The sequence below is a fragment of the Ambystoma mexicanum genome, chromosome 11 (assembly GCF_040938575.1).
Source record: "Ambystoma mexicanum isolate Mex_15411 chromosome 11, UKY_AmexF1_1, whole genome shotgun sequence".
In the NCBI taxonomy this organism is placed as follows: Eukaryota; Metazoa; Chordata; class Amphibia; order Caudata; family Ambystomatidae; genus Ambystoma; species Ambystoma mexicanum.
Genome location: NC_090934.1, coordinates 1,450,942,494 through 1,451,230,851, shown reverse-complemented (window position 1 = coordinate 1,451,230,851; position 288,358 = coordinate 1,450,942,494). Strand labels below are relative to the sequence as shown.

The 288,358-nt window shown below is 47.2% G+C and overlaps 2 protein-coding genes across 2 annotated transcripts; both read left to right on the top strand.

The window, feature by feature from the left end:
• Window positions 1-41,058: 41,058 nt before the first annotated feature.
• On the top strand, window positions 41,059-44,310 carry KBTBD13 (kelch repeat and BTB domain containing 13). Its single transcript, XM_069625091.1, has one exon. The coding sequence runs from the start codon at window positions 41,252-41,254 to the stop codon at window positions 42,731-42,733; it is 1,482 nt and encodes a 493-aa protein (XP_069481192.1). The 5' UTR covers window positions 41,059-41,251; the 3' UTR covers window positions 42,734-44,310.
• Window positions 44,311-137,161: 92,851 nt separating this feature from the next.
• Window positions 137,162-281,983, top strand: RASL12 (RAS like family 12). Its single transcript, XM_069625090.1, has 6 exons — window positions 137,162-138,603; window positions 172,388-172,523; window positions 178,010-178,066; window positions 241,318-241,391; window positions 260,078-260,268; window positions 280,905-281,983. The coding sequence occupies exons 2-6, from the start codon at window positions 172,391-172,393 to the stop codon at window positions 281,281-281,283; spliced, it is 834 nt and encodes a 277-aa protein (XP_069481191.1). The 5' UTR covers window positions 137,162-138,603; window positions 172,388-172,390; the 3' UTR covers window positions 281,284-281,983.
• The last annotated feature ends 6,375 nt before the right edge of the window (window positions 281,984-288,358 follow it).

Sequence of the window (288,358 nt, the reverse complement as noted above, 5' to 3'; positions counted from 1 at the left end):
TGTGCTCTGGTTGGGCGCTCGCCTCTTGGCTGTTTTGACATGGTCTTAGAGATCGTCGGTACTGAGCCCTTTGTGTTCCTTCGGTTTATTACTTTGAATATTCAGGCACCTAGAGTCTTATTCCTGTCAGGCTTTGCCAAACATAGAACCGAGGCAGAGCCTGCATATGGAGAAGTTGGGCTTTGCAACATGTAGAACCGGGACAGAGCCTGCATATGGGGAAGTCGGGCTTTGTCACACGTAGAACCAGGGCAGAGCCTGCATATGGAGATGTCTGGCTTTGCACACGTAGAACTAGGGCAGAGCCTGCACATGGAGAAGTCTGGCTTTGCAACCCCTAGAACCGGAGCAGAGCCTGCATATGGGGAAGTCGAGCTTTGCCACACATAGAACCGGGGCAGAGCCTGCATATGGGGAAGTCGGGCTTTGCCAAACGTCGAACTGGGGCAGAGCCTACATATGGAGAAGTCTGGCTTTGCAACATGTAGAACCGGGGCGGAGCCTGCATATGGAGAAGTCGGGCTTTGCCACACGTAGAACCAGGGCAGAGCCTGCATATGGAGAAGCCAGATTTTGCAACACATAGAACCGGGGCAGAGCCTGCATATGGGGGAGTCTGGCTTTACCACATGTAGAACCGGGGCAGAGCCTGCATATGGAGAAGTCTGGCATTGCAACAGTAGAACCGGAGCAGAGCCTGTATATGGGGAAGACTGGCTTTGCAACACATAGAACCGGGGCAGGGCCTGCATATGGAGAAGTCAGGCTTTGCAACACGTAGAACCGGGGCAGAGCCTGCATATGGAGAAGTCAGGCTTTGCAACATATAGAACCAGGGCATAGCCTGCATATGAACTGTCAGGCTTTGCCACACGTAGAACCGGGGCAGAGCCTGCATATGGAGATGTCTGGCTTTGCAACACGTAGAACCGGGGCAGAGCCTGCATATGGAGAAGTTGGGCTTTGCAACATGTAGAACCGGGGCAGAGCCTGCATATGGGGAAGTCGGGCTTTGCCACGCATAGAACCAGGGCAGAGCCTGCATATGGAGATGTCTGGCTTTGCACACGTAGAACTGGGGCAGAGCCTGCATATGGAGAAGTCTGGCTTTGCAACCCCTAGAACCGGGGCAGAGCCTGCATATGGGGAAGTCGAGCTTTGCCACACATAGAACCGGGGCAGAGCCTGCATATGGGGAAGTCGGGCTTTGCCAAAGGTCGAACTGGGGCAGAGCCTACATATGGAGAAGTCTGGCTTTGCAACACGTAGAACCGGGGCGGAGCCTGCATATGGAGAAGTCGGGCTTTGCCACACGTAGAACCAGGGCAGAGCCTGCATATGGAGAAGCCAGACTTTGCAACACATAGAACCGGAGCAGAGCCTGCATATGGGGGAGTCTGGCTTTACCACACGTAGAACCGGGGCAGAGCCTGCATATTGAGAAGCCTGGCATTGCAACAGTAGAACCGGGCAGAGCCTGTATATGGGGAAGTCTGGCTTTGCAACACGTAGAACCGGGGCAGAGCCTGCACATGGGGAAGTCGGGCTTTGCCAAGCGTAGAACCGGGGCAGAGCCTGCATATGGAGAAGTCTTGCTTTGCAACACGTAGAACCGGGGCAGAGCCTGCATTTGGAGAAGTCTGACTTTGCCACACGTAGAACCGTGGCAGAGCCTGCATATGGGGAAGTCAGGCTTTGCAACACGTAGAACCGGGACAGAGCCTGCATATGGGGAGGTCTGGCTTTGCCACACGTAGAACCAGGGCAGAGCCTGCATATGGAGAAGTCTGGCATTGCAACAGTAGAACCGGGGCAGAGCCTGAATATGGGGAAGTCTGGCTTTGCCACACGTAGAACTGGGGCAGAGCCTTCATATGGAGAAGTCTGGCATTGCAACAGTAGAACCAGGGCAGAGCCTGCATATGGGGAAGTCGGGCTTTGCAACACGTAGAACCAGGGCAGAGCCTGCATATGGAGAGGTCTGGCTTTGCAACCCATAGAACCGGGGCAGAGCCTGCATATGGGGAAGTCGAGCTTTGCCACACGTAGAACAGGGACAGAGCCTGCATATGGGGAAGTCGGGCTTTGCCAAACATAGAACCGGGGCAGAGCCTGCATATGGAGAAGTCAGGCTTTGCAACACGTAGAACTGGGGCAGAGCCTGCATATGGAGAAGTCGGGCTTTGCCACACGTAGAACCGGGGCAGAGCCTGCATATGGACAATTCGGGCTTTGCAACACGTAGAACCAGGACAGAGCCTGCATATGGGGAAGTCTGGCTTTGCCACACATAGAACCGGGGCAGAGCCTGCATATGGAGAAGTCTGGCATTGCAACAGTAGAACCGGGGCAGAGCCTGCATATGGGGAAGTCTGGCTTTGCAACATGTAGAACCGGGGCAGAGCCTGCATATGGAGAAGTCGAGCTTTGCAACACGTAGAACCAGGGCAGAGCCTGCATATGGAGATGTCTGGCTTTGCCACACGTAGAACTGGGGTAGAGCCTGCATATGGGGAAGTCTGGCTTTGCAACATGTAGAACCAGGGCAGAGCCTGCATGTGGAGAAGTCGAGCTTTGCCACACATAGAACTGGGGCAGAGCCTGCATATGGGGAACTTGGGCTTTGCCAAGCGTAGAACCAGGGCAGAGCTTGCATATGGAGAAGTCTGGCTTTGCAACACGTAGAACCGGGGCAGAGCCTGCATACAGAGAAGTTGGGCTTTGCAACATGTAGAACCGGGGCAGAGCCTGCATACGGAGAAGTCGGGCTTTGCAACATGTAGAACCGGGGCAGAGCCTGCATATGGAGATGTCTAGATGTCTGGCTTTGCCACACGTAGAACCGGGGCAGAGTCTGCATATGAAGAAGTCTGGCTTTGCAACACGTAGAACCAGGGCAGAGCCTGCATATGGAGAAGTCAGGCTTTGCAACACGTAGAACCAGGGCAGAGCCTGCATATGGAGAAGTCGGGCTTTGCCACACGTAGAACCGGGGCAGAGCCTGCATATGAAAAGTCAGGCTTTGCAACACATAGAACCAGGGCAGAGCCTGCATATGAAAAGTCGGGCTTTGCCACCCATAGAACCGGGGCAGAGCCTGCATATGGAGAAGTCTGGCTTTGCAACACGTAGAACCGGGGCAGAGCCTGCATATGGGGAAGTCGGGCTTTGCCACACGTAGAACCAGGGCAGAGCCTGCATATGGAGATGTCGGCTTTGCCAAACCTAGAACCGGGACAGGGCCTGCATATGGAGAAGTTTGGCTTTGCCACTCGTAGAACCGGGGCAGAGCCTGCATATGGAGAAGTCAGGCTTTGCAACATGTAGAACCAGGGCAGAGCCTGAATATTGAGAAGTCGGACTTTGCAACACGTAGAACCGGGGCAGAGCCTGCAAATGGGGAAGTATGGCTTTGCCACACGTAGAACCAGGGCAGAGCCTGCATATGGAGAAGTCTGGCATTGCAACAGTAGAACCGGGGCAGAGCCTGCATATGGGGAAGTCGGGCTTTGCAACACGTAGTACCAGGGCAGAGCCTGCATATGGAGAGGTCTGGCTTTGCAACCCATAGAACCGGGGCAGAGCCTGCATATGGGGAAGACAAGCTTTGCCACACGTAGAACCGGGACAGAGCCTGCATATGGGGAAGTCAGGCTTTGCCAAACATAGAACCAGGGCAGAGCCTGCATATGGAGAAGTCAGGCTTTGCAACACGTAGAACTGGGGCAGAGCTTGCATATGGAGAAGTCGGGCTTTGCCACACGTAGAACCGGGGCAGAGCTTGCATATGGAGAAGTCGGGCTTTGCAACACGTAGAACCAGGGCAGAGCCTGCATATGGGGAAGTCTGGCTTTGCCACACATAGAACCGGGGCAGAGCCTGCATATGGAGAAGTCTGGCATTGCAACAGTAGATCCGGGGCAGAGCCTGCATATGGGGAAGTCTGGCTTTGCAACATGTAGAACCGGGGCAGAGCCTGCATATGGAGAAGTCGAGCTTTGCAACACGTAGAACCAGGGCAGAGCCTGCATATGGAGATGTCTGGCTTTGCCACACGTAGAACCGGGGTAGAGCCTGCATATGGGGAAGTCTGGCTTTGCAACATGTAGAACCGGGGCAGAGCCTGCATATGGAGAAGTCGAGCTTTGCCACACATAGAACCGGGGCAGAGCCTGCATATGGGGAACTTGGGCTTTGCCAAGCGTCGAACCAGGGCAGAGCCTGCATATGGAGAAGTCTGGCTTTGCAACACGTAGAACCGGGGCAGAGCCTGCATACGGAGAAGTCGGGCTTTGCAACATGTAGAACCGGGGCAGAGCCTGCATACGGAGAAGTCGGGCTTTGCAACATGTAGAACCGGGGCAGAGCCTGCATATGGAGATGTCTAGATGTCTGGCTTTGCCACACGTAGAACCGGGGCAGAGTCTGCATATGGAGAAGTCTGGCTTTGCAACACGTAGAACCGGGGCAGAGCCTGCATATGGAGAAGTCAGGCTTTGCAACACATAGAACCAGGGCAGAGCCTGCATATGGAGAAGTTGGGCTTTGCCACAGGTAAAACCCGGGCAGAGCCTGCATATGGAGAAGTCAGGCTTTGCAACACGTAGAACCAGGGCAGAGCCTGCATATGAAAAGTCGGGCTTTGCCACCCATAGAACCGGGGCAGAGCCTGCATATGGAGAAGTCTGGCTTTGCAACACGTAGAACCAGGGCAGAGCCTGCATATGGGGAAGTTGGGCTTTGCCACACGTAGAACAAGGGCAGAGCCTGCATATGGAGATGTCCGGCTTTGCCAAACCTAGAACCGGGTCAGGGCCTGCATATGGAGAAGTTTGGCTTTGCCACTCGTAGAACCAGGACAGAGCCTGCATATGGAGAAGTCAGGCTTTGCAACATGTAGAACCGGGGCAGAGCCTGAATATTGAGAAGTCGGGCTTTGCAACACGTAGAACCGGGGCAGAGCCTGCAAATGGGGAAGTATGGCTTTGCCACACGTAGAACCGGGGCAGAGCCTGCATATGGAGAAGTCTGGCATTGCAACAGTAGAACCGGGGCAGAGCCTGCATATGGGGAAGTCTGTCTTTGCCACACGTAGAACCGGGGCAGAGGCTTCGTATGGAGAAGTCTGGCATTGCAACAGTAGAACCGCTGCAGAGCCTGCATATGGGGAAGTCTGGCTTTGCAACACGTAGAACCAGGGCAGAGCCTGCATATGGAGAAGTCTGGCTTTGCCACACGTAGAACCGGGGCAGAGCCTGCATATGGAGAAGTCTGGCTTTGCCACACATAGAACCGAGGCAAAGCCTGCATATGGAGATGTCTGGCTTTGCCACACGTAGAAGTCGGCTTTGCAAATGAATCCGGCACAGAGGCTTTGCTCTGCAACGTTTAGGACTATATGCATGAGATGGCGGACATGAGCCAGTGCGACTTGTCTGTTTTACCTTTTCTGTGGTGGACCGTTCGCCCCTGATTGAGTGCATGTAGGGAGTCGGAGGGGTGTCTCAGGCATAGCCACTAATGGATAGCCTGATTTTCTTTTTTTTTATAAAACAATGAAAGTGGGTAGGTAGGACCTTGTGCACCATCTGAGGGTTCTGCCTGCAGAATGAAGCTCCCTGTGCCTACAGCACACAGGCCTGCAATTGTGGAAGCCACCTGGAGCACTGTGACTGGCTCTCAGAAGGCCATGTGATGAGGTATGTTTAAAATGCACTTTTATGCCACATCCTGCTTTGCCAGAGGACCATATGCACCATCTGAGGGTCCTGCCTAAAAAAAGAAAGTTTCCTTGGCCTACAACACCCAGGACTCTGCCTACGAGTGTGGAAGCCATCTGGAGAACTGTGATTGGCTCCCAGGGGGACATGTGAAGTCTGGAGGTTCGATGTCAATGGCTTTCTTTTGGCCACATCCTGCTTTGCCAGTGGATCCTGTCCGCCATCTGAGGGTTTTACCTGCAAAACAAAGCTTCCTCGACCTACAACACCTAGGACTCTGCCTGCAAGTGTGCAAGCCATCGGGAGCGTTGTGATTGTTTCCCGGTGGGACATGTGGCACACTGCCTCTATATTCGGTTTCCCATGGGCATCCAGCCCGGGTGGGTGTCAAAGGACAAAGGCCAAAAACAGCTAAGGGTATCTCCCTGTTTGGGATGGGATAGGCCACAACCAGAACCCCTTCAAAGCTCAAATTTCACCTGACTTCTGCTTCCATGCATAGGGATCCTTCCAACCATTGACCATCAATTTACTGCAGAGCATCTGTTACCTCCCAGGACCAAAGAGCATTGCTTCTTTGGGCCTGTTAACTGCCTTTTTGATACGGATAGCCCCATTGTGCCCATCTCAGAACTTGCACCTGCTTCCACTCAGAAAATCGTCCACTCCTTCCCTTTCCACATACCAACCTTCTCTCTCTCCAGCTGCACCCTTTCTTCATTGCCCTCAGTTGCCTATTTCTTCTTTTGAATAAAGCTCTATAAAATCCACATTCCGATTACCTTTCACCTTCCATCATGCATCTTGGCTTTGCTCCATTCCTCCTTCTGCTCACTCTTCTGATTTCCTTCTCACATAGCCTTCAGCCTCAACTTGGTGTAACTTCTGCATTATTCTCCAGCTTTCATATCTTCCTCCTTCCCCCCTGCACCCGCACCCCTCAAATAAGACACTCCCGTGCTCCCAGGATCGACAAACCTCAACTATCACCCTCACCTACTGCACAACACCTGCTCCACTCCCCCACCTCCTCTCACGCGTTCACCTGGCCTGTAGAACGCACAATCCCTCTGTAACATGTCTTCCTACATCAATGACCACTTCGACTCTAATCACCCTCAACTTTCACTTTTTGTTATCACAGAAACCTGGATCTCCCTTCCTGACTCTGCTACACTAGCAGCTCTCTATACTCTGCTACCTTCTCCCCCTCTCCACGACCTGTTGGGAAGGATGGCAGTGGGGGCACCTTTTACGTAATACCCTCATCACTGCCCCTCCACCCCGTCTGACATCAACTCTTCCCCTTTTGAATATGCACCTTTTCTACTCCTTTCACTGTTATGGCTCCCTGTCAACCACCCAGTCCTCTCAACTCCTTCTTCCCCAATCTGACCCTTCTTCTTGAGTAACATCCTACCGACACCCCCACTGTAATGCTGGGGGACTTTAACCTCCCCAAGCACTCTGCAGCCACATGCGCTATCCATAACTCCCTCCTATCTGACTGCTCCCTGTATGACCAGCCTACCCACTCTGATGGGAACTCTCTTATCCTTGTCTTTCTCTCTAATTCACTCACCTCCGTTGGCCCCTCTCACTATGATCCCTCCATTATTCACTTTAACATCTTGGTCCCTCCACCATCTACTCCTCATCTCAGCTCTTCGATGAATAAGAGGAAATTCAGGCAGGGCCCTCTTGCCCCATACCGTGATGATGTGAGGACCCCTCTCCTGTCTCTTTCTCCTCTTCATGCCTCTTTCATTGACTGTGCTTTCTATGACTTTCACTTTGCATTAATGACTCCATTTGGCCAACACTATCCTGCTCACACATTCACACCTTCCCGTCCCCTTCCTCAGCCTGGGATCACCCCTGAAATTCAGACCCTCAAAAGAAACATGCGCAGCCATCTGCAACGCTGGCACAGAGCCAGGGACAACTACCCTACTCCTAGCCTATAATAATTCCCCTGCTGCCCTAAACTCTGCATTGGACTCTGCCAAATCATCCTACTCCACAAACCTAATCTCCTCCCTTCACAATCAACCCACAAAATGTCATCTACTCCCTAATATTTTCTCACATCTCCCAAATAAATATCTATCGCCTCCTCCCTTTCTGCAAATAACTTTGCCTCTGCAATTTCTATAATTCGTGACACTCTCACAGCACTCCTCTCTGTCCCTCCGCAACCCTCCTTCTGTCCCCCCCTCATCTTATACTTTTGAATAACAATTCCCTACCTCTCCTATTAAATTAGGACCCATCCTTTGCCATGCCAACCCAGCTTTCAATTCAATCGACCCTTTTGCACCCCCTAAATGGTCAAAGACTTGCTCCCAATGTATTGCCCTTATCTCCCAGAGCTCTTTAAACTCTCTCTCTCCAATGTACTCTTCCCTGCCTTTTTTAAATATGACACTGTCTTGCCCCTATTCAAGAATCCTTCTGCTGACCTCAATGTCCCAGCAAACGATCGTCCTCTCTCCATCCCTATTATTCAAAAGTCCTTGAGCGGGTGGTCTTCGACCAGATCACTAAGTACCTTGAGTATAATGTACTTGGAGATCCACTTCAACCTGGATTCGTAGTAAACACTTTGAGACTGCCCTCATGTATGTCTCCAGCTTTCTCTCTAATGCTCACCACTCCAAACTCTCTTCTATACTCATCCATTTGGACCGTTCTGCTGCTTTTGACACTGTCAACCACTCCTCTCTCCTCCTCACTCTCCAGGACTTTGGGTTTGCAAATCTGCTCTCGCCTGGATCACCACCTACCTGCAAGGTCGATCCTTTAAAATCTCTTAGTCCACGTCCCCCAAGAATCAATCCTCTGACCTCACCCTCTCTATATCCACCCTTGGAAGACTTATCTCATCCTTTGGCTTTTACTCTCACCTTTTTGCTGATGACACTCAAATATTTTTCTCCTCTCCTTCCCACACCCCAGCCATCCTGGAAAGGATTACAAATTGTTTCACTGCAATTTGTCACTGGATGGCTCTCTGCTGCATCATGCTGAACTCTTCAAAAATTGAAGTAATATTTCTCCCGGCTTCCAATGTCATCCTTACCCTCCCTTCTCCTATCTCATTTCCGAGTGAACTTATTGTTCCCTCGCCCAGGGCTTGCAATCTGGGGGTCCTCTTTGATAGCAACCTACGACTGCAAAGTCTCCTCACCACCACTGCTCTGCTTCTTGTATTAACCGCCCTCAACATTTGGAAAATTCATCCTTTTCTAACTACTTTACAAATCTCTAATCTTGTGCTCGGCAAACATGACTACTGCCAAAGCCTACTAGTTGGCCTTCCTCACTACTCCTTCCTCCTTCTAGACAAAGTCCTCCTCTTTGCTACCTGCCCTCTCTACAACCTACCCAGATCCTCCCCCACTTCTACCTACCAAAAACATCCTACATCATCCTGGTTGGATCTCCATGCACACCCGCTCTCTTTTCAAGTACCTTCGCCTAGTCTACAAAGCTATCAACGGTCTTGCTCCTCAATACCTATCTGATTGTATCTCAGTTTACTCCCCATCTTGTTCCCTTCGATGCTCCTCTGCATTTAACCTCACTGTCCCATACCCTCCCTGTGCCTCCTCTTGCTTACACTTTCTCCCTACCCACCCCACTCCACTGAAACCCACCACGCAAAACTATCAAAGCCAGCCCAGCTGTGGACCTCTTCAAATCTCAGCTCAATCTTCCTCTACTTGCTAAAGAAAGAGCCCCCCCCTGCCCTCTCGCTCATTCTCCCTACCTGAGCCCACCACGGACTCCAGTGATGCTTAATAATGTAATTATGTATATTTAAATATGACTCCTCTTTAGTTTGAAGCACATGCCCGCTTGGGTTAATGTTAGTAACTTTGCAAGTCACTGTTTTCTTATATATATATTTTGTTTGTTTTTCTGTCCCTGGTTTATATACCACTTTTTAATACTCTCATAAACTGGCTCACCAGTTGTTCTCATCATTGTGCTCTTGTACAGGCACCCTTCGTGGGAATGACTCCACCATCATTAAATGTGTTATTGTAAGTCCTTTTTGATCTAAATTGACACCCCGGTTCTTCAAATAAATACAAATAAACAAGTTGTTGGAAAATCCACTTATGGCATTAGCCAAAGCTCCCCCTTTCTCCCATATTGTTTTATATTCATATCAGCCTTGCAATAGACTTCATCTAGGCATTTGGACGTATGCGCATTCGTATGTAGAACACACCAATTGTACTTTTTAGTAAATTACATAGCTTCACACACTACAACAGTGTTAAGTAGAAATCCAGAAGTGGATGGACAAGAGCTGGTTACACTGAGGGACACTAAGACGAAGGATATCCTACGGGATCCCAGAATATCACACCTGACTCTGGAACTATATGTATTCAAAAGGAACCAAGTACATCTCCTGTTTCTGTTTGAAGCGCAAACCTATTCATAAATAAATACAAATGCAGATGCAAATTGCTAAGAGATTTCCATCGATGAAGTTCTCGTATCCACTAGAAAGTTACTTTTTGATATTCCCAAATGCATCATTTTAATATGACCCCCCGCACCCCCATTTCTCTCCAAAGGAGAAGAGACAAGCAATGGCTGGGGTCAACATAGACTACAGCAATTCATTGTACGGGGGATTACCCAAAGGATGGCTGGAAACATTGCAAGCTTCTCTAAATAAAGCTTGACGGTTACATCAAGTTTGAAAGCGCATGCTTGGAGTCAGATGCTCGTAAAGACCAGCATCTGACTCGCTAAATAGAGTCATGACAAGATAGGCACCAAGCGGGTACGATCCAGTGTAGAGAAGCACCTCAAGACGTTCCTCTTTGCTTCTGCCTTCTCTCTTCCTCTTCCTCTACCCTGCCGATCTCTGTCTGTGCCCGCATTGGGCACCTGGCTACCCTTTGACTTCGGGCCCAGATCCCTTGCCCACCGTGTGACTTACCCGCACTGCCTCTGGCTATCCTTGCACTTCGGTCTGTATCGGCAACCCTACAGTCCCCTCACCTGCACTTATTTCACACCTGTTGTCTGTGCTTAAGTCATGCACTTGCCACTTGATGGCCGCATCTTTTGTTGTGTCATCCTGTGTTTTGCACTTTCCACTCCTCCCCTGCCCCTCGCACTCTCCCCTCCCTCTCCTCTGCACTTGCAAGTGCTCAATGTCACTGGGCCTAGTAAGATCATTGTTTTTATTCTCTTTTGTACCCCCTCCCTTGCCTCGTCGCGCTCTGAAACACTTGTGTATGGCCGCAATATAAATACAATATCATAATAAGCGGCCAGGTCCTAGAATACAATGCTCTCTGAAAAGCTCAGCTTTGCTTTGCCAGGACTAAACTATGGATTAAACTGCCTCAGAAAACGTCGACTATATTCTTTCTATAAACCCTCAGCCATGCCCTAACACAGGTTTTGTACAACAATGAACTTCCACACCTTGTTTCGCAGCCAGCCACTGTGCCACATAAAAGAGGAAATGAGTCAGCCATGCATTGTGACAATTTCTATTGTGTGGTGCACTGCACAGGCACACAAACTGGCTTTTGAAACTGCACAAGCCTCTTCATATGTGTTGATCTGCAACTCCCATCACCCCTAGCCAGCACAGTCAATGTTGACGGTGCATAGAAGTTTCATTCCAAAACATCTGGAGAGCCACAGGTTGCAGACAATTGATCGAAACTGATGAGCGGAAACGGCATTGCCAGGGGCAAGGACTTTGGTCAGCTAGGCTTAATTGCCTCAATTCACGAGGGTACATCAGGGACGAATCTGCAAAGCTAAGCTAAAACAAGCATTGACAATGCAGGCAGTTTGAGCTTTTGTGTAGGCATGGGAAAGGCATTTGCCAGGCACCGCCGTAGTGGTATTAACTGGCCATCGATGCTAGCAGCTGCAAACTGGTGCGAGTACCTGGACATATAATAGCAGTGTCTGCAAATGCCTAATACTTATACGTAACACAAGCCAAAACTATTATCTTTGCCAAGGCTTGTTTTAACAGGGCATCAGTGAAGGACACGCATAGTGTTTATAAATGAAGTCACTGAAGGCAGACCTGGTTTAGATATTTTTATTATACCAGTACCATGTTTACAACTCTAATTAAGTCATTAAGTAATTTATTAACTCTCAGCAGACTGATTTGAAAAAGAAACCCACTGGCAGGCCCTTTGAGCACAACATGTGATGGTAAAGATTGATCAAGCTAGCTCAAAGATACCCACTAGAATGTGTTTTGGGCAGGGAGGGGCAGGAAGTGGTTTAGAATGGCATTAGGGATTAGCATGGCCATGAGCAGTCAATGGGTGGGTAAATAACCAAACACCTACAAGCTTTGTATCCCTCCTCAATTGCCATTTCCCCCTAGCTGTACCCTAATGTAATAGTTGTGGCTTATTTAACACCACCTAATAGCCAAAACTAAAAAGGCAGTGAACAACACAGAATACAGTACACGTCACTGTCATCAGCATGAATAAAAAAACAATGACAGTTTACTCTTGGATGCCAGTACTACAATAATCAGGTGAAAAGCGATGCAGTCAGTTAAAAGAGCTCTGGGGCATATAATACACATATCAGGTTTCTATAAAGTGTTTCATGTCAGATTTCCCCTTCTTCGAAGCACTATAATAATAGCTGTTGTTACTCAATGTATGTGGGTAAAACTGCACTTAACTAGTGGAATCCATTCACAGAGTATCGGCAGATATACTGCTGAGATCATTATATAGGCAATCGATGATGCCAAAGCATCCCTACTGAAAAATCACTATCCATTCCAAGCATTAAGAAGCAACTGAAAATAGGACGCTGAGCTGGACAACATTAAAACCCAAAGATCCTGATGGCAGCATCTCCTATAGAATAACATTAGGCTTTGATAGACTTCGGTGCATATTGTCCGGGGGGCTGAACTTGGCCCAACCGTAGCCGCCAACGGAGGAACCATGCTAGAAACTAGGTCTGGGCGTGGATGAAGTCTGAGACAAGCTCACCTCAATTTACACCTATCTGCATGTCATATCTCTGCAGATTGATCAAGCCATTTGACCTTTCCGCACGGTTCCGTCAACCTCAGGAACACAAGCCTGGTACACTCCTGAGTGCACAAGTTACTGCTGAGTTTCTGTTTTTACCTGGGTTTTAATATCTGCATGAAACACTAAGTGGCTTCACATAACTACACCTGGCAGCTATGAACTATTGTCATATAACAATTGCACTCCTCAGTGGACTAAGTTAAACAGCCATTGTTCTGGCATGATGGAGATGTACTATTTAAATTGCTTTTTTTAAAATGATTTCAGAATACATATATACTAACAGTTAGCCGATTTCTAACACCCTTATTTTACAATGGGTGGAGCAATGAATGGAGGTGTAGCAAGAGGTTTCATGCCTCCATCTAACACCCCAGCCCATTTTCATGCAGCGACACACAGGCGAGAACTGGCAACATTTGGCCTGGGCACAAGTATCATTTTTGTGTTTCAGTGGCCAAAGCTCACAACGCAACGGCCCACAACTTCCAGAACAAGTAAACTCAATACCAACCTCCCCCATCCTACACATTCTCATTTATGTGTAGCAGACATTATTGGCATCATTTCCCTCTACTGCAAAATATCTTTGTGTACAGTTTATTAGAGACCCGGACCCCAGGAAACTCTACCACATACCAAACATGGCAACATGATTTTTCGCCCCGGATAATATTATAATATAATTGGTGAAATTGGAAATCTGGAATTTGAGCCCAGGTTTCCTCGTGTCACAGTTTGCAATTGGACAGCAGGTTACATCTCCTCATATACCATTGTAAAGGTAAAGTAACCCAAAGTAATACGACAATTAAGGCACATAAGGTAAAAAAAAAGAGTGTACAAATTGCAGGAAAAAACAGCCTTTTATTTACAAATATGGCCAGGAGAGTTAGACAGCTCTGTGGAATTGAACTGAAAAACCATCTCAACTCACCCACACTGGGCCCAATATGTATAGCTAAAAAACATAAAATTAACATGTGCTACAACTGCAACAATAATTTGAATTCTAACATTTCCATTGGCTACTCGTCACCAAGCCCCTAAAGAACACTGTACATTAAGCAACATAATTGGCAGTTTTGCTTCTTGTGACCCTACAAATACCAGCCCTCAAACGTGGACAGCACACAATACATTGTTTCAATTGGTTGGCATCCTTCAAGTTGTAATTGATACCAAAGTTTTATTCCAATTGAACAATGACTTTCCAGGCAGCCTGTAGCATCCTACTTAGACAAACCAATCATGAGCAGGAATCAATGAGATAAAAACGTTGCTACACCACACGGAACACCACAATCTCTTTCCCCAATTAGGCCTTTGGGACATCATCCCTCACACCTGCTCATTCCGTTACTCTCATCTCGATACACGTTGAAACTTCTGGAACACCCACTCCTAGTTATCTACTCAAAATGAATAGCTGCATGAAAAAAACATGACTGAGGCTCTGCTTCTGGGAATTCATTTCTCCTTTTTATTTCTTTTACCAAGGCACTTTAGCACTTGACCAAGTACCTTAACTTGCAGTGAGGGCTCTGTGCTCACATCCTAGTTCTGTGTTTTGGCAATGCTGCTGCCAAGGAGCCTTCTCACATATCTCACTGTGTCCTTCACAAACAGTATGTATTCATGTGTTTATCGTCTGGGAAGGAACCTGCTGTCTCGAGCCTCGTTTAAGGCCCCTGAGAACTACTCTCTCCTCCATGACCTTGGCTACTTGAAGCTTTCTATCCAATAACAAGAGTCAAATCCAGCAACTTAGGCAAAATAGTCATGGATAAAAAATGCAGTCTAGCCCAATAGAATAACAAGATCTCGAACTGCTTGGAAACGCTTTGTTCTAACATGGAGGCCTCTTGCTCATTATGGCCAATAACACCTACAATAATAAAACACAATCGATATAATAGGAATTACTTCCATCAACATATATTTATCTAACCATATAAAGGTGTTAAAAAATAATGTTTTGCTACACATGACTTTACTTTGCAGCAAACAACCTAAAATTCCATATAGTGTGGCAAACCTACTTCTATTCCAAGTGCAATGTCACCTTTCCAAAACCATGTGACAGCCTACGTCAGCACTAGGGCGTAGGACCTTTGCTAAAAGAGTTTTCTCAACTTATATTTCAACACACGTCTGGGATGGTGCACTTGCATCTGTACACTCCCCCTTTGGTTAATTTATTAACCAATAGTTCCTCCTTCTTTATCCTATCCCAATCATCTCTTGGAACCCATGCCTTGCATACCCTACGCAAGCTTCCTCCCCACTCTACATACTCCCCTTGGTATGCATGTCATGAAAGAACTATCGCCGTCTGCCTCATAATCTATCCAGTGTTCAGTATAATTCCCATGTGTACCCATGTGCTGTTGTTGATATGTGTCTCCGACCTCTTGTTCACTGTTACTTATTACATGATTGAATTCATTAACATGTGTATCAACTGTGACTTGACAACGTGAGACTCCTTTGTAATTTCGAATTTGTATTACAATGTTGATAATTTCTGATACAAACCTTGCTAAATTACCAGAAGCCTCTTTTATGCATGGTGCTTGTTTTTTAAGAAAGTGGATTCTCCACTACATTGTTATTCTGCTTGTACAGACCCAGCCCCCTGATCAGTTCCTCACATCAGGCACTCACCAGTTTCATGTACCCAGTTGAGCACCCTCCTTCTGTTCTCGGTGATTCCCGTTGGCCTTATACTGGAGCTACCTTCTGCTCTACTGACCATTTCGTGGCAGCTGTCTTAGTTTCTCTCTCCCCCCCCTCCGCCCCCCCCCCACCCCTCTTCCTTTTCCTTCCTCACTTTATTCCGGGCTTGACTCGTATGCCAGCATGGGCGCTGCCCCTTGGGACGCATGCGCTCGATTAGAACACTATGGCACTGTGCCATGCGCATGCGCCCACTCATCCGATACAGGAGCTCGCCACTGTGCTCATGCCCTCCTAGGATCAGTGGTTCTGTTCCCGCACATGCGCGGTGCCCGCACTTACGGGACCGGTGTCTTTATACCCGCGCATGCGCGCTCTCCCCTTACATTTAAGCGAATCACGCGCGCTTCAGCATTTCTAGCAGTGTTACTCATTGTGCACTGCTCACTTGCGACACGGGATGCGGACCGGCGCGCATCTTCGAGATTTCTTCACAGCGACGGCTTCATTCGACACGCTGCTTGAAGACGGGTAGGCACCTTACCGCTAGGGCTCTAGCATTTTCCTCTTTAATGGGGTCACCCTGCTTTCCCCCTTACTGAGTGAACATGCCCCTTCCCTCTCCTTATCCATCCTAGTCCCTGGGACCACAGACCCCTTCCCCTCCATGGATGTGGTCTATACATCGTTTGAGCCATTACTTGCTCCAATCTGCTTCTTAATTATGTTAGCATTCATTTAGCCATCGTCAGCAGCCTTATATTCACTTCAACATTTTGGTCTGCTCCCGCTGTAGGATCTCCAGCTACACTTTGATTTCTTCTTTGGAACGATCCACTTACCTGCAAGTACAAGGTTTGACTGATTGACGCACACACCGGATCCTGACACAAATTACAACATGTCTGTAGTAAGTGTTGCCTTTTTGCTATTTTTCGGTGCTACACATTATTTGACCTGCACGGATGCAGTTTAAAGATGCTTCCGTTTTTTCTGATCCTTTTTCCTCTGTTTCTTGTATTCCCTTGATAGGCCTCCCAGCTTTGATACATCGGGTCTCTAACTCACCCTCTGCTCGACTGGTTCCGGGACCCCACGGAGGCACCAGTCTTTTGGAACCACGGTTCCATACAGTACCTGTGCTAATTTGGCACGGGCCGTCTCCTTGGTCACCCTGACCATTGGAGCTTTTTTCCACTTTCCCCCTCTTCTCTGTTCAGGTGGGTAATGCCAGCCTACAGGTGCCAAATGTTCTCTCCTTTTGGCAACCTTTTAAAGCTTAATGTCTCCTTCTTTCTCGAACCCTCCCCCTTTTTTAATACTTGTGCTTCACATGCTCTACCATTGTTAGGCATGTATAGATTGATGAGATGCTGGGGGTGATTTGTTCTTACCCACTCTCCCCTTCTGATTTCTTTCCTTTGCTCTGTTTTCCCATGTAGAGCGACATCCGCAGGTCCAGATGAAGGTAGCCTTCACTGCCCGCCGAAACGTCTTATTGGACACGTAATTGCTATACGGCCCATTTTTCAAATCAGCAGGAATATAACCACCGACGTTGACCTAGGATTGGTCTCTTGATATACTCTCACCAGCTGACCCTCCAAGTCATCAGGAGGACCTGACCTCTGGCATTAGTTTGGAACCACACATGCCCTGGGCTCCAAACCCGAGGACTTTACAATCGGTCCTTTGGCCGAGGCCACCAATACATCAGACTCTGGTGGGGGTCGCATTTGGTTGCTTTGCCCTATCACACAAAATCAGGATGTGTTAGGATTTTTCTTTCTGTTGTTTTATTTTCTTCAATTTGTTTTTTCAACTCATCATATAGGCTGTGGATTCAATCACACATTGTGTGGATGGTTTTTTGGTTTGAAAATGTTTATTTCTTGTCAAATACCAGAATGTATGTTCCATATTATTTGATGTAATTCACTGTGCATTTTAATGTTCATGGTTTCGATTTTTGAAAGTACCATTTTTCTGTAAATGCTCCTTTGGGAGATCATGTTTATTTGTTAAACAACAACTGTACAATTAAAAATAGCCACTAAGCTATCACAGCAGTTTTTTCTATATTTTTTCTATATATTTTCTTTTGCTCCAAGGTAGTAACACTCGATGCTCCAGGGTAGCCTGAGATATCAAATTAATTAGATATCCAGAGCAGTTGGGTCCAACATTTATTGTTTTATAGGCGTACTAGTTTTCAGCCTTTGTTCGTAGAGCACCACACGAAAAAACAGTGTGTGTAAAAATAAAAAGAGTAATATTTTTGATGGGATATGGTCAGTTCCTTGTTTGTATAACAGCAGTTTTGATGCCCTTAACCTGACCTTCCCAACACTTAGGGTTTTCCCTCCAGTTTACTTGTTCAAGATACAGTTCTTACTGTTCTAGGGTATGTGTTGTATGTTACAGAATTATTCATTTGTTATTTACATTTGTTCTTTTAGAGGTCAGACAGGGAGACTTCCCTTCTTACGCTCCTGTCGTCCTCACACACATAAAACAGCTGGCATTTACCTATCTTTCTGTCCAGGACTCTTTGTCCTGCTACCACTAATACAAGATGAATCAGACACTCAGCTTCAACGAAGATCAAATAAACGACATTGTGGGGGGACCCACACTGTTCAACATGCAGGGCATGAACCTTAACGCTACAGCAACAGCATCTAGCGATGACTTACTTAAATTAAAGAAAAAATGCTTTCGAACTGAACTGCACGGCCATCTTCTGAGGGAGTACCTTAGGGCTAACATGGTTCCCTTAGGTTTGATCGTGCGGAATGAACCGGCATTATTCCTTGATGATCCCGAATATATGCTCGGGTTCAGCCAGATCGCTACAAAGTGCAGCAGAGACTTGATGGTGTTGACCATCACAGCGGCACAGAGGGTACATTTGAGAATTAAGAGAGACCTAGAGAGGGACGAAGAGAAGTTCTTGAACAATACGGACTTGGACAATGCCAGGGAGAAGCTCAAGGAAATCGATAAAAACATGGACCAATTCATGGCGGATGCTTTAGAGAAGAAGCACAAGAAACTAGCGAAGGACATCAGTAGCTTCAAGATCGAGACAGTCTATCCCTATCTTGCCCCTGAATACAAGGAAAATAAGGAAAAGGAGAGGACACAAAACATTGGCTCTGCCAATAGACGCAAGAAGAGAGGTGTTTCTTTTTCAGACACCTCCAGCTCTGATTCTGATAAAAGCAATCAACCTCCAGCTCATGGTAATTTTCCATATCCTGGACCATACCCGATGCAACTGCCTTTTGTAGGGTATGGGGGCCCCAGAGGCGGACACTGGGGCCCCCCTCCGCCCCCAATGCCCCCCTTTGGGTTCCCCAATTGGAGACAACCGAGGGGGAGGAAGAGATCACAACGGAGGTACTAGAACCTGTTTGCAACACGATCCCTATATTTAACATCTCTGGGGTGAATCTGACAAAGGGAGAAATTGACGTCCTTTCTAAAGGACTCTCTTTTGTCCCTACCAATCCAACGAATTGGTACAACATGGACTGTGAACTAAGACAATTTTTTCGTAAAATTCGCCTCAAATCCTTTTTCCAAGACACAGATGATTCTGAACAAGAATCAGATACCGGTTTCCGTCCAAAATCCACATTTTGTCCTACTGAAGCTGAAGTGGCCCCGGCCATCATCACATTTGAGAAATGTGTGTTACAAGAGGTTCAGAAAATACGAGCCAAGACACCGGCACACCGACATAATTTGTCGAATGAGGAACGACAAGCCCTCAAGAACCTGGCAGCCAACACAGGGATTGTGATAAAATCAGCTGATAAGGGAGGGGGAATTGTGATACAGAGCAAAGACCAATATTTGACCATGGTTAATTCCCTCTTGGACGATGATACAAATTATAGGAAACTCAGGAAAGATCCGACATTGGAAATCAAACATCTGATACAGGGGGCCACTACGTTTGCCCTGGAACATCAATGGATTACCAAAAAGGAAGAAGAATTTTTGAACACCTCAGAAGGACGTATCCCTGCCTTCTACGCTCTACCCAAGATACACAAAGATGCACAGAACCCACCGGGTAGACCGATTGTATCTGGATGCGGCTCGATTCTTGAACCCCTATGCAAATTCATAGATTTTTTCTTGAAACCCCTCAGCCAGAAGACACCTACGTATTTAAGGGACACAATGGCCACCATTGAATGCTTTGAAGGCCAACTACATAATCCAATGATCAGCCGCATCGCTACAATGGACATTACATCGCTATACACGAGCATCCCGCAGACTGAGGCAATTGAATGCATGCGAGCACATCTGACCCACCACATGATACAAAGAAGGGTTCCGACAAATTTCATAATTGAACTTTTGGAATTAGCACTGACCAAGAACTTTTTCTGTTTCAACGAACGCTTCTACTTGCAAATTAGCGGCACGGCCATGGGGGCTGCCTTTGCCCCGAGCCTTGCCATCATTTTTATGGCAGAGTTCGAAAGAAGCTTCATATTGGATACTAAAAACCCATTTCTCAACAACATCAGCCACTGGAAAAGATACATAGACGATATAATTTTCTTGTGGGAAGGCAGCTTGGATTCTCTCCTTAACTTTCAACAGTGGCTCAATTCGTGTCACCCGTCTATATCATTCTCTCTTGAATCTAGTCCATCCAATATCAACTTCTTGGACCTAAAAATCAGCGAGAAGGAAGGTTCGCTGTCTTGTTCATTATACAAGAAACAGACAGATAGAAACACATTATTGCATTATACCAGTTCACACCCACGCAACCTGAGGGACAACTTACCATATGGGCAATTCCTCCGCTTGAGGAGGAATTGCACAGATAAAAACGACTTTCGCCAACATGGATTGGAACTTAAGGGAACGCCTTTTAGACCGAGGGTATCCCAGTAAACTGGTGAAGAACAACTACAAGAGAGCCTTGAATACCCCCCGGGAGGTCCTACTACAACCTAAACCCAGATCAGAAGAGGAGGTTAAAATGACTTGTGTTACCACCTTCTGTCAGGCAACTACACAAATAAAACAGGCCATCAGAAAATTCTGGCCATTAGTCCAATTAAATCTGGAACACGAACCATTCCCCCGAATGGCTTTGAAACGCTCCAAAAATCTCAAAGAACACCTTACTAAGGCCAGATTTACCAGCGCTACCTCACGAAACACACTCTGGAATCTACGGAATCTAACTGGGCACCACCCATGTGGCAACTGCTCCATATGTAGGTTCACCATCAAACTCAAAAGTTTCGCCATCGCAGGGAAACAGTGGGTGTTCCGCCACTTTTCTAACTGCAAAAGCCAGAACGTGATTTACCTTATCGAATGCCCATGTGGACTTAAATATGTGGGCCAGACAAGCCGACCGGTGCACAAAAGAATAGTGGAGCATCGCTCACGGATCAGATGTAAAACTCACACATCCCCATTAGTTGGTCATTATGTGGAATACCAACATAGTCATGATGACATGAAATGGTGGGTGGTGGATATGGTCCAAGGCAACACCAACACTGCTAATACACTGAACCACAAGGAAGCCTGGTGGGTTTTCAAACTCGATACCGTGAAACACGGACTGAATGAGGCCAATGTTGTGGATTATAGACCTTAGTGTTGATATATAATGTTGATCTTGTCCGTTTGGATTCTCTGTGACAAGACATACAGGGTGTGGATGTATGGGGCCAGGGCCTTCAGTGAGGCCACTCCACTACACGCATGACCCACACCACTCCCTTACTCCTCCCCTCCCCTCTTCTTGTTTTGGATTGGTTCCTAATGTACCCATGTGCTGTTGTTGATATGTGTCTCCGACCTCTTGTTCACTGTTACTTATTACATGATTGAATTCATTAACATGTGTATCAACTGTGACTTGACAACGTGAGACTCCTTTGTAATTTCGAATTTGTATTACAATGTTGATCATTTCTGATACAAACCTTGCTAAATTACCAGAAGCCTCTTTTATGCATGGTGCTTGTTTTTTAAGAAAGTGGATTCTCCACTACATTGTTATTCTGCTTGTACAGACCCAGCCCCCTGATCAGTTCCTCACATCAGGCATTCACCAGTTTCATGTACCCAGTTGAGCACCCTCCTTCTGTTCTCGGTGATTCCTGTTGGCCTTATACTGGAGCTACCTTCTGCTCTACTGACCATTTCGTGGCAGCTGTCTTAGTTTCTCTCCCCCCCCCCCCTCTGACCCCCCCCCACCCCTCTTCCTTTTCCTTCCTCACTTTATTCCGGGCTTGACTCGTATGCCAGCATGGGTGCTGCCCCTTGGGACGCATGCGCTCGATTAGAACACTATGGCACTGTGCCATGCGCATGCGCCCACTCATCCGATACAGGAGCTCGCCACTGTGCTCATGCCCTCCTAGGATCAGTGGTTCTGTTCCCGCACATGCGCGGTGCCCGCACTTACGGGACCGGTGTCTTTATACCCGCGCATGCGCGCTCTCCCCTTACATTTAAGCGAATCACGCGCGCTTCAGCATTTCTAGCAGTGTTACTCATTGTGCACTGCTCACTTGCGACACGGGATGCGGACCGGCGCGCATCTTCGAGATTTCTTCACAGCGACGGCTTCATTCGACACGCTGCTTGAAGACGGGTAGGCACCTTACCGCTAGGGCTCTAGCATTTTCCTCTTTAATGGGGTCACCCTGCTTTCCCCCTTACTGAGTGAACATGCCCCTTCCCTCTCCTTATCCATCCTAGTCCCTGGGACCACAGACCCCTTCCCCTCCATGGATGTGGTCTATACATCGTTTGAGCCATTACTTGCTCCAATCTGCTTCTTAATTATGTTAGCATTCATTTAGCCATCGTCAGCAGCCTTATATTCACTTCAACATTTTGGTCTGCTCCCGCTGTAGGATCTCCAGCTACACTTTGATTTCTTCTTTGGAACGATCCACTTACCTGCAAGTACAAGGTTTGACTGATTGACGCACACACCGGATCCTGACACAAATTACAACATGTCTGTAGTAAGTGTTGCCTTTTTGCTATTTTTCGGTGCTACACATTATTTGACCTGCACGGATGCAGTTTAAAGATGCTTCCGTTTTTTCTGATCCTTTTTCCTCTGTTTCTTGTATTCCCTTGATAGGCCTCCCAGCTTTGATACATCGGGTCTCTAACTCACCCTCTGCTCGACTGGTTCCGGGACCCCACGGAGGCACCAGTCTTTTGGAACCACGGTTCCATACAGTACCTGTGCTAATTTGGCACGGGCCGTCTCCTTGGTCACCCTGACCATTGGAGCTTTTTTCCACTTTCCCCCTCTTCTCTGTTCAGGTGGGTAATGCCAGCCTACAGGTGCCAAATGTTCTCTCCTTTTGGCAACCTTTTAAAGCTTAATGTCTCCTTCTTTCTCGAACCCTCCCCTTTTTTAATACTTGTGCTTCACGTGCTCTACCATTGTTAGGCATGTATAGATTGATGAGATGCTGGGGGTGATTTGTTCTTACCCACTCTCCCCTTCTGATTTCTTTCCTTTGCTCTGTTTTCCCATGTAGAGCGACATCCGCAGGTCCAGATGAAGGTAGCCTTCACTGCCCACCGAAACGTCTTATTGGACACGTAATTGCTATACTGCCCATTTTTCAAATCAGCAGGAATATAACCACCGACGTTGACCTAGGATTGGTCTCTTGATATACTCTCACCAGCTGACCCTCCAAGTCATCAGGAGGACCTGACCTCTGGCATTAGTTTGGAACCACACATGCCCTGGGCTCCAAACCCGAGGACTTTACAATCGGTCCTTTGGCCGAGGCCACCAATACATCAGACTCTGGTGGGGGTCGCATTTGGTTGCTTTGCCCTATCACACAAAATCAGGATGTGTTAGGATTTTTCTTTCTATTGTTTTATTTTCTTCAATTTGTTTTTTCAACTCATCATATAGGCTGTGGATTCAATCACACATTGTGTGGATGGTTTTTTGGTTTGAAAATGTTTATTTCTTGTCAAATACCAGAATGTATGTTCCATATTATTTGATGTAATTCACTGTGCATTTTAATGTTCATGGTTTCGATTTTTGAAAGTACCATTTTTCTGTAAATGCTCCTTTGGGAGATCATGTTTATTTGTTAAACAACAACTGTACAATTAAAAATAGCCACTAAGCTATCACAGCAGTTTTTTCTATATTTTTTCTATATATTTTCTTTTGCTCCAAGGTAGTAACACTCGATGCTCCAGGGTAGCCTGAGATATCAAATTAATTAGATATCCAGAGCAGTTGGGTCCAACATTTATTGTTTTATAGGCGTACTAGTTTTCAGCCTTTGTTCGTAGAGCACCACACGAAAAAACAGTGTGTGTAAAAATAAAAAGAGTAATATTTTTGATGGGATATGGTCAGTTCCTTGTTTGTATAACAGCAGTATAATTCTCATGCTCCCTGTGGAAAAGCAAAAAGTGTTCCCAGGGACCAAGTTTTCCCTATTCTAAACATGGGATGCTCAACATCCCCATTAATGTATCTGTCGGTGTACATGCCTCGAGAAAGTAGTGTCGTCATGGGACTTTATCGTCAGTGACATCATGTTTCCTTAGCCCCAAGTCTCCTGCAACAACCCAAAATTAACTGAAGAACACAACGGCCAAAGAGCACCAGCAGCAAGACAGGAGCTATCGCTTTCATAATCTTGCTTAAACAGTTGGGCACCCAAGAAATGTGTAAAGTGCATCAATCCTAGTCAACCACCCTGCCTTCTTTCTCCATCGTAGTGTGCAGTGTGTGCAGCACATTTATAGCTTCAGTCAAACTGCCATTTGCTGAGTCATTTGAGGGCACGTACGTTCAACAGGAACTTCCTATCTTCGCACACACACCATCCTTCCATGGCTGTTAATAAGTCCAGGACATACCTATTGCACAGGTGGTCAACCTAACTGCCCGGAGTTCCTCCCTAAACTCATTGAGACCCTGTCCTGTACCGTTGGCCAGCTGCAACAGCTTCCAGCGCGTCATTTGGGGCCATCTGGCATTTGCAGCTGCTTGTATAACTGTTTCAAGAAACAATGTGAAAAAAGCTGCAGTTTTACTGAAAAGCCCGAATTGCAGAGCTATTTCTGCCAGTCTGACATAGGATTCCTGGGAAAGCAATTGTTACTGTGTCGTGTCCTGCAAATTTAAGGAACGTTTTACCTACATGTGGGGCTTAGCTCAAATAGGAGGATGTGCAGCAAATGACATGAGATCAGAGTTCAGTACAACCAGTGCTGGCGAGTGTAGGGTCACAAGAGAACAAACTCCAGGCCAAAATAACCAGCAAAAATGTGTATGCCAGAGTGCCACACAACCAGTAATGGTCCATCAGTGCTGCTGTTCCGCCTCGTAAGCTTGAGAGCGCAATAGTCTTAGCGCACCTCTCCTTTACTCCCACTTGAATGCTGCCGTTTGATCTAAAACACAGAGAAGATTGTGTAAGTCCCTGTATTTTAACGGGTTGCTTCTTATCATCAATCCAAGTTAATTTCTGCACATTACTCTCCCAGTTGCTGAAACAAATGTTGTTAATACTCATAGCCTCCTCTTCTGCAAACCCCACCAATCCTTCTGAAACACTTGTGTATAGGCATGTTATAAATGCCATATCATATCATATCATTATGCCCTGCATTTTATCAGCCTTTTCACCCATTCATCCATGTAAAAAACAGCTCCTTCTATATTCAATCGTGGTCTTGTCCTACACCATGGTAGCTCATGTCCTGTCTCAATTTTTATAGGAAAGTGTATGTTGTGTCGTAAATGATATCTCCCCTCTCCGGAGTCCCTCTGTTTCATAGTGCAATACATCTTTTGTTACTTCCTTTTCTTCCATCTTCCTAATCTTGATGCAATTATCCTCATAAACAGCAGCCCCCTACTCCTTACTTAGACCCTGTGTCCCTGGAACGAACCACTAACCTTACATAAAGCGAGGTGAGCGAAACATTGTGTTGTCATTGTTGATACGTCCTGTGATTTAAAGAGTTTGGGTGTGCCTGTTGCATGCTGTACCAAGGAACATACAGAACACGTTCCATTTGTTTTCTCCATTCCCACTACTGGCATGTGGTTATACCACATGTTATCCATGTCAGTGTGAGGCTTAACCCCCGGTGCTGTCCAAAAACATTTCCAAATTCAATACATCCCTCTTACTCCTGGTCAGGTACATATTCTGATACATATATATCATTAGCGCTATGTTTTGCAAAAACCCTTGTTTAATTAAAAGAAAAGGAAGAGAGAAAAAAGAAAACAACAATCAAAGATAACATATATTTCATTTCTCCTCCAGTTCTACTCTGCTATGGAGCTAAAGAAAAGGAGGCTGATCGCTCAAAAAGACGAACCGAGGTTAAAATAGTTACAGTTAGCTTTCAGATACCCCCCTTCTTCCTCTCTTCTCCTGAAAGGGGAGTGTTGTCTTTGTCTTTTCGGACATCTGATAAATGAATCCATGCTTTGTAACCCACAACCTTCATATCGGTGGGTGTGGCGTATGTCACTTGAAGTGGTCCAAGAAAAAGAGGTTCACTCCACTTGCGTGTAAAGTTCTTTATGTATATTTTGTCACCAAGGTAAAGTTGTGGCTGGTGTAATAATGATGCTTCTTCTTGTGGTGTTGGTGTCTCTGTTGGTGCAGCTAGCCGACTTTGACAGGGCCTGACCTGTTGGGATGTGAATTTAAGAGAATTGGTAAGGTCCCTAAGATATCCCTGAAACTCATCTCCTAACATTTCTGCTGAGCTGTGGGCATCAGATGCTGTATGGGCAGGTGTAAGTGGAGCATGCAGCCTTCTGCCTGTACCTATTTCATGCAGTGTTAATTGGTGGTCGGAACCAGGCTGGTTCCTCAAAGCAAACAAAGCCAAGGGCAGCCAATGCAGCCAGCTCTTGTGAAGTGGTTTGCACATCTTCACAAGGTGTTCTTTTAGTAAGCTGTTGAGGCACTCCACTACTTGATTGGCCTGGGAGGGGTAAGCTGAACACAATTTGTTTTATGCCCAAAAAGGAAGTTATTTCTTTGAAGAGGTCATTGGAAAAATGCAACCCATTGGCAGACCTCAACACATCACATACCCCCCACCATGGGAATAGCTTGTGAACAAGGACTTAACTGCTGTTTTGGCATTTTGGTGGACACAGGGACCTGCTTCAAGCCAATGGGAGAATGGGCATACTACAACGATCAAATAGCAAAAAGTATTGTATTTATATAGCATATCTACAAAATCTATGTGGAGATGTTGCAAAGGCCCTGAAGAGTGGGGTAATGTCGCCTTTATCATTTTCAATGTGTGCCCAGCAGTATAGCGTTGACATGTTACGCAACTGGTAATAAATTCAGTCACATGCTCTTTCAAATTCAGAACAAACCATTCCTCTTGCAAGTAAGCTGCAATGTACCCTTTAGATGTGTATGCTAGGCAATGTGATTGTTCAAGAGCAATCTTAAAAAACTCATGGGGCATAAAAGGCTTCCCGGAAATGTTTTGTCTCCATATTAAATATATGGGGGATAAAGACCAGCCTCTCTTTGTCCATTATTCCTGTTCTTTCTGAGAGGCACAACTCTCTAACTCTATTATCTGAGCCATGGGCAAGGCATTATAGGGTTCAGTAATTTGTACTTGCTGTCATAGAATGTTTGTAAATGTGGGAACTTTGTCTGTAACATGTGGTAAATATGTTGCCTCTTTTGCTGCTGTGTCTGCTACATCTGTGCCCTGAGATATTAAATTTGTACCTTTGGTATGAGCTGCACACTTCACAACAGCTAATGCAGAAGGAAGGAGCAGTGCTTCTATTAATTCTGAAAGTAAATCTGCATTTTGTACAGGTAGACCAGCTGATTTTTTTATACCCTCTCCTCTTCCATCTGGACAACCCTGAATGCACTGTTGATGGGACATATGCTGGACCTGAATAAATGGTGCCACAACAAACTTTTCACATTTCTATTGTTGTTATTAATGCCACAAACTCTGCTGCTTATGCAGAATAGTGTGGTGGAAGTATAATTGTTGATATGACTTCAAACTCCCTATCCTCAGAGCGTATAACTGCCGGCCCCATGTGTATGTATTCTGTGTTTTGATCAATTGTTGATGACCCATCAACAAAAAGAACCCCCTCTTTTAAGGGGTCTTCCTGAACCTGGGCCTGGTCATCGACTGTCTCCTCATGTGTAGCACAATCGTGTACGTCATCACCTGGCTGCACTGGTTCTATGACAAATGTCGCTGGGTTAACTGCGTGACACCTAACTATGTTGAGTGATTGGAAAATATTACTTCATAGTGCGAAGCCTGTTCGATGGTAAGGGTAGATTTTGATTTTTCCAGGACAGCAAGCACTGTGTGCTCCATGTAAAGTATCACTGGGCAACCCATAGAACTGGTGAACGTCTTCTGTATGGTGAATGCTGCAAGTGCATGCTCACATGGAAAGTGTCCCTGCATGACTAGGTCTGGAAGACCACTGTAGTAAGCCAAAGTTTTGCGTGCCTTTGGAGTCTTCTGGGTGAGGACATCCATCATCATCCGGCCATCAGAAACTATTAGATTATTATAGTCAGGGTTTTCTAACACAAGTGTATTGAGTGCATTTTTTTAATCCTTTGAATGATGCAATCATTTCAGTGGTCCAAATTATGGGGCCCTTCACCTTCTGCACTTGTTTCAACCCCTGTAGGAGGCGCTTGGTGAAAGTAGCATAATCAAAAATAGTTAGTAATTGCACAGGTCTAATTGTACTGTGGCAACTGTTTCACTGTGTTCGGCTGTGGTGTGTTTTGCTGCTGCTGCCCTCAGCGGAAAGCGAGGGCAGCAGCACATACTGCAACCCCCCAACCCTTTTGTAATAGGGGGAACTGCGCTCACCATTCTTGAGGCTGCAAGGTCTTAACCTGCTTCTTACTCTTTACTACCACTAATTGGAATGGGCCGTCTCTGAAGCCGGTCGGACCATGAAACCATGTGCTTTATGTCCTCCATCACCACCCTTCATCGCCATCCTCTGCTTCACCGTCGCTACTTACTGAGTCACTATCTATCAATTCTAGGATGGGAGGTCTTGGTCTTTACCGGGTTTACTACCTATTGTTTACAAAGTCTGTCCCGGCATTCACTGGTCAGTGTGTACCGATGTGCACAGCCCTTCCTCCTTCACCCGTGTTGCCTTTGCTAACAGTGCTTCTGCTTCTTTCAATGCATCTTCTATCTGCCTTTGCACGCTTTTCCCTATTTCTGAAAGTAATGGGCTTGTAACAGTGTCTGTTGGTGTTGCATTCCAAGTAGCATCTGCAGGTTTCTTTGTCAGCTCTTTTTTGTCATGAACGATAGGTACATAACAGGGATTGGCATAGCCTGCAGTGGGCTGTAGAGGGAAGGACCCATTAGGAGGCAGACAGATGCTAGCATAACCTTCCCCATTGTTCTGTCTATGTCATATAGCGGCGGTGTGTTCCTCTTCCTCAAACATTTGTCACAATTCCAATATGCTTTGTCAATTCTTCACCTTTTTTGCTTGGTGTATTGACAGGAAGTGTGTGCACATGTGCGCTAAAACATCTTTTGCATCCGTGCCCTCTGCGGGCCAAGGTATAAACATTCGTTCTGCGGTCCCCTGTATCCAATCTGTGTGGTACTTTAGTATATTATCCCTATACTGCAGAAGTGTTTTGCACATGTTTGCCAACAGAGAATCCATTCTCCTTACTTAATATCCACTGACACTGTTCCAGTAACGGTGTATACTCCCAGACCTCTATATCACTTAAATAAACCAATTTTGAAAAAAAATCTGGTGTTAACCTTTTTGTTCAAAGCAGCCTGCACTCACACATCAACCTCTATTTTTCTTACTCACCCGTCTCATACCAAACAAATCATCCACATCGCAAAGCAAAAACCTCTAAATACACCACTGTAACAAATTCAACCAATAATATTTACAGCAATAACTTTCTCTCGCCCCTCCCACAAGGGGACAGAGGAATTAATTTCTACTTCTACACAGCGCTGTCTTTACCCTTTTAAGAGGAGATCCCACATCAATTCACAGTTATATTCTGCTTATGGCATCATCTTTCCCAACTGGGGGGCTTCATCTCAATAGCTCAATAGAACTGCATGCAAAACTACACAACGTCTCCTTTCCCCAACTTCAGGGAGATCTCCTTCACTTAATCTAACAGTCAATCAAATAAATTAAAACAACAAAACATCCCCAATACTGTGCTTCACTTTATATGTCCTCCGAGCTCTGTCGAGGTTGAGTCTCACCTCTCAACTTCCTGCACCCCCTGGTAACCGTAGCCCGCCCAAGGGATCAGGCAGACCTTCGGGTAACTCTGCATCTGCTCACCTCCTCGGTTTGTGTGCACAATATCTTTTCTCTGCAGGCTGGCGATGCGGCCAGGGCGGGCGGCAGAGTGCACCCCAGATCCTCGGGGCACTGGAGATCTCACTGGAGCCTCCAAATGTAAAGGCAAAGTATGCCAAATTAACCCACAATTAAGTCAAAAATTGAGTGCACAAATTGCAGGAAAAAACTGCTTTTTATTTGCAAATACGGCCGGGAGAGTCAGACAGCTGTATGGAACTGAACTGAAAAATCATCTCAACACGCACACACTGGGTCGCACTATTTGTAGCTGAAAACCACAAAATTAACATGTTCTACAAATGCAACAATAATTCTAACATTTCCATTAGCTACTCATCAATAAGCCCCTAAAGAACACTATACATTAGCTGTTTAATTGGCAGTTTCGTTTATTGTGACCATTAAAACACCACCCCTCAAACATGACATAATTGCATGCACCGCACAAAATACTTCACCTTTGTAAAACTATTTGTTAAGGAACCTGGGATTGGTAACCCTAGGTCTCCTGGGGGCAACCAGACGTGGTCTCCCTCTCACTGTGCTTAGAGAGGCATCAGCTTCACCTCACTGATGATCCCCAACAAGGGTGAAACACGTGTATGGGGTTGCTGGTGGTACTCTCGTTCAGATTGGAATTGCCATTGTATTTCGGTGCTGGACTGCTCCTGGGCAGGACAAAGACTGATATGCAAATGGATATTTCCCATCTGTGAAAGGCACAGTGAGTAAAAGCAGTGGCTGCGAACTCTCAAGTGGTTAATAACCACTGAACAGGTTATCATGTCTGTTCTTGCGAGAGAGGGGCGCCCGCTACCTTTGTAAAACTATTTGTTAAGGAACCTGGGATTGGTAACCCTAGGTCTCCTGGGGGCAACCAGACGTGGTCTCCCTCTCACTGTGCTTAGAGAGGCATCAGCTTCACCTCACTGATGATCCCCAACAAGGGTGAAACACGTGTATGGGGTTGCTGGTGGTACTCTCGTTCAGATTGGAATTGCCATTGTATTTCGGTGCTGGACTGCTCCTGGGCAGGACAAAGACTGATATGCAAATGGATATTTCCCATCTGTGAAAGGCACAGTGAGTAAAAGCAGTGGCTGCGAACTCTCAAGTGGTTAATAACCACTGAACAGGTTATCATGTCTGTTCTTGCGAGAGAGGGGCGCCCGCTACCTTTGTAAAACTATTTGTTAAGGAACCTGGGATTGGTAACCCTAGGTCTCCTGGGGGCAACCAGACGTGGTCTCCCTCTCACTGTGCTTAGAGAGGCATCAGCTTCACCTCACTGATGATCCCCAACAAGGGTGAAACACGTGTATGGGGTTGCTGGTGGTACTCTCGTTCAGATTGGAATTGCCATTGTATTTCGGTGCTGGACTGCTCCTGGGCAGGACAAAGACTGATATGCAAATGGATATTTCCCATCTGTGAAAGGCACAGTGAGTAAAAGCAGTGGCTGCGAACTCTCAAGTGGTTAATAACCACTGAACAGGTTATCATGTCTGTTCTTGCGAGAGAGGGGCGCCCGCTACCTTTGTAAAACTTCATTTTAATTGGTTGGAATCCTTCAAGTTGTAACTGATAAGGAGGTTTTATTCAACTTTTCAATTACTCTCAGCCCAGACAGTTGCATCCCACTGAGAAGAACCAATCATGTAGTGAGTGGAAATCAATTAGGTCACAACTTTGCTACAATCCATGGAACAACACAATCTCTTCCTCCAAGTAGGCCTTTTGGTCCTTGTCCCTCCCACCTGCAACTTCTGGAACGCAACCTCCTAGTTATCTTCTCACAATGAATAGCTGCATGTAAAAAACATGACCGAGTCCCTGCTCTTGGAAATTCAATTCTCCTATTTATTCATGTTACCAAGGCACTTTACCACTGGGCCGAGTAGCCTAAATTTCAGTGGGGGCGCTGTGCACACATCCTAGTTCCTTGCTTTGGCAATGCTGCTGCCTGGGCCTTCTCCCATATCCTATTGTGCCCTTCACAACGATTATGTATTCATTTGTTTATCTTCTGGGAAGGCACCTGCTCTCTCAAGTCTTGTTTAAAGACCCTGAGAACTACTTCCCTTGCAATAATGAACTGGCAACTATTCAGCACCCTCTCCTCCCTGACCTTGACCATTCGAAGCTTTCTGTCCTGTAGCAAGAGTAAAATCCAGCAAATTAAGCAAAATAACCATGGTTCAAAATAACAAAATCTCTTACTGCTTGGAAACGCTTTGTTCTAAAGAGGCCTATTGCTCATTATGGCCAATAACACCTAAACTAATAAAACACAATCTATATAATAGGAATAGCTTCCAACTACATATATTTATCGAACCATATATATGTGTTAAAAAAAGAAAACTACTTTGCAGTGTGTTAAAAAAGAATGTTTTACTACCGATTACTTTACTGTGCCGCAAACAACCTAAAACTCCCTGTAGTGTGGCAAAACTACTTCTATTCCAAATATAACGTCACCCTTCCAAAACCATATGACAGCTTACGTCAGCACTAGGGCCTAACACCTTTGCTAAAAGAGTTTTCTTAACTTATATTTCCGCACACGTTTGGGACCGTACACTTGCATCTTTACACCATACACCATCCAATCCGATCTCTAGTTTTAGACTAATGTAAAGAGGTGGCGAAGCAAGAGAATTCATTTGGAGGGCCAAGCCATTGCTGAACCAGGGGGTCTGGATCACTCTCAGAGCCAAACATGAGCTGGCATGGCAAAAGACCTATACCTGGCTTCCTGCATTCCGAGCCCACAACACAAAACCCATACCTGCGCCCTGTCTGCCCCTTCCCCACAATATAATACCTGTACTTGCAATCCTGCCTCCCCACCAGTGCACCTTATATAAACAGTTAGAATTATACTTATTTATGGAGTAACATTATATATTATAAACCCATATGAGTGAGACTTTCGCTACAGATTGTTATGGAAAATAAGGCACAGTGACGAAAAGTGACTTGCTCGGGATAACATAATGTATGAAGTGTGAAAGGTAGCGATCTGTGCCCTGTCTTCCTGGTTCCATAGTTTCCAATTTAGAGAGCACGGGAGACATCATCATCTCCTTTTCCATCTTCAATATTAGAAACAACAAAACACTTTCTGCAAATCTATTATTCAAGAGATAAACTAGTACACTGTTTAATAAAATCCAGCTTTTAAAGCACCTCTATTTCTACAAGAGGGAAGCCCATTAATTGTCTGTATGCTGAGGCAAATGTATCTGAGGTGCACACAATTGTACAGACTAAGATTATAATTATAATGAAAACTCACTATAATTATAATCTTAGTCTGTACACCTGTGTGTACTTTCACGTCAACAAGTCACATGATAAAGCAACCTGAAAAAAATAGAAGAGAAGTATTCATTGAAACAAATGTTCATAACGCAAGGGGGCCTGACTTCAGGAGAAAAAAGAAAGGGGTTGAGCTACTCCCATAATTGAGTGCAGTGGCATACAGGTTAGGCACTGATCTCAGCAACAGCCAGTTAACCTACTGACCTACATTTCCAGCTGTATAGCTCTGTATAGCTCTGTCTCATTTATCCAATTTTCCTTAACCACCATCCTCCAGTGTCATCCCATTGCATCACATGTTGGATACCCCAATTCCCTAAAATGTACTTTCAGACCTCTGTTCCCCTTTTGCTCGACCCTTTAATCCTTAACTCAATCCCTTTCACTTATCTTGCACGCAATCCCTTCACTTGAACACATTGCTCAAGCACCAATTGCTTGCCACTCACCCCCTTTAATTGCCCATCGCACCAAGCCCATTCCTTGCCCCTCACCACATTCCATGCCCTGGTTCACATGTAGACAGTAGAGCAACTTGATTTGCCAGTCAGTTTCTGCAAGACACAACAAGAAGCGGTGGTCAGGGTCCTGCTGATAATTACGGCTATGGGGTCTGCACTTGGGCAACGCAGAGCGAAAGATACCAAAAGAGCAAGCCGTTGATTGTGCTCCCCAGTTGCACTTACTAGGAAAGTTGGCTGCATATCTGAAATCGGGGAATCAAAGGGAACTTCACAGGTAATCCACCTGGGATCTGGCGATGGAGAGGGAACAAGAGTGCCTTTAAGGAAGGTGTGTGTTTGCCTGTTTGTGTGTGTTCATGTTTTAGTTTCTGTGACTTTGGTGACGTGTTTTTGTGTATTCTTAACAGCGCAAATAATGGGTGGGAAGATGTATCTAGGTGTGTGTGGCTTTGTATTCATATATCTGAATCGGTTGTTGACTTGTATGCATGTCTTTTGTTGGTCACATAGGATAAGAGTTTACTTAACAAGACAATGGGCCGCATTCCGACTTTGGAGGTAACCACGCCGCTATTTGTGGCATGGTTACCTCCAAAATCGTTCCGACTCCGGCCTGGTGAATGGAGTAATTACCGGTCCATTCCGAGGTCAGAGGGACCGGTAATTCCCCATTCAACAGGGCCATTCCCCATTCCCATTTGAGCCCCCATAGGGATCAATGGGAAGGGGGAAGGTGGCAATAACGGTACCGTAAATTACGGTACCGTTATTGACCCCGGTGTCCCTTTGCGGGTCCCGTCCTTAACGCCTGCTAAAAGCAGGCGTTAAAGAAGGACCTGCAAAGGGAACTCGTAGTAGGGCGCAAAGGGATTACCGGCAACAGTGTCATTACCGGTGCCCGGTATCCCTTTGCGCCCTACTTGTAATGAGGCCCATTGAAAAATTATCACAGAGATAGGGGTTCGTTCAGAGTTGGGTAGTAACGGTAAAATCACAAGTATTGGGCAAATGCTGCAGATTTTACCATTCACCCTGTTCAGTTTTTGATCAAATACCATTGGCGGTGTGCCATGGGAATACCAGCAAAGTATTTTAAGTGGACTTTCTGCAGAGAATCCATCTATGTTTACCTCCACCTAAGTGGTTATTGTAAAAAAAAAAAAGCCTCAATTTTTTCAAAAGGTTTTTTTTTACTGTGCAGAAGGAAAACACAGGTGCTTCCCTTCGATAGAGTGAAAAAAGTTTTGCACAGGGCCATTCAAAGGGGGTGAAAAGGTGTGCCTATCTGATTGCCCCCCTCTCAACACTTTACCAATCTAATGCATAAAAGGGTCCGAATTGACCATTGTGTGCATACAAAATATTCAGCAGTGGTATGCACAACTACTGATCAATTTCTACCTTCACGTTGATGGTGAAAATGACTGAAAAAATATTCTTTTAAAACTTTTTACATTACTACAGGCTTAGGTGGTATTTCTGAAATAGCTTTTTTTACTTTACTTTTACTTTATCACATTTGTACTGTGCAGCCATAGACCCGTGGGTGTGAGGGCGCGGACAAAACTGACATAACATAAAACAGAAACCAAGCTGTCCCAAGAAGCTGGAGAGACAGAAAGAGGATGAGAAGCGGGGAGAGGTGATTAGTGAAAGAGGAAGGGTTTGAGCTCTTTTTTAAAAATGCTCAAAAGACGATGAGCTTCTTAGATGAGTTGGCAGAGCATTCCAGAGCATAGGGACCACACAGAAAAAGGCACCCAATTGCACTTTCTTAGATTTAGATCTCTGGAGGTACCACCTTCTAAAAATACCACATCTGATCATGGTAAACTTTGAATTGGGTGGATTTTCAGAAATACCACCAGAGGTGGTAACTTTCTCCAGCAGCCTTTCATGAAAACAATCCACCCAACTCTGAAGGACCCCCTTAGTGCGTAGTCTACTAACAATTAATCCATGAATCGTACTTCTTTCTGTGAGTGTATTTCAGCTGTGCCCAAAAGTGAGTACCACAAACAATCCAACATCCATTTCTATAGCCACCACATGGTAATATACAGGGTGCTATTAAACTCTTTTTGTAATGCTTTCGATTGTAACAGACCAATATGATATGGGGTGCAGTGGTACCAACATCACAATCCACGGTCACAGAACCTGTCATTTAAATGTGTACTTTGCTGCTGGGCGGAATGAGCATGCCTATGCAGCCTAGACTCTTCTCCCTCTCACTCACTCACTCACTCACTCACTGTGGAGGCCCATGTGTGGGGGCTATCCCGGTACATCTACAACATTGCAGAAATCAAGACGAGTGCCTCGTCCCATCTACAGAGAAGCAGAGTAGGCCTTACAGCACTCGGGTCCTTTAAGCCAGGCTGGATTCTGAAGGAGTTTTTCTTTTTTAATTATATGTTTTTACATTTTGCAGCTCTGGCCCAGGAAGCATCAGCCAAGCCAGAGTGGGGGGGCAATTGTCCCCTTCGCCATCCACCCCTGATGACGAGGTGGAGGAGGGGCATAGAGCAGAGTTAGATCTCTGCCATGCGTTCCTCCTCCATCTCGTCAGAGTGCTGCATTATACACTGCAATGAGATTTTCATGCAGGTGTACAAGGAATGGAATCCTCTGGAATGTGCCTTGGTTTTGTCCCTGTCAAGACCAGGCAGATTCCATAGGAATCCATTAGTATATGCGGCCTGCGAAGTTTATCAGGCAGCGTTTACTTTTTTGTGAGACAGAGGAGAAAAATGAAAGAGCAAAAGTGAGTGCCCAGCTTTTACTCTTTCCTTTGCCCCTCTGCCTCGTGGAGGTTTAAAATAGCATGAAGGGAACTGCACGTAAGTGCAGATTTTGGAGGTCCCCTCCATGCAATTAAAGATTTTATAAATATAATTAGGTTGCAACTGCTCCTACCTTTGGAAAATAAGGGAACTTGAGTACAGGCAGATTAATATTAATATAATATAAAAGAGTCTTGCCCAGGGTAGAAAATATGGTCAAGTAGGAAGCCAAGATTTGGAACATAGGCGACTTAAGAAGACCGTCACCGGCTTAGTCACTAGACCACATCTCCTCCCAAATGGAGGCATGCTGGCCTATAAAGAAAAATTGAAATTTTCTAACGAGGTGGTACGTCTGTGGAAACTGCTAGGGCTGGAGTAGAGCTTGTGACGTGTTTGTCCCAAGGTGGTGAAATATAGAAAAGGAGTAGTATGGCACCAATGTTAGCCGTGTTCCCAGCCCAGGTCTCCTTCTTTACTGCCTTTGTAAGTGAGCAGGCAGTGGAGAGTAGGGGCGCTGTGCTCCTCTCCCACTTCTCTATGCCCTCAGACATGAGAGGGGAACACCACAGGCTGCCCGCTCTTCCCCAGCAATCAATCCAGGACAATGGTGTCAGGGCAAGGGCAAATGATGGCATTACCTGGTAAACAGTGTAAGTACACGGGCACATGATAGCAATTGCTGGCAAAATGTGTATAGGGGTATGATGGTAATTGCTAGCAACGGTGTGAGCAACAGGGCAAATGCTACCAATACATTTTGGATAAGGCCAGCACCTGGTCATATAATGTCAATATCTTCCAAATGTTAACTGTACCAGACGTATGATGTGAACAGCTCAGTAAATTATAGTATTGTTTGGTAAATGGTGTACATAGCTGAGTGTTTGATGGCCAAATCTGGCAAAACCCAGCCATAAGTCACTTTCCTCCAATACAAGCAATTTGGAGAAAAAACACATCTATTCCAGGGGCAAAATCCCCCTCTAAAAAAGTCTCAAGCGTTGGACAGTATTCTGGTGCATATAACCTTGAAAATGACAATAGCTGACCTGTGATGTAATTACCTGATAAAGGCATGGCAAGTGGTTCAGTAGCTGAGCAGATGATGGCAAAGCCTTGCAATTGGTGAAGGTGCCTGGCTCAATCTGATGGCAATATCCTGAAATGATGCGAACACCTTCACATAATGGTTACAATCCCACCCTCAGTTAACTGTGCCCATATTGTCTTCCAGCTTTCCGCATCTATAGGACCTGGCTATTCGGGGATCAGTGGAGTGAATACAGGGGCTTTGCAAGCTGTGTTTTCTTGGGCATGGTTTCTATGTGCCTTGGCTCCGCATGACACTGTGGAAGGTTCGGAAATCTGACCATGGCTACGCCATAAACAGAATTACTGTTCTTAAGCACTTTGCGCATAAAACCGTGACATAAAAAAATAAGGAAACCAAAAAATGACAGGTTTTGTTACAACCCTTGCCAAATGTTGTTGCCGACCTAGGGTAGTAAGTGGGAGGGGTTTGCCGCAGGTGTTTTCTTGGGTATGACTCCAACATGCCCCCGCTCACCATGCAGGGAGTAAATTCCAGACATAGCCCCTGGCGTAGCGAACACCTACTCTGCAGTTGTCTTTCCTTTCAATGCTGAGCCCCATAGAATACAGTTGGGTCCCACGATAAATTCAGTCCAATTGTACACAAAGCTCTTCCACCTTTTCCTTATCCTGCCTTCCTGGGCACCTTATCCATCCCTCACCTTCATCGCAACTAGCTAACCGACTTTGCTCCTCCCTATGTTCTATCCTACTCCTCGTTAACTCTCTCAAAAGAAAAAGCAGTTAGGTGCCATGAACTATGGCAGCAATATCTGTCACTATGATGTGAGTGATTGAGCATACCTGGCCGATACCTAGAAAAAGGTGATAGTGCCAGGGCATGTAATTGGTACACCTGATAACAAATTTGCTTAGAGCAAAAACAATCTGAGGCACCACTGGGGTGCATACATTACAATTGCGACAAAGATAAGGTTAACAGTGACTGATTATCACGAGAAGGCCATCCAGCAAGGAGCTTAAACACTAAAAGCCCACTGAAGAGCTGTAAACCCTTATTTGCCAGCAAGTGGCTGATGTGTAGTATCCAGTGTTAGGAGCCAATGAGGTGATAACACTTCTGTAAATTGCATAGGACTTGACAGCTGAAAGAGCTACAGGAAATGCAGCACATTATAAGCCCCAGAACAAAAACATAAAAAGGAATATATTGCTGTGTTACAAAGACTACTGACCTGCAATATGGGGTAGTTGCTGGGACCCCTATGAGGCCCCTTTCCTTTGAAATGATTGAAAGGCCCTGCTGCCATCCCTGATTGGGAGGGTGTAGGGCAGGTATTTTTAGTCACCCCCATAAACATTTGCCGTTTAGCCACTCATCATATTTATCATGAACACCTGGAAAATAGCCTCACGTCTTATAATGTTGTCAGCAAAGTACGAAATCTGCACCCCTTAAAATGCACATCAGTATTTCCAGTACAGCGCAACACTGACAAGGGATTTCACAGGGATCCTGCTCAGACTTTCAAGTGGTCTTGTGGCACAATGTCTCACTTCTGACCCTAGAGACCACGGTTCATATCCCTGCCTGACATAGTTTAAAATATGAATGCACGACAGCATTCTAGTGCACAGAGATTAACCAGGATTGTAGAGCCAGCAAGCTCATAGATCTGAGGAGAAATGTTCTGCCAGATCCTAGATTCGGGAAGATCACGCCCAATGACAGCATCAGAAACAGATAGGGAGAAAATACATATGAGGCAGGACACAAACCTTGTAGGTGTGATTTGGTTGTTTGCCCAATCATTGACTGCCCATGGCCATGCATATCCCTATGGAAATTCCAACCCAGTTCCTGACCCCCCTCCCAAAATACCTCCTCATGGGAACTCTTGGAACTAGCTTTAATCAAGCCTTACCATCAAACTTTGCACTCCAATTGCCTGCAAGTTTTTTCTCAAAGGAAGCATCTGAGAGGTAATGACTTATTTGGAGTTGTAAATACGACACTGGTGTAATAGAAATGTGTTCACCAGGTCTGCCTCAGCCACTCAATTCAAAAGCACTATGTGTGTCCTTCACTGAAGACCTGTTAAAAACATGCATTGGCAAAGCCAGCAGTTTTGGCTTGTGCATATGGATTTGGCATTTGCCAGGCACTATTAGAGGCACAATACCCAAACCATTTTGCACTTGCTACCATCAACAGCTAGTTAATATCAATACAGCAGTGCCTTGCCCATGCCTACACGAAAGCACATACTGTAAGCGTTACAAATGCTTGTTTTGCTTTATCCTTGATGCACAGGACTATGCATCAAGGGTAAAGCAAACATAAATGTTAGTAAGTGGCTAAACTGGACCACATTGAATGTAGAGCAGTGTAGCCAGTAACAACACTCATGGTGCACTGCCAGTCTGGGTATACTTTCTGTGGCATGGCATTTTTACTGTCTGGGTGTCCTTATATGGAAATAATGGCATATGTTTGCAGCATGCATGGACATACATGGAAACAGTCAGCATGAATATATTTGTATACTGGCATATGAAATGCATTGGAAATGCTCCCGGGCACAGTTGGTGACTTGCAACTATTGGGTTTTTCCATGTGCTACCATACAAAACCAATTGCAAACGGTGTGGCTGTCTACCCAATTTTTCAAAGAAAGTACTGTAAAATGCACCATTTTAAACCAATGTTTCAAAACTTTTCTTGGGAGTGAGAAACCCTCTCAAGCACTGTCGAACCTGCATAATTCATACATGCCAACCCTCCCGATTTAGATGGGACAATCCCGACTTTTCGTGAAAAAATATTGCTATTTTTCACGTTCTCCCGTCTAAAATAATTCTAGTCCCAATGCATCCCTATGGGAAAATGTGCCACTCCCAATTCGATACAATACAAAAGTTGCTCTGGCATAAACCTTTCATCAGTAGAGAAATCTGTAGTTGATTTGCAGTTGTAGCAATAAACCATCTTTGGGTTCCTTCGCACGTAAACTCAAGGTGAAATTTCTCCCGCCTCCTGTTTGCAGCAGTGCCGCCGCTGGCCCAGTGCAACACAGCATAAGAGGGCCTCACCAAATGTTTTGCCCCGGGGGCCCCACCACACCTTGCGACAGCCCTGAACTCAAAATATCTGGTTAAAATTCCAGTTGAGTAACCTGGCATTGGTTCTGTGCTGTATTTGAGGCTTCTTTGAAATTCAACTCAATGTGGGGGTTTTGGTTTGTAATTTTGCTTTAAAAGATGTTGAAATGACCTTGTAAAGTCCTATGTTATGCCACGCGCACGTGCGTGGATCATGGCATGCCTTTCTCCATCCAGTGTGCGCCGGCAGCGGGACTCGAACTCGGGTCCCTTTTCAGCTCGAGGCCCTCGCGGCTACCGTGCGAGCGAGCGCGCGCGCCCATGACGTCACACCCCGCCTCACCTGCCGTCCTCTTCAAGCGTGTCCCCCTCCGTCTACGCAGCAGTTTTTAGTCACGCGCCGTGAGCAGAAGGCCGCGCGCTGCTCGCGCTGCCAACGGCTGCCGTCACGTGACCTGCTATCTTTAGCCCGCGCTATTTTTATCACCGGTACCGTTCTTTTCAAGTTGATCTTTTCGGTTCGAGGCAGAGAATAGCGGGACGACAAAATAATACCCACACGACGTGGCGGGGAAGCGAAGAGACGAGTTTATGAGGCAGAGGATGTATGCTAGAAAACCTTGGAGAACTCGACCAACATTTTTTGAAAGTGAACTGCAGGCCTGCCACTGGAAACGGGCTCCCAGCACTGCACAGTGCCTCGGAGATGGGCGAGCTGCAGATCCAGGTCGAAGGGAAGCTGTTCACGGTTGACAAATCGCTGTTGGTGCGGAGCAGCGAGTATTTCAGGGCCCTCTTTGAATCGGGCATGCGGGAGAGCACCCAAGAGGAGATTCAGCTGCATGGGTTTAGCTCTCTGGGGTTCCTCATCCTTATTCGTGTCTTGAGCGGTGAGAGGCCCATCCTGGACGCTGATGAAATCCTCTGCGCCATTGAATGTGCAGCTTTTTTGCAGGCCGAGGCTCTAGTCCGGCATTTAAAGAACCTGCTCAATTCGGACAACTGTCTGTTGATGTACCATGCTGCTGCAACCTTCGGCCTCCTAGACCTTGCTCATGGAGCCGCCTTATATATCCGGGACGTGCGCCATGAACTGCCGGGATACCCGGAGAGCCTCCCAACTGACCTGCTGGATTATGTGGAGAAACTCCCGCCAAGTACATTTGTGGCCGTGGGGGCCCACACCCCAACCTTCGAGTTCCTGGAGGACGTTTCCAGAGCCATCTGCTACCTGGACGAAGACGAAAACCGCTGGTTGACCCTCGGCTGCCTTCCAGACAATGCGAGCACCTTTCTTGCTGGCATCACCTCATTGGATAACAAGATCTACATTGTGGGTGGAGTGCATGGGGCCAACAAGCTGATTGTGGATCTGAGTTTCTGCTACGATGTGGAAGGGGATAGCTGGAGCCAGTTCCCTAGCCCCCAGCAGCTACGGTATGATGTTGCCCTAGTAGGGCACGAGGGCCACCTCTATGCCATTGGGGGAGAACTCAACAGGGTCTCATTGAAGTCAGTGGAGAAATACAAAGTGTCTTCAAAAACTTGGGACTTTGTCTCAGACTTACCGCAGCCTGCTGCAGGGGTGCCATGCGCCAAAGCCATGGGCCGGATCTTTGTCTGCCTGTGGAAGCCGCTGGACACTACTATCATCTATGAGTACCATCTGGAGGAGGATGCGTGGCTACCTCTGACTTCCATCAAGAGGCAGCAGAGCTATGGCCACTGCATGGTAGCTCACCGTGATAACCTGTACATGATGCGGAATGGGCCATCTGATGATTTCCTACGCTGCATAATCGAGTGCTTCAACATCAGCACGTGTCAGTGGACGTCCCTTTCTGGCCAATTTGTAAACAGCAAGGGGGCCCTCTTCACGGCTGTGGTGAGGGGTGACACAATCTTCACTGTCAATAAGGCACTTACTCTGCTCTATGCCGTTGAGGGCAACATGTGGAAGCCAAAGAAGGAGAAACCTGGCTTCTCCAAAGGAGGATCACTGCACACGTTCCTGCTACGGCTTCCAAAAGGGAGGCAGAAGGCTGCACCGAAGAGTATTGGCGACGTCTTCCCCCTACCTGAAGTCTAGAACGAGAAGACAGAGGGGAGGTGCCAATGTGCCCTCACAAGTGCCATAAGGACTGGGTCCCTACAAGGGCTGTAATTTGTAGCTTGGAAATCTATATAAGACGTTATAAGCCAATTTGCCATGCAAGCCAGAACAGCCTAGCCTGCAAGGAGACATCCTCTAGGAAAAGTGCTACAGAGCACTCCAACCCAAAGTCACCCAGCCCTCGCGTGCACATGAGTATGAATTTCACCATCAGGTGGAAGCAGGAGTAGCCCCCTCTGGCATTTGACCCTTTGCATGAAATGGCAGATGCACTCCATACAAATATTACAGCACACACGAAGATCATCCGTAGCTGGGGGGGGGTCTCTGTGCCCCAGCAACTGTGACCCATGAAAGCAGACGAAAGTTTGGTAAGTGGTAGGTCTCAGCTGAAATATGACCCTGGACTTCATGGTAGATGACGGCTCTTCAGGTCCACCTCCATACTTGGTAATGAGAGTGTGCCTGTACACTACGGTTTCAGGGGAAGTCGGATGATAACTCAAAAGGCCAATAAGTGACCTGCCATCGACTTTATAGAGGCACAAGCGGCTCAGGTAATGCCACTTGTAATATCTAGACTGGTTGTCTGCACTGGGTGCACACTGTGCAGATAATGGAATGTTATTATGCCAACTAGAACCTTATGTGATACTATAAATGCTACACCACTGTTGTTCAAATATAGCACGGATGGCCAGCCTCCCTGAACAGAGTGACTCTATCACGTGACCCCAATCTGTTTTTTCCAATAAATAAAGATTTGCCAGTTACAGCAGTCCTTGTTTTAAACAAATTTTCTGTGGTTAAAATAACAGGCTATGCAGCTCCAGCTGTATTAGTCGTGTCAATGTCCTTACATGCCTGATTGCCTTTGCTCATTTAAGCTCTGCTGTGTTCGTGTGTTTCTAGGAAAGTACCTTTGCACAACACTGAACAGTCTGCAGCAGGCAGGCTGTGGCCCCTGCCAAGGTGGGCAGCAGGGGCAGGTGCCTAGTGCTTAAATGCCAGAGTCCAAATATTTTCTAGCACTCCTGTGACACTGTGGGTGGGCAGCACTGCTTCCACCAGCAATAGCTGCTCCCCACAGTTTCAACACCTGCTCATTGTGGTTGATGGACGCACTATCACTTCTCATAAATAAAGTGAGTCTGAGGCAAGTGCCAGGGCTCAAAAATAAGTGCCAGGGCTGTGCCCTGGCCAACACCCACACAAATTAAGCACTGCAAGTGCCCCATTTACCCCCTATCATGTTGCTTCTGGGGGGCCTGATGTGATCAAGTAAAGGCACGCCTCAACCACCACCTCATTTGACTACAACTCCCTTCATGCTCAAGTAACATTGTGTCAATGGCGAGGGCTCATGGGAGTCATAGTTCAAAACATTTGGAGAGCTGCAGGTTGCAGACACAGCCCTATGTAGACTTGGAACGAGGGTTTGCTGTGTTTGGTCTGTTAAATAATAAGGACTGCTCATGCACTCTGTGTCATGCTGTATGGCACTCTCATATCCAACATATATATATAAATAAACACTATTCGGACACAAACAATGCCCGGGATTTCGTTTTTGCAAATGACTTTCCTAGGAAAAAGCACACATGTCCTTGAAAAAGCTAACATATTTTGCTATGCTGCATGTTTTAAACTGTAAATCGTATAGCATGGGTTTGTAGGGAATGTTGAGTTATTAGCAAAAAACTGTAATGTAGCATAAAAACCTACTGAGTGGACGTCTCCCTCTGCCTGTCCACGAGAACTTGCATAACTCTCAACTCCATACTAAGAACCCATACACACAGAGCAATGGAAGCATCACCCCATAGCTCAATAATGAATTATTCAGATGTCATCTTCACCAGACAAAATACTATAACATCACTGGCCATTAAGCAAAGTGCCCCACCCCAAGTATCAGAGCTGGCATCTCTCCATGCTGGGCCGAAACCAGCCAAAACCACGAGAGCATTAGCACAACACACACCTTTCACCACAAATTACAATTCAAAACTGCTATTAACTTCCCATCCATATCAGCAACAGCGCCTCTTCTCCTGCTCATCAGAGTAGCACCTCCACGCCAATCAACCAACTTCCATACTACAACTTACAACGCTCTCCTGCACCCCTTCCCAGTGATCTGCTAAGAAAACCCCTACCTACGTTGCAGCAACCTGCCCTGTTAAATTCAGTTTGGTGAAAGGTGGCGCTTTTGCCATATAAAACTACCTTGTTGGCATCCCTGCCCTGTTAAGTCCAGTTTGGTGAAAGCTGGTGCTTATGCCATCTAAAACTACTGTGTTGCTGTTTAAAAGTATATTTTTGCTCTGTGAAAGAATGTGTATTCCTTTCTGAAGGTGGCAAACGCCCTCATCACAGAAATACCTTCACAGAAAATGACCAGCCACCTTAACCTTCTACCCTTCCCATGCAGACCAGAACAGTCTCACAACGGTTATCACCAGAGCACCTTCCTCAAACCATCCTACCTCTACAAAATGCAACTAAGCCTTAGTAACCTAGACCAACACACCACCCAACCACATTCTTACTTTAGCAGCGACCTGAAACAAACAGGCACCAAAAAATCCTACTTTGTCCTTCCGCATAAAGTAGAGCCCTACCAGCTACACTGCTCACCAAAGTGGAACTGGCATATCAGCTGGCCTCTACAACTTGCAGCTCCACCCTCCTAAACCAGGCCAACATTCCTGCCAGCAAACTGGTCCTCAGAGCATGACACACACAACACACACACACTAACAAACAGTCACAACAGACTTCAATTGTAGAGTCCTAATTTGCTCCTCTCCTATCTTATTTCAACAGACCTACAAACTACATATTTCTGAAGAGCGATACCACCAACAGTTACCACCCTAACTAACAACCCTAATTCTCTACCCGGGACAAGACACATCTCCCACACCGCTCTTCAACCATTTACCGCCCGGTTTTGTTTTCCTCTTGATCACTACATTGACATTGCTATCAAATTGTAATTTTAGTGAAGGCTAGGATGTTAGTAACTTTATATACATTTGTGTGCATATTGACATTATTTACTATTAACGTTTAATATTTTTAAAACAACATGAAAGTACAGTGTGCAAAGCTCATTTAATACCGAAAGCATACTATTAAACAAGAATGAAATTGCTAAGACATATCCTATAAAAACATGAATGAAATTATTATCACGTATCCAACTCAGCATACAAACCCCCAGACCCTTGAGTTCTTTCCCAACATCCATCAAACACAGTACCAGCAGACACTCTTCAAAATGAAGCTTGACAACAACTGATCTGCAGACCTCCACAATCTCTGCTTATCACACCACTGGTGCACTGAAGTGAAAAAAGCACAGAACCCCATACCCTCCAGAGCGTGCTGCTCTTTGCCTTTTGAACATCATATTAACCCAGAAACCCAAGGTCCTCCACATCCAACATTTTACTAACGCCCCCAGCAGATTCTGTTCGAAGTTCCCACGCTTTAACAACATTGAATGGACGTGTGCTCAATCACAGTAGGCAGGGGGATGGGGAGAGAGTAGGGATCGCGAGCCTAAGATGGACATACTCTGATACAATCAATGTAACATGTGTTACGAAACTCTTTTTCTTCTAGTTGACATTATGTGTACCTTTCATGTCTTGCAACCACATGCTTGCTATGTTGAAACATGTAATATGTATCCCATCTTGTTTGTTCCTTCGTTAAAACCAATAAAATCAAATTTTAAAAAAAAGAACATCATTTTTTAAGAACCTCTCACAGGAGTTCCAAATCCTGGCACAGTCTCTAATTAATACACCTTTGGCAGTTTACCACCGAAACAACTGAGATCACCACATTCCTTAGAACTCCCAACTTTATTATCAACCCACCACAAGTATGCTGCCTGCAGAACAGAACACCAACTAGCTAACCCCGGAACATCCAAACACCCTCTTTATCATGGTAAGTCCACACTACCAGCCTCTTTACGTTTAGAGCCGGATCCTATTAAAAAAATGAACATTAAAATAATAGTTTTTATAAGATCTAACCTTCGGAGCTTCCAAATCTCTCTCCCAATTTTTAACTAATACGCTACTTACAAACTGCCCTATGAACAGGACCTTATAACAACCAACTCCAGAATTTCAAACTCACCCTCTAATTTCTGACAAGCATACACAGACAGCGCCTTCACAATAGCATAACACCCCCTAGTCACAAACCAGAACTTGAACTTTCAAGTCTGTCATTCCTTAGTTCAGTGACAATCACATTTGTGGGACGAGCCTAAAAAATGCTATGGGATTTTTTTTTCTGGACTTTAATACTTGGTATAAACAATTCCAATACAAGCCAGTGAGCATTTAGGATGACTTTAAATGAAAACAGGGGTAACTGAAGGTATTCATGTCGCCTGAGACAATGTGCCTTGTTTCACACGAATCTTCCTTTTAAAGGAGCCAGACTTTAAGGTTTTAGGGTCAGTTTGATGCTGACGAGTGTCCCTGCTGGTGAGACTATAGACATGTCTTTTTTTAGGAATTGCCTTGTGCAAAGGTCGGGTTGTGGGTACCCCAATACTTATTGCCACTGCCTTTGTATTTGTTTTGTATTTTTATTGAATTTTGATAACACTTCACGCCTATGTGCTTTACAAAAGGAACATTATGGTACAATTTCAGTCAAATGATACAAAAACAAAGAGATTGGATTTTAGACGATATTTAAAAAGCAGCAGAGAAGATATAGAACATAGAGGTACAGGCAGAAGATTCCAGTGCTTAGGTGAAAGTAACGAGAATGAGCGAGGAAGCACAGGGAGGACGGGCACTGACAAAAGAAGCAGAGATTGAGAGCGGCGGGCCCCAGGAGAAGAGTGAAATGAGATCAAAGAAGAAAGATAGGACAATGTTACCATGAAGAGATTTGAATACAAGACACAACACATTTAAAAGCAAGCAAGGTTCAAAAGATTGCCAATGTAAGGTATTCAAGGCAGCAAAAATGTCATCACGAGGAGATAGACCACAAAAGACACGAACCGAGGAGCGATAGAGCGCAGAGGACAAGGCAAGAACAATAGACAAGACGAGAACAGTATACCCTGTAGTACGTCCTAAGTGTATCCTTTCATTAGATTTGTATTTTTTTGAGTGCAGTAGTGGAAAACCTGTTACAAGGAGACAATTGTTGAACACAACTCAACAGCGATCAATCAGATCTCTTTCCATGAAACAAAGGAGAGGATTTAGAAATGTCCTATAACCAAAATAAAAGTACCATTTAAAATAAAAACATGAGTGGACAAACAGTTATGACCTCAGGGAGGTGGTAGGGGTGCTGTTGGGGTTAGAGGGTAGTGGCTTGGTTTAATCTTACACGTAATAGGAGTTTCTGGGTGCCAGTTGCAGAAACCGTTGCTAATGCTGTCTATCTGTTTCCCAGTGCTTACTGCATGTTAACACTAAATGAATGTACAATATTTTTGTTGTGGTTACCAATAATCAAATTGTCTTTTGTCTCTTAATTGCTAAGTGTAATATAATGTATATATATTTTTTAAGACACTGTGTATTTATTATATATGGGAACCGGTAATAGCTGTTCAAAAACCAGTATCTATTTTTTTAAATGACCAACTAGTTGTGACATCACTACTCACCTGTAATAGGAAATGTCATTAATATCCAACTGTAATAACTTACTACAGTTAAGTTGTGAACTCAGAATGCCTGCTGCCAGAGACAACACATCGGAGAATTCCAACTAAAACTGAAGTTCTTAATAAAACGTATAACTAGCTTTTCAGATTACTTTCTTGAACCTTGTGATCTGTTGTCGTTTATAGAGGAGAGAATTACTCTATTTGCATTTGTTAATACTCAATTTAAGCCATGAAGTTTGGTCAATATCACGTGTTGTCCGTGCCGTGACCCATTTAAACCTTGGGGCTAAAAGCTGCTGATTGAGTACCAGAAACTTTGGCTATGCCCATAACCAAATATAAATGCAGAAAATTGGGGAGTTGTTTCTGTTAGCCATGCGCTGCTCTTTATATATTAGCAAATCAATAATAACTCAAGAGGTTGATATCTTGATTCATTCTTAATTCCAATATGCCTAACTTTGAAATAGAATAACATTAGTTCATGTTTTGATTTAATGAAAACCTTTTAAAATAGTCCATTTTGGGACTTTCATACTCTGTTTCTGCCAATCCAACACGTGTTTCGACCATCACAGTCTTTTCGATTGAAGTTCAGTATCACGGAAGATAATACAATTCCTTTAACTTGATTTGTCCTTGTCATTTACAGGGGTTCTGGATTCTGTGTTCTAGTCTTGTAGGAATAAATACATATAAATACAAAAATCAAATCAGTAGGTATTATTCTCAGTTAGTACAGTTCTATTTGCATTTCCATTCTTTTACTCTATCATGAATGTAATTTGTGGATTTGGTCCAGTTGTGTAAGAACACGCGAGACGCTGCATGCTGAATGCAGCGGGGATAAATAATTATTCAACTAGACCAAATACAGATATTACATTGTACATTGTTCTATATATTATCTTCTCCTTCAAATCGACCCACTTTATCATCTTTCAAAGAACAAACCATTTTTGGGGGGTCTAGCTGATTCAAACCTGTCACGTAAAATCTGTCACGTGCAACCTACACAACTGTCTTATTCACAGGAAAAGCAGGGCCTAAGAGTGGGAAAATTGCTTCAAATTCTACTGAAGATGGTGAAATTGGTGGGTTACCTGCCATTGGCTTCTGTTCCTTTTTTAATAAAAAAAATGGACAGAATGATGCCTTCAGTGTGAAAATGTCCCCCAGTTCGCACAACAATGTCAGCAATTGAGGTCAGAAAATCACAAGCACCCTAAATGACTGAACTCAAGCCGCTCAGAGCAAGGGGAGGAGGCCGTTAATTTCACACACTCGGGGTACAATTTTTATGCAGCATTCAGATTTTAAATTTGGTATGGCATTTTTCAACATGTCAGCAAGATGGATTTCGACTGCAAGGATTTGAGGTTTATAGAGGGTGGTTTATGCTTTCACCGTGGACATTTTTCCCATCATTAGCAGGGGCAAGACATTGCTAACTAATGCTCCCAAGAGAATACCTTGCAACAACATAACTGGGCTAGACCCTACGAAGTCCGCTTGTGAGGGAAAAGTCATAATTGACACCAAACATGAGTGGAGTAAAATAGGTCACTGCTTATCCTAAGAGTCCGCATACGTAGTTCTGCCTGGTTGCCCATGAACCAGACTCCCAGCCATTACTTATGGGAGTCCCCTTGGCATTCACGGGCATCAACAACCGGGGACATGTATCACTTCAACTCTTCAATATTTATGGAGCATTCGCCTTCCTGGGCAGTTAAATCCAGGTGAGGATTTACCTCACTTCCAGGTAAAGCCCTTCCGGTTTAAAACCTGCCTCGGTAGTCTTTACTAACAGGAACCATCTGTTCACTCCCGGACCCCATTTAGAGTGAAGCCCAGGCCACCCTACAGTTTTTGAGTAGTGCAACTGTCCCTATGGGGGCAAGCACCCATCGCACCACCCCTGACTTCATTACCAGAGGGTAGCCACGGCAGCTACCAGCTGTGACATAATTCCTCCCCAGCTAGGAAGACCCTCTTACTCTGCCGATCGGAAAAACAAAATCAGTCAGTAACATCCAACAACTGCCTATCATAGCCTTGCCTTTTAACCCCTTCTTTCGCTTTGGTTGACACTACCCTGTCTCTTCCTTTGTCCGTTCCAGGAGGAATGGGGCGGGCACAAGGCCAGAGGGGCAGTCCACTATGCAGGCGGCCCCTCTACCGCCCCTACGGAGATAGGTGAATATTCTGAATGCTGCTTCCTAGCATTACCTTAGCAAAGCTGCTTGAAGTCAGCCCGAAGACCGTCGCGACAGCCGGATACTAATGTTTGGAAGTGATTATGAGACTACCGGGGATATTGTAAACCAAACAGCAGGCCAACACCTGCAGACTTAATAGAGAAATTTTACGATGATGGTTGCAGGATACATTTGAAGCTATGTAAACATTTACATATCTCTGTCCCAAGAGGACTTTAGTTTTGCCTTCCACTTTCATTGCAGAAGTCTTTGAGATTGAGGCGAGGATTAGGGTGTCAGAGTCAAAGCCACTGGGACTTTTCCTCATGATTTGTTTTACTCAATTTGGTGGATTAAAGGGCCTCCGTCTACGTGCTGTTCGGAATCTCAGGGTTCATTTTAAGTGGTTGTAGCGGGAAGGCCTTCAGATAATAGTGAGAAAAATGAGTTTGTATTACACAAAATTAGCAGAGTTTACAACTGTGGGACTTTTTCTTAATTCTGAAGTTCTTATCTGGTAAACGTTGGGAAATTGAGACCTGTGTATTAGAGGTTTCAGTGCTCGCTATGTTTTGTCTCGGGAGGATAGCTCAGGGGCAACTTGCTTGCCTTGGAAGCAAAGCGAAATAGTGCAACCTAGGTTCGAGCCCCGGGTCCATGCTTAGAAACTATTATATCATATATGTACCAGTTGCATTCTTAATTACTTTAATGGCTTTGCTTCCTTAAATATTTGGTTTGGTTGGTAGGTCAGGACCCTTGTTAATGTTTCTTCACGGTGTTCAGTTGTACTGTCCACAGTACATATTTAAAAATGTTTGATTCCCCTTTTTTTATGACACACCATTAGACTATGAAAATCATGATCATTTGGCTTGATGCCAGAGCAGCGAACAAGCGTTTTCTCTGCCTCCCAGGTCTCCTGAGACCTGGGCCTGCAGAGCATCTTGGATGCTGAGCAGGAAGGCCAAGTGTTGAACATTGAACTGCCCATGCCGGCCAGGAAGGAGCACCACACTCGGCAAGACGCCTCTCACAGTGACAATAGGGGGGCAGCTGCCCCTGTCCTGACAAGTTTCTGCAAAACACTGAAATGTCCCCGTTTTAAGAAAAGCCTGCTAAGCTATATCCCTATTTAGGAGTTCTCTGATGGATGTTTATACAGGTCATGTTGCAGCTACAGGGAAAGCCTGACAATATATTAGGGAGTACACAAAAAATAAACAAAAATGGCCCAGTAGATGCCAGACACAATATAATAAAAGAGAACACATTGTGAGGATGGGATAGAATGGAAGGACCCTGTGCAGCCGCTTTCACGCTTTACCTCCCCTCTCGAGCTCTTCACTCCTCTAACTCCCTAAGGGTCAGTCGTTTTTCAAAGAAACGAGCTGGGGGTAGATCTCTGTCTTCTGTTGGGGCCGCCTTCTGGAACAGCCTCCCTGCCACTCTAAAACTTGAGGAGAACCATCTCCGGTTCTGGAAGCACCTCACTAAATAACATTTATAGAGTATACATTTGATAGAGAAAGGGTGGAATGGGTGCCCTCTAGCAGAGGAAAACATAGCAGTAATGTCCCCCATCGGAATGTCTCATCGTTAGCACCAGTGCACCCCAGTAATGTGCAGAAAGTAAAAATACTAATGTCGCCAAAAGGGTTCAATGAATCAAAATATTCCTGAACCCTAAAATTATCCCTAAAATAGATTAAACATACCCCCACTCACTATGAAGTAAAAACAGCTCAGATCTGCTCCTGAGTCTCTGGGTTAGGTGTCTGTCATACCTAGTTTAGACGTTATCCCTTGATGTTCTTGCTCTCGGGCTATTGCCCCAACTTTGCAAACTTGCCCCGGTATTTTCTTTGGGAAATCTGGCCACCCTAAGCAGTTGTGACTCTGCTAAAATGATGCTAAATGTACGACAAATCTTGCAAAAATGAATACATCTCTGATCTACTTGGGATTGGTCATTTTGTTCATGACTGACAAAATATGTCCTTTGTCTACGTCTGTTGTAGTGACTTTGCAAAGCTGTACTGATCTTTTGTTTAGAAAATGTGGTCACTCTAGGTGACAGGCCAGCAGTGCCACTGGCAGCATATGACAGGCCTACTACTGACTATAAAGCAGCAGACAAGACCCTATGACAGGCCTACTACTGTGTATGATGCAGTGCCACTGGCAGCAGGCACGACCCGATGACAGGCCTACTACTGAGTATGATGCAGTGCCACTGGTAGCAGACAAGACCCTATGGCAGGCCTACTACTGAGTATGATGCAGTGCCACTGGTAGCAGACAAGACCCTATGGCAGGCCTACTACTGAGTATGATGCAGTGCCACTGGCAGCAGAAAAGACCCAATGACAGGCCTACTACTGAGAATGATGCAGTGCCACTGGCAGCAGACAAGACCTGATGACAGGCCTACTACTGAGTATGATGCAGTGCCACTGGCAGCAGACAAGACCCAATGGCAGGCCTACTACTGAGTATGATGCAGTGCCACTGGCAGCAGACAAGACCTGATGACAGGCCTACTACTGAGTATGATGCAGTGCCATTGGCAGCAGGCACGACCCGATGACAGGCCTACTACTGTGTATGATGCAGTGCCACTGGCAGCAGGCACGACCCGATGACAGGCCTACTACTGAGTATGATGCAGTGCCACTGGCAGCAGACAAGACCCAATGGCAGGCCTACTACTGAGTATGATGCAGTGCCGCTGGCAGCAGACACGACCCTATGACAGGCCTACTAATGAGTATGATGCAGTGCCATTGGCAGCAGAAAAGACCCGATGACAGGCCTACTACTGAGTATGATGCAGTGCCACTGGTAGCAGACAAGACCCTATGGCAGGCCTACTACTGAGTATGATGCAGTGCCACTGGCAGCAGAAAAGACCCAATGACAGGCCTACTACTGAGAATGATGCAGTGCCACTGGCAGCAGACAAGACCTGATGACAGGCCTACTACTGAGTATGATGCAGTGCCACTGGCAGCAGACAAGACCCAATGGCAGGCCTACTACTGAGTATGATGCAGTGCCACTGGCAGCAGACAAGACCTGATGACAGGCCTACTACTGAGTATGATGCAGTGCCATTGGCAGCAGGCACGACCCGATGACAGGCCTACTACTGAGTATGATGCAGTGCCACTGGCAGCAGACAAGACCCTATGGCAGACCTACTGTTGAGTATGATGCAGTGCCACTGGCAGCAGACAAGACCCGATGACAGGCCTACTACTGAGTATGATGCAGTGCCACTGGCAGCAGAAAAGACCCGATGACAGGCCTACTACTGAGTATGATGCAGTGCCACTGGCAGCAGACAAGAGCCTATGGCAGGCCTTCTGTTGAGTATGATGCAGTGCCACTGGCAGCAGACAAGACCCTATTGCAGGCCTACTACTGAGTATGATGCAGTGCCACAGGCACCAGACAAGACCCGATGACAGGCCTACTACTGAGTATGATGCAGTGCCACTGGCAGCAGACAAGACCCTATGGCAGGCCTTCTGTTGAGTATGATGCAGTGCCACTGGCAGCAGACACGACCCTATGACAGGCCTACTACTGTGTATGATGCAGTGCCACTGGCAGCAGACAAGACCCGATGACAGGCCTACTACTGAGTATGATGCAGTGCCACTGGCAGCAGACAAGACCCTATTGCAGGCCTACTACTGAGTATGATGCAGCGCCACTGGCAGCAGACAAGACCCGATGACAGGCCCACTACTGAGTCTGATGCATGGCCACTGGCAGCAGACAAGACCCGATGACAGGCCTACTACTGAGTTTGATGCAGTGCCACCGGCAGCAGACACGACCCGATGACAGGCCTACTATTGAGTTTGATGCAGTGCCACTGGCAGCAGACAAGACCCTATGGCAGGCCTACTACTGTGTATGATGCAGTGCCACTGGCAGCAGACAAGACCCGATGACAGGCCTACTACTGAGTATGATGCAGTGCCACTGGCAGCAGACAAGACCCTATTGCAGGCCTACTACTGAGTATGATGCAGTGCCACTGGCAGCAGACAAGACCCGATGACAGGCCTACTACTGTGTATGATGCAGTGCCACCGGCAGAAGACACGACCCGATGACAGGCCTACTATTGAGTTTGATGCAGTGCCACTGGACAAGACCCGATGGCAGGCCTACTACTGAGTATGATGCAGTGCCACTGGCACCAGACAAGACCCTATGGCGGGCCTACTAGTGAATATGATGCAGTGCCACTGGCAGCAGACAAGACCCGATGACAGGCCTACTACTGAGTATGATGCAGTGCCACTGGCAGCAGACAAGACCCTATGGCAGGCCTACTATTGAGTATGATGCAGTGCCACTGGCAGCAGACAAGACCCGATGACAGGCCTACTACTGAGTATGATGCAGTGCCACTGGCAGCAGACACGACCCTATGACAGGCCTACTACTGTGTATGATGCAGTGCCACTGGCAGCAGACAAGACCCGATGACAGGCCTACTAGTGAGTATGATGCAGTGCCACTGCCAGCATACAAGACCCGATGACAGGCCTACTACTGAGTATGATGCAGTGCCACTGGCAGCAGACAAGACCCGATGACAGGCCTACTACTGAGTATGATGCAGTGCCACTGGCAGCAGACACGACCCTATGACAGGCCTACTACTGTGTATGACGCAGTGCCACTGGCAGCAGACAAGACCCGATGACAGGCCTACTACTGAGTATGATGCAGTGCCACTGGCAGCAGACAAGACCCTATTGCAGGCCTACTACTGAGTATGATGCAGCGCCACTGGCAGCAGACAAGACCCGATGACAGGCCTACTACTGAGTATGATGCAGTGCCACCGGCAGCAGACACGACCCGATGACAGGCCTACTATTGAGTTTGATGCAGTGCCACTGGACAAGACCCGCTGGCAGGCCTACTACTGAGTATGATGCAGTGCCACTGGCAGCAGACAAGACCCTATGGCAGGCCTACTACTGAGTATGATGCAGTGCCACTGGCAGCAGACAAGACCCTATGGCAGGCCTACTACTGAGTATGATGCAGTGCCACTGGCAGCAGACAAGACCCTATGGCAGGCCTACTACTGAGTATGATGCAGTGCCACAGGCACCAGACAAGACCCGATGACAGTCCTACTACTGTGTATGATGCAGTGCCACTGGCAGCAGACAAGACCCTATGGCAGGCCTACTACTGAGTATGATGCAGTGCCACAGGCAGCAGACAAGACCCGATGACAGGCCTACTACTGAGTATGATGCAGTGCCACTGGCAGCAGACACGACCCTATGACAGGCCTACTACTGAGTATGATGCAGTGCCACTGGCAGCAGAAAAGACCCAATGACAGGCCTACTACTGAGTATGATGCAGTGCCACTGGCAGCAGAAAAGACCCTATGACAGGCCTACTGTTGAGTATGATGCAGTGGCACTGGCAGCAGACACGACCTTATGACAGGCCTACTACTGTGTATGATGCAGTGGCACTGGCAGCAGACACGACCCTATGACAGGCCTACTACTGTGTATGATGCAGTGCCACTGGCAGCAGAAAAGACCGAATGACAGGCCTACTACTGAGTATGATGCAGTGCCGCTGGCAGCAGAAAAGACCCAATGACAGGCCTACTACTGAATATGATGCAGTGCCACTGGCAGCAGACAAGACCCTATGGCAGACCTACTGTTGAGTATGATGCAGTGCCACTGGCAGCAGACAAGACCTGATGACAGGCCTACTACTGAGTATGATGCAGTGCCATTGGCAGCAGGCACAACCCGATGGCAGGCCTACTACTGAGTATGATGCAGTGCCACTGGCAGCAGACAAGACCCTATGGCAGGCCTTCTGCTGAGTATGATGCAGTGCCACTGGTAGCAGACAAGACCCTATTGCAGGCCTACTACTGAGTATGATGCAGTGCCACTGGCAGCAGACAAGACCCGATGACAGGCCTTCTGTTGAGTATGATGCAGTTCCACTGGCAGCAGACAAGACCCTATTGCAGGCCTACTACTGAGTATGATGCAGTGCCACTGGCAGCAGACAAGACCCTATGGCAGGCCTACTACTGAGTATGATGCAGTGCCACTGGCAGCAGACAAGACCCTATGGCAGGCCTACTACTGAGTATGATGCAGTGCCACTGGCAGCAGACAAGACCCTATGGCAGGCCTACTACTGAGTATGATGCAGTGCCACAGGCACCAGACAAGACCCGATGACAGGCCTACTACTGTGTATGATGCAGTGCCACTGGCAGCAGACAAGACCCTATGGCAGGCCTACTACTGAGTATGATGCAGTGCCACAGGCAGCAGACAAGACCCGATGACAGGCCTACTACTGAGTATGATGCAGTGCCACTGGCAGCAGACACGACCCTATGACAGGCCTACTACTGAGTATGATGCAGTGCCACTGGCAGCAGAAAAGACCCAATGACAGGCCTACTACTGAGTATGATGCAGTGCCACTGGCAGCAGAAAAGACCCTATGACAGGCCTACTGTTGAGTATGATGCAGTGGCACTGGCAGCAGACACGACCTTATGACAGGCCTACTACTGTGTATGATGCAGTGGCACTGGCAGCAGACACGACCCTATGACAGGCCTACTACTGTGTATGATGCAGTGCCACTGGCAGCAGAAAAGACCCAATGACAGGCCTACTACTGAGTATGATGCAGTGCCGCTGGCAGCAGAAAAGACCCAATGACAGGCCTACTACTGAGTATGATGCAGTGCCACTGGCAGCAGACAAGACCCTATGGCAGACCTACTGTTGAGTATGATGCAGTGGCACTGGCAGCAGACACGACCCTATGACAGGCCTACTACTGTGTATGATGCAGTGCCACTGGCAGCAGAAAAGACCGAATGACAGGCCTACTACTGAGTATGATGCAGTGCCGCTGGCAGCAGAAAAGACCCAATGACAGGCCTACTACTGAATATGATGCAGTGCCACTGGCAGCAGACAAGACCCTATGGCAGACCTACTGTTGAGTATGATGCAGTGCCACTGGCAGCAGACAAGACCTGATGACAGGCCTACTACTGAGTATGATGCAGTGCCATTGGCAGCAGGCACAACCCGATGGCAGGCCTACTACTGAGTATGATGCAGTGCCACTGGCAGCAGACAAGACCCTATGGCAGGCCTTCTGCTGAGTATGATGCAGTGCCACTGGTAGCAGACAAGACCCTATTGCAGGCCTACTACTGAGTATGATGCAGTGCCACTGGCAGCAGACAAGACCCGATGACAGGCCTTCTGTTGAGTATGATGCAGTGCCACTGGCAGCAGACAAGACCCTATTGCAGGCCTACTACTGAGTATGATGCAGTGCCACTGGTAGCAGACAAGACCCTATTGCAGGCCTACTACTGAGTATGATGCAGTGCCACTGGCAGTAGACAAGACCCGATGACAGGCCTTCTGTTGAGTATGATGCAGTGGCACTGGCAGCAGACACGACCCTATGGTCTGCCTACTGTTGAGCAGCCCCGGGGGTCCTGCTCCTTCACCAGCAGGGAGGGGGCACATAAGCAAAGGGAGTCGAGGAGGGAAACATTTGGTGGGAGGAGTAGACACACTGTTGTGGTGAGGGAAGATGGATGAAGGCCAATTGTTATTTTATGTGGGCGTGGGTCGACAGGCGAGGTATTTGCAGGAGAGTGACATGACTTTAGGATTTTACGTTTTTTCCAACACAATTTATTGTTTGTTACTCCAAAACTGCCAACTCACTCCCTGAACTCCAGGTGGAGGGAATGGGATGAACAGGTTCGATACTCATCACACGATTTAAAAGTTGTACAGACTCCTTAAAAAGGGATTAAGATTACTGTTTTCAATATAAAAAAAAGGATTAAGGTGATTGTTTTAATAGAAAATATATAAGCAGTTGAAAATCTGCTTATATTTTAAAGGCCCTGGGCCCCCCCTGGACATCCTAGGGTGGGCCAACCCCTAGGTTGGGGGCCCAGAAACAATATTTTTACTCAATGGGTGAATCGGTAGGAAAGAGTTTGAATAGCACTGTCCTAGTGTAAGATTGTAGGGCAGCCTTTGGCAGGAGAGCTGACCGAGTGCTGGCAGAACTGAGATGAACCCTTTTGCCTCTTGAAAGGGGAAGTTGCGCCTGAAACCGATTTCCAGGTCAGTATCGCCTTGTCAGAAGCTTGCTGGACCCTTTAGGTTTCACGCTGTCCTTTTTTCTAGGCCTCGTTCCAACTTGACCCTCAAACTTTACTTTGCACTTTCTCTTGACTTTGGGAAGTCACGGTTATAGAGCTGCCACACGTGCATTTATTTTAGGATTTAGGTGACCCTGTTTATTCAGTTTAGGTTTATGCTTTTTGTGTAAACATGTATTTTTATTTTTGAATGTCAATGTCTAGAAATAGTTTCCTGTTTCTGTACTGTGTTCCTTATACTATGTATTTAATGGTGTCAATAAGACTGCGGCGTGGATTAAGATGTCAGAGGCCCAGCCACTGGGTCGACCTTTCCGCCTCTTCTCGGGTGAGTAACTTTACACAGTAGTGTGGATTATAAGAGTACAACCCCCCCCCCTCCCCACCATCATCCCTGAATCTCCCAGATGAGGTGCTGTACCCTCAGACTATTACCAAAAAGGCAAGCACTGGGGTCTTTAGAAGCCAAAATGACACATTGTTCTGCTTCTCATCACTTGCACCAAAAAAATATGTGCCCATTGCACAAAGGGCATCAGATGCACACTTTGAGATGCACTTTTCCATTCCCTTTGCACACTTGTGCAAATGAATGGGTCCTTCTCCGCATTTCAATGTGTACCCCGGATTCACACACGGGATGCGCATTGAAATAAGCACTATAGAATCAGTTTCTCCTGCACCTTTTTTTTTAACAGGCGCAAGGCATGACAGAGTTTCTTCCTGGCCCTGCCATGTGACAGCAGTCGTTTGATTCGCTGTTGCCACACTTACATGTCTTACATGTCTATCCGCCAACCAGGGATAGAAATGCTTTACTTTTTTTTTCGCAGCAAGGCATGACAGAGTTTCTTCCTGGCCCTGCCATGTGACAGCAGTCGTTTGATTCGCTGTTGCCACACTTACATATCTATCCCCCAACCAGGGATAGAAATGCTTTACTTTTTTTTCCGCAGCAAGGCATGACAGAGTTCCTTCCTGGCCCTGCCATGTGACAGCAGTCGTTTGATTCGCTGTTGCCACACTTACATATCTATCCCCCAACCAGGGATAGACATGTTTTACTTTTTTTCGCAGCAAGGCATGACGGAGTTCCTTCCTGGCCCTGCCATGTGACAGCAGTCGTTTGATTCGCTGTTGCCACACTTACATGTCTATCCCCCAACCAGGGATAGAAATGCTTTACTTTTTTTTCGCAGCAAGGCATGACCGAGTTTCTTCCTGGCCCTGCCATGTGACAGCAGTCGTTTGATTCGCTGTTGCCACACTTACATGTCTATCCGCCAACCAGGGATAGAAATGCTTTACTTTTTTTTCGCAGCAAGGCATGACAGAGTTCCTTCCTGGCCCTGCCATGTGACAGCAGTCGTTTGATTCGCTGTTGCCACACTTACATGTCTATCCGCCAACCAGGGATAGAAATGCTTTACTTTTTTGTTCGCAGCAAGGCATGACAGAGTTTCTTCCTGGCCCTGCCATGTGACAGCAGTCGTTTGATTCGCTGTTGCCACACTTACATATCTATCCCCCAACCAGGGATAGAAATGCTTTACTTTTTTTTTCCGCAGCAAGGCATGACCGAGTTCCTTCCTGGCCCTGCCATATGACAGCAATCGTTTGATTCGCTGTTGCCACACTTACATATCTATCCCCCAACCAGGGATAGACATGTTTTACTTTTTTTTCGCAGCAAGGCATGACGGAGTTCCTTCCTGGCCCTGCCATGTGACAGCAGTCGTTTGATTCGCTGTTGCCACACTTACATATCTATCCCCCAACCATTGGATAGACATGTTTTACTTTTTTTTCGCAGCAAGGCATGACGGAGTTCCTTCCTGGCCCTGCCATGTGACAGCAGTCGTTTGATTCGCTGTTGCCACACTTACATATCTATCCCCCAACCAGGGATAGAAATGCTTTACTTTTTTTTCACAGCAAGACATGACCGAGTTTCTTCCTGGCCCTGCCATGTGACAGCAGTCGTTTGATTCGCTGTTGCCACACTTACATATCTATCCCCCAACCAGGGATAGAAATGCTTTACTTTTTGTTCGCAGCAAGGCATGACAGAGTTCCTTCCTGACCCTGCCATGTGACAGTAGTCGTTTGATTCGCTGTTGCCACACTTACATATCTATCCCCCAACCAGGGATAGAAATGCTTTACTTTTTTTTTCGCAGCAAGGCATGACAGAGTTTCTTTCTGTTCCTGCCATGTGACAGCAGTCGTTTGATTCACTGTTGCCACACTTACATATTTATCCCCCACCAGGGATAGAAATGCTTTACTTTTTTTTCACAGCAAGGCATGACAGAGTTCCTTCCTGGCCCTGTCATGTGACAGTAGTCGTTTGATTCGCTGTTGCCACACTTACATATCTATCCCCCAACAAGGGATAGAAATGCTTTACTTTTTTTTCGCAGCAAGGCATGACAGAGTTCCTTCCTGACCCTGCCATGGATTTTTTTTAAGTGTGACAGCAGTCGTTTGATTCGCTGTTGCCACATTTACATATCTATCCCCCAATCAGGGATAGAAATGCTTTACTTTTGTTTCGCATTTCACAGCGATAAACCCTTTAATCACTCACTCCTGAAACGCACAGGTCACCTTTGAGGGGAAAACAACTGCGCATTTCAAAAACTACCACACATTTAAAAAGCGCTACCCCTGCACATTTTTTATTTGCAGTATTTTTTTTTTAGCATCAGACCCATTGCCTTCAATAATGTTTGCAAATTACGCTGCCAACATGCTCCGATTACCCACGGATTCCCTCCTCTGTATCTTACATAAAACCAGATAAGACCTCACTTGTGAAGTTAAACCGAAGACCGTATATTCTAGTCTATCACGAGCTGACCTTGGAATTGACATGACATTTTGGATACCTGTCTTTATATCGCGGTAATTTATAATGGATACCAATATATCGAATCTTTTATCTTGAAAACTTTTATAGTGAATGCATGTTCTTTTTTTGTTGGGCGGTCCCCCCAAACACCCTTTTCCAACCCCTAAAAACTCATCCAGCCCGTTTCCCAAAAACATTTAACCCTTTACCCCACCCTAGATACATTCACTATAAAGGTTTTCAAGATAAAATATTCGATATATGGATATGCAATATATAGGATTCGATATAAACACTACATGCCAACATTTTGACATATGAATATGCTATTCTTTAATAAAATGGCAAAATGGCTAGAAAATATACATATAAAGAATGTTCAAGGTTGATTGCACCCCTCTCCCCCTCCCCCCCGCCCATATCACTGCTATTTGGGAGAAGTCAGACTCTTCCCGACTGAAATTCAGGAGCCAAGAGGTGATAGAGAGAGACTGTCTCAAGTAATTTTTCCAACACATAAACAGGGGAAGGTTGCCAATTAGAGCCTATTGTTTTATGTGTAAAATATTTTTATTAGGTGTTTAGCCAAAACTATACAGCATTTAGAGCAGCACTGCCAAGCACAGTTAGCAGACAAAAATAGAAGCCCCAGTGCTCCATCTACCCCAATTTTTTCCCTCTGGTAACAGGAAGCCGAACTCCAGACGTGCACTTGGTGGCATGGATTGGGGTGGAAGAGAGGCCATCATTTCTCCACTGTCAAGCCTCATTATTACCAGACCCCTTCATAGGGGAAGTGAACAGGACGAGCCTAGAGGCCACATATGTGAAATGCTCTGGGCCAAATAAGAACAGCACAGGGGAGATTCAATCCCCATCCAACCAGCATGTGCAAGGGAGAATCCAGTGGAATATAGCACTTCACAACTATAAATCAGACCAGTCTGGTTTGCTAGGATTTTACAATTCTACCAAAGCCTTTAGAATCCTCAGTTTGAGTGATCACGAAGGGTTCGCCCTCCTACGTGCGTGGGACCTGGAATGTGTTCCTTTTCAACATAGTCTCGCGTCTCCAGTCTCTGAACAGCAGGATCCGCCTTCTTTATTCTCTTTGCGTCACAGAGTGGGAGGTGGTCTCCAACCTTTACTGTCTCACCAATCCCATTCTAGCCTCAAACATGGGACATTGCTGCATACCTACTCCAACATCAGAGGAGCCCCATTTTGGGGTTTCAAGAGGGTAGTGACTCAAGAAATCTATATTCGAATGGAGGCGCCCCCCTCAGTGCCTAATAGTGATGGTGTATAGTTGCAGTGCAAGGAAACACTATTTGGTCTCTTTGTTTCTGGTTAGGTAGTTTAGAGGTGAATGTTCTCTGATTAGCTGGAAATGCCAACCAGTTTGATACTATCTGAGGAGTTACACCACCAACCTAATAATATGGCTTTCAGGCCCCGATGGGAGGGCGGGCATAGCCGGTAACAGCCCACCAGTCCAAGCGAAGGCAGGCCCGAGAGAAGCGAAGGCTTTGGCTCAGACTGTGGGCCGTTACCAGCCATGCCCACACTCCCACTGTGGCCTGAAAGCCATTTGCACCCGGAGATGCCCCAGAAAAAGAAAAAAAGAAGCAAAGATGGCCGCCACCATAGAGAAAAGGGACTTAGTCTCTTTTCCATTTCTTTGGCGGCCGGAGTGGGAGGTGCAGCGGACCGGAGCTCAAAGTTCCAATCCTGCAGCTAACTGGGGAGGGAGGGAGTGTGGCAGAGGTTTTGTTTGGTTGGAGGGTATGTGAGTGGAGAGGCAAAGGGGAAAGCACTCTGATGCCTCCCCACATTAAAAAAAAGAAAATGGCGCCACCCCGTGAAGGGCCTTCTGGGGCTGGAACACCGGGCGTAGAATGTATATTCTTGCCCACTGTTCCAGCCACCTGATTGGTCAATGGCTCTTCCCCGAGTGCAAACAGGACATTCCAGCTCGAAGGTTGCACAATGATTTTCCTGAAGAAACAGCTTTCTGCTAATGTGCAACATGGACACTTGCTTCCCCTCATTCTTAAAAGAAGTACAGCCCCTAAAGCCGCCAGAGAAGCTTCTGCTTGTAAAATAAACTGCTGAAAGAAGTGGGGCATATAGAAAATGGTTCAACTCTTCGAAGTCCTGCGGGTTCAGACTGGTCCACCATAGCTGATTCGGCTGTGTGGTTACCTGTAGATCAGTAAGTGGTCACGCAAGAACTGGTGTTAATCTCTAGTAATTCCCCACCTATCTCAGGAAGGCGTGTAGTTGCTCTTTGCACTTCTCAGAGCACTCTTCTGTACTTCCCCCACTCTCCCCTCTTTTGTTTGGACAAGGCCTTTTCCCACATACTTGACAGTGGGCATAATAGGTTATTTATTACGCGCTTAATACCCAGAGGTTTCTAAGCGCGACCCGGGGATCGAACCTGTGTTGCTCCGTGTTGTCTCGCTTCCAAGGCGAGCACGTTGCACCTGAGCTATCCTACCGATAGGATGGCTAGATGACACATTAAAAGATTCACTTTGAGCCTCACCTTTTGCAGTGTTTGGGTTACAAACTTGAGGTGGCCTATTTGCTCACTCCAGGTGTGAATGTCAATTACTAGGTCATTCAGGAAAGCTCCAGTGTAACCCTAATGAGGTCATTAAACTGAACCCATTCATCATTGTAAAGTGGCAGGAGCACCATGGAGTCCAAATGGGGGCACTAATTGCAAGCAACCCTCTGGTGTCAAACGATCGTTTGTTGTTTGAGTTGTGACTAGTGGGATTTTTCAATAGCCCTTTGTTGAGATCCAATGTAGATATAAAGACAGAAATGTCTATTCTCCAAATCATCTCCTCAACACGCGCCGTAAGGTATGTGCCAAAGCATGACATTTCATCCACTTTCCTAAAGTCTATGCAGAAACGCCATCTGGTATTCCCATGGGCACTACGGTCAGGCTGGGTGACTTTGGGACGGCCTGAGAACCTTCAGATCCCTTTAAAACCGCTTGATGTTGGGCCGCCAGAAGGTGATCGGGTTGATTTGAGGTGGACTTCCCTGGTGGAGTCTTTGTATGATGGAAGAAGTCCTTCCCCCTTTCTGGTTTGTCTGAAAATACATCTGAGACGTACTCGAGATATGCCTGAAGGTCTGAAGGTCACAACACTGTTATCTGTTTAGTACCTCTGTTTAATACCTCTGGAACTATTGTCTGGGAGGGGGCACCGAGGAAAACAGCACAATTAGCAGTAGCCACCAGCAGCAGCTGACCATCTGGGTACTTCCAGGCCTTCAACGAGTTTACATGTTAGACTGGTGAGGGTTTCCGGTAATCTGCTTGCTACACCTGGAATCTTAGATCGCTAATGACCTTGGTGACCAGATTGGGTCTATGCCGTTGTGCCAGCAACTTGTTTTTGAACGAAGGAATCAACAGAAGAACCTACCTGCCACCTACCTTGAACCTACAAGCTCAGGCTTGTCGGTCAAACAAGTGCTTCGGACCAGGTGGGCATCATTGCTCACAGGGCTTCTGCTGATCACGTGCATCAGGCAATAAATATTATATTATATTATTGACATTGCTGATGAGCTGGAGGGGGGGGGTAACAACTCTGAAAAGCTTTTGAGAGGGCCGAATGGTCCTTCCTTAATGAATGTTGGCGGTACTTGGCCGTGCAGAAACATTTGTCAACTGGATAAAAACCCTACACACTGCACCGATGGCTATTATTTCAACAGAGCAGGCAACCTGGTTACGCTTGGACCTAAGGTGGGGAACCAGACAAGGATGTTCGCTGGCCCTATTATTTTTGCAGTTACACTGGAGCCCTTTGCATGCAACATAATGGAGGATCTGGAGATCAAGGGGTTTCGATTGGGGCACGCAGCAGAAAACTGATCCTACGTTGACATTCTACTTGCACTGCTTAACTCTAAAACGGTACTCCCGCACATTTTGCAATAACAACTGAATATGGGTTTAGCACCACACACCGTGGGTAATAATAAGCAGCACTCAGATACCTGAGGGTTCGTAGCGCTATATAAGTGCCAAATTATTATTATTATATATTGGAACAAAACTAAGCCTTTGCAACTGAGTTTGCGTAGTAATCAAGCCGGTAAGATAGCTCAGTGGGTTGAGCGCTCGCTGCTGCGATCTGAGCATGATCTGCAGGTCGCAAGGCCAACTCAGCCTTTCATCCTTCCGAGGTCGATAAATGAGTACCAATTTCGATTGGGTGATATTGAATGTAAATATGTGCTCTTTAAAGCGCTTTGGATTAAGGCGCTATATAAATAACACATCATTATCATCATTATCATTAATTGGCTAAATCTACAAGCAATACCACGCGTGCAGATTTCCACAAGCCTCCAATATCTAGGGATTAATCTGCAGAACACACTACACTCCATGATCACGGTCAATTTGGACGAGCTGTGGGATGATATTGAAAGTGACCACGGAATTTGGCAAAGCACCCTCTATCATTGGCAGTCAGGACCTCAAACTTTAAATGGTTTCACTGCCTCTGATGTTGTACTTTTTAATTATTCATCTGATCTCACTTCTGACAAAATATTTTAAAAGAATGGTCAGGCCTCTTAATAATTTCCGGTGGCAGGGAGGCAAGGTCAAAACCAAAATGGACACACTACATAGTGAAAAGAGCAAGGGGATATTCGTTTCCCAAATACTAAAGTGACTGACCAGCCAGAGAAGCAGGAGCAGAAGCAATTCTTAACATCCCCTGCAATACAGAAGCATATCCAGTGCCCCACATTGCCAAGTATTACGGCTACCCCGGACCAGTGTTCATGAAAATAATCCACTCGCCTTGATAAAGACCCACAAGTGGTCGAAACACGTGTCGGCACCTCAGTAAAATTAAAAAACAATGGCACAATGCAAGATAGAAGTTGTCGTGACTTTTTGAAATAGAAACCTGGCAAACGTAACTGAAGTCTTCTGTAATATGTGAATCTTGCCAACTCCGTAAGAATCTCCAACCCCTCGGCTAAAGTGTACTACTGGCCCTTGAAAATGGCACAATTGGCAAGATCGGACATAACTAGCTCTGAGAGGTCCTTGCGGGCTTCATACGAAGACTTCTTATGAAAAGGCGGCAACACTATTGATTTCATACACCAACACCGCAGCTTAGATAGACATAATGCAGTCATGAACCATGTAAAATCAACATGGGCAACCGTACACAATAGGAATAATCCCAAGGTTGGTCTTAGTGTTCTGGAGCCCCATTATGGCACAATGATCATATACTGATAGATGTGAAAAATCCTTTTATTGGCCGAGCTGGGACTAAAGGGGGATTAGATACTCACACCAATGCTTAATAGAAGCGATCTTAGACTCCTTCACAAGCCTATCTAAAGGATTATACTGTCCCGCAAAAGAAGTTAAACGATACCTCCAGCTTCCACACTGCCTCCAGCCACCTCTAAGAGCAGAACTCCTCGAAGGACCAGGAGCATCTCTTTATGCCGACAACCTATTAAAGTTTACCTCAGTCAAAAAGTCCATGTCGATGGCCTACACTGTGCTCCAAAAAAGCACAGCAAATGATGTTGTTTCCCTGAGAAAAAGTATTTGATCAATGTATTACAGATGTTGGTTGGTTAGGGCAGCAGAACAAGGACCCTAGAGTCTGCAACACTCATCTAATTTCGTATGAAATCCTACCCAGGTCATATTGATGCCCAACTGCCCCCCCCAAAGATAAACCAATCACTGTCAGGCTTATTCTGAAGAGGGTATGGGGCAATATGTTCTATAACCCATATGCTGTGGTCATGCCCCAATTTTAAGAACCTCTAGACAATACTCTTTAGTGTCATAGCCATGGTACTAGAAGGCTACATGGATAACTCATCTAACCTAGCCCTGCTGGGTGTCTTCTGCGCTCAGTCCGATTTGACACATCAACAGGAAAAGTGGATGCTCTTGACTGTAGCCAGTGCGGGAGTATAATCTTAAAACATTGCCAGTGTAAGGCAACTAACTTAGTATCAGCGTGTGGTTCTATGTGATATTTCTGCATTTTAACGGCCGAAAACAAAAAAAAGACCAATTAATTATGACATATCGGGGGGAGGGGTTCAGTCCTGCATATGCATGGAGGCTGATCCCTGGCACCCCCCCCCACTCTCTCTCATGTGCTTGTGGGATATTTTAGAGCCCCCAAACACTAATTTCCTTCCCCGCTGCCCCACTTGCCCACCCAAAACACGCCCCACGATCCCCACCACAGACACACAAACAAGCAAACACATACACACACATGTATCCGATCCTCCGCCCCCTCGCTTGCCCACCACCAACATTTCCCCTCCTCCCTCTCACAGACACACAAACATACATACATACAGAAAGACAGACACACACACACCACACGGTACACACCACTTACCTCGGGCACCCGCACCTTCCGTCTTCTGCTGTGCACACTCGTGTGTGGCAGGGGCATGACAGTTTGATTTAGTATGATGGCTAAGAGTGGTGAAGAGGGAAAATGGGACCATCCCTTCCCCCCATCCTCATCCAGACCATGGCCTAGGACGTCACGACCCAAGCACCCCCGCGAGTGGAATTCGTTCCGTTCACTGCCGTACCAGGTGTCAAGATCCACTGTGGCCACGCCCCACACAGCCAGGGACGCTGCCCGTCAATCAAACCACATGCCGGAACCTCAGGTGGAGCTGACAACAACCGTATGGATCAACTTGATTAGACAGCAACCACAAAATACTGCCATCGTTAGAGATTACATGATGACATAGCCAAAGGACAAGAACATACGTGCCACCATGCACATGGATCAGACAGACACTAACCCACACGAAGAACATACTCAGTGCTATGACGCAGAGGACTGCGCACACCCACAGACATGCATAAGTGTTATTTTTCACATAGGCCACCTACAGCACCGTAGAAATGCAAGATGCTAGAAGAGCTCGTGTACATGCTTGCAGACGCTACTAAAACCATGATGACGTAACCCTGTATGTGGACTAATGCATATGAACCTCTGCCGCCCCTCGCGACCCCCATTTTATGGACTATGTACTGCCACCCGTAAACCAGGCCAAGGTAGGCCGCAAAGCCAGGGTCCCCAGGCCAGAGCAGCTCAGGCAAAGCTGCAAGGTTCTGATCATGCAGAACAAGCTCCAACAAGAGCCCGCAGCCAAGGCCGCGATGTTGCAACCTACATGCCACGCTCCCCGAGCCAAGGTTACACCTGCCACTGCTAAACACTCCTCAGAGCCGAAATACAAATCAAATGTTCATAATTCAGCTCCAGCCATGGTCTCACAACACGTGACCAGGCCGACCTGATACGATGCCAAGCCCCATGGGACAGAGAAGCGCTGGAGTCCCATGTTTGGGACCTAGACTACAGCAATGAAGTAACAAATTGGACACCGACAGCGATGGGAAAGACCTGCACACCAGCCAATAGTCAGACCTGTCCATTGTCCGCCACTGACACATAGTCACACTTTGTTGCTAGTTCCAGGTACACCACGAGCTGGGAACAATGATGGTCGCAGGCTTGGGGGCTCGCGGGTGCACCAATCAGAATACGAGGGGCTCGCCACTGACGCCATTATAGTTTAGCCAATCACTAATCGTTCCCTTGTAACAATTCTCTCGTAACAATTATTAGGGATGGCCCAAGCGTACCACCTGACCCTTCCTCAACCACTAACAATCTTTCCTATATGTACCTATAGTGACCTTACCACTCAGGGAGCCAACCCGAGATCGCGTTAGGTTTTAGGGCTAGTTTTCCCAGATGACGCACGTAGTTGCGTCATACAGCTAGAAAAAGGGCCTGCGAGCCCACGATGAGTGAGAGGTCTCTCGGATGCCTACGACCTGTGAGCCTGTCCCTGCTTGTTTTATGCAATAAACAGCAGTAACTCCTTGCTCTTGTGTATGCCTCATACTCCTTTTGGGATGCGGGAGGAGTTGGGGCCTCCCCAACCCCGGAGGTCCGCGGATGGCCCTGCCGACCCCCGGGAAATTACCCCGACAGTGGTCTTTCTAAAAAATAAAAATAAAAATTTCAAGAAAATATTAGTTTTTTACTCCACACCCAGAGTGGCTGAACCTTATATATATTACAGGTGGCAGCTTATGAACATTCTTGCTTAAGAGTTCAACTACAGAAGAAAGGGCAACACAATTATGGAAGAACGTTTGACAATTCTTGTGATGTGTAATTACGTGGGGAAACTGTTACTTTACTTTTCTTTTCTTATTTTACCTTTATTGAAGTATATTGTTGCATTAATTAAAAAACAATAAAAAAATATATTCTCAAAAAGAGTGCTTCTGTTTTTCCTGGGCTGGTGCCGATGTTCATTCACCAAGTTCCATACTGGTGTTATTCTTTCACTGAACGTCTGCATGGGCTTTACCTAGATTATGGCTGTGTCTTCTTGCCCCCACCCCCCGCCCCCGGCTCCCCTTCAGCATACCCATGACATCCTGAGTCTCCCTTCCTTAAACAAGTGCAAAAGGGGAGAATCCAGAAGAGACATGTTGGATCTTCCAGACAGTAAATGGCACTCACTGGATCAGGCCATCCCAGGTTATTCTGTCATCAACCACCAGCTTCCTCGAGAATGTCTTCAAGGTTTGTTTGAAGAGTTCCACCAAACCATCCATTTGGAGCTGGTAAATAGACATGGAAACGGTTGGGTTTCAAAGAGATGCTTGACCTTTACCATAAATTGTGACATAAAGGTACATTCTCTGTTGATTAGGATATCCTCTGAGGAAGGGCATGGCGAGGCGCCGTGGATAATGGCCGCCTAGATCTCTCGCTCTGGCTCACCGTGTAACATGAAAGGCATTTACTCTACATACCTGTGTGCTTTCTTGACGTGTACCAGTCCCCAGGCTGCCGCTGTGCGAGGACGGCTGTGCCTCTAAGTCCCAAATCTCTCCGTTGGTGTTGAGGCTGCTCTCGCCGTTCCACACCTCTCCAGCGCTGGCCGGGTTGCTGTTATTTCTTTTTTTATATAGTTTTAAAGCATGCTGGGCTACAATATAGTGAGGTGCTGTAAGAAATTAGAGGTTGTGTATAAGTAGCAGAGATGGGAAATTATAAAGGAAAAAAAAGGGTAGGAAGATAGAAAGAAGATAACAGGACAAAATAGAAGGTGACGAGTAAAGGACCATAAGAGTAATTATTCCACACGTATTCTAATATTTGGTGGCAAGTGGGAGACACCAATTGAATAAGAGTGAAAAGAGTGGAGGTGAAGCACAACAGCTTAGGAGAAAGACCAAAATTAAATAAAAGGAGAGTTATAAATAAGTAAAAGAAGTACACAATATTGATATCTGATCAATTTAGGACCGTTATTGCGCATATTTGATATATGGTCTGAATCCTTTCTCCTAAGTCCCTCGGCACTTGGATACTCTAAGCCCTCCACTGCTCTTTGCATCCCACTTTTGTTTCTGCAGAATCCTCCATACTGCCTTCTACGTTATTCTGGGCTTTACTTCTCTCTGTGTCAGCTACTGCTACCTTTGGTGTCTCTCATTCGGTGCCTTTTTTAACAATGGCCACCAGCAAAAATAATCAAAAGGCGACATCAAAGATACCAACCTTTCTTTAACCAACTTGAAAAGGCCAAAGAAAAATTCACCACCCCTTCCCAGTTTGGCTGACCCAGCTATTGATACTATTCTACAGGAAATTAGAGCATTAAAACCATTCATTCAGACGACTAACCAAAAACTCCAACAGTTGGATGACACAGATAGAATGGCTTTGAAGATAGAATAGAGAAGGTGAAGAAGAGGGCTGGACTTATTGAAGATGTCTCACCTAGGGTGGCGCAGCTTGAAAAAACCATGAATGACCTCCAGAAACATAATGAAGACCTAGAAAATAGAAGTAGACGTAACAAGATACACATCTCAGGCCTCCCTGAAGGTTACAAGGGCTCAGACCCCATTGCATTTGTACAGAAGCTGCTTCTGGCCCTACATCATCTTCCAGCAGAAACACCATTTAACATTCAGCAAGCTCATCGTATTGGGCTGTTAAGAAATGCTGCATCCCCTCGCCTTCCTCCAAGAACCGTCATACTCTATTTGCTGGGATATACCCAGCTCCAGCTAATAATCTCGACACTCAAGGAGAAACATTTGCTTACATGGCATGGAAACAAAATGCATATCTCACAAGATGTTGCAAAGAGCACAGCTTTACGCAGGAAGGAATTTCTGTCGTTCCGCCCCGGCATTGAAGTAACTCAATATCAGATATGGTCTGTATCAGCCATGCTCCTTTAAAGTCACTCATGAGGGGCGTACTGCCATGTTCGACAGTCCTGCTGACCTGAAGGCTTGTATTCGGTCTATCAAAGCTGAGAGCAAGGACACGTCCTCTCCTGTCAACGCCTCTACCTCTTCTGGAACTTGAGACTGTGGTTTTCTGGTTCTCTTTTTTTTTCCTGCCCTGGTTGGGCTTTACTTAATGCAGTTATTAACTTAAAACGATAACATTGGTGAGTCAGGCGCTGCTCTGGCGTCCCTTTTCCGCTGCAAGTCATCTCTTTCCGTTTGATGGCTCGGTTGGTGTCACCTACCCTTTTGTACCTTTTTCTCCTTTTTTTCCCTTTTTCCCGGTCTGATCCAGACCGGCAAAAACCAACTGTCTCGTGATTGGGTTATAGCCAGTTAGGATCCAGATACTAAAAACCTACCTATACCCTCATCCTCGTGTGCTCTCCTTTAATGTCTTGTCCCAGATTTGGGACGTTTAAATAATGTCTTTACTTCTTTGATTCATTTTGCTCAGGTAAAGCGCATTTCTCTCAGTTTTGCTTGTATGCATTGCTCATTACTGGTCTGTATTCTGTTGTTACAATTACCCAATTGTGCTGATGTCATTTAGATGTGTTACCTGGAATGTTAAAGGTTGCAACAATCCTATAAAAAGGTGCAAGGTTTTATCCCATCTCAATAAACTCAAACCGTCACTGGCGTGCATACAAGAGACACATTTATCTAGCATTGAAGCTATGAAACTTAAATCCCTTTGTGTCAAGGAGGTCATCACAAGCCCTGCGGTGGGCAAGAAAAATGATGTTGCTATACTTCTCAGCAAGAAACAATCTTTCAAGATTTTGGACCAAAATGCTGACACTAATGGGTGCTGGGTGTGGGTTAAGCTTTTGATTGGATCTGTTCATGTCTCTATCCTGAATATCTATGTGTTAGGGTTGGCTCTTATACTTGCATGTGTGCTTAGCCAGGATTGATGTCATCATCAGAATGAAGACTGTGAGTGTGGAGTTTGAGGTTAGAATGTTTAGTCTTGAATTGGTTCTAACCCAGGCAGTTACAAGATGTGAGCCTGGGTGGTGGGAGCCATTGGGCTCTTGTCCCTGTTCCTCTTGATCTCTCAATACCTGATGGCATCTGATTCTTGTAACAGAAAAACCTCATAAAGTAACCACTAAGCGTACCTGGCCTGAGTATCCTGAGTGTCCATATGAGTGAACCCTATGACCAAGGGCAGGTCATAACAATTGGCGACGAAGGTGGGATGGTCCAAGGTATGGTGAAGGAGGACCTTGGACTGGACATCAACTGAAGCAAAAGGAGATACAGGTACCTGTGAGATGTCATGTGAGAGAGGAGAAGAGACTCTGCTGCGGGGGGTGCAGGCAAAAGGACAAGTGAATGCAAGGAGAGAGGGAGAGCCCACTGCCCCCCATAGACTGTTTGCGCCCACCACCCAGGGCTGTTTGAGCCAGTCCCCCAGGGCTGGTTGAACCAGTCCCCCAGGGCTGTTTGAGGCTGCTGGATGCGGCCACCCAAGGGCTATTAGAGACAGCCAACCCAGGGCTGAATGAAGCAGCAGGCCCTTGGCATGAGAGGAGAGGAATAGTGTCCTGATTGGGTCCAGGCAGGATTTAAAGAGGCTGCCTTCGAGTAGACTATGGATTGGTGCACCAATCCATTGTAAAGCCTCTGTGTAATGTACAAAAGTTGGAGGTTCCTCGAGGGAAGAAGAAAGTATGGGAGCCCCAGAAGTAGTGTGCTCCAGTGCCGGCATTGGCTTATTGGGCTTAAAAAAAAAAAATGAAAAAAGAAAAAAGAGGAAACTGTTTGCACCTTTCGAGTGATTGGAGGTGCCATGTCTCTCAGCATTATACCTGAGCAGAGCTTGGCAGACGTTGGGGGCTCTCACTGTCAGCCATGTGTGACGAAGGAAAACTGTGCGGATCACTGTGTTCGTTGGGCCGTTGGGGCAGGAGAGATCCGTGATGTGCAGATGCTAGAGGGTGACTTATGACATCACCAACGCTGCAGGAGGTGATGGCGATCAGTCAGAATGCTGATTTCCCCTGCATTCGCGCCTGGAATTATGCGGGGCCTCGCTATGTTAGTGTGGGTATTACGCGACCTGGAAAGTCTGGAAGAAATAATAAGTGGCATTTGAGTAAAGGACCTGTGTAAATTCAGTAACGTTACCAGGAAGTTGTAAAGGAAGTGAATAGGAGATCGGGTTCCTTTTCCGCATTGATCTCGGGAACTTTCGAATAAGGCACCCTCCTGCATGTTGTATTGGGTGACACATGTGCAAGATCCACAATGTTTTGTTATTCACCGGGTGCCTTAGGTGATTTGAGCGTATTAAGATGATTACCATGGAAGCGGCAACGAGTTCATCTGCGGCGGCAAGGAGATCATCTAACATGGCATTTGCCTCTATTTTTGAGATGCCGCAGTTATGATAAAAGAAAAGGGTAAAAGCGAGACGAAGTGACTGGGCTTAGCAAGTGGCTCCATCCCAAGTAAGTGTTGTTGTGCCTTCAATTCTTCCGGAAGGCTAAGTGTTTCCACATGAGTTTAAATGGACGCTATGCTGATTTGGTCTGGAACTGTGCCTGTAAAATTGTTCTTTCTCTTCAAATGATCATTTTTGTTAGTACAGTGTCGGGTATGATTATTTACGGTGTGTAGAAGAAATTTCAGGATGGTATGAGCAATTATTGGGTGCTGGTAGTGACTGGAACCTGAGGAGTGAATGATTCAGCGATGCGTATTAGTCACCATGATAGGTTAACTGAGAATCTGAGCTGTATTGAAGGTTATTTTTGTGATGCATTTTATGTTAGACGTAACAACTTTGAGGCATTCTAGGTTTTAGTGTTGCTCTTCATGACAAAATGGACTTTTAGGTTTCACACTTGTGTTGTGACAGGGGTTGTGTGTCAGTGGCATATATGAGGTTGATTGAGGTGGACAATCAAAGTGGTATTGATCCTATTATGCTTAGTATAACGTTTTGAGGCATTTTCAGCTTTAGAGTTGCCATTGGCATCAAGGACTTTTAGGAAATGTGACCTGCAATTTAAAATATGGTGATTGGTCAATGCTATGTTTAGAGTAACCATTTTGAGGCATTTTAGGTGTGATGTGCTGTTTGTGCGTGTCCTTATGTAACCCAGATTTCCTGCTAAGGCGACTGCAGCGCTTATTAGCAGCTTTACATTCTTTGTATGGGTTGATTATGTTTCTGTCGTGGAGTATGTTTTGAGGAGTGTGTGGGTGTCTAGTGTTGTTTTAAGAACCCTGTGGGGTTTCAAAGGTGTTTCAATTAATGTACATGGCCAAGGATGGTCAAGGAACTCTGCGGAGTTGGATTTGTTTGGTGTTTTGTGGCCCTGCGAGTTCAGATGAATTTTCTAGTGGTAGGCTAGTAAGGAGGTTAATTGGAGCTTTAATGGGTATTGGTTAGTGACTCTGCGGGGTCCAGAGGTAACTAGTAGGAGACTAGTACTTGAAGCTTTTAGTGACTCTGCGGGTTCCAGAGGTAACTAGTAGGAGACTAGTACCTGAAGCTTTTAGTGACTCTGCAGGGTCCAGAGGTAACTAGTAGGAGACTAGTACCTTAAGCTTTGTGAAGCTTTGATGTTGTTTTTGGTTGTGGTTCTGCAGAGCCCAGAGGCATTTTGCAGGGGACTAGTGCCTGGAAGCTGTGTGAAGCTTTTATGTTGTTTTTGGATCCTATGGAGTGGATTAGGATCCAGGGATTTTGTTGCAAATTCTGAAGCTGCAGGTGACATAGCATCTTTTGTTTTCTCTTCTTGAACTTTAAGTGACTTCTGGAATTGCTCTTGGGTTCTTCTTGATCAATTTCAGAAGCCTGGCAACGTTTTATCTACAGCTGTGTTCACTTTGGGGCGATTTAATTGGTTTGAATGGCTCATTTATCTGGTCAACATTTGTAGCGTGTAGCGTGATGCTGGTGGTGGTTGTTAGTGACAGCGGGTTGCCTTTCTTTATTGGTGTTATGAGGTGAGTGATTGGTGTTTTGGTGTGTCTGTGTTGCTTGATTGTTGCATTGGATTTGACAACCGCATGTGTTGTGGCGGTGGTTTTTTTGGTGACCCGGGTAGATTGTTGAGTTGTTAGTAAGTATCTTGTGTTGTTACGATAGCACCTGGTCTTTCCCGTTTTTGGGAGTTAGTGCTCGGAAGTGGCAGTCCGAGGTTCCTTTGTGGCAGGGAGGAACGGAAGGAGTTTTGTGTTTTGTTGGTTTTGGTAGTGTTTTGGTTTGTTTGCCGAGATGGGCGTTTAGTGCTCGAAAGTGGCAGTTTGAGGTTCCTTTGTGGCAGGGGGGAACGGAAGGTGATTTGTGATGCTCTTATTGGTTAGGACCGTTAGTTGTTGGCGGTTGGGACTGTCGTAGGATGTTAGTTACGCCTGTTTGTTCAATCTCTGAGGTTAGTGGAACTCTGCTGAGAGTGAGGTGTGTCTTGCTGTTGTGAAAGAGTGTGTTGGTCTTTATGCAAGAGGAGGAGGTGTTAGGGTTGCTTCCTACAGGTGTGTTTGAGGTGTGTTTGTTTGTTGTAGGAAAGGAAGTGTTAGGGTTGGCTCTTACACTTGCATGTGTGCTGAGCCAGGATTGATGTCATCATCAGAATGAAGGCTGTGAGTGTGGAGTGTGAGGTTAGAATGTTTAGTCTTGAATTGGTTCTAACCCAGGCAGTTACAAGATGTGAGCCTGGGTGGTGGGAGCCAGTGGGCTCTTGTCCCTGTTCCTCTTGATCTTTCAATTACCTGATGACATCTGATTCTTGTAACAGAAGAACCTAATAAAGTAACCACTAAGCGTACCTGGCCTGAGGATCCTGAGTGTCCATATGAGTGAACCCTATGACCAAGGGCAGGTCATAACACTATGGTCCCACCCTACCTGACCCAAACTTTTGTGTCTCCATCAAGCAAATGATTCTTAATGTTAATGTTAAAGGACATTTGTACCGTGCACTATCACCACCGGAGTAGTCTCCTGGCGCTCTGGCGGCTCTGAAAGAGGAGGGGAGGTTGAGTTAGTGGGAGGAAGCAGGAAAAGTGCAAGAGAGCAGTGATGTGCTGTTGGTGGCCTCAGCCCGGTGGGTCCGTTGGCTGGGCCTGGGGTGTTTGCGGCCGGTAGTCATCGTGTACTGTTGTGCAAGACTATGTGTGTTTTTGTTTGATTCCAGGTTTTTGCAGCTAAGTGGTAGAAGGAGGTGCTTCCAAGTTTTTTCTTAAGGTATGGTTTGAGTTCCAGGCGGATTTTGTTGCTTGATCGGAGAGGTCTTGTTGGTTTGTAGACTGTTATTTTCTTTTGTAGGAATTCTGCTCCTTGTCCGCTGATTGCCCTGTGCGTTATGCACATTGTTTTGAAGGTGATGCAGTGTTTTACTGGGAGCCAGTGTAGTGTTTTTAGGGCTGGAGTGATGTGGTCTCTTCCGGATAGTTTGAGGAGTAGTCTCGCTGCTGCATTTTGGATCCGTTGCAGTTTCTTCAGGAGGTATTCTGGTATTCCGAGGTAGAGGCTGTTTGTATAGTCGATTTTTGACAGGATTAGGGCGACGATAGTGAGTGTTTTGTGCATGAAGGAGGGGAAAGGTAGAATTCTTCTTGCTGTGTGGAGGAGGAAAAAGCATTTCTTCACTGCTGCATTTATTTGTGGTTCCAGGGTTAGGGTGTTGTCCATTAGACTCCCAGATTTTTTACTACCTTCGATGGTGTTGGTGCGTTTCCCATTTCCGTAGGCCATGGGATGGTGGTTTCGTTCTCTTGGTCTTTGGATACGATCATGATTTCTGTCTTTCCTGGGTTGATTTTCAGGTTGTTGGTATCCATCCAGCTGAAGACTTATTTCAGACAGTCGGTTAGGGTTGAGTGGTCGGCATCGGTGTCTTTGATTTTGTAGATGATCTGAGTGTCGTCTGCGTAGTTGTAACATGTAATGTTGTATTTTTTGAATATTCTGATGACTGGAGTCTGATAGATGTTGAAATATAGTGGAGATAGTGAGGATCCTTGTGGCACTCCACAGTCGTTAACTCGTGGAGTGGATTTAAAAGGTTTTATCCATACGGTTTCTGTTCTGTCTGCTAGGAATGATTTGGTCCAGCGTAGTGCTGTGTCTGTTATGCCTATGTCTTCTAGTCCTTTTGTCAGGGTGTCGTGGCTAACTGTGTCAAAGGCTGCGGAGAGGGCAAGCAGAATAAGGGCTGAGGTAGTGTTTGAGTCTGCGTTAGTTTTGAGGTCGTCCCAGATGGATAGTAGTGCTGTTTCTGTTCCTCTCGCTGGTCTGAAACCGATTTGAGCTTGGTCCAGCAGGTGGTGTTTTTCTACGTGTTCTTGGGTTAGTTTATATACGTAGGTTTCTAGAAGTTTTGCTGGGGAGGGGATGTTAGAGATCGGCCTGTAGTTGGAAAGGTCATCTACATCACCACTTGTGTTTTTCAAGAGTGGCTTGATGTATGCTGATTTGAAGATCTTCGGTACAGTCCCCGTTGATAGTGATAGATTTAGAAGGTTTCTGTAGTGTTCTGCTGGCGATCCTTGCGTTAGGATTGATTTGTAGATGTCTGGGGGACAGGGGTCCATGGGTTATCCCGCTTTCTTGCTTCATTTAACCAGCATTGCGAATACCTCTGCTGATATTTCAGGAAAGCTTTGGACTTTGTGCTGTGGTTCCGTGTTAGGTTTGTTGGGTTGTGTGTTGTGGTTGGTTGGTCGCTTTTGTATGGTTTGTCGGATGTCATTGATTTTTTTTTTTAAGTGGTCTGCCAGGTCGTTGCATAGTTTTCCTGAGTGGGTTGGGGTGTTATCGCAGCCTGGTGGGTTTCTCATTTCTTCAATGATGCTAAACATTTCTTTTTGTGTGTTGGTGGCATTGTTGATTCTGTCATCGTAATGTCTTCTCTTTGCCTTTTGAATTTCCTTCTTGTATGCGCGGATTTGTTTTTGGTACAGTGTGTTTTTCCCTGGGTTGTATTCTTTCCTCCAGGGGAGTTGCTAGGTCTGGAAAAGACCCGGGGCTAAGCTGATGTTGGAACTGTTGGGACTGGGGGCTAGCTAGTCTTTTGGCTGTAGCTCCTGGGATTCTATCCGGGGCTACAACCAAAAGATCTGGGGCTATAGCCCCCTTAGCCCCCCCCTAGCTACGCCCCTGCTTTCCTCCATTCCAATTCCATCTTTTTGTTTTCCTTTTTCATGTTGTTTAATAGTGGGGTGAACCATTTTGCCATTGCTCTTTTTTTTGTTGGGGTGAACGGTTTTTCTGGGGCGATCTTGTCTATTGTATCCGCGATCCATTTGTGCAGTATCTCTGCTTTCCCGTCTAGGTCCGCTAGATCCAGTTCTGTAGTTGAGGGTTTCGTTAATTCCAGTTGTTCGAATAAGTTGCTTTCTTTGACGTGTTTCCAGTTTCTTTTGGTGGTGGTTGTGAGTTTCGGATGTTGGATGTAGGCTTGGGTAGGCAGAGTGATCACGAATGGGATGATGAGATGGTCGCTCCACAGTATTTGTATCAGAGGTGCCGTGGTGATGAGTTTTTCTTTGGCAAAAATTGCATCTACGGTGTGTCCTGCCGAGTGCGTTGCTCCTTTGACTAGTTGTCGTAGTTTCATGGTGCTGAGTTTTTCAATTAGATGTTGAAGTCCCCCAGGATGATTAGGTGTTCGTGGTTGATGGCTAAGTTGAAGTTATCGACAAATGTTGCATCATATGTTGGTGGTCTGTATACCAGGATGAATGTGATGTTGGTTTTTGGGCTCGCTGTTAGGTGTATCACCATGGTTTCGCAGTTGAGGATGTTGAGTGGTTCGTCAGTTTTTATTTTCAGGTGTTCTTTGAATGCTACAGCGATGCCTCCTCCTTTTTTGTTTTTTCTATTTATTTGTAGGCATTTGAAGTCAGTCGGAAGGCAGCTTTGGAGTGTGATTTTGTAGTTGTCGTCCAGCCATGTTTCTGTGATGAACAGGATGTTAATGCTGTTGTCGTCGAGTAGGTTGAAGATCTATGTTGAGTGTTTTGACATGGATCTTGCGTTTATTAGATTGCAGTGAAGTTTGGAGGTGTTGTTTGGTTTGGGCTTTGTCGAAGTCGTCTTCTGTTCGGTGTTGAGGTTTCCTTCCTGGTCGGTCACTTGTTGGGCTGTGGGATTCGGGGTGTCAGCGTCTTCGAAGAGTTCTTCTAGGTTTTGTCTTGGTTTTTTTGTGTTTTCATCGCGTTTGTCTTCCGGGAGTTGTGGTTGTTGATTGGAAGTTCCTCTTGCTTTGGTGACGTAGGGGGTTATTGCGTCGGTCGTCTGTTTGTTGTTTGTGTTGGTCATCCTTCTTCTACTTGCTTGTGTTAGGTTGTTTGATGTTGCTGCTTCTAATGTTGGGTTGGATTGCCGTGGTGTCCAGTTGTCTGCAAGGTATGGAGTTAGGTAGAGGGATTTTTCTCTTCTCTGAGAGTTGCTTCGGTTTGTGTTCCTGTCTGTGGAGGTCCAGTTTACGGTTGCTGTTCTAAGTTGTTGTTCTGGAGTGTTTGTTCTTTCATCTCTTCGTCTTTTCCTTAGAATGGGTCGTTTGCACGGCATTGTAAGATTGAGAGTTGTTTAGTCTTTGTTTGGTTACGTCTAGTTGGTCCTGCTTTGGTCTGGTTGTCTTGTGGTCGTGTGGTGTGGTGGCGGGTGAGGGGGTGTCCGCTACTAGTTTGGGCTCCGTCTGTAGGTGGTATTCCGGCTGGAGTTGGCGACTCGTTCAGTCGCTGTCCTAGGAGGGGATGGGGGTGGTAATGGTTATTAAGTTGGATGTTATCGGTGGCTCTCTTTACTGTCCATCTCCCTGAGCGCGGTGCACTGTGGTGAGCAGGCTGTGTGGGTTGGGAAGGGTATCTGCTGGTTGGAGGGTGGCTTGGACGGGCGCAGCTTGGACTTTCGCCTTGTGATGCGAGAGGCCCTAGTCAGAGTGACCCCCCACTGTAATTCACTGGTGACTTGAGAGTTAGCTAAATTTGCGAGTGAGCTAGATTTGAGATACCTGTATAGTGGGAGAGAGGCTTATCAATGCAGTTTGGAGAACAGACAGTGCAATATGGGCACAGAGGCTCTGCTAGGTTTGAGACACCTGTATAGTGGGAGAGAGGCCTATCAATGCAGTTTGGAGATCAGACAATGCAATTTGGGCACAGAGGCCCTGCTATCAATGCAGTTTGGAGATCACACAATGCAATTTGGGCACAGAGGCCCTGCTAAGTTTGAGACACCTGTATAGTGGGAGAGAGGCCTATCAATGCAGTTCGGAGATCACACAATGCAATTTGGGCACAGAGGCCCTGCTATCAATGCAGTTTGGGGCGACGGGGGGTGATCACATTGGTAAACATTGGTTAAGCCTAGTGGCCAGGTATCTAGGGTAGAGCTGTACCTCTCCCCAACCCAAGCCACCCTACCTTACTGGTCCTTGTAGTTGCTGGTTGACGGCTGGCCACTGGCTTCCCCTGCGGACACCTGCTGACACTTCCTGGAGCCGCCTCTGTTGGAGCCGCCCTTGTCTTTGGAGCCCTTAGCCGCAGTGATGAAGTGTGGGTGGACCAATAAGGGCAGGCCTGGGCGGGTCGGGAGGTGGGAGGGATCGAAGGATGCAAGAGGGTGGGGGAGAGGCGGCTAGAGGGGCGCTGCAAGGGCCTAGGGCCCGCTTGAATGGGCAAATGGGTGCTTTTGGAGGGGGGAGCTGGGCCAGGCAAAACTCCTCACTCACCTGGCGTCCTCAGTGGAAAGAGGCGCTGGTGATCTCGGGTCGATGGACCCAGGAAGCACGGGCAGAAATGCCCAATCAGAGCAGGGGCGGAAGGTCGGGGGGCGGGTCGGGAGGTGGGAGGGAACGGAGGATGGAAGAGGATGCAGGAAGGGGGAGAGGCGGCTAGAGGGGTGCTGCAAGGGCCTAGGGCCCGCTTGAATGGGCAAATGGGCGCTTTTGGAGGGGGGAGCTGGGCCAGGCAAAACTCCTCACTTACCTGGCGTCCTCAGTGGAAAGAGGCGCTGGTGATCTCGGGTCGATGGACCCAGGAAGCACGGGCAGAAATGCCCAATCAGAGCAGGGGCGGCGGGTCGGGGGGCGGGTCGGGAGGCGGGAGGGAACGGAGGATGGAAGAGGATGCAGGAAGGGGGAGAGGCGGCTAGAGGGGCGCTGCAAGGGCCTAGGGCCCGCTTGAATGGGCAAATGGGCGCTTTTGGAGGGGTGGAGCTGGGCCAGGCAAAACTCCTCACTCAGCTGGCGTCCTCAGTGGAAAGAGGCGCCAGTGATCTCGGGTCGATGGACCCAGAAAGCATGGGCAGAAATGCCCAATCAGAGCAGGGGGGGCGGATCGGGAGGGACAGAGGATGGAAGAGGGTGGGGGAATGGGAAGAGGCGGCTAGAGGGGTGCTGCAAGGGCCTAGGGCCCGCTTGAATGGGCAAATGGGCGCTTTTGGAGGGGGGGAGATGGGCCAGGCAAAACTTCACCAATCTTATTATGTGTGGTGACGTCCATCAGATCCTTGACACTTTTCCTTGATCGCAAATATAATTGTGTATTTTAAATATCCAAATCACATAAATTCTTTATTGGTTGCCTCGCAGAAACGGGCCTTATTGATTCATGGCGGCTTTCCCATCCTACACAACTAGAGTACACATTTCACTCACCTCCACATAATACACTCTCCCGCCTTGATTATATGTTCTTCTCCAAATCTCTCACGGGCACTATTTTATACTCTATGATCTCCAATATTATTATTTCCGATCACGCCCCCATTTCCATGTCCTTCAACTTTGATGGTATCAAAAAGCTGTCGTCAAGATGGGAATTCAATAATTACTTATTGCAAGATCAGCAGTTTACCCAATCTGTTCAGTTATTCCTACAATTATTTGCTGACAACCATGATCACGAAACGTCCGTAGTGAACAATGTGGATGCGTTCAAGGCTGCGCTTAGAGGCCATATTATGGACTATTCGGGTAAAAAAAAGAGACTGCATAAAAACATCTGGATGACCTTTATACCCAACTGTCCTCTGCTGAAAAATGCTATTATCAGGTCTCCAATGCAAAAAAACATCATCTGGTCATGGCCTTACGCTTCCAGATTAACAATGAGCTCACTGATTTGGATGCTGGTACTATACTGAAATATAAGACTAAAATTTACCAGACTTCTAATAAAGCCGATAAATCACTCGCCTTTTATCTTAAAACTAGGAAAGAAAGATCGTACATAACACAAATTAAAGACACATCTGGCACCTCCCATAATAACCCTGATGACATCCTGAACTGCTTCAAAACATTTTATACTGCCTTATACACCCCTGATACCACTGTCCCATCTGAGAATATTGACTCCTTTCTTAACAGTATTAATAGATATTCTTACCCTCAAACTGACCTATCTCAGTTAGAGAGCGATATTGTACTCTCAGATATTACTTGCGCCGTCAAAGGGTTGGGTAGTGGAAAGGCCCCTGGGCCTGATGGTCTTTCTACTGAATTCTATAATAATCTGATTCATTTCCTCGCCCCCAAACTTAAATCACTATTCTCCTACTTTTTCTCTCAGAAATCCTCTTCCAGCTCCTTTTCTGAGGCCCTTCTAATCTTATTCCCCAAAGCTGACAAAGATCCCTCTCTTCCTAGTAACTATCGACCCATTTCCCTCATTAATGTTGAAAGCAAAATCTTTGCCAAAATCCTTGCTAATAGAATCAAATCATCTCTCCCTGCTCTGATCAAACCTGATAAGGTTGATATGTGGAGGGGCGGAACATCTCTGCCAATGCTAGACTATTGCTTGATGCCCTTCACATTGTCTCTAAGGACAAAAAAGACATGCCGTTATCCACTCGATGCGGAAAAAGCTTTCGACCGTGTCAACTAGGACTTTATATTTCAATCTCTCCGTTGGCATGGCTGTGGTGAACAATTTATCTCCCTTGTTAAACTTCTCTACTCTGGCCCCAAATCATCGATCAGCATTAATGGTCAAACCTCATCCTTCTTTCCCTTACGCAGAGGCACCCGACAAGGCTGTCCTCTCTCCGCTATTCTTTACATCCTCTTGCTTGAACCTTTGCTTGAACTTATCCGATCCGACAGAAACATCCCTGGAATATCCTCTGGAAAATCGATTACCAAAATAGCTGCATATGCTGATGACATTCTTATCCTCATTAAAAATCCTAAACTTCACTGTCCTCATTTCCTTAATAGACTCCATCAATTTGCCCTAGTATCTGGCTATGAACTTAATAAGACAAATCCCAAATGTGCCCCCTTAACTCCTTCTGTGTCAAGCATGACTTAGATATCTTTGGTTTCAAATGGTGTCATGATTCAATTAAATATCTTGGTATTCGCTTTGCCCCCACAATATGTGATACTATCAAACTCAATATGTGAATATTGTTAGATAGACTTAAAGAATTAACCTCTATATGGTCTCCCCTGTACCTCTCCTGGTGGGGCCAGCTCGACACCATAAAGATGATGCTGTCCCCCATTGTCTTATACTATTTACAGCTCCTCCCAATTCCATTATCCCCTTTATCTTTCAAATCTATCAACTCCATTCTTCTAATTTTCCTATGGGGTCCTGGAAAATGTAAAAGAATTGCGGCTGCCAAGTTAAAAGCCCTTTATGACATGGGCGGCGTCAGGTTTATGGACTTCAAACTATATCATTCTGCATTTCTTCTCAAACAATCCCGCTATTGGTTTACCCCTCCTGACACCGCAGAAATTCTCTCCTGGTGCATGTTAGAAAAACATATGGTACATCCCTATGAGGTAACCAACCTTATTTATATATTTAAATACTCTTCTATGAGCCTATCAGATCCTATTAAGGCCTCCATCTCCGCCCTAAAAATGTTTCTTTTCCCTCACACCAAAACCCCATCCAAGTAAATCTCCCCGTTACTTTGGCACAATAAAAAGATTACTATTAACAATATCGTCCTGTATTGCAAACCTTGGTTAAAAAAAGGAATCAGATTTATTCAGCAAATTGTCAATGGCCCCTCCATTCTCTCTTTCCAACAATTGGTACATGTTTTTCTATCCCTATTTCAGACTTCAACTTTTATAATAGATTGATTAACTATTGCTTGGATGCACTCCATCATTTCTCAAATACCAAGCTCTTGCCGGATGCTTCTAGACTATTACAGTTCACCATGGTTTCCGATGTCAAGGCCTCAACATTTTACAATGCTTTGACTTCTGCGACTGTTGTTTGGCCTGTGCGCTTATTATGGGAGAATGACTTTGGCTGCACTCTTAATGACCACACTTGGTCTCAACTATACTCTAAGATAAGGGGCATATCTGCGTCAGCCAACGTAGCACAGCATCTGTTTTTCTTCACTCATAGAGCATTTATTACCCCCTCAAAATTATCCAAATCCAAGAAAGATGTTGATGATAAATGTTGGACATGTGGTAGTGCCCCTGCCTCATACGAACACATGTTTTTTGACTGTCCAGTTGTACTAAAGTTTTGGCATGATACAGTAGATATCCCACTATCTTTTTTGAATATATTCTTGGGTAACCAAGCGGTCAACAACATTGACCGGTATAACTCAGCCCAGCTATGTGATTTGTTTATAGTCCTTGCTGTGAAGCTCATCACGGCCAATTGGAAGGACTCACGCAACCTTTCTACTAGGGGCTGGTGGAACAACATTTGTTACGTACAAAGAATCAAGCTAGGTATGGATTCCTACCTGGGTACTATTCCCAAATATAATGCCAAATGGTCTTTTTTCATTCATTATCTAGACTGTTTCAATGCATCTTCACATGGCACCTGAGCTAATACATTTTTATTTCAGTCCTGAGAAATACCTGATTCCGTTTATTTGTTTATCATTTATTTTTTATTTTTTATTATTGCTACATACGAATGGTATCAAATACTGTACTGCCTCTCATACCCCCTCTTTCCCTATGTTTTCGTGTTTGTGTTCTGTCTGTCCCCTCGTCTGTCCCCCCCGTGAGTCTTAGCACATGGTCTTTAATTTTATTGCAGATCTCTTTGTTGTTATGGAACCTCCCTCATTAATTATTCTTGTTGCCCTACCCATTTAACTATTAATTTGGCGATGACATATCCAATTGCCTTGGACTATATTCAGATTAATGCCCTTTTCTTTTTCTCCCGACTTTCATGAATTTCTGCATTGTTACTAATTTGTACTGTTCTTACGTTTTAAAATCTCAATAAAAACTATAAAAGTGAAGGATATCCTCTGAGAAGGAAGGGGCCATGTACTTAAGTATCAGCTTAGTGGTTGTTCTTTAATGGGAAAGCTTCTGGGTAAAGTGTGGTCTGCTGTAACCAGGACATATCGATGACCTGCCTTGGATTGGTTGATGGGACCCAGAGTGACCACCCCTATGCTGTAGAATGGCATTTTAATAATGATTAGGAGCTATCAAGAGGCTCCCCCTACATCCACCCAGGAAGTGCTTTGGCAAATCTGATAGGTGTCACAAAAGTGTTTAATGTGTTGCTATCTTATTAGCCGAAATATAATCGCTAAGCACATGTTGTTGGGACTTAGCAATTCACTGATGGTTGCTGGGGAGTTGAGAGTGGGCTCCATCTAGAACGCATTTATGGAAAGGTGTGGGAACTATAAAATGATTTTGGTTAATCCACTCCTAATTTGTACTATTTTCTATCCTATATAAAATTGTCTTCCTTAAAAAAAAAAATGAATAGCCCCTGTTTCTTTGGTCCCTCTGCAACTGGAATCACCTGATCAAACGTATTGCGCAAGGAGGCATCATTGTGCAGGGCTGCTGCAGACTGCGGACAGGGAGAGGCCTTCTGATGCTGATGAAGGCAGGTGGGGGGACCCAATGCCTCCATGCCCCTTTTCGTTCCATTCGGTGTTAAGCTCCCCTACCTCCAAGAGGAAAAACACTTTAAAAATGAGTTGAACGTTCAGGACCCCAACCTGAATATGAAAAGCGCTACGTGATTTGTTTATAAGGAGGACCATAACCTCCCATCTATAATCTCTTTCAATTAAATAAGACCACCTATGCAATGATTGCCAGTGAGCCCCCCTGACTTGTGAGCCGTGTGTCCATAGGTTGTGCCTAATTTTAATTAGTGATTTTTAATTTGTGGTTTTCACACGATACTGCGCTCACTACTATACACGGCATACTCAGCATGGTCTTATGTGACTCACCGTGGTAGTTTAGCCTGGTCAGGGAGTCTAGTCACCTTTATGAGAGAAAGGGGTGAGAGAAAGGGGTGAGTATAGTGGACCCCTTGGGTCAGGCAGGTCCTGCTGATCCCACTACTGACACCAAATATTGCAGATGAGGGTACAACATACAGTTCGAAACAGAGATGTCGTTCATAGGATTTTTCATGAACAATACAAAATAAGGAATTTGTTTGTCAAAGGGCGGAATTCTCAAACAGAACACAAAGTGATCATGCTTTTCTTTAGCTTTGTGGTACTTTGTTTTTCCCTCTCTTCCTTAAAAAATGCCACCTGGGCAGAAGAAGTCACTTACAGTCTCTGGAGTTTTAAGTGGCCCGCGCTTCTATCACGGCCTTGTATGGGGTATTCATTATCAAGATGTCATACATGTTCTTCTTGTAATATCTGGAACGCTAGGTTGTCTGAATATGCGTCAGGGACACTGGGGATCCCAGGTTTAACTCTGGCCAGCCTGTTTGTGTGCTGTACCTTTCTCCAGTTTATGAGCCCCTCTAGGACCTTTGGTCTTGACCAGCCTATGCTCTTTCTGCACCCTTTCTATGCACTTTCTACTCCTTACCACTTCCTGTCCTTTGTCTCTGACCCTCACTGCTTCTCTCTCATAGATCACTCCCTTTCTTTGCTTCTTGACTTTCCATAATGCTCTAAGCTTCTCTCCTCCCCCTTCCTGCTTCTGTTCCTCTCTCCTTATTGTCTCCCTTCTCCTGCTCTGCTACTGATTCCCTGCACCTTTATTTATTTATTTATTGTGCTTTTGTAAGGCGCTTATACCTCAAGTAAATTGTGTTTGAAAGCGCCCACAGGGCAACAGGGAGGGAACATGAGGATGAAAAGCAAATATAGCAATGAAAGCTAGAGGCAGGCCTACTATGCCTTGTGAGCATTCGGAACGTGTAAGTGCAGAGAGAGAGGAGGGATGCAGGAGTTGGGGATAAGTGCCTGGTGGTCCAAAGAGGGAAGTGCTAGGGAGTAAGCAGCTGTTAAGTGACTAGGTGAGAGTCATCAGCTACCAATAAATAAGTTAGTGCAGGCCTGTGGTGGCATAGACCACAGGGTGCCAAGTGCTGGGAGTGGGCAGAGGCTGAAGGCGATTGGGTGTGGGATGCCAGGACCCAGGAGGACACATACAGGCCCTGGTCACCAATCTTAGCAACTTTTCTCCTCACCGCAATGCCACACAATGTTCTCTGCCTCACACTCTGTACTCCTGACTCCAACAATTCCTGTGTGTGATAAACAGTGGGCCACCTAATAGTTTGGGGTCTGTGTATGTGTGTGAAATGTGCGAGTGTATGTTGAAATTGGGGCTTGCATGAATGAACTACAAAGTTAACAGGTGAGGTTATTGGCTAGCAGATAATGTCATGTCTACGCTAGTCGAGTTTACTTTATATGGTGGCACCATCTTGGGTTCAAGTTGTGAACCATGGTGAAAGACCAATGGAAAATATCGAGGCTTAGTACCACCAAAATGAAATACGCCAATCACGAGTTCAGAGTTACAAGTATACTTTTTAATCAAAGTACAGATAGCTATCTGGCTCTCAAGCGCTTCGCAGAATGTGTACCAGCAGATACTGTGAGGGAAGAGAATGCTGGACATCACAAAGCATGCTTCATTTATACAGTCCCGGTCCTTTAGTCCAGCCCTTCTCCAAACTAATAAGTTACAAAAAAGGGTTCATGCCCAGTTCACATGACTAATACACAATATTGTTTTCAGGCTTAAGACATGTTTTTCCTACAGACAGAATACAATGGTAACAACTTTGTTTAACTCGCCCATGTTGATCTTCACTTGTGTCTTGAGCTTAATGTAAGTCCAGTTTCAAGAACAACCACAATGGATTTCTGCAAAGGCACCCGGTTTTAGTTGCAAAGTCAGCTTTACTCAGGTTTATTTCAAACAGGATATTCAGTGTGATGCGAAATTTGCTTAGGCCAATGTTCATTATTAGGCGGTATTATGCAAAATACAGTTTTAAAAACCCTCCTTTTGGCCAAAGCCAAGAGCATAATTCAAACATTCTGACTGTACAAAAACCATGTGTCATAGTCAGAGCATTCTGAGTTGCTGGTTTCAAAGACATCAATCGCCATGAACTCCTTGATAGCAATTTCCTGCATTACTAAGGCATTGGTTGCTTTTTCAGGCATATGTATCCTAAGTCCTAGTGTACCTATTGCTTGTGCACAACATCTTCCTATCATGGATCATATGACAGGGAGACATTGTATACAACAACAGCAGAATAGAAGAATACCAATGATCACCATTAAGACTGCAAAGATTTTCCAACCCCAAGATCGCAACCAATCTTAGAACCATGTACTTAGATTCCAATTTCCCTCTGGGACATGTACTTCAGTGCTTAGAGTGTGTAAATTCTGAATTGCCTTAAAGATGGTGGGGGAGGAGTCGGGTACAAAAACACAACATGCAGATCCCACCATTTTGCATACTCCACCATGTTCAGCTAGAATGATGTCTAACACCATCCTATTTTGGAGGGCTACTAATCTAATTGCCTTTTTCTCTAGTGTTATGTTGTACAAAATATCAGTGGTCCTATTGATGGTTTTCTCTAATACCCTTGCTAATCTTCTGATATCCTCACAATTCATTATCTGTCCCCAGAATGGCATGAAGGATTTTGCAACATCACCCAAGACTTGTAAAGGAGTATCACCATTCTCATCCCGCCTTGGACAAGCTTTAGAAACTTTGGTGGTGGTGGCAACAATATCCCCAAGTAACAAGTACCCTGCCAATTTCTGGGTAACCATGGATAAGCCTCGTTACCACAGACAAAATAAACAGGATCTCCTACATACAAAGGTCTATCCTCACTGGTTAACCCTGCAATATGCGTACATCTCTCAAATGTACCCATTGGTTGGGAACCCTCTCTTTGTATACAGAATGGAACAGTTTCTGGACTATGGTTGATAGTATAGGAAGGAGGCATGGTGTCCTTATTAACTACATGAGCCATCTTGAAGGTGATCAGTGATTCGAAACGTCTAGAAAATCTGTCAAAAGGCCTAATAGAGGCAACATTGAGCTTGCTCCTGTTTGCAAAGAGAGAACATCCTAAAGGTGTCAAAACTCGCTTCTCAAATTCATTTAGATTAGTCCCGTCAAAGTTCCCAGAAATACTATAATTCCAACAGCCAAAGAATAGTGCCCTGAGCGAGGCATAGCAAGCAGTAGTTAAAGGAAGAGGATGAATATACCAGCCCTCTCCCTTTTCCCTATGTTGTGGCAAATGTGAACACACCCAGCAATTAGTTTTGTTTAGAATCACATGGATAGCATTCATGATCATCAAAAGAGTGTTATTATGATAGCCCTTTCTACGTTGGAAGTCTCGAGGAGGAAGAGTGTGCAGATGCACATAAGGTGGAGACACAGTGGAGATACTTGTAGTTGGTAACAAATCGTCAAGCGGATGTACGTTTTCCAGGTACCAGAACCCAAATGTCAATACTATTAAAAATAATGTAGCCAGTAACCATTTGGTCCTCGGGGACCATGACCCTTGATGGGCAGATTCATCATCAGAGAAGTGACCAACATTCATTTTTGTACGAGTGGCTTTAAATATGAGCATTGTTTCTCAGAGTCCGTTAAGAAACCTCTCCGTTAGGCTTTTTTAGTTCATCCGTCGGTGGATCTTGAACACGTGGCCTATGTTGATTGAAGGTAACTTTGCCGGTCCCTGCCTCTTATTTATTTTCAGCGGAAGAGTGACAAGGGACTGGCTTAACGATGGTTTCTTGTAGGCACAGCCGATGCTGTACTGTAAGTTCAATGCTGTGGTCGCAGATCGTACCTTAAGACTCCAGGTACGGTGTGATCTGCAAACAGAGTGTTGTCCTTTCCTGAAGGCAATGAAGACAATGAGGAAGGAGAAGCAAGATTGCTCGATGGTGAAGAAGAATTTGAAGAAGAAGCAACAATCTCCACAGGCCCCACAGGCTTAGGAAGGACTTTGTAGACAAAGCAGCAGTCTCCCCAGGCCCCACGGGCTCAGGAAGGTTTTCCGGGACACCCTTGGTGTCGATTACAGCAGGCTTGTTGTGAGCATCAAGATCACCACTTCCCTTCTCCTTGCCTTTGTCGTTGGCCAGAGGAAAAGGAATCCTCTTTACGTGTGTCGTGTGGATCCAGTTCTTCTTCTCGGTGACTCGAACGGCAGTCTGTATGGCCAAGAGGACTTGATGTGGTCCTCCTCATCGAGGTGCGAAACAGGAAGCACTTTCAAAGGCTTTAAGAAGCACCCAGTCACCAGGTCGGAGTCGATGACCTGGACCCTCACATTTTACTGGGAGGGCTTCTCGCACCTGTTGATGAATTAAATACAAGTTTTGAGTTAACTGGTCACAGTAGTCGGAAAGAAGCAAACGCTCGACATTTTTAACAACTTGGGGTTTGGTAAGTTTCAGATGTTGGCTGGTCTCCCCATGACAATCTCATAAGGAGAGAGTCCTGTTTTTGATTGTGCGGTTGTTCGCATTGATAATAAAGCTATTTGTAAGGCATCAGGCCATTTCAAATTGCTATGTACACAGACCTTGGCTATCTTTTTCTTCAAGATGCCGTTATAGCGTTCAACAAGTCCGGCACTCTGAGCATGCCTGGCCGAATGGAACCGTTTATCGATCTGTAATCCCGCGCATACTTGCAGGATGACATCAGCGATAAAATGTGGACCATTATCAGACCATATCACTCTCGGCAAGCCAAACCTAGGTAAATATTCCTTAAGCATGACTTTCGCCGTTGACATTCCTATGGCATCTCTTAGAGGGAAAGCTTCAACCCATTTACTAAAGACACAGATGACTACCAATACATATTTATAATTCTGACAACGCTCCATTTCAATAAAGTCAAAGTGTATGACCTCAAACGGCATGGAGGGGGGGACGAAAACTACCCTTTGGTGTCAGTGTTCCTTTTCCAACATTATGCTGTAAGCATACCATGCAACTTTGGACAAGACGCTCAGCAGTCTTTGGAATATTTACATTAACCCAGACGGATTCTAATAGTTTGCAATTTTTTTTTTGGCACATATGTGAGTTGGACCGTGAGCCATCGTAACCATAGCAGTGACATAAGCATTGGGTAGCATCCATTTTTGCTTTTCATTATCTACCCAACAACCCTCATCCTCTAAACTTGCTGGACCCTCAGCCCACTGTTCAATTTCATCTGGAATTACGTCAGCCTGAATTTCTTTTATACAACCAATTCCTACATCTATCACACAAGTGTTAGTGACCCCTTTTGTTAATTCTATCACATACATTTTGGAATGCAAATCGGTGGAAGTCTGTTTGGCTATCCTGTCAGCAAAAGCGTTTCCTTTTCCCCACATCATCCGTTACTTTCTGGTGTGCTGCGCATATCATTATTGCTAACTGAGTCAGAAACGCAAGTGCTGAAAGTAGCCAAACTATTAGAGTACCATGCTGTATCTTAGTTCCATGCGAGGTCAAGAAACCTCTCTCTGCCCATAATAGACCAAAGTTGTGAACTACCCCAAAAGCCTACTGGCTGTCCGTATTTATGTTCACACTAAGCCCTTCAGAAAGTTCACAAGCTCTAATCAATGCAATAATCTCTGCGGCCAGCACAGAATTATCCGGAATTAGTTTGGTCTCCACTATAGTGCTTAATGCGGTGATTGTTTAAGCAGAAGTGGATGTACCATCCAGAAGTTTGAAACATGAGCCATCGCAAAACAACTTCCCTTGTGGATTCATTAAAGGTGTATCGCTTAGGTCAATTCTGCCCTTAGTCTCTTGTGCTGTGGTATAGAGGCAGTCATGTGACATTTTGTCACTGCAATCAATTTCTTGCGGAAGAGGCAATAGTTTGACTGGATTTAATGAGCAACATCTCTTAATTTGGACATGTGGTGCAAGTAGAATCAGCTCATACCTAGTTAGTCGTGCTGATGTGAGATGTTGCATCTGCGTTCTGTTTAATAGAACATCTACAGAGTGAGGTACCATCACGGTTAAAGAGTGACCTAGAACCATACCCTCACTTTGTTTTACAGATGCAGCCACAGCAGCAACAGCTCTCAAACATCTCGGCAAAGCGCATGCAACAGGGTCTAACGTGGAGGAAAAATAACTGCATGGTCGATTTTTACCTCCATGTTCCTGCATTAAAACAGCCAAAGCGCATCCATCACATTCATACACATACAACACAAAGGTCTTTTCATAATTTGGTGTGCCCAAAACTGGCGCTGAACACAAAACAGCTTTGAGCAGATCAAAAGCTTTCTGGCAAACCATGTTCCTTGGTAAAGGCAAAGAAATGCCCTTCTTTGTAAGTGCCAAAATAGGTTTTATCATTAATGAGAAATTCGGGATCCACTGTCTACAGTATGAAGCCATGCCTATTAAAGCTCTGACCTCTTTCTGTGTATTTGGGACAGACATGCTAGAGATGCTTTGTATCTGTTCAGGTGTCAGTCTTCTTCCCTCCTTCGACAGGAGGTAGCCTAAGTAGGCGACTTCCTGTTGATAATACTGAAGATTTTTTAATGAAGCCTTATGCCCATGTTCTGCTAAATGAATAAGCAGCAACACAGTGCCCTCCTTGCAAGCACTTCAGAATCTGCAGCTAGAAGTAGATCATCGACATACTGCAACAACGTGCAGGTGGAAGGCAACTCAAGTGTATCAAGCTTTCTTTCAATGCTCTACTATAAATGCTTGGACTCTCAGTGTACCCTTGTGGCACACAAGTGAATGTAAATGAGCGTCCCCCTAGGGTGAACGCAAACACATCTACTGTCAACATGTAAAGGAACACTGAAAAAGGCATTTTGTAAATCCACAACACTAAAATGAGTAGCTGAGGCTAGAATCATGGTAAATATAGTAGTAACATCAGGTATAATCAGAAACTGTGGGGCAACAACCTTATTAATAGTGCGTAAGTCAATAATAAAGCGAAAAGGAATCACATTATCCCCTTTCTTATAGACTGGTAGAATCAGACTATTACACACATTCCCTGCAATTTCCTCAATCATACCTATGTGTACAAAATCAGAAATAATACTCTTCAAAGCCTGTTCACCTTCAACCAAATTCTTATATTGCGGAATACGCGGTAATTTAACACCTGGTTTTAACATAATTTTAACAGGCTCAATTTGTAAAATGCCAACTTCATTGTCATTAACTACCCATAGACATGTCGGAACCTTAATCAATTTGGGTGGTAAAGGTCTAGACAAAAATTGTGGAACAGAAGTTTGTTGAGGCGAAATCATTAAATACACTCCATCCGGAGAACAATAAATTACAGCATTCAATTCTTTCAACAAATTAAATCCCAACAAATTTTTGCCACAATTTGTTGTCAAAAGAAATGGACATGAATCAGTAAATGGCCCCAGTGAAATCGGTACCGACTCAGAGACCGGACTAACCACTGGCGTACCAGAGAACCCTACAGAAATGTTGTTCTGCCCTGACAGGAGAATATCTGGAACCCGTGAATGATCAATAGAACACTTCTGTGCTCCTGAATCTATCAAAAATAGATGCTCCCTATTCCCCACCTTCATTTCAACGTAGGGCCCTTTCTGTTCGACAGGAATAGGTACTGGATCCAGACCCTGCTTCTGGCTGTCATAACGGAACAGTATATCATCAAATGCAAGATCCTCAGAAAAATAGACAGTCGAAGGATTATCGAAAATGTTCCCATTATTAACACTATGATGTTGAATATCCTGTGAAGGTGCCTGTTGATTCTGAGTGAACTGACTTCTACCAGGACCCCCTATCCCAGGACGGCCTCTGGATCGTCTACCCATGACACCATACGTGCTATTCGATCTCTGCTGAAGGATCGGGCATTGTGCTCGCCAATGACCTTCCTGTCTACAATAGGCACATTGGTTCATGTGTACAGGACCCAGTTGTGCATTACTCTGTGGTGTAAATTGGCCTCTAAACTGTGTATTCCCACCTCTGGCTCCTCTAGCGATCTGCTGCAACAGTACTCTAGTTTTCAAGTCTCCCTTCTTCTTTTCTACTCTTTTCTTCTCTGAATTAACTCTATTTTCATAGTACTGAGCCATATGTAATGCTTCAGATTGTGATTTTGCTTGCCAAGCGCTTTCAGAAGTCATAATCTGTGATTGAATTTCAGGCAATAATCCAAGCACAAACTTGTCTTCAAATAGCCTTTTTCCTGACTCTGTACTCTAATCTTGACCACTAAAGTCTGAAAATACTTGCTCAAATCTATTAAAGAATTCTGTTGCACCCTCTCACTTCAATTGTATGCAAGCCGTAAGTTTATCCCATATGATTCTTTTCTCAGGAACCAGAGTTTTTAATTTAGCTACTATTCTTTCTGGCAACATCAGTATCACTTGTGGCGGTTTCTCACCAGCCTTCATTTCTCCATCTATCCGTACCAGGTTAACCCATGTATCACCCATCCCTGCCTGATCATCTACAGTTCTAATCTGCTTCCATAAATCAGCAGGAAGGATGACGGGGAACAGCAAATCTATGTCACTCAGCGTAAAAATGGATGAATGCAAAACAGATTCAATTTCTTTAAAAAATCCTGTTGGATTCTTCCTAATGTCTGGAATCGTTTGTCTAATGGTATTCACTTCCTGTCTTGAAAAAGGGACTTGAACAAACTGAGAAACATAATGCACTTCAATAGTAGTGGCAGTCGTTCCTGCTACAGCATCAGATGGAATTTCCACTTTCGGAACAAATGTCGGGGGAACCTCCCTCATTGGCAATTGTAAATTAGGCAAATCTGAACGCTTATTAAGCAATAAAGCTAAATCACGTGTTAAAGTAGTTAAAGCAGTATCGGGTGGAAATGCTCTCCTATAAATGACCCACAAATCTGCGGGACAACAAACCTTTCTCTTCACAAACTCATCTTGTAGATACTCTACCATCACCTGTAACACTTTCCTTTGCATTGCCGGAGCATACTGACTAAACGTGTCACGCACTTCAATGGGAGAGATTGAAACATCTGAAATCCATCTAAGAGCGTCTCTTGTGTAAATACGCGTTTCTTCACTCATTGGTTTCAATGGATGAAGAAATCATTTCTGCACATATAAGGCTTCCAGTCTATTACCATCTATTTCACCTTTATGTAACTGATCTAGCTCCCTCTTAAACTCAAATACCTTCTCAAGATGTTCAAGTACTTTCTCCGCAGTGTCCCTTGAGCGAGAAAGGACATTCAAATCCCTCAACCCCTTTGGGGCATTCATGTCCGTCAAATCCCTCCAAATATCAGTCAAATGCATTCCCATCCCCTCTATCAAAATAGTCTGTTTGGGAATACTTTCTTGGACAGAAATCGCAACTAAAACAGCTGATTCTTCACCCTCTTCTATATATTTTTTAGCCCAGGTATACAATTCTCTTTTTCTAGCTTTAGATACTATACCACGAGTCACTATTCTTGAACCAGCTCCTGCCCCTTCAATCACTACAAGTGGAACAGAACCACTTGGTAAAGAAAGTTCAGACAAATCCTGTTCTATAGGTAGTGGAGACACTACCGCTGGCGGTGGAGACGGAATTAAGGGAACGGCAACTGTCAGTAAGGGTGGAGGTGCAGGAGGAGGAACAACAACAGGAAGAGGGGCAGCAACGGGAAGAGGAGGAACTTCAACGGGAGGGAGTGCAATGAGAAAATGTCTATGTTCATTTAACAGTTTATTAATTAGTTCATCTGAGATATGAAAATCCTGAGATGGATATATCTTCTGTACATCAAATTACTTCTAATAGATCCTGACTGTTTCTGTTGATCATACAATAGTGCCTTTTCAGCATTAGTCGTGTGCCTACGCGCATGCTTTTCTTTACTTCTGAGTTGCTGCATAGCTTCCTTTCTCCAATCTTTAATTACATCAAATGCCGAAGGCCTAGACTTTTTCTTCAACAATATAGATTCTAAATACTCTAAACGAGCAATTTCAAAACTGCCATGAACTTGCCACTGAAGTTCGGAAGCATGTTTAGTTTGTCTGTGCCAAATATCATTAAATACGATACTATTTAGGCCGTACTTACAGTACATTGAACAAGCCGGCAACCCAACGGGTGGCACCGGTTGGCCTTGTCCTAAAGATTGTCTATCTCTGCGGAATAATCCCCTGAAACAGGATGACAATTTCCCAGGCATGTCAGAAGGCTGGTGTTACCTGGCGTCGTTTGTACTCACCAGAACAAAACTGCAACCAATATCGGGATTCTTAGGAATCGGGAACGACTCACTGATTTCAAAATCTAAGGAGGTCCGATCGGATTACAAAGGATCATCGTGGTTAGCGATTTCGGCACAGAGCCTGCCTCGATATGGGGACCCTCGTCAAGATGTCCTCTCGAAGCGTTTGCTCACCGTCCAGGAATCGGATCGTGCAGTACTGCTGAGATGTCGCATCTCTTGCAAGGGGCCCCTTCACTCTCCGATCCCAGTCTGATAGCGGCGTCTCCTGTTCAGCGAGGTGACATCAATCTTGAGGGACCCTATTCGGGCACCATCTGAAAGACCAAAGGAAAATATCAAGGCTTAGTACCACCAAAATGAAATACGCCAATCACGAGTTCAGAGTTACAAGTATACTTTTTAATCAAAGTACAGATAGCTATCTGGCACGCAAGTGTCTCGCAGTGTGCACCAGCAGACACTGTGAGGGAAGAGAGTGCTGGAAATCACAAAGCATGCTTTATTTATACAGTCCTGGCCCCTTAGTCCAGCCCCTCTCCAAACTAATAAGTTACAAAAAAGGGTTCATTCCCACTTCACATGACAAATACAACAATATTGTTTTCAGGCTTAAGACATGTTTTTCCTACAGACAGAATACAATAGTAACAACTTTGTTTAACTCGCCCATGTTGATCTTCACTTGTGTCTTGAGCTTAATGTAAGTCCAGTTTCAAGAACAACCACAATGGATTTATGCAAAGGCACACGATTTTAGTTGTTCAGCATTCAGTCCCAATGTTTGAATAAGGATGAAGATATTGGTGCAGGCAACACTTGAATTGAGGTTCAATTGAACTTCAAGGTTCCTTTGCACAAGACAAACATTCTGCTCTCAGCAGCCTCAATGTTGACATAGCTCAAAGTTCACTTTGCTCTGCTGCAGTCGAAAACACAGTTTAACATGAGACAGAAAGCAGAAGTTACAATCAAAATGGCGGATGATTCTAAGATGGCCGAAGAGTCAGCTTTACTCAGGTTTATTTCAAATGGGATTTTCAGAGCGATGCAAAATGTGCTTAGGCCAATGTTCATTATTAGGCGGTATTATGCAAAATACAGTTTTACAGTGGCAGTCTGTGCAAGACACTTTCCTCTCAAGGTCTTGTAATAAGCTGCTTTCCTTCTTAACTTGGGGACCCTGCAAACCCAGTCAGGCAAAGCCTGTATGCTCATGCTGGAGTGAACATGGTTTACTCGCAATTAACCAATCTTCTCAGTAACAATGTAGGCTCCACGGCATGGGTCTGTGGTCTCCGAAATCTTTGCATACTTTACTGTGAGGTTTTCGAAGGATTCTCATTCTACAGCTGCCAAATGATATCATGGTCAGTAGGGTGGCTAATCTGGATGGCTGGGGGTTCTGATGGACCCTCTACATACCTCTAATGGGGTCTATTTCAAAGAGCAGGTGGTGGTCTTCCACCCTCATGGTCTCCCCAGTCCCATTCTGTGGCCCAGGGGCCTACAACCTTTAGCACTCTAGATGTCTTACACTACAACTCCCATCAGCCCTACCCAGCATAGTCAATGGTGGGGGATGATTGGGGGCATATCCCAAAACATCTGGACAGCTACAGGCTGCAGACCCCTGTCTAGCCGCAAGCATGGGCATTCATTACACTTTCTATCCATCCATGTTCACACAGTGGTAGAGAAAGAGAGATGTTGATCGCTGATCGTAGCATGAATGGGAGCAAAGTGTCTTTATCCCTGCTCATGGTGGACCCTGGCTCTGCGATGTAAGCCCAGGGCCATGAATTTAATTCTCTGAGCTACTGAAAGTCAAAGACGAGGGAGAGAGGAAAGGTGCTCTCTGCTTCATCTCTGCACTCTGGAGGCCCCTCATTTTATTTTTGGGAGACACAAAGAGCATTCTCCAAGTCTAAACGTGAAGCGACAACTACCATCACCAGAGTTGTCTTAAGCTCACTTGCCAGGAGATGTTAGGTCTTGGGGATGGAAGAAGAGGCCACTGTCCGCCCCTTTGGCTTCAAAGAGAGATATGAATCCAGCAGAAAGCCTGGCTTGCCAAGCGACTTTGCAAGGACTGGTTGGTCGAGTGACCATAGACGTTGGCTAAAGGTTTGGGGACCACAGCACAGGATGTCCGTTCCCTACCTCACTCACGGAATTCAAGTTAAGCCTCTTAGCGCCCATCTACCCATTGAACCAGAACCCTGAGCCATCAGGATTGAGCTTAAGTGGAGGACCGAAAACCACAGCAAAGGAGGAGATCTGCAAGAGGGTGCATGGGGAAGTGTATTAGTGCTGGAGAGGGGAACCTACGGCGTGGGCAACACATGCTATTGAATGGAGAGCAGAAGCAAAAGCTGATACCAACTGCCGGACTAAATCCAGTGCTTCCTTTGGAAGAAAATAAGTGCCAGATCTCAAATACTTTCTTGCACATCACTGACACGTCAAGGCAGGCAGCTCCCAGCCCACTGACAGCACCCATGCCTCCTTCATACAGTACCAGCATAATTGGTGTTATGGCTGCAAATGCCACCGGTTCATTGAGGGTGATGGGTGCATGGTGTGATTCACAGATCCCAATCGACATAACATATTGCGTCTTGAAATAATATAAATATTTAAGTGTTTCTTTCAAGCATATTATTGTTAATATTTTGCTCTGATCCCATCAGTGGCAAGTGGAACATTTTAACAATCTATAAACAGAAAGTAAGAGCCGCCATGCTTTCCATCTATGGTACATTATTGGACTAATGCCGGGCAAATCCTTCCTGAACTGCTGAACGTGCCCGTCAAGCACTGCAGCACGATCATCTTCCTTGGTTTGCCACTCGTGCTGGGCACTCCTCTCTGATAAAGGCCTCGGCACTGACCTTGCCCCTGTGCTGGGGCTGCTGGCTGATGACTGTCATGTTGCCAACCCACTTTGCTGATTATTACAGTAGAGAATGTGCAGCAATGCCATGCGGGCTGAGTGGAGCAGTGTGCGGGCATGGCCAGCATCGGCGCCCAACATGGTCTCCTTCCAACTCATTGTTATTCATGAAAATGGATAAAAAGCCATGCCCTGCCCACCTGTGTGGTCAGGTACATGAATAGCAACGCGCGAGCCCGGGATGAAGAGACCCAGGTCAGTGCACACGGCTGTTTTTATATTAGCATGACCGACTGACAGTTAAAAGGATAAAAATGACAACACACCACAACATAATTAAGCAATGCCTAATGTGATGTACCAGTGACCTAGCGGTGAGTTCCACTCTTCTCCGTGTCAGGGCAACCCTGAAGAGGAGAAGACCCCCACCCCCTGCAGCCCCGGATCTGAGGGTCTTGTGACATTTTCCTTCCTGGGGCCAGATTACAGAAACTTTGCGTCAATGCAAGGGCAAAGTTGCACGGTATTAGCACTAGGGCAAAGCTTGGCCTATTTTTCGAAACAGTGGCACACACTAGAAAACTACTGCACCATGGCAAGGGCAGTTTGGAATATTAAAAGCTTCAGGGCAAACATTGCCCTAGTGCAAAAAAGATACATTTCTACTGCATTTTTTCAACAGGGCAAAGTTTGCCCTAGTGCTAATACGGAATGGTATTAGCACTAGGGCAAACTTTGCCCTGGTGCAAAAATGCATCAAAAATTTATCTTTTTTGCACTAGGGTAATTATTGCCCTAGTGCTTTTAATATGTCAAACTGCTTTTGTCATGGTGCAATAGTTTTCAAATGTGTCCCAGTGTATTTAAATATAGGGCAAACTTTGCCCTAGTGCTAATACCGTGCAGCTTTGCACTTGCACCAGTGCAAAGCTTCTGTAATCTGGCCCCTGGTGGGGGTGCAGTCATAAGGACACATGCAGGCATGGTTTTGTTGCATGGGCGCTGTGAATGACTGCGTACCGCCGGCTCAAGCAGCATAGGACTTCAGGGACATCCAGCTGAAGTGGTTACATGTGAGGAGTCCAGGAATCCAGAAAGTGGTGGTGAGTGAGCTCATACTCTTGCTCTGGCAAGTGCTACCCTTGGACCGAATCCTAGAATGGGGACGAGCCCAGGAGCTGGCGAAGGCGCACACGTCTGCCATGGACATCTCCAGGCAACAGCTCAAGCTGGAAGCCCCCATGCAACAGGTGAAACTGGAAGAGGTGTGTGTCGTGGGCAAATGGCAGGGAAGTAAGCCGCAAAGGAAGGTGGAGTGGCCACAAAAGGAGACGGGCACAACGCTATGTCCGCAGTGTGGATGGGGCCTGCCGCACGCACATGAGCACCCAGCCAAAGGACATCCGTGGTGCGTGGTGCGTGGTGCGGTAAAGAAGATCATTTCGCAAGGGTCTGCCCAGCCCCATCACCAGCTAGCCCAGTAGCGCCATCAGCGGGGATTGCCACAAAGGAAGATATAAGATAAGCAACGGGAAGGAAACCACCCAAGACAGCCGTTATCCAGCTGGCAGAGCAACAGAGAGGGCAGTTTAAGCATGCTGAGGATGACGAGGAGGTATTCTTCCTGTACTGCAACCATACAAGTGACCAAGGGCATGTGCAGCAAATGCAGGAAGACCGGAGCATGATTCCCCGAGATCGACAGCTTGATCCAGGCATATAGGGTCGCTGTGATCCGAGTGGGTCCTGGGGTCTCCTGATAATGTTAACTGGGTGGGTGCATGGACTGGAAAGCACCAAAGTCTGCTGTGGGTCGGTACATGGTTAATAGTACTGGTGTGCAGACTGGAAGCCACCAAAGTTGTGGGCTCGGTTACAGGGCCAGCGTTGCTGTTTTGTTTGGTTGTGGTAAAGGAGGAGTGTGGTGTGTGGCACCTTTAACTGGGGGGTGTTGCTCTTTTAAGAGCATGACTCTGTCATGACTCGAAGGAATAAAAGGGGCCTGTGCGAGCAGGTGCAGGCACTGCAGCAGAGACCCAGAAAGCGGCAACCCTGTGTCCGGGTCAGTCATTGTTGCGTGGTAGCTGTGTGCCGACGACCTGTGTCAGACCCTCGGCCTGTGTGATCACAGAGCTGAGGAGCCAGTACCCGGGGTGATCCCAGTGTTCGTCTCTGGTCAGGTGCTCCCGACCCCCGCATGGCGCCCCCCTGCTATGTGCTATACTGCGTGATCGCAGTACTCCTGTCCAGCAGGGTGATCCATGGCTGCTGTGTGTCCTGCTCGGGTGCCCCCCAGGACACAAACTGGACATTTCTAATGTTGCAGCCCTCTAAGACACGCAGACCACACCACAGTAGGCACCTTAACCCACTCGGCAACCCGTTTCTTGTAAATCACACTTTAAAGGATTTTATTTCTACTAGATTGACATGCAAAAAAAAAATAATGTTTGCTGTTATGTGGGCAGTTGAATGTTCTTAAAATCATGCATAGCAACAAACTAGACGTTTGTGACAGAATATCCATCTCTGAGTGTGTTAGTGCACAACTTCTATTGTGTGGCTTAAAGCACTGAACGTGTAGTGGGCAAATAGAATGTTCAGGCTTGCCTTATTTAGCATTCTGGGACTTTTCGTTTTTCATTCAGGATTTGGAAAATTAAGCTGCAATGATATTATTTTGGCTTAACGTGTTGGTATAAGGATGTACTTATCGGCATGTTGCTTTCCTGTGTCATTTGTGTATTTTGCAAACAAACTCTACGAGACGTAGGCCTTGGACGTCCAACACGTAGATATTTGCACCAAGCAACACTTGGAAGGTATGTGGGTAAGTGACTAAATGGCAGAGCTGGTTAAAATCCCTGATTCACTGTTCAGCCAAAATGTGTGATCCTGGGCAAATAATGTAATCTCACTCTCACTTGACTGTAAAAATCGGAGTGCTTATAAGTGATTAAATGCACACCCTTGCAATGGGAGAGATTTAATAAGTTTAAAGGAATGGTTCGGTCGAAAAATGTTATTGGCCCTACGGGTCGGACATGTGTTTTTAAGCCTAAATCGCTCGATTTTAGAAAAATTTCCTATGGACCTTACCCGAGTTTTCGTCCATTAAACACACGCGAAAACAGGCAGTATGGCGCTGCCATTTTGTGATAATCATATCACTTGCCGCATCGCCCTGGCTGACCTGCTTTTGCGGCACTAAATCATATCTCCCGCCCCTGAGCCTGTCATCAGCAGACGCGTACCGCCCATTTCACAACGCCAAAGCACGTCTCTTGTCAACATTCGCTGCGCTTCAACTAATGACGTGTCACCATGGAAATGGCAGGACGCCTCTTTCCTCAATTAGTATAAACAGACCGTTTCACAACACACAGCAGCAGATTTTCGATTCCATTCCTCTCTCTGTGTTACTTTGAGTATTCTGTGACTCTGGTCAGCTACCTTCGTTGCTTGTAGCCCGTGTGAATAGATACCAGTACCACCGCTATAAATTATTTTAGTTTGTTTAACACACAATGGCTACAATAATGCCCTACATGTACAAGCCTGAGTATACCGAGGAGGAACTACTGGAAAGGGAAACACATGAAAACGATGGGTCTTCGGACGGCAGTTGGGAGGGCGATTCAACAGCTGAAGAGCCTGGACCTAGTCGCATGGACGGTGTTTCCACCTGGTGCACATGCAATCGGTGCGAGCTAATGCCAACCGAGGACGAGAACTGCTGCTGCTGTGAAAACTCGGGATGTGTGGCCTACATTTCGGAAGGCGAGCCACGACCGTAATGCATCACCAAGCTGCCAGACTTCAGGGCAGCCTGCCTCACACGGTCCGTGTTGAGGATAATGATGGTGCTTATGCACGAACTTCGTGCAACTGTTCGTCCTCGTAATCCGAGTAACGAGTAAGTATACTCTGCTTGTCATGCCACTCCTATTTCATGGTCTTCTACTATATCCAAAATTACATATACATATCATTGTAACGCATGAAAGTCGTTCAATAGTGTGCAGTGTCTAGATAGCATTTGTCCGAGCAGAATGCCATTAGTTACAAGAATTGTCATTGACAACAAACGTTTATTAAACTTATCTTAACAAACAATAAATCTCACTTTCAACTCAACTCCTCGGGTACGTTATACTTTCCCTGACCTTCCCCCAAAAAGTCAATGTCTCCATAGTTATGGTTCTCTAGGGGTGCAAAGCTCGCGGACAATGAGGACAAAATTGGGGGCCTCAGAACGCTCCAAACAAGTTTATTCTATAAACATTTAATGTTAAATAAATGTACTTTACCAAATGTACCGTGTTGCTGTTTGATTTGAAATTACAGTTTCATATTCCGAATTGTGGCGTGCTGTGTTGTGAGTTGATCTGTTTTGGTTTCCGGGTTCTGTGTGAAGTCGCGTAGAAGACGACTGGGCGCGTTTGCGTACGCAGCACAGTAACGTCACAGAGAGAGGCGGGGAATATGAAAGTTTTGATAATGTCAGGCTCAGGGGCGGGGGATATGATTTAGTGCCGCAAAAGCAGGTCAGCCAGGGCGATGCGGCAAGTGATAGGATTATCACAAAATGGCGGCGCCCTACTGCCTGTTTTCGCGTGTGTTTAATGGACGAAAACTCGGATAAGGTCCATAGGAAATCTTTCTAAAATCGAGCGACTTAGGCTTAAAAACACATGGCCGACCCGTAGGGCCAATAAACATTTTTGATCGAACCATTCCTTTAAGGACAAAATGGTGTACCTCAGTGCTCCTCTGTTAGTGGCCCCCACGGCTGTCACCTAGAGTTGCATTATTGTTGCACTGGTCATCCCTCAGTCCAATATCACTTGATCTGATAGGCCGGTCACTGCACCAGGGATTCTAGTATAGCAGATTAACTGCAGCTCAACCAACATTACATTGTATCCCCTGTTGCTGCCAGTCACAGTTGCTTGCGTGATCCAGGGTACTGTCTCACAGGAGAAGGCAAGACACTCTTTGCTATGTCCTGTTATGCTATGTTATTCCATTGCATTGATGTTTGCAGATCTAATATGACAGGGCCCTCTGTGTAATGTAAGATTTAGATGTTTTGTGAGCTGTCTTAATCAGTGGTTAATGTACACTATATGTTGCTAAGGTCCTTGTTTGCGTGGTTCTCTGTGAGTGCGAGTTGGGAAGGGGGCAACCCCGCCCCTAGGCGCTTTAAAGTAAGGTGAGATGCATTCGAAGCATTGTTATGAGCCAGGGGGGAAGTGGGACAGTGAGAGAGACGCCTTTCCGTCTAGCAGGACCCCATGCTAATATAACCATATGGTGTGGCCCAAGGCACGGGCGGCATTGCTATTTTGGTAGATATTAATAATCATAGGTAGAAGAGTAGGCTTGCATGGTAAATGTGGCATTATATGTACTAGGCATAAATCCACAAGGTCACAGAAATCTCCAGTCATGCCCGAGCGACAATCGTGTGATTTGTATTGCGAGGTGTTGGAAGGGATAAATTATAGTTCAAAATGAGGGAGGAGTCCTTGGAGCCGGATGGCGCAGAGGGAGTGAGTGAAATGTGTGTGTAAAGGTTAGGGTGCCCCGGAACCTCCGGTGTGTCAATCTTAAGGCCTGCCAAGTGCACAGTATGAGTGATAAACAAGCTGTATAGTAAGAGTATAATTAATTTGTTTTCTGACCTTCGAAGTGAGAAGAAGATGAGCCCTACAGCACCCACGTGATGGACGACAGACGAACTGGGCTGGGACCAATAAACTGACATCCCATATGGATAAAGGCAGTACCTGTATAGGGTCCATCCAATCAATTACTGTATGTATTGCGTCACTTCTGACAATGTTTTGCTTTATAAGATTCTGCTTGTACTACGTTTTGTCAGAACGTTCTTAGCTGCAGAGTTCTTTGCTGTTGCTCTCATCTGCGTGTGTGATTAAACTTGTCATCCTTACAACATCAGCTGGGCCTTTCTTCCCTAGTGGGTTGTATTCTCTCTGGTGTGAGTGTTCAGGGGCGTGCCTTCATTTGGTGACCCTGACGTGATCCCAGCGCCTCCCGTACCTACGGATGCTTCCAGGCCGCTTCTCCAGAAAGAGCCATGCCCACCTACATCGACCGGCTCTGAAAAAACATGTGTTTCTGAGTGGTTTAGCAGGAGCCATTTTAAGAAAAGTACTCTCTGCTCTTTGATGTGGGGCATGGCTCCAAGGAGAGTGCAGGCTGGTGTTGGAACCCTGTGACGGAGGAGTTTGGGTGAGCATGCATATGTGAGTAGATTCTTGTAAACCATAACAAGTAGGGGACAGATGCATGGGGAAGTGTGAAAGGGGTGAGTACTTGGAGAGCGGGTCATCAATGTGACATGGATGAGGGTAGGGTTATTTGGTGTTAAAATTGAAGTTGATTTTCATGTTATTGAGATTACAAGCAAGCAGCAGCATACGCTGCGATTGAGAGGGGTTTGCGGAGTTAGTAAGAAATAGACGTCACTAGCATGTGGGGAGGATCACCAATAGAGAACATGTACAAGGCCCTGTCACTGCATTGTGACAGGGTGGAGAAATATCGTAAGCAGTGGATCAGGAGACAGGACGAGGGCGATGCCCTGCCCATGGCCTGGCCAGGGCTCACAGCACAAGAGCATTTTGGAACACATGTCCACATCTAGTGGCAAAATATAAGGGTGAAGCTGCTACAAAAATCCAAAGAGAGATTCTCGATCTTTGGCATATGTTTAAAGAAGCAGAAGATCAAGGAAATGGAGAGGAGGTGCAGAGAGAGAGGGATGGGAAGTGCAGAAGGGGAGAAGGAGAAGTCAGGGCACCAGTAGGGGGTAGGGGATTATATCCCTTGACGACATGTCCGGCAGAAGGGTAAACTAATCCAAGTTATGTACCCGCCGTGATAGGGACCCCTTCGAATGGATTGTGTCCTCCCACGTAGTCCTCATCTTTTGACACATGTTATCCAGCTTCAGCTACTTCATAAAAAAATGTTTGTCAGAAGGTGCCGTGCATCGATGGCGTCGACCCGATGTCCCTTGAAGGCCTCCATCAAGGATGATGTCATCGAAGGCATATATAGCACGCACAGTGCCCGTTGGATTCAGTTCTGTTTTTCCGTGACATCGATAGCTTTGAAGAAATACAGCACGATTCTTCACATCTTGTGATGTCTTTGTTAAAACTATCGATATCGAGATGTTTTCATCATCGATACCAACGACTCCGAAGTTCGGTTTAAATAAATGTCAGGATTGTGGATCGAAAATGTCCCTGACTGATCCATACCAAATCTGTTTGTGGTGCCTCGGAGTGGACCATGACACCCTCGACTGCTCCCAGTGCCAGTCGATGACTGGAAATGCCTTGAAGGAACGGAAGGAGAAGCAGAAGGTAAGCAAAATCTCTTAGTTCCATATATGGTAGTGTGGAGAAGTGCCGACCAGACTGGCTGGAGCCTTCCCAACGACCGTATGTTGTGGGTACGCCTGTGGGTGGGACCTGTGTGAATGGAGTGTGTGACAAATACGCATTCTGTGTTGTGGATGTCTAGTATCTGGTGTTTGACACAATGACTGAGACAGCCCTGCCCGAAACTGGTATGAATGCAGTGTGTAGTGTTGAATGGCGTGGTACTTGTCCGAATCCTCATTCTGTGTTATGAGTGTCTGGATGGAGAAGAATGGCCTGAATGCACCGTGCGCCTGATTGGCTGACTGACTGCTGAATGCCCTTCTGAGTGATTGGTTGCCTGAGTGTGACCCGCAGAATGATTGGAAGATCAACAGTATATCTGGGGGGCTCTAACTGCTAGAAATCGTTCAGAAGCTGGAGTTGAAACTGACATACTTTGTCGATCTGAAAAGCTGCTTTGTCCTCAAGAACTGATCCAGAGAGGACCTGGTTACGCACCCTCTTCCTGAGCTATGAGGGACCATCGTGCACTGCTAACCTTCACCGAAGCGCCCTGGAAGTCAGCCTACAAAAGACTGTCAGTCGGATATGGGGACCACGGCAAGAAACGAAGAGAAGCACCGGACAGCCGTGCACCGTCGTCGACCAGTGTTTGCAGGTTTGCTATAACCGCTGGAGGCCCGTCAAAGTTAGTTGCCCAGATGTGGGGACTGCTTGATGCTGTGCCGTCGACGACTCGAGCTGCAACGCTTCTTTGCCTAAGACATTTGATTCCTGGACGCGCTCGTCCGCACCACTGACCGCCTTATCCCGCCAGAGAAGGCCAGGCCGTTGACGTGCCGAGGAGCATCCGCCGGTGGGTTTCCCGCCACCCAAAGACCGTAGAGATGCCGGACGACTCAACGCCCGTGCTGGCCCACAGTTCTTCACAAACTCTTTGCGGTCTTGAACTATCGTCACCGAGGTGCCTCGCATGCCTCTTGCTCGCAGGACGTCCATGACTGACCGTCGACGAGCACCGCCAGGACCGGAGCTGCCACCTCACCACCTTTGTTCACTCTTTTCTTCCTAGGATCTCAACGATCTGTGGCCCCTGCTTTAAAGGGAGCCGCTCAAGAAGGATCTGACGACGACCCGTCATCGAACTCTGCTATTCTAGGTACATTGGGGTGGTAGAAACATTGTAGAAGGAAATAAGACTAATTGAACAATATATGGACTGGGCTTGTAGTATATCTTTATTTTACAGGCTGCCCAGGTGGGGGGATCTCCATACAGAACAGTGTCTAGGTAACAGGGCCAGTATTCTGCCAATTGTTCTAACTAACTGCTTTCCTCCTATGTCTATTGTTGGTTACCTTTATTAATTGATTTGTGTGACATTTGACCAGAGTACAGTTCATGCACTTTAATGACATCTGATAATAATTGTGGTACCACTTAGAACTGTATATATTTGCCATTGTAAATTAACTGAGCACAAAGTGAGTTATTGTGATTGTGTATATAACCTTGAACCTTAATTATATAAAGACTGTGTTTTCACTAATACAGTGTGTGGACATTCCTTTGTGGGTGCTTGGGGACTACACTGTACTTAAGAACCAGCCTGCATCACCTCCTGAGAAGCTAGGCCTTGATTGCTCGTCCATTGCTACCAACAATAGAGAATCTTGGCTGGGGTCCTCTGTGCCTCTCCTCTACCATACAGAGAGCAGGATTACAGACACCCCACTCCAGTCTTTGCATGAGGAGTGGCTCACACCAATCTTCTTCGTCCCGAAATAAATTGAACGAGAAGGCACCGTTGGACGCTTCCCCAGAGTTGCACGTCCAACCAAGAAATCCACCCTGGCCGAGTGGGAGGCCTTAAGAGCTGAAATGCTTAAAATGTTCGAAAAGCAAAAATCAAGCCATGCTCCTACCATGCCTTCGAAAGAACCCGGGAAGGAAAGGTCTCGGCCTAAGTCTCGCCTGCCCTCGAGCCCGGGACATAGGCCCAATCCGCAACGTTAGCCTTCGAGGCCTCTGTCCAATGTTACGTCGAAGGATCATTCGAGTCATAAACACAAGTCGAAGTCGTCGACGCCATTGACACCTTTGACACTGGCGATGCCTTTTATGCCTGCCAAACCCTCGACATCGATGCTGAAGACTTCTACACCAGCTGCGCCACCTTTATCAGCTGTGCCGTCGATGCCGAGCGCCCCACATAAACCAATGGCACTGATAAACAAAACCTTGATGTCTGCTACAGCGTCGAAGCCATTTGTGTCAAAACCCATGATTCCTGACAAAACCTATGTTCCTCTACCTAGGAAAGATTTTTTTTAAGTCTCTTTCTTCAATTTATGAAGAAGAGGAACAGTCTGATGAGGAGGCCCTATTTGACCTACAATATGGTACGCCTAAGTTACCATAGAGTTTCATTGCAGAAGTTTCATTGCGGAAGAGTCCAGGATGAGGGACCTTTATGATAATCTGCAGACTGCAAGTGGGGTAGATACCTCACCTGAACTAGAGTTTGGGAAGCCAGAGGCTGGGGAACAGGTGGATGTATCCTACAGGCAGCTCATGTCAAAGGTGGTATATTACATGGGTTGGAATAGGCCTCCATTACCATACGAAAGGACAACCTTACTGACATTCTTTGTAAAGGTCCACAACCAGATCCAATCTTACCATTCCATATTGCCTGTGAGAAGAGGGTGGCCATAAACTAGGAGACACCGGAAACCAATCCGGCAGTTAATAAAAACTTGACTAAAAAGTACCTCCCTTCCAGTAGTGACGCCGACTACCTGTCAAAACACCTGACTCCAGAAAGGCTGGTGGTGGAGGCAGCTACTGCAACATCAAAACATGTGGTGTACCCTACCATCCCTCCGGATAGGGATGACAAACGCGTAGATGGATGGGCAAGATAGGTATTCTCTGCAGGGAGCATGGCACTAAAATCTGGCAACTCCACTTGTGCCCTTGCAAAGTTTACGTTCACTCTTTGGGACTGCATTTCCATGGCGGCAGAGCACATCCCCAAAGGGAATGAAAGAGACGGTTTCTTAGCCATACTTAGAGACAGCAAAGAGGCCATGTGAGAGTGTCTTCAGTCAGGTTTGGAATTTGCTGATAGCGTCAGCAGAGCCATGGCTACCAGCACGGTTATGCGCAGGTTTGCGTGGTTGCAGAAGTTGGGTTTTGCACTGTATGTTCAATCCAGACGCCTCAACATGCCATTTGACCGGTCTCACCTTTTTGGTAACAAGGCCGACGAGAGTCTTGAGAAGTTGCAGACCTCGAAGACAGCGGCCAATTCTTTAGGCACCGCTATTATGCAACCTCAGCCTTTTCAACCCAGTGGTCTGCCTTGGAAGGGTAGACCTTTTTGCTATTACTCCTCATTTGGAAGAGTGAGAGGAATGGCCACTCAGAGGGGCCAAAGGCCTCATGGTGGACGGGGAAGGGGTGCAAATACAGCTCAAGCAGCATCTTCCTTACCATCAGCCGCTGCATCAGTCACCTCAAAACCTCTCTGAGGTCTTGGGTAACAGTTCACCAGTGGGGGGCAGGCTGTCTCAGTATCTAGTAGAATGGCAAGACATTACTTCAGGTGCTTGGGCTCTAGAAATGGTAGCCCATGGTTACTGCCTTCTGTTTAAAAGGAGACCTCAGAACAATCCACTGGGGAACCACTCTTTGAGGATTTCAGATCCGCTCCTTGTGCACGAAATTGTAACCCTGCTAGAGAAAGGCGCTATAGAAGCAGTGCCTGTAGTGGAGAGGATCAATGGATGGTATTCTCCTTATTTCCTAATATCCAAGAAGGACGGAGGACTGAGCCCATCTTGGGCTTGGGATACATGAACAGGTTCCTCAGAAAGGACAAGTTCAAGATGGTCACACTTTCTCAGATCCTTCAGGCCCTCCAACTCCAGGATTGGTTGGTGTCATTGGACCTTCTGGATGCTTATTTTCATGTGCCAATCCATCTCAAGCACAGAAAATACCTGAGGTTCGCAGTTAGCGGTTCTCATTATCAGTTTCGAGTTCTGACATTCGGGCTAAACTCTGCCCTCAGGGTTTTCACCAAACTGATGGCGGTGGTGGCAGCGAGTCTCAGGAGAGACGGGATTCATGTCTAACCCTTCCTGGACGATTGGCTGATCAGGGCACGTTCTCCCAAGCCCAAGATCATCTCAATGTCACCTGCCACTCTCTCCACAGACTGGGTTTCTCCCTCAATTACAAGAAGTCTCATATGACACCATCTCAAAAACGCCAGTTCACCGGAACGGTACTGGATGCTTGCTTGGGAAAGAGCTTGCCACCTGTGGGGAGGGCTCAAGTCATTCTTCAGATGGTTACCAAGTTTCAGAATGCCCACTGTCTACCGGCCTTTGATTCTTTTTAGGTTTCTCAGCCTCATGGCATCCTGCATTTTCCTGGTGCCAGAGGCTCGCCTGAGAATGAGATCCCTTCAATGGGCTCTAAGAACTCAATGGTCCCATTTCTCAGGAAAAATGTCAGACCTATTTCAGGTTCTGTTAAGATGGATTTCTGAACTCTGTCCTGGAGGGGCAGAGGTTCAGAAGGCCAGCCTAGTTTCTTGGAACAGGGTAACCTCTGGACAAGCCAGACCAATCAGGGTAGCGATCGCGGCGGAAGGCCTTTGTAACATTGACCGTAGCGAGAAATCACAATGAAACTCAAGTAAACCAACACATACCAATCCAATACAATATATATACAAATACAAACGAGTCTAATGAGTTAGACGCATGAAATGTGTAGACCACCTAGATGGGGAGGAAAACAGGCAGTGCGAATAATAATTAGACCCAGTCCGCCTTCAGAGGCACCTAACTAAAAGGAAGTCCAAGCCCTACGAAGAATGGAGCCTTGTGCTCAAAAGTACCTGCACACGCTGGTGCCAACGGGCAAAAGGGGAGTCTCTTCGAGGGAATCAGGCAGTTTAGTTCGATGAACAAATGAAGATGAACAGAGCTCCGCGACTCAAGCCAGCCTCCACTGTGGGCAGAAGCAGAGCGCGAGTACGGAAAGGCATGCTGTTAGACACAGCGGGGAAAAGCTATGGGCTCCTACAGGAGGGCGACCAGTTCCTAGCGATGCTACTCACCTGTCCCAGATGCAAGCAGACCCAGGCTTCTCCGCGTTAGTTTCAGTGCTGGCAAGTTCAGATACGAGCAGGGGACGTCTCGTCGTTGTGTAGATTCTGCAGCAGCAGAAGTTAGAGTTGAGTATGTCCCAAACGGAGTGAACCCGCACAGATTGTCACCACAGCAGGGCAACAGAGCGGCCGTGTGTATTTCAGCCTAATGTACACTACTCACTTCAGACCTGGGAATGCCAAGTGTACGAATCGTGTGAGAGTGACAAGGACTCGTAATACAAAACAACCTGACAGCGGTTACAGAGCAAGACTCCTGGGTAGGCTGGTCAGTCTGCTGGATGGCCCAGAGACACTTCCGAAGGCTTACGTGTAGGAGATGGTGAAGATGCCGAGAATAGTTCTTCCCACTATTCCAAGGGGTCGAAGTACCAGTGCAGGCCTTCTCGTTCGATCAGAGGTAGAAAGGGTTTCACAAAGCAACAGCAGTGCAGAGGAGCAGTCCTTCAGCGGGTCACCAGCGATTCCTCGGTTCAGCAACGTGGTTGCAGGATACTTGGCTCCTGTATTCCTTCGTTCGTGAGAACTCAGGAGATCGACATGGTAGTGGTGTTTTCAGCCCCCTCTTATCCACGGTTCCCTTCGTGCCAAAACGGAGGGGACCCAATGGGAGATCTGCTCATAAAACACTCACACAATATGTGGACCTATCACGGACAACGGGGGTCCCAGGCATTTCCGACACCCTAGACTCTCTGGCGCCCAGGATGTGTATTGGGACCAGACATCCAGCCCACATCCTGGAGGCACACACAAGGCCTGTAGAAGCCCGCAAAAGCATCTGTGTTTCTGGGAAAGTACATGCCCAAATAAGGAAGGCCCCGGGTCGGCTCGACCTGGGGGAGGTGAATGGGGCAAAACGGTCAATGGACAGGACAAAGAGCCTCGTGGTCTGGCCATTTTGGAAGCCAGGCCACCATTTTGGGCTAAGCGCGAGAAACATGCTTAAACGCCAAAAGCAGCTCAAAAACACAAGAAACGATCGCTGCCACCAATCCCGTCCGTGATTCACTTGCACTGTTCATTTACAATCCAAAGAGAGTATCTAGGGCCTGTAGAAGACAAGAGACCCAAGAGAGCAGTAACTTAGCTTACAGTGCCCTCTTGTGCCATGTTGCGCGAAAGCTGCAACATGATAAAAGAACTACGGAAAACAAAGTTTCCCGGTACTGACTGTCTTAAGGGCATGTCAGTTTCCCCGTAAGAATGGAGCGAAAGCCCAGAGGAGTGCGGCAGAGGGCTGCACTTCGCTGGCAAAGTCTAGATCATGGTGAAAACAACAGCAAAATGTTTAGGGGTTGCCACATGGAAGGAAAATTACCCACAATTAAGAAATCTTTACTAACAGGTTCCAACCAGGGTCGCACAGGATGTTCTATGGTGGGCCTGCAAGGACAATATTCTGAAGGGAGAACCCTTTTGGCAACCATGGCCGGAGACAACAGTAATGACGGATGCCTCACTCACCGGGTGGGGAGCCCATATCAACGATCTGACAGCCAGAGGTCATTGATCTCCATCGTTATCCAAACTACATATCAATCTTTTGGGGCTCAGGCTTGCCCTGAAGGCCTTTCTGCTCTCTGTACGGGGAAGGAATGTCCTGATAATGATGGACAACACAGTTGCCTTGTACTACCTCAACAAGAGAGCAGGTGTAGGGTCACTACCACTGTGCAGAGAAGCAATGCAGCTCTGGTACTGGGCAATAAAGAAGGAATATCTCTAGCGGCAGTTCACCTAGCTGGAGAGGAGAACACAGTGGCGGACGCTCTGGGCAGGCAGAGCACAGTCTCCCATGAGTGGGAATTAGCTCAGGAAGTCCTTCAAGAGATCTTCACCCTTTGGGGAACCCATCAAGTGGATCTGTTCATGACCAGGGCCACCTGGAAGTGCGAACTGTATTGCTCCAGGAAATGTCCTTCAAGAGGAGCTCTCGTAGACGCGTTCGTAGTGGACTGGGAATGTCCACTCCCGTACACGTTTATACCAGCACCCCTCATTCCTCAGGTGATCAGAAGGTTGAAAATGTTTATGAAACACATGATCCTAATTGCCTCAGATTGGGCCAGGAGGATGTGGTACCCGGACCTTCTGGAGATGTACATCTCTCCTCCAATGCGTCTTCCACAAGGAGAGGACATTCTCTCGCGAGAAGAGGGTCGCGTTCTCCATTCAGAGGTCAAAACACTCAACCTTCACGCTTGGTTTTTGAAAGGCTCAGATACAAGGATTGGGACCTCTTGGACCCCACGTATTACTCATTGCCCTCCCATCCTACCCCTCAATCGAATTTCCTGTGCTACTACAGCTTCCGTTCCATCAAGGCTGAGTACGGTCACTCCTGTGTTTTGCGGTTATTTCTGCTGTTAAATGGAAAAAACAGAACTGAAGCCAACGGGCGCTGCGCGTGCTATTTATGCCTTCAATGACATCATTTTCGACAGAGGCCTTCGAGGGACATCGGATCTATGCCATCGAGTCACAGCACCCTCTTCCGAAAAGAAATTCCGAAGCTGCTGAAGTTGGACAACATCTGTCAAAAGATGAGGAATACGTGGGAGGAACATCCAGTCGAAAGAACATTACCAGGGGTAAGTAACTTGTTCTCCTGCTGCGGCTGGGTCTCCTGCAGCGGCAGTAAACTCCCAGGCTACCGCTCCCCCACCTCTTTATAGGTTATAGAGCTAGGGAGTTTGAGGATAGGTTGACAGGTTTACTAGTGGAACTGGAAAGGTTACAGACATCCCCAGGAACAGGAAGGGATATAAGTGCATTGACAGAAGGATCAGGAGAGTGGAAATCACAGGAAATATTGCTGAAGATGGATACTGAAGGTATAAAATGTGTAGGTGTTGCGAAAGAAAGGAGCCTGGTGGATGGATTATTTTGGGAGAGTAGAATACGGTGTTGGGAGAAAATGTGGAGGAAGGGGTTGCTGGTACGTACACAGAAGATCCAAGTGAAGAAGAAGGGAGGGGCAAAGAGGAGGCTGAAAAGACCCCCTATGCAGAAGGTATATGGGCAGGAGGCAGATTGAGGAACAGGGTTGGCCGGATGGCATTAGTAAAGAAAAGAGGAGTTGTGAAGAAGGTTGTGGGAAGTAGAGCAACAATGCAGATGTCTCTAATACATAAGGGGGAAGCGAGGACACAGTATGTGCCTTGGCCCCAAATTGATAAGAATAATTTAATAAAGGCCCTCCCACAGCTCACAACAGGGGGGAGTAAGTGGATATATGAATTTGAAAAATAAATGGCAGGAGTGCCCCTAGCAATAGGGGATCTTAAGACCCTATTGGTTGCCGTAATTGGGGATCAGGCTGGGGAGATGTGGGTTAAGGCCAGATACCCGGGAGTCACCCTGGGGAATGATGCACATGATGGAGCATCATTTAATGTAGTTAGGGCATGGGAATGGGACGCATTACGAAGTGCCTTCCTGGATACTCCCGATTTGCAGTCTTTAATGCAGTATACCATGGGGGATGAAGAGGACCCAGCTAGACGTATTCTAAAAATGCAAGAGAAATGAAGAGCAGAGACTGGAGGGCCGTAGGATCAATCAATACCATTATTTTATTTTATCGTAAAGAGGGGCTTGCCGAAAGAAGTGGGTATTGAGGAGAATGAATGGCCAGAAATACAGATTATAACAGTGCATCATTGTAAAAGGATGAAGGAGCGGGAGAGCGAAATCGCGCAAAGGCGTCAGGGGGGTGAAGAGAAATTGGTGAAGAAAAAATTGCCAAAGGTAGTGGTTCAGGTGACTGTGCTGACGACAGTATAGATGGAAAGAACAGAGAGTACCCAGCAAAATGTGAGTGCTGCTATTGCGGCACTCTAGGCAGAAGGAGGACAAGGACAGTAGGGCGGGGCAACAGTACCCTAGCCCACAGTGGCAACAAGGAGGGTCGCAGCAAGGGAGAGGGGGATTTCGAGGTGCAAGGGGAGATGGTGGTCCCAGGGGACGTGGGTTCGGACAGTCTCAATGTTGGAATTGTTTAAGGTGGGGGAATTTTACAAGGGAGTGCAGGAGCAGGTCCGCGGTGGGGTATAATTATGGGCCGCAGTAACAGGGCCATGGGCCCCAAGGACTCAAGCATTAGGGTACCAGCAACAGGGTCAAGTGTACCAGAACCAGGAGTACCCACGGGAGCAATACTAAACGTATAATCAGCAACCCCAGCCAGACACACAAGCGCGGCACTTACTGCAGCGACAGCAGGGCAGTGTTTTCCTGGTAAATAGGGTGCCAGGTAGGGCTGCCGCTCCCTTTGGGTTAGCAGCAGTGGTAGGAGGTAGCCCGTTTTCATTCCCTGGAACAAACACATATCCTGATTAGGACACCGCACGGAGAGCACTCGCTTGTTCGGTCTTGTCGACGACTAACCACCTTGAAGAGGAACCATTGGTGGGGCGGAGATAGGAAATAAGCAATTCATATTCATGGTGGACTCTGGTACAACTAAATCATGTATCATGGAAGGAAGCTTTCCACTATCAGGAAAATATCTTGATGCACATAGATTCTCTGGGGCTATTGCCAAGGTTCCATACACTGAGGAGTTGGATGTAAAGGTAGGAGGGAAGGTAGTGTGGGCATGCTTACTATATTCAGAGAGTTCTCCTGTCAATTTACTGGGGAGGGACCTTCTCAGTAAGTGAAACATGATTATGTCCTTCACAGATTATCGAGTAGTCTGTTCCACGCCTGGGACATGTACAGTAAGGGCGATGTTGATAATCATTACACGGGAGGTAGTAGTCTGTGGGATTCCTGTGGACCCGGACATGTTTATCTATGCTATTACGGTACTTGTGAAAGCGGTGCTTGCCAAGCAATGCTAACGAGTATCTACTGGTTTTATTTTTTGACCATCAGTGTGTCATGGTCATGAAATCAGGGGCACAGGCATGCAGGGGTTGCATGCACAGGAGACCTGGGTGGACACTGTCCTGGCACCTTTGGTACCAGGCTCATGAACAAAAGTAAACAAGAACATCCATTTAACACCAAAAAGCTTTTATTATGGACATAGCACTTCAGATGCATTAACCTTGAACATTCCATCCATTAAGCAGGATGCATTAACCTTGAACATTCCATCCATTAAGCAGCCCCAAGTGTATTCTTGGGTGTGGCTGCTAATGGATTGCCTTTGCATGTGCTCAATCTCTAGGAGTGGCAGGGTGTGGCTGGTAAGCCGGCCCTAATGGCCGTGCCCACGATCTCAGCTATATAAGCTGCCCCAATCCTCAAGACAGACGCTTTGTGTTATTCTGCACTTGCAAGCATCGTAACGCTCATCGTCGCCTGAGGTCAGACTTACCTTTGAAGATCCTGCTTCCTGGGCATCCTGCTTCCTGCCAGCATACTTACCAACTGGGGGAAGCTGTTCTTAACTGTACATCTCTTCGGTGAACCAAGTATTCATCTTTACACTTTCCGGAACGCCAAAATCTTCATCTTGGCACCGCAGCATGACACGCTTCATCGTCGACAGCAGTGCCTGCAAGGAAAAACAGAAGACAAGGTTAGAAATCGAAAAAACAGTCAGTTTAAGATTGTGCTTCGCCGTACTTCGCGCTTTCCTTAAACCATCACTTACCTGCTGTTGAACACTGCGGTAGCATCCATCTTCCATCGGGCCGCATCTCGCGTCTCACAGCTGCATTGAGGCCGCATTTCCATCTAAGGGAAGAAAACAGAAGAGAGACATTATTGTGGGCATAAATAGGAGCAACATATAAAGACATTAAACAGAATGAACAGAATCACAAGAGCTCAAGAAAGACTTCCCAATCATAAGGAGAAGCATAGTCGCAGCTGCACTGGATTAATCCTTATCAGGGATCAGTGAACTAGATCCCATTCGACGTGCCCCTGCCAGAAGTAGCAGGATGGAGAGCTTATCTTCCATAATTCACAGGTGAACTTTATGGGCCGGCGTGTGCTCACAGAAACCGTACTTTGGGGTGAAGGGTTCGAGAGGTATAACAATCACAGATTGGCACACTCACACACTATTATCTCCACGCAGGAGCAGTATCACCACGTACCACCGCTCACAGCTTTTCTACTGAGGGAGAGGCCTGAAGGGGGTGATTCAAGTTCAGGGAGGGCTGCAACCCTGCCCCAACGCCTCCGCATAGACCAGGTGAGCGTAACACTGTGTCGCCCTAGGTGGTGGCAGGAACAATATTATCGCTGGACCTACAGGGGTTGTTGGTTTCAGAAAGAAGGATTGTCCTATTAGGAATGGATAGGGACGGGTGTGAGTGGTGCACAGTGCTCTGTGTAGACCCAACAGTGAAGTTAAATGAGGTGACGGATGACAAGCTGTTCAAGAATAACAACAAACAGGGGGGAATAATACTGGAGATTTGCACCCCATGTGACATAATGATACAGTATCGAAGAGTGCAGTGTCCTTTAATGGCAGCAGTAACTCCATCCCCATCTTTTGATGAAGATTTACAGCACCTCTCCTCACAGTTGTGGACTACAAATCCACATGACGTAGGATTACTGAAAGATGGAACACCTGTGCGTATACCCCTGAATCCAGGTGCGGTGCTGCCCAGGGTAATACAATATCCGCTGTCAAGAGAGGCAGACGAGGGCCCCGTGTAACACAGCAATATATCCTGTTAAAATATCAACGGGGGCAATTGGAGAGTGATCCTGGACTTGCACCCCCTAAATGATGTGCTACAGAAAGAGTGTCAAGTAGTTCTGAATCCTGCGACATTTTATGTAGCATCCCCAAAAAAGTCACATATTTCCCTCTATTGAATCTCAAGAATGCATTCTTCTTGATTCCCCTCAATCCAGAGTCAAGGTACCTCACAGCATTTACACAGGTCCAGATGAGATTCAAACACAATAGATTGCCTTAGAGTACTGTGAGAGCCTGAGTATATTTAATAGAATACTGCATGCTGATCTTGGAAACATTCAGGTGCCTACCATGATTATCCAGTACGTGGACGATCTGCTAGTGTGCAGTGACAGTGAACAAAAGTGCAGAAGGGACTCCATTACACTCCTACAATTGCTGGCCTGTAAGCGGTACAAGGTAGACATTGACAAGGCTAAATTACAACATTGCCAGCACGAAGTGATCTATTAGGACATTCCATATCAGCGAATGGGAAGGGATGCTACCCGACAGGGCAGAATCAGTATGCGCCACACCCAGACCCACCTCAGTTAAAGAGTTTCAGAGGTTTCTGGGCATGTGTAACTACTGCAGGGCCTGGATTCTAGATTATGAGGCATACACAAGGCCACTTTTGCAGGCCCTGAGGGAAGCACAGAAAACAAAGAACCACAAGTTACAGTGGATGGTAGAAATGATCAAACAGTTTGGCGACTTATAAGAAGTCATTAGTTCGGTACCAGTACTGGCCACCCCAGATTACACACAGGGATTCTATTTGTTTTCAAATTCTGATGGTCAGTTTATGACAGCAGTGTTGACTCAAAAAAGCACTATGGGCAACAAACCATTGGCCTATTATAGTGGCACTCTGGATGCAGTGATGCAAGGGCAGTTTGTGTGCAAACAAGCATTAGCAGCTGCTGCCTTTGCCATAGAGAAAAGTTCTACGATCATAATTCAGTAACGTTGTATGTGGAACATTCTCCGTTTGCCATTCTAAAAAGGTCAAACTCTACCCTGACTATGCAAAGGTCATCGGCATATGAGATTATCATCTCTAAACCCCATATTCATGTGGTTAGGTTTAAGACGGTGAATCCTGCCACCTTTTTAATAGACATGCCTACTACAGAGGACCTGATGGCGCATAACTGTGTAACATATGAGGGGGAGGAGGATGACACTCCTAAAACAAGGGATTGTGTGTTGGCAGAAGGTGAGGTACGTTTTGTGGATGGGTCATCCACAATTGGTCAGGAGGATGGGCAGAGACGGACAGGGGCAGCAGTGGTATGACTTGAGGAAGGTGATTACAAGACGGTGGTCATGAAAAGGTTGATCACACATTATTCTGCACAGGCGGCAGAACTTGTGGCAATCATTGAAGCGCTCAGATCATCCCAAGGGCATCATGACTCGATATATTCTGACTGGGCGTACGTTACAACAACGGTACACGCCGGTCTCTCCCGTTGGAAGAGGAGGGGGTTTTGGAGAGCGGATGGATCACCGGTGCAGCATGCAGTGCTGTTAGAGATGCTGATAGAAGCCTTATCACAGCCATCTGTTGTGGCAGTCGTCAAGTGTGCCACCTATACTCACCTGACAGACTAAATCTCGAGGGGGAATGCAGCTGCTGACACGGCAGCCAAAATGGCGGTGTATCTGTCAAATCAAATATTCACTGAGTATGTTTTGACTGCCCCACCGACAGAGGAGCATTCAGTGTCATACACAGCATTGCCCATCTCCCAGATTATCGAATTACAAGGGTGGGCATCTGCGAAGGAAAAGGAATTGTGGTTATGGAGAGTATGTAAGCAGTCTCTGAAAGATCTGTTATGGGGCAGGAGAGCTCTAGGAAGACAGTAATGCCCTAGGAGTTGCTAGCAGTGGCATTTGAACAATTGCACTACCCGTCTCATAGTTCAAAACAACACATAGCCACAGAGATACAGGAGGATTTGTTTATTGCAAACATCCAGGAAAGTATCACAGAAATCAACATACATTGCAACACATGTCAAAGTTTTAGTACAGGGATGACTTTACTAATGTTGCGGGGCACCTTGCCCCACCCTACTGGGCCGTTCCGTGAATTACACATACACTATGCTGATATGGATGAACGTTGTAATGGATCCAGGTACCTCATTGTGGTGGTCTGTCCCTTCTCAAGGTGGGTGGAATCAGGGCCATGTCACATCCGGATGCCAAGTGTGCTGCAAGGTCTCTAGTGCAGGAGGTTTTCCTGCGCTGTGGTGTGTGCAAGGTTTTAAGGTCAGATAATGACACACATTTCTTCAAAGCATTATTTCAACACGTTACAGCACTACCTGGCATCAAGCATTGGAGGAGTTGGATTTATCACCCACAGGCCAATGGCGATGTGGAGAGAATAAATGGCCTCCTTAAGAGCAAGTTGTCTGAAGTGTGTACAATATTAAAGAAAAACTGTCTGCCCCTGGCCCTTTTTAGTATACGCACGCAGCCAAGCAAGGACCATCATCTGTCACCTCACAAGGTGGTTACTGGCTGGGGAATGCAGACCCCCATATTCCCTGTGAGAAGGGTTCTGATGCACACAGGACTGCAGCAGTGTTAGGAGAGGAATTTTCAACAACACTAACTCTGGCCCTTAAATGTGTCTACCGACATATTGCACCCGCCAGGATCGTGACCCTGATGCTGCACAGACAACAGGGACAGATCCTGGGTATATAAGGACTTGACCACTGCTGGGGAATATATCTACGTTCACAATTATGTGCGCTGTTGGAATAATCCTCGGTTCCACGGACCGTACGAGGTGGTGTTTTGTACTCCTCTCGCTGTGAAAGTAAAAGAGTTGCGCTACTAGGTCCACCTCTCTGACGTTCGTAGGACACCTCCAGAATGCAGTGGTGCACCAGTTGTCTTAAAACAGAGGGTAACAGTACCTGTACCCCAAGTACCTTAACGGCCTGTCCAGAGGAGACACGGGTGTGGTGGCACGTCCGAGTGGCAGGCCAAAGCTCAGCTGCTAGCTCTGCACTTTTCTTTTTCTGGGAGCATTTTATGTCTTTCTTTCTTTCTTTCTCTCCCTCTCCCTCTATCTTTCTCTCTTTCTCTCTCTTTCTTTCTCTCTCTCTCCCTCCCATTTCCTTTTTCTTTTCTTACAGTGCACGTCTTGTACGTCTCTCCCTTTTTTCGTTGTCTTGTGTGTCTGTGCTTCTATTTCAGGAGAGAAGAGGATGGACGCAGATAATGTACATAGTTTTTTAAGTAGGGACCCGAGGCAGAGAGACACGAATGAGAGATTGTGGAAATATATCTATTATAGTGGGTCAGTAATTGCTGGAGGATTGTGTGTGATATTACTAGTACTACTGGCAGTGTATTGGGGAGGGTATTAAAGGGGGAGGTCCTATAAAAGGGGGCATGGGAGAAATAGGATTGTATATCATCCAAATGGAACCATAAATATAAGTGTTGATAATACGAGTGGATTTACGTACATCAGTACTAATGTGAACAATAATAATAATAGAAGTGGATTTAATGATTCTAACGGGCAGGTTACATCTGTGAAAAGGGCAGAGAATAGGTTGTTTCCAACAAGCAAGGGATTGTCAAGCACTAAGAAATGGTATACTTATATTTCTGGCAGTACTGAAAAAGCAGCCATCCATGAGAATGCGTATAGAAGAATGAAGAGAGGAGTAGGACAAAAGTACGACACGTATCAAGGGTTGTGTTTTGATGTGATTGAGGATATTCATCACCCCGAGTTCACTAATTCATGGTTCTCTGAAACGAGTGGTGTGGGGACAAATGCTGTGAATGGGAACTGTTATGTGTGTTCACTCATTCCACATGCGTGAGGGGCTCCAAAGGTGTTAGTGCCACAAGCAGTACCAAATATTGAGGCACAGTGCCTGGTTCATCTTGCGCTATGCAGAATAAAAGGAATGTTCCAGGCACACAATGTGGAACTGAAAATGGTGGGACCAGATTTGGTGAAGTGCACCAAAGACCCAAAGAATAGCAAGTGTGTGGCGTTACCTTGAAACACTTGTGTATAGGCGCGTTATAAATGCCATATCATATCATATCATATGATACCTTATCTGATGGTGAAAGGGTGGAAGTATATGTTAAATGTTAAATGTTAAAGGTATTTGTACCGCGCACCATACCAACGGAGTTGGTCCCCAGGTGCTCTGGTGGATCTGCAAATAAGAAGGTGGGGTGGGTTAGTAGGTGAACCGGGAGTAGGTTAGTGAGAGGAGTGGTGTTCTGTTGGCAGCTTCAACTGTATACACCAGTGCTGAGCTTCGGTGCGAGTATTGGATCGGTGTCAGTCCTCGTGTGCTGTTGGTGTTGCTTATGTGTTGTTGCAGTGTTGTGAAGTGCTTGCGGGTTTTTGTGCGAGAGATGGTTGTGTGAGATTTCGAGTGAGATAAGTCTGCAGAAATGCTGAGTTTTTTGTTAGTCGGTTTTATGAAGGTTAACAAAAGTTCAGAAATCTGTCCGAGTGTGGCACCCGGCAAAACTCCCAATTTCATCAGGGTGGGCAAAAGGGCTACGCCCGGCAGGGTTCTGGTTTGTGAGGGGCGCTCCCTGTGCTGTTCTAACGCGCTCAGTAAGTGTTATGATTGCTCCTCGCTGTTCTATTCTAGCCAGTTCTGTAGGTGTTCTAGTGCCGATGGATTGATTAATGTGGGTTGGGTGTCTATTCTCCTCCTTGGGTGCTGGGCTGGTGTGGCGGACTCCTCTCAAACTTTCTATTTAAATGCTTCTGCCGGTTTGGATATGGTACGTCCGGGGGGGAGTGGGTGGGTCATTTAGGGCTTTCGTCTGGGTATGTGATCAGTCTCTGGAGGCCTCCTTTTGTGGCTATTTTCCATGATATCTTATGGTCTGTCGTGTGGTCGGTTCTTTGGGTTCAGTGTTCGTCCATTTGAGAGTGGCTGAGGTTGGTGTTATTTTCGTTGTTGTTTTAATGGGGTGGGCATTCTAGTGCGTCGCTGTTGTGGTTACGCTATGAAGAGACATGATTTGAGGAGTTTCCTGAATGCTAGGTGGTTTGTTGTGTTCTGTATATTCTTAGGTAGGTCATTCCAGGTTTTCGGTGCCTGGTGAGAGAAAGAGGATCCTCCAAGTTTTCTTCTGTTATAGGGTTTTGGTTCCAGGCGGATGTCACTGCTTGATCTCAGTGTTCTTGTCGGTTGATGTAGGCGTAGTTTATCGCTTAGGAATTCTGCGCCTTGTTTGTGTATTGCTCTGTGCGTGATGCACATGGACTTGAACTTTATTCGCTGTTTTAATGGTAGCCAGTGTAGTATTTTTAGCGCGGGTGTGATATGTTCTCTTCTGGGTAGCTTGAGGAGGAGTCTGGCTGCTGCATTTTGTAGGCGTTGTAGTTAGTTTAGAAGTCGTTTGGGCATGCCCAGGTATAGGCTGTTGGCGTAGTCTACTCTGGACATGATCAGAGCGATGATGGTAAGTGTTTTGTTGGCGAACGACAGGAACGGTAGGATCCTTTTTGCTGCTTGTAGGAAGAAGAAACATTTCTTGAGTAGAGAGTTTACTTGTGGCTCTAGAGGGAGGTTGTTATCCATCAGGACCCCTAGGTTTTTTACAGTTGATGATGGTTCTGGTGTGGTGCCGAGCTCTCTTGGCCAGGAGATGTAGCTGATGTCTCCTCCCTTTTTTGAAACAATCATTATCTCTGTTTTGCCTGGGTTGATTTTGAGGTGCTTGAGGTTCATCCAGTTGAATATCTCACAAAGGCAATTCTCTAGTGTAGTGTTTTCTTCTTGGGTGTCTTGTATGTTGAAGATTATTTGAGTATCGTCAGCATAGTTGTAGCATGTGAGGCTGTGTTTTTTGATGAGTTTGATTAATAGGTACATGTAGATGTTGAATAGAAGCGGCGAGAAGGATGATCCTTGTGGTACTCCGCACGTGGAGTCTCTAGGTTTGGATTTGAAAGGTTTCATCCATACGGTTTCGGTTCTGTTTGTTAGGAAGTGTTTGATCCATAGTAGGGCGGTGTCTGTTATCCCTAGTCCTTCTAATCTCTTTGTGATTGACAGTGTCGAAAGCTGCAGACAGATCAAGGAGAATCAGGGCGGTGCTGTTGTCCGAGTCTGCGTTCGTTTTTAGGTCGTCCCATATTTAGAGGAGAGCTGATTCTGTTCCTCTCATTGGTCTGAAACCAACTTGAGCCTGGTCTAGTAGGCAGTGCTCTTCTATGAATTCTTGGGTTATTTTGTAGATGTACATTTCTAGCAATTTGGCTATGTAGGGTATATTGGAGATGGGTCTGTAGTTGGATATGTCCTCTACGTTTCCTGTTGTGTCTTTGAGTAGCGGCTTGATGCACGCTGATTTGAAGGCCTGTGGTACTCTACCTGTTAAGATTGAGAGGTTGAGGAGATTCCGGTGGTATTCCATGGGGGTTCCTTGTTTGAGGATTGTTTTGTATATGTCCGGGGGGCAAGGGTCTTCAGGAGAGCCCGATTTGTTGCTTTGGTTTACCAGTTTGACGAAAGCCTCAACTGATATTTCTGAGAAGCTTTGTAGCTTGTTTGGGTGTTCCTTGCCGGTGTCGCTGGGGTTTGAGCTGTGATTGCTGTTCAGTTTTGTATGGTGTGTTGGATGGAGGTTATTTTGTTTTTGAAGTGGTCTCCTAGGTCATCGCAAAGTTTCATCGATGGAATTGGCGTGTTGTTGCAACCCGGTGGGTTTTGTTATTTCGTTTATGATTTTGAAGAGTTCTTTTTGTGCGTTTGGTGCTCTTAAGATTCGGTTGTCGTAATGTTTCAATAATAATTGGCAGGACAGCACACTACCTTCCTTGGCGGAAGACTGCTAACATATAGCAAGGAAAGGATAGCACGATTGGTCAACTTCTGTGTGTAAATCTGGACAGAGCATATCACCCAACTGACATGGATTACAACGATGAAAGACCTGGTGCAAGTGCCCAAGGAAGACAAATATAGACTCTGTTTCCACAGCAAGGGTACAGTCTTTGTCGGCACAAATGAACACTGCAATAAAACTCTCTTGATCACAGACATAAAGAAAGAAGCGGTGGCACTGATGGATTCCTACTGGATCTTTGACCGACAAGCTTACTTGCACCGCCCAGCATCATCGAGGGGCTGTTGTTCGCTGGCCACATTGCATTCAGCACTATTAGTAATCCCAGAAGAACCTCTGAAGTGTGGCGTGATACCTACATGGGGGCAAAACGTTTTGCCACAGTGCAGAATGTAGATAAGAGCTTGGTGCCTACGCAAGAGCCCCACACCCAGCTAGGAAAAGGACAATTCCAACAACCACAGAGGATGAAAAGATTGAATTACATTTCTAAAGACTCTTCCACATTGCTTGCTGAAATACCAGAAGAATATAGGTTTTTCAGTTCAGCAGAATCCTTTATCGCCTCTTTGCTGTTGCCGGGAGTGCAAGCTGCAGCCAATGCCAAATGGCTGCAGATCGTGAGGTGGGAACTGGTCCAGCTCGCGAATGACTCATAGAATGGGTTCAACGTGATCAAGGTCGAGTTGCAGGTGTTAAGACTTATGACAATGCAGAAACGCTACGTGCTGGACATGTTAACCGCAATTGAGGGTGGGGTTTGCAATCAAAAATATGATTCCGGCTGTACAATCGTACCTTCTGAGGATGAGGAGAATGCATTATTATCACACTTCATTGCAGCTGTCCATGGCCTGGGTGTTCATATGAAGAAGGAGGGAGATATTCAGGGCAGTGACTGGCTGAAAATGACATTTTACTGGGCCCTATCATGCCTAGGAGCAATAGTGAAGATGTTAATGCCAATCATTGTGTTCATCCTGGTCATTTTCTGCACGTGTCAGCTGGTTCTTCGATGCTGTGCCACTGTGGCACCTGATAGTGCAAGAATGATGGTATCAATTGGGGGTTTAAAAGCACCTCCCAAAACAAAAAACAGGGAAGTACAAACCGATGTCTGGGTGGTCCAAAGTATGAAATGTTCCCCATCCCATATGAAGATGAAGTTGACCCTCTATACAATACAATCATTTCCCCACACCCTGATCCAGAAAATTACACAGAGGTTTGGGTGGACCTGGCGGGGGACGGGGTGCATCTACATGACTTGTTCACCTGAAGAGTATGCATTCAGGGGGGAGAGTTTGCGATCGGTGTGCAGGGCGTGGGTGCCAGTAAAGAGGAATAAGCCATATATAGATGTAGAAACAGGGCAGCGGGAGCACATAACTATTCCAGAATTTGTTACTGTAGAAGTAACCAAAGGGGCGAATACTGGGATTGGGGCAGACCCGTCCCCCCAGGTGCTTTAAAGTAAGGCGAGATGCATTCAAAGCAATGTGATGAGCCAGGGGGAGGGTGGACAGTGAGAGGGACACCTTCCCGTCTAGCAGGACCCCATGCTAATATAACCAAGTATAGTGTAACTATATGGTTTGGACCAAGGCACGGGCGGCTTTCCTATTCTGCGTAGATATTAATAATCCTAGGTGGAAGAGAAGGCTTTCCCAGTAAATACAGCATTACATGCACTAGGTCCAAATCCACGAGGCCACAGAAATCTCCAGTCATGCCCGAGCTCCCATGAGGACAGTTTGCACGCCCACCCACCACACTGTTTATTCATTGCTCTCAAAAGTGTTGCGAAATGTGTCTTTCGCCCAAGAGGAATGTGCCCTACAAGGCCGCAATGAGAGGCCTGCAGCTGGTGTGCATGTTATCTCACATTGGCCAAAGTATGACCTGACCCATTCTCGAGTGACCACGAGTTATAGCCCATATAACTGACTAAACCCTAAGATCCCCGAATTCCATGACACCGGGTGCCCTTTTACCACAAACCCTAAAGTAACAAGTCCTGAAATGTTCAAAGAGGATGGACAGGGCCTATCGTTGAAGAGACAATCATGTGATTTGTAATGCCAGGTGCTGGGAGGGATAAATTCAAAATGAGGGCAGAGACCTTGGGTCCAGAGGGCGCAGTGGGAATGAGTGAAATGTGTGTGTGAAGGTAAGAGTGTCCTGGAACCTCCTGTGTGCCCGTCTTACGGTCTGCCAAGGGCACAGTGTCAGTGATAAACAAGCTGTATATTAGGAGTATAATTAATTTGTTTTCTGACCTTCGAAGTGAGAAGAAGATGAGCCCTACAGCACCCATGTGATGGAAGACAGAGGAACTGGGCTGGGACCAATAAACTGCCATCCCATATGGCTAAAGGCAGCACCGGTATAGGGTCCATCCAATTACCGGCGCAGGTTTTTACTGTACGTATTGCGTCACTTATGACGATGTTTTGCTTTATAAGATTCTGCTTGTACTACGTTTTGTCAGAACGTTCTTAGCTGCAGAGTTCTTTGCTGTTGCTCTCATCTGCGTGTGTGATTAAACTTGTTATGCTTACAAGATCGCCTTGGGCCTTTCTTCCCTAGAGGGTTCAGTGGCGTGGCTTCATGTGTCAGGGGGCTGCTTAAGGAGTGCGGGGGGTTGTGCTGGTGTATCTGTGGTGGGCTAGTTTGGTGTTCAGTGGAATGCAGTGCAGATATATGCCTTCGGACGGTGTATGTTCCATTGTCTAACCTGTTTTGTTTCGGTGGATGTGTTAAGTGCAGCGAGGTATTGTCAGCTAGAATGACTCTTGAAGTGTTTATTCTTACCATATCTTTCTCCAACAATGCCTAATTTAATTGCATGGACACATTATGCAAGAGTGGGAATTTGCCATTAGGGACTTTTAAAGTGCATTTTAAGCAACAACAGCACACAGAAAATGGAAGCATTTTGCTTCTGGCTGTTTTTACCGGTGATTCACCGGGGAGCCAAAGAACAAACGAGCAGAGGACCAGAGGAGCTACTCGCAAGAGAGCTGATGACCAGAACAGAGTCACTCACCAGAGCAGCCAAGGAGCAGAAGAGTCACTCACCAGAGCAGCCAAGGAGCAGAGGGGCGATAGACCTGTGCAGCCAAGAAGCAGAGGAGTCACTCACCAGAGCAGCCAAGGAGCAGAAGAGTCACTCACCAGAGCAGCCAAGGAGCAGAGGGGCGATAGACCTGTGCAGCCAAGAAGCAGAGGAGTCACTCACCAGAGCAGCCAAGGAGCAGAAGAGTCACTCACCAGAGCAGCCAAGGAGCAGAGGGGCAACTGGCCAGAGAGATATGCCTTTACCTTAGTTTTACTGCAGTACTTTTCGTTTTGGCTATTGCACCGGAGTACAGCTAGGGTGGAGGTGATGTGTGAGGAGGAACACAGTTTGAGGAGTTGTTTAGTTATTTACCAACCTATTGACTGCCCATGCCCAGGGCCGGCGTTAGGCATGTGCAGCATGAGCGGCTGCACTTGGCCCCGCGCCTGCTAGGGCCCTGTGCCGAGGGAGCCGTTAACTCCCTTTTGAAGGCTACAGAGTCGGCCGTGTGCTCAGAGTCCCTAGGCTTGCTCCAGTCCATTCTGAGGGCACGGGCGGCACACGCTGCAGCCTGCATGATGTTGGGGAAGCTTGACGGAATATCTCTTTCAAAAGAGGCTTCTGTCCCTCGAGGTTTGGCTCCCTTTTGTTTCTTCTGGTTAGGCAACTTGTCACCGGTCACCCAGAGGCCCAATAGGCGCTGCAGGCCTCATAAGCACTGCTGATCACTTTCTTTCTTAAATCAGAGCATTTAAAGTGGGTGCAATTTACTATTGATGACCCATTTAAGAGACCATTGCTGTGTTAAGAACTGCAAAGGGGCATTTTTATTTTGAAAGCACATGCAAAGCAGCAGTTAGCTGCTGAAAATCAGTGCCTTCCTCCAGCACGGTTAAACATATTGCACAAAACCGTTTTAGCAATTTGCCTTATTTTCACGTTTACATTTCCCAAGCCAAAAAGTGTTTAAGTAGAATGTAACATTTTCCTCACATTATATATGTAGCTTGCAAGTGAGCCATGAATATTTACCAAGGATGTGAGAAGAGAGGTTGTCAACCAGGAGACTGGAGGGGCTATTGTCTCTGGTTCTGGCCCTGAACTGATTTTCAGGGCACAAGTCGATACATGTGGTCAGCGTCTGCCCACTTTTTTCAAGACGCAACCCCGGTTCTGTGTTTTTGAGACCAGCATTAAAAAAATGTCCTTGCTCAAGTGTTCAGCTAGTAGGATTTCACATCAGGTTGTCATGTTTCCAATGCAGACGCTTACCGACAAGAACACATAAAAGTGCCATTAAAGCGCACGTCTCATGTTTGAATTTTGTTTTCTTTGGAATATTTCATTATATATTGTTGGGCTGAAAAGGTGGGCACCTTCTATACTTTGCTAGTGTAGATATTGGAAATTAATTCTCCTCTCGGATTACTATGTTTCGCTGCTACCTACATACGTGGTGGTCAGTATCTTGTGTTGACACTTCCTGTGATGTCATCACATGCAAATTAAGATGCCCGCACTTAATTTGCCACACTTGGTCCTGCAAATCCTAGGCCCCTGCCCATGCCCATATTACTCCCTTTAGTCACTCCCACCCACTTCCTACCCAAAACCCACCATCCTGAGATCTCGTTGAGCTGGCGGCCCTATCAAACAGTCACATCAAACATTGGCCTGCCCATGTTATTTCTAAGGAGACTCCAACTCGCCAAGTGTGCCTTCAACCATTTGATTGGAATCTGTTTGTTGCACTGAGGTCCTGTTTAAACAAGCATTGCCAAAGTCAACAGTTTTGGCTTGTGATGGTAATGGATAGGCATATTCCAGGCACTCGTGTCATATTCCCATATAATTGCAACAATTTCCGGCTGTTGCCATCTTATGGCCGGGTAATTCCACTATGGCAGTGCCTGGCGAATCCTATCACACGTCTACACAAAAGCCAAAACGGTTGTCTTTGCTAAGGAAAAAGTATTGTGAGTCAACCGGCTTGTAGTGCGCTCTCGTCCAGAAGATACCTGGGTGTGCTGCGGCCCTGGAACCCTGAAATTCTACTCTCAACCTCAGACAGAAACTAGATGAAATGTGGTTGGTTCTAGTTATTCGCTCAGGCCTTAGTAATAATTATGATTTTCAATAATCATATGAATTTTGTAACAATAAGCTTCATTTATTGGTGTACGCTTGTCAGAAAAGGTTCCGCCGACACGTGTTTCGACACTGGCCCTTTGTCAAGGCTGATATTAACACAGCGTTCAAGTTAAATCAAATAAACCAAAATGTTGAGAAATTACATTTGCGTAGATAGAAATTAACGATACATACCAAATCAAAGTTGTGGATGGTGAGGGAAAGGGCAGCAGACAGAGACATTGGGAAAAACATAAATTGGATATAAAAGTTCGAATTTCAAACACCCGCCCACATTTGCCATTTGACATTATCTTGAATACATAAAGTGTGCATTGACTCATTTGGGCAGGTGTCGATGGTGATCAGCAATCATTCACAAATGGGTGAGAGGTGGAACCCTGGTGCCGGACGTGATAAGTGCCATTAGCAGTGGGTAGGAGAAAGCTTGAGACTGGCGTATTGGGCATAATTAATTCAAGAAGAAGTGGGGAGAGGAGTGCCCAAAATGAGGTATCGGAATAAAAGACTAAAAGGCTCAAACGTACCACTGGTAACTGGTTAGCCCGACCTGTGAATCAAATCATGGACCAACCAAGAGATGGCCGACCCTTAACCCCTTAAGTGCCAGGCTATTATGCAAGTCTATGCAAAAAGAAATGTATGCCAAAATAGTGTGAGTGTGAGAACCCGCTTAGCACTTACCCTGATGGTCATGAAATGAGTTGAAAACAAAAGGATTTGTTGTTAGAGGAAAGCGCTGTGGGAATTGGCAGACTGGCCTGGTTAGGGGGTGAGTTTGGAGTGGTACACAGCAAGAAAATTGTATATTGAGGTAATCTTACCTCTGGTTTAGCTGTAGTTCTGCAAAGTAGCTGTTAGAATCACTGTGATGGTTTTGGTTCTGTAATAAGTTCCTGCAAACGCAGGGATGTCCTTAGATCACAGGTGTTAAAGCAGACGGCCATGTATAGTTATATTGGTATTAGCATAATCAACCTAAAAACATTTGACCTAAAACATTTGGTCGCATTTTTTTAACCTTTTTTTGGTCATATTTAGTTTAATATATATATGGGGTGGGTAAGGGTATAGATTAGGTTGAGGGGAAGTGGGGTAGGGGGTTGTCGGGGGTCACCCCTGCATTTTAAACTGAAAAAAGGTCAAATAAATGTGATCAAATGTGATTAGGTTAAATGTTTTAGGTCAAATAGACCCAAACCATTATATTGAGGGCTATTGTATTAGCAAAGGCAGGTAACGCTTGCGAGTATTCCCTTAAAAGGTTGCAAAAGATTATGTGTGCCGCAGGTCATACAGACCCTAGATAGATTAAAATTCGAATGCATGCAAGCACCTCAAATTAGTTGGCCATTGTCATTCCGACACTGGAATGAAAGTTAGTGACTATTGCTGTCTGTAGAGCTAAACGGGCATAACCTCCACGTGTATTCACACAATAAATGCTAGGGGTGCAGGGTGCTTTCTCCCTTGCCTGTCATGCTTATTGTAGTGATATTGTTGGTTCATGATTTGGTATGTATCACTCATTTCTATCCACGCAAATGTCATTTGTCAAAATATCCTTTTATTTGATGTCACTTGAATACTGTGTCAATATTAGCCCTGACAACGCGCCAGTGTCGAAACACGTGTTGGCTGAACTTTTTCTGACAAGCTTTATTGTTGCCAAATTCATATGATTATTATAAATCATATTTATTACTAAGGCATGCGCGAATAGCTAGAACCAAGCCCATTTTACCTGTTGTCTTTGCTAATACTTGTTTTCAGTTGAAGAGACAGCAGCCAGACGATTACTGTGTGCTCGTTTTAAGAGCATTGGGTTTAAGGTGGGGAAAAGGGCCTGCCCGCATTTCTCTTGTACTCAATTGACATTATTTTACATAAAAGTATTTATTAAGGGAAAAGTATACAGTAATAATTTGAAATGAACTTTAAAGCAGTGTAGAGGAGGTGCCAAGCTGGATTCACACTCCAACCACCCATTTTGAAGTACCACGAACGTTCACGCCGAAATATGTGACGTATGATGAGCAAATGAACCAGCAGAGAGCCGCTGTGGGGCTCTGTCCAGTACCTGTCAGAAGAACAGCACCTACTGAAGTACAGACACCTAAGAAAACCTGGACAGTAAGGTACCCATTGAGAAAACCATATTGACACGTGAGACAGAATGACGATTGTCAGAATACAATACCGGAAGAAGCTAAAAAGATACTGAAGGAAGATGAATAGTGACGTCATAAGAACCCAAACTGAATCACATATAGAAGATTTGACGACAAGTAAGTGAATGATGAAAAGAGACGAAACACCATGGATGAGTGACATCCTGAGCCTAAAGTGAAATAATTGATGTCAAAATGTCAGAAATTATGCCATATGCGCGATGAAGATATTCAGTTCGTTTAAACGTGTACATATGCAAGAAACCGGAAGAAGCAAGGAATCGTGGGGCTTGCTTGTGCTTAGTAGTAAAATAGATTGCAGCAAGCGCCACCTATACATATCTACCTCAAAAGAAGCACTTTATATAAGTATACTTCCACTATGCACAAGAGCAGAATCGACCAAGGTTACTAGAGGTCTCAAGAGGAGAGCCTTGCAGCAAACAAATCGAGAATTAAAGACAGAGAGAAACTCAGGCGAAGGTAATCATGCCAAGAAGCCAAGGTTGGATTGGCTGAAATAGACCAACAGTGGATACAACTAATCAGAAGAAGAACAGAGTATCCTGTGCAGAAAGGTCAAGATAAGCCACCGATGGCAGACGACAGGGAGAATTAAATCAAATAAACAAATTGCATGAAGAATAAGGCGATTTCATGGTGTCCGAATCACGTGACCAGACGAGTGAGAAGGGATGAAACTTTCACACCTACACATGGCCTTGTGCCATGCACAGATGTCTTAACTTTTCCAGACCAAGAAGCAGACTTGAGGCCAACTACAAAGAAATAATTGACACATGACCATTGAGGTGACGAGTGATTGTAGCAATAATTGGAGGGAGGCTGGGGGTGCAGACGAGCCCCCTGCAGCTGGCCGGCTATTCTGCACGCTGCTAAGCTAGTGGAAAAGTATGAGTGGGGTTGTTGCCAACCCAATCATAAGTGGACCAAGTAATCTAGGGTCCTATAGTTAGTAGAACCAATGGGACGTTGTACTTTTAGTGACGTTTACAGTAGCCATTTTGAAGGAAGGGTTCAGATGCCCCACCTGACATTGTTTGTCCAATCCCCTCTCCCCGTTACCATATACATATATAGTGCCTATATTAAAGTTACCTTCCTAGAACCAATAGAGTTGCATGTTAAAATGTTAAACGTCAATGATGACGAGTTTTTGTTGTAAATACTATGTTTTTTCTGAAATTAATTGGAGTTGAAGCGAGAAAGAAGATCGAGCGATAGCTGATATTCATGAACTCCCCGTTTTATGTACTTGTCATTAAACGGACTACCTTTGCCAAACTATCGAGTTGGATCAAAGATGTCCCTTTGAGAATATATTGTTTTGCTATTTGTCGGTTGAATCTAGTCCCATTCGATTTTTTTATTTAGTCCAAGAAATGTCTGGTCTAGCCAAAAAGCAGCAAGAGCCATTGTAGATTGCAAACCAAAGGTCAAATTCCATCCAGTCCTGCCTTGCCCCTCCCCCACCACTCCCTTGACCCAACACCCTTCCCCTACCACTCCCTTGATCCGCCCGCCATCCCACTCCCTGCTTTTTGGATGCAGCCTGAGCACCACTAGTTCCTTTCTTTCAACTTACACCACTGCTTGTAGCTCTGTGAGGCTCTGAGGATCCCTTGTAGTGCTTTGAAACAGGTTGGTGTGCCATAGGGGGGCAATATTTGTTGGGGGCAGGGCAGAGGCATTGCTAGTGGGAGTCTGGGGGGGCTATAGCCCGGGTCCTTTGGTTACAGCCACGGATAGAAGCTCAGGCGCCAGACCTAGCACGACCCCTGGGCGGGCACTTGAAGCGCTCTAGTGCTCGGTGTGCTAGAGAGAGAATTAATTTGAGTAATTTGATGACAGTGAGTTAAAGGGGGTCTTGCAGAGAGAAGCCGTGTCGGTGTGAAGCTACCATGGGGTAAACCCTGGAGTTTTTCGTGCGCTTGGGAGTAAGGACCTAAACGAGAGTTAGCTTTATGCCTTAGAAAAGCAATCCCCTCTCAGTTACGCGGATCTTCGCTGTACAGCGCAGTGACAGCATTAGTTGTCATTTAGCGCTATAAAAAATAAATATTTCACGTTGAGCGTCTTTACCTTACAAGGAAGGCTGTCTCCTACGCTGGCTGAGCGGGGGAGCCCATTTCCATGCGCGTGGTTGGGGAGGGGGGCAGGGGGGCAGAGTATGACTCAATACGGGAATGGTGGGGGCTCAGGGAGAGCGGGCACGAGGAAAGCCCTCCTCCCCAAACAGGGAACTCCCCACGCCTCAGCGCAATCCCTCAGGGATGGGCCATTCGCACAGGTGGCGGCACCGCACCCCAGAGTTGGAGAAGCAGACCCCGTGGGCAATACACTTGCAGATCCAAGGGGTGGTCTTTAGTTGCCAACATGATCCATTCCAATCTGTAGGGGCTTATCCAGTCCTGTTTTTTTCTTCGCATTCTGAGACATGTAGTTCTGCTTTTCCCATTCTAAAACTCGGAGTACAAGTCCTAGAATGCAAAGAAAAAAACAGGACTGGATAAGCCCCTACAGATTGGAATGGCTAATACTGGCAACAATGTGATTTAGGGCCCGATTCATGGAATGTTATTGCACTGCTGAAAAGTGACTTTGCGCTGTCAACACAAACCCTGATTCATGGAACTGTACAAAGTGCATTTTTGCAGTGGGAAATCAGTGCAAAGTCCCATTATACTGCACAAAGGACTTTGCACTGCAAAAATACACTTTGCACAGTTCCATGAACGAGCGTTTGTGTCGGCACTGCAAAGTCACTTTTCAGGAGTGCAAAGTCACTTTGCACTGTGCAAAACATTCCATGAATCGGCCCCTTGGTGGAGTGCCCAGGGAAAGCCTCCCCCGCCCCCGCCCCCACACACACTACCATAGTGCCGCCAGCACCTGGAAGCCCGGGCCCATGTTCCTCGGGGGCCTTAGACGCCGGGCCCCTTCAAAGGAACTATTCCACTAACCTTGAAGTCTGCAGAGTAAAACGAACAAAAAGTCGAAGGAGGGAGGGATGAGGGGGTGGGCGGGAAAGGAGAGGAGGGGAGGCAGCAGGGCTGAGCTGCAAGCCGGCACAGCCGCCAGGGTCTGGGAGGCAGAGCACATCTGCAGCCCCGGGAAGCTCTCCGCGGGACCCTCAGCAGGGCTGCACCACCCAATGGGACTGGAGCAGCGCTTCTCTGCCAGACTTCAAGGAGCGCAGTGCTGGATGCGAGACTGACAGCATTTCCCAGCAGGGGGCACTTCTCTGCCAGGCTTCAATGAGCGCAGTGCTGGATGCGAGACTGACAGCACTTCCCAGCAGGGGGGAACGCCTCTAATGATGGGAGACTTGTAGCAGCGCTTCTCTGCCAGGCTTCAATGAGCGTAGAGCTTGATGCAAGACTGACAGCACTTCCCAGCAAGGGGGAACGCCTCTAATGATGGGACTGGTGTAGCGCTTCTCTGCCAGGCTTCAATGAGCGCAGAGCTTCATGCAGACTGACAGCGCTTCCCAGCAGGGGGCAACGTCTCTAATGATGGGAGACTTGTAGCAGCGTTTCTCTGCCAGGCTTCAATGAGCCAGAGCTTGATGCGAGACTGACAGCACTTCCCAGCAAGGGGGAATGCCTCTAATGATGGGACTGGTGTAGCGCTTCTCTGCCAGGTTTCAATGAGCGCAGTGCTGGATGCGAGACTGACAGCACTTCCCAGCAGGGGGGGACGCCTCTAATGATGGGACTGGTACAGTGCTTCTCTGCCAGACTTCAATGAGCGCAGCGCTGGATGCCACACTAACATCACTTACCAGCAGGGGGGGCAACATTTGAATGGGACATTTCATTTAAAGCATTTTCCAACTGGAAGCGATTCTTTTGAACAGGACAATACCAGCACTTTTCTGCAGTGCCTTTTATGGGACCGGACCAGCACTTAGCTACAATACTTTCCGTTGGATAGGCCCAGCGCCTCCCTGTAGGATTGCAACACCATTCATGGGACAAGTCCACACATCTAAACTGCACTCCTGTGACAGGGCCCGCACGTTCTTGTAACTGCACTAAAAGAGACAGCACCTGTGCTTCACCGGTTCCGGCTACACGTTCCGTTGGACAGCAGCGGCGCTTGCTGTTGCAACACTTGGATACTGTGCACGTCTCTCTAGGACCACGACACGTGCAATTCTCAGCACCGGTGTGCGCGGGCACTTCCTTACAGGACTAGAGCACTTCTCATTAGGCAGGAGCAGCACTTCAGCCGTGAGCAGCGCGGCTGCAGGGACGCTGTGACTTCCAGGCACTCGCTACGGGGGAAGGAAGGCAGAAGGGAAGGCCGGGGATCCTGAGGGCCAAGGGGGCGCACGGCCCCAGAGGAGAAGTCCCTCGGCCAGCTCTGCCCTTCTGATTGGCTGCAGCCAGGAGGCTTTTTCTTCTACACATGATAGTGCTCTGGAGGACCTCTGACCTCTGCCAGGGATCCTGGATTGATAACCCTTGACTTCTCAGCACAGGAAGGCGCTGGCTTCTGGCTTCGATGAAAAAAGGTTCTACAGGTTAGACCTTTTTGTTCAATGTATTGTCTATTTTCTTAACCCCGAAGGTGTCTCCCGTTTAATTTTCCCTGTCATTCCTTGGCGCTTGGTTTGGCGTGACCTCCTCCCACTCTGGACTGTCTCTTTAGGTCCAGTGTGGCAGTCTAGATTACTATATTTCTATATTTCCCTGACTCGGTAGCCTCACAAGGCATGGGGGTACATCATCTATAGAAAGGGTAGAGTTCCATCAAGAGGAGGCGGAGTAACAGTACTAGCCAAGGAAGCCCTGAATATAAGGCTCTCCACCGTCATCTGATTCAGCACAGGTGAAGTCATCACCTTAAAAATATCCCTGCCACCCTCCTGTACACTTACCCTTCACGCCATCTACTGACCCCCTGGTGCCACCTCCACCTTTGAAGACGAAATTGCGACCCTCCTCACACAAAACACGAAGCCACACTCTAAAGTAATTATCATGGGCGATTTCAATCTTGCTTCGAACGACCCCTCTGACTGCCATGCGGACTTCCTAGCTAAAACCATGGAAGTCCAAGGGTTCACGCAAAGGATCACTGCCCCCACACATGAAAAAGGTCGCTCCTTAGATTGGCTAGCAGACAATAACTGTACTAACATCATACAATCTAACACCCCTACGCCTTGGTCGGACCACAACACCACAATCTTCACCTCCACTATCGCTTCCAAAAATCAGAACCATCCGCCACCAGCACTCCCAGCTTCCTCTAGAAGTTTCAAGAATACGAACAAAGACAACATGTTACCTCGCCTAGCTCCCTTCCTAGATTCTCTGCTCCCACTCAATGACCCATCAATACTGATTTGTCAATACAACGGAAGTCATGGCAGAAATCATAGAAAAAGTCGCACCTCTAAAAATAAAAAGTAAAAAAACGAATAGCACATATCAACCCTTGGTTCACCCCAGAACTTAGAACAATGTGGGCTTCAAAAAGATCTGCTGAAAACAAGTGGCACAAACCGCCAACTACAGCAAATTAGAGCCTTTTTCAGGCAATAGCTAATGATTATAAAAAAAGAAGTCCTCTCAGCCAAAAGTGAAATCTACAACCAGAGAATAGCCAATGCTGAACCCAACACAAGAGAATTATTCACCATTCTCCGTGAACTAGAATCCCCATCACATATTCAAAATGCCGTAGCAGACAAAATATCCCTACTTTAGCGCCAAATAGAACAAAAAAAGATTTAAATTGTGCCTCAACCAAACTCAGACACTACCAGCGCCCCTGAGGTAGACAAACAAATTCTCATTCTCGCCATTCTCCATCTATGATACCGTCAATATCATCAAAAGCTTAAAACCGTCCAAATGCACAGGCGACATTTGCCCAGCAACTCTGGTAAAAGAATGTGCAACAGAATTTGCACCTTTTATCACCAGCCTCATCAACAGCTCATTCACCTCTAATACAGCACCGAGTGACCTAAAAACTGCCTAGGTCCTACCCCTACTTAAAAAACCAACACTAGACCCTAATTTCCCTACCAATTTCCGCCCCATCATCACAGTACCAGTTCTATTAAAAATTCTCGACTGTGCAGCCTACCTGCAGATCCAAAAACATTTGGAAGACAACAACCTCCTTGGCCTAAGACAATCTGGCTTCAGACCAGGGCATGCACAGAGACCGCCCTACTTGATCTGTAAACACAAATGGATCAATACAAAGACAAAGGGGAACTGTGTATCCTCCTCCTCTTAGAGCTCTCTGCAGCCTTCGACCTGGTCAATCATGACATCCTTTGTAAACACCTTCAGACCGCCTCCCAATTCTCACTAGACTCCATCAAATGGATCAAATCATTCCTTACAAACCGGACCATAAGGGTCTTTTCAGACAAATCATCAGCCCCCCCGGTCCCTGTAACCTGTGGCGTAACACAAGGCTCCTCGTGTAACCCACACTTTACAACACCTTCACCAAGCTCCTATTTGACAAACTTGACAATATGGGTATCATGTATACAAACTACGCGGACGATACGCAAATACTTTCACCTATCACCGGTTGTCATGACATCGATTCGAAAAACCTAAACAAGATCTACCAAGCCACCCAGGCCTGGATGGCGCTATACAAACCATGCCTTAACGACGATAAAACAGAGTTAATCCTCATTGGAAACAAAAGCAAACTCAGTAACCTTCCCCAGGCTTACAAATCATTCAACATCGATGGCAAAACTATTACAGTAGCCAACGAAATAAAAACACTGGGTGTATACATCCATTCCTCCCTCACTCTAAATAGACAGGTTAACGCTGTTGTCTCCTCGGCAGCCTACACTACCAAACCTATAAGAGCTAGTAGACCGTTCCTTTCTTCAGACAATACTACCACTCTGGCTAGAGCCTTGATCTTATCTAGTATCGACTACTGCAAACTCCCTATTTGCAGGTACTCGCTCAAGAAAGATTAAAAAACTACAGGTTGTGCAAAACAACGCCATTAGAGGCACACTAAACATTCCCAGCCATGAACATATCCCTTCCTTCAGAAGAAAGATCCATTGGCTCCCTGTCCACGACAGAATCAATTTCAAAATCCTCACGCGTACTCACACATGCCTGGCTAACAAGGCACCCCTATACCTATTCGCTCTCGGTACACCAATCTGCACATCACCCCTAAATTCAGAAGACAAAAAGCTGGAGGCTCAAGCTTCCCTACAATAGCACCTAAACTGTGACATGCCATCCCTACCCATCTTAGAAACGACATCTCCATCTGGTCATTCAGAAAAAATCTAAAAACCCCTTCTCTTTAGGACAGCTCCTCCCCAGTAGCCTCTTAGATCAGGATCAATGACGGCTTTACCCGTGTATATAAATGTATATTCCGTTATGCTTAAATATGATGTTAATAACGGCCTTACCTATGTTTATAAATGTATAATCTGCAATGCTTAATTATGAGGCTAATATTACTGTGTAATGTGTACATTGTAACTACGCAATGACAATGCTGCAACCATCCTCTAAGTTTGCACTAGCGCCTAGTTGCCCTTGGGCTTTGAGAGCTTTATAAATAAATAAAATAAATACAAATAAATGACAGATAGCAGCTCACCCATATCCCACAGACCGGTCTTATTTAAGTCAACGGTCTGCAACATCTGGCTCTGCAGATGTTTGGGACTGCAACTCCCATCCACACTGGCCACTACAGTCAATGGTGAGGGATCATGGGAGTCACAGTCCAACATAACTGGAGGGCCACTAGGAGAGTATCCAGCATTGCCAGAGGAGTGGGAGGGGGACGAGCCACGAGAAAAAGTCCTGCTACTTTCCCCCCAAATGCAGTGCCCCCCAATGCAGTCTCATTCACGCCCACCCATGCCCCAATCTACTATTTTCATAACATTAGTGGCAGATGGTATTTTAGCACATAACAAAAAAAAGAAAACTGCAGAGCCATTTCAGATACAGGGAACCCATCTATTAGAGCTCTGTCCATGCCCTCTGGGGGAGAATGCATGCAAACCTCCTAATTTGCATGTGGATTACACCAACAGAAGTGACTTCACAGTAAAGGACATCACAAGGAGCATCATCAGTCACTGCTACTTGGAGGCCCCATGGAAGTGACTTTAGAATAAGTTGCCATAAGTAAAACAAGTGGCAAATAACGTTATGGTGCAAAATACCTAAATTGCACTATTATTATATATGGAGCAACTCTATAGTCATTAGTCTTTTTTTTATAATAGCCTGATATATTAAAGTAAGCTACGCAGTGAATCAAAATCACTTACAGAGCTGCAGATAAAACACAGTGTGATTAAATAATTTGTCCAGGATCACACACTTTGGTTAAATGTTGAATCCGGGATGTGGACAATTTAAGCAACTGAGTGCATCTTCACAGGTTTAGTTGATATCGATATTCATTAAGGTTTTGCTTTGCATTTCATGTACTTAAATAATACTCTATATATTGCAATGTCTTGGAATCAAACCACTTTACATAATAAACTATCCTTTCACAATAAGCTCACTATACACTATATACATTGTCATAGAAATATGTTGAGCAATAAGAGGACGTCTTTAGTTTTATTCTCCCCATCCTGCATGCAAAGTCACAATAGCTTCATGCAGATTAATGCAAGCCTAACAAATCCCCCTTGGGTTTTAAAGCCATAGCCCCTGATTCATGGAATTATTTGAGTGTAAACCGGTGATTTGTACACCATTCTGCCCGCAAATCCCCTTTTTGTCAAACAGGGATTTGCATGCAGAATGGCACGCAAATTCCCGTTTTACACACAAATAATTCCATGAGTCAGGGCCTAAGTCATTATTTCATAAAGCATGCGGCATTAAGCACACTTCTCATTTCTGATCACTCCCTCCCATTTCTAAAGGGAGAAAAGTCCCAGCTAATAGTCCCCCCTCCTTACCCCTCCCATCAGCGCCTAATGGCTCACATTGAAATGCTCTGTTGCCTCAGAGCAACGTGAGGACCATCTGCTGCCCGGAGCTCCTTGGGACATCTCCTGGCAACATTACCCTCTCCCGTTTGGAAAGGGTAAGGTGTCCTGCTGCCAGGACAATGAGCGCGCTGAGCAGGAATTGCTCGGCACACATTGTCCTTCCACCTTTCCCGTTGGCCACCCTCATTGAGCTGCTAAAACGGGAGAAGTGTCCCACAGACAAATGTCCTGGTCTGGCTCTTAAAAGAGCCATGGAGGATGTGGGGGGAGGGGGGTTGGGCAACTTGCCCCTGTGCCGTCCCCCTGGCTCAATACGCCACTGAGCGCCACAGGTTGCAGACCACTGCTTAGCGTCTGGCGTATGCCGTAGGCAGGTTACAGTGAGTGTGTTGAAATAATGCATGGGAAAAGGGAGATGAACTTCCCGGCTAAGCCTTCGTTTGGCCTCGAATGTTCAGGTTACTGAAAGGAAGGCAGGGTGGAACCAGAAGCACGCTAAAAAACAGGGCTCAAGTCGCGGGACTGCGTGGGTGGACAGCGTCCGCACACTTTTTTTGAGCGGGCGGATGCCGTCCCCCCTGTGTGATTAAGAAGTTAATTAAATAAATAGCAAAGTTTCGAACCCTGGTCTCGCGACTCGGAAACGAGAGACTGATCTGCAAAACCATGGAAACCATTGAAAGCAAAGCTGCAAAATGTCTCTAATTTACATCTTTCTATAGGTCCATGTTCGGTTACAGGTTCCGTGCATTTTATCCTTAAGCAGAAAGGTAACATGAAAATCTGGTCCCTTGTTAAATTATTTTATGTGGTGTGTTTTTTTCCAATCCTGAAGACAAGCCTGGGTGAAATTTGCATATTCACTGAAATTTGCATATTTCACGTTGAGTCCTCGTGACGTCACTTCCTAATGCTCGCCAGAGTCCCCCCCCCCCCCACTTTTTTCTTTAGGACTTGAGCCCTGGCTAAAAGTGTGTTGACCTCAAACTTTGGCTCCTCTGGGAGCAGTGTTGTCTCTCGGGCTGCATTCTCTGTCACTCACTCCAACATTCCATGCATTCTACTCAGGGTCCAGGGGAAGCTTAGTCAGTACACAGGGGCCTGGACCAGTGTGCCTGGGAGTTCTTGATGCCTGCTGGGGCATTAGTGAGATGGCAACAGTGATGTGTTAGGGCTGGAACCCTCGAGGGCAGAGGATGGGCACTTCTAGGAATTATCTGTTTGATCTTATCTTTTCACACTTCTATATTGTAATGTCATAGGCATTTAAACTGTTCTCCTTAGTGGTCTCTGGATGTTCTGTGCCCACGTCTCTACTCCAACCCTCTTGCCTTTCAGAGTCACTAGCCTATCAGGGGTTGCGAAAGGACGTTTGGTCTTGGTGCTTGGCTTTCTGGGAATGCATGGGAGTGTGATCATTTTAAAGTGATTGTATGTCGCATGGCGATGAGGCAAGATTGGGTGGACTTGGGTGGCACCAGTGCAGTGAGGATAATGGTGCGAGGGTTAGCTGGCAGCATCTCACTTAGAAACTCCCATCTCTGATCGCGGGCGAGGGCGTGCATCTTCTTCCAACTTAAAAATGAAATAACCCTGCACACAGAATGGCACATCTATTATTATTATTATGGTATTTACTGAGCGCGGACCTAGCTCCGAGAAGCAACAGAGCGCTTTACAGAGGTATATAACAATACAGATACAGTACAGATGCATAATGAAGCATTTTTCAGTGGTAACAACAGAACAGATATACAGCGCGGTAGGATACAGAGGGGTACAGAGGAGGTGTACAGCTGTACCGGGTGGCAGGGAGGAGACGATGCGGGTGGCATCAAGCGAAGCCAGGTGGCGTGAGGGACGATGTGATGGCTTGGGTCTTGAGGGAGAGAGACTCCTTGAAGAGGTGGGTCTTGAGTGCTTTTCTGAATCATAGGAGCGTGGGGGTGAGTCTGATGCTGACGGGGAGGAGGTTCCATAGTCTTGGCGCGTAGGCATAGAAGGCCTGTTTTCTGGTCCTTTCATTTCTGCAGCGGCCGATTTCAAGTCTGCACGTGTCCGAGCTGCTGGTGGTGCGGTGTCTGCCAGAGATGCTGAGTTTCTCTGTGTGATTGTTGCGTGACTTGAGGGCGATTGCCTTATAGATGATGCAGCAAGACTTGAAGGTGATTGGTGCGTGCACACAGCTGAAGACCAAGTAGGATCTACAGGTATAGAGTACATTGGGGAATGGCCAGGCCAGAAAAGGCTTTGAAGGTCTGGCAGTCCCTGTCTGCAAAATAACTATATGATAATGATGTGTTATTTATATAGCGCCTTAATCCAAAGCGCTTTACAGAGCACATATTTACATACAATATCACCTAACTGAAATTGGTACTCATTTATCAACCTCAGAAGGATGAAAGGCTGAGTTGGCCTTGTCAGGATTCGAACCCTCGCCCTGCAGATCACGCTCAGATCGCCGCAGCGAGCGCTCAATCCGCAGAGCTATTTTACCGGTATATATATATCACGTACCACTGTCTGCATGTTTCGCGCATGTCATCAGGAAACGTTGAGGCAAGGTGTACGGCTATCCGCTGGCTTCAGTTCAGCCAGAAACAAAGTCCTGCATTCCTGGAGCAAGAATCCTTAAGCGCAGAAGAGGTTGGGAGGTTAGGACCCAAATGAAACCAGTCTGGAGTGTTGTTTTAGAAGACCCCAAAGAGGCCAGTCAAATGTAAGCTGGGGTACTCAGGAGAACATACAACTAGAAGAGCAAAGTGGCAGTGTTACCACTCAACCCATCAATGTTGAAATCGTGCGGGGGGCAAGGGTAGTATTCTCTCATTTTCATAGTGCTGTGTCCAATTCTGCAGGCCACTGAAGTATTCTGCACAATTCTGCAGGCCACTGAAGTATTCTGCACAATTCTGCAGGCCTTATGTAGAGTAGTTTAAAGTTTAAGTCTTTCCTATCTCCTCCCCTCCTCCCCTTACTTTCTTCTATGCACTTACTCTATCAGAATTGTCCCTGGACCTAGTATGATAGCAACCTCGTCTTTCTCCTCCCCCCTCCCTGTAGTTGTCCCCCCCCTCCCAGCACTATCTGAAATGTTGTCAGGCCTAGTACGATAGTGGCTTGTTTTGTTCCTCCGCTCCCTTTCTGCACCCCTCTGCCCCACCTTTAGTTTTCTCCGGCTCTACCAGAAATGTCGTCAGGCCTAGTACGGTAGTCGCCTGTCTGTTTCCATTTCCTTCCCACTCTCCCCCTCCCTTCCTTATTTATATCTTAGCTCTTGCACTATCTGAAATGTCGTCAGGCCGAATACGATAGTTAATTTCACATCCTCACTGTTCATGGCCTGTAAGAATGTTGTTGTATTTTCCCTTGTTCCATCCCTTGCCTTGAAGCGCTTTGAAACACATTGTGTATAGGCGCTATATAAATAAACTATCACATCATATCATTACAAGGACTAATTCCAATGGATGCACAGACCTCATAGTACTGCGCTACTGTTAAAAGATGCCAGTTCAAATGCTGGCTACCCAAACTCTGTATAGCGCACCGCTGCTCTCGACCTAGATCTGCGCTTTAAACATCAAAATAAAAGAACAGTAGCTTTTCCAGCTACAGAGACCCCATCAATCGTAAGGTATACAGTTCAGGAGTCCGCATCTCTAGAGGCCACATCGATCGTAATGTATCCAGTTCAGGAGTCCGCACTTCTAGACGCCACATCGATCGTAATGTATCCAGTTCAGGAGTCCGCACCTCTATAGGCCACATCGATCGTAATGTATCCAGTTCAGGAGTCCGCACCTCTAGAGGCCACATCGATCGTAATGTATCCAGTTCAGGAGTCTGCACCTCTAGAGGCCACATCGATCGTAATGTATCCAGTTCAGGAGTCTGCACTTCTAGACGCCACATCGATCGTAATGTATCCAGTTCAGGAGTCCGCACCTCTATAGGCCACATCGATCGTAATGTATCCAGTTCAGGAGTCCGCACCTCTAGAGGCCACATCGATCGTAATGTATCCAGTTCAGGATTCCGCACCTCTAGACGCCACATCGATCGTAATGTATCCAGTTCAGGAGTCCGCACCTCTATAGGCCACATCGATCGTAATGTATCCAGTTCAGGAGTCCGCACTTCTAGAGACCACATCGATCGTAATGTATCCAGTTCAGGAGTCCGCACCTCTAGAGGCCACATCGATCGTAATGTATCCAGTCAGGAGTCCGCACCTCTAGAGGCCACATCGATCGTAATGTATCCAGTTCAGGAGTCCGCACCTCCAGAGGCCACATCGATCGTAATGTATCCAGTTCAGGAGTCCGCACCTCTAGAGGCCACATCGATCGTAATGTATCCAGTTCAGGAGTCCGCACCTCTAGAGGCCACATCGATCGTAATGTATCCAGTTCAGGAGTCCGCACCTCTAGAGGCCACATTGATCGTAATGTATCCAGTTCAGGAGTCCGCCCCTCTAGAGGCCACATCGATCGTAATGTATCCAGTTCAGGAGACCGCACCTCTAGAAGCCACATTGATCGCAATGTATCCAGTTCAGGAGTTCGCACCTCTAGAGGCCACATCGATCGTAATGTATCCAGTTCAGGAGTCCGCACCTCTAGAGGCCACATCGATCGTAATGTATCCAGTTCAGGAGTCCGCACCTCTAGAGGCCACATGGATCGTAATGTATCCAGTTCAGGAGTCCGGACCTCTAGAGGCCACATTGATCGTAATGTATCCAGTTCAGGAGCCGCACCTCTAGAGGCCACATCAATTGTAATGTATCCAGTCAGGAGTCTGCACCTCTAGAGGCCACATCGATCGTAATGTATCCAGTTCAGGATTCCGCACCCCTAGAGGCCGCATCGAACGTAATGTATCCAGTTCAGGAGTCCGCACCGCTAGAGGCCACATCGATCGTAATGTATCCAGTCCAGGATTCCGCACCTCTCGAGGCCGCATCGAACGTAATGTATCCAGTTCAGGAGTCCGCACCGCTAGAGGCCACATCGATCGTAATGTATCCAGTCCAGGATTCCGCACCCCTAGAGGCCGCATCGAACGTAATGTATCCAGTTCAGGAGTCCGCACCGCTAGAGGCCACATCGATCGTAATGTATCCAGTCCAGGATTCCGCACCTCTCGAGGCCGCATCAAACGTAATGTATCCAGTTCAGGAGTCCGCACCGCTAGAGGCCACATTGATCGTAATGTATCCAGTCAGGAGTCTGCACCTCTAGACAGATGAAAGAAAAGAAACAATACAGAGCAGGCGATACAAAAATGAAAGTGACACAGAAATGACAACTGAGCTCCCCAAAGGAAAGAACAGGAAGTGCGATATGACCAGCAGTTCAGTAAAGCCTGCCTTGGATTTTTTAAGTACAGAAAGAGCTCCAAAATAGGAAGCACGAAGTTCAAGACCTCCATAGATGGTTGTCTTTTTAAAGTATGACTTTTTATTTCCCTTGCACTTCACCCAGAATTCCTCCCTCCACTTCCTGTGACCAGCATCGGATTTTTACAAACCGCATTGCTATTTTTTCCTCAGACTTGAAAGCAAAAAGCGGGCATTTCTACCTGTTGTGCTTTGGCTTCCAGAGATCGCCATTACGACTTGACAGGGCAGTAAAAATAAGGCGGAAACGGAATTACCCTCACTTTTACGACCCTTCCAAATGATGACTTCAACCTTACTGCCAAAAAATTGATGATTTACCGTGAGTGCAATTACCGTCGGCGGTAAATGGCCAAAATCCCTAATAGAGTCATCTGGAGTTCATGAATGGGGATACATGCCACCCTCTGCCACTCATAATCTGGCTGATTTACCGCAATTATAGGTGGTTGAAATGGCAAACGAGCTTGGTGGTATTTATACAGAAAATACCAGCTGCCAAACTAGAAATGAGCCCTTAGTTTTTTTTGTAATCTTGTTTGTAGTCCCCTCATAGCTCAACTCTACACCCACGCAAAACAAAAGAGGTGATGAATCCTAACCTCTGGCACAGCTCTGGGCAACCCCCCAGACCATCGTTCTTCTCCTGCCAAGCCATTACAGAAGGGAAAAGACCAAAGGCAAATCAGGAGTTGTTCTACCCCAAAAGGGCAGTCCAGCCTGAGCTGCTTGGTCACACACCTTCTGCACGAGGGCACAAGCATCCCCAAACATGTTTCTGCCTTGCTGGGCGTCATCAGTGAGAAGAAGCTTGGGTCTCTAGGCCCAGCAGGCACAGGACCCGCGTCTGGTCATACCCGTCCCATCCGGGTTGACTACAGGTGATGGCTGGAAGGTCTAGAATTTATCTGAACCCCCTGACACTGCTCTGGGCATCCCTTCAGACCATCTTTCTTTGTCCCCTACATTGCTGGTCCATAAGGGACAGTGCTGGTGATGGACAAGGGACACACATGAGCCATACATAACATAACATAACATAACATTACAGATGGGCCCCTTGTTACTAGGGGCCCATTCCGTCTCTGTGTTCCCATCCACATCGCAGACAGCTCTACCGAATGTCATTCAGAACCCCTCAGTGGATTACATCTCCATAGTTTACAGCTACCCGGCTATAATTCTATGCATCATTACCCAAGCATGGAACTATTTCACAAAAAAGTGGGCTCACGTCCACATTTTTCAGAACAGGGTTTATGGGGGTCATTATGAGTAACCCGGTCCAGAAAAAATGCTGATAAAATCGCCGGATTGGGTATTATTGCTATTAGCAGCCCGGTAACCTGGGGGTGCGGGGGGGGGGCTCACAGCAATGTTTTTTGTATGAAAAAATAGGAAATCTTGTGGGGTCCCGTTGATTCATACAGGAAACGGACTCAAGTAAGCGCCACGGAGCTGGAAAACGGAACCCCGCTTCCATTTCCATGGCGGCCAGAAGGAAGGCGGAGCGACAGAAGTGGCAGCAGTGGCGGGGCAGCTGTCGCAGAAGGAATCATGTAAGTAGGGATGGGAGGAACGGAAAATTAAGGGGAAGGGAAGGGAAGGTGGGAGGAAGGTGTTGGGGTGGGGCAGCAGCCACCAGGTTGCTCGGAAACGTGTGCTTGGATCGTGGAACTCAGCCCGCAATCTGAGCAACCTCATTGGTTGCTCCCCCTGCCCCGGGTGCTAAAACATTTTAAATTCTAATATACTTATTAATCACACAGGCCTGATGTAATATGGAAAATGATGATATAACAGGTGCAAATAACATTAAGCCTAGATCGTTTTGCCTGTTGCGCATGAAAGAAATGAAATATGGTGGACAAGTCGCGGGAGACTGGGGACCCAGGGCGAATGGAGACCTTGGAAACCATGTCATGCTTTTGTCACTGTGAAATACGTGTTGAGTGGACAAGGAATCAACCATTTAACTGGTGGCTCTCTGCTAGTCCAATTAAAATGACAGTGGCTACATTTTACAGACTTCTTACCTTACCGAGCAGTTTTTAAGTGAAATCGATGTGATCACTGCGCCACCTGTAGCTGCACTGACGAAAATGTTGACGCCAATTACGGTGCGGCGCAGTGATCAAATAGATCACTTTACCCACATCCCCCACCCCACATACCCCTACCGAACCCCCCACCCCACTTACCTTTACGGCGACACACTTCTGTGTGCGCCGCAGACTCCATGCTATCCCTGCGGCGTCGGTTCCTCCCACTTGCATGGGTCGGAGCTGACGCTGCAGGTTGCTTTGTCATAAATAAAAAATGTTTTACTTTCTTGTCGCCCGCTTACCACAATGGTAAGCGGGGGACACCGCCGCAGCCCCCGAGGAGAGCGGGGAACAGCCCCACAACCCCTGCTCTGTTTGGGCGCAGTAATGGGAGTCAGTATTTTGTGCACCCCCAAAGTCGCAGTGACTGTGGGGGTGTAGAAATGAGGGTGACATTTTTGTATATTTCCGTTAAGTTTGGTGGGCAGTCTGAATTTCAGATACAGTGATCTTAACTTGGGGACGGCTACCCCTTCACAGAAGCCAGAAATCAAATTTGACTCCCTGTACATAATATCGAGAGAAGTCGCGCTCTTTGCTTATGGGCCATAATCTTCCACCCAACTCCATGGTGCAACCTGGGCACTGACCAACTAGTCAATAGCGCAGGACAGGAGACAACCACACGATTTCAGAGACCATCCACTCTGCCATCGCTGTAACAAAGGATCCCGTCCGCGTCTTTTGTGGTCAGTACACCTGCGAGTGCCTCCCTGTATGTACTCTGGGAAATCAGCCTGGGACCAAACACTGACTCCGAACCACAGTGGCCTCCGCCATTAAGTGCCCGCAATGCACTGAGATCCCATTTCTAATTGGACAGGATGGCCTCGCCTCGTGGGGATTTCCAAGAGACTTCCAAGAGACCTCTGAGACAGCCAGGACTGTGGCTCAGTGGACTAATGCATCCACTACAGGGGCCTTTCTTTGACCTCATGGTCATAGGTTCGAATCGAGGCGGGTCCCCTCAGACCCTCATCCTTCTGAGGGCGATACAATAAGTACCATTAGGTTGGTTAACAATAAACATCTGTTATCTGTCATAGCGCCAAGATGCCCCACTGGAGGAGAACGTGTGCTCCGCCTATACACTTGTTGTTTTATATTCATTTTCAATTGGCAAAAGTTTTGAATGATTATGATACCTGAAGATTTCTACACTACGCTTGGCAGCTGCCACTATCTCCGCATTATACAGACTAATGAACCACTAAAAAACCAGGCTACTATGCAAGTCTATGCAAAATGGACGAGCATACTCGTCCTTGGCACTTAAGGGGTTAAAAAAAAGTCAGATTTGTTTTGCTCAGGGCAAGCTCTTCTTTGATCTGCTCAAGTATTGACTTGACAGCCTTAGACGTCACAGTTGGCCTTGGTCCCCTCTACCTTCATAGATTGACTTGCTTTCTTGAATTTTCCCAGCGGGGTCTGTCCCATAGCTACATCTGATGGAGAAAGAGAGCAAGCAAGCAAAAGAACAGGCGGAGCAGGCAGAGCACAGTGGGCAGCGCGTAATGGCCAGGGAGCGATCAAATCAAGACCGCAGTGGGCAGCGCGTTATGGCCAGGGAGCGATGCACTCAAGACCGGAGTGGGAACCGTGCGTAATGGCCAGGGAGCGATGCAATCAAGGCCACAGAGGGCAGCGTGTAATGGCCAGAAAGCGATGCAATCAAGACTGGAGTGGGCAGCGCGTAATGGCCAGGGACCGATGTACTCAAGACCACAGTGGGCAGCATGTAATGGCCAGGGAGCGATGCACTCAAGACCACAGTGGGTAGCATGTAATGGCCAGGGAGTGATCCAATCAAGACCGGAGTGGGCAGTGCATAATGGTCAGAGGGCAATGCAATCAAGACCGGAGTGGGCAGCGTGTAATGGCCAGGGAGCGATGCACTCAAGACCACGGTGGGCAGCGTGTAATGGCCAGGGAGCAATCCAATCAAGACCGGAGTGGGCAGCGCATAATGGACAGGGAGGGATGCAATCAAGACCGGAGTGGGCAGCGTGTAATGGCCAGGGAGCGATGCAATCAAGACCACAGTGGGCAGTGCGTAATGGCCAGAAAGCGATGCAATCAACACTGGAGTGGGCAGCACATAATGGCCAGGGAGCGATGCACTCAAGACCACAGTGGGCAGCGCGTATGGCCATGGAGCGATGCACTCAAGACCACAGTGGGCAGCGTGTAATGGCCAGCGAATGATCCAATCAAGACCAGAGTGGGCAGCGCATAATGGCCAGGGAGCGATGCAATCAAGACCACAGTGGGCAGCGAGTAACGGCCAGGGAACGATCCAAGTAAGACCACAGTGGGCAGCATGTAATGGCCAGGGAGCGATCCAATCAAGACCACAGTGGGCAGCACGTAATGGCCAGGGAGCGATCCAGTCAAGACCACAGTGGGCAGCGCATAATGGCCAGGGAACGATTCAATCAAGACCACAGTGGGCAGCGCGTAATTGTCAGGGAGCGATGCAATCAAGACCACAGTGGGCAGCGTGTAATGGCCAGGGAGCGATGCAATCAAGACCACAGTGGGCAGCGTGTAATGGCCAGGGAGTGATCCAATCAAGACCGGAGTGGGCAGCATGTAATGGCCATGGAGCGATGCACTCAAGACCACATTGGGCAGCGTGTAATGGCCAGGGAGCGATCCAATCAAGACCGGAGTGGACAGCGCGTAATGGCCAGGAAGCGATCCAATCAAGACCGGATTGGGCAGTGTGTAATGGCCAGGGAGCGATCCAATCAAGACTGGAGTGGGCAGCGAGTAATGGCCAGAGAGCGATGTAATCAAGACCGGAGTGGGCAGGGCATAATGGCCAGGGAGAGATCCAATCAAGACCACAGTGGGCAGCGTGTAATGGCCAGGGAGTGATGCAATCAAGACTACAGTGGTCAGTGTGTAATGGCCAGAAAGCGATGCAATCAAGACCACAGTGGCCAGCGTGTAATGGCTAGGGAGCGATGCAATCAAGACCACAGTGGCCAGCGCATAATGGCCAGGGAGCGATGCAATCAAGAACACAGTGGGCAGCGTGTAATGGCCAGGGAGTGATGCAATGAAGACCACAGTGGGCAGCATGTAATCATCAGGGAGAGATGCACTCAAGACCGGAGTTGGAACCGTGCGTAATGGCCAAGGAGCGATGCAATCAAGACCACAGTGGGCAGCGTGTAATGGCCAGGGAGCGATGCAACCAAGATCGGAGTGGGCAGTGTGTAATGGCCAGGGAGCGATGCAACCAAGACCAGAGTGGGCAGCGTGTAATGGCCAGGGAGTGATGCAATCAAGACCGGAGTGGGCAGCGCGTAAGGGCCAGGGAGTGATGCAATCAAGACCGGAATGGGCAGCGCGTAATGGCCAGGGAGTGATGCAATCAAGACCGGAGTGGGCAGCGTGTAATGGCCAGGGAACGATGCAATCAAGACCACAGTGGGCAGCGCGTAATGGCCAGGGAGCGATGCAATCAAGACCGCAGTGGGCAGCGCGTAATGGCCAGGGAGCGATGCAATCAAGACCGGAGTCTCAGAGAAGCAACCCAGCTGGTTTCCCCAGAAGATCATTGTCCAGACCACAGGTCCCACCTTGAGCAGTACGGGTGCCACACATCAAGAGCGGGGATTGGCAAGCTGGAGGTGGTGGTTGGATTAATGCTAGCCTGTGCTGTGAATCTGCTCTCAAGGAGAATCTGGGGGTTGCCCTGACCTGGAGGGGGGCGTTTTGGAGGTACGAAGACAGGACTAGGTTGAAGGATTTACTAAAACCCATGAGCTGAAGGGGTACGGAGAGTTGCGAATCCAAGCAACCTCGTATCTGAAAACCAGTCATCAGCGACATTGAAAAATTGATATCTTGAGGATAAAAAGCAAGGAAGGCTTCACACTTGAGGGCCTACTTGATGTAATGGTCTCTGAGAAACATTTGAAAAATGAAGACCTGGATTTGAAGGTACACTTGTATATTAAAATACCCTGATCTCAGAAGCTGGCCGTGGCTGCTGACTGCTCTCTGTGGATCCCACCAAAAACCACTGCACAGTGAACCGGTGACAAGCCCAGCCAAGAGAGCCCGTCGGGGGCCATTCCAAGGACGGAATCCAATGCAGTTTGACTCCCTAAGTGCTGAGGGCATATATATATGTGTCTTAATTTACATAGGGTATCATTGAAGCCCGTCACTTAAGAAGCTCAAATGGGGAGGAACGGACACAAATCACACAAGGGATGGGAATCCAGGGGTCAGTGTATTCTGTTACTCCAGACACGTGGCTCAAGGTACCCAGTAGGGGTAGTCTCTGGGTCCAAACCCACCAGCGCGGAGACCTGGGCCTTTCTTCTGGTGGCAGTGGGAGGGGCTTTGGGGTAGAGGAGTACATGCAACACTGCGCCAGCCTGGTTCTGATGCTTCTTGGAATGCAGGTTCTTTCTAAAGGGATTTTAAATTCCCAAGCTAAGGCCTGGGCATGTGGTGTCCCCCAGGGGTCATCCATCAGTGTCATGAGCAGCTTCTTCCATCGGCTAGGCTTACTTATTCATCGCACAGGTTGTCTTTCTGCATCTATGCAGAGTATACATGGCTCATGATAAAATTGAGAAAGCCAAGGGTCATTCTCCCAATGGCCCATCATATCAAACAAGCCATGTGGTTTACATTATAAATGAACTGGTTGAAGCGTAACTCAACTAAAACTGAGTTAATGGTGATTGGCAATGCCAACACTGAGTTTACCTGTCCACCTGGGCACAGCAGCTCTACTCAAGCGATTCTAGTCTGGAATCCCAGAGGATTGGTTGTCTGAGCCCTTACTTTTAAACCTGCACTTGGGAGACACTACGAGTTAGTTCATCTTCCACTGAAATCTCTAAAGATATTTCTCTACAAGGTCTCCATGTGCTCAGTGTTGCTGCTGTGTCCCGGATTCCCTACTTCAGTACCAGATTCCTGGCCTCCTTTATTACCTGCAAAGTAATTCTGATGTCATACATGAACCAAGACATTGTGGTCATGCCGCTCCAGTGCTGGGGTGACAAAATGGCTTCCAGAATGGAAAGGCGCCCATGTAGAGGTGTGGGCGCAGCCCAGGACACTGGTCCGTGTAATGAGCCCCGCTTGCTCCCCCCACAAAGCGGTACAGGTACGAAGATGGCATGCTGATGCAGAGAAGGCTGTGGAGGCCCAGCTCCACACTGGTAGGCCATGTCTAAGTAATCATGGATAATAAAGGAATACAATCATTTATCTTATTTTTCTTTTATTTATTTATTTACAGGAAGGAACAATCCTCTTTTGATCACAAAAGCACATACAATAGATAACAAATCAGATTTAATGGAAGGAGTGAGCGTCTTACAAATGGGCTGAGTTTGAGGCACATTCTGAGCAGGTTGTGGAGGGGAGTAAATGGAACAGTCCCCGGGGACAATACACAAGTGGACATATATGATTAAGGACAACTGGTTATAGGTTAAAGTTTCGACTCAAAAGGGTCAAATGACAAAAGGGTCGAGTCAATTCGACTGAAAAAAAGGATTGAATTTTTAACCTATACTAAATCAAAAAAATAAATATACATTTTAAAAAAAATGCGATCCTTTTGTTTTCGGTCGAATGCACTCTCACCTTTGGCATTCGATCCTTTTGATTTCGTAACTTTAACTGGACAACAGGACAACCCACATTAGACATCTTAAGTGCTGGTCGGCGCTATGACCACCTGTGCTCGGGATGTGACCATGATGGGTGAAGTGCTAGAGTGGAGGCAGAGAAAGTGAGAGAGCGGCAGGTTTTAGGTGAGGGGAAAATGTTAGCTAGAAGGCAGATGAGGGATAGGTTAAAAGGGTAACTCAGAGGCGAGGAGGTAGGCTTTTCATTTGGTTATGAACAAATCGGTGTGGACTGCTTCTCCAATCTCCCGAGCGAATAGAATTCCATGCAAGTGGAGCATGAAGAGAGAAAGAGCGGAAGCACAGGGTAGGCGAGGAGCCACAAGGGTAGTCGAGGAGGCAGAACAGAGAATGATATGATGATATGATATGGCATTTATAACGCGCCTATACACAAGTGTATCAAGGCGCGACGAGGCAAGTGAGAGGGAACAGAGGGAAGACAGGGACAACAATCTTACTAGGCCAGGTGACATTGAGATCGCACAGGTGCAGGGAAGGGGGGAAAGGGTGAGTGCGGGGGCTAGGGTGCAATGCAATACAAAGGATCAACAGTAAATAATAAGTAAAATAAATAAAACAGTAGGTAAAAGGGTGGCCAGCTAGTGACAAGTGCAGGAGTAAGTGCAGACATCGGGTGTAAAGAGCTGGTGGGGACTGTAGGGACACTGTGTTAGGCAGAAACCTGTGCAGTTCCCTCTGGGACCACTGCAAAAGATTTAGGACTACAGGTGTTTGGCAGTAAACCCACTTGGTAGCAGTCTGTACCACACAGATTCACTTGGTAGCTGTGGCTGAGCAGTCAGACTTCCCTCAAGAAGAGTTAGGCCGTATACAGAGCATTCACCATAGGTCAAAAGAACACAGTAGAACAAGTAAACACTGACCAGAGCTTGGTGTAAAAGAGATACAATTATTTATTTAAAACCACCTCTAGAAAAACACACAGGCACTAATAGTAAGCAATTCAAAAACACTGTCACTAAAAGATATACACTCCCTTAGAAGAATATTAGACAACTCTTAAGTAAAGCCCCACTTATTTTCAGACAGCGGTGAGAGCTTAACGCAGATGGCACTCTAATAATTCGTTTAAAAAGGGAGAGACAAGCAGAGAATAAATTGAAACAGATCCCAACACTTTTTCATGAACACAACAAGGGAGGAAGGCAAAGTAACACCGTGAGTTTAGAGTCAGTAGGCTGGATCCACTTTAAGAGGATCAAAACGAAATGTGTCCAAGGTCACACGGTTGCAGTGCACAAAAGTCTTGTAATGGTTCAAAAAGGAGTTGGACCAAAGAAAGGGACCAGTTAGAAGGTCAAGGCGGCCATTCCAGTCCAGAAGGTTAAGGGGTTATTATTACCTTGTAGCAATCTTTAGAAAGGGAGGCCTGGCGGACACTGTACCTTAAAGTGGTGAGAATACTACAGCGGGGGCAATTGTTCCTGGCAGTGGATGCAAGTCGGTGCTTCATCCGGGGGAAGAGAGGATCTCGTCAGGGAGGAAGACAGGAGTCCGTTGCACTGCCAGGGAAGAAACCAGCCGCTGAGTTTCTCAGGTAAAAGGAGCAGTCCTTTGATTCGCGGTCCAGTGGTAAGTGGCTATCCGGTTGCCGGGGTGCTTGGCACGGGCAATTCGACCACAGGCCAGTCTGGGGTGCGAAGAGAAGAAGGTAAACTGGTTGTGCCCACCACTCAGGGGAAGAAGCCTCTCCAGCCGGGAGATCTTCTCTGTTGTCGGGAAGTGGTGAGTCGGTTCCGCAGGGCTCCACCGGTGGTGTCGTCGTGGTAGGTCGGCTCAGCTTCTCCCTCGTCGGATTCTCAGGTCCTGTAGCGACTTCTGAAGTTCCAGTCCCCAAAGCCCTGCTTTTATGCAGCACACCCCCATTCACTCAGCCTAGCTGTCAATCAAACATGCTAAGTGGTGAGCCGGCCGGCTCACCACTTGGGCCAATCACACAAGAGTGCGACTTGAGTTACCAAGGTAACTCAGTCCAGGGTGCCTAAACCCCCTCCCACACCCCCTGTGGTACCCAGACAGAGTGGCACCACTTTTGGAGGCTTCTGTGGAGAAGCCCGCCAAAAAGTGGAACAAAGGGCTCGACTTGGGTTGGAGTCACAGAAGAGAACACAAACGACATTTTAGAATTGACTCCTGGCAAAAAATACAAAAATACCAACCGGCGAATTAATATTAATTAAATAAACCAGCGGTATGTTCGAGGCTATGAGAATTAAATAATTAAAGTTGGTAGCCTCGAACAATGCGAAAATCCCATAGGGATATATCGCGGTCGAATATAAAAAGTAGTATCCACTGCCACCAGCCAAAACTCGATCAGGGGGGACGGAGACGTGCCCCCTCGACTGACAGACCCCGGGGCAATCGAATTGCCCCAACCAGTACATCCACAATATGATGGTTTGTACTGGTTTCTGTTAATAATTTGGGACTAGTAAAGCCAATGGTGACTTTACATTCCCTGGGAGACAGTAGTCAGTCCCAGGGTATGGAGTCTATGGTGGGGTGTCACTATGACACCCCTGTGTTACTGCACGGAGGGTGCTGTGTAACACACATAGTAAAAACACATGAGACACAATGGAGTAAAGGACCCCATAGCCCATAAAACACATTAGCAGTCAAAGGAACACCATAAATCATGTCCAAGAGTGGGAGAAAAAAGAGTCTCACTCTTGGCAGGAGAAAAAAACAAACTCCAGAAATCCAGCAAAGCTGCTGGGCGACTCACTAGGTTAGGAAATTCAGCCTAAAGAGAGAATTCTCCCTAACACTCGCCCCCCAGACTAAGGGACAGGAGGATTTAATCCACTCCTGGATGAATCTCATACCTCTAGTTGATGACATACATCCTAGAGAGACCATCAGCATTTTGGTGGTGACACCTTGACCTATGTTCTATGGTCAAATCAAAGGTTTTCCTTTGTAAACTATATGACCTACAAACCCTTTGAGGAACATCAGTCTTTTTAAAGTTATAGGGGATCTGGTTGACCAGTCCCTCAGAAGTTGTTACAACTTCTGAACCTGTGTTAGGCTTTTTCAAGGGGTCCTTATAAAGGATTCCCTTAGATCTAGAGGGGCCTCCAGAGGTCCCCGCCACCTCTCTGTTGGGAGAAGGTTGGTTTTTTGGCCTCTTGGTTGGAGGGAATGGAGATAATCAAGGTTCATGCTTCTCCGTCTTCTTAGATCTACCTTTACCTACTCTAGGAGTTTCCCCCTGAAGACTAGGAATTGGGTTGGAGTCTTCTGTGGAAGGTCCAACAGTCTGACGGTTTTTGGCCTTAGACTTTTCTTTTCTGGTTTTCCACCAGCACTGAGAATGACCAGTTCTCTTAGGCCTAGTTAGGGTTCCAGTAGGTCTATCCACCTCTTCCTCAGAAGCAGGGGGAGTCACAGACCCTATAACTGGGGGAACAATGATGGAGCTTGGTTGGGGCTCCCATTTCCCTAACATTTTAGCCTGAAATTTGCCTGGGTCAGAGGTCAACTTACCAACACCAGGGCTTGTAGTGGGGTTCTCAGTAGAGGTTCCCACAGGCTTAGAGTGGTTCCTTAAGGTGGCCTCTCTAGCCAATTTGGTTTGGTTCTGGGTCTCCATACTGGGAGGCCTGGGGGTACTGGATACTACTCCTAGAGTTCTTAGATCATTCCCCAACAGGACTCTCCCAGGCACCTCAGTCTGAACACTGACAGGAATCAACACTGTCATGTCATTACACTGAATGAGGGCTGGTAGAATTGGAACCATTTGGACAGGGCCCCCAGACATCTTAGTGGGACCTTTGGGTGCCTTAGCAACATCCTCAGGCCTGAAAAAGCTTTTATCCACTACTGTTCTGCTGGCCCCAGAGTCTCGCCTGGCAGGGGTATCCTGGCCATTGACAAGAACACTGTCCATATAATAAACTTTAGAGTTTTCTGGTATGGAGTTGTACACACTCCTATTCTGGTCACTAACCAGACCCATGGACTCTACTGTTACATTTGCTTGAAGACCCAAAGGTTCTTCAGCAAAGACTTCAAAGTGGGCACTAGTCATTTGGACTTCCTCCTCAGGAGTGAAGGCTAAGGAGACTGTGCTGATCCCTGCAGGTTTACCCTTACTTCTGGGATCTCCTTTGATGTGGTCAGTTGCCCCACAGCGATAGCATGTTCCAAATGCTCTCTGAAAGGGTGGCTTGGCCTGACCTCCTTCTGGTTTGGGACCAGAAGGTACACTAGCCTGTTGTGGTTTACCCTGGAACTTACCCTGGTTATTGTGTTGTTTGGGGCCCTCCTTGGTTTGGGAGGTATTAGAAATCTCGTGGTTCCCTTTTGGTGGCTGCTTTCCCTCATCCTTTTTCTGAGTGACCCCTGAATCCTTGTGAGTAGCCCTGTTGGCAACCCACAATTCAGCAGCCTTAGCTAGCTTACTGGAATCTAATTCCCTTGAATCATCCAAGTGCTGTCTAAGCTCAGGAGAGCAGGCATCATAAATTGACTCCAACATTACAAGATTCTTCATTCCTTCATAAGTGTTAACTCTGTAACCCTTAATCCATCCCTCTAAGTTTTTCAAACTTTCACTCACCCAGGTAGCCCAAGGGGTACCATCATTCTTTTTGAGGGTCCTAAACCTCATAAGGTACTGGGAAGGGGTCTTCCCAAATCTAGCTATCAAAGATAGTTTCACACATTCATAATCCTTCTTATCCACCTCCCCCAACTCCATTACCACATCAGTTGCAACAGGGGGAAGCCTAGAGAACAACCAGGGAAGTAACTTATTCCCTGTGATGTCCTGGAGCCCATGATTATACTCAAACATTTTTAACCAATCCAACACATCCAACTTAGGTTCATACATACCCACTAATTCCTTAGGCATCCGGGGTCTTTTGGGACTGGAACTCCTAGAGGAACCAGAGGAGAGAGAAGCATTTTCCATAGACAACTTCTTCATTTCTAGTTCATGATTAAGCTCTTTTTCTCTGAGTCTTAACTCAGCTTGCTTCTGCTCAGCCTGGGCATTCATTCTTCTGAACTCTAGATCTTGGTTTCTTTCAGATTGAGCAATAAAACGTTTGTACTCTAATTCAAGCTTCATTTTTTCAAGTTCAAAATAAGCAGGGTTACATGTAGGACCTGGTATAGGCCCAGTAGGTACAGTAGGTAAGGCAGACAGAGGCTCAGAGTGGCTAACTTCATTAGGTTCACTTTCCTCTTCTGACTCATTATCAAGACTTTGATTCAGATCAATGCCATCACTGTTTTCTACATTTGCTGGTGGGGTAGATTCCTCCGTACCACCCAGACATTGGTTTTCTAACAATCTTTCTATAAGTTCCATTTTCTTGCCCTTCTCAGAGAGATTCTTATGTCTACACAATACTTTTAAGCAATCAGCAGTTTTGGCAGACAATGATTCTAGGGTATAACTCTCCATAGCAGACATTGGGCCTCATTACGACCCAGGCGGTAAGGGGTTTACGCCGGCGTAAACAGCGCCGACCCTTACCGCCTGATTCCGAGGTCCCTTAGCGCCATGGCGCTTTTAACACCTGCTTTTAGCAGGTGTTAAAATCCATGGCGCTAAGGGACAATGGAGTTAATTACGCCACCGTAATTTACGGTGGCGTAATTAACGCCTTCCCCACTCCCATTATGCCCTATGGGGCAAAAATGGGAATGGGGAAGGGTAAATGGGAATTGGGGACTTACCGCCCCGCCAACCTCGGAATGGGGCGGTAAGTCCGCCAACCACCATGGCGTAAACGTAGTTTACGCCATGGTGGTAAAGTCACGGCCCAGGCGGTAACTTACCGCCTGGGTCGTAATGAGGCCCATAGTTAGAAAATCAGCTTTTTAGTGCTAAGCTCTGTGGTTAGTTGTCCTAAAGTGTTCAAAAATCACTCTAAAGTGAATACTCAATACAAATCCCACCGCAGTATACCAGTGTTAGGCAGAAACCTGTGCAGTTCCCTCTGGGACCACTGCAAAAGATTTAAGACTACAGCTGTTTGGCAGTAAACCCACTTGGTAGCAGTGTGTACCACACAGATTCACTTGGTAGCTGTGGCTGAGCAGTCAGACTTCCCTCAAGAAGAGTTAGGCAGTACACAGAGTATTCACAATAGGTCAAAAGAACACAGTAGAACAAGTAAACACTGACCAGGGCTTGGTGTAAAAGAGATATAATTATTTATTTAAAACCACATCTAGAAAAACACACAGGCACTAATAGTAAGCAATTCAAAAACACGGTCACTAAAAGATATACACTCTCTTAGAAGAATATTAGACAAGTCTTAAGTAAAGCCCCACTTATTTTCAGACAGCGGTGAGCGCTTAACGCAGATGGCACTCTAATAATTCGTTTAAAAAGGGAGAGACAAGCAGAGAATAAATTGAAACAGATCCCAACACTTTTTCACGAACACAATAAGGGAGGAAGGCAAAGTAACACCGTGAGTTTAGAGTCAGTAGGCCGGATCCACTTTAAGAGGATCAAAACGAAATGTGTCCAAGGTCACACGGTTGCAGTGCACAAAAGTCTTGTAACGGTTCAAAAAGGAGTTGGACCAAAGAAAGGGACCAGTTAGAAGGTCAAGGCGGCCAGCCCAGTCCAGAAGATTAAGGGGTTATTATTACCTTGTAGCAATCTTTAGAAATGGAGGCCTGGCGGACACGGTACCTTAAAGTGGTGAGAATACTCCAGCGGGGGCAGTTGATCCTGGCAGCGGATGCAAGTCGGTGCTTCGTCTGGGGGAAGAGAGGATCTCGTCGGGTAGGAAGACAGGAGTCCGTTGCACTGCCAGGGAAGAAACCAGCCGCGGAGTTTCTCAGGTAAAAGGAGCGGTCCTTTGATTCGCGGTCCAGTGGTAAGTGGCTATCTGGTTGCGGGGGTGCTTGGCACGGGCAATTCGACCACAAGCCGGTCTGCGGTGCGAAGAGAAGAAGGTAAACTGGTTGTGCCCACCAGTCAGGGGAAGAAGCCTCTCCAGCCGGGAGATCTTCTCTGTCGTCGGGAAGTGGTGAGTCGGTTCCGCAGGGCTCCACCGGTGGTGTCGTCGTGGTAGGTCGGCTCAGCTTCTCCCTTGTCGGATTCTCAGGTCCTGTGGCGACTTCTGAAGTTCCAGTCCCCAAAGCCCTGCTTTTATGCAGCACACCCCCATTCACTCAGCCTAGCTGTCAATCAAACATGCTAAGCGGCCGGCTCACCACTTGGACCAATCACACAAGAGTGCGACTTGAGTTACCAAGGTAACTCAGTCCAGGGTGCCTAAACCACCTCCCACACCCCCTGTGGTACCCAGACAGAGTGGCACCACTTTTGGAGGCTTCTGTGGAGAAGCCCGCCAAAAAGTGGAACAAAGGGCTTGTCTTGGGTTGGAGTCACAGAAGAGAACACAAATGACATTTTAGAATCGAGTCCTGGCAAAAAATACCAACTGGCAAATTAATATTAATTAAATAAACCGGCGGTATGTTCGAGGCTATGAGAATTAAATAATTAAAGTTGGTAGCCTCGAACAATGGGAAAATCCCATAGGGATATATTCGCGGTTGAATATAAAAAGTAGTATCCACTGCCACCAGCCAAAACTCGATCAGGGGGGACGGAGACGTGCCCCCTCGACTAACAGATCCCGGGGCAATCGAATTGCCCCGACCAGTACGTCCACAATATGATGGTTTGTACTGGTTTCTGTTAATAATTTGGGACTAGTAAAGCCAATGGTGACTTTACATGCCCTGGGAGACAGTAGTCAGTCCCAGGGTATGGAGTCTATGGTGGGATGTCACTATGACACCCCTGTGTCACTACAAGGAGGGTACTGTGTACCACATATAGTAAAAACACATGAGACACTATGGAGTAAAGGACCCCATAGCCCATAAAACACATTAACAGTCAAAGGAACACCATAAATCATGTCCAAGAGTGGGAGAAAAAAGAGTCTCACTCTTGGCAGGAGAAAAAAAACAAACTCCAGAAGTCCAGCAAAGCTGCTGGGGGACTCACTAGGTTAGGAAATTCAGCCTAAAGAGAGAATTATCCCTAACACACAGAAACAGCCCCCCCCCCAAGTGCAGGGGTTGCCCAGGAGGCAGTGCAGGTGTGCAGCCGGTGGGACAGGGGACCTGGGCCCGAGATCAGAGGGTAGCCAGGTGACCAGTGCAGTTTCAGTCAAGAGTTCAGCAGGGGAGAGTAGGAGAGAAAACAGAAGCTAAGAGGAAGGTCTTGAGGTGCTTCCAGAACCACAGATGGTTCTTCTCAAGTTTCAGGGAGGCTGTTCCAGAGGATGATTACGATAAGGCTTGTAGAGTTGGATGGAGGAGGAAAGATACAGTGGTGCTTTACCGTGGGTAGATTTTTAACAAGGAGAAGAAATTTAAATCTGGCCCTGTTTTGCAGTTAGCCATCCAGCCTGGGGACAGTACCAGGAAGTAGGTGGAAAGTGAGGACTTCAAAGTGAGTCCTGATAGTGAAGTTAATGAGCTTGTCGAGAGGACAGAAAGCATAGTTGGGGCGAGGATGCTGGCACAGTAGTCCAGTTTAGAGAAGACAAGAGTGGTTAAGAGATGTTTGGCGGAGTTGATAGGAAGGAGGGGCCTGATTTTCCTAATATTTAGGCGGTTGTGGCAAGCCAACATTGCACTTTTGAGATGAGAGTAGAGAAGGTGTGAGTAGGGTCATAGATGTCGCTAAGGTTTCTAGCTGAAGAAAAGTAGGGGAGAGTGTCAGTTGGGAGCTGGACAGGCAGGGGAGGAGATGAGGGAGAGTATTTGACAGGGAAGAAGATCACCTCTGTGTCGGTAGAGTTTAACATCAGAGAGGGCGAAGCCATTCAATATTTAATGGCAGAGAGACCGTTTGAAATTTTGATAGAGAATTTAGAGGAGAGTTCAGGAGAAGAGGAGAAGATTTGGGTGTCATCTGCGAAGAGTTGGTATGAGAACGCAAAGGAGGAGTTTAGTGCCACAAGAGCAGAGGTGTAGAGTGTAAATAGGAGCGGATACAAGAAAGAGCCGTGTGGAACACCAACAGTTAGAGGAGTGAGTTCAGATGTGCTGGTGATCCAAGAGGTAGAGAATAGGCGAGGTGCCAGGTAGGATTCAATCCTGGCAATGGCTTGATCATGAATCGCAAGAAGAAAGAGATTATTAAGGAAATCAGAATGATTAACAGTGTCAAAGGCCACAGGTCAAGGAGAACTAGGGTAGAGAATATCAGCTTATTGTCCGGTCCAGTATGACTGAAGAGCAGCGGGAAATCGTGCAATCACCATGCCAACTGCAAAAAGAACACCAGCAAGACGTGAGTACTGAGCCCTGTTGCAGCCATGCCAACTGTCATGGCCACCATGGGGGGAATGGAGGGGGTCTGGAGGACACTGGAGACACCAACCCCGGCAAAGGGTGTACAGCATGCATGGGGCCCAGAGGAGCTACCTGGACCCAGCTGGTAGCGTTATGGAGGCAGAGAGGGTCAGGCAAACATAACCAATCCATTAAGACCAACAAGATTTCAGGGCATATCTTGCATGGCTTCAAACACGCCTATAAGATGCCACCACCCACAGCACTCTGTGCCAGACATTAGAGCTGTGCAGCGACCCGCCCACAACAACCCAGGAAGACAGAAGAAGGAAGCACAAGGAAAGAAGAAGAAGGAAAAGGAAGACAAATGGCAGCGAGGCTACTGGGCGGGTGAGACAGAGAAGAAAGCAGAAGGAAAAGGAACAGAACCAGATTTACCCCACAGTTCCACGCCTCCCTCCATCCACGCATCCGGCTCTCCGTGGCGTTACATTTGGTGGACATGCAATACAAGTAATAGGAAGACAAGGTTAGTGGGGCAAAGGCCTTCCCTGGCGCTCCCCCCACCCCCCGCTCCCACATGGCTTACCCAATACCCCTATTCGGCAAACTGTGCCCAACTGCGCCGCCATCCTCTGAGGTCCCACTCCGTTTCCAGGGGATGAAAGAAGAGACATTAGAGACAAAGAACATGCCACGGACCCGAAACCAGGAACATTTAAACACAGACACAATACACGGAACATTAAACCACGGACAGAAGACAAAGAACATTTAAACCAAGGACACAGCAAGCAAGGAACATTGAAAGAAGCCCACACTACAGTAGCATTTAAACCCCTGTCAAATGCAAACCCCCCCCCCCCAGATGAGTGAAGTAACTCTACTACGCCTCCACTCCCTCTTGCACTCCATGCCTCAAGAGACCTAAGCAAGAGAAGAGACACAGGAACAAAGGTACATCATACCCTAGGGGGGAGGCAGGGGAGACTGGGGGAGAAAGAAGCACAGGGACAACAACAGTTTCCTTTTGTTCCCTACATCTGCTCTACCCAACGGGGGAACCCGGCACAGACACACACACGAGAGGGCATCCAACAGAGGTGGCTTAGAGAAAACTGCTACCCATCCTCCACTGAACGCCTCCTGATGGTTGTTCTAAAATTGACCTGCAGGGAGGGGTTCGGTGCAGGCGGACGGGCAGCGGCAACTGGCATGGCATCCTAATGTCTCCAGAAGCTGCAAGAGCAGGCAGGGCGTTACAGAAACGTGTCCTCCTGCCCCGATAATGAGTGAAAAGCCCAAGTATCCTGCAATTTAAAGGACATTGGGGCTCATTCCGATTCTGCTGGTAAAATGGCGAAAATACCGGCATTACTGGCGGGGAGATCATCTGAATTACTGGCTTAGTACGAGTCTGGGAGCACGTGCGCACATCCACCCACAGGAAATGGTAATAGCGGCACGCCGGCATCACTGATGATAACAGATAAGTGCCTGTAATACTGATACCGGCACCCGAACAGCCGGTAATACCGGCACATTGATGGTGTCACCGGTATTACTAGTGTGCTGGTAATACCACTGCTGTTATTACCGGAACCGGAAATAGCGTCAACTCCGGAACGGGAAGGCCTGTGACAGTCATTTTAAAAACACAATCCACACTGAATCCCCCTGTTCCTGCTGCCATCCAGGCCCAGAATGGCTGCAGAAACATGTCACAGGATAACAGGTCCGCAACACCAGATCCCCAGCTCTGCAAGCTTAAGTTCTCCGAGGCAGAGCTCACCGCAATGGCGGATGCGGTAGTTCATGCTGAGGACCAGCGTGCAACGTAAGAGTGCCATATGGGCTAAAGTTGTGGCAAGGGTGACGGCTGTTGGAACTGTCCCGCACACCAGCAGGTATTGCAGGAAACGATGTGATGACCTGAAGGCAAGGGTCTGAGGCCTCATTGCCAAGCGCAGCTGGTGCTGCTACCAGAGGAGGCACAGTGGACCTCATTCGCCTCATGCCCTCAGAGGAGGCAGCCAGCCAGCCTGCATATTGAGGGCATTGAGGAGATAGGAAGTGCTGAGGCTGGAGCAGGGGCCCAAGGTGATGGCGGTATGTACTACTACATGTACAGGTGCATGTACCCACCAATTGCATGTATCCACCAGCATAACTGTACAGAATGGGTATGGGAAATGGTTTGACACATGGCAGGCACAGCAAATGGGCAATGAACACATAAGTGCGCGCACGCGTGCGCGCACGCGCACACACACACACGTGTTATTGGATGTGAGTGAACGTACCTATGCACATGCAATGCAGTTGAAACGTGCATGTACACATGACAAGCACCCATTTTTCAGAAGATCGTCCCCATCTGAAGGTGATACCCAACCACACCCATGACAAAAACCTACAGTGGCAGGCCAAATGTCAATGTACACATGCATGAACAGTGTACTCACTCAGCAGACACCTCCACCACCACCACAATACGGGCAAGACTGGATACTATCGAGAGGCAGCAGGCAGACATAGACACTCTTGAGGGCTAACAGCTTCAGGCGTTGCGGGACTGCCTGCAAGGATTCACCCGGCAGGTTACGCGCTCACTGGGCCATGCCACCGCTGCCATGGTGACACTGGGCCAAAGGGTGCGTGAGGACACCAATTCGAATCAGGCAATTCAGTTGACCCTCCAATACACCCGTGCCCTGGGGTCTGAGCCATCCACTTCTGCAACACCCACTGAGAACTCACTCCCAAGCACCCCAGGGCACCGTTCACTGCGCCACCTTACCACCAGGAAGCAGGAGCAGGCCCACAAGTCCAAGAGGCCTAGAAAATGTCACTTTGACACTGCAGGGGTGATTTTGAGGGTGGGTGTTTGGGGAGGGTGCTCTGATGGTGGGTGTTAGGGGAGGGGTGATGCTGTTGTGGGGATATTAGTTTCATGTTGCATGTTGTTAGATTAAAAAAATTAACTTGAAGCAATGAGGGGGCATTCCTCATTGAGTGAATGGGGGTCATTACGACCCTGGCGTTAAGGGTTTAACGGCGCCGTAAAAGGTGTCGGTGCCGTTAAGCCCTTAACGGCAGATTAAGAGGTCCCTTTGTGGGACCCGACCTTAACAGCTGGTTTTACCAGCCGTTAAAGTAGGGTGCCGCAATTGGACCTTGGTGCTAATTACGGTACCGCAATTTGCGGTACCGTACTTAGCGCCTTCCCCAGTCCCATTGTGCCCTATGGGGCAAAAATGGGAATGGGGAAGGGCCATGGTGAAATGGGGAAATACTGCCCCGCCAACCTTGGAATGGGGCGGTATTTCCCCATTTCACCATGGCGGACTTGTTGCAACACCGGCACCAACCATGGTGCTAATAGCACCATGGTTTAGCGCCGGGGTTGTAATGAGGGCCAATGTGTTTAATGTTACTTCACAAAAGTGCAAGGGTAGTGAAATTTCGTGTGCTCATCCAAATAAGTTGTCAATGAGTTCATCCAGATATAATTATGAAGATTAGACTGCGTCACATCTAGATATTATTGTGAAGATTAGCTTGTGTCACCTCTAGATGGCAGTGTGGACACAGCATGCAACCCATCTAGATAACCAACCCCATTGGTAAAATAACTCACCCCTCAGCATACACCTCTCAAACTCTGAACTACAGTCAACCATACCTCTAAAGTACAACAAACCATACACACGTCACAACACCGCAACAACAAAGCAAGCCACACATTACCGCGCACAACAGCACATGAAGGCTACCAACTGAAAAAAACACACCTACACTCAGCGAACGGTGAAAACCGAACTGTAGCTGCCAACAGCACATCACAGCTCTCTTGCTCTTCCCACCGCCCCCTACTAACTTACCCTACCCTTTTGCTTTTCAGATCCGCCAGAGCGCCAAGGGGCCACTCAGTGGTGACAGAGCGCGGTTTAAATATCCTTTAACATAACATAACCTCAGGTTCAAATGTAAGCAATTGTGCAATTCTCAGAGTTAATGGGCGCTGTTTCACTTATGCCCACCAATGCAACAGACAATCGAACCACTTATCGTTTTCATGTGAATTGTAGGCCAACACTGAGGGTGAAAACCGACTTATATTTGTGGAAATTGCAGAAAATCTTTCCCATTCTGTCTTGCAGGCATATGAAGGCAATACCCTAGTTAATACATGCTTGGTAACTGAAATGACCTTTTTGTCTACTTTAGCAACTAGTCATTACTTTGTTTATGTATGCTCACTGTAGGCTGTGCTTATCAGTGAGGCCACTTCCTGTGATGCAATAAAGGTCAACGGCATGAGATGTTACTACTTCCTGTCATCGAGACTAACATCACTCCCACTGTCCCTGTTACCTGGATTGGGGGGAGAAAAGGATTGTGTGGTGACAAATGCAGTGCCGGTCCAAACGAACCGTAGTGGGACCAAGGCACCCTGTTCTTACAAAAGATGAAAGTAAAGGGGAATTCGGATTTAGTGACCTTATGTTTCAGGGTGATAGGAAAGGGTAGTATGTCAGCTGAAGGGTGATGCATCTTGGACGCTCCTCGTGGGGTAGGAGTCCGGACATAGCTTTTTTGTGGGAGGTGGGGTGGGTGGCAACGAGTTGCCTGCCTCGGTGGGACAGTCATCCTCAATTTGTAGGACTGGGACGAGGCAGAGGGACGAAGGCAGTGGTCGAAGGGAGCGGCAACTGCTCAGAGTGGCGTTCCACTACTTTTATTATTTGCTGTTAACAGTTGCACTACTTTTTTCACACTTCTTCACTTTAACACCCAGTAGCAGTTGCAGTTAAAATCACATCTGTTTCAACTGAATTGGCTGTCAACCGGCATGACTGCAACCCTTGAAAAATGTGTTGCACGCGGCTCCCTTCCTGCCTACTCTGCCCCGTGCCCGTGTCACCCCTCTACTACGTTTTATGATACACTTCTACCACTGGCCGAAGGGGTAACGTGGTGCACGAAGGAGCTGAAATTATGTTTTTTTAATGTTTCCAGTAGGTTCCCTTGCAAATCACAAAGGCAGAGAGAGGCTGCCAGTGGAACAATGGCCTTGACAGTGCCCTCTGCCGGTTGCATGTAAAAATGTCCCCGCAAAAATGTTTCCTGACAAAAAAAGTCACTGTTTATTGCGCAGACATTATTAAATTGAACATGTGGGGGACATCGCCGCAAACCCCTGCATTTTTATTTTTCCAAGGGGAGCAGGGGACGTCCGAGCAACCCGTTCCCATACATAATGTCACCATATATAAGGTCGACAATGGCTTTTCCCGGTGACATTATGTATGGGGACATTATTACCTGATCCCCCCATGCCCAGTGCTGCAGAGCATTAAGGCTTAAGAAGACCCCGAAGAGATGCCAGAGAGACTTTGAAATATCTCAAGCACACCTACACGGTGGCATTTGGAATTGCCTTTTAAAGGTGCAGCGCCAATAAAAGTTCAGTGGACCCATTCCTCTAGTGCAGGGATCAGCGTGTCGCACAAGATGGCAAAAGGTGACAACCTCAGTGTGGTGTGCTCAGCCTTCAACCTCGGGGGGTCAATGCAATATCCGCCATTTTGTTGGTTATGGGCAGCCTTTGAGTTGCAGTGCGGTGAAATGGCGGGGATCTGGCAGAAAAGCATCTACTCTTTATGATATGATATGCCATTTATAACGCGCCTACATACAAGTGTTTCAAGGCGCAACGAGGCAAGGGACGGGAAATACATGGCCAACCTAATCCTAAGGCACTGACTACAAGTCTGCATCTGAGCGCATCCCTTGGAGCAGCTCTGCTGTCTTTGGAAACGAGTGCTGAGGCTGTCCTACTTAGTACAGGTGCTCTAATGTTACCAGCACTTGAGTGCTGTGAAAAATGAAGTGAACACCAAACCCAGTGAGCATTATGCACTAAAGACCTGTGGTCATTCTTTTGCTTTCAAAATGCGCTTTGATTTTATGCAAAGCAGGCTGCAACCTTCAGTGGTGCTATTTGGCATCTTCCCCTTTCTCATAGAGGTATATGCAAAGGGCAAAATAGCGGTGTGCCACACTGTCCATCCTAGAATAATGACCTTGTGACTCAAAATAATGTATGCAATGATGTGATTAGTGTAGGTTTCACTATGTGTTTTGCTTAGTGAGATAAGTGTACAATTTTTATGATGACTACAATATGTAATGGACGTGTTCATTAGAAAGAACATTGTAAATGTTTTAAACGAGTCATTGTAATGGACGTGTTCATTAGAAAGAACTTTGTAAATGTTTTAAACGAGTCATTTTACAATCTTAGCACATTTAAATATTTTTTATTTGAATGGCTGCTTAAAGTTTTTTTTAAAAAATCATACAGGGAGTTTTTTCCCCCCTGTGCTTGGACAGCTGTCCGCAACAGCTGGGGCGGCTTTAGCAGACGCGCAGCAGACCATGAGGCTCGCACCCGCAGACAGACAGGGACGTCGAGTGAGACAATGGGCGAAAGAGAACGCAGAGAGTGTGTGTGTGTGTGTGTGTGAGAGAGCAGGGAGACAGAGCACGAGATTATGTGTGATACGCAGGTACAGCGAGCTGTTATCAGTTGCCTTGTTTTCAAGAGCATATTATAACATTTTCTCGACCCTAACATTCTGTCCCTGTAGCTCTTTTCTGCTTTTGTGCAGCTAGTCCGGTTTCAGCTTTGCATTGTGGTACTTGCAGTTCTGCTTTTTTCCCCCATTTGGTATGCATGAGTTCTCTTTATGGTACCGGGAGACGTTCATGGTATCCTCACTTCTCTCCCCCGTACGCAGGCGATGTCCACAATGTTCGGAAAAACCCGGGGTGCCAATGCTGTGATCGTCTCCAGTGCCAATGAACGCAACCACCATGCACACCTCCCAGAATGCAACATCGCACTGCTAGGGGTGCGAGGAGCTGGCAAGTCAGGTGAGAGCCAAGGGTGGACTCAACTATACCTACTATCACTCGTGTAGCCACTGTGTAGTGCTGTTATCACCACGGTTAATTGTATTATATGTGCTTACTCTGCCTGTGCAGACTATTATCATCTCAGAATTTCAAGGGCTTTGAACGACTGTTGTTTTTCCCCATGTTCCCTACCTTCCTTGAGTGCTTTGAAACACTTGCCTTGTGTATATGCGCTTTACAAATAAGCAGTACCATACCATACCTCGGCTAGCTAGATATTAAGAAATAATGCCCTCAAAGGCGGCTTGTTAATAGGCTGACAGCCCATTGAATTGTATCTGATTAAACAATGGCGGGTGATTAAGGTTGGGCTGGTGGATGCAAGGAACAGCAACATCCAGTTGGGGTTTCAGAATGACCAAAGCATATGCAAAGAATCTCTTCAGAAGTGTATTCACGCACATTCATTGTGGGTCCCCTCAACCTCACCGGATTTACCATCTGAGCCCCGACCCACACATATCAAGCTGCACCTCATTGTATATTTTCCAGGGATCCCACCAGGCCTCAAATAACATTATTGGGAGAACAACTCATACAATTCAATTTGGTTTGATGGTAAGGCTTGATTAAAGCTAGATCAAAGAGTTCCCATGACGAGGTGTTTTGGGCAGAGAGGGTCGGGAACTGGGTGGGAATTACCACCGGGAATAGCATGGCCATGGGTAGTGAATGGGTGGGCAAATAACCAAAAAACACTCACAAGCTGTGTGTCCCTCCTCATGTGCCATTTCTCTTTATCTGTATTTTAATGCAATCGTATTGCCCACATTAAAAAACGGGAGGTGCGCCGAGTCCCTCTAATTGAACGGAATGCAGTGCAATAATATAATTTATTGACCACATTCTGAGCAATCTGATTGGCTAGGACACACTCCGAGGTTCTAATAAAATAATCACTCCACTCGTTGGCTCTAATAACCTTTTTCCACTGGGTAGTGAGGTTTGAAATCTCCTTGCACAGTTGAAGCACAGAACCTGCTGCCAGCACCTGTCATCCCCCGCCTGATTGAGTACGCAAGCTTGTGCTCTGCAAGGCCAAGATGCTTTTTCTCTTTTTTTTTTTGTTGCAGAAGTGGAGCTCTGTTTAGAGAAAGGGGAAGAGACCTGGTGACAATAGAAGGCAGAAAGAACAGAGTGGGAGAAGGCTGCAAATAAGGGAAGTGTTGGAACAAGATCCGGGGTAGGACAAAATATTAAAAAGTGGGAAAAAGGGAAATGAAGGAAAAAGAAAGGCAATTGCAGTAAGGGGAAGGAGGTGGAAAATACAGGAATAATTGGATAAAGGAAGAAAACGGTAGCAGAGTGGAAAACAATGGAAGGAAAAAGGGAGACAGACTGAATGGGAAAAGAAGACTGGGCATATAAGAAAAGAGAGGAATGAAAGGTTGAAATAGATGAAAGGAAATAAACAATAGCAAAAGGGGGCAATGCAAGAAGATACACAGAAAAAGGAGAGAAAATGACAGTCAGGAGAAAGAGAAAACAGCAAACCATTGAAAAAGGTGGGAAAAAGAAAATGGTGTTGCTCTTGGGGGGCGGGAGTTGCGTCCGAATGAACACCATAGCCCGTCGTCCTCCCTTGTGCTCCTGAGACGTGTCCTACACGTGGCCGAACACCTCCTCAAGGGTCCAGGCAGATACGACCACATCGACCTGGACTGGATCTCACTGCACGCACAAATCACCTTCAAGGCTTGCTGCATCATCTATAAGGCAGTCGCCCTCAAGTCACCCAGCTACCACACGGAGAAACTCTGCATCTCCGGCGGACAACGCAGCACCAGAGGCCAGGACACGTGCAGACTTGGAATCCACTACTGCAAAAAGGAAAGGACCAGACAACAAGCCCACTCTGCCTATTCCCCAAGAATTTGGAATCTCTTCCCAGTCAGCCTCAACGATGACCCCACGCGCCTACAATTCAGAAAAGAACTCAAAACCAACTCTTCAAGGAGTCTCTCCTCCTCAACACCTAGGCCATCACGCCGCCTCTTGCGCCACCTGACTCGCTAGAAACCGCAGGCCACCTTCCTCCCTGCCACCTGGTACAGCTGGACCCCTCCTCTTTGCCCCTCTGTATCCTACCCCACACTGTATATCTGTTCTATTGTTACCTCTGAAAGGTGCTCTGTTATGCCTCTGTACTGGAGTATACCTCTGTAAAGTGCTCCGTTGCTTCTCGGAGCTAGGCCCGCTCTCAATAAATACCATAAGAATAATAAATAAATAATAAAAACACTAGTGTACAGAAAAAAGCCTACTGCAACTGGTATAGCGTTCTTTCATCGATGGGTGAAATTTCGATGGGTTTTCTTCCAAGGACATTTTTCTAAAAAAAACTCATCGAAATATTTAGGGGGAGTTAGAAAAGTATATATAAGGGGTGGGGTTGGTCGGAAATAGGTACAAAATAATAGGGGATGTGCGGCTTGGGGGGAACCCCCCAATAATACAAATAAATCAATTTCGATGAGTTTTTCCAGAGAAAAATACTCGGGGGGGAAAAAAACATCGAATTTTCACCCATCGACGAAATTGCATTGTGCCTTCTTTTGCTTAGGGACCTCCTGAATGACCTTGTGCCTTCTTTTGCTTAGGGACCTCAGGGACCTCCTGAATGACCTTGTGCCTTCTTTTGCTTAGGGACCTCCTGAATGACCTTGGGCCTTCTTTTGCTTAGGGACCTCCTGAATGACCTTGTGCCTTCTTTTGCTTAGGGACCTCCTGAATGACCTTGGGCCTTCTTTTGCTTAGGGACCTCCTGAATGACATTGTGCCATCTTTTGCTTAGGGACCTCCTGAATGACCTTGTGCCTTCTTTTGCTTAGGGACCTCCTGAATGACCTTGTGCCTTCTTTTGCTTAGGGACCTCCTGAATGACCTTGGGCCTTCTTTTGCTTAGGGACCTCCTGAATGACCTTGTGCCATCTTTTGCTTAGGGACCTCCTGAATGACCTTGGGTCTTCTTTTGCTTAGGGACCTCCTGAATGACCTTGGGCCTTCTTTTGCTTAGGGACCTCCTGAATGACATTGTGCCATCTTTTGCTTAGGGACCTCCTGAATGACCTTGTGCCTTCTTTTGCTTAGGGACCTCCTGAATGACCTTGGGCCTTCTTTTGCTTAGGGACCTCCTGAATGACCTTGTGCCATCTTTTGCTTAGGGACCTCCTGAATGACCTTGGGTCTTCTTTTGCTTAGGGACCTCCTGAATGACCTTGGGCCTTCTTTTGCTTAGGCACCTCCTGAATGACCTTGTGCCTTCTTTTGCTTAGGGACCTCCTGAATGACCTTGTGCCTTCTTTTGCTTAGGGACCTCCTGAATGACCTTGTGCCTTCTTTTGCTTAGGGACCTCCTGAATGACCTTGGGCCTTCTTTTGCTTAGGGACCTCCTGAATGACCTTGTGCCATCTTTTGCTTAGGGACCTCCTGAATGACCTTGTGCCTTCTTTTGCTTAGGGACCTCCTGAATGACCTTGTGCCTTCTTTTGCTTAGGGACCTCCTGAATGACCTTGTGCCTTCTTTTGCTTAGGGACCTCAGGGACCTCCTGAATGACCTTGTGCCTTCTTTTGCTTAGGGACCTCCTGAATGACCTTGGGCCTTCTTTTGCTTAGGGACCTCCTGAATGACCTTGTGCCTTCTTTTGCTTAGGGACCTCCTGAATGACCTTGGGCCTTCTTTTGCTTAGGGACCTCCTGAATGACCTCGGGCCTTCTTTTGCTTAGGGACCTCCTGAATGACCTTGGGCCTTCTTTTGCTTAGGGACCTCCTGAATGACCTCGGGCCTTCTTTTGCTTAGGGACCTCCTGAATGACCTTGGGCCTTCTTTTGCTTAGGGACCTCCTGAATGACCTTGCCCCTTCTTTTGCTTAGGGACCTCCTGAATGACCTTGGGCCTTCTTTTTCTTAGGGACCTCCTGAATGACCTTGGGCCTTCTTCACAGACCCATACAGCAACTTCTTCCTGATTTTGTTATAAGGATCTTAGCAACATCTTATAGCATCTTACATAAACCCTATTTCAAACGTATAACATTTGATAGGAATTGAATAAGTATTTCAGTGCACATATGTTCTTACAAAGCTCTTAATGTACTGAGCTGGGGTGAGGGTTGTTTGGGTTGGGTGTGACATTTTCTTTGTTTTGTTTGGCTGTTTTTCATGGATCCTTTATTTCTTTGTTTCTTAGCATGTTACTTTTATTGTCTATGTTGTTTGCTGTATACTCCCTTTTCACTGACTAAATAAATAATTTAAAAAAAACAAAGGTCTTAATGTTCCCAAAATCCCACTAGTTTCTCCCAAGTTCTTACAAGCCACTCATAAGAATCTTACTGGGCATTTTTGTATTGGGGGCGTGTTTAAATGGGACTGCTCGATTATAAAACACTTCTGTGAATCTGGCCCTTTGTATTGGAACGTTAGTTTGGGTAGCCGGGAGGGGAGCGTGGGGGGGGGGGGGGCACTGTGTCCCATACATTATCATTATCCTGGAACCTGACCATTCCCGCCCTGTTTATTATTGCCCCATCACCTGTGACCTCGAGAGCTGACACTGCAGACAGTCTGAGGCACAGTGCATGATGGGGAACGAAACATTGAGACCTGGCTGGGTAACAAGCCACACTGTACACACGCTGTGGACTTCTCTAGGAAAGGGTTGCCTGGGTCCTCGGGGTTCAGCCTGCACTTGAGGTGCTGGAGCGCCAAGATCCCCCCTGTGAAAACTGATGGAAGTTTCAGGCTAGAGAAAGGCATCACTCTTGCGGGTAGAGGGGGTCTGGTGGGGGGTGGTCAGGGGGTGTAAATTGAACCAGATCTACCAAAGGGATCTGGGGCTTGCTCCTGGGGTGTCCCACGGGTTCCATGTCATTTCATTGCGGGATGAAATTTCGCGGGGTTTTTTCCACGATTTTTATAACGAAAACACTCATCGAATTTTATTTTTATTTTTATTTTTGGGAGGGCGGGTGTCCCACCAAGCCCCCATCCCCTTTAATTTTTTATCAATTCCCGAACACCCACAACCCATATATATATTTTTCTAACCCTCCCTAAATAAACTCAGCGAAAAGTCATCCTGTGATAAAAGGACGTCGTACCGTCCCTGGACACCTGAAGACTAGGGTAACCGGATGTCAAGGCTTTCCCGAAATTGCGGCCTTTGTCCTGGGAGTTTTTTTAAAATTAAAAACAGTCCAGGTTTTGGCGAAAGGAAGGGTATATGCTCCATCAACGTATAAAGGAAATAAACATTTTTAACCGTTAAGTTATTTTACACTTTATACCGGGATGGGCTCGAACCCCCCGCAACTGGGAGCCCAGGATACAGGGCGAGTGGTGGGAGGGTTAGTCCTACGTTTATGTTTGTGGCCGTCCTGGCTTGAGAGCCATGCATGTATGTTCTCACATAAACTCTCTGTCTGTGCTCTTTTTTGCAGCCCTCACAGTGAAGTTCCTCACCAAGCGATTTATAAGCGAATACGATCCGAACTTGGGTGAGTGATGTTGCCAACTCTTTGTGTCTTACTTCTCTTTTGGAAAACCCTGTGTCATTCTGATGACTGTTCCCTTGCCCCCCGCCCCCATTTCGACTTTGGGGACCATTTACTCTCAATGAAATGTATTATTTATTTTATTGTGGGCTTTGGCTCCATACCAGAGAACCTCTGAACCCTTTACACAGTAAAAGTGCTAGAAGCGCTTTGAAACACATTGTGTGTAGGTGCTATATAATGAAACTATCATACCATAGAGGAAAGGAGGTTACAGCAGTGCACTGCCAGTCTTCTGATGAAGCATGGGTTGGTTGCATTCAGAATAGGATACTCGCAGCAAGATTGAATGGGCAACTGAATACAGAAGCAGCTGTCCAGACTGGTATATATTTTCTGCAATGTAGAAACATGTTTTTGTTAGGGTGAGTAGCGTGACCGATTAAAACTGCAAACCCCAACTTCCATTATTCTCTCAAAAGTGCTCTTGGTTATTGCTAATAACCACGATTGGGTTCTATGAAGAGATATGTATTGCGTGACCTGGCCTGGGACCACGTCCCTCGGCACCGCCCACTCTCCTGCACGGCCCCACCCATCCAAGGATGAGAGGGTTCCCCCAGTACGTCTCCGCATTGTCTCCGCATCTGCACTAAGCACTAAACTCATCAACGCCATTAAACCATTCCTTTCCAAAGAAAACTGCCTTTCAATAGCAAGAGCTACCATAGGCGCTAAACTTGACTATTGCAATGCACTTCTAGCCGGCACCTCTGAAAAAAACCTAAACAAACTCCAGGTCACCCAAAATAACGCTCTAAGAGCAGCATTAAACATCTCCAAAAGGGACCACATCTCACTGGCAAGGCAATCAGTTCACTGGCTCCCTGTCAAAGAACGCATCACCTTCAAGGTACTGACTACTACCCACAAATGTATCCACCACACTGCACCATCATATCTCTCAGACACCATTCTCAGACAGACCTCATCCAGACCTACCAGACTCTGCTACACTAACCAACTCACTGTACCACGCATCCACAAGATTACAGCCGGGGGGCTGGGTTTCCCCTACATAGCACCAAAACTTTGGAATAATCTCCCCCACGCTCTAAGAGCAGAAGGCTCCCTCACAGCGTTTAGAAAAAAACTCAAAACCTCTCTCTTTAACTAAAATTCCTCTACCTACTGCCATTCAGGCACACACTGCTAACTATTGCTACTGCCCAAACTGTATGCATGTATGCCTCTGTATGCTGTAACTAAGACGCGCTTTCCCTGTAACCAGCGCTATTCTGTAACCAGCGCCACGATGCCTCAGGGCTGATTCTGTGCGCTTAACAAATGCGAATAAATAAATAAATAAATAAATACGTTGTTCCCATTTCCAGCCCAGCACTGGGTTACAGGCACGCAGACACTGTAATTGCTCTCCCTGGCCAGGCTTCCAGTTGGTGCTGTTGGAGATGAATTGTAAGCAATGCACTGCATTCCCATTGGCCGGGGAAGCGTTTCAGGATCGTATGCAGGCACACATCCTGCAATTGCACTTACAGACAGTCATTTCCCTTCGTAGGGCAGTGATATACCCTGATTCTGATTGGCAGTCCCTACCTTTGCAAACATTTAATATTTTCTGCGAATGTGGTTTTTGCCATCGAACCGTATACAGTGGCAGTGACTTTTTAAACCTGTCCCTGAAATAGGTTTTGAAAGCTAGCAACACTATTTTGGCAATTTCCTGTTTATGGCTTCATGTTGAGTATATCATTTGCTTCCAGTATCCTATGTACGGCTGCAAGTTGAGTCTATAGGTGGCTTCCATTATCCTGTTTATGGCTTCATATTGAGTCTAGAAGTGGCTTCCAGTATCCTGTTTATAGCTTCATGTTGAGTATATAGGTGGCTTCCACTATCCTGTTTATGGCTTCATGCTGAGTATATAGGTGGCTTCTAGTATCCTGTTTGTGGCTTCATGTTGAGTATATAGGTGACTTCCAGTATCCTGTTTATGGCTTCATGTTGCATATATAGGTGACTTCCAGTATCCTGTTTATGGCTTCATGTTGAGTATATAGGTGGCTTCCACTATCCTGTTTATGGCTTCATGCAGAGTATATAGGTGGCTTCTAGTATCCTGTTTGTGGCTTCATGTTGAGTATATAAGTGGCTTCTATTATCCTCTGCGTGTCTTTATGTTGAGTATATAAGTGGCTTCCCGTATTGTGTTTGTGGCTTCATGTTGAGTATATAGGTAACTTCCAGTATTCTGTTTATGGCTTCATGTTGAGTCTATAGGTGACTTCCAGTATCCTGTTTATGGCTTCATGTTGAGTCTAGAAGTGGCTTCCAGTATCCTGTTTATAGCTTCATGTTGAGTATATAGGTGGCTTCGAGTATCCTGTTTATGGCTTCATGTTGAGTAAATAGGTGACTTCCAGTATCCTGTTTATGGCTTCAGGTTGAGTATATAGGTGGCTTCCAGTATCCTGTTTATGGCTTCATGTTGAGTATACAGGTGGCTTCCAGTATCCTGTTTATGGCTTCATGTTGAGTAAATAGGTGACTTCCAGTATCCTGTTTATGGCTTCATGTTGAGTCTATAGGTGACTTCCAGTATCCTGTTTATGGCTTCATGTTGAGTATATAGGTGGCTTCGACTATCCTGTTTATAGCTTCATGTTGAGTATATAGGTGGCTTCCACTATCCTGTTTATGGCTTCATGCTGAGTATATAGGTGGCTTCTAGTATCCTGTTTGTGGCTTCATGTTGAGTATATAGGTGACTTCCAGTATCCTGTTTATGGCTTCATGTTGCATATATAGGTGACTTCCAGTATCCTGTTTATGGCTTCATGTTGAGTATATAGGTGGCTTCCACTATCCTGTTTATGGCTTCATGCAGAGTATATAGGTGGCTTCTAGTATCCTGTTTGTGGCTTCATGTTGAGTATATAAGTGGCTTCTATTATCCTCTGTGTGTCTTTATGTTGAGTATATAAGTGGCTTCCCGTATTGTGTTTGTGGCTTCATGTTGAGTATATAGGTAATTTCCAGTATTCTGTTTATGGCTTCATGTTGAGTCTATAGGTGACTTCCAGTATCCTGTTTATGGCTTCATGTTGAGTCTAGAAGTGGCTTCCAGTATCCTGTTTATAGCTTCATGTTGAGTATATAGGTGGCTTCGAGTATCCTGTTTATGGCTTCATGTTGAGTAAATAGGTGACTTCCAGTATCCTGTTTATGGCTTCAGGTTGAGTATATAGGTGGCTTCCAGTATCCTGTTTATGGCTTCATGTTGAGTATACAGGTGGCTTCCAGTATCCTGTTTATGGCTTCATGTTGAGTAAATAGGTGACTTCCAGTATCTTGTTTATGGCTTCATGTTGAGTCTATAGGTGACTTCCAGTATCCTGTTTATGGCTTCATGTTGAGTATATAGGTGGCTTCGACTATCCTGTTTATGGCTTCATGCTGAGTATATAGGTGGCTTCTAGTATCCTGTTTGTGGCTCATGTTGAGTATATAAGTGGCTTCCATTATCCTGTGTGTGGCTTTATGTTGAGTATATAAGTGGCTTCCCGTATTGTGTTTGTGGCTTCATGTTGAGTATATAGGTAACTTCCAGTATTCTGTTTATGGCTTCATGTTGAGTCTATAGGTGACTTCCAGTATCCTGTGTATGGCTTCATGTTGAGTCTAGAAGTGGCTTCCAGTATCCTGTTTATAGCTTCATGTTGAGTATATAGGTGGCTTCGAGTTTCCTGTTTATGGCTTCATGTTGAGTAAATAGGTGACTTCCAGTATCCTGTTTATGGCTTCAGGTTGAGTATATAGGTGGCTTCCAGTATCCTGTTTATGGCTTCATGTTGAGTATATAGGTAACTTCCAGTATTCTGTTTATGGCTTCATGTTGAGTCTATAGGTGACTTCCAGTATCCTGTTTATGGCTTCATGTTGAGTCTAGAAGTGGCTTCCAGTATCCTGTTTATAGCTTCATGTTGAGTATATAGGTGGCTTCGAATATCCTGTTTATGGCTTCATGTTGAGTAAATAGGTGACTTCCAGTATCCTGTTTATGGCTTCAGGTTGAGTATATAGGTGGCTTCCAGTATCCTGTTTATGGCTTCATGTTGAGTATATAGGTGGCTTCTAGTATCCTATTTATGTCTTTATGTTGAGTATATAGGTGGCTTTGAGTATCCGGTTTATGGCTTCATGTTGCGTATATAGGTGACTTCCAGTATCCTGTTTATGGCTTCATGTTGAGTATATAGGTGGCTTCCACTATCCTGTTTATGGCTTCATGCTGAGTATATAGGTGGCTTCCAGTATCCTGTTTGTGGCTTCATGCTGAGTATATAGGTGGCTTCTAGTATCCTGTTTGTGGCTTTATGTTGAGTATATAAGTGGCTTCTATTATCCTGTGTGTGGCTTTATGTTTAGTATATAAGTGGCTTCCCGTATTGTGTTTGTGGCTTCATGTTGCATATATAGGTGACTTCCAGTATCCTGTATATGGCTTCATGTTGAGTATATAGGTGACTTCCAGTATCCTGTTTGTGGCTTCATGCTGAGTATATAGGTGGCTTCTAGTATCCTGTTTGTGGCTTCATGTTGAGTATATAGGTGGCTTCCAGTATGCTGTTTATGTCTTTCATGTTGAGTATATAGATGGCTTCCAGTATCCTGTTTATGGCTTCATGTTGAGTATATAGGTGGCTTCTAGTATCCTGTTTGTGGCTTCATGTTGAGTATATAGGTGGCTTCTATTATCCTGTTTGTGGCTTTATGTTGAGTATATAAGTGGCTTCTATTGTCCTGTGTGTGGCATTATGTTGAGTGTATAAGTGGCTTCCCGTATTGTGTGTGTGGCTTCATGTTGAGCATATAGGTGGCTTCCAGTATGCTGTTTATGTCTTTCATGTTGAGTATATAGGTGGCTTCCAGTATCCTGTTTATGGCTTCATGTTGAGTATATAGGTGGCTTCCAGTATCCTGTTTATGGCTTCATGTTGAGTATATAGGTGGCTTCTATTATCCTGTGTGTGGCTTTATGTTGAGTATATAAGTGCCTTCCCGTAATCCTGTTTGTGGCTTCATGTTGAGTATATAGGTGGCTTCCAGTAGCCTGTTTGTGGCTTCATGTTGAGTATATAGGTGACTTCCAGTAGCCTGTTATGATGTGATATGATATGATATGGCATTTGTAACGCGCCTATACACAAGTGTTTCAATGGCGCGACAAGGCAGGGAGGGGGGAACAAGGGGAAGACAGACAACGATCCTACTAGGCCAGGTGTCATTTAGATCGTGCAAGTGCAGGGATAGGGGGAAAGGAAAAGGTGCAAGGGGAAGGGGAGGGGGGAAGTGCAGTACAAGGTAAGTAGAATAAAATAAATAAATAGGGCCAGCTGGTGGCAAGTGCAAGGTAAGTGCAGGCAAGTGCTGGGAAGGGGGGGCTGTAGGGATACAGAGACAGTCCCGCAGTGCAGGGGTTGCCAGGGAGGCAGTGCAAGTGGAGAGTGGCTGGGCCCAGGACCAAGGTTGGTGAGAGTGGCCCAGTTGCAGATTCAGTGCAGTTTCAGTGAAGAGTTTAGCAGGGGAGAGGGAGAGAGAAAGCAGAAGCAAAGAGGAAGGTTTTGAGGTGCTTCCGGAACCGGAGATGGTTCTCCTCAAGTTTCAGGGAGGCAGGAAGGCTGTTCCAGAGGGAGCCCCATGCCGCGGAGAGAGATCTACCCCCAGCTCGTTGCTTCGAGAAGCGGCTGACCCTGAGGGAGTTGGAGACGGATGAGCGAAGGGCTCGGGAAGGAAGATATTTAGGAAGAGAGAGTTGAAGGTATTTAGGCCCCAGGCCCCAGAAGGCCTTGTGGACAATGCAGAGGGTTTTGAACTTAATCCTCGCAGCCACTGGGAGCCAGTGTAGAGATTTCAGTCCTGGAGAGATACGGTCCCTGGGCTCTCGCAGTTCTGTTCTGGATGAGTTGCAGAGGGCGGAGAGTGGAGGCAGGCAGATTAAGATAGAGGCTGATACAGTAGTCTAGCTTCAAGAGAACCAGGGCTCGGGAGACAGTGAGCTTCTGGGGGAAGGAGAGGAAGGGAAGAATACCTCTGAGGAGGTGCAGCTGGTAGTGTGACTTCTTAGAGACGTCCGATATATGAGGAGAGAAGGAGAGTGTGGAGTCGAAGATGACCCCGAGGTTTTTTGCCTTGCATGTAGGAGCAGGAAGAGAGGCTGGCCAGAGAGCTGCAGGGAAGGAGGGAGTGGGTGAGCCGATGAGTAGAATCTCAGTCTTACTGGCATTAAGGCAGAGGTCATTGGCGGCACACCATTCCTGGATAGCAGACAGACAGTCAGAGATGAGGGAAGGAGAGGAGGAGGCCGAGGGTAGCCTGAAAATGAGCTGGGTATCGTCCGCATAGCACTCAAAGTTGGGGCAGAGAGCGGCGATGTGGTGGGCAAGGAGTGCCAGATACTGGTTGAACAGCCAGGGAGAGAGATTAGATCCCTGGGGGACACCACAGGTGGAGAAAAAGATGTCAGAGAGGAAGGACCCCAGTTGGACCTGGGAGGGTCGATTGGAAAGGAAAGAGGTCAGCCATGCCAGAGCCTGACCAGTGATACCCAGGTTGACACGGAGACGGTTGAGCAGGATGGCATGGTTGACAGTGTCAAAGGCAGAAGAGAGATCAAGCAGAATGAGAACACACAGAGTGTTGGAGTCGAGGTTCAAGAGCAGGTCCTCCCGGATGTTCAGGAGAGCAGTTTCCGTGCTTCTGGCAGCTCTGAAGCCAGATTGATGGTCATGAAGACTACCAACAGATTCAGCATGGAGGTTAAGCTGGGAGATGGCCAGTTTCTCCATGAGCTTGCCCAGGAAGGGAGTGATGGAGATTGGGCGATATTTAGCCGGGCAGGAGGGGTCGGAAGAGGGTTTCTTAAGAAGAGGGTGCACAAGGGAGTGCTTAAGGGGGGATGGGAAGACTCCAGAGGCGAAGGAGTGGTTGCAAAAGTCAGCCAGGGCAGGAGCCAGGGAGTCGATGTGGTCCTTGATAGTTTTGGAGGAACAGGGGTGAACCTGTTTAGACGAGACTTTCATAGATCGGACTTGTCTGGAAACCTTGTCAGCAGAAAAAAGGGGAAAGGCAGAGAAGGAGGGAGGAGGGTTGGCTGCAGAAGGGCCAGAGGAAGAGCCGGGAAGAGAGGGAGGTGATAGGAGGAGAGTGAGGACAGGATGTCCTGAGTTTTAGAGATGAAGTGAGAGGCCATTGCAGTGCAGAGGGCCTGGGAGGGGACAGGAGAGGTAGAGACTGCAGCAGGGTTGGCAAGCTCCTTGCAGATTTTAAAGAGTTCGGCCGAGTTGTTAGATGCCGCAGAGATGCGGGCTTGGATAAGGGCTCTCTTCTTGATGAGAACGGAGAGACGGTATTGCCTTTGGAGCAGGCGGCAGGCCAGTTTGTCAGAGAATGAACATGAAGCACGCCAATTCCTCTCTGCCACCCTGCACATGCGTTTTAGGGTGACAAGATCCGAGTCATACCAGGAGTTACATTTGGCTTTGGGCTTCAGGCGGATTCTCATGACGGGGGCAAGGATATCAAGAGTATCAGATATAGCAGAGTGGAGCATGGGTTGGAGAGGGCTGTGTCAGGGTGGGAGTCAGCCGAAGGGGGGGGAGTGAGAAGGTGGCAGCGAAAGCCTCAACTGACACGCGCTTCATGGGTCGGATGACCGAGAAGGTGGATGGCAGTGATGAGGGTGGCTTTGCCTGTGGGGTAGGGAGGGTGAGGTGGGAGGATAGGAGAAAGTGATCACTCCAGGAGAGAGGAGTGGAGAGAGGGACGGAGAGGGGAAGGTCAGAAGAGATCAGAGCATCAAAAGTGTGCCCTGCAGAATGAGTAGGCCCAGACGGGAGAATAGAGAGTGAGAGAGAGTCACAGAGGTCACGAAAGAGTCCAGAGGGGGGACAGGAGGCATCCAGGTGGATGTTGAAGTCACCAAGAAAGAGGAGTTGAGTGGTTGAGGACAGGAGTGAGGAGGAGAGGTCAGCCCACTCAGAGAGGAAGGAGGAAATTTGACCAGGTGGCCGATAGATAGTAGCCACGGTAAGGGAATGGCTAGGAGAGAGAGAGAGTCGGCAGACAAGACATTCAAAAGAGGAGTAGGTCTGCGTAGGAGTGACAGTGGCAGGAATCCACTCAGGGAAGATAAGGGCTACACCCCCCCCCCCCCTGTACGGTTGGGCCTGGGCACGGAGAGGATCTTGTAACCATCAAGTAGGAGTGTGTCAAAGCTGGTGACAGAGCTGGCCGTGAACCATGTCTCAATGAGACCGAGGACGTCAAGGTCCAGTTCCTCAAGAAGGCGACAGATATCAGAGGAATGTTTGATGGCAGAGCGAGAGTTAAGAGTGGCAATGTGGAGAAGGTTGCCATCCTTGAAGGACTTCCGGGGAGGGGTACAGATTAGAGGTACGCCCTGCGGAGGTGTAGAAGAAGGAGGTGAAGAAGGAGCACGAGAGGGGGCAGGGAGGGAGGGTAGAGGCAAGGTAGCCGAGGACAGAGGAGGGGGGACAGCAGGAGAGGAAAGGAAGTTGGTGAGGCGTGGGAAGCGTCTATCAAAGAGGTGAAGGTTGGCCTGAGGGCCTTGGACCAAGACGGTCCCATTAATGTAGACATTAATGATGGCCTTAGAGGAGCGGAAGGGGGCCAAGAGGACATCCCAGCGGGTGCCACCATTAATGGGAGAAGAGGAGAAAGGAGAGAGCACAGAGGCCATATGAAGGGTCCATAGGTCAGGCAAAGGCACGAAAAAGAGGATGTCAGTGAGAGTTTCCTTAGAGCAGGCACTAGTGTAGGTGTCAGCGATAGGGAGGCCTGGGTTGGAGACCAGGATGTCCTTTTTAAACTTTTTCCTACCAGATTTAGTGAGGAGAGCAGGATAGTCAATAGAGAAGCAGTTCGAGAAGATAGGCGAGCTAGAGAGCACCATGGAGTAGGAGGGAGTGGGGGAGAAGACAGACGATACGAGAGCACGCAGACAGGAAGTGAGCGGCAAGTCCAAGTTTACCACATTTCAGAAAAAAACAACAGTAAATGCGTATGTTGAGTTATGGCTTCATGTTGAGTATATAGGTGGCTTCCAGTATCCTGTTTATGGCTTCCAGTATCCTGTTTGTGGCTTCATGTTGAGTATATAAGTGGCTTCTAGTATCCTTTTTGTGGCTTTATGTTGAGTATATAAGTGGCTTCTATTATCCTCTGTGTGGCATTATGTTGAGTATATAAGTGGCTTCCCGTATTATGTTTGTGGATTCATGTTAAGTATACAGGTGGCTTCCAGTATGCTGTTTATGTCTTTCATGTTCAGTATATAGGTGGCTTCCAGTAGCCTGTTTGTGGCTTCATGTTGAGTATATAGGTGGCTTCCAGTATCCTGTGTAGGGCTGCATTTTGGGTATATAGGTGGCTTTGAGTATCCTGTTTATGGCTTCATGTTGCGTATATAGGTGACTTCCAGTATCCTGTTTATGGCTTCATGTTGATTATATAGGTGGCTTCTAGTATCCTGTTTGTGGCTTCATGTTGAGTATATAGGTGGCTTCTAGTATCCTGTGTGTGGCTTTATGTTGAGCATATAAGTGGCTTCCCGTATCCTGTTTGTGGCTTCATGTTGAGTATATAGGTGGCTTCCCGTATCCTGTTTATAGCTTCATGTTGAGTATATAGGTGGCTTCCAGTAGCCTGTTTATGGCTTCATGTTGAGTATATGGGTGGCTTCCAGTATGCTGTTTATGTCTTTCATGTTGAATATATAGGTGGCTTCCAGTATCCTGTTTATGGGTTCATGTTGATTATATAGGTGGCTTCTAGTATCCTGTTTGTGGCTTCATGTTGAGTATATAGGTGGCTTCCAGTATGCTGTTTATGTCTTTCATGTTGAAAATATAGGTGGCTTCCAGGAGCTTGTTTGTGGCTTTATGTTGAGTATATAAGTGGCTTCTATTATCCTGTGTGTGGCTTTATGTTGAGTATATAAGTGGCTTCCCGTATCCTGTTTGTGGCTTCATGTTGAGTATATAGGTGGCTTCCAGTAGCCTGTTTATGGCTTCATGTTGAGTATATGGGTGGCTTCCAGTATGCTGTTTATGTCCTTCATGTTAAGTATATAGGTGGCTTCCAGTATCCTGTTTATGGGTTCATGTTGAGTATATAGGTGGCTTCTAGTATCCTGTTTGTGGCTTCTTGTTGAGGATGTAGGTGGCTTCCAGTAGCCTGTTTATGGCTTCATGTTGAGTATATAGGTGACTTCCAGTAGCCCGTTTATGGCTTCATGTTGAGTATATGGGTGGCTTCCAGTATGCTGTTTATGGGTTCATGTTGAGTATTTATTTTTAAATGTTTTTATTGGCATTTATAGGTATACAAAAAACCGTTGAGAAATTGTTTTGAATTGCATCATCCAATGCATATATTGTATGGCAAGTGAACTTCAAAGAACAATAACGAATAAACAAACAATAATAACAACATTGACTGTCCCATCATTTACTGACTTGTAGGGTTCTATGTTTCTTGCGTAGAAGCCCAGGCCCGAAGCCGGCACTCTGCGTTGGCCCTCATAGGGAAGTGGTATAGCAATGTGCGTGGGAATAATTGTCTGATCTATGGACTGTGTTCATATTTGGCGTCAAGGGGGGGGTAGATTCAAGGGGGTTCATGTTGAGTATATAGGTGGCTTCTAGTATCCTGTTTGTGGCTTCATGTTGAGTATATAGATGGCTTTCAGTCATGTTGAGTATATAGGTGGCTTCCAGTAGCCTGTTTGTGGCTTCATGTTGAGTATATAGGTGGCTTCTAGTATCCTGTTTGTGGCTTCATGTTGAGTATATAGGTGGCTTCTAGTATCCTGTTTGTGGCTTCATGTTGAGTATATAGGTGGCTTCTAGTATCCTGTTTATGGCTTCATGTTGAGTATATAGGTGGCTTCTAGTATCCTGTTTATGGCTTCATGTTAAGTATATAGGTGGCTTCTAGTATCCTGTTTATGGCTTCATGTTGAGTATATAGGTGGCTTCCAGTAGCCTGTTTGTGGCTTCATGTTGAGTATATAGGTGGCTTCCAGTATCCTGTGTACGGTTGCATGTTGAGTATATAGGTGGCTTTGAGTATCCTGTTTATGGCTTCATGTTGCGTATATAGGTGACTTCCAGTATCCTGTTTATGGCTTCATGTTGAGTATATAGGTGGCTTCTAGTATCCTGTTTGTGGCTTTATGTTGAGTATATAAGTGGCTTCTATTATCCTGTGTGTGGCTTTATGTTGAGTATATAAGTGGCTTCCCGTATCCTGTTTGTGGCTTCATGTTGAGTATATAGGTGGCTTCCAGTAGCCTGTTTATGGCTTCATGTTGAGTATATGGGTGGCTTCCAGTATGCTGTTTATGTCCTTCATGTTAAGTATATAGGTGGCTTCCAGTATCCTGCTTATGGGTTCATGTTGAGTATATAGGTGGCTTCTAGTATCCTGTTTGTGGCTTCTTGTTGAGGATGTAGGTGGCTTCCAGTAGCCTGTTTATGGCTTCATGTTGAGTATATAGGTGACTTCCAGTAGCCCGTTTATGGCTTCATGTTGAGTATATGGGTGGCTTCCAGTATGCTGTTTATGTCTTTCACGTTAAGTATATAGGTGGCTTCCAGTATCCTGTTTATGGGTTCATGTTGAGTATTTATTTTTAAATGTTTTTATTGGCATTTATAGGTATACAAAAAACCGTTGAGAAATTGTTTTGGATTGCATCATCCAATGCATATATTGTATGGCAAGTGAACTTCAAAGAACAATAACGAATAAACAAACAATAATAACAACATTGACTGTCCCATCATTTACTGACTTGTAGGGTTCTATGTTTCTTGCGTAGAAGCCCAGGCCCGAAGCCGGCACTCTGCGTTGGCCCTCATAGGGAAGTGGTATAGCAATGTGCGTGGGAATAATTGTCTGATCTATGGACTGTGTTCATATTTGGCGTCAAGGGGGGGGTAGATTCAAGGGGGTTCATGTTGAGTATATAGGTGGCTTCTAGTATCCTGTTTGTGGCTTCATGTTGAGTATATAGGTGGCTTTCAGTCATGTTGAGTATATAGGTGGCTTCCAGTAGCCTGTTTGTGGCTTCATGTTGAGTATATAGGTGGCTTCTAGTATCCTGTTTGTGGCTTCATGTTGAGTATATAGGTGGCTTCTAGTATCCTGTTTGTGGCTTCATGTTGAGTATATAGGTGGCTTCTAGTATCCTGTTTATGGCTTCATGTTGAGTATATAGGTGGCTTCTAGTATCCTGTTTATGGCTTCATGTTAAGTATATAGGTGGCTTCTAGTATCCTGTTTATGGCTTCATGTTGAGTATATAGGTGGCTTCCAGTAGCCTGTTTGTGGCTTCATGTTGAGTATATAGGTGGCTTCCAGTATCCTGTTTATGGCTTCATGTTGAGTATATAGGTGGCTTCTAGTATCCTGTTTGTGGCTTCATGTTGAGTATACAGGTGGCTTCAAGTATGCTGTTTATGTCTTTCATGTTGAGTATATAGGTGGCTTCCAGTATCCTGTTTATGGCTTCATGTTGAGTATATAGGTGGCTTCTAGTATCCTGTTTGTGGCTTCATGTTGAGTATATAGGTGGCTTCTAGTATCCTGTGTGTGGCTTCATGTTGACTATATAGGTGGCTTCCAGTAGCCTGTTTATGGCTTCATGTTGAGTATATAGGTGGTTTCCAGTATCCTGTTTGTGGCTTAATGTTGAGTATATAGGTGGATTCCAGGATCCTGTTTATGGCTTCATGTTGAGTATATAGGTGGCTTCCAGTATCCTGTTTGTGGCTTAATGTTGAGTATATAGGTGGATTCCAGGATCCTGTTTATGGCTTCATGTTGAGTATATAGGTGACATCCAGTATACTGCATATTGCTTCATGTTGAGTATATAGGTGGATTCCAGTATCAGGTTGAGGGTCTCAACCCTATACATTAATATGAGAGTGCATTACGAGTACGGCAGTGCAGGGAACCATTGGCGGTAACAGAATTACCAACTCTTTTCCCGCTCTGCTACTATGTGTATGGTCCTAGAGTGGAAGATTGACCTCCAGCATCATGCTGGAGGTAAATCCTCACACTTTCTGCCTAAAATAGACAAAATCGGCAGGATTACCGCAGGAGTAATTCCGCAGGTGCTAATTCTGACAGAACTGCCCCATAGAGTCCAATGGACTCTAAAAGAAATTGGGATTTACTCCGTCACCACCACTTGTAATCCGGCTGCAATTCCACCGGACCAAGTGGCATTAACCGTAATTCCACTGGGTGGTATTCCGGTGGATTTACTGCCGGAATACCGGCCAACTCGTAATGAGCCATTGTGTGGTGGAACTTTGAACCTGCTATTGGTGATCTGTGCACTGTTCAATAGAAATGCACACAATTGACACATGGAGCATCATTAGGATTCAGGACGCAGGAACATCTGCAGCTGGCAGGATTTCTGAAGGTTTTGCTGCGCCCACCCTATTCTGCAAGGGATTCCCTTCGTGGATGCGGAACGGAACTGGGCAGGAAATTTGAGCCGCAGGTTCTCCTGCTCCGTGCACTCAGCACCTGACAAAGGCCCCACAAACGAAGCCATGGGAACCAGAAATGATTACTGTGGAAGTTAAGGGGAACCGGAAAGAGGGGGACCAAAAGTGCAGAGGCTGACCCAGAAGTAATTTCACAGCGTCCAAAAGTGAGGTGGGCCACCTGGAAGTAATCCCGTCTCTCTTTAGGATGCCTTCAAATCAAGGCTTCCGAACCGATGCGGTCACCTTGGAAGCAGTTCATAAGTTGTCTGAAGCTGGCACGAGTCCCTCAAAAATGGCACCAGGAAGTCATTCTTAGAAGAAATACATTCTCCAGATGTGTAATTGACCGGGGTGCCATGGATATTAAATGGATCATGAATAAGTTAACTCTGCATAACAATAATGTCCACTCCACACTTGACTTCTCCCAACAAAAGAAAGAAGCTTAATTGGTCTTTCTTTTTCTGATCTGGGGGAATGCTGCAAAGCTTGGGGTGTCACCGCTGAGGACAACCAGGTTGGACATGGCAGAGATGGTGGGGATTGGAGCAGCTCTGGGGAAGATAGTCTGAAAGGAACAGTTTTGTGGAAACAGACCAACAAAGGAGGGCCCAAGTCTGCAGACAGACAGACCACAAAGCAAGGCTGCTTCTCGGAACAAGCAGACCACAGGCTGCTGGGGCAGAGAATGGGCATTCACAAGCAGGGCCAAGGTCTGAGCAGAGACTAAGGAGAGTCCAGCTTGGATGTTGATGGACAGAGTCCAAGAGAAGGCTAGGTTCTGGGGGAAGAGGAATAATCAGAAAGGAAGGCCCAGTGCTCTGGGGAAAGGCAGGTCACAAGGAGGCAGAGCTCAGGGGAAGGGCAGAGAAGAAGGGAGACCCAACTCTGGAGGAGGGCACTCCACACAGGATGGCCTACATTTGGTGTACGACACATATAGGTACAGCTCTGAGGGGAAGGACACGTGAGGAGCTAGCTCAGTGTGTCGGGGGAGAGGGAGTCAAAGAAATGGACCACCTCAAGAGTGGACCCTACTCACAGGGTAGATATGCAACAAGTGTGGGCCTAGCATTGGGAAATCAGAGACTACCCCGCCCAGTAGGAGGACAGACCACACAGTAGGTGGACTAACTGTCTAAGAAAGCAGGCTAAGGAGGGGCCCAGCTCTGGGACTGGACAGACCACATGGGTGTCACAGCTCTAGAAGAGGGGCCTAGCTCTACAAATGCACACGACAAATGAATGGCCCAAGTATGGGGCAGAACAGCCCCGCTCTGCTTGAGTACAGATTACAACTAAGAGGCATTATGCTTCCCCATCCCTGCATGGCCCATTGGCCATGCTGGCTGGGGTACTGCACCATCAAAATGCCCCGGGAGGTGGGGGGGGGATTCTTGGACTTCATAGTCGATCAGAAGGGCTTCTGGCAGCCAGTGACTGATGCTTACCCTTGCTGTCCAGCTACCAGGAAGCAGGGAGAGGTGTTTGATTGACACCTCTCCCTGCTTCCTGCGTGGGCGGTTTACAGAGAGGCCCTTACAGAGCTGTTGCGGAGTGAGCCTGCAGCCAGGGAGACGAAAATGTAAGCATTTTGATTTATTAAAAAAAGTAATAAAGGACATGTCTATGTGTGCCTGCATGTATGTGAGTGATTGTGGGTTTGTCAATGTGTGTGTGCTTTTTAGGGCATACAGTAAGTATGTGTGATTGAGGGCATAATGATTTTGTGTTCTTTGTCTGCATGAATCAATGTAGATGATTGCTGAATGTGCAAATGAACGAATGCTGATGAAGATGAGTGACTGAATGCCGCTGACTGCGCGAGTGTACAAATGGGGAATTCACCAGTGAACAAATGCTCTGATTACTTACCGGTAATCTTCATTACTCCTAGTACTACTCTTCCTCGTCGCAGTACTTACTTCATGAGGAACCTGCCTCCGAAACAGGACCTTCTTCTATTTCTTTAAATCCCTATAACTCCTCCCCCACATCCACGTCACTCAGTTTCATATTACCAAGCCAGAGCATGGGACCTTCCCCGCAGCGAGGGTGAGGAGGGTCGTCAGTACTGTGACGAGGAAGAGTAGGACTAGGAGTAATGAAGATTATCGGTAAGTAATCAGAGCATTACCTCCACGTCCACTCTTCCTCGTCCCAGTACTTACTTCATGAGGTATACCAAAGCAGCAACGGGGAAAAGGTCCCAATGAGACATAGAGCCAAAAACAGTGCAGCAAAACACACCCACAATAACTCTTAAATCACATCCCCACAGACAAAACTCCAACCACGAAGGAACCAACCCCCGAGTGGGAGAAACTCAACCCATAGCGGTTGATGAAAATGCCTAGACCAGCCAAGGCGGCAGCCATACAAATCTCTTGCAGAGAAAAACCCTCCTTGCATCGGCCCAGGAAGCCGCCAAACCCCTGGCGAACCACCCCTGATCGTGCGCATGCACAGGCAGGCCAGAAGCCACATAGGCCCTAGAGATCACAACCCGGAACCACCGGAAAATGGAAGCCACAGATGCGTTATGCCCAGCCCCAGCCGGACCACAAGCAATCAGAAGACTATCAGATTGGTGGAAAAAGCAAACCAAGCCAAATACTCCAACACGTCCCGCTGGACATCAATGTTAAGCCGAGCCACCTCCTCAGGCGTCTTGGATCATGAAAGAAGTCAGGGAGAACCAGACCCTGAGAGGTGTGAAAACCGAGAGACAACTGAAGGGAGAAACATCAGACCACACCCCGGCACCACCGAGTCTGGCAGCACCCTCAGGAAAGGAGAGTGACATAAGAGAGCCCCAATCTCCCCAAGCCTACGGGCAGAAGTGAGGGCAATAAGAAAAGCAGATTTCAGTGTAAGATGTTTGATATCAATCTCGGAAATGGGCTCAAAAGGAGGCCCATGAAGGAACCGTAATACAAGAGGGAGATCCCAAGGGGGAAGCCCTTTATCAGCACAAGGACGGGAAGAAGAAAAACCCTGGATCAACTTCCCCACAAACACCTCCCCATCCAAGTGACCGTCAGAGTCCCCCAAAAGTAATTTCATGGAGGCCTACTGAGAGCGAAGCCTGGAAAAACTGCCAGGCCCCTGTCAAAACCCCTCCTGGAGGAACTGAAGGATAGCAGAGGCCAGAACGCAGGGGAGGGATCCCAGACCGCCCATACCAGTCTCGTAAATGGCCCCAGTGTCTGCCTAACACCTTCAGAGTGGAGGGTCTAAGAGCATCCATTTGGGCTCAACTACAGGACCACAGAACCCCTGAGATATCAGCCTAGACTGAGCAATAGCCACACTGCCCATTGCATCCGGTGGACTTCCAACCGCAGATCCCCTTGAAGGAGACACGGCCACCTCGGAAGCAGCCAAGGTTCCTAGAACCGAAGCTCCAACAGAGAGGGGAGCCAACTCCGGCGGGACCAGAACGGAGCTAACAACAACACAGTCACCCTGGACACTCTGATGCGCCAAACCACCCGGGGCAGAAGGGGAATAGGCAGAAAGGCATAAAGGAAAATCCCAAGGCCACTGTACAGAGAGGGCGTCCATCCCCCAACCCCCTCGGCCTGAAACCGAGAGCAGAAGAGGGGAACTTCTGCTGAGGCCGGGGATGCAAACAGGTCTAGAACCAGGGACCCTAATCTGACACAGGTCACCGCAAAGACCTGGGCCAACAGGACCAGTTCCGGAGAGGAGTGAAAACCGGCGTCTGAGAAGATCCGCTTGAACATTGTCCACCCATATGATACGTGAGGCCACCAGAAACACCAGATGAGATTTCTCCCAGGTGCCTATCAGCGCTGCCAGAGCATTCAAGGAGCGGCCGGAACCCCTTTTGCAGTTGACATATGCCAAGGCCGTCGTATTGTCCAATCGGACCAAAAACCGCCGACCGTCCAGCAACTCCTCGAATTACACCAGAGCTTGGACAATGGCACAACTCTTGCCAATTGGATGATCGCCGGCTCTCCCCAGATCTCACAACCCTTGAGCTGAGAGGACCCCCAATGTAGACCCTTTCTGCTGGTGTTGGTAGTAAGAGAGGCCACAGGAGGAAGGACCATGCACACCTCAGCCTGTAAACCTGAAACCCCCCTGCCACCATAGCAGGGAGACTCGCAGCGCTGGGGACACTGAAAACAAAACTACGAAAGCCGAGATGTCGGGAGCCAGTGGGAGAGAGTAAAAAACACCAGGGGACGTAACCGAAGACGTGCTCAAGGAACCGGAAAAAACGCAAGACGCCACGTGTCCCGTAACTTCAGCAACAGGCGAGCCGAGACATACTGCCTTCTGAGAACCCAGCCCAGAACAGCCAGCAAGCGCCCCCCCTGCACAACATCCAGATTACGCTCTCCCCAGACGTCCAGACAAGCAGTGCAGGGTCTTGAGACCCATAAGCAGGTGACATCCTAGAAGGCATAGGGACCAGGAACACCCACCCGCAAGTAGAAAACTTGACCCTGAAGAGAGAGAGGAACGGGCAAGACGGTAACCCACAACAACCGTTTGGAGAGAACGGATCCCATGGGCAACTACTTGGACCGTGAGCTGGGTACCAAAGTCCTAACCATGCAAACCTGGACAGGAGGGGACAGGAACGGCAACTGATACCCCCCTCCGGAAGGAGCCCATTACCCAGGAAGCTGAACCCCACCAGTCCAATACACCTCTGAGAAGATAGAGACGAGGAGCCAGGGAAAACCGCCAGTCACTGCACTTGCACCAGAGGGAAATCACAGGACGTTGAAGCATGCCTGCGCCACAATATAACAGCATGCTTGTCAGCCCACAAAAAGATCCGACTTATCAAAAGGAAGATACAGGACAGCCCAGAAGTCCAGCAGACCAGGGCCCCCCCCCCAGCCGACAGAGGAGCCACCAGGCTGGCGTCAAAAGGGCAGAATACTGTCACAAAGCAGGGCAAAGCAATCCATCCCGGATAGCAGACATCAAAGGCAACCCCCCACCTGGGGTATTCCTACACTGGGAAAACCTACTGAAGTGACATCCCCCTCCACAGGCACCAGGGGCTCTGAGAACCCCTCTAAGAACAGACATGTGCCATATCACTTCCCACAAGTCTGAGAGGAGGCGTGAAAGCAACACGTCGGCACTGGAGGACCTAGGACCTAAAAGAAGAGACACTGGAACCCCCTGCATGGCCGTTACTTCCATGATGCATTTTCCATAATCCCATGCCGGACAAGGGAAAAGCAAATCAACTCCTCTGACCTTCCCTCGCGCAGTTTAGAGGAAGAGGACAGGACAAGGAGTCTGCGTCCATAGCTAGCACAGACCCAAACACACCACTAACTCACCACATGACTGAGAGGTGGCTTGAGCCCTGTATCCAGTAGCTGGTAGCCCCAAGCTCTAAATCGTTCCAATGTGTCGGTCTAGGAAGGATGAAATGCCGAGTCAGCACCGCAGAGACTCGAACCCGAAGTGTAGACTATGCCAGGCCGGTACCCTTCCGGCCGTTTGCAGACGTGTCTAAATCCACGCCGTATTCACAGGCAGCACGCAAGGAATGCAGCCAACATCCGGTGCATCCTGGGCTGTGTGTGTCTGAGGAGCGGGTGGTATGTGACATGCCTGTGACAGAACAGAGCCCCCGCACTTTCAAATACTCTCTGTCACAGTCAGCCCACGACAAGAAGCAGAGAGGCCTCACAACAAAAGGGAAGGCTTAGCCCATACTACCAAGTGCTTGCCATCATTTCCAATAAAGATGTGCACACAAAGCACGAGGAAAACAGCCTGTCGAAGGAGTCAAGATGGCCATACCAGCAAGAGAGGGGAAAACATCAGGCACAGTCCTCCCCTCTCCTTACTTTCCCCCAGATAATGCAGCTAACATCCGGTGCATCCTGGGCCGTGTGTCTCTGAGGAGCAGGTGGTATGTGACATGCCTGCGACAGAACAGAGCCCCCGCACTCCCAAAGACTCACTGCCACTGTCACCCCACGACAAGAAACAGAGAGGCCTCACAACAAAAAGGAAGGCTAGCCCATACTGCCAAGTCTAATCAAGACGGCCAAAACAGGAGGAGAGGGGAAAAACATCAAGCCCAGTCCTCCCCTCTCCTTACCTTCCCCTGCGCCATGCAGGACCCGGGACACAATGCTCACGCTGCGGTCCGGTCCGGAGCCCAGCAAAGAACCGAGTGAGGCAATCCAGCCCATAGCTAGCACAGACCCAAACACACCACTAACTCACCACATGACTGAGAGGTGGCTTGAGCCCTGTATCCAGTAGCTGGTAGCCCCAAGCTCTAAATCGTTCCAATGTGTCGGTCTAGGAAGGATGAAATGCCGAGTCAGCACCGCAGAGACTCGAACCCGAAGTGTAGACTATGCCAGGCCGGTACCCTTCCGGCCGTTTGCAGACGTGTCTAAATCCACGCCGTATTCACAGGCAGCACGCAAGGAATGCAGCCAACATCCGGTGCATCCTGGGCTGTGTGTGTCTGAGGAGCGGGTGGTATGTGACATGCCTGTGACAGAACAGAGCCCCCGCACTTTCAAATACTCTCTGTCACAGTCAGCCCACGACAAGAAGCAGAGAGGCCTCACAACAAAAGGGAAGGCTTAGCCCATACTACCAAGTGCTTGCCATCATTTCCAATAAAGATGTGCACACAAAGCACGAGGAAAACAGCCTGTCGAAGGAGTCAAGATGGCCATACCAGCAAGAGAGGGGAAAACATCAGGCACAGTCCTCCCCTCTCCTTACTTTCCCCCAGATAATGCAGCTAACATCCGGTGCATCCTGGGCCGTGTGTCTCTGAGGAGCAGGTGGTATGTGACATGCCTGCGACAGAACAGAGCCCCCGCACTCCCAAAGACTCACTGCCACTGTCACCCCACGACAAGAAACAGAGAGGCCTCACAACAAAAAGGAAGGCTAGCCCATACTGCCAAGTCTAATCAAGACGGCCAAAACAGGAGGAGAGGGGAAAAACATCAAGCCCAGTCCTCCCCTCTCCTTACCTTCCCCTGCGCCATGCAGGACCCGGGACACAATGCTCACGCTGCGGTCCGGTCCGGAGCCCAGCAAAGAACCGAGTGAGGCAATCCAGCTCAACTGTGACCTCAAGCCCTGCAGGGGGACCAGGAGCAGCGCCGCACCTGAGGGATCCGAGGGCCCCGCCACACAGCCCCCCCCCCCCCAGGGGGCCAGTAATCGGTGCTCCCCGGTGCCCCGCACCGGGAAGAAAAAGTCCAACCTGCCGGAGGCAGGAAAAATTAAACTGAGTGACGTGGATGTGGGGGAGGAGTTATAGGGATTTAAAGAAATAGAAGAAGGTCCTGTGTCGGAGGCAGGGGCCTCATGAAGTAAGTACTGGGACGAGGAAGAGTGGATGTGGAGGTAATGCTGTTTAATAAGACACCCACTGAAAGCCGCTGACTGCGCAAGTGTATGAATGGGGAATGCGCGAGTGAACAAATGCTGTTTAATATGACAATGAATGAACACCACTAACTGCGTGAGTGTATGAATGGGGAATGCGCGAGTGAACAAATGTTGTTTAATATGACAATGAATGAATGCCGCTGACTGTATGGGGAATACATGCAAGGGAATTTTCTTTTTTTTTGTCTGAATGAATGTTTGAATGCGTGCATGCATGGAGCTGTTTGGGTGTCTGGCTGCTTGTGTGATGAATGGATATGAATGCACATGTACATGCGAGGCTGGGTGGAGCAGGGCCGGCTAGAGATGTATCAGGGGTGATGGGGGCCCATTTCAACATGATCTTTGGGGAGCCCCCCTTCCATTAGAGCTGGGAAAAACATCTAGAGACGCCCGTGGGTGTTATCATAGCATAAAAAGTCCAAGATGTGCTGCTAGTATACATTTAATGAAGATACGTAGCCTATAATTAAACAATATTATGCAAATTTGCTAATGCCTCCGACCGGACATTAGAGAATATTGTATCATTATAGATGCATACTGGCAGCGCAACTTTGATTATTTTATACATTTTTGGTTATTATACTGGCATAGGAAGTATGTGTGTGTGACACAGGTGCAACAGAATAATTTTGATAATAGTACAAATAGCTAATATAATCAAAGTATTAGGTTGCCATTACTATTCATACGACCTATGAATGTATATGGTATACATTCTAATATTGTCAAAGGAATGCAGCGAGGTAATGAACAGCTGCAGAGTATCATGGGACACGCATCCAGCAGTGGGTTGAACGCTACATGTCCACTAAAAGGCTATTAATCGCTCTTTGACAGCATGGTGCTAAGGTCGGGGGAAACCTGAATAAACAGGTATTGAGGTGCTTAGAACGTTGTCTGAGACCGCCAGAGGAAGGAGACGGCTTGAATCTGCCGCAAAGTCAGAGTGTGATAGCCACACTGCACACGTTTAATGTCCACAATGAATGGGTTATGCTTCTGTGCCATAAGGCTGCCAATACAGGGCACCTGCTTGCAGCCCCCTGGCGCATTCCAACTGAAAAGGTTGAAAGGCCCTGGCGCCAACCTATGGCAGTGTGGGGGAAAGATGGTCCACATTTCTCATGGGGGATGGCATTTCAGACACACAGGCAAAGTCAACATGATGAATGTTCTCACATGCAGGGTGAGGGGAGGGGCCATTTGCATTTGTGTAGCCAGCAAAGATCAGTTGCCCTACTATAGCATGGCATTCTATAGCCAGTTGAGACATGTTTTTCTATTATGGCAATGCATTTTACATTGGTGTTAACAGCAACGTCAAAATAATGAGTGTTCTCATATGGAAGGTGTAGCATTTGTGCCACTAGCAAGGAAATGTTTTTTTACTGCGGCAGTGCATTTTATACTGGTGTTAAGGGCAAAACCGATATAATGTATGTTTTTACATGGCCATACTGGCCTAAATTGGTGCAACCAGTCTGAGCAGTTTTCTTTACTATGGCATGGCATTTTCTACTGGCAACAGGACTATGTTCCTATTTCTTATGTGGGTATAATCTTATATTATCATACCTATCCTTATGGGTAAAGTGAATATGTTCTTAAGTGGAAACACTGGCTTATATTGGTGCAGCCAGCATGGACGAGTATGGCCATAGCCAGCATGAACATATTTGTTTACACCAGCATATAGCTAATGATGTCAAAGCATCATGAAATGCTCCTGTGCACTATCTGTGGCTTGCCATCTCACCGATTCTTTCCCCATCTTTCCCAACAAAACGGGTTGTAAACTGTGTGGTTTTTTACTCCATTGTTCCCAGAAAGTGTGCTGCACCATTTGAAACCATTATTGGATATTATGTGAATAATGTATATATTATATATTTTATGCGATTGTATTACATTGTTATTCCTTTTGTACTAATTATTTGAAAGGTTGTTTTGCAACCAACCAAATAGAAAAAAAGAAAAAAAAGAAACCATTATTTGAAAAACTTTTTCCAGAGGAGAACCCCCTTGTCAAGCCCCAACCCCCAGATGGGTTTGGTCTCCTTTGCTCTGCTTGGTCGCTCATACAAATTCATGGGAATTGTTTACGCCCCTCTAATGGTAAAATTCACCAGCCACCACTGAGTATGCCACACGTGTGGGCCAGCTCTGGGGCAATACTAACAAGGAGGTGGGGATTTTTAAATGTCCATTGAAATCTGAACTTACATCTGTACCACCATGTCGATATTTGGCACCTTAACTGGAGCACATCCGGAAGCACCTCTCATCTCTGTGCAATTAGCCATTCAACATCATCAAGCACTGAGCTTGATTGACAGCAGGCACAGGGCGGGGCATCCAGGATTGGGTGGTTTTGTGGAGCTGAGGAGGGGAGAGCAGGTAAGGACCTATGCATTGTGTGTGTGTGTGTGTGTGTGCATGCATGTAGGGATGGTTGTCTGCGCCTGTGTGCATGTGTCTGTGTGTGAATAAGTGCAGGTTGGAGTACGTATGTGAAAGTTGGCGTGAGCGATCACACAGTGTGTGTTCTTGTGGGAAGGGAATAGGAGGGGCGATGAACACAGTGCTGTGGGAGGGACGACTTGGTGGAGAGAACGAGGCTCCTGCATGGCACGGCAGTGCATTGTACCATGGCAGAGGGCTGTGTCCTGGGATACTGACACATTAAGAACATGTGTTGGAAAATGCCACTGTTTGTTGTTGGTGACCTGGCACATATTACAATTGTTTCATGTGTTACCCCCACAAAACAGGTTGCAAATTGTATGCCGGTTTGTCCATGTACTATTTTTGGGGAAGACCTCCCATAGGTCCCCTCGATGATCGAGGCATCTTCTTTACACTTGGACCCACAATCCGGACGTGTTTGGCTGAACTTTCAAGCCTTGGACCCCAGCTTTTCAGCCAAGCATCTACCCCTTGGCTCTCTCCACTGAAACCTGGACCTCCCTGCTGACTACTGAAAGAACCCCCATCTTAACTCCTCCCCCCCTGAGACACGCAACTACCCTGCTTCCTGAGCTCTGCACGTCATGCACCAATACTCAAGGTAAGCCCACTATGCTCATATCAAGCCGCAAAGTGTCCACTAGAATAATATCCTCACATGCAAATTGCCTACTCACCCCATCACCCTCCTTACCCCCCTCCACTCCCAACCGACAGGCCCCTTACGCTCACCTTGCGCCCCACTTCAGAACAGTAACCACCAGCCAACATCACAACCATGCCTAGTGGTCCACAGCCACTCCTTCCCAATCCCATCCCCTTCCTGTCCCCTCATCGCCTCTCCCCCACCTAATTATTGGCACCCCACTCATCCCATCCTTTACCCAATCCCACCTTCTTTCTACACAGCTGCACACCTCCCCAGTCCGTGCAGCACACACACATATCCATCAACTCTCGCCCCCATTCAGGATCACAAAGAACAGCCCACTTCCGCTCCCGAATGAAAGCCTGAGACCCTCACCTGACACACAACCATCTCCCCATCTCATGCAAAATCAGACGCCATAGACTCTCCTCCTGCACCCGGCCCCACACTCCACCCCGACACCTAGCCCTGAGTACCCCACAACCCCCCAATTCAAGCACTCCCAAACCTATCAACATTACACAGCTCAAGTGTGCCCTGATCAACGTGCGCTCCCTCTGTGCCCATGCTACACACCTTCATGACCTTATCACGGAATACCAACTTGACCTCCTCGCCATCACTGAGTCTTGGCTCCACAGCGTAATGGGCTCTTCCCTAACGCTGGCCCTCCCTCCGGGGTACACCATCTTAAGAGCAGACCGCCTGGACAAACCAGGAGGTGGAGTTGCCCTCATTGCCAAATTCTTGTTAACTATCAGAGAAAGCTCCACCCCCCATCAACCAGGATATCAAATGCTACTATCCAAATTATCACTCAAACCACAAGCTACCACCAATCTCCTGCTCATATACTGACAACCCAACTCACAGAGCGCCCCAGAGTGGACATCCCACCATTTCTCTCTCCTCTCACCAAACCTGCCACCAAGTTCATACTACCAGGCGACTTTGGGCAAGACTTTAACGACACATCCGACACTAGAGCAACTGCTCCCCCTAACTCGCTCCCGGAGAATAACTTCTCTCAACAGGCCACCGCCCCACCCCACACCAAGGTACGCATCCTAGACTGGCTCCTCGCGCTCAATACCACTACCGCTGTTACCGCTATTAGACCAATGGCCTGGTCTGACCACTCACTAATCGAGTTCCTAGTGTTGCACTCCCACATCTCAACCACGCATGCCATCACAGCCTCCACTATCTTAGCTTGTAACACCCGCAAACATACAGAAGCAATCCTTGCCCCCACACTACTAAAGCATCTTATTTACCAGGAACCCGTAGCTAATGACCCACAGGCTCTAGTCACCCTCTTCAACAAGGCCCTCACTCTCACCATGAATGAACAGGCCCCCATCAAATCCAAAATCCCTAAACCAAGCCAACATGCCATCTCTTGGTTCTCTGATGATCTGTTCACACTGCGCAGGCGTAAACACGTAGCTAACAACCTGGAGGTTCTAGCCACCCTCTTTAACCAGACCCTCACTCTCACCATGAATCAACATGCCCCCATCAAATCCAAAATCCCTAAACCAAGCCAACATGCCATCTCTTGGTTCTCTGATGATCTGTTCACACTGCGCAGGCGTAAACACGTAGCTAACAACCTGGAGGTTCTAGCCACCCTCTTTAACCAGACCCTCACTCTCACCATGAATCAACATGCCCCCATCAAATCCAAAATCCCTAAACCAAGCCAACATGCCAACTCCTGCTTGTCTGATGATCTGTTCACACTGCGCAGGCATAAACGCGCCTTGGAACACATCTGGAGAAAACACCCAACCGCTGATAATCTTGAAGTGTTTAACACCTCATCAATACCTACAAAAAACACTAATAATCTCCAAAATCAATTCTTACAACTCTAGAACCTCAGAAGCCAGCTCGAGTTCCAAAGAGCTCTTCACCATTCTTAAAGCACTAGAGAATCCCCTTCCCTCTCCCTCCCAGATGCACAAAGATAATGTTTGGTGCTCAACTATCCGCCCTCAAACTCAGAGACAAAAGGACAGCAAAGAAACTCCAACTCTCCGTGAAACCTCCCTCCACAAGGACACCCCACATTCACACCGAACAACCCTCAGCTCCCCTTTTCAGCTTCTCATCAGTCACGGTTGATGAAGCTTTCAAAACTATCCAGCACTTCAAACCCTCAAACTGTACAGGAGACGCATGTCCAGCCCATTTAGCCACATTTTGTGCAGAAACCATAGCACCCACTAGAACTGACTTCAAAGCAGCCTAGGTCACCCCACTCATCAAGAAACCCTTCCTTGACCCTTCCCTACCTGCCAACTACCACCCCATCACCACAGTAGATTGTATGGCCTACTCCCAGATCAAAACCTTCCTCGAACAATATCAGTTACTTGGACCAAGACAATCGAGTTTTCGGTTCAAACAAAGCACCGAAACAGCCCTCCTGATCTCAAAATCCAATTAGACAGCATCTGAGACTCAGGCAACATCGCCACCTTGCTCCTTCTTGATCTGTCTACTGCATTCGACCTTGTCAACCATGATATCCTATGCCAGCAGATATCTTCCAACTTTAACTTCTCCCAGGAGGCAGCATCTTGGATTAAGTCTTTCTTGAGCAAGCGCACCTCAAGTGTCTTCGTAGGAGACGCAATCGCAGATCCCATCCCTGTCCCGATTGGGGACCCTCAAGGCTCCTGCATCTCCCCTCCCCTCTACAACACATACACCAAGTCCCTCTTTACCCATCTACACACCCTTGGCATTCCCTACATCACCTTCCCTGATGACACCCAAATCCTCCTTCCCATCAGATGAAACTACTCCCCAGGTCCTAGAATCTATCAACCAGATCTACAGCATCATCCTGAATTGGATGGCCTTCCACAACTTGTGTCTCAATGATGACAAAACTGAACTGCTCATTGTGGGTTCCCTCCTTCGCTTAAGAAGCTTGGATCCTGCCTACTCAACTCTCTCCATCTCTGGCACCATCATCCCGGTCCCTAAGCATGTCAAGAATTCTGGAGTCTACATTGAGTCAGAACTCAATACGACCAAACAAGTGAACGCTCTTGTCTCCTCAGCAGCCTACACAGCCGAACTCCTCGTCTTCAGAAGAAAATTCCTCTCACCAGCCAAGTGCCTGACTCTCGCTCAAGCAATCATAGGTAGCAAACAGGACAATTATAATGCTCTATTCACAGGCACCTCTGCCAAGAACCGATCCAAGCTACAACTTTTACAAAACAATTCCTTAAGAGCAGCTTTGGGTCTTAAGCTTACAGACCATATCTCTGCTCCGAGACATGACGTCCACTGGCTTCCCATCAAAGCACGGATTGAGTTCAGAATCTTAGTGATTACACGCTAGCTGTGTCCATAACGTTGCGCCTTCCTTCCTGAATCCCCGCGTCTCAGCCAACACGTTGATGCGCATTCTCGCATTCTGCGCTCTTCCTCCAGCCTCTCTCCCCAAGTTCCTAGATTCAAATGCAAATGAGCAGGCAGATCCAGCTTCTGCGTTACAGCACCAGCCCTCTGGAACTCACATAAAAGACAAGCCCTCATACTACACTTCGAGGAAACATGTGAACACCTGGCTGCTTGACAAACACAATGTATCTGCTCTTCCTCCCTGATCTATGAGTGCATCATGAGTACTCATCTTGCCCGATTTGAGTCTCTCCACCACCAAATCCCAGTTCACTTCCTATTCTGTACAAGCGCGGTGATGCCTTCTGGTCTGGGTGCTACACAAATGTAATAAATAAATAATTGAATCCTGCACGATATTTACGCCTCCCAGCCCCCAATGAATTGAAAGGGAGGACCCACCTTTGGTGGGGGCAGAGAGTGAAAGGGAGGGCCCAATTTTGGGTGGGGGGATTAATTGGGAGAGCCCACCTTTGGAGGAGGGGAGATTGAAAGGGAGTCTGCACCTTTGGAGGAGGGGAGATTGAAAGGGAGAGCCCACCTTTGGGTTTGTAGGTGAGGGGGGGGGGGAGATTGAAAGAGAGGACCCAACTTTGGCGAGGGGTGAAAGGGAGGGCCCACATTTGGGTGGGGGGGATTGAAAAGGAGAGGTTGAAGGGGAGTGTCCACCTCTGCTGCAGCAGAGATTGAAAGGGAGAGCCCACCTTTGGGGGAGGAGAGATTGAAAGGGACAGCCCATCTTTGGGGGAGGAGAAATTGAAAGAGAGAGCCCACCTTTGGGGGAGGAGAGATTGAAAGGGACAGCCCACCTTTTGGGGAGAAGAGATTGAAAGGGAGAGCCCACCTTTGGGGAAGGAGAGATTGAAAGGGACAGCCCACCTTTTGGGGAGGAGAGATTGAAAGGGAGAGCGCACCTTTGGGGGAGGAGAGATTGAAAGGGAGAGCTCACCTTTGGGTTTGTGGGGGGGGGAGATTGAAAAAGAGGGCCCACCTTTGGGTGGGGGGGGTTGAAACTTTGGGTGGGGGGGTTGAAAGGGAGTGCAGAACTTTGGTGGAGGAGAGATTGAAAGGGGGCGCTTGGGTGGAGGAAATATTGAAGGCACAGCCCCTTTGATGATGGAGAGAGGGAGTGCACACCTTTGGGTAGAGGGGAGAAATTGAAGGCAGAGACCCCTTTGGTGGAGGAGCGTTTGAAAAGGAGGGATTGAAAAGGAGGGCCCACCTTTGGGAGGGGGAAGAGTTTGGAAGGGAAAGCGTGCCTTTGGGAGAAGGATATGCATAAGTGAGGCCTTAGGGGGGATGGGGGGCAGAGATTACACGGAATGGGGAGGAAAGGGTTACAGGTGTGCTCACCCCTTTAACTAAAAACAAAAAAATAACCATTCGAATAAAACATAGATGGTGTTCTCCTTGATGCCCCAGCTGGACCACAGCAGCGTGTACCCCAGTTTCACGCTGCCACAAACAATTGCTAGAAATGGGGAACAGCTGCCAGGCCCAGAGGGAGCCGGTAGCTTAAGATGTCGGGCACAAAAGGAGCACATGGCGGCCTGCTTTTGAGAACAGCTTTGGCAATAATTGCGCCCATCTATAAGTGACAGAGCCCAGGACACGGTTATGAATTGTGGGTGATAGATAGCAGAGATTAGCCCGGGTGTGGGCTGCATCCAAGAGTCTAATAACTCAGGCCTGCTCTAAAAATTCTTTGCTTGGCTCCTGGTGCCAACACATTCTCAAGTAATGGCGTTTAAAAATAGCATCGCGCCTCAGTGCAGCTAACCAGCTCAAGGCCCTTGTAAAATAAAAACAAAGAAACTTGTGAGAAGCTGTGGAATGTAGACACAAATCCCGGTCCAACCCAGGGACAGACTCTGCTCGACCTGCTGGAAAATCACATTCCTCAGGTAGAAAAGCATTCCTCCCACTGCGCCATGATCCACGGTTGAACTTGGAGGTGGGTGGCCATCTTGATTTGCCATTTGAGACCTCTGCAACCCTCTGCACCATGATCCACGGTTGAACTCGGGGGTGGGTGGCCATCTTGATATGGAATCTGAGACCTCTTACACTAGGGCAGTGGTCTTCAAACTTTTTTGGCCTGGGCCCCCCCTGAGCAAAATTTGGGCAGCGCCCCCCGACCCCCGCCCCCACAAATGCCAAATGGACAGTATGTACAAATGACTATGAACTACTGCGTACCTTCACCACACCCTACACCCAATATAGTGCCTAGGCTCCCGCACCTGTTCCCATCATAGTCAATGGGGTCCCTCATCCCAATCCTACTCAGTCCCTGGGCTCTCCCCATCACAGACCCTGGGCTCTCCCCACCCTGCTCCCACCATTATCCCACGGCTCCCGCCCATCCTGCTCCCACCACAGTCCCTGGACTCACCCACCCCATTCCCAACACAACCAGAGGGCCAGTGGGAGCTGGTGAATTTTTGAAGTGGAGGGGTATAGATATTTCCCTCAAAAATGGCATAGCGACCGAGCGCAGCGAACAAGCCCGAACCAATCAAGGGGGCTTTGGGGGGAATTCCCCAGGGAATTTAATTAAAATAACGGGTTAAAATGTTGCATTTTAGAGCATACTTTAAAAAAAATGGCTAAAAAGCCAAACAGTTTTCAAAAGGGGGGCCAAGGCAGAAAACATGGTATTTTTGACTGGACATCTATGATAGATGTCCAGTATAAAAATACCATCCCTGCCCCCTGGGCTCCACAGCACCTCAGAAGGAGAGCTGATTTTGGCAGGTGGGTAGGGGGATTGTGCATTTTTAAAATGCCTTTGTTGTACAACCGTCCTTCCCCCTGTTCCCACCACTCGCCAAAATCAGCTCAACGCACCAAAACAAACACACACACACATTCACACAGCAATCACTCTATCATTCATACAAGCACCCATCACCATGCACTCACTCATAGTTCAAGCATACACACATCCATACACATATTTAAATAAAAAATAAATTAACATAAACGTACCTTCTGCAGGGGCCTGCTCGTGGGTGCTGAAATGCCCCGCTCCAGGTTGCTCTGTCCGTATGTGCGAGGATGCACAGGAGCTCCCGCTCGCACATACAGACATGCAGTGCCCCAGCCAGCATTTCCAATGAGCTATGCAAGGCTGGCGGAGCAAAACACCCCCAGCCTTGAATGGCTCAGTGTTTCCCTTTAACAGTTCAGTCAGCCCAGAAGCACTCCCTCAGCTGGAAAAAGTAGCTGAGGGAGTGCTCAGTGTTTCACTGGCTGGCTCCTTGGGCTCCTCCATAATGGGTGAGGGGGCCACTGGGTGGACGCCCCCTCACCCATTATGGTTGAGCCGCCAGGCTCGGACTGGCCTATAGGGCAATACCCATACTAAAAATGTAAAATGCAATGTAGGCCAGTCGAAATGGCCCACTTTTCTGGCCAATATGGGCCAGTTTAGTGAGTTACTTCACTATGCAGCTAGTAGTTTTGACCATTGCTGCTGAATAAATATTCTTCAAATATCACAATTAGCTTAGATTTTAACAAAAAACACCCGTTGGGTACTATTCAAACAGTCTGTGACTAAAGGAATGAATATCCATTTGTAACTGCAGGCCCCTGGCCATTTCCTCCAATCTAAAAAAATAAATATATATATATTGCTTTTTTTTACATTTCATGCTGGGCTCTAATGCACCCCCTTGAGATGCAGCTGCCGCCCCCCCACCCTCCCAGGGGCGGTGCGCCCCACAATTTGAAGACCTCTGCACTAGGGTGACCAGGGGTCCCGGTTTTTCCGTAACTCCCGGAAATTGGAGCTATGTCCCCTTTTGTCAAGATTATGCTCCCATTGGAAACTGCAGTGCTCCCGGTTTTTAGTAGTAGGTCGTCATAGCTGCCAGTCATAGCTCGCACAGAAGATATGCTGCATTTTACAACTTCAGACAGTGTTAGTTTGTGATAAATTAGTGATACTTTAATTATAATATGTGTTTATTTTTACTTTAACACTTAAACCCCCTTCTCCTCCAACCGAGACTGAAGTGTTGACAGCCACTTTCATGAGTTAATCCTGCCTTTATGTTAGTTGCCCTGTCCCGGTTTTTTACTTTTTAAATCTGTTCATCCTAGCTTACACCATAATGGTATCCAATCACTACAACAACATGTTGCAATTAACAGACACTTTCAGTTTCTCGAGTAAAATATTTCAGCCTGAGACACCTGAACATACCTCTTCACCCAGTTGTCTTTCAAACATCCGGGGGCTTTAAGTGGGCCAGGGCTAGCAGAAGCCAAGCCCCGGCAGCCTCTAGAAAGGGAGCCTGATCCACGCCCCTGCTAGGGCCCACCCCGACTAAAGCCCCAGACAGCCCGACACCTCTGGCAGCTGTGTAGCTGAAGCGCTGCTCAGTTACATGGACTGCCAGAAGTACTCTAAAAAATCAGTTTGTCGAGTGGAAAGGTTACACGGGACCAGCTTCACTAACTGGGCTTTCCAAATTGTCTCTGGTGCACTGTGTGGTGCTAAAAGGCACATGCTGGACCACCTTGGTCTTCACATGTGTCTGCTGCCTTGCAGATGAAGGACATTGTTCACTTTAATAGGTTTTCTCTGTTTTAGGCAGGTGCAAACCTCTCGCGCGCGGCTCACAGGACCACCACAGACACTTTGCTGAAGGTCCCAGGCTGCCCCACTCTCCGTGTAGGAAGCTATTCTACCACCGCAGAGGGGAGAGGATCAGAATTGACACAGACAACGCTGTTTAATGTGAATCATAATAGGCGCACACGTGCAGCCCTGATGAATGTGGCCCACCTACCCTGTACCACAGAAACCGGTCGGATTTAGAATGACCTGACTTAGTGTTAATATCTATCTGCACAGGCACAGCTCATTCCCAGAAAGGACCCCCTTAGAAATAAAAAAGGGGTCCAATTCTAAAAGGAAACCTCCAGAGAGGAGCCTACTGAAGAATTTTCTCTTCCTTGTTTTTAACAAACTTGCACCTGCCTAAAACAGAGAAAACCTATTAAAGTGAACAATGTCCTTCATCTGCAAGGCAGCAGACACATGTGAAGGACAAGGTGGTCCAGAATGTGCCTTTTAGCACCACGCAGTGCACCAGAGACGATTTGGAAAGCCCAGTTAGTGAAGCTGCTCCCTTGTAACCTTTTCCACTCGACAAACTGTGATTTTTTAGTGTGACGACGCTTTTGGGCAACTCACAGTTGGCAACCCCATAAACAGTCCTTTGTGTTTTGTTTACTGCCAGAAGTACTGACAACTGCTGATAGCCAGTTTAACTGTGGCTTCGGCAACACGGCTGCCAGATGGATCTGAACTCCGAAACAGGAGGGGGGCTGGAGGGCCCACTCTCTCCTTTTGTTTCTGAGTGAAGAGTCATCATGCAGCACAAAGCCTTTTAAACGAGGCTACATGATGCGTGATGACCCTTTACTCTGAAACAAAGGGAGAGACTGGGCCCTCCAGCCCTCCTCCTGTTTCGGAGTACAGAGTCACCACACAGCAGGCAGCCCTTTCATTCAAGGAGCCTGTGGTTTTTAACCACACAGAGCCTTGAATGAAAAGGCTGCCGGCTGATTGTGAAAGCTGTGGTGCACTGGTGTCAGCCCCTCAGGGGGCATGGCCTAAGTACACACATACCTAGGCCACGCCCCTAATGAGAGCCCCTCTGCCCCCCGATTTAGCATCCCACTTAATATACTAACCATCCCTCATAGGCTGCCGTGCTTGGCCCTTTCCTCATCATTCCAGAATCCTTCCTCAAGCTCCCAAGCACGGGAGCGCAGCTACTGCACCCTGCCTATGGGATGAGCGGCAAGTTTACCCGCCTGTAGAACCATCAGAGAGTCTGGCTACAAAATGAGTAGCAGGTTTACTGTTTACTGGCCTGTAGGAAGATCAGAGGGTCTAGAACTGGGATGAGCTACAGGTTCAAAAACAATCAGGGAACCTGGTTAAGGTAAAGCTCACCTTATCAGGGTATTCGCCCTACTGTTAGCTATTATATGCTTTTTATCACACAAGAACAGCCGTGGAGCTTATTTCTTATTTATATCATAATCATTTCAAGAACAGACACTAAATGTGTACGCTAGCACTATCCCTGGGAGGAAGCACACCCTATCCCTGTAAGGTAGTGCTGTCCCTGCGCCAGAGCTGGTGCGCCGCCGATCTATTAGGGAAGAGCCGAGAGGATCTATCCCTGTGAGGAAGCACACCCTATCCCTGTAAGGTAGTGCTGTCCCTGGGCCAGAGCTGGTGCGCCGCCGATCTATTAGGGAAGAGCCGCGAGGATCTATCCCTGTGAGGAAGCACACCCTATCCCTGTAAGGTAGTGCTGTCCCTGGGCTAGAGCTGGTGCGCCGCCGATCTATTAGGGAAGAGCCGAGAGGATCTATGCCTGGGAGGAAGCACGAGAGGATCTATCCCTGGGAGGAAGCACACCCTATCCCTGTAAGGTACTGCTGTCCCTGGCCCAGAGCTGGTGCGCCGCCGATCTATTAGGGAAGAGCCGAGAGGATCTATCCCTGGGAGGCAGCACACCCTATCCCTGTAAGGTACTGCTGTCCCTGGGCCAGAGCTGGTGCGCCGCCGATCTATTAGGGAAGAGCCGAGAGGATCTATCCCTGGGAGGCAGCACACCCTATCCCTGTAAGGTACTGCTGTCCCTGGGCCAGAGCTGGTGCGCCGCCGATCTATTAGGGAAGAGCCGAGAGGATCTATCCCTGGGAGGAAGCACACCCTATCCCTGTAAGGTAGTGCTGTCCCTGGGCCAGAGCTGGTGCGCCGCCGATCTATTAGGGAAGAGCCGAGAGGATCTATCCCTGGGAGGAAGCACACCCTATCCCTGTAAGGTAGTGCTGTCCCTGGGCCAGAGCTGGTGCGCCGCCGATCTATTAGGGAAGAGCCGAGAGGATCTATCCCTGGGAGGAAGCACACCCTATCCCTGTAAGGTAGTGCTGTCCCTGGGCCAGAGCTGGTGCGCCGCCGATCTATTAGGGAAGAGCCGAGAGCATCTATCCCTGGGAGGAAGCACACCCTATCCCTGTAAGGTAGTGCTGTCCCTGGGCCAGAGCTGGTGCGCCGCCGATCTATTAGGGAAGAGCCGAGAGGATCTATCCCTGGGAGGAAGCACACCCTATCCCTGTAAGGTAGTGCTGTCCCTGGGCCAGAGCTGGTGCGCCGCCGATCTATTAGGGAAGAGCCGAGAGCATCTATCCCTGGGAGGAAGCACACCCTATCCCTGTAAGGTAGTGCTGTCCCTGGGCCAGAGCTGGTGCGCCACCGATCTATTAGGGAAGAGCCGAGAGGATCTATCCCTGGGAGGAAGCACACCCTATTCTAGTAAGGAAGTGCTATCCCTGGGCCAGAGCTGGTGCGCTGCTGATCTAATAGAAAAGAGAAGAGAGGATCTATCCCTGCCTCTACAATGTTAGGTATTTCAGCAAAATGAAAAACGAGAGTTGTTGAACCAGATCTATATTTTGCATGGACATTTCAAGGAGGAAGCATTTCCTTCCCGCTGAGGGCTGTTAGTGTGTGCATACAGTGTCGATCAGGTGGTGTAGTGTGGTTGAGCAAGCATAAAAGAGTTTAAAAGACTGTTTTTTACTGTCAGAGAAGATCAGTTTATCGGAACCGGTTTTGCTATTGTACCAGTTACTGTGGTTTTGAGTTAAGTCTGTTCTGACCAGATGAATCTGACAAATATCACCAGTTAAATCTGGTTGCTACTGACATGGAAGTTTCAGTGAACATATACCGTCTCCCCAACTCCCTTCAGGGATATCATACAGTAGAGGGGTCGACCGGCTTCAATGACAACGTATGCGTAGTCATCTTAATCAGGACGTGTTTTTATAGTGCGTTTTATCAATCGTGATATCCGTCAGAGAGGGTGGGGCCTCCAGACCCGACCTAGGGAAAAATTGAAAACATGTTTTCACCTGGGAGTGCTGAGCATCGTGTTCACTTGCATGTCAATGCCAGATACATTACAGGAGATCATTCAGATCAATTGGTGACCTGTTCACTGGTGGGGGAGCCCCCCGCCCACACACAGGCGCGTAGGTGTCTATCCCCCATATGGCGCGAGGGGACCATCTCTTATCCTTTTCCGAGTAAACATTTTTGGACTGATACCAGAGGAAAAATCCATAATCTATATCTCATTCCTTAGCTCCTGCGTCTCCGTGTAGGCTAGAGGGCTGTTCCTTTTCTTTATAGTACCATCTGCCTGTGGTTACTCCAATACAGAGTTTGACTAAAACAAAAAGAAAAATGGAGATGGGAGAGGGACCATTCAAGTCCGTTTTGTGTTTATAGTCCTTTCCTAGAGATGTTATCTCCGTAAAGACTTAAAAACACACATTCGTGTGAGTAGTTAGTCTCACATTCCGTGCCTGTGGTGTGGTATAGGATTCGAATGTCTCTATTGTTACGTGAAACAATGATCACCTCTTGTCCGTGCATGGCTTAGATAATTGTTCCAGCGATCGTGGGTGCAGCATGCGTACAGCGTGTTCTACGTTTGCGCATGATATTGTATTCAGGGGATGTTATTCCCAGTCATGGTACATGTTTTTATTTTTATCCATGCGTGGACGTAGCTTAATTACAATCAGAATGCAAAAGACATGCATCATCCTGTACGTTCGCACTGACGATAGCTCAGTGGCAACGTGCTCACCTTGGAAGCAAGACGACACAGAGCACCACAGGTTCGATCCCCGGGCCTGCGCTTAGAAACCTCTGGGTGTTAAGTGCGTTATAAATAACCTATCATATCACTGGATATTATATCCAGGAAGTGTTGTTCCTAATCTAGGAACGTGTTTGCATTTTTATTCGTGCGTTCACGTAACTTGAAAACAGTGATCAGGAGCATACGGTTGTCGTCGTTCAAATGGCATAGTTCCCAATCTGGGAACGTGTTTTCATTTTGTCATGCGCACATGTAGCTTCCATGCAGTGATCAGAAAAGGGGGACGGTAGTCTCGGTGCTTGGACCGGCGCTCATTCATACTGGTCTTCAACTAATAACATGTACACAAGTAGAGAGGAGCTGTGCTTACCATTGGGTGGTGCGCCCTTTGTCAAATATTCTTGCGCATGCAGCAAACAAACTGGTTGCTGTTACATCCTCCTTGCGTCCTGCTACGCGGTGATGCAAGGCGCTCAATAAAGGCCCCGGCCCCACACTGCGGAGGCAGTTCTGGGGCAAGGCAGCAACACAAAGGTGTCCGTGTCTTTTCATGCTCCAGCCGGAGCTGCGCAGCGAGGCCCACCCACGCGGGCCTGCCTCTCCCTGATTCCCACTGACGCCTCAACCGGGACCAGGGACATAACACTGGCGACGAAGGAAGCGAACACAACGGCACGCGTGCCGCCGCCAAACAGCTGTTGAAGCCCCGATCGATGGTGACATTTTTGGAAACACGGTGGGGTGGGCACACAAATCCCCACCCAAAAAAAAAAAAAAATGTTCTACATCATTCCTCCTACATCTCTCCTAATCCGCTTACAACGTCGGATTGGCCACGCCACACAGCCATACGGTGCCGGTGGTCATCTACACCGTGCAGTAGGAACCTGGAAGGGGAGAAAGCGCTCCATCACGCCCAGCACGCGGAAACACACAAAGAGGCCGAAGACTCCCACAGGGGCACGCCAGTTGAGGCATCGACCCCCACACGTGACCAAGTGACTCTCAAACATGGCGACAGGCACATCCACCCCCAGGCGCAACATGCCATCCCGAATGGCCGCAAACCTGTCGGTGTCCACGCCACAAGCCTGCCCACAAGGTGGCTCATCAGTGACACTCTATCCTTTTGACCCAAACACTGACCCATCATCAGTTGGCCCAAGATGGCAATTGTGCCTACAAAAGTTTGAGATGGCAATGGAGTGTAAAGACATTACCACTGCAAGGAAGATGAAGTTGCACCTATTGTTAAATGTGGGGGATGAAGTATTACGAATTTTCAATTCACTGGGCCTCATTCCGAGTACGGCGCTAACCAATGGCGCTATTAACGCCTTGGTTGACGCCGTACCCGGACCGGCAGCGCCTTGGTGGATGGCGGAATTACCGCCCCATTCCAAGGTTGGCGGGGCGGTAATTCCCCAATCCCCATTTACCCTTCCCCATTCCCATTCTTGCCCCATAGGGCATAATGGGAGTGGGGAAGGCGTCAATTACGCCACCGTAAATTACGGTGGCGTAATTAACATCAAGGTCCCTTAGCGCCATGGTTTTTAACACCTGCTAAAAGCAGGTGTTAAAACCACCATGGCGCAAAGGGAACTCGGAGTATGGCGGTAAGGGATTACCGCCACCGCTCTCGTTAGCGGTGGCCGCTATCCCTTACCGCCATACTCGGAATGAGGCCCACTGACCATCAATGAAAGCCTTGATGTCTACCAGCAGACGAAGGACGCCCTAACGGCCCATTTTCTCCCCCAACTCAACCCAGATTACGAGACATTCATATTCTGCACAACAATCCAGCTGGAAGAGCAGAGGAGACGCTTGATGCCTAGCACACCAGACTCCGGAAGCTGGCAATATCGTGTGAATTCACAGACATTGAGAAGGAAATCCGACGACAACTCATAAACGGAATCCAGTCAGAAAAACTGAGAAGGATGGTACTGAGCGAGAAGGGCATTTCCTTGACCCGAATCCTTCAACTGGGCCGCCAGAGGGAACTAGCACACACCAGGGTAGCACATATGGGCACGACCCTTCAGAAACTACAGCCAGCCCTCACATCAGCCACTGTGGCCCAGATCACGAATCGCCAACCCACGAGGGATGAAACCGGTGGAAACTACATGTACCCCAGATGGCAGCCCCGAACCCCGGGACCCACGGAATGTGGGCGGTGCGGAGGGCTTTGCCACGGAAGTCGCAACTGCCCGGCTCAGGGAACAACATGCGGTGCATGTGGCAGGAAAGACCATTATGCCAAGGTATGCAGGTCGTCAGGCGTGCAACAACAGACACCACAAGCATCCCAGGACAGGAGTGGGGGAAAGAAGAAAAAACAGGCCAACGCCCGGCGGATCGAAACCACAAACTCTTCCACAGAGGAGGAAGGAGATGATGCAGCACAGCTCCAACAGGACTCCGCGAAGGAGCAGTGGAAGAAAGGAAGGAAAGTTTACCTGGTATCTGCCCTCAACCATGGAAACACCATGCCAAAGAGGAAACTTAGAAGACGAAAATGCCAGGTAGCGATCCAGGGCCAAAACATACTGATGACCATAGACCCATAGACACCGGGGCCTCTGTAAACGTGATGCCACTGACCACATTCAAAACACTAGTGCCCCCACCGGACATGAAAGCAACAGACACGCTACTATTTGCATACGGATGCAAGACCCCACTGCCCATAGTAGGCAGGTTCCGTACCACCATCAGCCACATTGAAAAGTCACTGCAATCAAAAATCTATTTAGTAAATGCGGCATTGAATGCCTCCTAAGTGGAGATGCAGCAGAGGACTTAGGGCTGGTAAGCTTCATCTGTGAAGTGAACGACTCGCAAGAAGTCGAGAACGTGTTGGAGAAATACCCGAACATACTCAAGGGCATAGGATGCCTGAAAGGCAAATCGATCAAATGACACATCGATGAGTCAGTCCAACCAAGAGCTGTGCAACACAGAAGGATGCTGTTTCACATCCGCAACCAAGTGGAAAAGGAACTAAGGGCACTGGAGAAAGCAGGCATCATCGAGGAAGTGACGGGGCCCACGCCGTGGGTCTCTCCCATGGTCGTCACGAAAAAGCCAAAACAACCTGGGAAGGTCAGAATATGCATAGACATGCGCCTACCCAACGAAGCAATCAAGCGGGAGCGCCATGCCACCCCGACCCTGGATGAGATAGTGGCAGACCTCACCGGGTCCAAGATATTCTCTAAGGTCGACCTGAACGCCAGTTATCACCAGCTGAAGTTGCACCGGGACTCCCGGTACATAACAACATTTTCAACTCACATTGGCCTACGCAGGTACAAGCGCCTGAGTTTTGGAATCTCCTCAGCCGCAAAAGTCTTCCAGCAAACAATACAGGAGGTGATCCGAGACATACCGGGAGTCTTAAATGTCAGTGACGACATTCTGATCCATGCCAGCAACAAAGAGGAACACCTGAGAAGGCTGCACATGCTACTCAACAGGTTGGAAAGCGCAGGCCTGACAATACACAAAGAAAAATGTGAATTCCTGAAGGATGAAATCTCATTTTTTGGGTACACGTTCAATGGCACAGGCATCTCAGCGGACCCCAAAAAAGTGGCGAACATCCAAGCTGCAACCCCCCCCCACCACTTCAATGGAGGTGCGCAGTTTCTTAGGCATGGCCACCTACTGTGGGAGGTTTATCCCGAATCTGGCCACGCTCTCAGAACCTCTGCGAGAACTCACAAAGGCCAACACGAAGTGGGAGTGAGGACCCACCTGCCAAGAGGCATTTGAACACATAAAAACGTCACTGTCAGCTGATACCACAATGGCTTATTACGACCCAGCACTTCCCACTGAACTGTACGTGGACGCCAGCCCCGTGGGCCTAGGGGCCATTCTTATACAGGTGACAAACACGGGAGAGCAAATGCCGATTGCATATGCCTCCTGGGCATTAACACCGACGGAGCAGCGATATTCCCATACCGAAAAAGAGGCGATAGCCGTACTATGGGGTTGCTTCCACGTCGGAAATTCAAAACGTACACAGATCACAAACCGCTGATCCCCATCTTCACAGGCACATCATCTCACCCCCTGCCCAGATTGCCAAGTGGTTATTGCACCTCCAGCAATATGACTTCAAGCTGACGTACCAGCCAGGCAGTGGCAACCCGGCAGATTTCCTCTCAAGACACCCGAGAGCGGCAACACCAAAGGAAATCAACGTAGCAGAAGAGACGGAAGAGCACATCTGCCAGGTTGTACACGCTATGATGCCTCGAGCGATCAGCTTAGAGGACATAAGAGAGGCCTCGCAAAGAGACCCATGCTGCGATCGGATAAAGGACACAATCATCTCAGGGGAATGGAGGTCGTTCCTGCGAAACATCCACAACAAAACAGCAGAAGCCAAAGAATTCCTCACAGGGATTTTCATGGTCCGGCAGGACCTCTCCATCACGGAAGAAGGACTAATCCTACAAGGAACCCGAATCATAATCCCCCTGAGCCTACAGGACAAGATCGTGGCCTTGGCACACGAGGGCCACCAGGGAGTGGTACGGACCAAAGCCTGTATAAGGCACCGGGTGTGGTTCCCCCAGATTGACAGAAAGGTCGAAAGGCTGGTCAGCACATGCCTCCCATGCCAAATAACAGGGCCTCCGCCCAATCCGGAGCCCATCCAGGCGGCTGTGCGAGGATCCACCAGATGGGACGCCATAAGCATAGACTTTTGAAAAATAAGGGAAGGCACACACCTACTGGTGGCAATTGACGACTACTCCAGGTACCCGGAGGTCGAGATCGTCAACTCCACGGCAGCGGACGTCGTTAAAACCTGTGATCGAGAAAATGTTCGCGACACATGGACTACCAAGAAGAATCAGGAGTGACAATCGTCCACCCTTCACGGGGGAAGAGTTCAAAAAATACCTTAAGGAGCTCAACATTCGATATCACCACATTATGCTGCGATGGCCGCAGGCAAACGGTGATGTGGAACGCTTCATGCGGACAATTAACAAGGCACTGTGCCTGTCACGCGTCAATGTCAGCCCATGGCAGGTGGACTTAAACGGATTCCTATGGAACTACAGGGTCACACCCCACAGCATGACAGGGATACCGCCGGCAGACCTGATGTACGGCACACTCATCAACTCCTCCATACGACATCACCCGAGTAGGAGCCGAGACACGTTCAACCACGAGAGCACCGAATCAAGGCGGACAGGAGCCAACGCCCACATGAGGAACAAAAGGCGTGCCAAGCAGTCCGATCACTGAGTTGGTGATCAAGTGGTCATGGTGAGGAACCCTTCCAAATCCAAATTAGACACCCTCTATGACGCAGCCCCGTGGACAATCAGTAGACGGCAGGGCACCATGATAACTGTAAAAAGGGGGCAAAGACAAGTGATGAGAAATGCGTCATGGTTCAAGGCAGTGCCAAGGAACTTGTGGACAGACAGCAAATGCCCCCCAGAAGAAGATGATAATCTGTCGAGAGAGGATCCGTCGAGGGACGAGGGACAGGAAAGCCCACACGACAGAGAGAGCATGGACGACGGAGCCAAGGAACCATGGAGTGAACCAGAACCGGGTGAGCGGGACAATGAAGGTGAGCAACCCGGGGTGACACAGGGGGCCATACCCAGGGGTGGAAGATATGGGTTAAGAACCACCACCAGGCCTCCAACCAGACTCAGAGACTATGAGTGGTAGAGAATCCCCATGAGAGACTTGATAAGAAGGGGTTAGCCCGTTGGCTGAGTAATGCATATTTGTTTGTTGTTCAGTTATAATAAAGGAGGAATGTTACATCCGCCTTGCGTCCCGCTACGCGGTGATGCAAGGCGCTCAATAAAGGCCCCGGCCCCGCGCTTTGGAGACAGTTCTGGGGCAAGGCAGCAGCACGAAGGTGTCCGTGTCTTTTCAAGCTCGAGCCGGAGCTGCGAAGCGAGGCCCACCCATGCGGGCCTGCCTCTCCCTGGGGACATAACAGTTGCTAAGCAACAACGCAGTCTCCCAGGCTCCTGTTATATATCCTAGCCCCTAATGATTCAGCTATCGAAAGTGCCGGCCATTTTGGAATGGCAAGGTTTACAGTTTCCTGAAGGTGGTTGCACTGTTTTGGGACCCAGGTGGACGAGGGGCTCTTGTTCCACTCGACTCACAAGAAAGTTTTTTCTAACAAAGTGCCCGAGAGTGACATGATCATTTATTTTTACAGATGGCAGGGTTGTAGAGCAGTCACACAGAATCTATGTAAATCAATTTGTATAACGGGATATAGAATCCCATAGATATTGTGCCCATCAGTGGGAATAGGCGAGCCTGTGGGTCACTGGGCATATCAAATATATTAGCAGATGGCAATTTCGTCATGCGAGTAATCCTAATGAGGATGTTGGATTGGCGTGTCTCAACCACTATGTCCAGACACGGACGTAGCTAGGCAACGGATAGTGTATGCTACCTTTGCGGGATACATCTGCCAGATTAGAGTATTGATAATACACTGACGTCTTTGGAAATTAAAACTTACAGTCCTTTTAGATTTTTGAATTTTTGAGCTATGAAGCACAGGGTCCCATATCGTTTATGGGTGGCAATGGGACGCAACTCTTCTCTTTTGGCATGTCACTTTAATGACGTGGATAATATGTGCAGGTCAGAGTTGGCCCTGTTCATGATGCTTTGATGATAATGTCAATGTCCTCTGTCAGGTGTGAGGCCCTACGTGGAGGGTCCAGTTGGAGGTTAGACGTATTCATCTGGTAGACGTGTCTTCTGATGCATACCCCTATTGTGTAAGGGCTTGATCAGTGGTACGGTAATGCTTCATGGTGTTAATGATTTTAGTGCTGGGAACGACTATTGTGGTATTATTTCATTACAGCAAACTCATGCCATTGGATTTCCTCATTAAGACCGTTTCTGATGTATCAAGTTGAAAAATCCAATGTTCCCGTCACAGTAGGAGGTTAGCGAATTAGCCACCCCTTCGGGGAGGAGTGATCTTTACCAGGATGGTCCATTTGAATTGTTCAGCAGTATGTCCAAGTGCTTGGAAGTGGGCTACAATCAGGGCTATCAGTCTTGTTGTTCTGATACAGGACTTGTGTTCTATCAGTCTCTTATTAACTTCTCTGGCTGTCATCCCTACATAGTGAAGGCCACATGGGCATGTTATGAGGTAGACCACTCCTTTATTATTACATTTGGTTAATCTTCTTTGTTGCCATGGAGTTTTCCATCCTATGTTAATGCTTGTGCTGCGGATGGTCTGTGCACACATTGTGCATTTGCCACATGGAGTGTGGCCCGAGGGTCTGCTGGTTCCCCAGATGGTATTTGGGATATCTTCATCATCGCGCTCCTTGAGAGTGTGCACCAGGAAATCCAGAAGATTCTGTCTGCGTTTAATCACAAATACAGGTAGTTCCAAGTTGCTTGACCCAGTGTTAAGTATCTGCCACAATCTCTTGATCTCTTTCTTCAGAGAATTGAAGATAATTGAGTAACTCAGCACTGCCGTGATATTCTCCCATGTGTTGGGTTTTTTCGATGTTGTTGCAGGGGAGTTTCCATCAGTATATTTCTCGCTCTTTTGAAGGTGCTGTTGACAATGTTTTGGGGGTATCCTCTCAGGGTGAGTTGTTTTTTGAGAGATCCTGCTTGTGTGTTATAATCTTGAGTATGTGTACATGTGCGTCTATATCTCTCCAAGGTAGATTGTCACATAAGGCGTGTGGGTGGTAGCTGGAGTATGTTATAAGGGAGGTACGATTTGTTTCCTTCTTGTACACCTTTCAAAGCAATTGTCCCTCTCGTACTGTTATAAGTAGATCCAAAAAGCGAGTTTCTTTTTTGCTTCAGTCGATACTGAAGTTCAGGTGGACGTTGCAGTTGTGCCAGTGATGGAAAGATTACAGTTCCTCAGCTGAACCTTCATAGATAATCAGGATATCATCAATATATCTACGCCACATCACAATTTGTGAGCGTAGATATGTTTCACTTTGAATTGTTCCGCGTACAAGTTGGCTAAAACTGATGCGAAGGTTGTGGCCATCGCTGTGCCCAAAATTAGTTGATAAAAGCTTTCCTCAGAGAGAAAGTAATTCCGGGTTAGTGCAATATCTGCTAGCTGAGTGACGAATGATGCATGTCCACTTGTCAATCTTGTATCTACTTCAAGGCATTGTCATACCATATCCACTGTGTCTAGTTGAGGAATGCTGGTATAGAGGGCCTCTACGTCCATTGTTACCAGCCACTGGGTTTCCGTATTGAATGGGGAGTGTGGTCAATAGTTTGAGGATAGCCGTTGAGTCTTTTACATAGGATTTCATTTTTGGAATTTCATCCCGAAGAAAAAAGTCCACATACTGGGATAATGGCTCCAGAATTTAATTAATGCCAGATACTATGGGCCTCCCTGGAGGGAGCACCACGCCTTTGTGCAATTTGGGGAGTGCATAAAAGGCTGGTAGTCTAGGACAGCAGGGTGTCAGGAAAGTTCCTTCCCTCTCGCTGATGTATCCCTCTGCGAGTGCTTCCTCAATGAGGGGTGCAATAAGTGATCTAATTGATGGTGTGGGATCTGCAGGTAATAGTCTGTAGCTGTTCGCATCGTGAATCAGATGGTGTACCATACTAATGTACTCTGTCGTGTCCATTAAGACCGTGGCTTCGCCCTTGTCAGCTGGTTTTATGACATTGGAGTTATTCCTGGAAAGGTAATTGAGTGCTGCCAGTTGTTCCTTGGTACAGTTGTGTACAAACGCTAGCGCCTCTTCCAAGTCTTCAAGTTTCTTGAGTAATGCTTGTTCAAAGGTACTGGACTTAGTTGTATTGCTTTGGGATGGTGCAAAGAACTGTGATGGGGGTCATAGATCCATCATGTCAGGTGTTTTACCCTCTTCCTTTCCATTGAAGAATTGTTTCAGTCGGATTTTTTGCAGGAGCTGTGTGATCTCAATCCTAGTTTGGAATGGGTCATATCTTGCAGTTGGTACGATGGATAACCCCTTTTGTAGGATTTCTATCCCTGTGCTTGACAGTAAATGTGTAGAGAGGTCCATAATCAAAGAAAGGTTGGTTGAGGAATTCCCTGGCCCCGACTGCGAGTTATCCACGGTCAGTATGTCTGCCACCTTGGTCTTCCTCCTTGGTTCCCTCGTTGGCCTAAAAAATTGTTGTTGCCTGGACCCTGGTTAGTTGGCTGTTGTAAAGAGGTATTAAAGCATACTTGTCGGCGCAGGCGTTGGTATGGGCCTGCCCTACCGTCATCATCTGAGCTATTACTTGAGTTATTTGATGAGCCTGAACAGGTACTCTGCAAACCTCTAGTGCCAGGTTTTGTGTTGAGTTGGTAGGCATCTTGTCTGGCTTGTTTTGCTTTTTCGGTATTGTAGTCATTAGTGTTATATGGGTAGACCTTACTGTGTGTGAATGCAGTTAGGTCTTTTTTCAACTTTGAGATCTTCTCGGTCATGTTAATGCCTTTAAATTCTTTTATGGTAGAATCTAAAGCTCCTAATTTCACATTATAGTTTTGCAGAGGTCCTTGATGGTCTCTAATTTGTCTTGTAGGTCTCGCATCAGTTACACGGATACGTTTTTTGCAGTGTTGATAATAAGGATCAACCAAATCTTTTCAAAGAAAGACCAATCTTTTCGGAACAGCAGGTTGTCTCGGTTCTATTCGAATGATAAGACCATTCGGCGCTGCATGTGCTCTCAAATTTTCTGTCGATAAGGGCGCTTTGCAGTTCAGTTCGTATCAACTTTTTTCTAAGGACCTCAATTTATTTCCAGTCATCGCTATTTGTTAGTGCTTGTACCGTGGCGTTTGTTCCCAAGAGGGACAGGTTAGCCAGAATGCCTTCTAACAATTCTTCAGCGAATGCCAGACAATTCTGTTCCACCATATTTGGCACTGCTCTCAAAAAACTGATGCCGATCTTCTGGGCAGTGTTGGTTTTTCAAGGGTGTCTCGTCCTAGACTATTGGGAACTTGTTTTTCAGAGATGGTCAGAAAGGTGGTGATTAGGGGAGGCACAGTGTGATGTGGGAAGCCTGGGCAGCAGTGAACAGGTTTCTATAAGTAAGTAAGACTGAGTTGCAGCGGACGTATGCTTCCACTTGGAACCTGGTTAAGGTAAAGAGCACCTTACAGGGATAGGGTGTGCTTCCTCCTAGGGATAGTGCTAGCGTACACATTTAGTGTCTGTTGTTGAAATGTTTATGATATAAATAAGAAATAAGCTCCATGGCTGTTCTTGTCTGATAAAAAATGAGCTACAGGTTTACAGGTTTAAAGGAAGATCAGAGGGTCTGGCTTTGCAACGCGTCTCAGGTTTACTGTTTACTAGCCTGTTGACCAATCAGAGGGTCTGGAGCTGGGATGAGCTACAGGTTTAATGGCTTAAATGAAGGTCAGAGGGTCTGGCTATTGAATGAGTAGCAGGTTTACTGTTTACTTGCCTGTAGAATGATCAGAGGGTCTGGCTATGCAAAGAGTAGCAGATTTACTCTTTACTGGCCTGTATAACGATCGAAGAGTCTGGAACTGGGATGAGCTACAGGTGTAATGTCTTAAAGGAAGATCAGAGGGTCTGGCTATGCAATGAGTAGCAGGTTTACTGTTTACTGGCCAGTACAATGATCAGAGGGTCTAGAGCTGGGATGAGCTACAGGTTTATGGGCTTAAAGGAAGATCAGAGTCTGGCTACGCAACGAGGAGCAGGTTTAATCTTTGCTAGCCTGTAAAAAGATCTGAGAGTCTGGAACTGGGATGAGCTGCAGGTTTACGGGCTTAAAGGAAGATCAGAGGGTCTGGCCATGCACAAGTAGCAAGTTAACGGTGGGGAGATATGAGGGTCTGGAACTGTGATGAGCGATAGGTTTAATGGCTTAAAGGAGGATCACAGGGTCTGGCTATGCAATGAGTAGCATGTTTACTCTTTACTGGCCTGTATGAAGATCAGAGAGTCTAGAACTAGAATGAGCTGCAGGTTTAATGGCTTAGTGGAAGATCAGAGGGTCTGGCTATGCAATGAGTATCAGGTTTACTGTTTATTTTCATGTAGGAAGATCAGAGGGTCTGGAACTGGGGTGAGCTACAGGTTTACAGGCTTAAAGAAAGATCAGAGAGTCTGGCTACACAACGAGTAGGGGGTTTACTGTTTACTTGCCTGTAGGAAGATCACAGGGTCTGGACCTGGGATGAGCTACAGGCTTATAGGTCTGAAGGAAGATCGCAGGCTCTGGCTTTGGGGTGAGCTACAGGCTTATAGGTCTGAAGGAAGATCACAGCCTCTGGCTTTGGGGTGAGCTACAGGCTTATCGGTCTAAAGGAAGATCACAGGGTCTGGCTTTGGGGTGAGCTACAGGCTTATCGGTCTGAAGGAAGGTCAAAGGCTCTGGTTTAGGGGTGAGCTACAGGCTTATAGGTCTGAAGGAAGGTCACAGGCTCTGGCCTTGGGGTCAGCTACAGGCCTATAGGTCTGAAGGAAGGTCACAGGGTCTGGCTTTGGGGTGAGCTACAGGCTTATAGGTCTGATGGAAGACCAGAGGCTCTGGCTTTGGGGTCAGCTACATGCTTATAGGTCTGAAGGAAGGTCATAGGGTCTGGCTTTGGGGTGATTTACAGGCTTATGCTACGTCGGAATGCTGTAAAATGTCCTGACCCGCAAGTGCAGACGGTCAGCTTTTCCCAGAGGGGGGAATGCCTGCTTTTTTTGCCCAACTCCATGGGACTCATTTGCAACACACCATGGATGGATACATGACTGAGGGTGCGATTGTAGCAAATCGCACAAGTAAAACAAAATCCCAGATCAGGCACTTGCGTGATTTTAGGAAATGCACTGGTCCCTCCTTGACAGATGCGCCCCCTGCATTTCTGGGCAGATCTGCTGTCAGCTCCTTTCTATACATTTCTAATGTATTCTGCATCTCCCTGCCCCTGTTCCAAACAAGCTCTGTGGAATTAATTTGTTTTCTGCACATTTCAAACTGATCACCATTTGTGAATAAGGGCCTGGCTTTAAAATATGCTGACTCGACCTCTTCTGCCTTTTGATTTGTGCACTTGTACTAAGGGGTGGGGAAAACCTATTGTGCACACATTGTGGGAGGGGGATGAACTGGCGCATACCATCACATGCAGTAAAAGGGTTTTGAGGATGAGGCCCTTGTGTCTCCTGATATGATAGGTTATTTATAACGCTCTTCATACCCAGAGGCTTCTAAGCGTGGACGCGGGGATCTTGCTTCCAAGAAGAACACGTTGCCCCTGAGCTATCCTCACGAGCCATCCGCCTAAGAGGAATTAAACAAGCAGTTTGTGCGCGGATCCGTATATCAAGGGCTCAACCCACTGATCTATCTTTGCAGGTTAGGGCTGAGCGTGGCCAGCTGCGCAAAAATCGAAATCAGCAATTGGGACTCAAACTGGGCAATTTGAGTAGCAGAATATCTCAGAGTGAAAGGAAGTTGGAATGAATGCAGGTGAAGGGGGTTTAGGAATTACCTTGGGGCAATTGAAACTTCTTGCACTAAGTAGTCAGTGCAACTCCCATGAATGGCTGACAATACGTTAGAGATGTCTGAATGGATTGGAAAAGCACAACGTTTTCTTATTTTAGGGTCTCACTCCAAGTTTGGCAGCAAATCATTCTGGCGGTAAATCTGCTGGAATACCGGCCAATGGAATTACTGTTACCGCAACTTGGTCTGGACGGATTACAAGTGGTGGTGACAGTGTTAGTCCCCATTAATTTGGAGTCCAATATTGGGGATTTTGGCAAATTTACAGTCGCAGTAATTCTGCCAATTCTTCAGCAGAAGGTGGGAGGATTTACCTCCAACGTGATGCGGGCGGTAAATCCCCCACCCCAAGACCATACTCGTAGTATGTCGGAGCGGGAAATGTCTCAGTAATTCCTGTGACCGCCACTTTTCTTCCCGCACCGCGACACTCGTAACGAGCCCCTAAATCTTTTAGCGGTACCGCCACTCAAGCTCATGGCCATATGACGGGATAATGAGTGGTGGTATGGCAGCATGCAGTGGGGAATCACCCCACTCTGGGTTGGCACACATTTAGGTAATATTTCCACAAACCCACATCAGTATGCAACCGATTCTCTTTTCTCATGATCAACTAACATTTTTCACAATACTTCTTGTCTTTTCAATATCAATTTATATTTCCAAAATACATAATAATACAGCGTCAAGAAAGCTTCATGGCTTGTTGTAAAGCAGAAACATACACGACATGACTCAAGACAATGTGTTTCGGACCACAGTTCCTTTTTCAAGAGTATCTCTCTGTATTGTATACAATAATGTGCACATTTTTAGAACATATATGCGAAAATCATAAAGGAAACTAATGAAACAGAAAAAAATCACAAGTCGAAACAGTAATGTAGGCTTTACCCCACAAAGTAAAAATGGCAGAGATATGGAAGTAATGAAATTGGGATTGATGTAAAACACAAAGATGGACAATATGGTCTAGTCATTAAAGCAAGACAGGGAAGGCATGAAAAACCTGCACACATGTGTGTTTTAACAGAATATACCCCTAAGAAAAAAGAATAAATAAACAGCAACATAGTTACTGAACTCATTTGTTTAGTGTAGAAGTCCAGAGAGCAAGAAATACTATTAAATGATATGATAGGTTATTTATAATGTGCTTAATACCCAGAGGTTTCTAAGCGTGGACCTGGGGATCGAACCTATGGTGTTTCGTGTCATCTTGCTTCCGAGGTGTGCGCGTTGCCGCTGAGCTATCCTCCCAAAGTTTCCCAATTGACAAAATATCTATGGAAAATCATACTGGAAAGTCACACTGATCTTATATAGAGACCAAATATTTACAAAAATCTCACAATAGAGCTCCCACATATGCTGATCTTCCAAAGAGACAAAGAGAAAAGCGAAAGTTGAGGGGTGATAATGCTGTTGTGACACTTCCTTTCCTATGGATCAGTCCAGTCCATTGGTATTTTCTTGTTTGTGGGATCCCAGAAGTTCAACCATAGGCAAATCAGACTTGCCTCTACCCAATTAGGAATCAGTCCAGCCCAACAACTAGGCCGCAGCTCCTCTACTTGGGGAACACAAACAACCACCTTCATGTGCTGGCTTGCTGGACCTCATCAGGAAGATGAGTTATGATTCTACTGGGGACACTGTGCAAAGACCACGGCCAAAAGGATTGGCCGATCACTGGTTCCCGCCTGTAAGCCCATCCCTTGCTTGCTGTCATCATGGCCATGTGGTGTTCAGAATCCTGCAGTCTTGTCGTGGTGAGTTCTGGGGTGGTGTTCAGAAATCTCTGGTGGCCCTCCCCGCACCCATGTGCCCTATGGGTGGTGCAGTTGAGGGTGCTGCCATGGAAGTGTCCCTCAGAGGAAATGTTCCTGTTGGGCTTCCTGGTCCACATGTGGTGTGTGTTAAGGCGGCACTGATGTGAGTGGTGTGTGCCATGGTTGACAAACAGGCTGCTGTTTAGTAACCTTTTCCCAGCTAGGCTGTGAAAGACTGTTTTTTTGTATATATAGCTTTATAGCTTACAAAAACCTTTATACTTTATAGACATTATCTCCTACATATTTAAGCAATAGAACCCGAGCGTCGGGGGCATTACCTTACCGAAGGCCCCGGGGCATTACCAGAGTCGGTAATGCCCCCGACACAAGGGTTCTATTGCTATTAGTACCCCGGCCTGCAAAAATTGCGTGACCGGGGCACTAAAAGTTTTTTTTTGTCCGGAAACGCTGCAGCATTTCGGGGGCTGTGGCGTTTCAGGAGAAAACAAAAAAAAGAAAATGGCCAGCGCCATGGAAAGGGAGAACGGAGTCCGTTTTCCCTTTCCATGGTGACCATCGGGAGCGGACGCGCTGGGAGCACAAGTGATCCCAGCGCGTCCGCTCCCGAAAAAGGATCAAAAAGAAGTAAGTGGGATTGGGAGGGCGGGAGTGGGACGGGGGGAAGAGATGGGGGAAACAAATAAAAATGTTTTTAAAAAAAAACGTACCTGCGTCCCCAGTAGGGGACGAGGGAAGCCCCCAGCCGTGTGGAGGCGCAGAGCAGGGATGGCCCCGCTCCGATTCTCCACACAGCTGGAGGCTTCCCTCATCCCCTGCCGGGGACGCAGGACCAAGAAGGTAAGTTGGGGGGCGGGCGGCAGGGAGGGAAGGGAATTTAAAACATTTTTTAAAAAAAGACTTACCCGAGTCCCCGGCGGGGGGCAAAGGCAGCCTCTCAGCCGCGGGGAGGCTCGGATCGGGGATGGCTCAGCTTCGAGCCTCCTCATTGGCTGAGGGGTTGCCACGGCCCCCGGCCGGGACAAAGGCTGTGGAATCCCGACGGAGGGATTCCTGGCCGGGTAGGGACCTGGCGAGAGCCAATCAGAATGCTTGTTGCATTCAGATTGTCTCTCGTCAGGTTACTAATATACATTAACACCAATATCCATAGAAATTCATACATCTTATTACACCTTTAGAACATAAATTCTCTATCATGATTTAAAGTATTATTTCTCTCCTAACATTTCATGGACTACTTGATAAAAACGAATTAATCTATTTTTTTTTTTGTTGTCGTTTAATGGAATTTTTTATATTTCCGAATAAACTTGTTTGATTGATTGATTGAAAAAACGAATTGCTGCAAAAATCAGACCCTTTTGTTCTCCATTTAGTAATCTATACCATAGTCCCCATGAATTTAGAACTTCATAATCAATTACAAATTTCTAAAAAAAAATTAAAAAATAAGAAGATCCAGAGACCACTCACATAACATGATTAGAGGTTTCCAGGTTTCCATCGCTGCTGGTTCTTCGCATAAACAACAATGATTTCCTCTTTTGGGATTGCTTGAGTGTGTTTCGAGTGAGGTTCGGAGGGAGTGGGGGTCGGCTGGGCTCCATCCATGATCCTCGTTACTGTGCCTAGTTGACCTGGTAGGAGCACATGCTTTGCTGTGTGGGCCCAGCTGTTGGCTAGGAATCTTTCCAAGCAAGGGAAGGTTGGGTGCAGGAAGGGTGCCGGGTGGTGTGGGAGAGGAGCAGCTCTTGGGTAGTGTCTCGGTGGTGGCAGAGTGCATGCATGACCCTCTGCAATGGCCAATCTGGCGAGCGCAGCCACTGGTGGTTAAAGCACTTTTTAATGTGTGGATCAAGGCCTTTGAGCCTTTAAGGGAAGTGCATCCAAATGTTGACGTTGGCTTGTTGCGTTCTTGTATGAGTGGGTCAAGTTCTCTTGATCCAGGTGCCACCGTGCCACGGTGGTAACCACTTTCCATTAGCTGTTTACTTTCTTTTTCATCCGTTTGAATGCAGAGTTTTCTCAGTTTCTGAGTTCATGGATGTTGAGTGTGGTCATTGGTTATGGCTGCAGCCTTGATGAGACATAAGAGTTGACCGTCGACAGGTTGAGGCCTTCTCAGGTACTACACATGTATGTTAGACCATGGTTGTTGTCCACGTGAAGTGGTGCCTCCGATTGAGTCGAGGTCCAGGAGTGGGAATTTTTGATTCAATTTGTTGGAGTGAAGCTAGAGAATGTCCCATCTGGTTTGTCTCATGAATCCCACTGAAATTAGCCATGTATGTAGGCTTCCTGGCACGGCGATGGTTACCTTAACTCAAGCCATGCTTTTGCGGGTGTACAGGGTGTGCACCCCCTTAACAGGTTTTTGCAGTTTGTCATATGGTTTCTCCAACTTTACGGGTGTTGTAAGGGCTGATTTTGTTTTTTCACACAAGGGGCATTGTAAAGAATTGCCGTAGGCATAAGCCTTGCGACAGACCCATTGATCCTGCGTGGGACCGTGCTAAAGTCTTCCTCAGAAAGATGGATTCTGGTTTCGTAGGTGGGCTCCGACATGGATCAGGGATCTGATGGCGCATCTTCGTCTTTGCTTTGTGCCAATTGGGATTCCAAGGGATCCAGCTCATGACTATACACAGACCAGTGAACAGTCTAATGGAATGGTGCCTTGAGGAATTCCAAATGGTTTAGGAGTGTTGGCGCATACGTTTTATTATCAGCCAGGGAAGGGCCATTGGCCTATCAGGTGGTTGGAAGAGCGGGCGAGACTATACATTCCCCAGGTGGAACCATTTAAAAAGAAAAATAATTACATGGGGAGGCAACAGGGAGCATCTCCCTGTTGCCTCCCCATCCCCAAACCAAACCACACCTCTCCCTCACTTACCTGCAGGCCCAGAGCTTTGTGCTCCTGTCCGATGACCTCCTGTTCTGGCCACTGCTATAGAAAGGGAAAATGGACTTAGTCCCTTTTCCTTATGGCGGTGGCCATCTTGTTTTCTTTTTGTTTTGTTGTTTCTCCTCAGGAGATTGGCTACCCAAGCAGCACGTATCTCCCCGAAAAAAAAGCTACCCACAAACCGGATGAACCCTGGGGTGCAAATGGCTTTCACGCCCCAGCGGGCGGCCGGGGGGAATCCGCACTTTTTCGTTTTCATCCCAGGCTCGTAGGCTACAGCTGACATAGAATGTATGTGGTTGGGGGCAGGTGCCCCACGTTAGTGAGCCTGCACACAGATACACGCTTGGAGCATCTTTGGCGGTAGGCCCATGCTAGTGGCCAGTGAAGTTTGCGCCCATTTTTGGCTGGGGCTTGCCTGTAAATAGTCCCGCATGTGTTGACAGTGCAGCTATTTGTGGAAAGTATGAAAATGTAGCCGATTCGACGTCTCCCAAGAAGGAAGTTGTTTCTTGTGCACTCCGGGCCCCTCTGAGTGCTGGGCAATTCTCAGCTACTTATGGAGATGGGGAGATGGCGGCTGGCTCTTCGGTTTTTTTGGTTCCAGGCCCGCGGTTCGAACCCCCTGCAGAAGCGCCGGGAGATGGGGGACCGGGCCGCAGCTGTGGACCATCCCCACCCACCGCTTCTAAGAGGAAGCGTTGGAGGGATGAGGCGACTTCTTTCCCCTTCGAGGTAATGACTCTCAAACACAGCCTGTTCCCTGCTACAGGGTCCAGGTGCTACTGAGATATTTATTTCCACTTGCTCTGAAGGTTGAACTTATTGTTGAAAGGCAGCCTTAGCTCTCTGATGTTAACCCCTTAAGTGCCAAGGAAGAGTATGCTCGTCCTTTTTGCATAGACTTGCGTAATAGCCTGGCAGTTAGCCATTCAGCCATGGTTGAATAGCTACTCTGACCGGGGAGCTGTCTGCGCTGTGCAGGGCAGGCTTCGCCTTTTGTCGTTCTGGGGTCGACAAATCGCTGGTAAAGAAAACCTTCTCGTAGGGGGAGTAGTGTTCTTTTCCTTCCGCTCTCCAGCACTTTCCCCGCATATTCAAGACGGGAGTTTTGTTTGTTTATATACTTTTACAAGTCCTAGAATATGTTGGTAAGAAAAAATAATAGCACCTGTTATTGCAGCGCTTCGAAGCTGGAGGAGTCTTGCTTACATGTTATGTAACTACACAACCAAGTAAGAACTCTGTAACAGCGCCACAATGCCCTGGAGCCGCTGCATGCTTTATAAATATAAATAAATAAATTAAACCACAAGATAAGAACACAAATTAGTATTTGTTCATTAGTATAATACTCTGAGACACTTCTGGGTATGCCAGCTACATACCTCCTGCCATCGGAAACATCCATCCTTGGTTCTGTTTAAAGGTTTGTGAAGGACTGGCCAAAGCACACTGGCTAGAACATGTGCCAGGAGGTGGGTGCCTAGCAACCGTGTGAACTAATCAACGTGAGGATGAACTTCTCCACCATGGCACTGCCCACAGGACGAGAAAGTGCTTTTTAAGTATTCTGAGACATGGCTAAGTAGATATTGGCAGCAGGTAAGGACAGCCAGGCCCACCTTGGCTGCCCGCTTTCCTGCTGCAACATCGTGGGCGCAGCTTTTCCTCCCCAGCTCTGTCTTTGCATGTAGCCATGCGCTGTTGAAAGAACGTTGCCCGCATTACAATGCACCGAGCCATTTCATCAATCATTTGCTTTGAAAAGAAGTGTCTTAAGCAATCGAAATCTTACACAAAAACAATGCAAAAAAAATAGACTATTACATCAACATTCGCAAAGAAAGCGCATGGTGGCCATGTGCGTTTTCCAATTACAATGCAAAACACATCTTCACATTAAACACGAAGACCAGTCTACTGCCATTACCAATGCTTGTTTTATCAGAGTAGAGAAGGCTTTTGACCGCAGTTGGAGTTCTTGTGCCCCAAACTCAAGGGATCAAGGTCAGAATGAGGCCATAGTTACACGCAGCAAGGCACACTGATGTGGGCAGCGTGGATGGGGGAAGAAGGCTGGATTGCCACGTACCAGGGGGTACCTGATGCATTGATTCCAGCTTAATATTAACTCCCATTTCACTCAACCCAACACCCAAAATCCACACAACAAATTTACGCTAAGGTCACTTCCACATCATTGTACTTCCTCTTCCCGGTCTTACACCTACTTCATGCAGTATAAGGGTGAATCATGTCCAGACATAGTAGCCCTTTAAATTTGCCAACAATAGAAGCCCCCCCCCTACACCCTTATGGTATTAAGCACTTGATCAATCTCTATATTCCTGGTGGTCTTTCTTCTATGTCCAGCGAAATTGGATGGCTTTTGCGATCATCCTTGCCCACCAAGCCTATTTCCCTCCCTTCCTTGTTTCCGCTGCCGGTCCTTCATCTATTTCCCTGTGCTGATTTGGACCGGTTACAAATAAAACCCATACATGGTCTGGGGGTCTCACTTTTATGCAGATCAGTCAACTTTCCCTATACCAATCCGCGCATAGGTTATCCAATCCTGCTTTTTGTTTGGGTTCTGGAATGGCAGTAGTGCGTGTTGTAAACCCCAGAAGTATAAAGTAATTTGATGTCCCCGATCTACAAATGGGAAGCGCAGAGCTACACGTTCCACAATGCACAGAGCAAAAGCAGGACTGGATGACTGAAAATAACTCCAACCAATTCCATCGACCTGGGCGCTCATCCAGTAGACTCCTTACTAGCCGGCTTGTGCATTTCTATTCATCACCTTCTTGTGTTTATTGTCAGACTCCCTAAAAGGTGGGGGAGCATGGCGTATAACCAGGTGCGCGTTCCTTGCTCGATGTGCCAGAGGCGTTGCTAGGGGGTGGCTGATGGGACTATAGCCCCGGGTCTTTTGGTTGTAGCCCCGGATAGAAGTTCAGCAGCTACAACCAAAAGGCTAGCTATCCCCGAGACCCGACAGTCCCTACATTAGCAAAGCCCCGGATCTTTTCCAGACCTGGCAACACCCCTGTGATGTGCCTTGGGGTTATAGTCCCAGTGCTTACATGGAGTGCTTATATGGAGTGAAGACCTTCTCTCAAATCTTGACTCCAACTCCCCCTCTGTCCTCATTCTTTTTTACCTCTCTTCTGCCTTCGATACAGTAAACCACAACATCCTGATCACCCGTCTCCACTGGGCATCACTGATCAGGACCTGGAACATTACACATTTTCAGCAATCTCAACCCTTTTTCTATGAGAAAATTTGGAAATATCACACAAAAGAGGCCCAGGGTGCAAAGGCCTTACTGGGAAATCTCCAGAGTTCCCCATATGCCAGGCCAGTCCAGCCCTGCCCCTAACCATTAGATACACTAAATGTAAGAAGAAAACACAAAGAAAACCTGAAAAAGGAAAAAAATACCATTAAAACAGTAGTGTTAGAAGTCGATAAAAATTGAGAGAACGAAACAAAGGAAAGAAATTGAAGAAAATGTAATGATAGGCACAAAAGTACATTTTGTAAGGCCTTCCAAAAGGGCTAGGAAGTAAGTGGTGGTCAAACAACGCACAGCATTCCAGGCACACAGAGCCGCAACAGAGACAGCCTGGCCAGAATGTGGCTCTGTCAGATAGAGACGCTGGTAAAATGCCAGAGTTTCAAGCCAGAGAGCAAAGGGGCTGCAGTCCTCACGGGGGCAGAAGAAGGCCTGTGAAGACGGCATTGCCACCAGGGGGCGTGTGTCACGCTTCTGAAGAAGCGCTGAATGAAACAGGATTGGGATCAGCCAGAAACATGAGGCCTGGAATTTAGATTAGTGTCAAGAGTGAGAACCAAAGATTTTGCTGAGGACACCAGGGTGGGTGTGATGCCAGGAGAAGCGAAGGGCAAAATCCACTCTTGTATTCGTGCTACAAAAGATGAAGACGAAGAAAAGTAAAGTCCATCCAAGATGGCGACGAAACAGTCCCATAGGTAAAGGCTATTGGCTGGTGATGGCTCTGTCAGGAAAATCTGGGTGATGTCAGTGTACTGGGGTACCGTGAGCCTGACTTGAGAACCAGACCTCCCAGAAGTTTCATGCAGATGCAACAGGAGCAACCATTGGAAAACACCACGCGGCACACCCGGGTCCAAACAGCCTGCACACATTTATGTTAAGTTGGTTCCATGTCACTTTGACATGCACATTTATTTAAAGTAATTTTCCACAAAGAAATTACTTCCAAAAAAACACATCGAATTTGTTTGTTAAAAATGTGTTGGGGGGGGGGGGTCCCCCAATCTGCCTTCCCTATACTGTTACCCCAGACCCTCCCCACCCCTTTTCACCACTCACCCCGCTATATATTTCGATGAGTTTTTTCAAAGTGATTTCTTGTGCATTGGTAAAAGAAAAACGTGATACCGTCACGTTATGTTACTCTGCTTTTATACTGCGCCAAATCACCACTGTAGTGGTTTCAGAGTGTCTGATCCTCGTCTGTTCGACTGATTATGCAGAAAGGGGGATGCCCAGTCCAGAACATACCCAGCCAAGAGGATACGGAATAATCGGATATAACCTAAAACCTCTGCGTCAACTGCGTCACGCGGCTGCGCTGTCCATGAGAATGAGCAAAGAAGCTCTGCCAGGGACTGATAGGTGCAGAGCCTCGCCCTCAACCACCAGTCGTGTTCATATGCCAAGTATGGAGCCAGACTGATAGTCCCACAAGTAGCGCTGGCAAAGCTGCCGGGCGACTTGAGCTGCTGCACAATTTTCCATTTTAAAGGTATTTGGGAGAATGACTTGATTGACAGAAGCATTAGCCAATGAGACCCAAGAAAGGGAAATAAATAGTGTCTTTAAAAGTTTTCATAAAATGCACAGAATAGGGAGTAGGTTTCATCGAAGAAAGACAACAAATCAAATAAGCACCAGGGAGAGTGGTTAATATATCCAAGTTGGGGCAGTTCTGGGTAAGCTAGAAGAAGCAGAAAGAGAGGAATGGAAACTTCTGGAAGCAAGAGAGGAATGGAAACTTCTAGAAACAAGAGAGGAATGGAAACTTCTAGAAACAAGAGAGGAATGGAAACTTCTGGAAGCAAGAGAGGAATGGAAACTTCTGGAAGCAAGAGAGGAATGGAAACTTCTAGAAACAAGAGAGGAATGGAAACTTCTGGAAGCAAGAGAGGAATGGAAACTTCTGGAAGCAAGAGAGGAATGGAAACTTCTGGAAACAAGAGAGGAATGGAAGCTTCTGGAAGCAAGAGAGGAATGGAAACTTCTAGAAACAAGAGAGGAATGGAAACTTCTGGAAGAAACCGCAGACTGAATATTTTCAATTGACCAACTAAAAAAGACTTAAAAGGAATAACCTGAGTAGAAGAAAGAGATACATTTGGGACAAGGAAAGGATCAACACAGTGCCTCAGGACTCTGAACATTGCACATGATGAGTAAGAGCAGAAGAAATTGGATTAGCCGAGAAATTATAATTGCATTTTCAACATGAGCCTTCTGTAAGCAGAAAAAACGACAAAGCTGATCAAATAATGACAGGTTTGGGGTTCACGGCAGGGCTTTTCAGAGTGGTGAATAATCTGTGTTTTTCTCCCTTAGTTGAGGAGTAATCCAAGGGCCTTAGGGACATGCTTTAATATGTATTAAGCGCCTTCGGGCCATCGGCGTATTTACAAGGCCAACTAGGCCAAGGTCGGCAGATTGCCAGAAGGGCTGAAGTTTATTTTTAATTTACCGGTTGTCATTTTTTAAATACATACAAAACTTTGTTTCTCTGAGTCTGGCTGATCCACAACACTGCCAGTAATTACGAACTGTGAGTAGTCTTTCCACTCTGACGGCTAAAGCTTTTGATGGGCAAACTTTTACATGTGCTTGATATTTACAAAAGCGTTATTGTTAGGGAGAATTTTGGTATAAAAACAAAAATAAAAAGGAAACGCTTACTAAACGCAGCGTTCGTTAGGTATTTAGTGATTCAGTCATACAACTCTCAAAGACATATATTACAGATATAAAGCTCTTTGGCCATTCTTATCTTCCCAAAATGCTCTTCAATATGCAAAACAGCCAAACCCTCATTGGTCTTATTGGTTCCACTTCACATTATCTTTGAAGTTCTTTCTAATGAATGCACGCATACAACGTGTTAAACAATCACTTTTATATTCAAATGCACGACATGCATTTTTTAAACCATCACAAAAAAGAGTTTTCCCTTCAGAAAAGTAAAGGTTAAAAATGATGTTTAATTTTAAACTCATTGCTATGCTTAATTCAAGCAGGGAGTACCCTCAGGTGGCACTAAACTGATGTTCAGAAGCAAGCACTAATTCCCCCCCTCAGGCCCCACATTTCCAAGGTCTGTGGCCGTCCAAAAGGTGCAAGCATGAAATAGGTCATAGAGAAGACAAAATGCCGAAGAGTAAATCTGAATGCACAAGTGCATCAAGAAACCTGTGAAAGGATGCCTGAAGCCATAGAAGGAGAGAACAAAAACTGTGTGCCAAAGGTGCAGACTGTTTCACAGCTGTAAAGGTGCCCCCTAAAGATATCCATTCAGCCATCTTTACAGAAGCTGCTCAGTGCTAAGCAGGCATATGGCATCCCTGCTGGGTTCACCCTGTGTCTTTGATGACATTCTGCTGCACTCGCAGTACTGCCAGGAGAACCAACTGCAAAGTATGTCACACAATCCATAACTCTGATGCTTATAAGTAATATGTACATTAATTATATTTTAAATATAACGTAGGACTTTTAGGTGAAACAATACTTCCAACAACAGCAGGACATCCACATCTATACCCACAAATCTCAATATGTTCCTATGTATTGTAAAGTCCAACTATACAGAGTTTACAAACATTTTAAATGCCCTTAAACGCAAGCTGGCAAAACCCATAGCCTAAACCACACCCACAATGGTAATATTGTGCTGACATGCCCGATTCATTGCTCAATTGTACTCTTGGAGTGTTGGGTATTTTGCAGAAATAGCAATAATGTAAACAGTATGTACCACTTCATTTGTTATAAAAGGTGCTTGCATTGTGCAGCTACAAGGAATGTTGTTGCTTCTCACATGAATGTTTAGGGTCGCCCCTATCCATTACTTTACTGCGAGAATGCAGAGCCAAAGATTCCAAGAGCCTCCTCCAACTGGCTTTACTCTACTGAGGTGTTTATGCCTCGGCAGAGTTTACAGACTTCCCTTGGGATTTTGCCATATTTTCATGGCATTCCAGCCCAAGGGATTGGAGGTAGATCGGCTGCAAGAGGTAACTTGCCTTATTTCCATTTTGCCCCTTCCTAACACCAAACCTGAAACCATGAGAAGGGGGTTGAGTTCTTTTTATTCAACATTTTTATAAGATGTGCCTGTACCACTTGCATATATTCCATATGTACACTTTACCATTTGACAAGACTGCATGTAGACACTTAGTTCTGTTGCATTAATATTACAGACCAGTCTAGCTGCTTCTCATAGAGTGACAGCAGGCACTTTATGAGAATAACCAGATATTGCGATTGCAACTCAAATTCCTCATTCCAACCTGCTCTCACTTGTGTCCAGTTGCCAGACAGCTTATGTCCTTATCACTTCCTCTAAAAGATTGTTTTCAGACATAACAGAAAGTAGACAATTAGCTGTAACAATGACCTTTAGTGCACTCAACTGTAGAGCACACTGCCTTCTCCAAATCTAGGGCAGCCGGGATCTGAAAACAAACTGCAGCCTTACAAACTTCCTTATAATGTTATGGAGCCAAAATGGGGGCCAAAATGGGGGTGATGGGGCGTAGTTTGGACAACACGGATAGAGTTTGTTGTATGGGCAGAATCTGGTGAAGGTGCAGAGTCTGGCAGCGGTGGAGTAAAGTTTGGGGGGTGCGTGCACTTATTTGGGCCTAGGGCAGCAGAAAGCCTAAATACGCCACTGCCTGGGGCCATTGCATCTAATAACTGGGTCAAAAGGCTAATAATCTGAAATTAACATGCTTACAGCAACAGCTTGCGAAGAGGCAGAAGGATCATAGTGCCAGGAGGAAAAGGCCAGAAGCAAAGAAGCAGAGGACACGTTATGATATGATATGATATTTATTTCTATCGCGATCGTACACAAGTGTTTCAGAGCGTGGCAAGGGAGGGGAACAGGGGAGAACAAAAACAACGATCTTACTAGGCCCAGTGACATCGAGAACGTGCAAGTGCATGGGAAGGGAAAGGGGAAAAGTGCATGGAAGGGGGAGAGTGGAAAGTGCAGAGCAGAGGAGAACAGATAAATAGTAATAAATACCAATAAATAGAATATGGAACAATAAACAGGGGTAGTGCAGTCAGCAAGTGGCAAATGCTGTGTTTACGGCAGCAGAACTGGGTAAGTCTGATAAGTGCATAAAAAGAAGAAAATGGGGCCGTGGGGGACTGTATGGGTACAGATACAGTCCCCAGTGCGAGGGGTGGCTGGGAGGCAGTGCAGAAGGGTGGCAGGGTGAGCAGGTACCTGGGCCCAGGGGACGGTGCTAAGATAGAGCAGATCAGCAGGGCAGATGGGGAGCAAAGGCAGATGCAAAGAGGAAGGTCTTGAGGTGCTTTCGGAACCGGAGATAGTTCTCCTCAAGTTTTAGAGTGGCAGGGAGGCTGTTCCAGAGGGAGGCCACAGCCGAAGACAGGCATCTCCCCCAGCTTTCTTCTTTAATCTTCTTCTTTAATCTTATAATCCACTGGGAGCCAATGAATGGATTTCAGGGCTGGAGAGATACGATCCCAGGGCTTGAGGTCAAGGACAAGATCTGCAGTCCTGTTCTGGATGAGTTGCAGAGGGCGGAGAGTAGAGGCAGGTAGATTTAGAAAGAGGCTGTTACAATAGTCCAACCTAGAGAGGACCAGAGCCTGGGAGACAGTGAGCTTCTGGGGGAAGGAGAGGAAAGGCAGAATACCTCTGAGGAGGTGCAGTAGGAAGTTTGACTTTTTAGATACCTCCGAGATGTGGGCTGAGAAGGAAAGTGTGGAGTCAAAGATGACCCAGAGGTTCTTAGCCTCGCAGGTGGGTATAGGAGGAGGGCCAAGCGAGGCCGGCCAGAGTGAGAGGGGAAAGGATGGAGAAGGTGTGTCGATTAGGATGATTCTTACACATCTAGCCAGATGTGTCAAATTAGAGCAAGCACTAGAAACAGATAATACTGCCAAACAACAGGCAAAAGGACTACCAAAAAGACCTGATTAATCTTGCAATAGGGGCGAGTTGCAGGTGAGGAACGATTGGGGAGCAAAAACCAAGCACAAAATATTTCCTAAATTTTGAGCAGGGAATTGAATACATAACTAATACCTTAAGATTAGACAGAGCAGTGAATGACAAACACACGCTGTGAATTTGCACCTATTCATGCATTAATTGGGTGTTAAGGACCTAAGCCTGTACTTCGGTTCAAATTCAATGGGTGGATGTGATTAATGACAGAAACACAGGAAGTGGGTTAAAAAAAAGGAGAGCGTGGGCACCATTTTATGTTGAGACTGCCACCGATAGGGATGCTTTCTTCTGTTGTCCTTCTGTTAAGGGAGGTTTTTCAGGGCCTGTGGCTTTGCTTTGGTCTATTGCTTCACATGGTCCTCTCTCTGTCTTGCAGAAGACACCTACGCCTCGGAAGAAGTGGTGGACCACCTTCCTGTCATGGTGAAAGTCATGGACACGGCAGACCAGGTAAATGTCACAATATGTTACCTTACTATATTGCACCAAATCATAACCGGAGTAGTTTCAAAGCGCCGATCCTTGACCATAGTGCACTGTGCGTCGGCTGGGGAAACAAGACCTTAGTGTGCTGTGAAGGAGCGCAAGAGTGTCCTAGGACTCCCTCAGGGTCAGTCGTTTTTCAAAGAAACGAGCTGGGGGTAGATCTCTGTTTTCGGCTGGGGCCTCCCTCTGGAATAGCCTCCCTGCCACTCTAAAACATGAGGACAACCATCTCCGGTTCCGGAAGCACCTCAAGACCTTCCTCTTTGCTTCTGTCTTGGCTCCCCCTCTCCCCTGCTGATCTGCTCTCTCTTTGTACTGTGCACCTGGCCACCCTCTATCCCGTGGGCCCAGGTACCTGCGCACCCTACCACCCTCCTGCACTGCCACCTGGCCACCCCTTGAAATGGGGACTGTATCTGTATCCGTACAGTCCCCCACCCTCCCCCCCTTGTTCTTCCTTTTCTGCACGTATTTAGACTTACCCAGTCTGCTGCCGTAAACACTGCACTTCTCACTTGCTGGCTGCACCACCACTGTTTATTGCCTCTATTATCTATTTATTTGTATTTATTATTATTTATCTGTTCTCCTCTGCTCCGCACTCTCCTCTCTCCCCCGTCCATGCACTTCTCCCCTTTCCCTTTTCCCATGCACTTGCGTGTTCTCAATGTCACTGGGCCTAGTAAGATCGCTGTTTTATTCTCCCCTGTTCCCCTCCCTTGCCTTGTCACGCTCTGAAACACTTGTGTATGAGCGCGATACAAATAAAATATCATATCAGGAGGGAGGGAAACAAGACCTTAGTGGCCTGAGAGGGAGAGCAAGAATGCCCTAAGAGAGAGGGAAACAAGACTGTGAAGGGAAGCAAGAGTGCACTAAGAGGGAGGGAAACAAGACCTTAGTGTGCTGTGAAGGAGCGCAAGAGTGCACTAAGAGGGAGGGAAACAAGACCTCAGTGGGCTGTGAAGGAGCGCAAGAGTGCACTAAGAGGGAGGGAAACAAGACCTCAGTGGGCTGTGAAGGAGAGCAAGAGTGCACTAAGTGGGAGGGAAACAAGACCTTAGTGGGCTGTGAGGGAGAGCAAGAGTGCCCTTAGTGGGAGGGGAACAAGACCTTAGTGGGCTGTGAAGGGAAGCAAGAGTGCACTAAGAGGGAGGGAAACAAAACCTCAGTGGGCTGTGAAGGAGAGCAAGAGTGCCCTAAGTGGGAGGGAAACAAGACCTCAGTAGGCTGTGAAGGAGAGTAAGAGTGCACTCAGTGGGAGGGAAACAAGACCTCAGTGGCCTGTGAGGGAGAGCAAGAGTGCACTAAGTGGGAGGGATACAAGACCTCAGTGGGCTGTGAAGGAGAGTAAGAGTGCACTAAGTGGGAGGGAAACAAGACCTTAGTGGGCTGTGAGGGAGAGCAAGAGTGCCCTAAGTGGGAGGGAAACAAGACCTCAGTGGGCTGTGAAGGAGAGCAAGAGTGCACTAAGCGGGAGGGAAACAAGACCTCAGTGGGCTGTGAAGGAGAGTAAGAGTGCACTCAGTGGGAGGGAAACAAGACCTTAGTGGGCTGTGAGGGAGAGCAAGAGTGCCCTAAGTGGGAGGGAAACAAGACCTCAGTGGGCTGTGAAGGAGAGCAAGAGTGCACTAAGCGGGAGGGAAACAAGACCTCAGTGGGCTGTGAGGGAGAGCAAGAGTGCCCTAAGTGGGAGGGAAACAAGACCTCAGTGGGCTGTGAAGGAGAGCAAGAGTGCCCTAAGTGGGAGGGAAACAAGACCTCAGTGGGCTGTGAAGGAGAGTAAGAGTGCACTAAGCGGGAGGGAAACAAGACCTTAGTGGGCTGTGAGGGAGAGCAAGAATGTCCTAAGTGGGAGGGAAACAAGACCTTAGTGGGCTGTGAGGGAGAGCAAGAGTGCCCTAAGCGGGAGGGAAACAAGACCTTAGTGGGCTGTGAGGGAGAGCAAGAATGTCCTAAGTGGGAGGGAAACAAGACCTTAGTGGGCTGTGAGGGAGAGCAAGAGTGCCCTAAGCAGGAGGGAAACACAACCTTAGTGGGCTGTGAAGGAGAGTTAGAGTGCTCTAAGAGGGAGGGAAACAAGACCTTAGTGGGATGTGTAGGGAAGCAAGAGTGTCCTAGGAGTGAGGGAAACAAGACCTTTGTGGGCTGAGAGGGAAGCAAGGGTGCACTAAGAGGGAGGGAAACAAGACCTTAGTGCGCTGTGAAGGGAAGCAAGAGTGCACTAAGATGGAGGGAAACAAGACCTCAGTGGGCTGTGAAGGAGAGCAAGAGTGCACTAAGTGGGAGGGAAACAAGACCTTAGTGGGCTGTGAGGGAGAGCAAGAGTGCCCTAAGTGGGAGGGAAACAAGACATTAGTGGGCTGTGAAGGGAAGCAAGAGTGCACTAAGAGGGAGGGAAACAAGACCTCAGTGGGCTGTGAAGGAGAGCAAGAGTGCCCTAAGTGGGAGGGAAACAAGACCTCAGTAGGCTGTGAAGGAGAGTAAGAGCGCACTCAGTGGGAGGGAAACAAGACCTCAGTGGGCTGTGAGGGAGAGCAAGAGTGCCCTAAGTGGGAGGGAAACAAGACGTCAGTGGGCTGTGAAGGAGAGTAAGAGTGCACTAAGTGGGAGGGAAACAAGACCTTAGTGGGCTGTGAAGGGAAGCAAGATTGCCCTCAGCGACAGAGAAATAAGACCTTTGTGGGCTGTGAGGGAGAGCAGGAGTGCCCTACGTGGGAGGGAAACAAGACCTTAGTGGGCTGTGAAGGGAAGCAAGAGTGCCCTAAGCGGGAGGGAAACAAGACCTTAGTGGGCTGAGAGGGAGAGCAAGAATGTCCTAAGAGGGAGGGAAACAAGACCTTATTGGGCTGTGAAGGAGAGTAAGAGTGCCCTAAGCGGGAGGGAAACAAGACCTTAGTGGGCTGTGAGGGAGAGCAAGAATGTCCTAAGAGGAAGGAAACAAGACCTTAGTGTGCTGTGAAGTAGCGCAAGAGTGCACTAAGAGGGAGGGAAACAAGACCTTAGTGGGCTGAGAGGGAGAGCAAGAATGTCCTAAGAGGGAGGGAAACAAGACCTTAGTGGGCTGTGAGGGAGAGCAAGAGTGCCCTAAGCGGGAGGGAAACAAGACCTTAGTGGGCTGTGAGGGAGAACAAGAATGTCCTAAGAGGGAGGGAAACAAGACCTTAGTGGGCTGTGAGGGAGAGTAAGAGTGCACTGTGCGGGAGGGAAACAAGACCTTAGTGGGCTGTGAGGGAGAGCAAGAATGTCCTAAGTGGGAGGGAAACAAGACCTTAGTGGGCTGTGAGGGAGAGCAAGAGTGTCCTAAGCAGGAGGGAAACACAACCTTAGTGGGCTGTGAAGGAGAGTAAGAGTGCACTAAGAGGGAGGGAAACAAGACCTTAGTGGGATGTGTAGGGAAGCAAGAGTGTCCTAGGAGTGAGGGAAACAAGACCTTTGTGGGCTGAGAGGGAGAGCAAGAATGCCCTAAGAGAGAGGGAAACAAGACCTTAGTGGGCTGTGAAGGGAAGCAAGAGTGCACTAAGAGGGAGGGAAACAAGACCTTAGTGGGCTGTGAAGGGAAGCAAGAGTGCACTAAGAGGGAGGGAAACAAGACCTCAGTGGGCTGTGAAGGAGAGCAAGAGTGCACTAAGAGGGAGGGAAACAAGACCTCAGTGGGCTGTGAAGGAGAACAAGAGTGCCCTAAGTGGGAGGGAAACAAGACCTCAGTAGGCTGTGAAGGAGAATAAGAGTGCACTCAGTGGGAGGGAAACAAGACCTCAGTGGGCTGTGAGGGAGAGCAAGCGTGCCCTAAGTGGGAGGGAAACAAGACCTCAGTGGGCTGTGAAGGAGAGTAAGAGTGCACTAAGTGGGAGGGAAACAAGACCTCAGTGGGCTGTGAGGGAGAGCAAGAGTGCCCTAAGTGGGAGGGAAACAAGACCTCAGTGGGCTGTGAAGGAGAGTAAGAGTGCACTAAGCGGGAGGGAAACAAGACCTTAGTGGGCTGTGAAGGGAAGCAAGAGTGCCCTAAGCGGGAGAGAAACAAGACCTTTGTGGGCTGTGAGGGAGAGCAAGAGTGCCCTAAGTGGGAGGGAAACAAGACCTTAGTGGGCTGTGAAGGGAAGCAAGAGTGCCCTAAGCGGGAGGGAAAAAAGACCTTAGTAGGCTGAGAGGGAGAGCAAGAATGTCCTAAGAGGGAGGGAAACAAGACCTTAGTGGGCTGTGAAGGAGAGTAAGAGTGCCCTAAGCGGGAGGGGAACAAGACCTTAGTGGGCTGTGAGGGAGAGCAAGAATGTCCTAAGAGGAAGGGAAACAAGACCTTAGTGTGCTGTGAAGGAGCGCATGAGTGCACTAAGAGGGAGGGAAACAAGACCTTAGTGGGCTGAGAGGGAGAGCAAGAATGTCCTAAGTGGGAGGGAAACAAGACCTTAGTGGGCTGTGAGGGAGAGCAAGAGTGCCGTAAGCAGGAGGGAAACACAACCTTGGTGGGCTGTGAAGGAGAGTAAGAGTGCACTAAGAGGGAGGGAAACAAGACCTTAGTGGGATGTGTAGGGAAGCAAGAGTGTCCTAGGAGTGAGGGAAACAAGACCTTTGTGGGCTGAGAGGGAGAGCAAGAATGCCCTAAGAGAGAGGGAAACAAGACCTTAGTGGGCTGTGAAGGGAAGCAAGAGTGCATTAAGAGGGAGGCAAACAAGACCTTAGTGGGCTGTGAAGGAGAGCAAGAGTGCACTAGGTGGAAGGGAAACAAGACCTTAGTGGGCTGTGAGGGAGAGCAAGAGTGCCCTAAGTGGGAGGGAAACAAGACCTTAGTGGGCTGTGAAGGGAAGCAAGAGTGCACTAAGAGGGAGGGAAACAAGACCTCAGTGGGCTGTGAAGGAGAGCAAGAGTGCCCTAAGTGGGAGGGAAACAAGACCTCAGTAGGCTGTGAAGGAGAGTAAGAGTGCACTAAGTGGGAGGGAAACAAGACCTTAGTGGGCTGTGAGGGAGAGCAAGAGTGCCCTAAGTGGGAGGGAAACAAGACCTCAGTGGGCTAATGAAGGAGAGTAAGAGTGCACTTAGCGGGAGGGAAACAAGACCTTAGTGGGCTGTGAAGGGAAGCAAGAGTGCCCTAAGCGGGAGAGAAACAAGACCTTTGTGGGCTGTGAGGGAGAGCAAGAGTGCCCTAAGTGGGAGGGAAACAAGACCTTAGTGGGCTGAGAGGGAGAGCAAGAATGTCCTAAGAGGGAGGGAAACAAGACCTTAGTGGGCTGAGAGGGAGAGCAAGAATGTCCTAAGAGGGAGGGAAACAAGACCTTAGTGGGCTGTGAGGGAGAGCAAGAGTGCCCTAAGCGGGAGGGAAACAAGACCTTAGTGGGCTGTGAGGGAGAGTAAGAGTGCCCTAAGCAGGAGGGAAACAAGACCTTAGTGGGCTGTGAGGGAGAGCAAGAGTGCCCTAAGCGGGAGGGAAACAAGACCTTAGTGGGCTGTGAAGGAGAGCAAGAGTGCACTAAGCGGGAGGGAAACAAGACCTTAGTGGGCTGTGAGGGAGAGTAAGAGTGTCCTAAGAGGGAGGGAAACAAGACCTTAGTGGGCTGTGAAGGAGCGCAAGAGTGCACTAAGTGGGAGGGAAACAAGACCTCAGTGGGCTGTGAAGGAGAGTAAGAGTGCACTAAGCGGGAGGGAAACAAGACCTTGGTGTGCTGTGAAGGAGCGCAAGAGTGCACTAAGTGGCAGGGAAAGCAGGCAAGGGGTTGCAGACACAGGGGGGGAGTCTGGCAGGAGGGGGATGCGTGCTATTGGTGCGCAGGTGCGGTAGCCCGCTGTGCATGGACATTTATGTAGAGATATGTGACATAGAATCATATGTGTTGGGTTAATATTCATATTGGGAATTCAAGGCAGTTTTGGAAGAATTTTAGAGTACAGATTGAGACATATTTGGTGTGTGAGGGACTAGAGAGGGTGGTTGCGCAATCCTGGCAGATACATGGGCTTAAAATACTAAAATACATTGCTGTGTCTATATGCGATACCAACACAGTCGCTGAGAGTGCCCCGAACCTGCCCCTTATTGAAGGAGGGCCTTCTCGCCCAGCCCATGGAAGAGAAATGCAGATGCCTAGAAAGACATGCCAGACTAAACACACTGGGCCTCATTACCAGGCTGGTGGTATCCCGCCGGTAATTCCAATGGTATACAAGTAAACTGTATTGCCCTACCGGCACTTGGTCCGGTGGTATTACCGGCACTCGGTCCGGCGGTATTACTGCTGGATTACCAGTGCCTGCAACGGTTGTAGATCCCCATTCCATGGAGTCCAAATGGACTCCATGGGAGGATTTGCCGGTATTACTGGCACTGGTAATACCGACTATTTCTGCCAGTAAGGCTCCTGACTTAACTCCAGCTAAGAGAAAATCAGGTGCCCCACCGGCAAACGTGCACTCGCACAGGCAACGGTATAATGACTCCAATTATGGCCGCAGGTTCACCGTTTCAAAAAGGCATAAAGTTGGTGAAGCCTGTCATTAGGTGCCCCCTACAACCGCCGCTCACTATAGAGAGACTCTGTGGCGCCTTCTTGGCCTCCGCCGTAGTGTCTCCTCTGGTGGGAGTTTTCAGGGTGGGGTCCTGTCTTGTGGGACACTACCCACCTGGAGAGTAGGGGGAACCCTGCCTTCTTCCCCAGACACATTTTGCAGCCCTGGGTCAGGTGGCACACCATAAACCCCTCCGCACCCCCTTTCCCCCATTGCAGATTCTTTTTTTTTAAAGATTCCTGTTGGCAGTAAATGTCACTACTGCCAACGGGAATCTGAAAATTCTGCCCAGTTAGAAGTCCACTGAAGTGGACTTCCTGAAATCCCACTACCATATTTCAAACAAACTGCATGGAATAGTTTTATAACTGTTTTCTTTATCCATTTGCACCCTCATTTTGAGGGTGTAACTTGATTGTGTAGAGGACTGGTGCAGCATATCATTACTGCACATGTTTAATGCACAATTCAGATCCTTTCGTGCATCATATGCGAAAGGTGGTGACAGGGTGGGCATCAGGTGGGCATTCCCCTTAACACAGAAACTCCTTTTCCCCTCATTGAAGGGAAGGAAAAATATGTTTTTAAAAGTTCTGGGGGCTTTTTTACATTGTTACCATGGCTTCTACGGTGGAGGGAAACTGGTGGAATTTCAAGGCGATTTTTCATGCTTAAAAATGTACGGCGGGCGGTATTCCAAAATACCTCCCGTTATGAGTCTGTAAGTTCCTGGGTGGGGTAACGTGGAGATACGGCTGGCTTCGCAGCTGGGGGGCGCCACGCCCAGAATTGGCCGCTTCAGAACGTGTTCTCTGAACAGAAGTATGTTCAAAACTTCATCAAAAAAATCTCACAAGAAAGGCGGAGCGGGGGCCCTTCTTAGAAGCAGCGCACGGATAATGCAGTAGAAATAGGCCTGAGATCAAAGCCTCCACACCCCCCCCCCCCCCAGCCCTGTCCGGGAGCTGCGGACCGTGTTCAGGTCACGGGCGCTACCCCCGCCGCCCACCCTCACTCCGGCGGCTGCTCTCCAGCACAATGTGTCCTTGTTCCCCCATGACCCCCCCTCCCGGGATCAGCGGCCCCCACCTTTGAAGCCGCTTGGGGAGATTGGCCAGGTCCACAGACCGAGGGGGAGTTAATGATAAACCTGAGAGCCGACGACAATAAACCCCTTTCGCCCAGGACAGGGCCGCCAATGCCATCAAAGCGCAGACTTCTTGGCGCTATGCCCGCCCAGTTTGGTGCAGTCTCCAGGCCGCCTCGCTGGAAAAACTTGACGTGCATTTTCATTTCGGTTCTGACTAATCCTTTTTTCATTTTTATAATAGTTACAATTTTCAGACTGGTTGTCTTCATTTTTCGATATATCAGTCCTTTGGTGCGATGCCAGACATACAGTGGTTTGGTTGGAAAAGTCGGGGGCGGGGGGCATTTCCTTGCAAGACCATGACCCACCCAGAGGACCGTAGAGCTGGGACACACAAATAGTCCACGTGTCGGGAGAAGCCTCACATGTGACTGACTGTATCCCAGCCCCACTGGCCTTTCATGCGTAGATTTGCATCTGGGGGGAACACGAAGATTTGCTGCTAGGCTGGTGGCTATGAAAGGCCGGTAGGGCTGGCCAAGAGTGGCTCAGATGCCGCACTGCTCTCTCTGAAAGGCTAGCAAGCCAAGGGCTGGAGGATTGACATGTCAGCCCGAATTAACAGACGCTTTAGCGAAACCCCTTGGTTTGGCTTATGTCTTGATCTGTGCGTTGGCAAATCATGTTTAGTTTTGAGGACGGCGTCTCTGCGTAAGGACAGCGTTCTACTCTTGGGCTGTGGGTGTTTCTGCTGTGTGTTGGTATCCTGTTGGAATACCGTGATGTCAGCATGGAGTCGTGGGTGAGTGGCTGGGGTGTGAGCACTGATTCTGAAAGTGTGCGATCTGTAAACTGGCAGGTGTGGATGGGTGTGCCAGTGAAATTACATCAGTGGGTTTCGGAAGACGCCTGGACACTCTCTTCTGACAGGTAGGCTTATTGCCCGAGTCACACAGCAGGTAAGTGACATGCAAGGGATGTATGAGAGGACAAAGGCACTGGCACATCCACACCTGCCAGCTTACAGATCTAACTGACAGAATCAAAACCCACACACCAGCCAGCCACTCACCCACCCAACACTCCATGCTGACATCACGGTATTCCAACCGGATACCAATTAAGCAATAGAACCTGAGCGAAGCGAGGGCCTTACCGAAGGCCCCGGGGCATTACCAGAGTCGGTAATGCCCCTGCCGCGAGGGTTCTATTGCTATTAGTATCCCGGCCTGCAAAATTTGCGTGACCGGGGCACTAAAAGCAATTTTTTTCTGTCCCGAAACGCTGCAGCGTTTTGGGACAGAAAAAAAAACGATCAAGAAAATGGCCGCCGCCATGGAAAGGGAAAACGGAGTCCGCTTTCCCTTTCCATGGCGGCCATCGGGAGCGGACGCGCTCCTAGCGCATCCGCTCCCGAGAAAGGATAAAAAAAAGGTAAGTGGGGTTGGGAGGGCGGGAGAAAAAGAAAAAAAAAGTACCTGCACCCCCGGCAGGGGACGAGGGAAGCCCCCAGCCGTGTGGAGACGCAGAGCGAGGATGACCCCGCTCCGAGTCTCCACACGGCTGGGGGCTTCCCTCATCCCCCGCCGGGGACGCAGGATCAAGAAGGTAAGTTGGGGGGGCGGGTGGGAGGGAGGGGAGGGAAGGGAAAAATAAAAAATAAATAAAAAGACTTACCCGAGTCCCCGGCAGGGGGCGAAGGCAGCCTCTCAGCCGCGGGGAGGCTCAGAGTAGGGATGGCCCTGCTTCGAGCCTCCTCATTGGCTGAGGGGCTGCCACGCCCCCCACCGGGGACAAAGGCTGTGGAATCCCGACGGAGGGATTCCTGGCCGGGTAGGGACCTGGCGAGAGCCAATCAGAATGCTTGTTGCATACTGATTGTCTCTCGCCGGGGTACTAATGCACAGTAGAAACAACCACGACATACAATTATAGTTTGTCCCGGGAGGATAGCTCAGGGGCCACATGCTCGCCTTGGAAACAAGTCGACACGAAGCAACACAGGTTCGACCCCGGGTCTGCGCTTAGAAACCTCTGGGTATTAAGCCCGTTATAAATACGCAACTAAGACATAGGGCCTCATTACGAGATGTGCGGAATGGGTTTAACAGCGCCGGTAATGGTGCCGGCGCCGTTAAACCCACTCCGCACTATTACGAGGTTCCCTCGCAGGACCCGCTGTGGACGTCTGGTTTATCCAGACGTCCATAGCGGGTTCCTCGAGGGAACCAGGGAGCTAACAACGGGCCCATTATGAGTGGGCCCGTTGTTAGCTCCCTCCCCATTCCCATTGAGCCCTATGGGGGCTCAAATGAGAATAGGGAAGGACCGGGCCCGGGTTCCCGAAAGGAGGAATTACCGGGCCCTCCAAACTCGGAATGACCTGGTAATTCCCCATTCAGGGAACCCGCACCCGGACACGATTTTGGAGGCAGCCATGGCGCCAATAGCGCAATGGCTACCTCCAAAGTCGTAATGAGGCCTATATTCCTGTTACAGCGCCTCGATGCCCCCGGGCTGTCTGAGCACTTTAAAAAAATGCAAATAAATAAATAAAATAACACCTCTCCATCCGTCAATAAACCACAACAGGAAAGAAAACTCCAACACAAACATCACGAGAACCATTCTCCGTCCACGTCGTAGCAGAAACGGAACAAAAGATGGACATGACGGACATGACAGCACCCCCAGAGCTCTGGTACTCTCCAGACTGGACTACTGCAACAGCTCTTCCTTAATCTGCCTTCTTCTATCCGCCCATTCTCCGTCCACGTCATAGCAGAAACGGAACAAAAGATGGACATGACGGACATGACAGCACCCCCAGAGCTCTGGTACTCTCCAGACGGGACTTCTGCAACAGCTCTTCCTTAATCTACCTTCTTCTATCCGCCCATTCTCCGTCCATGTCGTAGCAGAAACGGAACAAAAGATGGACATGACGGACATGACAGCACCCCCAGAGCTCTGGTACTCTCCAGACGGGATTTCTGCAACAGCTCTTCCTTAATCTACCTTCTTCTATCCGCCCATTCTCCGTCCACGTCATAGCAGAAACGGAACAAAAGATGGACATGACGGACATGACAGCACTGCCAGAACTCTGGTACTCTCCAGACTGGACTACTGCAACAGCTCTTCCTTAATCTACCTTCTTCTATCCGCCCATTCTCCGTCCATGTCGTAGCAGAAACGGAACAAAAGATGGACATGATGGACATGACAGCACCCCCAGAGCTCTGGTACTCTCCAGACTGGACTACTGCAACAGCTCTTCCTTAATCTACCTTCTTCTATCCGCCCATTCTCCGTCCACGTCGTAGCAGAAATGGAAAAAAAGATGGACATGACGGACATGACAGCACCCCCAGAGCTCTGGTACTCTCCAGACTGGACTACTGAAACAGCTCTTCCTTAATCTACCTTCTTCTATCCGCCCATTCTCCATCCGCGTCGTAGCAGAAACGGAACAAAAGATGGACATGAGGGACATGACTGCACCCCCAGAGCTCTGGTACTCTCCAGATTGGACTACTGCAATAGCTCTTCCTTAATCTACCTTCTTCTATCCGCCTATTCTCCGTCCACGTCGTAGCAGAAACGGAAAAAAAGATGGACATGATGGACATGACTGCACCCCCAGAGCTCTGTTATTCTCCAGACTGTACTACTGCAACAGCTCTTCCTTAATCTACCTTCTTCTATCCGCCCATTCTCCGTCCACGTCGTAGCAGAAACGGAACAAAAGAGGGACATGACGGACATGACAGCACCCCCAGAGCTCTGGTACACTCCAGACTGGACTACTGCAACAGCTCTTCCTTAATCTACCTTCTTCTATCCGCCCCTGTAACTAATAAAGAAAAGGGCTGTAAGACGTATCCTTGGCCTTAAGCCCATGCACCGTATCGCTCCAACCCAGGCTCCCGGTTGCTGCAAGGATCAGACTTCAATCCCTCTGCATCATCCATAAGGCAGTCTGCCCGGGGACCACACTATTTGCAACTTGCTGTCACCAAACACTCTCCTTCCAGATCCCTCCGATCCTCCGGCTCCAACTCTCTGCTTCTCTAAGCAGAGAGCGCGCGCCGTTCCCTTTCCTCGGCTGGCTCCCTCCTCTGGAACAGCCTCCCCCTTTCTCTCCATCTTGAGCGGGATCTCAACCTCAAGACTTTCCTCTTCTCCTTCTCCTTCCCTCTCTCTCTCCCTTGCTAAATCCCACAGTAGCTGTGATTGGTGGCCTGGGCCCTTGTGTGTCCTTCAAGGTCCTGGCCTGCTATCTGATCGCCTGCAGCATCCCCCGCCCCCTGCACTTGTCTTAGGGCTACCTGACCCGTGCTGCCTCACAGGCCTGCACTTATTGTATGGGCTAGTGACCCCTCTTTCATCTTGTGGTCGCTGCCTGGCACCTACCTGTTGCCTACGCAACCGGCGCTTGCAGTTAGCTGTTGCCTTACAACGGCCTCCATGGCACTTCACCCCTCTGTGGAATCTCTCGCAATACCCCCTCCCCTGTCCCTTCTCTCTCTCTCTCTCTGCACTTGCACGCTCCAAATGTCCACAATGCCTAGTAGGACCGCTTTTGCATTTTGCATTTTCCATTGTTTTGCTGTCTCCCTTGTTCCCTTCCCTTTGCCCTGTGGTGGGCACTTTGAAACACAATTCACTTGATGTATAAACACCTTACAAATGCCCAATAAAATAAATAAATACACCACACGAGGTGACCAATAAAACTAAATCTGTGCCGCACCAACATCGGACGGAGCAAACCTTGCAAAAGCCTGGGGGAAACAGACCACGCAGACTGCGGTTGACCCAGTGCGTAAAATGCGGGAAGCACTCAAAACAAGACTCCTGAGCGATGATGCTAACACTCACAAATGAGTGGAAAAGAAACAAAAGCACAGTGCTAAACTCCGAAAACGTCAAAGTTCACTCCCTCCTAAGAGATTTTAAAACACAGTACAGTAGGACAGAACCGAAACTGTACCCCACAGTTGAGCCACGCCATACAGCACCCACAGTTGGGCAGCGTCAACCGCAATCCGTGCCCCTCTGAATGTCCTAACCACCGCAACTGTAACCAACTGTTGATCAAAATGCTATGCACCTCACATAGCCCTGAAACCGCAACTGTAAACAAAGCGGTTGGACCAACCACCATAGACTGTAACCAACAGTCAACCAATTAAACTTCAAACCAAACACTGGACTGTAAACAAAAGCCAAAATCTGACCCAAGCGCTGACTGTAGCCAACAATCAAAATAACGCCAGAAACTGACTGTCCACCCGACTGTAACCAACACAACACCATGCACCGCACACGGTCCTTAAACTCCCCGACTGTAACCAACAGTCAAATCCCATGCACCTCACACAGTCCAAACAAATCTTTGGCTGTAAAAAATAACCCCATGCACCTCTCATGGTTCTAAACAAATTACTGGCTGTAAGCAACAACCCCATACACCTCCCATGCTCCTAAACGCCTGCTGTAAACAAGATCCCCATGCATCTCACATGGTCCTAAACAAACCCCTGGCTGTAAACAACAACCCCATGCACCTCACATGGTCCTAAACAAATCCCTGGCTGTAAACAACAACCCCATGCATCTCACAAGGTCCTAAACAAATCCCGGGCTGCAAACAACAACCCCACACATCTCACATGGTCATAAACAAATTCCTGGCTGTAAACAACAACCCCATGCACCTCATGGTCCTAAACAAATCCCGGATGTAAACAACAACCCCATGCACCTCACATGGTCTTAAACAAAGCCCTGACTGTAAACAACCCCATGCACCTCACAGGATCCTAAACAAATCCCTGCTGTAAGCAACAACCTCATGCATCTCACATGGTCCTAAACAGATACCTGGCTGTACACAACAACCATGTGCACCTCACATGGTCCTAAACAAATCTCTGGCTGTCAACAACAATCCCATGCACCTCCCATGGTCCTAAACAAATCCCTGTCTGTAAACAACAACCCCATGCACCTCACATGATCCTAAACAAATCCCTGGCTGTAAACAACAACCCCATGCACCTCACAGTGTCCTAAACAAATCCCCAGCTGTAAACAACAACTCCATGCACCTCACATGATCCTAAACAAAACCCTTGATGTAAACAACAACCCCATGCACCACTCAGAATCCTTAACAACAAATCCCCAAACACCGGCTGTAACCAACAGCCACACACTCAGAAAGCACTTGGGCATACAGCGTGGGATGGAGGGCATGATGAAAGCAAGCATCTCTCAATAAGTTCACGTTATTGCCCCCATGAGGATGCACCTGGCACACCTGGCACATGTCTGGCTCTACTCTGACCCTACCCGCCTTTCTACAGCACTCCCTATCATTTAGCATTTTCATTTTAATGGTTTCCCTTTGAATGGCGCCTATTTTATCAGCCTGTGAAAGATAAGGGGACGAGTCGCTGATTCGACCCAACAGAACTGGTACAGTGTTTATATTGAATGCTATATATTGAAATTCCCATATATCAAATTCATTTTATAACCCTCAGAAGGATGAAGGCAGAGCTAGGAAAGCCAGCCATGTCCCAGAGTCTGTCAAATGCTATGGCCTGTCATATGATCCACATCTGTGGCACTCCTTGTCACTGTGAGAAGGATGAAAGGTGGAGCCAGGCACACCTGACAAACATGGGACTTTGCTTAAGTGCTGTTAGCCTTTCACCAGCCTGGTATGACAGCTTCCCATTTTAATAGAATCCACTTCCACAGAACTGTATGCCCCCCATACGGGTGAGGGTCCCTCGGCTACCTCTCCCTGGCAGACCACACCTGAACGACAGGCATCTGTGGAGCAGGCTCAGAGGTGTTCATTTGCTCAGGCTTAATCGCCAGCCTGACACTGGCATCCCTCAACGTACCCCATCGCCAGCCTGACACTGGCATCCCTCAACGTACCCCATGGCCAGCCTGACACTGGCATCCCTCAACGTACCCCATGGCCAGCCGGACACTGGCATAACTCAACGTGCTCCATTTGTATTTCTCCTGATGTCCTGGAAACAGTTTGCCGTGGGTTTGTCTGGTGAATGCATGGAGGCTTCATTAGGGTAGGTGAGTGGAATGTAGGTGATATGAGGATGTTTGCATAGGTTACATGTAGGCCATGCACCCAAGAATCTAGGCACTGGCAGAACTACTGCAGTGTCATATGGCCACACCACCAAGAATGTATTCACAAGTATTGCAGTGGGTAGTGTTTGTTTGTTTGTTTGTTTGTTTGTTTGTTTGTTTTATTAATTCATAATGCGCATCAAACCCGAGGGTAACAGGGCGCAGCAGTACAGAATATGCAAAGCTTCAGGTTGCATGGTTACAGATAATAATATACAGGCAATAGCATTTGTATACATAAACAGGAATGGAACTGTACAGATAGATAGGGTTGGGGAGTATATACAAGCAGGTGGTAAGAAGAACTGATAGGCCCTGACTAGTTGTTAGAGGACTTCAGCAGGTTGATATAGCTGGATCTAGATTTGAGGTAAGAATGCTCGATATGTAAAGAGTGGGGCAATGAGTTCCATACTTGTGCCGCTCGGACGGGGAAGCTGGCACCCCCGGCCTTGGTCAATTTGAATCTCGGAATGATAAGGCTGTTAACATTCGAGATTCTTGGAGGTCTGGAGGAGCTTCCCTTTAAAAATCTATCAGTAAGATAGGAGGGTGCGGCAGTATGCACGGCTTTATAAGTGAGGGATGCAACTTTTAAAAGGACTTTATCTTGGGTCGACAGCCAGTTGTTATTGCGCCTTATCTTCGAAATATGTGATTTTTAGATATACCGGGAGCTGCTCTCAAGGCATTATTTTGAAGAATTTGGATTCTATGTGGGATAGATTTGTTATCACCAATATATGAGGCATTGCAATAATCTAAGCTAGACAAAATAAGGGCTCTAGCCAAGATAATGCAGTTGTCGTCTGAGATAAAGGGTTTGCCTGCTCTAAAGAGCTTGCATGTGTAAGCTGTAGCTGACGCTAAGGAGTTCACCTGTTTATCAAAGGAGAGGGTGGCACACCTCCTTGGCTACCTTGATAACATTCCCATCGATCTCGAAAGAGGAGTAGTCTTGGGCTAATTTCCTGAGATTGGAGTGGGTACCCAGAATGATTAATTCAGTTTTATCATCATTCAGGCATAGACCGTGAGTTGCCATCCATGCCTGGATGATGATATACACCCTATTTACCAAAGCCAAATCCTTACTATAATCCCCAGAAAGTGGCAGGAGAATCTGGGTATCATCTGCATAATTAGTGTAAGTGATACCAAGAAGGTCCAGATCATCAAAAAGGGGCTTAGTAAATATGTTGTATAGGGTAGGGGATACGCAGGGGCCCTGGGGAACGCCGCACAGAATGGGGATCGGGTCTGCCGCAGCTGTCGGGGAGAACACCCTCATGTCGTGTCACCGAGGAAGGATTCGACCCAGGTTATGGCTTCTTTAGAGAAGTGGGCAGCAGAGTTGAGGTGGCTGCAAAGGACCTTGTGATCAACGAGATCGAATGCAGCCCAGAGATCCAATAAAAGGAGGAGGGCTTTTTTACCTTTATCTCGTAGCTCATCTATTTGCAACTTCAAATCGATGAGGGCAGTCTCAGTGCCGTGTTGGGGTCGGAAGCCTGATTGCTGTGCTCCCAAAAGATTATGTTGTTCCAGGAATCTTTGAATTTGGGTGTAGGCAATCTTGTCAAGGATGTTTAATTAAAATGGTACTGTCGTTTTGGGGCGGAAGTTAGTAGGGATGAGAGGGTCTAGGGTTTGCTTTTTCAACAGAGGCAGTACCCAGGATTGTTTCAAGTTAGTCGGCACTGTGCCAGAGGTAAATGAGGCATTAACGAGTTTAGAAATGAAGGGGGAGAGTTCTCTAGCGGCATCTTTTATGAGTTGGGCTGGGCAAAGGTCACCCTGACAATTAGAGGGCTTGAGGGAGTGGATGACTTTCTCTACCTCCAGGATGGAAGTTTAGGCGAACCTGAATTGCCAGCTGAATTGTGTTCTTTAGGAAATGGGATGGTGTTGGCTTGGGTGGTTGATTAAGTGAGGCTTTCTTGGTATCTATTTTCTTTTGGAGCATGGCTACTTTGTTAGATAATGCTTGTTGTATCTCTGTGCACCACGTTTTATCTTTTGAGCATGTATCTGGGATAAGAGTAGGCGACTCTAATTCCTTAAGGATGGAGAACAGTTCCCTCATACTCGGGATAGCCTTAGAAATGCGCTTGTTGAATGAATTGCATTTGGCCAGGTAGATTTCCTTTTGATAATGGGAGGAGATTTCTAAGAGTTTATTTTTCTGATCTTCAGAAGGAGTTAGCCTCCATGTGGATTTGCAACTCCTCTAAAGTTGTCGTAGATCCATCAGTTCTGGAGTGAACCATTTATTGAGATGGGATTTAGGTTTAGTCAAGAGTTGTTAACATGATTTTGTTATATTCTTCAACTAGCATTTCCGGGTCTAGGTGTTCCTCTAGTTGGTTTAGAGTGGGTAGGATAGCAGGAATCACTTTATCCTTTGTGAAACACTTTTTGTTCCTGGTTGGACATGGTGGGGCCATGATGGAGACTTGAGGGAGTGGTCTAGAGGTGGAGAGTTGGAAGGTCACAAGGAAGTGATCCGTCCACAATTGTGGGGAGATGAATGTGATGTTGGCAGTGCAGTTGTAATCCGCTAGCCAATAAAGAATTCTCCCTTTGCTATGGGTAGGTTCTAGATTTTTTTGAGTTGGACCAAATTCAGTGAGGGTGTTGGCCATAGTGATGGCATATTTGTCTAGTGGGTCATTATAGCCCAGATTAAGATCCCCCAGAATGAGCAGTTGTGTAGATAATTTAAAATTGTTGGCCAGTAGACTGTTAATGTCTTCCTCAAATGTTCCCAGAGGTCCGGGGGAGGGGGTCTGTAGATGAGGTAGTCAGTATCTGGGAATTGTAAAGAGGGAGTTCGATTGAGAGCACTTCATAAGAATTGGAGACTAGAGTGGGTGTGGTTCTCATGCCTGGGCTGATTTTGGCGATAATGGTGATGGCACCACCTCGCATGTTATTTCTATCTTGTCTCAGAATGGTATAGCCATCTGGGATTGCCAGGGACAATAGAGGTCCTGCTGCATCATGCAGCCAGGACTCTGTGATGGCAAGGAAGTCCAGCTTAGTAAATATAAGGTCAACAATGTCAAGGACCTGGCATTTATTAGTCCACCCTTGAGGGTGTGAAGGTGTTTGGTGAGTAGTCGGAGAAACATGTTTGGGCTTAATTGGTGATTGCAAGAGGGCTTCTTAGAGTAGGGGAATGGAGCCTGAATGATATGGTGATATTGCCATGATGCACAATAGGGTTGGCGGTGTACTTTGATATCTGCAGATGGTGTTCGATTTGGGAAGTTAAGGGCAAACTGTTGTGTGGCCAGATTCTCGGCCACCCATTTCATTGTTTTAGAAGAGAATTGCAAATTAGGAAAAATGATTTCATAAAACATGTATTATGGATGTGATATATTAGGATATTAGGATTTTAAATGAATTATGTGTACGCGTTCTTCTCGATCTTATCGATATTGTTTTCTTTCTGCTTGTAAATGTTGTGCCTTCGTGCGATTACTTTCCCGGATAAAATATTAATGACAAAAGAATCAATCAAGCACAGCTGACAGATATAGTGGCCTTTCAGAGGGACTGGCATGCCGAGAAAAATTCCCATTTAATATTATCCAGAAATTGCCTTCGGAAGAAGGGAAGATTGCACAGGCGTGGCCCTTTGACTTTTAACTTTGCATGCTGGAACTTGCAGGTCCAGATTTTCTTAAAAAGGGAAAATAAACTACAAGTCCCAGCATTCGGTAGGAAACCCAAGGCGCATGCGCTGGGGCTTCTTGGCAGATGTGAACTGCCAGGTTGACCATGTCTATCTATCTGCTCTTTTCTATAGCGCCACTAACCCAGAGGCTTCAGGGCGCTCAATGTGTGGTGATGCTCTCTCTCTTTCCTCTCTCCGCAGGATGGACCCGTCAGCTGCGAGCGCTACCTGCACTGGGCCCAGGCTTTCATGGTGGTTTACAGCATCGATAACAGGAGGAGTTTCGAGGGCTGCAAGAGCTACTTGGACACCCTCTCGTGCCACATCAAGGAGAGCCGTCACGAGTACCCGGTCCTGCTTCTGGGCAACAAACTGGACATAGAACGATATAGGTAACGCACAGCCTGCACCTCACCCAGGGGCCTCTGTACAAATCGATGCTATGGGTCAGGCCGGAGCTGCCTGCATTTGAAAAACAAAAACCCTGGGATGCCAGTGGCATGGCCATGACCCCTAGGTGCTCAAACTCCACCCACATTCCCCTCCCACACACATATTTCCTGTTATCATCATAACATGTTGAATGTCACCCATAAAACAGAGAAATTAAATGTGCATTTGGTCATCGACAGTTGTAATTTCGATGTGTTTTTTAACGAGTATTGATAAAAAAGCTCATCAAAATATATATAGGGGGTTGGGAAAGTGTATATAAGGTTTGGGGGTGCAGGCATAACAATTGGGGTTTGGGGCGGTATCCCCCCAAAAATCATAAAAAAACACATCAAAATGACAACCGTCGATGAAAGAACTGTGCATTTTTCCCCACTAGGTCCATATTCACTAATGCAAAAGCTGGTTTAATTAGGTCATGCCCCTCCTCTCTTGGTTCCCTCTCGGAAAAGAGAACAATTGTCCTGTTTCATTCTTATAGCCATCACTTGAAAAGCACTTATCACATAATGAACCAACCTGACAAATATATACATTCTTTTAGACATAATTTGAGTATGTTGTTGCTTTACGCCATTCTCCTTAAAGGAAGATTACAAGTACCAGAAGGCAAAGTAATATTAGACTACAAAATCTCGTCTTTGTTTTACAATTTAACTTTCAAAATGTAACGACGTACAACAAAATAAACTTGTGACAGGTTCACCTGCTTTTAGTTCTTCTTCGGCACAGACCTCATGTCAAACAGATACCTTAGACACAAACTGGAGATTTTAAAAAGAGGGTTGCAAGTTATTTTAATTATCATGAAGAAAGACACAAACATGGGAGATAAATGGAGCTGTTTGAGACTTTCAGATACAAAAGTCGCCATCAGTGAATATACTTTAGCCCCAGGTCACCCCAATGAACCCACGTTGCAGTGTCTGTGGACGTTCACCACTGATAAAGAACTACCCGTTCCAATTACAGCTTTCACACAACACTTGAAATATTCTTGCATGAAATGATAGCTGGGACATGCACCCGTGTTTCATTCTGACTTTCTTTTTCATGGCTCATAGGATTGTCCAACTCCAGGCCTCGAGATGCGGATCCATGTCGGATTTTCAGGATGTCTGCATTAATATTCATGAGATAAATTTGCATACAATGATTCTAAATGTATGCACATTTTTCTCATGAATATTAATGAGGGACATGCTGAAAACCCGTCAGGTTTCTGGCTCTCGAGGCCTGGAGTTGGACAACTGTGTCTGTTTATGATCAACATTTGTATTATGTTCTCTGTGTGTGACAATAATTAGTTGGTTCTTTGGTTCTGACAAAAGTAATCACCTGGCGGCAATTGGAGGAAGGTTTGCGTATTGAGTGACAGGTGCCAAGAAAGATTTTCTTACATTTTTATATGGAACAAATCAGTGAGGCCTCTATCCAGCCTGTAATGGCCAAAGTTTAGTTGCTGTTGGGTCCCCTGTACTGTAGTTCCTTAAAGAAAGAAATGTCTGCTTCACACGAGCCCGCGTGGCGCCTACCATTCCTTGCAAGAATATTTAATGTATTGGGTACTGTTCATTTATAGCTTCTATTTCCTGAATTACGTCTTGTTTTTTTTGTCCAAAAGTTGTACACAAACAGGAAATGTACAATTATTTTATTCCAAAAGTGATTTATAGTGCCTCGTTAATTTGTAAGCACTCCAATATTTGTTGCATGAGAAAGCTGAATCAGAGGGGGCAAAGAAATGTGCCAAGATCACACAATTTTGGTCAAGAAGGAAAGGTGGAATGGGAATCAGTGGCGTTATTTCACCTAAATCATAAGGGTCACAGAAGAGACATGACACAACCCTGAAGCAATCCATGTCGTCATAGTAACGAACATCAAAGGATCTTAAACCGGATGGAGAGACAGGCTATCACTTTGAAACAACATTTATTAGAAATCTGGGACTTGAGCATCTTGACGAACAGTGATTGGTTAGGGACATTAACGTCTAGCAACTGTTAAAACCACTTGAAGCTAACGGCTATTATTAACAAGCCACTAATAACATTGGTTAAATAAGGAGGCTGAAACCCCCTTAGTGTGTTTGCAAGCAGCAACATAGCCGCTGTTGCACCGAAATTCTCCCCATGTTTACAACCGAACACTCAAGAGTGATGGAAGGACGTTTTTGAATCAATCATAACCACTGTCATTGCTCGGGGTAAACCTGCAAACCATTGTTTTTCAGCTTGCTGGGCCATTACAAAAGTGGAAAAACTGTCTGCGTATTGGGGTTGATCCCACCTCTAAAGGGGAAGCCCAGCTCGTCGCATCAGGATTGCATGAGACCACAGGCAGCCTCAGGCATGTATGGAGTGACCTCTTTGTGGATCATCAGTGAGGTGCAGCTTGGGACTGGAGGCACAGCAAGCTCGGGACCCGCATCTTGGAATGCCCATCCTACATAGAGCGACTTTTTTATTGTCCAATGGAAGAACAGCTCAGCACACGCCCATCTCCCGCCAGAAAAAAAAATATCAAAAAAGTGGCTGCACCATTAAAATGGAAAAGGGACTATGTCCCATTTCGGATGACGGCGGCCATAGAAAACATGTTCCAAAATGGCCACCGTCATCCGAAAAGGGACTTAGTCCATTTTCTATTTTAATGGAAGCGGTGCGGATGGTGAATGCACAGTCGTGCTCAGAAAAGCCAGATTGTGATTGTATTTGTGTTGCATGATTTTAACCCAGACCATTTGATTCCAAAGTCTATAATTAAGCCGCCAGGCCATATACGCCCTCACCAGTACGTTTGGTGTAATATTGCGATTGATAGTGGTGCTTAGCGTTTTCCCAATGGGAAAATAGTTTTATTCAGATGGGGAAGCCTGCATTGGAACCTGAATCTGGTGGTTCGAAAGTCAACAACGTTACTGGTAGGCTGCATCTGCCCCTTTGCTCTGCTTTCTTATCTTTTTTGATTTAATGGAGCAGTTTATACTGCTGCTCAATTCATTTCTACGGACACCTACATTTGGCAGATAAGCAAACCAGAGAACTTGGAGCTAAAGTGATGTCCAAGATCACACAACTTTAGTCACATTGCGAAGCCAAAATTAGAATCAGTTTGTTATTGCCACTGAACCAGTACCGCCCTCTGTTGATCAGTCTCTTTTGTTTAACAAACAATGTTTTATTGGTGTTTAACTTGTTTTAATCAAGCCCACATTTAGCAGGTAAGAAAACAGAAGGACAAGGAGATAAAATGATGTGGCTTCCCAGGTACTTTGGGGTTATGGGATCTGCAGAAAGAGAAGCAGATTATCAATGAACATATTTGCACTGGGCTGTAATAGACAAGGTAAAGTACATCTTAACCTTTCCTTACCGGTTGCCCAGGTGGGGGGGGATCCTCACACCGTATTGCATTGTCTATCATAAAGAAAGCATTCTGCCAACGTTCCTAACCTTACCTGCCTTTCTACAGTAATATCTGTGATTTGGAGTGTAAAGACTGGAGGTGGGTATCTACTTCTGGCCACTATAAAGTTTCGGTAGAGGCGCAGAGCAGCCTAGCCGAGGTTCTCTAATGGCAGCAATGGACGAGCCACCAAGGGTGACACTTGAGGGAGGTGATGCAGGCAAATTCTTAGGTACAGTGAATCCCCGGGCCCCCAAAGAGGAATGTACACACACTATGTTATGTGCCAACACAGTAATTGTATATAAATCAAAGTTCCGGTGAACATATACAGCAATAAATAACACACTTTGTACTCAGGCAACAGCATGCTATTAATGGCAAATATTAAGACCTCTATGTGGTGTCACAATATACTTCAATTCGGGTAAAATGCACCAACTGATGACAGTTATTAGAATGCATAAGAATTACTAAGCAATGGCTAACTTCATAGATATTACCATAGAAGCCACTGGAGAACAGGATCCAAGGTGAATCTGGGACCCCTGGAGAAATCCTGAGGATGGAAATTGCTCATCCTCGTCACCGTACCTTGAGTGCCTTGGCAGGCGAAGTGGTGTAGTTTCTTGGCTTTACTCGATGAGACCCCTTGAGGATAGACCCCCTTTGGAAGAAGGAGTCACTGGGATGACGGTGTTGAGGAAAAGAAGGGAACCAAGTAGGGTTGGAAAGGCAGCACTTTTGGTCTTCCCGGTGGTCTCCGTTGGCGGGTCGTTACTCCGGATGTGGATGTCCCATGAAGGTGAAACTGGCTGTGGGCCTCGAAAAGGCTTGGGTAAAGAAGATAAGAACCTTGATGGCCTTGGATGACTTTTGGTAGCGATGGGTGCAGTGGCAGAAGTAGGTGCCGGGTTTTGGGATTTCACGGTTTACCGACTTTCAGTTCTTTGGTGCTGCAGCCACAACACTGACCTCAGGAGGGCTTCCGGTGAACTGTACATGACCACTGGACCGGAGTGTGGACTCTAGCCGAGTCTAGACACAAAGGACAACTTCTTTAGATTCTGGTGGCAAGAAACCCACAGGCAGACACTCCTCTGCAGGCATAGACCTTGGACCTTCTCCGGCGTGGACAAATGTCGTGGCAAGGATTACCCTTGAAGTATTCTTCAATGATTTGGAACTTTCACAGCTCCAGGTGTCAAACAGCACTATGCCAGGGTACCCCCTCTTCTGGCAATACACAGGAACTTGGCTTCGAGCGGTTACGAACACTCCTGCAGACACTGGGTGAATCAGATGAACTTCCTGGCTCCAGGTTGATCAGGCACTCCTCTTCTGGACTTACGACGATCCCTTCTCCGCATGGCAGGCACACAGGACTGGCTTCCAGGACACATCGGGTAAAGAGCAGCAGGTGCACGATGTTCCCATCGTAGCTACAGTAAGAGGTCGCCTATCCAGGTCCTCTCTGCTTCAGTCTTTGAATCAGCACTGCAGCTTTCAGATCAGATGAAGAGATGCAGTCGCAAAGCAAGCTTAAGATGACTTCGGAATCAAGTTTTTTGTTTCTTCATTTGACTTTATTTTCAACTTCAAGCTTCTAACAAGGAGGTGAGTGTAAGGCCCACTGTTATACACAACACTCCCCATTCACTCAGGTTGAGCCAGGGTCAGCCAGCCAATCAGACACCAGTGCTTTCATGCAGGCAGCACCCAATCAGGCTCACAGGCATCCAGGCTATTAGCTAGAAACCAGGCTCGCACAACACAGGATGTGGATTGGGGGCTACTCCCCAGCCTTTCAGTGCACTATCCTCCATTCATTACAGATTCAGTCAGGGCGAGCTCAGGCATTGTGTCACACAACCAAAACCAGCCACCCACAACAAAGAATGCATATTGACTAGTCACTCCATTCAGGTAGTCGCCACCCCAAGGGTCTACCCACAACAAGCATCCCCTGGGAAGGCTCCATTGAGTCTGGCAGGAGGCAGCCCCAGGGCCATATATGGTACTTCCACCTAACAGCCTTTCGGAGTAAGGGAACAGAGCCAGGACCTCACAGGACTTTCAGAAATAAGGGGTTAAAGCAAAGGAAACCAAAAGGCCACCTGTGGCCATTTTTCCTTTGTGTAGGAATCCGTTGATTCCTATGGCAGGGCCTGGGTATCCCAAAAATGGAAGATACCCAGAGCCACTGTCACATCAGCATGTAGCTACCACCAGCCCATACCCTGCTCTGTGGGCAATACACATGTTCCCAAAAACATACACTAGGGGTACAAGAGTGTACCCTTACCCATGGGTGCCTTAACGGAGGAGCCTGAGAAACTTGGAAAGAAAAACCGCAGCGTTTTCCAACACAATAACGTTGTATTTATGTTTGCGGTCGCTTCAAAAGCGACCACAAACATAAATACAACGATTTTAAACCTGCGGTTTTATTTCTAAGTTTTCCGGGCTCCTCCAGCCCAGAAAAACTAGAAAAAAAAACCTAGCTAGTGCTTATTTTTTAAAAAAAATAAAAAAATAAATAGCACTTACCAAGATTCAGCTGCAGCTTTCCTGCTCTGGTCTCCGGTCCCCGTCCTCCGCGTACAGCGCTAATGAAGGGAAAGCCACCCAGCGGTAGCTTTTGTTTACTACAGCTGGCTGGCTTTTCCTTCATTAGTGCCACAAAAGCCAGAACAGGAGGGCATCCATTTCACAAAATGGATGCGCCCCTGTGCTTGCTTTTGCGAATTTTGAGCTGAATAGCTCAAAATTTTACATAGGAAGTTTTAAAAAAGAGAATGCTAGTATTTTTTTTTTATGTTGCCTATCTATTTTTTAAATAAAATGTTTTACTAGACCATGCCTTTAACTGACTCTTGCAATTGTGTTCTTGAGGCCATCTGTCACAAGGTGTAGAGCAGGGCTGTCCCCAGGCCGGTGGAGCTAGGGAGTAGAGTGCTGGGTGGAGTGCAGAGCTGCTTGTGGGGGACTAGGTTGAGTGTGTGAATGTGTTTGTGGGTGTGGTCGGCTGGATAGTGTGTGAGAGCTGCTTGTGGGGGACTGGGTTGAGTGTGTGAATGTGTTTGTGGGTGTAGTCGGCTGGATAGTGTGTGGAGAGCTACTGGTGGGGACTGGGTGTAGTGTGTGAATCTGTGTGTGTGGTCAGCTTGATAGTGTGTGGAGAGCTGCTTGTGGGGGACTGGATGTAGTGTGTGACTGTGTTTGTGGGTGTGGTCGGCTTGATAGTGTGTGGAGAGCTGCTGGTGGGGGACTGGGTTGAGTGTTTGAATGTGTTTGTGGGTGTGTTCGGCTGGATAGTGTGTGAGAGCTGCTTGTGGGGGACTGGGTTGAGTGTGTGAATGTGTTTGTGGGTGTGGTCGGCTGGATAGTGTGTGAGAGCTGCTTGTGGGGGACTGGGTTGAGTGAGTGAATCTGTTTGTGGGTGTGGTCGGCTGGATAGTGTGTGGAGAGCTACTGGTGGGGACTGGGTGTAGTGTGTGAATCTGTGTGTATGGTCAGCTTGATAGTGTGTGGAGAGCTGCTTGTGGGGGACTGGATGTAGTGTGTGACTGTGTTTGTGGGTGTGGTCGGCTTGATAGTGTGTGGAGAGCTGCTGGTGGGGGACTGGGTTGAGTGTGTGAATGTGTTTATGGGTGTGGTCGGCTGGATAGTGTGTGAGAGCTGCTTGTGAGGGACTGGGTTGAGTGTGTGAATGTGTTTGTGGGTGTGGTCGGCTGGATAGTGTGTGAGAGCTGCTTGTGGGGGACTGGGTTGAGTGTGTGAATCTGTTTGTGTGTGTGGTCAGCTTGATAGTGTGTGGAGAGCTGCTTGTGGGGGACTGGATGTAGTGTGTGACTGTGTTTGTGGGTGTGGTCGGCTTGATAGTGTGTGGAGAGCTGCTGGTGGGGGCTTGGGAGGAGTGTGTGGATGTGTTGTGGGTGTGGTCGGCTGGATAGTGTGTGAGAGCTGCTTGTGGGGGACTGGGTGTAGAGTGTGAATGTGTTTGTGTGTATGGTCGGCTGAATAGTGTGTGAGAGCTGCTTGTGGGGGACTGGGTGGAGTGTGATAATGTGTTTGTGGGTTTGGTCGGCTGGATAGTGTGTGCAGAGCTCCTAGTGGGGGAATGGGTGGAGTGTGTGAATGTGTTTGTGGGTGTGGTCGGCTTGATAGTGTGTGGAGAGCTGCTGGTGGCGGCTTGGGAGGAGTGTGTGAATGTGTTGTGGGTGTGGTCGGCTGAATAGTGTGTTGAGAGCTGCTTGTGGGGGACTGGGTGGAGTGTGTGAATGTGTTTGTGTGTATGGTCGGCTGAATAGTGTGTGGAGAGCCGCTTGTGGGGGACTGGGTGGAGTGTGTGAATGTGTTTGCGTGTGTATGGGGGTGTGGTCGGCTGGATAGTGTGTGCGAAGCTCCTAGTGCGGGACTGGGTGGAGTGTGATAATGTGTTTGTGGGTGTGGTCGGCTGGATAGTGTGTTTAGAGCTGTGGGGGCTTGGGTGGAGTGTGTGAATGTGTTTGTTGGAGTGGTAGGCAGGATAGTGTGTGGAGAGATGCTTGTGGGTGGCTTGGGTGGAGTGTGTGAATGTGTTTGTTGGAGTGGTAGGCAGGATAGTGTGTGGAGAGATGCTTGTGGGTGGCTTGGGTGGAGTGTGTGAATGTGTTTGTGGTCGGCTGGATAGTGTGCGCAGAGCTCCTAGTGGGGACTGGGTGGAGTGTGATAATGTGTTTGTGGGTGTGGTCGGCTGGATAGTGTGTGCAGAGCTGTGTGGGGCTTGGGTGGAGTGTGTGAATGTGCTTGTGGGTGTGGTCGGCTGGATAGCGCGTACAGAGCTGTGGGGGCTTGGGTGGAGTGTGTGAATGTGTTTGTGGGTGTGGTCGGCGGGATAGTGTGTGGAGAGCTCTGGGTGCTTGGGTGCCCATCACCTACACTTGCTGTGATTCATTCATTCCGACCCAAAGGATGGTTTACTCAACAGTGGCCAGGTATGAATTGGGCTGTGGGCGTGCCATTGTGTTCACTTTCCTCTCTTTGCAGGCTTGGATTCTTGGCTGCCACTCAAGCCCTCGGGCCCAGCTACCCAGGAGACCCTGCCCTCGACCCACTCTCTATTTCTGTCTTTGGCCTTCTTTCTACAACTGTTTTTTCTTGTATACTCTCTTGTCTCCGTTGTAAGTATCAAGCCTTCTGTGCCCCTAGAGAACTTGCTTCAATCAAACATTTATGCATATCTTGGGAGATACTACTTTGCTTCAGACTAATAAAAGAAGTGCTGGCAAGAGAGTAGAGTTTACTGATTTTTTGAAACACAGGCCTTCTCTTCCTATCCAGTGAGTAGTGTGGTGCCACAATGTGAGGTCCGGATAAGGGTATAACTTCCCTTAAAGTATGCCCATGCTAGCGTCTGGATTACCCCATGTTGGGAGTCAGTCCTCTTGCTACTTCATACTGTATGATAGGGAGCTCTAGAGAGCTTTAATCCAATCCAGTGTGTAATGCACTCACCTAACACTCCTGATATTGAAATTTAGAATACGACCCCGGGGGTGGGGGGTTACAGCCAATCAGTTTCCAGGGATCAGGGGCTGAAATCTCTTATCTCAGCCCACGTTCCACGGAACCCTCGGGCTGCCTCCACTTCTGTGGGCCGCCATCTTCCCCCCACCCACTCGGTTCTTTTTTTAAAACTATGCCCCCTCTCACCTCTCCTTTCTCCCCTCTTCCCCCTCCCCTCTCCCCTGCCCCACTTCCCTGATTGCGCCGCCGCTGCAGTAGCTTCCGTGGCGCTCGCTGTTCCAGGCCGCCATGGTAATGGAAGACCGTCAGCGTATGGAGCCCCGCCTTCCACAAGCATGGTGGCCATCTTACCAAAGGATTTTCAGTCATTGAATGGGATGAGCGCAGTGTACCGTTCAATTAATGAAATTCCTTTTTTTTTTAGCACCCCAGGTTACCACTTATGTAACACAGGATGCTAGTGGCGTTAGCACCCCGTTCCAAGGGCTGGAATGGGGGATAACGTCCCACTGCCCTCGTTATAGGCCCGAGCAGCCGTCGGGGGGAGAGGTAACGGCTGCTCGGGCCTATAACGAGGGCAGTGGGACGTTATCCCCCATCCCAGCCCTTGGAACGGGGTGCTAACGCCATCTTATTGACCTGTGTGATGTTCTGGATTGTCAGCAATCTAAAAAAAGTATTTGAATGATTTCTTTAAAGGCAAAAGATTTTAAAACTATAACACCTCTATTCTCAGAGAAATACGCTTTTGACGGAATTCATCAAGTTAACTTTGGGCTACAAGCGAATGTATGGCTAGTTTACATATCACAGCTATCCAGTCCCTCAAAATATTTAAAATTGTCTTTGAGAAACCTGTTCAGAATGATGTGTCTTTACCACCAGGTAAAGGACGCTGCAATGAAGTAAGATTGACATGTGTGATCCTGGTTCATGGGCGGAAGAAAGGATGTCCTTCCATCCAAGATGGCGTCTGCCTCCAAAGAGCACGCAGAGCCTTTCCAGCTGGTGGGAATCTACACTCAAAGGAACGGGTTAGATTGGAAAAACAATCCTCCCTGTGTCAGAAATGGAACTTCCTTCCATCTATTACTTGGGCTTCAAGGCTCGCTGTAGTATGTAAACAGCCACCATGTTACTCATCACTAGCACCCTGGGTGGCGGCAGTGGCCAATCAGGTGACTCGGAACGCAGGCTTTACTGGATGGTACAAGCCCATGTTCCGGGCTGCCTGGGCAGCCAGCTCTGCCTTCCTTTCACTTCCCCGCTCCCCCTCACCAATTAGCCCCCGTGTAGTTTTCGGTAACGGCACCGCCACCCTCTGTGCCTGTGCTCGGGCCTTTAACTTGGGCGGAGGTCCGTTACCTACACGATCGGCCCATCACCTCGGGACATATAGCCTCAATAATGTCCTCCCTCCCTGCTGGTATCACCGAGACATCGCTGCTACTTTCACCGCCTTTGCAGCCTGCAAGGGGGGTCGAGGGGGCATGGATCTATCCTTGAATGTTTTTCCTCATTCCGCCATATCCCCACTTCTCACCATACACTGTGTCCGCTGCATCTCAATATTCCATGTTGAGACTAGTTTGGCCAACTGTCCCGGATATTGTGGGATTGTCCCGCAATTAGGGACTCTGTCCCGCAGTTTGCAGAGTGGCTGTGCGGGAAGCAGGTTGTACCGACTTGCGTCGGGACAACCTGCCTCCAGCACAGCCAATCTGCTAACTGAAGTGGGCATTTACACAGCACAGCGCTGCCGCCTGCTGCTTTCTTTCCGAGGGCAGCTCTGCAGCCCTGGTTCCTTTTGAGCCTCCAGGCCCGGCTGTAACGCTCTGACACCTGGCTTCATTGAAAGGCTAATGCTTTGTTCCTGGGGTCGTGATGGTCATATTTGCAGTTAAAAACGTGACCATCACCTCCCAAGGACAAACCATTTGCATTTCAATAAAGCCAGGAATTAAGAGCCATTAAAAAAATGTAAATTAAAAAAGGGGACGGGCCAAACGTGAATGACGTCATTGCCGCCTTGTGGGCAAGTGTCCCGTGAAATACTATCAAAGAGTTGGCCACCCTAGTTGAGACCTACTCCAAAAGAAAAACACTGAGCTAGAGCAGTAGGCAGCGGAGGCACAACTTGACCTCTAAGTGTCCTTCGGTGGTGTACAGAGGCGTTGCTAGGGGGGGCTAAGGGGGCTATAGCCCCTGATCTTTTGGTTGTAGCCCCGGATAGAATCTCAGGAGCTACAGCCAAAAGACTAGCTAGCCCCCAGTCCCAACAGTTCCGACATCAGCGTAGCCCCGGGTCTTTTCCAGACCTAGCAACACCCCTGGTGGTGTACATCACCTCTAAATGTAGCTCATTACTGTCCAATCCTGGATGTCCATGATAGACCTCAAACTCCAATAGGGGCACAGTCAATTCTTCTTTCCAAAGGCAAACACAACATAATTATCCAAACTTGGTTTTCCCACGTGAAACCCAATTGCTCTCAGCCACCTTTGCACCTGGCGCCCCACAGCCCAACTGTGGGGAACCCACAAATCCAAAAGAGCACAAATGGTCTAATATCAAGTAGCCCTCGCACAGAAAAAGAAGTACTTCCTCCCAGCCTCCATATGAGAAGCCACAGTGCAGGCCCTTAGCTGTGGAAAACCACACTCACAGATATCACAGACCTCACACAGATGCAACCGCGCCACCTCCACATTTGTGGGTGCCCACTATTCCCTCTCCCTGCATGCATTCTGGCCAGAGTCTAGACTATGATGTGTCTTATTCAAAGCCCCTCTCCAACAAGAAGCAGTGCCATCAAACTGACCTTGTCAAGGGGATCTCACGCCCCCCCCAAGCCCTGGCCGGACTGGCAATAGCTAAGTGCAAGGAAAAGAAGACCCGAAGCCTGGCCTTCTCTAACAGGATGCCAAGGCTCCGGAACTCCTTACCCTCTCCAACAGATTCACTCCTCAGTGATCAACCTCAGAAACAATCCTTAAAAACTTCTTAAGTGCCAAGGACGAGTATGCTCGTCTTTTTTGCATAGACTTGCATAATAGCCGAGCGCTTTTTTAAAGGCTGCATCTTTTGGGGGTCTTATCACTTGTGGAAGACTGAAAGCCATTTTTCTCACTGTCCTCCCAGGAAAATCTCCTAACCCCAGTCTTTTGTAACTGGTCTGGGATGTCACTCTTCCAGACACCGGAGGTAGTCAGCACCGTGAGCACCCTCTCTGCCACCCCACCAAAGCTGTGCATGCTCTGCCGTTAGGGCATCGCACTAACACTTGCAAACAGGGCCGGTGCTATCACTAGGCAAGGTTAGGCGCTTGCCTATATGTGGACATTAACACCTCCACGCTAATTGTATACTAACTGCCTTGCCTGTAATAGCAGCAGCCCTGTCTGTCTGCAGGCTGAGGCTGACTGCAGCAGCAGCAGATCAGGCGGTGCCGCCACGCTGCGAAAGTTGGGGTCGGGCAGGGTCATGAATGGCATGGACGTGGCAGCGCTGGCACGGTCTGGCACCTGCACATTTGCACTCCACGTGGCAGGCCATAAACGAAGCACCATATGATACGTTCCCCCTCGAGTCTCGACCGATAGTCATGATGGTCATGGTGTGAGGGATCCATGTGATAAAATCGCGGCAAAACTGGCCGTGGACACAAAATATTGCGGCAAACAGGCTGTGGTTTTGCCACCGCAATCCATGTAAAGGATGCATGGAACACCCCCAGACCCATTATACCATTTAGGGGAAGCGGGGGACACCCCCGCTCGCCTTATATGGCATAATGGGGTACACCTTTACCAGGTCAAACCACTGAATTTTTGCCACGATTCTTTGCACAGGCGACATTTTGCTGCGATTTTATCACTGCATACCGGTGTGAGTCTATCAGGGAATGCTGCAGTGCACTGTGCAGCCTGGCTGCGCCCGCTGCCCTGAGCCTGTTAACTTATTGGTCCACAGTCCGGACCGTCCATTAGACGTGGTGGCCTGCGCACCCCGGCTGGAGGACGGCAGCAGCCTTTTGCTGTGTGGTGCGCCAGGCCAGTGGTAACTGTTGCATAGGCCACTCATCCTGGACAGGGCAGCCCCTGCTGTGCGGTGAGAGTGGCCCTGGGGCTGGGCCCTGCCTGTACTGGATCATGTGCTGAGAACAGTCCGTCCAACGTAGCGCAGGTGAGGACTCCACACTAATTGTATACTGCCTTGCCTTGAAAGGATCGACAATGCTTCCTTTGCACACTCCATTCTCCTCTTCAAATCCCCCTAGCAGGAACTGGTATCTGTGTTAACATGTGTGCTCTACTCTACTGCGCATGCAACACCAGGAGACTGACACTGTGCAGATTGCATGCTCGTGTGTGCTCTGTCTCCTTCACACTCCACTACACAAAAGTTAGTGCGTCCCATGCAAACATTTGTAAAACTTAGTTCGGTTGCACGCCCATTTGTAACCTTAATCTAAATGCACTGACTATAACAGTGGCAAATGGCAAGGAGTGTAGGCAGAGGTGCATGCGTGCAATATATTATACATTAACTTAGCTCACTTTGTTAACACGCCTGCTGTAGACGCCCCAACTGTGTGCAGTGCAAACTCTTCCGGTCAATGGCACTAATACAAGCAGGACCGACTCCACCTTCCAACCTTCCAAGGTCAATCAATAACATGGCTGCCATTTCCTTCCTTGGGGCAACACTTGTTCTTGACAGAGCAAGGACCTCGAATATTGTAGCCAGTCACCAACGCTGCCCATTTGGGGATTCGGAATATAGCTTTTCAATGCATCCAGGGGAGCTGGTGGCAAGAAATTCATGGAATGCCCCACGTGGAAATAAATACAGGATGTTTAATGAGACCCTGGAATGCAGGTAATCCCAGTGTCCCTGCAGGTCACAGAGTATTCCTGATTTTCGGACATTGTTTTGGTGATTACATCAAATGCGAGATACATGGGTGGGCCGAGTTGCCCCATCTGCCTGCGTGGGACACTTGTGCCCATTTAAGTTTGCAGTCCATTGACTACCTAAGGCCATGCTAATCCCTATGGCCAGCCATTCCCACCCACTTCCAGCCCAAAAGGCATCCACTCCTGGGATGTCATTGAGCTCGCTTTACTCAAGCCAATAGCCCCATATCGCCCAAGGTCATCTGAGTCAGACCTTGGCCCCATCAGTCAGGCTGCACCAGGCAAAAGATGTTTTGAGTACGTGCAGTTCATTACTGCTCGGTCACAGCTCTGCTCAAGTAGGTCGCTTTGAAATACAGTTGTTGCTTTCTATGAAAATGAAAATAAAGTTTTGAAAAAAGAAAAAGGGGAGTTTGTGGCTGTGAGGAGTGCCGACTCATCACCACACTTCCTCTACTAGTGGAGTGCAAGGTAACCTATTTAAGGGAACATCATGACACTAATTTATTTATTTTTATGTATTTTATTGTTCTTTTATACAGTGCTTATACACAGGTGGAGTGGTTCAAAGCGCTTCAAGGCGTGAAGGGAACAAGGAAATACAGTAATCACTCTTAGGCCTTGAAGTTTCCGAGTGATTGACAGAAACATTTGCATACTTGTCCTGACAGCATTTCACGTAGTGCAAGTGCATGAAGTGTTACAGTAGCAACCAAGCTAGGGAGAAGGCACACAAAAGAGGGGTTGGGGGGGGACAGGACGGTATGCAGTGATTATCATGAATCCCAAAATAACTAATACCCTTATAACAAACCTAAAATAACGAATTCCAAAATATTGAATTCAGAAAAAAACTAAAAAAGGGGTTGGGGGGGAGATAGTGGTTTTGGGGTTGAGGGAAAAGTATTAAGAACAGAAAAATGGGGTGGGGGGTTGTGGGGAACCCCCCCAAAAACAACGATTTGGGAATTCGTTAGTATGGTATTAGCCCTGGTACATTTATGTCATGAATGCGTACAGACGGAGGTGAGAGGACGGGGAATCTGGGAGGAACAAATGAGTCCAGTCCAGCAGAGCCCTGTGTTAAGTGCAGAGAGGTTGCCCCGCTCATGGAGCGTGATCAGAAAGTGCAGTAATGCTGAACATAGTGCAGTGGCCCGGAGGCAAGTGCAAGAGACTGGCGGGGGAGCCTGGGACTTGTAAGGCTCTGGAGGTGAACCAGGCAACCAGTCAGCAAAACTGAACTGAGTTAGGGAGGAGAAGGAGGGTGGAGAGAAAAAGAACAGAGGTTAGCAGTGGAGAGGGAGAGAAGGAGGAAGAGAAGAGGAAGGACTTGAGGACTTTACAGAACTTAAGGTGCTCTGGCTCAAGACGGAGAGAGGCAGGGAGGCTGTTCCAGAGGGAGGCACCTGCAGAGGATAGAGATCTACCCCCAAATCTCTGTTTGTGAAAGTGGATCAACTGCAGAGAGTTGGAGGATGACGAGTGGAGGACTCTAGAGGGAGAGTATTTAGGAAGAGAGCATTGTAGATAGTGCAGGCCCCGGCCCCAGAAAGCCTTATGGATTATGCAGAGGGTCTTGAACTTTATCCTTGCAGCCACGGGGAGTCAGTGGAGGGATTTCAGCGATGGAGAGATGCGGTCCCTGGGCTTGAGGCCAAGGATAAGTCTTGCAGTTCTGTTCTGTATGAGTTGTAGAGGACAGAGAGTAGAGGTAGGAAGATTGAGAAAGAGACTGTTGCAATAGTCCAGCCTATAGACAACTAGGGTTTGCGAGGTGGTGTTTCTCTGGGGGAAAGTGAGGAAGGCAATTTGTGGTGGGACTTTTTGGAGATGTCTGAGATGTGAGAGGAGAAGGAGAGATGACCCCTAGATTGTTTGCCTCATTGGTAGGTGAGGGCGCTGGGCCTAGGGAGGTTGGCCAGTGTGAGAGTGGGAAAGCGGGAGTAGGGGTCCCAATGAGTACGATCTCTGTCTTACTGGCATTCAGGCAAAGATGGTTAGGAGCAAACCAAGACTGACCTGTAGATAGACAGTCTGGAATGAGCGTGGAGGAGGGGGCCAAGGGTAGCCTGAAAGAGAGCTGCGTGTCATCAGCAGAACACTGAAAGTTAGAGGTAAAGGTAGAGATCCTGTGGGCCATGTAGATATTGAAAAACCAGGAGGATAGGTTAGATCCCTGGGGTGACACCACAAGTAGAGAGAGTAATAGAGGAAGGAGACAAAGTACCCAATTTCCACCTCGGAGGGCTGGTCAGGGAGAAAGGTGGTGAGCCATGCCGGGGCCTGATCTGTGATGCCCAAGGTATCATGGAGACGGGTGATCAGGATGTTGTGGTTTACCATATCAAAAGCAGAAAAGAGGTCGAGAAGAATGAGGACAGAGAGAGAGTTAGAGTCAAGATTTGAGAGCAGGTCTGCACAGGTGTTCAGAAGAGCAGTTTCCGTGCCTCTGGATGCTCTAAAGGCAGACTGATGGTCACGGAGACAACCAACCAATTCAGTGTGCAGGGTAAGTTGAGTGATAGCAAAACAAAAGAAAGCCAGACTGTGTTCACTTTATCAGCCAGCATCAAGCATCAGTCGTCAATACAAGCAAAGCCTGCTGTGTGCATCCCTGTGTACAATAAGTGTCACACTGACATAAACTCCCCATGCACTGTGAAAGAATCCCTTTAAATAATAACCCTGCACAAGCGATTAACTCTTGGTTGCTGTTCCGGGCCATCTCTCAACCTGCCATCACCCGCTGCGAGCGTGTGTGCAGCTGACACACAAACGTATCCAAGAACCTTCACAAGGCAGTCAGCCTGCCTGGATACAGTGTACCAGTGACATGACAGTTCTCTTACAGTTTAATGTGAAGAAAGTGCATTGGAATCCATACACAGCAGAAGACGTGAGCAATGTGTCAGGTGAATGTAACATAATGGGTTGCAGCAATCAGTAACAAAATAGTGACGGTCGGTTGAGAACGGTTAGGACCCAGAAGGATTGTGGGGGGGGGAGCCAATCTGACAGTTTGCCTAGTGTGGTGAAATTCCTTGCATCGGCCCTGCTTGCAAATGATCCCCCCCCTCACCCCCCTCAAAGCTGAGGGTTGTTGTGCACTTCTGGTAACCTATCAGGTTTACTGAAATGACAGATTGCCTCCATCGGGAGGATAGCTCAGGAGATACGCACTCACCTTGGAAGCAAGACGACGTGGAGCAACACAGGTTCAATTTCCCGGTCGTGCTTAGAAACCTCTGGGTATTAAGCGTGTTATAAATAACCAATAACAATTACTTTACTCCAGATCTGTGTGTCTGTGTGGAGCGCTGTGTTGCCATGAAATGTATGTTTGAGTTTTACAGCTATCTAAGTAAAAGTAATTATATGCATATGTTATTTTATGTGAATTTGCTGTTGCATTGGGATGCGAAAGTAGAAGAACTGTTGGTATTTCTATGGATGCGTGTTAGCCCAAGATATGCAGACTCGTTCTCTTTCATATATCACAACCATAAATATGTGCCCTTCTCACTCTCAGGAACATGGGGACCCCCAGCCTTGAAAACATGTCTTTGAATGTAAAAGGTTGCAGTGCAATCGAGCTCACTTTCAGCACAAAACACTAGGTCAGAGTCACACAAACTGCTTAAGATCCCAGCACAGGAGAGTTAAAGACACTGTCACTAACCCACAATGGCAGGGCAGTACGTGAGTAATATCGCACAGGTTCTGTTTTGTGCAGTGCCAAATGTTCCTTTGGGAGCTTTCGGTGCTGCTATAGACACAGGGCCCGGTGCATGGAAATGTGCACAGAAATCCCGCAGGGGTCGGGCGCCGAGAAGGGCACTACGTGAGCCAGCGCACAGAATAATAAATGCGCACCCTGCGGATGAATGGAATTGTTTGCGCAAAGTAACCGTATTCGCAAGTCGTGGCCGGAACGCAACTGGCACGCCCACACGCAAAGCATAAACAGCCAGATCAGATCAGATATCTTTGCGCACTCCACTGGGCGCAAATACGCACACCATTCAAACACTATGTGGGATCCCCCGCAAGCAGACCTGCATCTCGGGGACCGTGCACAGGGCCCCCCGTAACTGTACCTGGCACTCCGACACCTGCATATTAAAAATCATATCTCGGTCTAAACTCAGAAAATCTGCGTGCGAACCCCCATTAACCAGTCCTGCACCCCGCTACACTGCTTACGCGCACCCATCATTTACATCGGAAACCCCAATTGAGTGCACACACCCCAAAATCCGACATACAACCCCACCTCTGTGCTGAAATTCCTACGCGCAAGTATACTTACACCTTCCTTCGGGTGGCAGATCGTATGAAGGACTTGCATGTCCATTTCCCGGCCGTGAGGTTGTGCGATCGAATATATGAATATGTCCCGTGCAATTGTGGGCCTGCGAGGGACTGTCTGCGGGCTGTCCATCGTAGCGCCCACTTTTTCGCATATTCTTCCCCATTTTTGAGTTCTGCCCTTTCCAGCCCTCTGCACAAGCAACGTCCATGCTCTGCTTTCTGCTTGGAGTCTCGCGCAAGACCCTCGACGGCTAGCACAGACATGCCAAACAAGCGCAAACTCCACGCAAGTCCAAGAAAAGTACAGCTCATTCAATTCCATGAATCAACAGTCAGATTTGCGTGCGCAAGTACCCGATTTTCCGTGCAGATAATTCCATGAATCGGGACCACGGTATAAATATTGCACAGAGCAGGAAATGAGCCTGAACGGCGGTCTTGCTGGAGCGCTGCACTGCGTTGTCCCCAGACACTCACAGATCTGCTCTGAAGCTATGTTATTCCACGGACCGTGCAACCCACAGGAAGCTTTCAGAAGACCGCAGCGCGGCCAGATCTTCTAAAAACAGTCTGCTTGTAAAAGCACAGGTTGCTCGTGGTTGTGCTAAGTCAGCTGCAGAACAGGATGCTCCCATCAACCGAGTTATCACATGCACAAGCAACCACGTTTAGCAGACTCAAAAATTGAATACAGAAACAGCCAACGCATGAAATACTTGTTGCAGCTGTTCAAACTGGTATATATGTCCTGCAATATAGAAACATTATTTTCTTAAGGTGATTAGTGTTACCAATCAAAACTGCAGAGCCCAGCTTCCATTGTTCGCTCAAAAGTGTTTCTTAGTGAATCACAATAAGACATGTTTCAAATTTAAAATTGTGGGTATTCTTATGTTTCCATAATGCTCTTTGCTGTTATGCAAATTGTCAGGATTGGGGTCTATGAAGAGATTCTGTATTGCATGACCTGGCCTGTGGGAGCGCCCCTCGGCCCTGCCCCCTCCTCCCCACTGCTCCACCCCTTCCAGGATAAGAGGGTTCCCCAGGAAATGTTTTCCATTTCCAGCACTGAATATTGGGTAACATAACATAACATAACATGTGAGAGTTTTGTTTGTGGGCAATGAGCTGGTCACTTGGGAGCAATGGAAAGGTTTATTTGTTTGAGCCAGGACCGGTACAAGGATTTATGCGGTCCCAGAAAACGTGCTTGCTTGCCACACCTCCCTTCAATAGGGCCACATCTGAGTTTTTAGGGAACAAAGGATGCCCGCTGGCGACAATAGGTAACTGGTGCCCTGGGCCTCTAGTTAGAATTGCCATTTTTCCACACCAGCCATGGTCTGAGCTATCTGGTTGTCCTTTGGCATCTTTGTTAAGGTCTCATGGAGGTATGTAGGAACCTGTGGAAGTTATAGGTGGACTTATTCTGGGGATTTAAGATGGTCTTCTGGGGTCATTCCTATGGCCTGGGTGGAAAATGCAAGGACCTGATGGAAGCCATGTGTACATTTCATGGAGGCTGAGGCTCTGTAGGAACTACGCGACTGTTGGAGCAAAGTGTGTGTCTGCCATGGCAATGCAAATGTATGTTGGGGGCTACGTGAGCGCCTTCAATGGGACGTTGTGAGGGTCTACGATTGGAGCGATGTGGTTATCTATTTCAGCACCAGGTCTTTGGTTGCTATTGAAGATCTTACATGGTCTTTGAAGGGCCTCTATGAGGGTTTGGCGACACTATGTGATTGTTGAGAGCTATGTCAGTTTCTGTTGGGAGCAAGTTGAGGATCATTTGATCACTGTGTGAGAATTTGTTGGCTCTCTGTGGGGATCTGTTGGGATTGATGGAAGGGTTTCTGAGGAACTAGGTCCAGTATTTCTGGGAGCTACTTGAGTGTCTGTTTGGATCTATGTGAAGGTTTGTTGGGTTCTCCGGGAAAGTTTGTCGGGAGCAAAAGAAGGTTCTGCTGATAATATTTGAAAGTCTATTGGGTGATACGCGAGAGCCGTCTCAGGGATGCTGCATGAGGATCCATGTGTGTCTTGGAAGTCGCTATCGTCAGAAAACCCACAATTGGCATGGTCACGCATACCAGGGTATGACTGAGAGGATAGAGTCATATCATCGATTCCAATCATCCGTATTAGACTGGAGTGCTGGAGTGTTATTTGTGGGGGAGGGGCTAAGAAGAACGTCACTCTTAGCATGGGTGGACTTAAACTGGGAGATGTTTCTAAAGCCTGGTATGGCTGAATCAGAGTCAGGACACACATATCATATTCCTTTGACATGGTATTCCTCTACTGGACTTTCAGGGACATCCATGTTATGAAAGATCTCTCCAGATTACGATGAAATGTATATTCATGATGCACTCTCCTCCAAATGTAGTGACAGCTTCCTCTCCCATTTCTTCAGACAGGTCAGCAAAACGGAGGGCCTTTCTTTGGCCGCCGCCCACGGGTGTCACTTCCACGAGGTGTCCGCCTGCCAGGACTTTGAGGCGGTGCAGCTGGTCTTCCACGAGGCGGTGCGCCAGGTGAGACGAGAGGCGGAGAGGCACCTATCAGTCCGGCCATTGTTCATCACAGAGGAGAAGGCCCCCGTCACGCTGTCATCTGCCACCCCGCTGCCCGCCAAGCACAGCTTGGCCACACTTGCTACGCTCTCTGCTGCCAACTACCGCGAAATCCCATCCGTGGCCCAAGCGAAGCTGGTCACCGTGAAGTCGTCCAGGGCGCAGAGCAAGCGCAAGGCCCCCACGCTCACCCTCCTGAAGGGCTTTAAAATATTTTAGTGTCTTCTGGGACAGTAGAGGACAACTGTAACTATTCAGCATTGGTCAGGTGCCACAAAGCATTATGGGAGGGGCACCCAAAATGGCGGACTTCTTATAGAGGCCATCCTAGAATGCTCAAGCCTCTCTGACAATGGGGCTGGAAGAAACTCCCCACGGGTCTAACCCTTACCCCTGAGTGGTCAGGCTCTGCGAAGTATTGCCCGGCTCCACCCCAAATGTAGGCAGGTCATAAGGTTCCCATGACGGATTCCAGCCTCCTCAACATGGCCGACCATCGAAGACTACCTCCGAGGAAGGAACTCTGGCTCCCCAGGGCTGCAGAGCTGGAGGACCCCTTGATCGGTCTTCTCAATGTCTCCAGTTTGCATGGGCCCCCAATGAGAACGTATCGAGGAGGTCCTCGAGGCAAGGAAACGGTGCGCAAAGCGAGGCCTCTGCTGTCGCGAAGTTCCTCTGACTGCGTTGCTTGTGTTCGGCTTTCCTTCGCCTCTGTTTCACCTTGTCAGCAATTTGCACGCTCTTCTGATTTGCACTTTGAGAACCAGAGAACACTCTGTCTGAAAGGCCTGGGGAGAAGATAAGAGGCCAATGGGTGCCAGTAAGATGGCAGTCTCATCTCACTGCTGCGCATCTGCATGACCTGGCTCGCCTGGTGTGATTATTTGGCTAACCCCATACCCATAAGAGCCATTCTTTGGGCACATTTACCTCTTCATACCTTTACTTCTTCAGTATTCACTAGGCACACATTCACTTCATCACATTTACCTCTTCATACCTTTACTTCTTCAGCACTCACTTGCCACACATTCACTTCATCACATTTACCTCTTCATACCTTTACTTCTTCAGCACTCACTTGCCACACATTCACTTCATCACATTTACCTCTTCATACCTTTACTTCTTCAGCATTCACTTGCCACACATTCACTTCATCACATTTACCTCTTCATACCTTTACTTCTTCAGCATTCACTTGCCACACATTCACTTCATCACATTTACCTCTTCATACCTTTACTTCTTCAGCACTCACTTGCCACACATTCACTTCATCACATTTACCTCTTCATACCTTTACTTCTTCAGCACTCACTTGCCACACATTCACTTCATCACATTTACCTCTTCATACCTTTACTTCTTCAGCACTCACTTGCCATACATTCACTTCATCACATTTACCTCTTCATACCTTCACTTCTTCAACATTCACTTGCCATACATTCACTTCTTCACATTTACCTCTTCATACCTTTACTTCTTCAACATTCACTTGCCATACATTCACTTCTTCACATTTACCTCTTCATACCTTTACTTCTTCAGCACTCACTTGCCACACATTCACTTCATCACATTTACCTCTTCATACCTTTACTTCTTCAGCACTCACTTGCCATACATTCACTTCATGACATTTACCTCTTCATACCTTTACTTCTTCAACATTCACTTGCCATACATTCACTTCTTCACATTTACCTCTTCATACCTTTACTTCTTCAGCATTCACTTGCCACACATTCACTTCATCACATTTACCTCTTCATACCTTTACTTCTTCAGCATTCACTTGCCACACATTCACTTCATCACATTTACCTCTTCATACCTTTACTTCTTCAGCATTCACTTGCCACACATTCACTTCATCACATTTACCTCTTCATACCTTTACTTCTTCAGCACTCACTTGCCACACATTCACTTCATCACATTTACCTCTTCATACCTTTACTTCTTCAGCATTCACTAGGCACACATTCACTTCATCACATTTACCTCTTCATACCTTTACTTCTTCAGCATTCACATGCCACACATTCACTTCATCACATTTACCTCTTCATACCTTTACTTCTTCAGCACTCACTTGCCACACATTCACTTCATCACATTTACCTCTTCATACCTTTACTTCTTCAGCATTCACTAGGCACACATTCACTTCATCACATTTACCTCTTCATACCTTTACTTCTTCAACATTCACTTGCCACACATTCACTTCCTCACATTTACCTCTTCATACCTTTACTTCTTCAACATTCACTTGCCACACATTCACTTCTTCACATTTACCTCTTCATACCTTTACTTCTTCAGCATTCACTTGCCACACATTCACTTCATCACATTTACCTCTTCATACCTTTACTTCTTCAGCATTCACTTGCCACACATTCACTTCATCACATTTACCTCTTCATACCTTTACTTCTTCAGCATTCACTTGCCACACATTCACTTCATCACATTTACCTCTTCATACCTTTACTTCTTCAGCACTCACTTGCCACACATTCACTTCATCACATTTACCTCTTCATACCTTTACTTCTTCAGCATTCACTAGGCACACATTCACTTCATCACATTTACCTCTTCATACCTTTACTTCTTCAGCATTCACTTGCCACACATTCACTTCATCACATTTACCTCTTCATACCTTTACTTCTTCAGCACTCACTTGCCACACATTCACTTCATCACATTTACCTCTTCATACCTTTACTTCTTCAGCATTCACTAGGCACACATTCACTTCATCACATTTACCTCTTCATACCTTTACTTCTTCAACATTCACTTGCCACACATTCACTTCCTCACATTTACCTCTTCATACCTTTACTTCTTCAACATTCACTAGGCACACATTCACTTCATCACATTTACCTCTTCATACCTTTACTTCTTCAGCATTCACTTGCCATACATTCATTTCATCACATTTACCTCTTCATACCTTTACTTCTTCAACATTCACTTCTTCACATTCACTTCTTCACATTTACCTCTTCATACCTTTATTTCTTCAACATTCACCAGGCACACATTCACTTCATCACATTTACCTCTTCATACCTTTACTTCTTCAGCATTCGTTTGCCACACATTCACTTCATCACATTTACCTCTTCATACCTTTACTTCTTCGGCATTCACTTGCCATACATTCACTTCATCACATTTACCTCTTCATACCTTTACTTTTTTGGCATTTACTTGCTATACATTCACTTCTTCACATTTACCTCTTCATACCTTTACTTCTTCAGCATTCACTAGGCACACATTCACTTCATCACATTTACCTCTTCATACCTTTACTTCTTCAGCATTTACTTGCCACACATTCACTTCATCACATTTACCTCTTCATACCTTTACTTCTTCAGCATTTACTTGCCGCACATTCACTTCTTCACATTTACCTCTTCATACTGGGAATGGGAACTTACTGACACTCCGCCGCCCATAACAGCCCGTTAATACCGGGTTATTGGGTGGCGAAGACGCTAAGGGCAGTTTGCCGGTAATACTGGCGGGGTACCAGCAAACTCTTAATGACGGCCAAAGAGTCGCTGACTCCCACTCTTAGCTCGAGATTTCTCCTGCATGTTTAGTCCCATTAAAAAATGCTGACAGAAAAGCAGTGAGCCACTTATTCCTGGCACAAAAACAGTATTTGAAATCAATCCCCTGTCTGAGCTCATTATTTAAATGTTTATGGGGGAGTAAGTAATAAACACGAGCCTGAAAGGACAGGACACCGAAGGCCGAGTAGTTTTGTGCGAGGCTTCCAAGCTCGCCCTTAATTGTGGTCAATTGTTTAGATATGAGAGAGAGAGAGAGAGAGAGAGAGAGAGAGAGAGAGAGAGAGAGAGAGAGAGAGAGAGAGAGAGAAAGAGAGAGAGATAACAGACATGCAGTTTTCAGATTCCACTTTCTCACTTAAAATAATTAGTTTTCAGTATTAACGACAATGTAAGAGAGTGTTTTATACAAATTAAAAGTGTAAGCAAAAGGAAAAGGTGATTTTAATGTGAAGGGAGGAAGGTGCAGTACTGGAGTTAGCAGCCATGCAATCTGCGGCGAGAGGGAAGAGCTGTCACCCTTGCTGTGAAGGTTTGGTTGAGCTGTCAAGGAGCTGGGAAAAGGTGAGTCATTGCCGAAGTACATGAAAAAATCCAAAACCCAGGTCAAGCACAATGATTATTTCAACATTACATGGAATACAGTGCAACTTCATGTCGACATGTTTATGGGTAAAGTTTTCTAAAGCGCTTTATCGCCAACAGGAATCACGGTGCAGGCAGGGGAAGTGAGAAAAAATAAAAAGCATTGGCAAAGCCAACAATTTTGGCTTTTGTGTTGGCGTGGGAGAGGCATTTTCCAGAAAGTACCATCGTGGCACTTAATGCGGCAACAGCTGAGAATATGGCGTTAACCATCCGTTCCAAGGGCTGGAATCACTGATAATGGCCCGGGGCTCGAGCGAAGCACTTGGAACCGATGGTTAACACCATTAGCACCCGCTCCATAGGCTGGGACATGGCTAATTTAAAGTATTTTAGGTCTGTGATCAGGTCCCCTTGCGGCGTTCCGTTCACGGAATGAAAAAACTGTTCAAAGATGGCCACCATGGAAAGAGAAGGTGAGGCTCCGTACCAAGCCCCTCTTCCCTTTTTATGGCGGCATGGTTTTTAGAGCTGTGATCCATTACTGTAAATATATTATTGGGGTTTGAAAAATGAAAAATGTGTAATTTTGCCACCGTATTTTGACCTGACTGTGAGGAAGAGTGCCATATTTAATCTGTATATATATGTATATATATATATATATATGTTAAAATTCAATAAATATGTAAATAAAATATAAAAAAAGAAGAGGAATCAGCGGCGGCAATGAGGTAAGTGGGGAATGGGGATTAGTTAAAAAGGGGCTCGGGGTGGGGAGAAGAGGGCAGGCGGGGGAAGCGACCATCAGGCAGCTTGGAACGCAGGCTAATATCGGGAGATTCAGCCCGCGTTCCCACACTCCAGATTGGGTGGCTCTCCCGCTGAGGGTGCTGAATGGTTTTCGTACCTGGGCATATTTTTGGGATATTATGGCATTGCATGCCAAATACAAGAGTGAACAAAGTTGGCTTTGCCAATGCTAGTTTGTAACCAGAAATCAGTGCAAGTACACACAGAATGCTTACAAATCAAGTAGCTGAAGGCACTGTTTTACAGCTGCAATTAAGCCATTACCTTTCAGAAGATTGCACAGAAATATCAACGGCATCCCCTTAACAGCACAGAGTAACAATGAGGTCCATGGGGTGTGCTGGTGGGAGTGGTTTTAGGGAATAGCATGGCCATGAGCCGTCGGTGGGTGGGTAAAAGTCCGAGCAGCCGCCACAACAGTACCTTGCTGTCCTACCATGTAACCATTCTCGTAAGATGTAGTGCCTAGATGCCTCTGAGTTTTGTGCGCTTTATAAATGTCAAAATAAATAAATAAATAAATATGAGGGCCTCACCACAACCCATCTCTTATCTTCACAACTCATGCCAATAGTTATGGCTTGTAAGCAGTGCTTATAGCGCCTCCTACTAGCCAAAGCTAAAAATGAAAAGCCATGAAAGGTGAAATGAAGCGAGATGAGCAAATTACCAGGGTAAATGAAAGTTTTCCAAGACAAACCATATAGTGTGACCTGTGACGCAGGATCAATGAAACATTATAAGTGAGCAGTACACAAAACATCACGGAAAGTTGTGTACTCGCAGAAAGAGAGGAACGTGTTAAGCCATGATAGCGTGACTAGTTACCGTTAAAGGTTTTGAGTTGCTAAATGTGCAAATGAAGCCAGCAGGCTGAAGGCATCCTGCGCGGGGTAGGTTTGAGAAAATGATTCTGGCTATGCCATGGTAAATAAGTGTTGACACCCGACTGCTTTGTGTATTCACCCTTACTGTGCCGCTCCATTGCAGTGTTTTGGGAGATTAGAAAAAGTGCTGTCACCGCAAATTACTTAGTGCCTTAAACAACTTTGCGCTTACTTGTGTGCAAAAGATTCTTTGCTCGTTCCACATATTCATGGATTTCAAAGGGCAAAGTAACCTGATGAGCAAAGAAAACAGAGCTGCACCTAGTCTGCCCACAACACGCCCCCACGCAAACAAAAAACATTGCCAAAAACAACCTCTGCACCTACCTTTGCATCTACCTTTGACCCACAATCCAGCACCCTGGCGAAACTGCTCACGGTTCCCCGTAAATCAAGGCTGCACCCCTGCAAAAATGATTGCGTGGTCCACCGTAAGTCAAGGCTGCACCCTGGAGAAAGTGTGCACGGTCCCCCATAAGTCAAGGCTGTGCCCCTTCTAAACTGCGTGCGTGGTCCCCCTTAAGTCAAGGCTGCACCCCAGCGAAACTGCGAACCGTCACCCCTACCCTCAAGGCACCCAAACTTCTGGCCTACACGCCTAAGTCATAGCAGCTCCCTCAAGTCCTCACACCACTCACCAGCCCCCCTTACCTCTGCCACTACCCCAGGAGGCCCCTTCAAGTCCTGACACCACCCACCACCCCCACTCACCTTCGGCACTACCTCGGGCCAGCCACCTGATAGTATACCCCCTTCTCACACACCCCTCACCTCTGCCACAACCCCCAAGCAGACCCCACAAGTTCTACACCAACCACCAAGTCCTCTTACCCCCACCACTACCCCAGGGAGCCCCCAGGGAGCCCCCTGACAGCACACACCCTCCCCACACACCTCTGACTCCAGCCACTACCCCCAGACAGCCCCTCAATTCCTGACACCACCCCCCACCCCCAGTCACCTCTGCCACTACCCCGGGCCAGCCCCACAAGTTCTACACCAACTCCCCTCACCTCCGCCACTACCCCAGGCAGCCACCTGACAGTACACCCCCTCCTAATGCACCCTCACCTTCGCGACAACCCCAGGCAGCCCCCACAAGTTCTGACACCACCTCCCCACACCCCCCTGACTCCAGCCACCATCCCCCGGAATCTCCCTCAATTCCTGACACCACCCCTAGTCACCTCTGCCACTACCCCAGGCCAGCCCCCTGACAGTAGACCCCATTTCCATCCCCCTCACCTCCTCCACAACCCCCAGGCATCCCCCACGAGTTCCAACACCACCCACCAGCCCCTCTCACCTCACCACTCCCACAGGCAGCCTCCTGTCAGTACACCCCCCTCCCTGCACCCCCCTGCCACTTCCCCCAGGAAGCCCCCTCAAGTCCTGACA

Coding starts and splice junctions, on each gene's coding strand:
- KBTBD13 (XM_069625091.1), top strand. CDS start 41,252: ATGCTAGAAAACCTTGGAGAACTCGACCAACATTTTTTGAAAGTGAAC.
- RASL12 (XM_069625090.1), top strand. CDS start 172,391: ATGTCCACAATGTTCGGAAAAACCCGGGGTGCCAATGCTGTGATCGTC. Junction 172,524..178,009: donor GCGAGGAGCTGGCAAGTCAG/GTGAGAGCCAAG, acceptor TCTTTTTTGCAG/CCCTCACAGTGAAGTTCCTC. Junction 260,269..280,904: donor CTGGACATAGAACGATATAG/GTAACGCACAGC, acceptor CCATTTCTTCAG/ACAGGTCAGCAAAACGGAGG.